General features: G+C 47.1%; 1 protein-coding gene and 1 long non-coding RNA gene across 2 annotated transcripts in view; both read left to right on the top strand.

Annotated features, from left to right (window-relative positions):
- Window positions 1–9481, top strand: part of LOC104912411 (uncharacterized) — a 12350-nt gene extending 2869 nt beyond the window's left edge. The window contains exons 2-3 of the long non-coding RNA XR_794655.3: window positions 6892–7142; window positions 9162–9481. This is a non-coding gene — a long non-coding RNA (uncharacterized LOC104912411). The remainder of the gene's footprint in view (window positions 1–6891; window positions 7143–9161) is intronic.
- Window positions 9482–99631: 90150 nt separating this feature from the next.
- On the top strand, window positions 99632–288146 carry NEGR1 (neuronal growth regulator 1). Its single transcript, XM_085231420.1, has 7 exons — window positions 99632–100006; window positions 179813–180045; window positions 201604–201729; window positions 213091–213222; window positions 229451–229571; window positions 233211–233362; window positions 268469–288146. Exons 1-7 carry the CDS (start codon window positions 99720–99722, stop codon window positions 268591–268593), a joined length of 1176 nt encoding a protein of 391 aa, XP_085087546.1. The 5' UTR covers window positions 99632–99719; the 3' UTR covers window positions 268594–288146.
- The last annotated feature ends 212 nt before the right edge of the window (window positions 288147–288358 follow it).

Genomic DNA, 288358 nt, shown 5'->3' with positions numbered 1-288358 from the left:
TGACCAGAGGGCAGAAAAACATCGCCCATGTTTTGAGCCCAGGTTCAATATTTATGTTTGTGATGAGCAAAAGAGCCTCAAAATGCTATTTGAAAATTGCTGACCTCCAACAGCCACTTCATGCCTTGCATCTGCATTTAGAATGGATTTCCTGAATCTAATTGCAGGTTCAACCAAATGCTGGTTCCCATTCGGGTGCTGGTCTTGAGAACAAGACCTTGGTCCTTTAAGGGGTGATAGGAAAAATAACTTCATATATAGTTTTTAAAAGAACTGTGTAACGTGCTCTTTAATCTGCCAATTTCCATTTTCATAAGTCTTTTCTCCACAGTTATTAAACATCTTTAAAATATAATTTAAAAAATGTAATAACCTTTGTCATCTGTTCTACAGCTTGCCTTCAGCCACTGCACTACTTGTGAGTACAGAATTTCAAATTAAATTTACTAATCTCATGGAGAAAGGACACTTTAGAAAATATTGCATTCACAGTTTATACTGCTGGAGCAAGCTAAGAACAACTAATTCTATCGAGTAACAAAATAAATTATGCATTCTCTCTCCTGCTTGAGCTAGAATATTTCACAAACCTATTCAGAAAGCTCCTCATGTAAAACCAATGGAAAATACCAATTAACCACAGGTTCCAGCTATGGATGAGGAGGGGCTGGTTGTGCTTATTTCTAAATAGCAGGACAGAGGCTAATTATTTCTGAGAAGGGGCTGTTGAGAGGGACAGGAGGAGATCTTCCACTCCTCAATGCGCGTTCCAGCTGGTCTGCTTGGTCTGTGCAGGCATGGCCCCATCCATAGGTCGTGATGCAAACACATAAGAAATGGAGGTATTAGCATTTATGTATGCCTTCACACATGTTAAGTTGACAGAAGAAATACGCCACAAGCAGGTGTGATTTTAAGACATTGCAATTGGAATGTACTGTGACCAAAAGAACCTATTCCCAAAATTCAAATTTTACATAATTCGAATGGCTCTGAAAGCAAGGTGCCAAACCAGAGGAGCTGAGCTCCTCAAATCGCAGTTCTTGTGGTTTCTTTTCCTGTTGCACAGATTCACTCTATGAAATGTGAAGAAATGTGTAAGCCTGCTGCGAAGCCCTGCTCTGCATGGGTCCTTCTGGCACCTTGCTGGGCTGGGGGCATGCTGGCTGTGGTGCCACCCTGAGCCTGTGCCCTTTGTTGTGGGGCTCTGGGGATGTGCCCTTCATTCCAAGTACTTGCTGTCAAGATCAGGGTGCTTTCCTGGGGACGTCCCCAAACCTCCCCTTAACCTCAGAAACATTCCCAAATGTTGCAGCAGGATACCCGTGAGGCTATGGCTCCTGGTGCAGACAGACTTATAGGATTTGCCAGCAGTGAAATCCTGATGCGTGGTGGCCAAAACGTTTAAAACATCTTACAGCCATTGAGAGAAGTGCAGGAAATGGGTTTGAGACCATAAGTGACATCTCCCTTCGTCCTTGCTTTCGTCTCCGCACACCAGTGTCACTTTGCCTCTCAGAGTTGATGCTCGTAACCCATGTGGTCCTGCTGACCCAGAGCGCTCAGCTCCCAGTGCACCCTTTCCAAGTCGGATTCTCAAGCTGGGATAGTGCTTTGAGATGACATCAAATCCACCCAGGAATACATGGGAGGCATTTATTTTTGCCATGATATCATTTAACAAAAATCAAAATCATGCGTATACATCTTTTCCATGTGGCAGGAAAAAAAAAAAAAAAAAGAAGCCCCCACTGCTTTGAAGAGCTTTTTATAAGAATGAAGTCAGAAAACACAATCCAGCATGGGAAGTCTTCCCTGATGTTGTTCTCACAACTCTTTGATGTGGCTGTCTTTCTGTCCATGCTTTGAGTGGGGGGCTTGGAAACCAGGCAGAAATAAATGAGTAGGAATCAGCACGCTGCAAACAGTGCTTTGCTTTGTCTTCCCATTCAGCCTCCACCTGTCTGGCCTCTGGAGCTGACCTTTATTTAATTGGGACAAGGCTGGAAGGATCATTAGAAAGCATTAGGTTCCCGTGTCTCTTCCCTGTGCCTATTTGTGAAGAAGGCACTGTCCATCTGCAGGGCACATCCCTATTTTGGCCCGGTGGCTGCTGCCTCCCGCCAAGGCTCTGACTGATGCTTCAGAAGAAGGGGAAATAAAATTCTCACACACCCAGAAAATTGAGCAGTGTTGCTCACCGAGGTGGCATTTGGAAGCGTAATCTTCAGGTACTCTATTTTGAATGAAGAGATTTGTAAGAGGCAATTTCCTCACTCCTAGCCCTGTCCTGCAAGCCACCTCACTGAGCTGGGAGAGGCAGAGCTTGTTAATGGAAGGAGGAGAAACTGTACATCAAACGGGTGCTAAGTGCAAGTGAGCAGCTTTTGGGACAAACAGTGCATTGCTGGGTATAAATGTGGCTCTCATTTGTGTGCCAGTGATGATGCACGGTGAGCGTATCACAGGTGTGTGTGCTTCACGCCGTCAGGGCACAGGAGGAGGGCAGCTTTCACAATCAGCCTCCTTTATGTTCCCCTATGGCGGCCTCAGTTCTCACAGAATAGGGTTTTTTGCAGAAAAGGTGCTTGAAAAAATACTCTTTAATGAAATGCTTTGGGGTATGTAATCAGAATTTTTTAATGATTCATGTCATAAGTGCAAAGAATTTTGGCTAAAGTGAAAGGTAAGATTTTTTTAATCATCAACATGCTCATTATTCACTTCCCACTCTAAGCCAAGACAAGAAAAACAGCAGCTTTCTGATGAAAAGGAGAGAGATCCATCAGGTCCCACTCACTTTTCATGAACTAAGAACTGATGTCAGTGACTGTCAGATTCAAGTGATTTTCTCCATAAATCTCCTCTTTACTTGCAAAAAGGAATCATTGTTCCCTAACACTGCACAAGCTTTTTGTTCAGGTTTGCTGTGTATAAAATTTAATGAGAACAGGCACAGAACACATCAAGAGCTGAGCATGTGTCAGTTAGGAAATGTGTGTGTTTGAAAACCTTTTCCTATAATTATCTACATTTCCACTTACCTACTCAGGGCTGATGAGGGGAAGGGGGCTGGGCATCTCCTGGAAACAATGAAAATGACAGCACGAAGTGCCTGGCTGCAGGAACTGTCAGCACATGGGAAAATAAGTGGAACTGGAAGGAGCTAAGACAGCTCCTAAATCAATTGTCCCCACAGCAGTGTTATTTTTTCGGTCTGAAGTTTCGGGGTACTGTTTCTTGACTGACTGCTGCTGCTGACTGCACTAATTGTGATCATCTATTTTGCTCCCTGTTTGCTGTGCCCATCTGTCGTACCCGCTTGCACTCTGACCCCATCCCAGGGACACCGCAGTCTATCTTCCCGTCACTGTGCGTGATGCGAGTGTGGTGGGCGGGCGCGTGGGTTGGGACAGTGGGCTGGGACATTGGGCTGGGACATCGGGCGGGATGCCTGGCTGGAATGCTGGACTGGGGTGCTGGGCTGGGATGTTAGGCTGGGACACAGGGCTGGGACGCTGCTGTCTAGAATGTTGGGCTGGGTGTAAAAGAAAAGAGGTGTATCAGGCAAGGAGAGGCTGAGCAGCTGGGAGCTCTTCTTGGTGGCCATAGCTAAAACAAGGAGCACAATGAAAGGTTAGCTGGCAAATGCTCACACGGGAGTTCTTGAAGGCTTGGTGTTCTTGTTGTATGGATCGTACAAGTATAAAATTCAGCTTTTGTTATGCTGTGATTCATCTTCCTTACTTTTATTTGTGAATGCTCTTACAAAAACGTCAAGATTCCTCTATCTTCTTAAAAGACAGAAAGCAATCAGAAAGCAAAGAGAACGAGCAAAAGGAGGTACTGTAATTTTTAAACGATGTTTGAAGCAATTAGAAGTTCTTCTAGCTTCTTGATTCTACATGAGCCTTTTCCAAGGAAGTCATTGGGAACAAAAAGTCACCTTTCGGTTGCTTTCTTGATCTCCACAGACGCCCATTTGTTGTTCACCTTGAAGTGGTTTTTGAAATGTATACCAGTATTGTGTTTTAAGCACAGCAGTGAATTAATAAAAAGAGAAGGAGGTCGTGCCCATAATTTGTGTTTGGCATTAAAGGACTTGCAGCTTGTCAATAGCATTTGAAATATTTCTTTCCAATCTATTAAGGTATTTAATTTAATGTTAACCTTAAACAGTCAGGGTTGGTAGTCGCCACCAACAGTAAATTAATACTGCTGTTTTGCGACTCATTAATTGCTATGGCGGAATTGAAACAGTAGCTCAATAAAGTCAAATTTTGATTTTCACATTTCCCAGGCAGGTTATGAAGCCGCGTGAAATCTTTTGCAATTAGAACAGAGTGATCTTTCTGAAGCGCCCCGCACTATGCAAAGCACAACTGGCCTTGTTCTCAGCTCTCTGATTTACCGTACTTCATTTATCGAAGTGTGTACATCAGAGCAGAGGTAATTTCCCATAACACGAACAGGGTGCGAGTACAATGAAGCCTAGATGGTAAATAATTGCAACCTTTTTGAGACGCTTTTGTGCGGTGACGTTTTATTGATGTTTCTTCATCATCACTCTCAGCCAACTACAAGAAAAATAAAAGAGGTGACCAAACGCCTGGGAAACCATTTCAGAAAGATTATCTGAGCATTTCTGCCTTCCATGAATTTGACAGAGTGGCAAATGTGTGAGGGATTTCTGCTTCCGAAGGGAAGGCATCGTAGTAAATGATGCAAATTGGCAGGATTACAGAATATAATGAATCCAAAGAAGATTTTAAAATATAATTGGAAAGGGTGTCAAAGAAAAAAAAACTTGTTAGTCTGTTTTATCTGTTAGTGGGACTTGAGCTTACATCCTATTAAGAATTTTAGCCGTGCCAGAGAAAAAGAATTGAAATGTAGCGCCGACACTTGTGAGCACTATTACTGAACAATAAACTGTGCAGGGGTGACTGCAGAAGATTTGTCACGGGTTTTTCATTGTTCTTTAACTCCTAAGGGAAGAGAAAATCTGTTTCTTAGAATTTTTTTCTCTGCATTTTGACTTCTGCATTTCCTTATGCTAATCAGACTTGCGTGATGTGAAGTATGATTATGGAGAGTGAATTACCGCTTTAAGCCACTCCGTCTCTCGCCTGCAGGAAGCAGTGCTAACGAGCAGCACCGCACGGCCTGGCAATGAAAGTGGCACAGCCTGCAGCCCCTGCCCCACTGCTCTGTGCTCACCCACACAAAGTGCCCCTTCCCTCTGCAATCTTCCTTCTTGCGTCACCAGAAAAGTGCACCATCATTCCCTCTCCTCCTCCTTTTTCCCAGCACCCACCCTAAAACTGTATAGAAAACCTGTCCAGAAAACAGTCGATGCCTCCTAGGAAAGTGAATAAAGACACGGGGAGCCCCAGGCTGAAGCTCTGCGTGCAGCAAAGGTGGATCTGTGCCCTGAGAGCACATCAATGGTGTCACCATGTCACTGTGACTAGGGTGACAAGGCGTGATGTTCTTCGTGCCAATGCAGCCATTTGGGGTAAAGAAACTGTGGATGAGGGTGGCCTTCAAAAACATTGCTTGAAATGTTGTTGTGCTCTCAGCTTTGGACAAACAGGTGTGGTGTGCTGCAGGCAGGCTCTGCAGCGCCCTGCCAGCTGGAACCCAGCTACAACCGGGGCTGTGCTGAACACCTGGAGGGCTTCAAGTCATTCTGCTGAAATCAGGAAGTATCGTGGAAAAGGGCGACGTCAGTGGGAGTACAGAAGGTGCTTAAATAATAACATGAAAATGAAGGTGAAAAAGCGCATCTTGGAGAATTGTATACTGAATCACTCACGCAGTGAGTGCTGCTTCTTGCAGCACAGAACATTTTAACCGGTTAACATGCTCCAGAGATTCCTTTAAAAGTTATTCTTTAGCTCAGGCCAGGCCTGGGATCTTGTCAGAGAAGACAAACACACAATTTTTTATGGATAATATTGTTATAGAGTCTGCTATGACAGAGCAGCAAAGCTGGATGGTAGCTCATACAGGGCTCAATGTACACCTGTTGATGCTAGCAGCTACTCTGAACACAAAGCTGGACGCCCTTTTCCCAGCAGGTTTGGAAATAGGGTTTGCAGTCTGTAAGAACAGGTTGGTTGGCTCCTGTCATGCCCACTGTTTCTCCCAGCACAGACCCAATAACAAGGGAAAGGCCAGAATGGTTGCACTATTCCCTCCTTGGCCTTGGAGGAGCTGCCTGAAGCTCCTTTCTGATGCTCATAGGAAAATACAACTCTGAAAAGAAAAAGTGAGACCTGTCATCAGACCAAACTATTTCATAAGACTTGAATCTATTCTCACTGTTGTTTGCCAAGGGCAGGAACCTTGCCCATGGTCCTGAGGCTGCTGCTATGTGACAGCTGTGCCTGGCACCTCATGGGCATCAGGAAAAGCCCAGGTGAGACCAGCACGAGTTTCACTGGGAATAAAAACGAAAATGAGATAAACCTTTAAAACAGTGAAGCGAGAGGAAACCGATGGTCAGCGAGCCGGCAGAAGCTTTGACTTGTAGGGATCTTTACCCCAGTCATTTGCAATAGTTGAGATGGTGAGTGTGAATTAGTTTGTAGGCCTGTAAAAATTAACTGTCTCAGAAAATAAAAATGCCATGTACTTAATAGAGAAAACTCTGAACAGGGAGATGATGGTACTGTGATGCTGCCTTAGCAGCAGCTGATGCCATTGCAATCCAATGTTATTGGACCATTGTATCTGTTTAATGAATGGATGCATTAGTTGCCTATCAGGCTATTTTGGAAATATTCTAGACATAATTCCTGACAGAATTGCCATAATTATTGCTTTTGTCGTGCGTTCGTTTGTTCGTAATTCTGCTCACTGTATGTAATTCCGGTTCCTTTCCAGCACAAATCTTGGAAAGAGTGGAAAGAGAGAACACAGGATGTTGGAAAACTCTCTGCAGCGTTTCTGTCATGTTGTGTGGGGAGAAGCAAAGACGGGCATAGCAAGAAGGAAGATCTGGATGATGTTCATCAGCTTTGGGCAACATCAAACCTTTCAATGAGCACAAGTCTTCAAATGACATCGAGTGAGAAACAAGCATTTGGTCCATGTAAATAGATCAACATCACAAAAGTCTTCATGAAGAAACGAGGGTAAGAGAAGTGTAGAAAGAGGTGGAACTGGCTGAGGGTGGTGACGGTGAACATGAATGTAGCGGGAGGAAAGCAGCTCTCAAGGCAGTGACAGCGGTGTTTGTGGGGCTGGAGACAATGAATCACGGTGGGATGATGAAGAATCTTCCAATCGGTGCCGCAATGCTGTTCTGCACCCACTGGGGCAGGGGAGCGCAGGGAAAATTTGGGCTTCGTGGGGGCAATTTGTTCCCTTGTGTTGAACCCTTAATTCCAACAAGAAAACACATATGCTGTAATACCAAAAGAAACTTGTATCAAAGTATAATTATTTCACTTTTTCTTAAATGGTTGGGTTGCAAATAGGCCCAGGCCTATTATTCCTGCTGAAGAGGTTGGAAAAATTAATGCCTTAAAGCCAACTTTAACTTCAGTGCATAATATGCAAAAGCAATATGTAAATGAGTATGTAAATTGCTTAAGTGAAAAAGGTAACAATATAAAGTTAAATTTGACCTGGCTGTCATTTGTTATGAGTGACGGGTAACATTATTAATACACCATCAAATTTAAATGGTAGTAATATTTATTCATTGTGTCTTTACTTCTGAACCACCTACTACACCAGGTCTTTAGCTCTGAATTATCTAAGACTGTAATCATTTCTACAGAGCACGGTAAACCGCTCGGACTGTAATTAGTGTTGTAACTGCTGCCTTGGAAAAGTGACAGCAATAAGCACTGTTGCTGTTTTTAAAGCAGATCAGGAAAAATGATCTGATCTACTGCAATCAGTTCTGCTCTCAGTGATTTCTGAGTACCTTACGAATCAGAAAATAATTCCAAGTATGCTGTCACGTATTCTGCTGTAGGGCTTGTTAGCCACAGGGAGCTCCTGGTGCTGTCCCCACATGGGGCTCAGCCGGGGCAGCAGGTTGGCTTTGGGTTCAAACCAGTCGCTCACTGCCGACTGCCTTCTCACTTCCCCTCCTGCACAGCAGCAAGGCTCGGTAAGCTATCGTGGATGGAAGTATGCTGCTTATGCACAGAACAATGAGCAGCAGATGCCCATTGATAATGGTAGTGTTGGTGCACAGGCTGCGTTGGAAATGTTTCTCGAGTTGCTGAAGATGCAGAAAAACGTGTATTTCTTATTTGAATGAGTTTTACCTTTTTATCTAGAGACGGTGTAGAGCTGAGGAGTCTCTCAAAAATGCCAAGAGCCCGAGCAGCACCATAAATAGAATCCTGAATCAAATGTAAATTAAGCTTTCTGCTGCAGTTCTGCAATAATCCATCCAAAGAGGAGCAGAAGCTAAAAACTATAATAACAATGGGATAAATTATACAGTCCCACGATTTTCCTAGCGCTGTTGTTAGCATAACACTAGATTGATGTTGTACCTACTTTTATTTTTTTTGCTGCTGGAACAGTCTTTGTCAAAGCAAGGAGGCATATGGTTTTTATTATCTAATGTATTTTGTGCAGTATGTGGAATGCTGCATTCATCTGACCTTTTCAGAATTTTTCATTTCCTTGGGCTGGTCACCCTGGTCCTTTGCAACAGGTTGGACTCCTCTTTTAATAGGAAAAGGAGGAGAGCAATGGTCAACCATTCAAAATACTGAATATTAAAAAGGTCAACAGAGTGTGGCACAGCAATGAGAAAATGAGACAATGCAATGCCAGATACCTCACTGCAGTAACAAAAATTGTTGCAAGAAGAGAAAATGTCACAACACAAATCTATTTTTGGGGAGGGATGGGGCCTGGTGTGCATCTGTCCTCCCTGCGCAGTTACAGCCACGTTTGTGCAGGCTGCACAAAATCTTGGGCAAAATGAGGTCGCTGGTGTGCCAGCCAAAGATATTTCCTAGTGATCAAGATACAGTTGTGCAAATTATGCTGGGAAACATGGGAAATATACAAGTTCTGGATTGTTTTGCATTTCCTTTTCTTTGTGCACTGTCTTAAGAATGACTGTTTCCCGGAGCTCAGAGGCAAACCTGTTTAATGGCTTGTCCTGTTCCTGCTTTCAGGAATATGCCCACTACAAGCAGCTCCATGGAGGTCCTTGTCCTGGTCCTGCCTTCTGAACATGGGCCCATAGAGCCCACTGATGGAGGAGGTGACCACCTCCTCCGGAATGATCCGGGCAATGTACCTTCTTGACCGCACCTGATGGACACGTGGTATTCTTCAGCAGGCTGCTTTCCTTGATTGGAATTATTTTTCTCTGTATTAATATTCACCAGGTTTTCATTTTCCATTTACAACATTTGAGAACCAAGGTGGCGTTTATAAAAATCCACTTGTAAAATTTGTCAGGCTGATTGTAAATGCACAAACAGGGTTTTTTACGTGTTTCCAGAGAGAAGTGCTATGGTAACTATTTATTTTGCCTTGGAAGGATAAGTCAGTATGTGATAAACATAGATCTGAGGTGCCTGTCTGGCTGCACCCTCACTTGCAAATGGAAGCCCATGGCTACAAGGGATTGCTATTTTGAAAATCCAAGCCCCAGAATTAACATAAATAAGCTACAATTGAAAATGAGATTTCTTCCCACCTGAGGCAGGAAGAATTAACTTGCAGGAATCCTATGTAGCAACAAAGGCACTTCTCCTTTGTGTTCTCAGAGAAAGAAACAGCATCACAAATAAGTTAGATAAAGACATCCCAGCCAGTGTGGTTTTATTACAACGTAATGGGATTGCACTGTAGGGCTACGACAGACCCAGCACTTCTTCAAGTGCGCTTTAAGCTTGGCTGCTTATATTTCCACTCGGGCAGTTATAGCTTCCAGACATCCTTGATGGAGGTCATATCTTGTCATCATTTGCATGCACAACTCCTACCGTCACCAGTGAGGCCTGAGTAAAATGGAATGGCACGAGCAGCCCCAAATTTGGCCTAACAACTTGGCAAACCGGCGTAATCACAGCTCAGTTCATGCTTCTGAGCAAGTGCCATATGCAGCTGCCTCTTAAAAGCAAACAAAAAATCCCAGCAGCACGAGGTGCCTCCTGTTCCCACCTCTGGAGCAAACCTGCTGGCGTGAGCCCAGCCCGAGCAGCAAGTGGTGCTAACAGCATGCTTTGGTAATGCTGGGCACACAGAGTGACTTGGCAGGTGGTAAGATCAAAATCATCAGCAGAAGAGCTGCTAAAAGCATCCCAGCTGCCCAAGGCCACTCTTACTGGGAACCGTGACAGAGCTGCACTGGGTGTTGTATGAAAGTTGGATGTGAAGGGCTCTTCCTCGTGACTTCAAGAAGTAAAACGGTAACCAGGTGGTTAGGAAAAGACCAGATTAAGTTTGAAACGTGCCTGCCCTCACTTGTGTGGAAGACAGCCTGGACCAGGCCCATACGCCCTGCCTTTAGGGACTGAAGGACCACATGGCACTGGTGGAGACCAACCAGAGCTGGCAGAGCTCAGGGTCAGTGCTGTGGGATGTTTCAGGAACAGCATTCCCCAAACTGCTGAGTGCAGCAGTGTTAATTCTCCTTGCTATTCTAGCCTGCATTAGTGGGTCTTTAGGTGCTTTTACATTGAGTGCACTTAGCAGTGGCTGTAGGTTCTCCAGCACAGCACTGATAACAGCCGTACAATCCCCAAAGCATTACAACAGCAATCAAAAAGGAGTGTGCAGGTTTCACAGAACACAGCCAGCACTTCAGAGCCCACACGCATACTGACGATCAGAACACGCACAGCCCGAGCTCTTCCTGCACTGCACTGAGCCCCTGCTGACCCAAACCTGGAGGGTAACGGCACAGGTGCTTCTAAAACACAGTTGTAGGAATCCAAAACAGTGCAGTTTACACCACCGCAAAAAGTTTAACTGTATAGATCCAAGCAGAAAAGAGCAAATGGCTTCCGATACGATCACTGGCTTACCGTTACTACAGCAGAGAGGGAAATGAGAAGATAGATGTGTGCTGGATGGCAGGACACAGGCACAGGGCTGCTCCTGGGGTCTCTGCACATCAGCCTGCAGGCATACCAGGACCATGCAGCAGGGAGCTGGCTGCTATCCCCGAGTCACAGCCTGCTGCCTTGCACCGGGAGGGCAGCATGGGCGGTGCTGCATCTCCAGGGTTCTCCATTTATTTCCTGTACATCTCCCACAGCCCCAGCTACTTGTTCATCCACTGTCAATCCCATTTTCCAGACTCCTGGCTAACACTAAGCAAGTGCTCTTATTTTAGAACATCATTGCGCTGAATGACGCATCCTTCATTTCCTGTCATAATAATTTCTAATAAGCTTTTTCCGTTATAAAAGTTACGTGGGCTTTTCCCTTTTTGCTCAAGGTATTTCTGGTTGCTTATTATAGACAGGAGATGGACAAGGCAAAGGTGCAGGGAGTGAGACTGTGCCCAGCACCACGGGTTGGCTCCAGTGTTTGGCCCTTCCCCACTCCCACCTCTTGCCTTCCCCTGTGCTCTGCTAGGCACAGGTGCACCCCTCACCCAGCCCAGTGCCTCCTGGCAGAGCTGCTGACCATGCCGGCAGCCACAGTATTTTGCAGAGACCTCACAGTCCTGCTTTTCAAATGCAGGAGGACAGTAAGGAGTTTTTCACAGAGTGGATCTGATCCAAAGCCAATAGGCAAGCAGAAGCTTACCAGCCCCTTGGGAGGACTTTAGATTGAGCCTTTCTAAACTTTTCTCTTCCTTCCCTGCTGGATGTTAATTATGACAGCTTGCAAGTGAAGAATTTTGTTCTCAGTCATATCCCAGATTCATTCTCAGTATAGATGAATGGCAAATTATTCATTCCCTCTCATCACAGTGGGGTTAGGATCTTTGGTATGCAAGTGATAATATTAATTGCCTGGCGTGTGGTCTTCTGAAGAACAGAAGTTAGAAAGAGTGAATCCACAACCAAAGTCATTAGAACAGTGCAATTCATTATCCGTGTGTGATTATTCCTAATGGCACAGTAATAGACTCCATACTAACAACAAATATCTTTTTACAAGCTTGGTGTTTTCCTCCATCACCCTTTTCCCTCGCAGGAGCTCCGTGCCATCCCAGCACAAGCACCCTGGGGCAGATGGGTGCCCCTCGAGCTGCATGGCCACGGCTCAGGGCTGCGGTGGCACAGAGGCCAATCGCGCCGCGGCATTTAAGGCAAATGCTCGACCTGCCTTAAAAATCCAGAGTGTCACTGATCAATTATAGCATGGCTGTGGCATTTGCAGCTCGCCCTGCTTCCAACCGCCCCGTCGTGCTGATGAGTCCCGTGGGAGCACTGCTGCCTGGCGTTGCGGTGGGACCACGGAGCGCTGCAGGACGGCTGCACCTGAGCAGGGAGTTCTGTTCTTTCTGGAGAGTTGTGCACAGAGACTGGGAGGGGGCAGCGCTCCCGTGGTGAGTACAATGAGTCCTTCAAACAGCTCATAAATCAAGAGTCACTTGGAGAGGGAGGCACGGCATCTCCTCTTCCCCCTGGGCTGCCAGCTGAGGCTTACACGAACATGCTGCCAACAGGAGGCTTTTTCTTTTTTTCTTTTTTCTTTTTTTCTTTTTTTCTATTTTTCTTTTTTTTTTCTTCTCTTTTTTTCTTTTCTTTTCCTCTTATTTTTTTCTTTTAATTTTTCTTTCTTCTTTTCTTCTTTTTCTTTTCTTTTTTTTTTTTTTTTTTCCTTTTTTCCAAATGTCCAACTTCTTGCTCTTAGTATAAATACATTTCTATTGGTAAGGGGGATGAAGACAAAGAGGAATGGCTTTGAACTAAAAGAAGAGAGATTTAGGTCAGATGTGAGGAGGGAATTCTTCACACAGAGGCAGTGAGGCCCCGGCACTCTTGCCCAGAGCTGTTGGTGCCCCACCTTGGAGATGCCTGAGGCCATGGGTGGGTGCTGGGCTGCCAGAGCTGGAGAGGGCACCAGATCACTGTGAAACCCCAGAACTCACCCACAGCTTTGCATCCTTGCCTTTAACAGGAGAGGAAGAAGGCCAGAAATATTGCTGAAATAGGGGAAAGGGTTAGAGCTACTTCATTTCTTGGCCAACTGGAAAGAAATTCATTTCTGTCCCTTCTGACCTTTCTGGAAGTGTTGAATGAGGAAAACCCTCAGCTGCTGTTCTGTCCCAGGGCTCCTCACTGCGGAGCAGTCCCCATCTCACCACCACACATGTTGGTGAGGAGCACATTACTGCACTCAGTGTCTCTGGGCCAGTCTCACGTGGGGTAATCTGCTCTTGAAAAAAAAAAAAAAACTGGGGATATTTCAGCACTGTGGTCCTTTCTATACAGTAGGGGCACTGAAACAATTCTGGTGTCACAGTGGAATACAAAATGATTTATTAATGCCAGGAAAATCTGCACCCTTGACTATATCCCAAAGCCAGTTTGAAGGTATTGCGGCAGGGTCATTACTGCCTGCTCTATTAGCAGGACCTGGAAATAGATATTTTAACTTTAATTGAATTTCATATAAGTTGGAACCTGGCCTTTAAGAGAAGTTCCATTTTAATTTATCGCAGACCCAGACACTTGCTTTAGGCTCACTGATTTAGCCCTCAGTGCTGCTGAAGACTTTTTACCCCAATTGCATTCTAGCACTGAATACAGAAACCTTAACTAGAAAATCAGCATGTTTTTGCTTTGGTGTTTTCTAATTTAGATGTATCTGTGCCCAGTGGGAGCCAGGTGTCTGACTTCTATTGCCTGAAGTTGTTCAAACTGTCTAGCAGCTAACTGGGTTAAATTGGCTGTTCAGGGTGGAATGGAAGTGTGTGTCCTTGCGAGTGCACAGTGCAGTGCTTCCACACGACTGGGAGCAACGCTTCTGGGATGACCTCCAGTCCACTGCCAGAGGCTCCGTGGATGCCTCCCATTCCCCAGACCCACGTTTTGGGGAAGGCTGCTGTAGGAGCTCCTGGGACCACAGAGTTTCAGATGTGGAGAAGAACGGGAGATTGACACTGGCAGGAAGTGAATAAATAGTTTTATTGGAATATTTTAGCAGTTTAAAATTAGTTTTTCTTTATGGAAGAGGGAAGCGCGAGGTTTGGGTTTTTGGATGAAAACTAGCAAATTTTGGTGGACCATCCCTTTCAGTCTGCAGAAATGGTGGGGAGGTGAGGGCTCAGAAGCACCTTCTGAGCTGCGGGGGACTCACAGTTCTGCCACCTGCCTTCCCTGGGCTCGTGTGCCTCCTGCTGGAGCTGGGCAGGATGGGAACCCCCTCCTTCCTCCTGCCTGCGTGGGGCTGACTTAGGGCCTCTGTCTTTGGTCAGCATAAATCATGGGGTGATTGCTTTTGCATGGCAGTGCTGACTTCTGGAGCATTCCCTTCTCTTTACAGAGGTCTTTGTGCTATGGACAGCCAAGGTCATGCCGGAGATCTGAGTCTGTTCAGTTCGGTGGCACATTCTTCAGCACTGAGCAGTGATGCGAATTTTGGGCTATTCACACAGCAGTTCTTCAGCTGTAACACAATAGCATCCTGGATGCTCAGCATTCTTACAGCTTTCCCTACATTTCTCAGCTGGTAAAGTTGGATTCAGGTGGGATCAGGGAAGAAACAGGTGAGGTTCCGAGAAAACCTGTCAGTGCACCTGCAGCTTCACAGCGGGCTCTCAGGGCACTCCGTTTGTGGAAGGCACATAGCAGCAAAGAGCAGCAAGGATGTATTGCTGCTGTCTATGCGCACATGTGCAGCAGCATCCAGCCCTCTCCCCGCCGCCCTGTGTGGCTGTACAGAAAGGCAGAGCAGCCAGAGGGGGCTGTGCCGTGGGGAGCAGCCCTACAGCACCCGGCTCATGGCACATCGCAGCAGAGCAGGGTTAGGGATGCTGATGATGCCGTGCAGCCTCTGGGCACGTGAGATGTACGTGTTAAATTATGCCACAGAAAAGCAAGTTAACGTATTAAACACACTGGAACTGTTTTTAACTTGTTTGTTTAGAAAACAAATATCTATTCCATATTACATTACATCGCTGAATTATTTATTTACAGCTCAAAATACCTGTGTTATTTGTGCCGGCTGCTATTACAAACGCCAAATTAATGTTCATTTATTTCTCCACTTACGCCGTGGAGATTGCATTATGACTTTATCAATTGGCTTTTCTTTTCTCAAAGAAACTTATTTCAATCCAATTTCTAACGTCATGTTACAGACAAATGAAAGCAGAGGCCCCCCGTATTGTACGTGAAATCTGTAATGCCGTGGCTCTGGAGTAATGCCTTAAACAATCGAGCTAAATATGTCAAGGGACTTTTTAATGCGCCGCGCTGATGAAGCAAGAGTATTAAATTTATTCAACCATGAAGAAGACTTTGATTATCATACACCTCAGCTGTGCTGTTATGTGTTGACCACGAGGAAAAAAATAATAGAAAATGGAATGTGATTAGTTCCTGATGGGCTGAAATGCCTTTAATACACCTAACATGGAGGGAATTCATATTAAGAGCTTCCATCAAGATTTTTTTCATATCTACCCCTCAACACAATGAATCAGTGTCTCCAAAGTGTGATAACGTTCTTATCAATATCTGAATGGAAACATATGGGATGCTGCAATCATTGTGATTTCATTGTTCGCTCCGTTAAGTGAGACGTGCACTGAGCTCCCGAGCCCTGTAAATACCCACACCGATATTTACTTTGGAAAACAAAAGCTGTGAGTTCTTTGTGCTTTTTTTTTTTTTTTTTTTGATCAATAGATTTGATTGCACAGATTTGGAAAACTGATCAAGTCACAAGATATTAAAAATTATTTTTGAGCTGCAGCTTAACAAAAGCCTGTTTTTAAGAGCTTAGTAGAAAAATGGCTGTTACACATTGGAGTGAAACACAATTATAAAACGCATGAACCATTGTCAGCAGAGGGAAAAACTACGAGAAAGTTTAAAAAGGTAATTATGAGTCACCTGGTTTGGCAGCACTGTGGTATTGCTTTCTGTTTCCCAGGCAGGTGCAGAGCCAGAGAGCTTTGGAATCACTGCTAATGAAGGGCCCAGTGCCTGCCTGCATTTACATGGGGATGGCTGCAGCTGTGTGGTTTGCTTCCTTACCACCCCCGTGATTCCTTCACACGTACTCTCCGAGTGGAGACGTGAGGGATGAAGCACAGAAATTCCACGTAACTCATGAAGAAGTGTGAAATCGAGTTTAAAATGTTGAACACTGTTAATTCATGTGCATCATTTGTAGAGGCAGCAGAGGTGGGATTGCAACAGGAATGGGAAACCAGAGGAGGAAACAAAATCCTGTGCTCAGGGCTCAGAGCCAGGCTCTGCCAGGGGTGGGGAGGCCCAGGGGGAAGATGGGGTCAGGATGGCTTCCCACAGGCGTGGGGCATGGGGCAGAGCTGCCATGTCCTGCAGCCATGGGGCTCCGGTTGGGGGTGGTGGGTCTTTGGGAACTGGCTGGGTGCCCACTGAGTCTCATGCATGGCTGATGGAAGAGCACCAGGATTTGCGTATTTTAATGGCATTTGTGCTGAAGATGATAAATGCAGTCTTCATCTAACAACTCCCAGGTTTGTTTTTTTTTTATATGAGAGACATGCTTCTGGTTAAAAACGCTTGCAACATTAATAACGCCTTCACAGAATCACAGAATCACAGAATTGTAGGGGTTGGAAGGGACCTCTAGAGATCATCGAGACCAACCCCCCTGCCAAAGCAGGTTCCCTACACCAGGTCGCACAGGTAGGCGTCCAGGCGAGACTTGAATATCTCCAGAGAAGGAGACTCCACAACCTCCCTGGGCAGCCTGTTCCAGTGCTCCGTCACCCTCACCGTGAAGAAGTTCTTACGCACATTCGTGCGAAACTTCCTATGCTGCAGCTTATGTCCGTTTCCCCTCGTCCTGTCTCCACGTACCACTGAAAAGAGACTGGCCTCACCACTATGGCCGCCACACCTCAGATATTTATAAACCTGGATCAGGTCCCCTCTCAGTCTTCTTTTCTCAAGGCTAAACAGACCCAGTTTACTTAGCCTTTCTTCATAGGGGAGATGCTCCAGGCCCTTCACCATCTTTGTGGCCCTCCGCTGGACTCTTTCCAAGAGATCCCTGTCTTTTTTGTACTGGGGAGCCCAGAACTGGACACAGTACTCCAGATGAGGCCTTACCAGGGCAGAGTAGAGGGGGAGGATCACCTCCCTCGACCTGCTGGACACGCTCTTTTTAATGCACCCCAGAATGCCATTGGCCTTTTTGGCCACGAGGGCACACTGCTGGCTCATGGCCAATCTGTCGTCCACCAGGACGCCCAGGTCCCTCTCTGCAGAGCTCCTCTCCAGCAGCTCATCCCCCAGCCTGTATTGGTGCATGCAATTCTTCCTCCCTAGGTGTAAGACCCTACACTTGCTTGTGTTGAACCTCATCCGGTTTCTTACTGCCCAGCTCTCCAGCCTGTCCAGGTCTCGCTGAATGGCAGCACAGCCTTCAGGCGTGTCAGCCAATCCTCCCAACTTCGTATCATCAGCAAACTTGCTGAGGGTGGCCACTATCCCCTCATCAAGGTCATTGATGAAATCCTTGCTGTAAGGAAGATTGATACACGCAGCATAGATACTCACACAGTGTACATTGCCTCTGGTAGACATGCAATATTGCTTTTGCCTTCAATATTTGCTGAAGATTGGAGTTCAGGGTGTTCGTTCCCTTTCCCTTCTCAGAAGAGAGGTGGTTTGCTGCTGCCTGCACAGATCCCGTGTGGCTCTTCTCCAGAGCAAGATCCCGCAGCTTCACATACTTCGGGGGCAAAGTCACGGCCCAAACATCTCTTTGCAGCCTTGAGCTAATGGGAAAGCTGTGGGGCAGGGTTCTCACCAGCAGTGATCCCACCTGCAAGTGCCCTCAGCAAATGAGCGGCACAGCACGGCACGGTTCAGCGGCACGCAGAGGAGAGAGGCAACTTGTGTAAGACTGCTGTTGGTACTTTATTCTCTGATGACAACAAGAAAAGCTTTCTTCCCTGTCTGTGACAAAGTCTCTTTGAGATTAATGAGGCTGCTGCCCCAGCATGCAGCCCTTACTTAGCAGGGGAAACCAGCGGTGGTGCTGCTCGCAGTGCCCCGTGCCATGTCTGTGTGGTGTTGGAGTGCTGCGCGGTGCTTCGCTGTGAGGCTGAGCCCTGAGCAGCCCCTGTGCTGCAGAGCAGAGCCTGTGAGCCCCTAGGGGATGGAGGCACAGGGAAGCACCCCACTCACCAGGGCGAGGGGTTTCTCCTCTGAGAAAGGCACCAGGCTCTCTGAGCAGTTTGATGGCTAGAATCATAGAACCGTTGAGGCTGGAAAAGACCTCTGAGATCACCAAGTCCAACCCCAGCCCATCTCCACTGTGCCCACTGACCACATCCCACAGATAGAAGTTGGGGCTACGCCGGGGCATCCCGGGGCATGCCTAGCACCGGGGCCAGTGCTGTGAGCGAGGAGCCTGCTGAATATTGCAACAGGTCTCAAGACAAAAGGAGAGGTAAAAAAAGGACAAATCCACAGCTCATGGAATAATATTTGCTGATTGAGAGGCACGCGGTGTTTTTTAAAAAATATGGGAAACATCATTTGCAACTTGTTCTTGTGAAGAGAGAAGTCCCATGACAGATTTCAAATATTTGGCACAGCTTTGTAACTTTATCAAAGAAAAGCTTCAAAGTGAGAACTCTGTTCTGAAAAAAAGGGAAAAATAGAAACCACAACAAAATCTGAGATCAGGATAATCATGTTGTACCATCAAAAAGGTACAGTTTTTGTGCTTTTTGTGATATTTTCTGTGTGACAGTTTGGTCTCAATGGCACAGTGAAAATAACTTTCTTGTGCTATGATTGACAGGAAATTTAAATGCCAGCAAGCAAATGCCAGTAGGGAAAAACCTCTCGGCTCACATATTGCACACCTTCATGTTAATGCCATATTGGATCCAACAGGTTTCCTTGTGAGTTGATGGGTAATTGGACCCATATGGCATCCAAAAAGTGCAGTTTTGGGTTTTCAGCATGAGAAGTTACCTGGGAAACTGTCTCAGTTTGGATAGTTACCAGTATTCAGCACCGCTGCCAAAAAGGGAGAAAGGAGTGAGCCAGAACTTGAGAACCACGGGCAGCATGGAGCAGTATGTGCTGGTGATTCTGGTGCTGGCCTGGCACTGTAATAGCAGATGTCAGCTGCTTTCTGCTGCAGCGGTGCTGGGAGCACTGAACGACTCGGACCATAATTAATACCGCTGTCTTTTTCAATCTATTCTTTCCACATTTGATTTAAGGATTTATAAGTTGTTATTTCTCTGACCATCTCTCCATGCCCAGGTGCAGGAGGCTGCATGCACTGGGCACAGCGGCTCGGGACAGCACAGAGGAGGGCTGGACAGCACAGGAGACACCGAGGAGCAGAAATATCTGCAAGGAAACCCGGGCCTCATTGCAGGCTGCTGACTTCTGGGCTCCCCTGCCGCACACTGGGGTCCCTACAGTTTTGTCAGGGAGGCCAGTGCTCCTTGCTATTGCAGCAGTAGCGCAATGAGCCCCAAGCTGGGCGCTGTGCTGGAGTAATGATGTGCCAGCACTGCGTCCACATCTGGGGAGCAGACTTTGGAATGAGAGAAGAATAATTGTTTTCCATGTGTGTGTTTCAGTGTGCTGGCACAGCCTGCTCATTAGTCTGCGAGCAACGCGCAGGCAAACATTCCTGCTTTTGGTTTGTTTTGTCTATAAAACAATAAAACAACTTTAATCATAAGAAAGGAAGGGCCTACAGCCTACTTTTGTGATATGGACTTTTTTTATTAGGTCTGAGGCTGAGAATTGCTCTTGTTAAGAAATATTGGTTTATTGCAGAGAGCCTGGAGATGAGATAAGGGTGAAATACCAAATGTGCACACATGGCTACGGAATGTGTGAGAAACTGGAGTGATAAGGTCTTGGGAGCAGGTTCCTGTTAAGGTGATGGAGATGCCACACTGTATCGTATTTTCTGGATAAGTTGAGGAAAACCACGGGATAATCAATTAAAATTGGTGCTGCTGTGCCCAGACTCAGTTGTCTAAAAGCGAAGTGTAATAAATAACATTTCCCTTTGCTTTCTGCCAGCACAGTGTGACTTTGCACACAGTGTTTGGGGGAAGTGGTGCTGATGGGCTGGTCTGGCCCTGCAGGGGCAACTGTGTGTCAGGAGGTGATGGCCCCACATAGCAGTAACTCCGAAATGTGCACGTCCTCCTGATGAGCTGAAGTTTTGGCCTGGGCATGAGCTTCCCATCCTGTCCCAGCCACCTTCCCAGGGGCCATCCCGAGGACATGGACAGGCTTGGGCAGTGGGCCCAGGGGAGGCTCATGAGGATAAACAAGGCTAAGTGTGAGGGCTTGCACCCAGGTCAAGGCATCCCCTGCTATCAATACACACTGGAGGACAAAAGCATAGAGCACAGCACTGCCGAAAGAACCTGGCAGTACTTGTGGATGGCAGCTGAACAAGAGCCAGAAATGTGCTCAGAAAGACAAACGTATCCTGAGCTGCACCAAGAACAGCACAGCCAGCAGGGTGAAAGAGGGGATCTGCCCCTCTGCTCTGCACTCTGAGTCCTCACCTGGAGCACTGCATCCAGATGTGGGGTCCTCAGTATGGGAGACACGTGGAGCAGTTGGATCACGTCCTGAGGAGGGCCACAGAAATGCTCCCAGGGATGGAACACCTCTGCTACGCGGACAGACTGAGAGCTGGGGCTGCGCAGCTGGAGAAAAGAAGGCTCCATGGAGAGCTGAGAGTGGACTGTCCGTATCTAAAGGGGCTGTAAGAAGGAAGGGGACTTTTGGGCAGGGTCTGTGGTGATGGGATGAGGAGAAATGGTTTCAAACTAAAAGAGGGGAGATTTAGATTGGATATAAGGAAGAAGTTGTTTGTGATAAGAGTGGTGAAGATCTGGCACAGTGTGCCCATAGATAAGTGGTGCCCCATCCCTTCAGACACCTGAGGTCAGGAATGGGGCTCTGAGCACCTGCTGGAGCTGTGGGTGTCCCTGTTCATTGCGGGGAGTGGGACCAGATGATTTTCAAGGGCCCTTTCCAACCCAAACCGTTCTGTGACGTCCTGACCTACCCCACCGCTCCCAGCTGACGGGGCTGCAGGCAATGTGTGCCCACTGGTGTGCAGCTGGTGCAGGGCAGGATGCAGGCACGGAGCAGCGGTGTGGGGCAGGCTGTGGCTGCGCTCCGAGGACGTGTCCCCATGTGCTGAGAGAGAGCCGCTGTGTTTGTCCTCAGCCCCCACGAGCACTGTTGCTGCAGCGGGCAGGTTTTGTGGCGAGATGAATTGGGCACTTTAGTTAATGCTCCCATTATGCCCACACAAAACGCTGAACAAAGCCTCCCCATCCCCGGTGCTGCACTAACGTTATTTCTCAATTACTTTTTGTTAAGCAAATATGTAGTGTGCTTTAAGTGCTGCATCCAATAATTATGTTGAACTCTTCAGTTCTGCGTGATGGCTTTCTTACAAACCCCTTCATTATACCTGTCATATGAACTTTAAACACTTGGCAAGGCAGTAAGATTAGGTTTGAAAAACAGAGATTATTTTTACGCACACCACCTGCTCGGGAACATTTGGGAGAGCAAAACTCAATGGAATGGAGGCATCCCACGTGGAGAAGATAGTACTCAGAGTGTCTTTGGTAAATAGCTTTGTATTTCTTATAAAAAGAGACAGAAGTGGAAATGTTTAATACCTGTACACACGTAGGTTGTCTGGGAGGCTTTGCTGTTTGCACCCAGCTGCAATTTATGTGCCAGGAGCTGCCGGTGTTACAAAAACTGTATCTCACTTCTCCTGATGTCGAGGCACAATTTTAGACACAATTCCAACAAATAATGCCATTTCTCATTCTCATTAGTTTCAGCAAATAATTTTAGGGATGACTGAGTTCTTTCAATAGGATGGAGCCACTGTACAATGCGACTAATTAAGAAAGTTAGCATTTAAAAAGCATTAAGGTACTTCATAAACTAACTTTAGGAGCGCGACCAACTCTATGGAGAATCCTTCTGTTCTGCAGAGGTACACCTCACTCAAGAGCAGCTCTTCTTTAGGATGCTGTTCTACCATAGTCAGGAAAAAGGACAAAGACAGAGTGGTGGGGATGCAGCACTTCTAAAGAGCACGGCTTGCATTGCTGCTGTAAGGACAGGAGAGGAGCTCCATCAGCGTGGCCCTTCTGCCCAGTTCCCTCTGCCCATCAGAACAGCCCAGCTCAGAGGGAGGACACTGCCTGGTTCCCTCTGTGCAGCCCACGGGTCCCTGAAGCACTGATAGGTGCACAGCTCTGTGTATGGCTCAGCTGTGGTTAATTCAGGGGATTCAAACACTTCAAAGCTGTAATTTGATTATTTCCTGTATGTTAGTTACATTTCAAAGCCAAATTATTTTTCAGTGAAAAATCCTATTGTCATTTAAATGGCGTTCATTTTAAAACATCAAATAAAGTTCAAAAAATTTTGTGTTTGAAACACTGAAATCAAGTATTTCACTGGAGTTGACGTGTTTCATTTCAGCGTTTGTAATGGAACACTTTTGATCTTTAATTTCCAAAGAGCTTGTCCAAATAAAGTCATTAGTGCCTGTACTCAACAAAAAAAAAAAAAAAAGAATAAAAATAAAATTTTTAAAGATTAACATTCTGACAACATTTCAATTACATGAAAGCAAAATATTTTTGTTCACTCTAAAAGACCCTAAAATGCATTACAGATTTCAATTTACTTTAATTCAGATTTGAAGGAGGAAAATAATTTTGTTGAAAAGGAAAACACGGGTCCTGCATGGATGCTTGGGAACGACAGGCAGCCAGGCCAGGGGCAACGGTGCCCCACACTGCCCTTCCTGCTGTGCTGCCGGGTCCCCTGGGTGCTGTGCTCCAGAGGGAGCCTGCAGGTCAGCTCCCGGGGCAGGGGGATGGAGCAGCTCACATCCCCCGTGGTCCATTTGCAGCTGCCCCTTAGCACGAGGACAGCGTTGCCCATACAAGGGGAGGGAGCTGCAACTGCAGCTGGAGTTGCAGCTGGAACTGCAGCACTTGCTGCTTGCAATGACAGCTTGCTGCTGGAATTAACAGAGAGTGAAGAAGTTCGGGGGGAATGAAGTCCTGCCTTCAACCTGTGAATGCTGATCCAAAAGCAAAGCCCTCCTTCCTGCAGGTCGCTGCCTGCACTGCGCTCTCCCTGCTCCCCGGGTGCCGGGCAGCGTCAGCAGAGCGAGCGGCTCCCTGCGCAGAGCTCTGCATTGCAGTCTGCAAACTTAATTTAAACAAGTGTTTCCAAGAAATTTCGTAGCAGGAAGGGACGTTCCTCTGACTAAAGTGATTACATTGGCAAAGTCTGAAATCAATTAAGTGTTGCTTTGGGTCTTTATTGACCCAATCCACCATAAATCTGGGCCATTATGCAGGCAAACGCTGCGCAGCGAAGAGGTGGGAATGGCCAATAGTGCCCAATAGCTCTGCTCGGATGGGGGCTAAACTGAACAGTTGAAGAGGAGCCCCTGTCAGCCTCAGGAGATGCATCTGGCAGCAGAGCAGTGCCAGCACAGCGCACATGTCGTCCTAGCACAGGAGGTATTCGCAGCAATGAGTTAATTCAGCAATCTGACAAGCACAGCGTGCCTCCTCCTTGGTCTTCAAAATCTCACAGCTCCTTAAATAATAAAAATTTATCTTAAAATATTGCCTGATATCTCTAAATAGGGATCTCTAGTATAAGCTCCTACAGGGTTTGGTCTGTGGCCTTCGCTGCTGCAGTGATGTGTGAAGTTGGTTGATGAAGATTGGTGGTAACATTTCCATTGGGAGTTGTTTTATGAGGAACTGAGTCTTCTATAAGAAACAATACGCTGTTTATCCATCTGAAATCCTTCTAAAATGTACTTCTGTATGAAAAGAAAGCCAACGATTTCTCCAGGAATTGTTTTCTGTTACATTTTCTAGGGGAAATGTTCATAATTGTACTTTCTTCTTTTTTTCAGTCACGCACCCCCCACATGAGGAACGTACTCCTTTAAAATGTACGCCGTGTTCCTGTTAAATAGGAACGTGTGCGCATGGAAACATTCCTCTGCACTGATCTATGTCACCGTATGATGGAAAGGGAAGAGCCTCCTGAGCACCAGAGGTGGCTGTGCACCCAACACACTGATGGAGCACTGCTTGCCTCGCGCCCGGCAGAATTACCCAGCGGAGTCAGGCTGGGGCTGGAAATTGATCCCCAGTTCTCCACTGCGGCATTCGTGCCATTATGTAGCTTCCTAACTTAATTAATGGCTTGAACTTTGAGTTCTCAGAACCTCATTGATTTGGAGCAAATGCGCTCTATCAGTTTACAGAATACAAATCGCACCTGGCAACAGTTTTTATTAGATGTCTGCAGCCTGGAAGCCTACCTCGTGCCATGCCAGAAACAGGAGCAGTACGCACTCGTCTGAGCTGGGGAGAAGGAATAGAGAAATTTGGCCAGCAGAGCTGGAGGTTAACCTTTGTTATAGACCTGCTGGTTGGGCAGGTTGTGGTGCCCTGTGGTGAGCAGCTTTGGAGGGATGTCAGCAAAGTGGGCCTCCTTGCCAGCAGTGGTCCATAGTGAGACTTCAGTCCCAGCTGCTTTGGAAATAATAACTGTTATACAAAACACATAAAGGAAGATCGTGTCCTGAAAAATACTTCAAAAAATGACATCTGCCTGAGTGTCAGGAAGCCTGAAATAAAGATGTACAGCCTACACCTACTCGTCTCAGCATATGTATACGGCACCTGGCAGGTCTGGAGATATGGGAGTCCACCAGTGCTGGCACAGACTGTGGAGCCAGTCACATTTCTGAGACAATGATAGAATCATGGAGTCACTGAGATGAAAGGGGCCTTTGAAGGCCATCTGCTCCCACTCCCCGCAATGAACAGATGCACCCCCAGCTCCACCAGGTTCTCAGAGCCCCATTCCTGACCTCAGGTGTCTGCAGGGATGGGGCATCACTGCCTCCCTGAAAACTCTGTGCCAGTGCCTTGTCACCCTTCCCATAAACAACTCTTTCCTTGTATCCAATCTAAGTCTCTTTTCTTTTTGTTTGAAACCACTTCCCCTTGTCCTGTCATCCCAGACCCTGCTCAAAAGCCTGTCCCTTTCCTTCTTTCAGCCCCTTTTGGTACCGACAGTCCACTCTCAGCTCTCCCAGAGCCTTCTCTTCTCCAGCTGCACAGCCCCAGCTCTCAGCCCATCCTCATAGGGAGGTGTTGCATCCCTGGGAGCATTTTTGTGGCCTTCCTCTGGATGTGCTCCAACAGTTCTGTGTGTCTCCTGTACCGAGCACTCCACATCTGGGTAAAGTACATCAGGTGAGGCCTAAAAGACCTTGCACTTGGTTTTAATGGCTCTCATGAGGTTCTCCTGGGCCCATTGCTTGAACCCATAGAAGGGCAGATCCTGATGACACACCCGGACAGCTGGGTTTGCTGCAAGCAGCAGCCAGCAGCAGACCAGGTGGGAGTGCAGTGTGGAGCAGAGCTGTGTCCCTGTGCCCTTGGTGCTGGGCTTTGCAGCAGCCACCCGCCCTTGGGCCAGCCCAGTCCTGAGCCCTACGTGCCAGAGCCGCCAGCTGCCAGGGAGGGAGTGAAAAGTCAATTATACAAGCGAGCGTTGAAATAATCAAATTATTTTTCACTTAATTACAGCTATTCTGGAAAACTATCAAATGATTGCCCTACTTTAAAAATCTTTGACAGTACTCTTTTATGAGGAAATTCATGTATATTAATGCCATTAACGGGAATGATCAGTTAGATAAGGACACATTAATTATATCACCATGAGCGTCAGGCTGACCAAGAGGAGAGCACATATTCATCTCACAGGGACAGGGATGGGTCTACGTGGGACCTCAGGATCCAGGCAGGGTCACAGATCTGCCTCTGCAGGGCAGGGACACATGAGGTACCTGAGAGCTGAGGCACTTCTGCTCGATGAAGGAGAGTGTTTAAAATACAAATCATATGTGCTTCACACGTAAATGTTTTTTGGAAAGATGCCCTAATGGCAGTTAACCACAGGGCATCACCATTCTGGATCAGCTTGGAAGAACCAGCACTGAAGCAGAAAATCGTCAATGGGTCTAGAGACTGGAATTAATGAACCAACGTGCCTCGGGGAGCTCGTGATGGGAACAAAAAGTTCAATACACAGACAAAATACAACTGACAGAATTCATTTCAGATCCTGGGCACCTTGCTGTCCCCTAACCACCATCCAAGGAAGCCCCTTCCTGCCTGTTGCTGTTGATGGCAGCCTTGTGCTCTGCATGCTGCTGGTGTGTGCAGCAGGGCTGAGATCCCCTGGTGTGCAGCTCGCAGTGCAGCCAGGCTGGGCCTGGGGATGAGGCTGCACTGGGTTGGGTGCTTGGTGCCAGGTGCTGGGCACTGTGTTCTAGGCACTGGGGGCTGATCAGTATATGCTGGGAGCTGGATGTTGGGTGCTGTTCGCTGGGTGCTGTTCGCTGGGTGCTGGGCACTTGGTGCTGGGAGCTGGGCGAGTGCCCCACACTGCGGATGCTCAGCACAAGGCAGCACAGCAAGGACAGCGGCTTCCTTCAAATCATGCATTAGTCACCATGACTTCGTTATCCACACATGCTCCTGCTCCCGAGTAATTCAATTTGATCCGGCGTTAAGGATAGGAAATAGGCTGATGTGCTAGCTTTAGTGCCTGCGTGGTGCGGAGATTGGGCTCTGCAGAGTTTCCACAGACTGCTTGCTTTCTTCTATGTGAGCGTGGGGAAAAATAATGGAATTTGCTGCTGCATTTACTGCCCTGTGTTTTTAAATATAATCTCTTAGACTCCATTTGTGATATTTGGCTGGAACTCAATAGTCCAGGCAATTCTAGGAGCAAATCACACCTCCAGCCCCTTCCTACAGCATGCTGCCTGTGCACCTGGGCCACATCTCTGCCACTTCCCACCACCGACCAGCAGCCCCACAGCTCCCACCCTTGGCTGCCATCAGCTGCCTTCCTTTCCTCACGCTGGGGATGTTCTATGTCTGTAAGCCCATCACTGCACCTATCCCCATGGGTCCCAGCACAGCGGATCTCCAGAGAAAGAGGTCGCACTGGAGGTGAAAATTCCTCGGGTCCGGAGGTCAGCAACATGCATTTGTCCCTTGCAAGGCTCTGATGTCTGGGCTTCCCTGTGTCCCTCTGCTGCAGGCACCATGGGGGACAGCTGGCCTGAAAGCATCCTCTCCATTAACTTCACCCCATTACTCCTACTGATTTCTCTCTTCTACCAGTGTAAACAAATCTTTCACATCCGTTGTGTTTATGCCCTTCCAATACATTTGTTGGCTGCTGTGCCCCTGGAGCATATTTTTCAAGTCAGTGAAATGTCCAAGTTTTCATGGTTAAGTAAGAAATGAACGATGAGTGAGAGCAAAGCCTTCTGTTAGGAAGTAGACCAAATCGTGTGTTAATTGCTGCACATAGGCATTGTGCAGGAGGTGAGGTGAAGTGATGTGGACACACTCTGCTGTGCCCTGGCAGTGTGCAGCCCATGCTCCCAGCAGGGATGGGCAGAGGAGTGTGCAGTGGGTGCTGAGCAGGGTTAGAACAGGGCTGCATGGCCCAAACAGGGGATGAGTGTCAACGGCAGGCAGCAGGATGTGCGCTTCAAGTGCCAGGGGCCAGCACAGTGAGCAGTGAGAAATCACGTCTTTGGGAAAACTGCACTGTGTGGGGAATTATATCACTGCTTCTCCAATAGAAAATCTGGGTGCAGAGTGTGCTCCTGGCTCTGGGCTGCTGATGTCTGCAGCATGTGCCCCAACTGCAGCTGCGGCGCTCAGCAGATTCCCCTGCAGCATCCCTTGCCCCACTCCCAGCCCCACTGCGTGCCAATGGAATCCCATCCTGATAATTTTGGATTTTTTTTACATTATTTGGGAGAAGCTTTCCACGCAGCACAGGAAGACCCTTCTCCTGCCAGGACAACGCACGCATGTGGGGCTTTGGGGCCTGCTCTGGGTGCAGTGCTCACTGTGTGCTCATTGCTCCATAGCGTTCTTTTTTCCCTCAAACACCTGAGGCTGTTGCCACGGGGTAATTCCTCTCTTATCCTCTAAATCCTTCTGCCTACAACCAGTGGCAGCTGCTGATGAAGTGACAACAGAAGCCAACCAGTGGCAGCTGCAGGTTGTCAACTGGGGTGACGGAGGGGCTCAGAAACTTGAATTTCAATTTGAAATTATTTTATATGGAGAAATCATGAGTGATGGGGTTATAACAGCAGCTGACAAATACAACCACATCACTTCATGTTTGTTTCCCGTTAACTAACTCTGTCTTTCTCCCTTCTAATGCCACATACAATTTTGGAGTCATGTTTCAGCTAAAATCTTTAAACTTCCTGGGGAAGAGGTATTTCCAGTGTTTTGTTTCTGCACAGCAACAAACACAGAGGGTCAGCAGCTGACACTGCTATCTGCAAACTGTAATTCACTGCTTTGATTTAATCTCAGGAAAAATGGGTAAGCGTGATTGCACATGACATCCAGCTTCCCTCTGTTGTCAGGAGCATCCAGAACACGTCTGAGTTATCAGATGGATAGAAGTGCAGTGGGCTGTTCAGCATAGCCATCCACTCCATGGTCTCCAGAGTTTTGCAAAGGGCCCTCCCATGGGGTCCATTCATAGGTCCAATGTGAGACACCTTTCTGGGTCTGCTGCTAACATGGAAATTTGTGTTTTTCATTTGAAAGTTTGGTACAGCCTAAACAAAATGTTGCCAGATTTAATGTTTTCTTGTTTCTGCTCTGGTACGACTCACTTCTGTTCCTCGTCTGCAGTTTTTAAGGGTTCCTCCCATTTTGCTTTCACTACCCAGAAATCTGAACTCCGGAGGCTTTGGAAATGAGCAGCATTTGGGCCCTCACCATTCTCTTGTTGCTGAGTGCCCATCCCTGTATGGGCAAACATTTAGCTAATATGACATTAATTATAATTAGAAAATGGTGGAGCCCACAAGTGGTGACACTATTCTCTCTTCATAACGTAGCAAATATTTCTGATGAGATGGCTCTCATAGTTCATTACTGAGCAACTTTCAGAACAATATTTGTGTTGAGAGACTCTTTTTCTTTTCTCCAGGTAGTTGGTAGACAACAGTTAATTGTCACAAGCTGTGTTTTAAAAGGTGAGGCTCTTCCTCCAGATGAATGTTGCAGATAGGGAGATTTGCTATTAGAAAGTAATTGGTGATAGTTGTGATAGATAACCACAGTAATCTGCTCTCCGGAGGGTAAGAAATCAGCAGGCCTGTATTTTGCTGCAGGACTGCTGCCATTCCCTGCAGGTGGTAAGGCAGCACGCTGTATGCTTGTGAACCTGATTTTATTGGTGCTGTGTCAGTCGGGGAGGACTCTCCAATGAAGTGCTGCAATATTGCCATGCTTTCCAATCTGCAATGTAAAGCACACCTTGCTTCTAGTAAGATGCTTATTTGTACCTTGTCCTTAATTTGTTCAGAAGTCCCTGTAATCCTCTGGAGGTTATAATTCCTGACCTTGAGCCCATCTGGTCTGTGGCTGTTTATCTCCACAACGGTGGACTCATAGAATCGTAGAATTGCTCAGGTTGGAAAAGACCTTAAAGATCGTCAAGTCCAACCACAACCTAACCATCCTACCCTAAATCTATCAACCCTCTGCTAACCGTGTCCCTGAACACCACAACCAAACAGGTTTTAAACACATCCAGGGATGGTGACACAACCACCTCCCTGGGCAGCCCATTCCAGTGCTTAACAATGCTTTCTGTACAGAAGTTTTTCCTGAAATCCAACCTGAGCCTCCCCTGGTGCAACTTGAGTCTGAACTAGACTAGTCCTGCAACTAGAGCAGAATCTGTGCAGGTAAACCCATCTGAAGCCAATGCACTGTCACCTTCCATTGCTTTTTAGCGCAAACACTCCTCAAAATAGAAAAATCAGAAATTACTTTTTGTCAATGCAACAAGAGAAGCAGCTCATTAAGAATCAAATAATATCTGCTTAACATTCCAATTAAAATATATTTTGACATAAAACCAACTCTCTAGTTTACTCTGGGATGACAAAACATTAATTCAGAATTTATTATGCTTCTCTACCATGTTTTGTGTCATTGCAAATTGAGGAAAATCTGATAAAAACTGCATTTTTAATAATGCCCACATTTGGTATTTCCTCCCATCTTTCCTCTGAGGTGCCCACATAGCAGTGAGAGGGCCTGTTGCTGCTCGCACAACTTCTCTTGGCTAATTCTGAGCCTGGAGCAGTGCCTGTGTTACACTCCTGGGCTGCTGTGTGACACCGCAGGGCTGGGCAGTGCATGGCATGCAAGGAGCTGCTGGGAAACGCTTCGCTCCATGAAATGAACGGCTCATCTTTTAAGTCCTTCTAGAGGCTGCGCAAATGCAATTGAAGTGATAATCTTTAAAATTTAAATACCACAGAGAAACAGTAACTAAATTATCAAATTATAAGTAAAGATCAGTTATTCCGCTTCAGCCTTTATAGTGAAAATTATTTTCTTGTTAAAAAAAAAAAAATCAAAGAGCCATTACTATTTTCTTGGTTTTTTAAAGAAGTAATGAGCAGTAAACTCAGACAATTATTCACACACAGTTATTAAATGTCACTGTTAAACAACGGCATGCTATGAAGAAACATCAATTCATGGCGGAAACTTGGGGCTGCTTTCATACTCGGTGAGCTCTCATTCCTCCATGTGATGCCTGAATAATTTTATGCACAGCATTTCAAATAATGGCAGGATTTTTGTGCTATCTGTTTGACGATGAGTTTAATTGAACCACTTCTTGCACCATCTCATGCGTTAATTCAACCAGCAAAGCCCCCCGTGCGCTCCTAAATGCTACAAAATTAGATACTCTGTCACATGTTAAACTTGATATATAATGACACTAAAGAATTTATATTGCTTTTACCAATTCACTACCTCAGAGTTTTCAGTTCGCTTTCCCACAACAGCAATTACTCCAGCAAGAGCAGTTCTAATGAAATGTCACTCTTAAGCACCAAGGAAGAAGGTCAGGTGCCCAAGGAGAACCTGCCCAGATCCGCGGAGGGGGAGGAGGACGGATGACCAGAAAGTTTTCTGCAAGTGCTTTAGTCTGGTGGTACCTAACGGGTAATCAGAGTGATGACAAAAATCATTACTGTATTTATTTCCTATTTAAGCTCTGATGGGGACTTCGCAGTCCACAAGAAGGAGAAGACTGGTTTCGAAGAGCAGGTGATGACTACACAGAATTCACAAGAAAATGACATAAAATGTCTGCTCAAAACAGGGAAATACTTTTAAAAAGAACGTGCTGAAATCTGCAGGTGTGTTTGGTTGTTCAGAGGGGAGGACTGAGAGCCATGGGTGCATGGAGGGAGGTAGCAGAAGCGGGAACCATTGACCCTCCCTTAGTGCAAGAAGAGGGAAGAGAGAAAGAGCCTGGCATGGTTGCTTTTGGAAGTCACTAACTGAGCTTAAAAATGAGCTGAGAGACCACCAGTACCAAACCACAATGAGAACTTGAGTGTCTTCTGCTGAGTACTCTGCATTATTATGAAGAGCTCCATTCTGAGGGATGTTGCTGGGAAATCTGATGCTGGTACAGTTCTGGGCATCTCTAACAGTCCTGAGGTAGAAGAGAGTGTTTTCCAGTTCATCCGTGGCAGTCTTTATCAGTCCACATTACCACTAGGGTGGTCAAACAGTGCAAGAGGTTTGTAGCCAAGTGGGTGATGCCCCACATGTGCCAGTGTTGGACAAGCTTTGGATAATGCCTTCCGTAACATGGGTTAACTTTTGGTTAGCCCTGACATAGTCAGGCAGTTGGACTCAAGGATCCTTGTTGGACACTTCCAACTGAACTGTCCTGTCCTATTCTATTCCGTTCTGTTCTATTTCATTCCATTCTATTTAGTATCAGTTAAGGGGTAATTTATAACCAAGCCAAACAAATGATGGTAACTTGGATTCCAGTGATCGCAGCCTGTTTACAATAACAAACATTATGGAAATGAAGTTCAGACTTCATAATGTAAACAAATCATTAAATTCCTGAAGCCAGCTGTGATCCTTTAAATAAACACATCCCAAAGTACTTCAAAAGGTCACTATGGTGACACAATGATTTGGGAAGAAGGCTACACTGCCTAAAAGATTCCTGAACCAAAGCAGTCTCAACTGACCATAGGAGAACTGCTGATGGAAACAAATGAAATAAATGGAGTTGCCAATTTTCTGCTCAGAATAATTCCAGCTTTGGAATTATCATATTTTGAGATGGAAATGGAAACCTCTTCAGGTGGAAAAGGAAGAGTAACTATGGCAGTTCACATCTGGGATTAACCCAGCCAGTACAGCCATGCTGCAGGAGGATGCAGCACTTTTCATTCTGATATCAAGTCAAGATACGCCTTAGAAGACATTTCCAAGGTTGCTCTTCAAGAAGCCTGACCATCCCAGTCCATCAAAATATCTCAAGGATTTGAGCCTCCTGGGAGGTGTGGGGCACTGGTGCTGGCCATGCTGCACTGGTGCTGCAGAATAATGGCACTGCTGATAATGGCCTCTGCTCACGGACTGATGGAGGGCAGTATAAATAATGCCAATTAAGTAGTGTGCACATGTAACAGATCCTGTCAGACCAGGCTGACGTCTTCTTTTAATAAGATTATGAACTTGGTTGATAAAGGCAATGGCATTGGATGTCTGCACAGCATTTGAATTGGTACCAGATAACATTTTAATTAAGAAACCAGAATAATATAAAGTGCACATAATAAATATGCAGTTCATTAGCAACTCATTTACTGGTGGCTCTCAACGTGTAGTTGTGTGCTTTCCAACCAAGGTGCTCTCATTCAGGGCACCATGGCTGGCTCAGCCCAACCAGCCACGTTCCTGCTGAATGCAGCCCCTCCCAGTTTTCTGATCTCTGTGTCACCCTACTAGGAAAAGATTTTAGGACTTTAAATATTTGGGGAAACTGTTTAGAGAGGACTGTGATCTTTCTTTCTCAGATGTAATTCTCGAACGGATACTTTTTATGAGGAGGTTCATGGATGGTTGCTCAGGTAGCAGTGTCAGTGTCGGTTCACTGCCAGGGCTTTGGTAGCTTTGGTACCGGTGGCATCCCATCCCACAGGGAGGGGTTACTGCTGACCACCAGAATGTGTGCATGGAAGCCACAGGGCTGGGTACTGCACTCATCATTTGCCCCCATCTGCCCAAAGGGATGGGGTAGAAATGAGTGCTGAAGAGAGCAGGACTCTGCTGGCTGCTGAGGAGTACAGGCAAAGGGGTGCTGTGTTCCTTTCCTTGCTGGAGAAACCCAGCACAGAATACAAAAGGAATGCAGAGGAGCAATGTGTGAGAAATGACGATGTGGCTAATTTTCCTCCATTTGTTTTGTTGTGTTTTAGGCAGTGACCCATATCATGCAAATATTACACTAACCATGAAAGATATTGAATGCAAACTGCTCTTACACAGTTATTTTGATATTGTACAATATGCTTAATAACAGATTCATTTAGAATTTGATTGATGCAAAATCGTTTCATCTTCTTGCTGGTTGTTTCCAGATGATGAGTGTGAGTCTGAATCTATTATTATGGCAATCCATTAGACACGCCCCAGCCTTCATTTCTTCCTTTCTGAAGGTTTGTCTGTACATCCAGCTATATGCACACATACTGACATGGATGCTCTGCACCTGAGCCCTGCGGACTTTTAAAGAAATACACAAGGAGTGGGGTTTGGTAGCTGCGGAGGTTTTGTCTCTTAGTTCAATATGACAGTTAGACTAGGATTTATGGGATGTCTCTTGAATATTTGGGATTTTTTTTTTCATTTTAAATACAGTATATGAGACTATGATTAAAAAAAAAAAAAGTGCTGTCACTTAATCTGATGTTACAAAGAGTGGTTATGAGTCTGGCAGCATGTTGCTGGAAAAGGCATTAAATTGCCTGCACAGATACAACGTACAGTAGCTTGCTGCAGTAAAGCAGTCCAGGATTGCTAAGGGATGAGCAACACTTGCCCCAGCATCCAGCTCTCAGCCCCCAGCACCCAGCCCAGACCGCCCTGTGGTGCTGCTTGGCACGGGCACTCAGGGAATCTGAGGTCATTCCAAAGCCTCTGTAGGCTCAGCTCTGTAGGCTCAGCTCTGTAGGCGCTGCCCTTCAGGACAGTGGCAACAATGAAGGTCTGATTTTCAGCGTGACAGCATAAATCATAACCGGAGGCAGTTGCTTAATTAAAGCTGTGCAAATAAATGTCCTTGGTGTTCTGGCAGTTCCAAGACATCCAGGAGTCATCTCGAGCCAAATAAAGTGGTTCCTTTAACCCTTTGATACTCTTTGGTGTATTCTGTGACAGTTTTAGGCATCCCTTAAACACTGAACCCACATGAGTGTGGCTCTGCAGTATGGAACAGAGCAGGAACTGGGCAGATTGTCATGGAAGAAAGGAACAGATGGGGAAGCTATATTTAGAAAATAAACAAAAAGGGGTGGGCAATGAGGTGCTTATGTGTGAGAGATTTGTGCGATGTTGAGCTCAGCAGTTCTTCTTATTCCCAGGCAAATAGAATGGACACTCCATATCAGCCACCTCCACCATAGAGATGGTCCAGGGCTGGGTGGTGAACCCTGTGTGCTCCAGAGATGGTGATGGCACTACTGAGAGAGATGGGGGTGGGCAGCACGCATGTGACCCTCTGATGCTTTCTGATAAATGTGCTGCTTTCCTGCGGTCACCCTGCCAGACTCAGCTGAACATTTTGCAGTCTCTTGACTTCCTGATGTGCAGGAGGCGGCTCGTGTGGTCACCTGTCATCGCCCTGTGTCATCACATATTGTCAGCACATGCCACTGTGTGTCATCACTTGCCATTACATGTCATTTTCACAGGTCATTGTCACGTTATCATCATCTGTTGTTATCATGTATCATCACGCTTTGTCATATGTTAAGTGTTGTCATGCGCCATTGTTACGTGTCATCATCAAAGGCCATCACATGTCATTGTCATGTGTTGTCATGTGTCATCATCACGTTATTGTCACGTGTCATATTTCATCCCATGTGTCATCACATGTTGTTAAGTTTCGTCATTACGTGTCATCACATATTGTCACATCACCACATGCCAGTGTCACGTGTCATCACGCGTTGTTGCATGCCATCACTGTGCGATGTCACGTGTCACCATGCATGTCCCCACGTATGTTGTCATGTGTCGCCACTTCTCAGGGCACAGCAGAACATTTTACTGTCTGTTGACTCCCTGATGCGTGGGAGGAGCAGAGGAATTCCCCAGTAACACGCCATGCATTCCTCCCAGCGCCGTGTCCATGTGCTATTGCAGGCAGGCTTCCCCGCCCAAGCTGAGGGCGGACCTCTGCCCTGTGCTTCCCATAAGACGTCTCAGAAGAAGCGACACTGCTATATTTATCCCTCACCGCCTCTCAGCATCATCTTCACACATGAAAGCACAGTATGATTTGAAGCAAAGTGTTTTCATTTTAAACAGTTTTGGAATCAGAGTTACCAAAATGTGCTATCATTTGACACTCGCAGCGACGGCTCTGAGCCCACTGCTCCTGCTGGCGTTTGCTGAGCCAGTCCTTGTCCCCCAGTGTGACACGGCTGGGGCGAGGGGCTCATAGCAGGCTGTTGCACTGATGAGGGGCAGGGCAGGGAGAAAAGCAGCACTTAGGAAAACAAGGAGTGCTCCAGCTGCGGAGAAGCTGCCATCAAGTATTGGGGTTCTGCTGAGTACTGATTGCTTAATATTTTTCTGATCGGTGATGCTATGTGATGGAGCTCCCTCCTGGGATGCTGTGCCCTGGGACTGCAAGAGATGAATGGCACGAGCATTTGTGGTACGAATATAACAGTGATCTTCTCGCCCATACTCCATGCATGTGCTGGTATGGGTGGTGCTACATTTTGTCACAAACTCTTTTCCAAAGCACACATTCGCTTCCATACAGAGGACTTCAGTTTAACCTGCTACATCTTAAAAGGTTTAATTTGGGAAAATTAAGGAGCTGAAAGGAAGTCATATGAAAGACAACCACAGAGAATGTGACTTCACGTGGGCCATCTCCCACATCCAACTCACAGCTTCATTTATCTCCTCAATTCGTAACACGCGTTTGACCTCAATTAAACTCAATCAATCCTATTACACTTCACCTCTGCATTTGGCTCTTTGTTTTACAGTGCACACCGATATATTACAAAGAATAATTCCAATTATTCTTTGTGTGTGCTGATGGATTAGAGATGACACATGGCCCAGAGGAGGGTGTTTGGAGAAAAAGGGGCAGATATGGGAATGTGGCAAACTCTCTCCCATAGTTAAGAACCGCTCTCTCTGCCAAGTTCCAGAGCCTGAGCGTGCTGCTCTGACTTCAAATTAGGGAAGTAACTGCTACAAACTCAACTGTGCTCTTAAAGACAAAACCGAGACAAAACATTCATTCCAAAGGCCCAGTGCTGCAGGAGCACAGCATGTGTGTTCCCACCAGCACCGAACCCAGCAGAACACAACTGTGAGGGCACAGCTGGAAAAGTTTCTTCACAATAACATTTAACTTTCAATAGTGAACTTTTGCAACAATTTCCTTATTAGTTCTTCAGAAATGCAGTGGCTCCGATGCTGCCCTCTCTGGCTTAAGATAAAGCAAACACAAATAACAGCACTTTCTTTTTTACGGTGCAGGCGAGTACAGATTCACCGGTGGAATCACCGTGATTTATGCCAGCTGTAGTTCTCACCCACAACATTTAGCAGCTTTTATTACATGTTTAATCATCCCTTTGAATATTTTCCCTGATCACTGCCCTTCTCTCCTGGGATGGATTCCCAGGCAGCCAGCACTGACACTTCTTGCACAAGAATATCAAATGTTTATAGCCATTTTTATATGAGTCGATCTGAAGGTACTTAATGCATTGGAAAGGATTCGTCACCTGGCTGTTGCAACAGAGTATGTCCTCTGTTCTGATCTGCAGGCATCATTTACCACCAGTTTGCCACACACAGCTACAAACTCAGCGGAAATTTAGGCAGAGCCCAAAGGACATCACTCCTGCTGGAGGCGGACCCGGAGAGCTGCATTCTCTCACCCCTCCCCCAGGCTGCCCCACTATGTGCACACACTGCACATCAGAGCTGCTGGTTGTGTCTCAATATGAAGAAGGGCTGTACCCACGTTGTGGGGTGGGCTCAGCCTGAGATCTCACCGTTATGGGATGGACTCAGCCTGAGCCTAAGTGGAGCAACGTGCTCATGCCTGATTATCCTCATCCTTCTTCTCCTGCAATTTGCTACTTTGGGTTAACTAAGTGAGAAGCTTTATTTTTTGAAGACATAAGCCAATGTCATGCAATTAAGAAGAGAAATATTTCCCTGCATTGCAGCGTGTGTGCAAGTACAAACGGAGCTGGCTATTTCCAAGGCTTTAATAGACTTATTTCATGGTCTTTCTGGCTATTGAGGGAACGCAGCCTAATAACCCAAGGCAAACAGCAGAATGTGTTTCTGATAATGGCTTGGTTTGGAAGCTGTGATGCCAGCAAGCAGCCCAGCATATGCTGTTCATCCAATAGACATACATCGAGGGATTTCCTCATGTAAAAATAGTCATTAATTCCTGGCTTGTTTTAGCTAGCTCCAATTTGTCATAGCATCTCGACATCTCCAGGAGTTTCTAAAGAACTGAAATGCATTTCACCACCAGGAAATGTGTCCTCATATTTTCTTTCAACAAACAAAATACTTGTTGATTTCCATATACACAATACGTGTTTATTTATACACCGGGAATACTGAGAAGAAATTGCTCTCTGTTTTTTTCAGCGGGGACTTCTGGGCAGAGTACTCTGTGTGGTACCTTCTGGATGAACATCTTGGGTTCTTTCTGAATGTTCCATCTCCGAGGTGTGCTGGGTTGAGGCTGCGGGGGCCGCTGGGAGCCAGCAGTGCTGCAGGGCAGCTTCAGGAATGCAGAGCAAAATGTGGAGCCAAAGAGACACTGCAGCCGCGTCGCGATGCTATTTTGTGACGTGTCTTTGCCAGGTTTATAATAATAAATGGTCTATACAGAGCTGTTCTGTTCTAAGAGAACATTTGCTGAATGACATAAAATTTGGAGGCTGCACTCCATCCTGTGCGCACACTTCATGCAGCTCTCAGAGCAAATCAGGCAGCAAAAACGCGGTTCAGTCAAGGACCTGTTCTTGTGTTTTAACACCTCTCATTTCCCCGACTCCCATCCTCTCCTCATGTTCTCTCTAATCTTCTTCCCATCTCACACCTTTCACTTTCAGGAAGGGCCAATTTAGCTCAGCAACACTCCTGCAAAGTGAGTGGAAAGGAGAAATGAAAAAGCCAGTCATAAAGATGGAGTTACATACATTCAATATGTAATGACTGTACTTAAGATGTACTTAAAGACAATGGGCAGCACCTTCATTACTGGGTTATTGCTTTTTATGGCGAAGTTGCCCTATTGCCAGGAAATAAATCCCAGAACCTCATTGTAAAATGACTGTGATTTTTCTTTCACGAATATCACAAAAATACTCTTGAGAAAAAAAAAAAAGAAAAAAAAAAAGATGAAAAATTTTAAGCAGAACTGAGAACAGGAAAGAAGTTCTGCATTCAAAATTGGCAGCTTTTTACTCTTGGAAATATCAAGAGATGTCACGGGATCTCACTCAGCACGAGAGCATTTGTGGCAGGGCAGGGAAGCAGAGCTGGAGCGGTGCTTTACGGACCGGCTGCTTTCATCCTTTCCAACTCGCCCCCCATCTCCTATTTCAGTTTCTCGTTCATTTTTAATTTAAACGTGTGCTTGACAGAAGCGTTAAAAATGTCATGGAAATAAATTGTCACTGATTCATTTTAAATTTATGTTTGCTTTAGGAGGGCTGTTGGCAGGCTCCGAGACACTGTGACAGTCGTCTCTCCTCCGAAATCCATCAGTGCTGGCAGGGCAGTGCTGGGACCTTCGACTCAGCCCCACTCTGTCCTGCTGGGGGAGCAGCCATGGGCTGTGGGGCAGGGGCGGGGGTCAGCACGGAATGGAGACCATTTTCATTGTAAATGTTGGGACATACGGGCGATAATTGGAGAACTTTTAAGCGGAGATTTCAGCTGCATCTCACCGTAGCACTTAGTGCAGCCAAAATGCCAACAAATGAAAAATAGTACTGCTTCTCACAACTGCAAGGTCACCAGCAATTGACAGTATGAATATATTTACATATGCTTGCCTCCTTCCCTGTGAGGAGAACGTCTCCATGTGGAGGTGATTTGTTGCGAAGATTTGATGGTTGCTGCCCCTAGAGGGAAATGAGGCGTGGGCAGCGACATGCCAGTGGCCGGGGGGGGATGCTGTCATGAAGGCAGAGCGCATCTCAGTCACAGGAACCTGCATGGCCTGCACAGTGCAGGCAGATGCAGGAAGGCTGGGATAAGCTGTGAGAAGGGCCTGGGACAGGCTGTGTGCCAGAGCTGTCCCTACAGCCCTGTAGAACCCTACTCCGGTGTGCGCTGTGCGGTGCCAGCTGGGACTCACCATCCTGTGCCACGCACAGCTGCTCCATCACCGCCTGCATGAGACTCATCTCTAAGGGTCATACGTGAGAACCTCCCGAAGGTGCAAAAAGGCACAAGCAGATATTTAGAAAGGTGGCTGGAATAAGAATATTGAAAGCATCCCTATGTCTGAGCTCACAAAGTGCCATGGGAAATTGCTGCCACAGTCTCCGTCCACTTTTTAGAGCAAATCATAATGAAATGTAGAAGAAAGGAAATTAGAAAATTTGAGGGGTGGAATTTGCCTTTTGCTATACCTATAAAAGTGGTTAGCAGAATTTTGTGTGTTACCCGGGGAATGTGAGCGTGCATGTACTTTACCTGGTTATTATTATTTCTAGCAGAAGGCAGCCGTGCCACGCTGCAACCCACGAGTCCCAAACGATCATTATTAGCAGATCAAATCCCAGCCCATGAGGAGCATATTAACACCACAATTTTCTGGTATGTCTCTAGTAACACTGACAGACAGTGCAGTGCACAGAGCAATACAGTACTGCTGCTAATGCCCCAATAAACTGCTTCCCAAGATGTCTTATGGAATATTCATTATTGTACAAATTATACAGCTCTCAAAGTATTGTACCCACCTTTTCCTTTTGACCTTCTCCAGGCAAGGGGTTTTGTTCAGACTGGATCTCAGGGCCCCCCTGCTGACCACAGACTGGCTGACAAGATTTGGCAATGCACAGTCTGTCTCCAGGATAGAATGCACCTGAGTTTTAACTGAACGCCTGAACGCCATGCTCTGGGCCACCTTCCCTGCCACCCTGCCCCTTCCCCATTTCCATCCCCATCCCCATCCCCATCTCCATCTCCATCTCCATCTCCATCTCCATCTCCATCTCCATCTCCATCTCCATCTCCATCTCCATTCCTTCTCATTCCCATCCCATCCCCATCTTATCCCCATCCCATCCTGTCCCCATCCCACTCAGCTGCAGCATCTCATGGCAGTGGCACGAAGAAGGATGGCTCCTTCTCCACTCTCTGTGTCTGCCAATCTCTCTCATTTCCAATTCCTTCTCTCTGCAGGGTACTGCGTGAATGCAGATTTCCTCTCCAGCTAGCAAGGCCCACACAGAGCCATCAGACATCCTCGAGCTGTCATACCTTTCTTGTCAGCGCAGATTGGTGTCCTCACAGCCTTCCTACACGCACCACCAAACCATGCACTGTGCCTGTCCACTAGGCTGAGTGCGGGACCTCAGACACAAGCAGCAATGCATTGTGCTGCTTATTTTCTCTGTCTTGAATTTCATCCACTGCACAAGTTCGATTTCCTGCCATCCCTCCCACTGCCGGAGCTTTACGCCTCAGGTAAACGAGCACTGGCAGCAGTGACCATCGGCTCTGCCTGGGCCCAGGCATGGCAGCAGGGCCTGGGGGCTGCCCACATCTCATCCTGCTGCTGCCTGCAGAGGGAGCGGTGCTGGCATTGCTGCGTGCTGCTGCCGGGCATGTTTGTAATCTGTGCAAAGGAAGAACAAGATGAAACCACCAAATTCCTCCTCATTCACAGCCCAGATCAAAACCTGAGCCCCACTCCTTGCAGACAAAGGGCAACTGTCCATAATCACTACGTTGCCCAGCCTCTGCCACTTGGTAATTAATAGTCTTTCAATGGCTTCCTGGTAATTTATGGTAGATTATTTGTCAGCAGCTCAAATCTAGTTACTCACTATTGTGCCATTCTGCTCAGCACACACCAACAAAGAGCTCACAGAGCCAGCAGGACAGCTGACTGACTGCTGCCCATAGCAAGTGTCCATGAACTCCATAACTTATCCAGTGCAGTCAATATCTCAACCCAGAGTTCTTGTCTAATGTGTTCTGGAGTTCATGGATGAGCTATATATGAAAGGTCGTTATTCTAAATATGCTACCTTTATGTGTCTATGAGAATAGCTCTCTAAAGGCATGAAAAGCAGAACTGAAATCACCCTAATACTAAAGTTTATGAGAAGCTTGATTTTCTCTGAGGAGCTGGCATGTCACTATTGCAGCTGAGGTTCTCTGGTCTACAACTCCTTGTTTTCATTAAACTGTAACTGAAAAACAATGCCTTGGTGGGAATCAGAATCTTTTCTCCAGCTGAATGAATGTCTGAAGCACCCTCTTATTAAACAGGGTTAAGTGGTTGTTCCCAGTGTTGTAAAATGGTTCGTAAAGCTTCAGCATTTTTGTCAGGGTATGTGGTACTTTAGGTATTGTTAACCATCACGGATAGCCCAACAGTTGTTAGCCATCGTTTGAAGTGTCAGCTGCAGGGTGGGTGCTCCCACAGCTGTGTTTTCACCTTCCCTTTCTCACTGATCTGATGCTGTGTCTATGGGCATGCCAATGGGAGCTCTTCCCTTGACTTGTTGAACAAAAATATACCTTGACAGAAAAGCTTGTGTGAAAGGAAAGCATTCTGAAACCCAAGAAATATTAAAATAGAAGCACTTTGAATTGTCTGTTTTGTTTCTTCTCATGCAGAGAGAAACATTTGAATGGCAAATGTTTGAGTTCAGTGAGGAATGCAAAATCTACATGCTAAAAGAAAGTTCTCTTTCTTTCCAAAACCCGTAGGTAGAATATTTCATTTGTTGTGCACATCATTAGATGACACATGTTGAAGTCAAGAGGCATTATACCGTATACATTGTCATTTATTTATACATAGACTTTTAAGTTTTAAATTTCATAGAAAGTTTCACATAAATCCCTGGCCATGACTTAAGTTAAACAGCCGAGGGGCAGCTCTGGAGGTGCTGCAGTGGGAGCCACGCGGTGCAGTGCAGGGCTGCAGGGGATGATGCCCTGCAAATGCTATCTGTCCTTCGTGCCAGGGCTGAGCAGCACTCCTGGCGATCGCTGGGCTCATAACTCAGCTCCACACTGCTTGGGCCACTCATTATCCCACGGAGCAGATCGTAACACCGACGATCTGAATGCTTGTCCAGTCCTTGCCATTATATAAATTATTTTCCAATATTATCCCAGGGAGAAATATAGTGGCATATAAGGAAACACGGATGCTTTGTAAGAGAGGGTCATGATAGATAAAAATGATAATGGGCACCGTAGTGCCATAATCAAAGTCTAATTGTCTCATTAATTAAGAGCAATATTCGGTTATGTATTGGGTCCTAGAGTGATTATGACTCAAATGCCTACTCAAATGTGTGAATTTATCTTCTGGCTCACGGTTTTCAGCCAGGCAAAGCATTTGGTAGAGGTCAGAAAGTTCAATTGCTGCTTTAAAATGAAGTTGAACTTTAGGCTGAATAATCACCAATCTGCTGTTCAGCTGCATGGGCTCGGATGCCTCTGCAGTGCGGGGGAGTCATCAGCACAGCTCTCAGCCCGCCCTGGGAAAGAGCTTTGCTCTCTTCCATGCGTGGCTGTGGTGTGGACCCCCTCCTCACACAGGGCTTTACCATGTATGTGTCCTGAGCCCCACAGCAATAGCTGTCACCTCTCTCCTCCTGTGTCATTGCTTGGGGTTCTGCTCTGACACCTGGCTCTCATTTGGGTCCCATCTGACACCTGGCTCTCACTTACTGAAACACAGGGCTGCCAAAAACTGGGCTGCAGACAATCTATGGAAGGGACCCAGACCACCCACCGGTCCACTTCTCCGTGTCTGCACCAAAATTGCACGGACAAATTTCAGTGCAAACACCTGGAAGTTCTGCCTCCACCCCAATTTTCTGGCACTGACCGAGCTAATTTTCAAAAGTTCCCTGCCAAATATGAAAAGCTTGTAACATGGGATGTGCTGAGGTAATTAGATCAAGATTCAAGCAATTTGCTGTAGGGCCTGAACTCAGATCATCCTTCATGTGTCTCTTTGCTGGATCTGTCTTTAAATTAGATCGTAATGAGCTTGGAAGCACTATTAATAATACAGCAAGTCGTGGTAGAGCAGCGTTTTATTTCATTGGTATAATGTGCACCAGCACGCTGCTTTTGCTTATATGAAGTTGGCAACTGCCTCAAGTTTATACCTTTTTTAATCATAAAAATCAAATAGACGAGTTTCTAAAAATTAAAAACACCTGAGCTCATTTAAAGTAATAAAATGGGCTTAATACACAAAGTTTGATAAATTATTCTGAAGCAGCATGACTTCTGTTTAGATATCAGCAGGGTGCTGTCCCAGGGGGTTAATTTATTTAAGGAGTGAAGCTCCTGGTTCTGATGAACGTGGTGGAAGAAAAGAAGTTCTGATGCTGCCCCTGTTCTTCCCAGACCCCCCAGAGTGCTGTGGTGTGGCAGCAGGGCTGGGCTGTTCTGTGACTCAGTGACTACCGCAATGCTTCACTTTAACGCTAGTGAGGAAAGCGGAGGCTTTGCTTATGGACGGGTGGGGGCTGTGCTGGGGGGCTGTGCTGTGGGGCTGGGGGGCCCACAATGAGGGAGCAGCAGTTCTGTGGTGTGAGCGCAGGAGTCGGGCAAGAGAGCTGCCCATGTTCTGTAAGTTTGATTAATGACCTGGGCACAGAAGGAAGGAGTTTGCTGATGAAATTTGCTGATGACACAAAATTGAGAGGAATTGTCAATACAGGGGAGGGCTGAACTACTATACAGAATAAACAGGGTGACCTTAAGCACTGTAGTAATGTAACTGGGACAAAACTTAATAGCATACGATGAAGGAGTGTGCACCAGGGCTCTGGCCAGCAGCAGAGGGAACAGAGCCTGAGCACACCAACCAGCTGTGCAGTGCTCAGCATCCTCCCCTCCCGCAGGGTGGCACTGCCCTCCCCCTGCCCATCCCCCACGGCTTCTGGGGTCTCGGGGGCACCTGGTGGGCAGAGGGAGGGCAGCAGATACCAAATCTGCAACTTGTGGTGCAACCATCACTAGCAATGGTGACTTGACCAGCAAGGCGAGGTAAAGCACTTGTGATCAGCTGCACACCTGTAACCAATTCTGATTTGTATCGTGTTTCTGGTTTTGCCTGTTATTTTCTGTAAATAGAGAAGAACCACAATCAGTGTTGATTCTTCTATTTTCTTTTGATCGAAAAATTAAGCAGGGCTGAAGTTGCTTTGAACTGAAGCTTCTTGGAGCAGCAGAGAACTTGGTGTCCTTCCACAGGGTGGTTCCCTCCCACTTCCCACTCCTTTTAGAAAATGACCATTTCTCATTGCTTTCCTCCTAATAAAAATGTCAAAAAGAGAAATAGACCATAAACAAAAATGCTCTTGGTTTTACCGCTCTGTAAAGAGGAAATAATTCAAAATCAAGTGTTTGCATGTCACGGAAGATGGAAATCACAACATGCTCTCTGTCTGTGCCAGGGGATAGGGCTGGGATGATGGTTTTCACTTAGTATGTATCTGCTGGGGAGATCAAGCAGAGCATGGCCAGAGCTGGGTCAGCAAGGCAGGTCTGAGCATGGCTCAGCAGCTGAAGAAGGGGTGATGATGGAGCCCTGGTAGCTTTGAGCTTGCAGTCATTCCCAGGGAGGGTCACAGGAAGGGCTCCATCAGCTGTCTGAGCAAGTCCTTATGCTTTGCATACATCACCAGCACAAACTTACTCCCAAGGATTTCGAGTGACATAAACACCAGCATAAGTGATCTTGCTGTTTCCTTTTTCTCACATACAGGAATAAATATAGATTCAGGGAGGGTGAGAGACAGTAAATTAAAATTGGTAAAAGAAAATGTTTCTTCACAAGTTGTGCTGCTCATTGCTGAGAGAAAACATTAGGAGCATCCAATAGCAAAGACAAAATGGTGGCCCTGGCAGATATGGGGCAGCTCAGGAGCCAGGGCTATCAGCAAACAAGAAAATCTCACACCTCAGACCCGATTCTGGGCCAGCGGAGCCCTGTCTGTGGGACAAGCGGTGCAGAGGGCTGTGGGGCAGCACGTGGGTGCAGCTGCCTTGCTGAGCACTCAGATGGGGACTTGTCCTGATGCACACCCTGCAGCCTTCAGCTCTGTCCCCGCTATGCTTTTATCTTACCTTTCATCGTAGAGCCGGTAAAAGATAACTCAGGCTTTCACAGTTTGACCTGAATCTGCAAGACTGGCAGAAGCACGCATCTTCTGATCTCCACTCCAAACAATTTGATATGCAGCTCTCAGGGAGTCTAAAAAAAGAATCCTTTCATCTCAGTTTCCTGAGGTCGTTTTTTTAATCATATTCTAAATTCATAGATAAAACTCCAGACGATTTTATTGGATTAAGAGTGACCACAAACAACTCGGAGTGCCTCCCTATGACGTTAATATGCTCATAAATGATAAATTTGTTCAGTATTTCTCTCATTACACGGAGATCACTGCACTTAATCTCACGCAGACTATCTCTCTGCATTTCCCTACACACTCGTGTGTGCAGGTATGTTTATCTCCAATAGCAAAATTGAGCAGAACAGTGAATTATTCTTTTGACCAGGGGATGAGTCCACCCACAGTGCTGCGCTCCTCCATTGCTCGCAGATGTGAGACGTGGCCCAGTCCCCAGGCACTAATTCAACTTTGGTTCCTAATTTAACTTTGCCGGGCAAGGGGAGGCTTTTGTTTTCAGTTTAAATAGATTATGGCTCCAGCTTTTATTCTGCTATTTAACAGTAAGAATAATTACTACAGTAACCTCACAACCTGACGGCACTCTCTGCCTGCAGGAGGAATCAACCCCGCAATTAGACGTGGGGCAGAATAGGGAACATCTTCTTCCAAGTAAGAGTGTCAGTATTTTGTTCGGTAGGTGGATTATGATCCCTACTTCAGGGAAGAAAAACTGGGAAGACAGCTTTGGTTTTTAATCAGTGACATTATCTAGCAGGGTATAAAAAGGAGCTTTTAAAAACACATTATTTCTGTGTCGCTTTGACACGACCCAACCTAATGGCACATACATCTCAGCCACAAAGTGTAGCACTTTGAAATAAAACTTACCCTTCTTTGGGCTGGTCCCTCCTTCCTGAGCTCCTGCCAACATGAGAAAGCTTCCTGCTGATGTCTGCGGACAGGAACATCACAACCTCCTGGGTTATCAGCATTATGCAAACACACTACACGATACAGAGATCTTCTGAGAAGAATGGAAGGAGATCTTCCTCCAGAACACATGCAGGTCTGATTCACACCCATACGCCTCATGAGCAGCTGCCCTTTCCCCAGGCTGACAGGATGGCCAACTCTCCTCCCATGGCAAACCTTGGTGGAAGTCTGGATGCAGTTTCTCAGGGTGGGTGGAAGCTGTTGTGTTGAGTGGGGAGTTCTGGTTCACTTCTTTCTCTCTCTGAGGAGGGAACAATGTATAATTTGCTCCCAGGGGCTTCCCCTCCTTGTCATCTGTAGAAAGAAGGGGAAGGAGTTTCCTTCTGACACTGGTGGTAATTAATCACAACCATGAAAATTTGATCGCCAGCAACCCTGAGCAGTGATTGCAAACGATCATCTAGAGATAGGTCTGGGATTGCTTTATTTTTCTTTACTCCGCAGTGGTGTTCCTGGCTGACTCTGCCAGGTGCAATTACATTTGTCTTGAGCGTCTTGCATCTTCACAGCACCGCAAACCGAAGAAAATTAAAGGATAGTGAGTTTTGCCTAATTTCACTCCACTAAGAGTTTCCAATTAGAAAAGCATAAATTGATCCTCTTTGCTTTAATATCTTGTTGGGCTTTATGTTATTTTTTTTTCCCCCAGATACAGATAACAGCTGCATTTTAATTCATTTTAATTCTATTACCATGCATAACCATCGTGCACTGTGATAAGTATCTCCCCCGTACACAAATGCCTTTGAGAACCAACCATTAAGTACTTATTTAACCTCACTGCCAATTGAAATAATAGCATTTACTGTATGTGTTTATTTTGTCTCATTTCTGCAGCAAATTAACTTTTTTACACAAACACACCACTGTTTCTTTTCCCATTGACGTGCTTCCCAGCAAGGCTCCACTCTCCGCTCTCATTCCCCAAAGGATTTTGACGTCTCCATTAGCGTCCCACTCCACTCACGTTACCAGATTTTTATTTTCAGTATTATTATTAAATATCATTAAAATGTGACAGAAAGTTTTACTGAGCTGAATGGGATTGGATCCCTGCAAGAAGTACAATATATTTAAATTAAGATGTGGGAGAAAATTCTATCTTTTAGGAAATAAATGCCAAGTTTTCACATAGAAACATGTGTGCTGCATTATACATGCTATATAATGCTAAAAAGAACAAAAGATTGTTATTCTCATTTTCCAGCTCCAAATGACAGATTCTTTCCTAGTTTGGCTGTAACGTTAGGCAAGTTAAACCAAAGTAAAATAAAGAATCTTCCAATACCAAAGCTGCCTCCCCACCCCCACTGCCCTCGATGACTTTTCCTGGTGAAGCAGCTCCTGCAGATCCCAGCTGGTTCCTCTGTGGAAAGCAGGGGCCCTTCAGAAGAAAGCCTTGTTTTTGTATATTCCGCTTACATCCAGCAGAGTTTATGTCTGCTTTCAGGAGATCATCACTGATCTTTGCGATTAATAACTTGCAATCACAGCACTAGCCTTTTCCAGCTGCCGAAGGAGCTGATGACAGCAAATTAGTTAATTACCGATCTAATTAAAGTATTAATATCTTCCATGTTGGGAGGGGATGCACTTGTGCTCTGCCTCCACACTTACTGCCCCCAGGCTGTGCAGCAGCAGCAGACGGCCCTGCTGGCACTGCAGGGGCTCAGGTCCTGCTCCCTGCAGCCAGGGCCGCCGTGGGGCTGAGCACCGACGTCCTGGGTGCACAGAACTCCTCTGTACCTTCTGGGAAAGAGCATTTTCCCACAGAGCTGGAATTCATGGCTTGGGTGGTGAAACAGAAGGTGCATCTCCATTCCCCTCTAGGAGGAGAAAAGTCATAATCAAAGTAGGTCCTACTTCTACCCAGAATAATAAATACAATTGCTGACATACAGCTGAGAAAAGTAGCATGAATGCAAATACTCAGAGCAGGTACTGACCCACACAATGGGGAACAGAATCCGATTTCTGCATGTGGAGACACTGAGCTGCTCCCATCTGGGATACCAAACCTGTTCACATTTTCTTGGTGGTGTAACATTTTCTCCGTTTTTGTTTTTTTTCTTTCACCAAGGGAAGATATTCTTTACAGTAAGGATGAGATACTTTATGGTCAGGGTGATGGAACACTGGAACAGGTTGCTCTGAGAGGTGGTGGAGTCCCCTTGTATGGAGATATTCAGTACCCATCTGGACACCCACCCACCTTTGCAACCCATTGTAAGGAACCTGTAAGGAAGGGGGCTGGACTCAGTGATCTCTTGTAGTCCCTTCCATCCCCTGCAATTCTGTCATTCTGTGAAGATGGAGTGTAAAGAATAAAGCACTGCATCCTCAGGCGGCTCAGGACTGAGGGTGGGGATCCTGCAGGCACCGTCCCTGCGGTGGTGGTCAGGGGAATTGGCCATCCCCAGCCCAGCCCTGCAGCCACTGGCGCCCAGCAGAGGAATACGGCTCTCATCACAGCAAAGTTCTCCTCTTCAGTTTGCCTCTTGCCCTCCTTGTCTTCTGGAAGAGGTTTTTTTTTTTTCCTCTTTCCATTTAAAATGTAAAAGTTTGTAAAGTTTTTCTGCAAATTACTAAACATGTTCATGCATTCCTGGGTCTTCACCTCTTGTCACAGAAAATAACGAAATGGAAAATATAACCATATGGAGGAGGCAGTAATAACGGGATAAAACACAGCTGATCTCTTATCGCTTTCACTGGAAATTAGCATTTATTTTTTTTCTCATTTGATGCACTGTCATTACAGAGTATGCGTGTGTTTTAGTATTTTTATTAATAAACATGGTAATTTAGCAGCCAGGTTAATGGCAGTTTTAATGAGAAAGAATATTAATTGGAGATGCTGGGGGATCTTCGGCGGTGTGGCTTTCTCCTTAGCATCTCCCTCACCCCATCCTCAAAAATCCACAGCATATGTGCCAGGGGCTGGGGGTTTGTTTCAGTGTTGACAGTTAATGCACACAGCTTGTACTATTTTGTTTCATTTTACAGAGCCTTTTGCACAAATACGGATTGGTGCCACCCCAGCCATGGGATTTGCAGATTGCTAAATCTTAAAAGGTTTGCATAAACAGGCGTCTTGCTATTGATAAGACAGACAATGTGACCATCTGTCTTTCTTCTGCAGCCAAATGGAAATGACACAGAGTATGGGTCTTGTCATTTAGAGACGAGTGATTTCCCAGCTCCGTTAGCACTGACTTCAGCTCTGCTGCACAGCGCATCGCTCCCATCTCCCCGCCGCTCTGTGTGCTGCCCATCCTGCCCCACGTGCCCTACCCCTACCACAGGCCCTGGCAGCCCACACCGCCCCACAGACATCCACCTTCCGAAGGCGAATAAAAGCCGACAAAGCAGATCTGTGGAGCTGCTGGTGCTTAGGAGGGGCTGAGTGCACGGCAGCAGGTCAGATGTGCCGTGGAGATGCACCGTTGAGCAGCAGGTTTTCTCCAACTCAACAGGAAATCAGAAGGGCTTTAACCGGTATGCAAGGCGAGCAGATTGATGATGATTGTGTGATAACAATCTACACTGTACAGCCATTCTGACAATATTGCCTTAATGCTGCCATCAGAACATTACAGACAATAATGGTGTTTTCAGGCTCTCCGTAAATCTCGCCTGGCTAATAAAGTGAAGCTGAGAATGCAGCACATAGCAGCTCCCAGCTCCCCTCCTAATTGGTGACGCTGTTTTACGATCCCAGCATTGCTGTGCACACAGAAAATACTGCATTCCACCTTCGGACCGCTGCTGGCACTGCACCCACACCTCTGCTGTGCTCCCAGCCTGGCAGCCCTTGGACACACTGTCAGCTCCAGCACTCTCTTGTCAGGTCCAAAGTCAATCTTATTTTCTTATTTATAATGGCAATTTAACTTGTAGTTTGCATGCTCCATTCTGCCAATAGCTTCTAGGCCAGAGTTCCTTTACACAGTATGACAGCTCTACAAAGGTGCAAGCAGTTTGTGGGTGGTTACATCTTTGGGTCAGTGGAGTGCATAGATTGCTACAGATATAGCAAAATACATAAATAATCAGAGAGAGACCTCAACAAATACATATATGAAGAAGTAAGGAAATGGAGAAGCTTTGAGTAAGAAAGAAATTGTTCAGAAATGCAATAGATGCTCCCAGATGAGCAGGCTGAAGGCTCAGCCCTGTCCATGCTCTCCAGCAGCCCATGCAGTGCGAAGCCCACTGGGACAGAGCAGGGCTGCAGCACGTTCCCATTTACAGCCCAAGCACTTCCCAGAGCAGTGACACCACCTTCCTCTCCTCTGCAAGGCTGCAGACCTTCAAAGTGCTGATGGATAAGGGCTGAACTTTCTATCCAAGTCTTTCTGACACCCATCTCGAGGGATTAATCAAACAGCATTACGTGTTTCCTTTAACAGATTTTTGGAGTAATAAATGACTTTAATTGCCTAACTCATTCCAAATGACATAAGACTAAGGGCAATTGTGGATACGGTTGGCTGGAATAATCAAGCTTACTCGAGCTTTTTTTTAATCTCCCATTTCTAAATTGCTCTGTTCCCTATTGTGAAGGCAAACGTCAGGAGTAATGGTGGGGGGGAACAGTGCTGATGCTCTGTTATCCAACGTCACGCACAGCAACACCTCAACAGGAGCTCCTCACCTCAAAGCTCTGCAGGTGCCACCAAAGGCAGAACCGTGCTGACTTTCCAGTGCCAACAAGTGCTGATGTGCAGAGAACTGGGGCACTGCCCAGCAGCTCAGGCAGCTCTGCTTGGTTTAGGACAGGATCACGGGCTGTGCCTGCTTACTGCTGCAGCCCCCACAGCCCCCACAGTGCACAGTGCACCCCGACTCCTGCACAGCAGTGTGGGGAATGCCTGGCTGCAGCTGCTCATCTGGTTTTACATCGCAGGTCGGCGTTTTCTTTTTCATCTCACAAGGTTTTTGCTGACTTTCAGCTGTGAATTAAAGCAAGGAAAAATGATTAAATCAAGCAGAAAATGGCATGAAATCTTTTTAATTTCTCCAAAGTGAAGCAGATCTACTTCACCTCAACCTAGAGCAAGTTTTTGTTCAGCTGCAGAGATGAAAAATTGTTATTTGCTCAGAACTATTTTAAATCTTTTTCTGTTTCCCACCTCTGCTGACGACTGCCTCCGTAGCACAGCTCATCTCCCAGGCAACCCAGCATCCCTGCAGGAACCATAGAATCACTGAGTTGGGAGAAGCCCTCTCAGCCCCATGCCCACCCTGTCCCACCATGCCCACTGATCACCTCCCTCAGTGCCGCACCTCCACCTTGAGGTGCCCAAAACAGGGACTGCACCACTGCCCTGGGCAGTGTTCCTGACCTGAACCAAACAACTTGAACTCTGGAGAGAAGACCTTACTCCTCCCAGCTCTGTCCCTCGGAGGCTGTCCTGAGCTCAGCACGCTGCCCGCTCTCTGCAATTCAGGCTCAGAGAGAAGCTGGGTTTCATTTTTGTAGGTTCAAACAGGACTTTCACAGATATCTGCACTGTAATCCAACAGAGGACCCCCTTCAGAACTGGCTTTTTCTTGAGCCACGTTACCAAAGCAAGCTCACAATCCCAGCTGAACAGATGCCAAAAGAGAAGCTTCAAGTGAAATGCCCAGAAAATTAGATTAATCAGAGTTGATAAGAATCAAGCCAGACAATTCTGCAGCATGAATATGACTGAAAATTGTAAGATAACAGATAAAGCATTCCAACGACAATATCTGATTAAAATAAACAAGTTATTATTCTCACAATAATTTGTTTAGCAGTGTCACACTGCGCTCTGAGCAAGAACCGACAAAAGCATCTTTGTGATTGAATCACTTTTTAAAATCCTATTAACATAATTTGATCTAACTGTTTTTGAGGTGTCCCTGTTCAGGGCATTCATCCCTATGACAACAGGACTGTTTTTAAATGTTTCAATTATTTTGGGATAGAACATCCTTAGCGGGAAATGCTTTGTATGATATGCAAAAAATTTCAAGAACCGTTTCAGAGGAAAAAAAAAAAACGTTCAGATAATCCTATCCATAATAAGAATGGCTTTGGGCTGACAAATGTGAAAACAGCCTTCAGGTCTCACTTACAAAACAGAGAGCCCAGAAGCAGGGCTGAGTAAAGCATCAGTTGGAAGTGAGTGCCCAGCAGTACCATGTGGGACAGCATTATCTCCCATGTGTCTGCAATGGAAGATGCCCAACGTTTCCCATTCTTTGTACTTCCCACAGAAGGTGTCTGTAGACAGGTACTTCCCTGCAAATCTGAAATATGTTATGTTGATTCAGCTTGATTTCTGAGGTAGGGATTTCTAAAGGGGAAGTTCAATTTCTTGTTAAAGATTAATCATGTCAATTCTTCTTTGCAGAAAGACAAAATAAAAGGCAAAAGTGACAAAATGCACTTTGCAGCCCTTCAGGTACAAATCCTAAGTTCCTCAGCTGAAGAAATGTATAACATACCACAGAATTAAAGTGTAATTTACTATGGAATTAAATTAAGCTAAACTAGACAAAGACTACTTGCGTACTGAACAAGGCTCCACAAATTGTTTAATGACAGCTAATTAGCATTAAGAGATAATTTGAACTATATTTTTCCGTCTATTTCTGTATGGATCAAATTTGAAGAGCACGTCAAGCTAATGTGGGTGTTTCCTGGAGAACCGATCCCCTCCAGACATCACCACGTGCCTTTCTCCCATAGCTGTGTGCATTCCCACCTTTTTGGCAGCTGCGTTGGCTTTTCTCTGAGCTGCACTGGGCCCCAAGGCAGTGGCACAGCAGCACTGGGGCTGCTTGGACGTTGGTCTGGAAGCTCCGCACCTGGATGTGACCAGGCCCTTCCCAGCCTTCCATCCACATTTATCCAGTGGTTGAGGGTCTTGTTTGCCTTCACACATGGGGTCTGGAGCTGCACGTAGCTGTGCCTTTCTTCTTGTGACCTTTTCCACAAATCAGCTCTCATTAATTCCTCTGAGCTACGATGAGGTGCAGTCACTAATTGCCACATTTAGGATAGCACCATGTATTCCCGATCTGCTGTTTTACACCTGACGACAGAGGGCAGATTGCCCATCTGCACAGGCAGAAATGTCAAGCTGTAAGTTCTCCTTGGATTAGCATTTAGATCTGGGGACTGTGTCCATATGAATTAAGCAAATTGCTTTGTTTGTTCTTCAAAGAGGAGAAAGACTGGTGACAAGCAGCATAAAGTGAACGAGGAAGGTGCCTATAAAACGATCAGTGAAGTACCAGAAAGCATTGAATGAAATTCATGGACAAAAATTTTATGTTAATAATAACCCAAGGTCCCAGGGCTGCACTGTGGGATGGCAGCTTCACAGCCCTGTGGGCTGAGGGACAGAGACGGGAAGCCAGAGTCCCACCAGCGGCCATCCCACCCCTCTGCCATCACCGTGAGCATCCCAAGAGCTGCTGGCTCACAGTGGGGCTGGGAGAAGATCTGACCATGTCCCTGTGAATGTTTAAGGACCAGCATTATGTATTCACTTCTGCTGGATTAAGCTGATTTACAGTGTGCTTTAATGAAGTGTGTTGCTATGGTGAGACTACTTTCAAGGGCATCTGTTAAAAAAAACAGCAGAAGAGTAAAGTGTCCAAATCAGATCAATGGGAAACCAATTCCTGCAGTGTTGTGCTCACTTTTGGCCAGCTCTGGCTTACCTGGGCCCAGGCTGGGAGGGCAGACAGTCCTTCACTGCTGCCCAGGGTTTTGGTGACAAGGAGAGGTCAGATGGGGTGGGAAGTGTGGCCAGCAGCCACTGAGCCATAAGGAATGCATGGTCCTGGCCAGGATCTGAGGCTGAGAGCAGCACAGGGTGCTGCAGGTTCAGCCATTTCCTTTATCTTCCTCTCCAAGGCTCCTTAATTAACTTTTCCATTATGTACCTTGATTAGATTACTTCTCTGCCTCTAGGCTACTTTTCCCACTTTATCACCTCCTTAAAATGCAGTTGCGTAGCTTTCTAAATCATATAGCATAATAAACATTAGTTTTAACTATTTCTTTCAAGATTCTTAACACCTCTGTTGCTAAACACAATGCAGACAGAGGAAAAACAGCTGCTTGTCCTCCCCACATCCACTGCTCTCACCCCACTCTGCTGCACAGCTCTCCTTCAGTGGCATTTATCTGTCAGCATCCAGAAAGGGGTTTAAGGAAGCAACTGGGATTCCTGCAGTTCAGCACAGCATCAGCCCAGTGACACGTGAAGCTGTAGCATGGCTGCCAGTTCAGGACCAGCAGACCCTGATGGAAGAGGTGGAAGCTGCCTTGTCCCAGACTCAAACACACCCCTCCTCTCCAGATTTCTTGTTCAGCTTTTTCAAGCCAGTAAAAAATGTATCCCACTAAATGGGGACAAAAAAAAAGGTACTCTTGAATACTATTTGTAGAAGACAAGGAGGAAGCAGAGGTGGAGGAGCCCATGGCTCCTGCAGTGCCAAGATCCATCCAAAGGAGCCCATCTGAGCAAGGGCCATCCCAGCTGATGTCACACCTGACGGAAGCATAGCAGTGAAACGCAGAGCACAGAACAGCCTGGCTGCCCCCTACCAGAGCCCAGTTTAGTTCAGCCTTTCCTTTTTTTCAACCTTATCTGCTTTCAGTTATTTAGAAGCTCCTGAAAGGCTCTCAGGCTGAAAGCAACTGCTGTCGGTGTGGGTAGTGGAGCACCTGTGCTGAGCAGACAGATGACTCCCACTGGCCCTCCTCCTGCGCTGCCCAAAAAGGTGCTGGTTGGCCCATCTGGAGCAGTCACTTCAGCAGACATCACCCAAACGAGGTCAGGTCCCGATCTGCGCCGTTGTTTGGAGGCTGAGAACGTTCTTTGAGTGTTAGAAAGAACACAGGCACTTCAAAGAGGAGGAAAAATGTGAGTGTAACGCTGAAACAGAGCTGCAAAACAAAACAGCCATTTGGGCAACAGGGCTCTGCATCACGACCCACATCCCAGGGTGCTGGGAAGTGCAGCTGCTGGGTTTCAGGTGCTGCTGGGCAGTCCTGCTCCCTTTCCAATACGTGCCTGCTTTTTTCAGCAGCTATTTATGTGACTTTTTGATTCAGCTCTCAAATTTCCAGCAGAACTTCGTTACGTGATCAAAGTAATTAGAAAGGTCGAGGTATCTGCAACACAAAAGAGCAAATCTGAAGGTCCTCTCCTTCCTGTCATGGGGAGGTCACAGCTGTGCCACGCAAGTGATGAGACCTCAGTGAAGGAGTGATGTGATGGCAGTGGGTACGGCTGCAGAAAGGCACCTTCCTCTGTGCTCACAGGAAAAAAAGAGAGAAAGAAAGCAGTCCCCAGCCCCCTTAATAGTATCCCTGATGGCCTTGGCTGTGCTGCAGACCTTACTCAGCACTTCATTACAACCCGCTGAACCTGTGCAGGGAGCAGTACCAGTCACCGCTTCGGGGTATTTCTGTTATTAACGCTCACTCCTCCTGCTGCCATTGAGACTTCAGTAATAGTCATATCCTTGACCAACTAATTTGGAAAGGTCAAGCCCAAACTCAGAAACGCTCATTAAGATTTTATCGGCTATGTGCTCAGAGCAAAGAGCGGGGCAGAGCCAAGTGTTTCTCCTCAATGTGGGCGCTGTGCGCTCCGGCTCAGCCCGCTCCCCTCCTGCAGGTGTGCGTTCTCTCCTGGCGACGTATGCTATTTCTCTAGGTAAAATTGAAAATCCCACTGATGCATTTGCTACCTTGACAATATAATTTCTCACTGTTTGACCGCAAATTCCATTTAACTCATTCTGGTTTCAGGATGACACGTAGCACTCCATAATGAGGGCTATTTCCGAAGGTGCCCTGAACTCTTTTCCCCTTGCCTCACTGCAGAACTCAGAAGAGCTGTTACATGTTCCCTCTCATGCTCTCTCTTCCATAGCAAAACCGGCCCAGAGGATCCACCCCTACCACCTTCTCCTGGCGGTGTGGGGCCCCAAGCACTGTGCAGAGAAGCCTGAGGGCTGGGACTGCGGTGTGCAGCACAGCGGGGTGCCGAGGCACTGCGGCTGTTACCCACACAGGTGATGAATACTTTGAGGTTTGTTTTAAGAAATATTATGGATTGGTAGGGATAAATGGATATAAAGATCAGGGAGATCCAATGAGAAATAACTGAGACTCTGAGGATAAATTAAACACCTTATTTGAAATATATTACCCACTCTTAAATAATACATGATTTAGTTGGCTGGTGCTGTCTATCGCAGCCCTATTTTTCACTCAGCCCCTACTGGTTCCTCAGCCCCCCCAGCACCATAACTTTGTTCCAGCAGCTCTGTCCCATCCCTAGCAGTGGCACAGTTGCACAGAGCAGGTCCCAGAGGGGCTTGGGGCGGGAGGGGACTGGGCCTCATGGCAAAGCAGTTGGGAGAAGGTCAGGAGAGCAAGCACACAGGTCTCCTCTCACTTCTCCTTGTTTATTTCTGTCATTTTCCAGTGCTGGAGGTCCCTGTTTTTTTGCATCCCCTATGACTGCTGTCTAACACAAACGGACACCTCTATGCCCTGAAGATTTGAAATACTGAGGGCACATGTTGGGTGAGTATAAAATGCAGTGTGCCATGAGCAATAAGGTGAACCCAACAGGGGAATAAAAATTAAAGAAAAAAGAAAAGAAAAAAAAGGAAAGGAACCCCCCCCCCTAAAACTATTACTATTTATTAGGAATAAGCAAATAAAAGCTACTAAATGAAGGCATACAGGTTCCACATGTGTAGAAATGGGTGCTGCTTTAGAAAACCAGTCTTGGATATCAAGCTGCTGCAATGAAAATCTGCTACAGATCTTGGAAAATACATCTCAAATTCAGTAAGAGATGTGGGTTTCCTATAAAGCTCTATGATTCCTCCACTTAGGGATAATAATCTGCATTGTTCTGTGAAAGGAAGATGTCAGCAGCATAAACCAAATAAGTAATAGGCACTTCTTAGGAGTCACAAGGATAATGGCCCACAAGACAAAATGAGGTGGGTTATTTTTCATCATGAAATACTCTTGAGAGTTAGACAGTCGCTTGGGTTTTCATTCAGACATTGCAGACCCAAAGGAATTTTGTTTGAGTGTGACAGGGAGTGGGAAAGGTTTCTATCTCATGAAAATTCATTGGAAATTACATTAGTGTTGCTGGGAAGGCAATAGCATCTAGCTAGAGTGGATGCACTGCCTAATTCATGTATTCCCTATTTTACTGCAGTCTATACTACACTAATGACCCAACCCAAAAGACCACGGTACACTGAGGGGTGATTACACCACCTGTGTATCTTTGGCTTTATCATAAGTGAAGCAGCAGGTACTTATGTGTACATCCTCTTCTGACAGGAGAAATGAGGACTTGAGTTCTTTTCTCCTAAGAAAATCCTTCAAGGGCTGCAAAGACTGAGGCACTTCCCCCTAAGTAGGGTCTTGGAGTCAAATGGGTCAGGATGGGATGAGATGGGGTGTGGTGGAATGGGATGCAATGGGATGGGATAGGATGGGATTGGATGGTATGTGATAAGATGGAGTGGGATGCAATGGGTTGGGATGCAATGAGATAGAGTTGGATAGGGTGGCATGGCATGGCATGGATGCAGTGTGATGGGGTGGGATGGGATGTCAGCCAATACTGTACAGCCTGGGGCTCTCAGCATCTTCAGGCTGTCAGATTACCACCCTATCTGCTTTGTCCTTCTGGTGTTAGCTTCAACAGAGAGAATTCTAATCCGTACAGACTTGTAAATGTTAGCATAGAGTGATAGCAGAAAGCCTTGGAAAGTGTACAATATCAATAAATTAGTATTTGAAAAATAGCTTGCACATTCCCAACTCTTTTAGTAGAGCAAGAATACTCATTTCTAATATGCACGTAGTTTTGGCTTTGCTGTATATTTAGGAGAACACTGGGGAGGGTGGGAGCCTTCCAGAGCTCTGGAGCCTTCAGAACACAGCGTTCCTCAGCTGCTCTGCCCTAGCTGAATGGCTGTGTGCTCCCTGTGCTCTGCCTCCCCCTGTGCCCTTTTTGGCACAAGCTTCCAGCCCTCCCTTTGGCACACACACCCCAGGCACCCCAACAGCCTCCCACAGTGTGCTCCTATCCATCACTTCAAACCCTCACAGCTCTCACAGGAGAGAAAAAAGAACCCTTCTCAGTGTGTGCATCCTGGTGTGCCACTGTTTGGGTCAGCATGCTTTCAAGTCACTCACCCTTCTTTTATCCCATCCCTTCTGATCCCACTGGCATTGCAGAGGTGAAAAGCTCCCCTTCATTGCAAAGGGGAGCCACAGCCCTAACCCACAGACATGCCTTAAGCTGAACTCTCTGGATCACGATGGAGTTGATTCCGAACTGAGATAACGAATTTAAATAACACTTTTTTGTCTTTATTTCTTCACAAAAAAAGCCTGTTCATACCAGACCTTGTGCGGCTGTGCCTGGTTGTCATCTGCCCAGGCACCAGGGCATCCCAGTGCTCCTGCACGCTGACCACATGGGCGGTGACACAAACCAGCAAGAGGTTCGAGGGAGTTCTTGCAGCTAATGGGCAGGCTGCAGTTATTCATTTGGTAAGGACATCCCTTCATCCCCCAAATCCATCCATTTGACACCTGTTGTGCCTACACAGAGCGTCTTCCTTCACTGCTGCTATAAAGAGCAGCTCTATAATTGACTTCAGCAGGAGTCAGACCACCCTACCTCTACATACACGAATAAAAGACCAAAAAGACAAGTGATGACCTCAATCTATTCTCCAAACTTTCATCATTGCTCTTTGCAGTTTGAGTCCTCCTCTTTCAAAGCTCACCCAATATTTAAAATTCACAGCATGTGTACACACACACACACATACAAAAGCAAAGCCTCAAATGGCACAAATCAACAAATATGGTGACGCATTATCAAATTAAAGATTAGAAATAGAAATGTTTCTTGTAAAGTATAATGCTCGCCTTGATCCATGCATTCAAAAAAATCAATAAAATAATATGCAACAACCATGCAAGGCTTCTTTTAATGACTTGTGTCTTAATAAATACCATATTCATTACAAGCCTTCATCAAAATATATTATCTACACTTGCCCATGCTACTTTTCCTTGATTAGAAAGCTTCACCTTGCTAAAGCATGAAAAATGGATAAGAATGGAATGGAATACAAAGGGGCTGCATCTTATTTGTCAGCCGGCAGGTTTGCCCTTTTAAAGCAGATATCAAAATTTTAAATGTGATCTTATAATAGTAGCAAGTTTCTGCTGGAGCCATCTGTGACAGATGCGGGGGAACTGCAGAGTGTTTGGACATTCTCATATTAATATCAGGAACGTCGTGTGTCTTTCTGCGCTCAGCAGTGACTGCATTTCTGCCTCAGGGAAGGCAGAAGAGCCCCTTGTGCAGGAGCCGAAGCCAAGACGGAGTCTTTAATGCTTTGCTCCAGATCTGCAAAGCTGTGGGCAAGGTAGAAACTGTGGACTCGTGTTTGGAGCACCCTGGACGTGAGGCGCTGCCACCAGCTCTGCTGCGCCCACAGCACTTCTCACTGCAGCCAGAACCTGCAAGGATGTGTACCTGTGGGTTTGGGGTGCGGGTTTGTTTGCCTTCAGGTAGTGCTCTATCCACTGTGAGACTGAATGAACTCTGTGTTTGCTTACCTGAGAGCCGCCTGACTCCATCTTCCCTCTGTGATCCGTGAGCACAAGCACCAGGAGACCTAATTTCTTCAAGATATTTACCAGAAGATTTAATAATGATTGAATTGGCTTTATTGAAGAGAGACAGCATTTTTTATCTTAAACAGTACCTGAGAACCTTCACCCCAGCTGCTTAAACCAATTGATCTGATAATAAATTCTGCAAAATGAGCAAACAGCCAATATCAAGCTAAGCAAAAAAAGCACATTGCCCTCCTGAAATGTTGTTATCTAATTAAGATCAAACATTATTGCCACCCACCAATCTTTTCTGCCTTTCTAAGTGGGATCTTTTGGATCTGTTTTGCTCGGAGAGCTGCTCTGTTCCTGCCTACAGATGGAGACTCCAGGCTTTCTGCTATGGAAGGAGCCTCCCGTCCTTGGGGATGGGGATGGGGCTGTCCAGGTGGTGTGTGGATGGCACTGTTCCTTCACCATGCTTCCCCATCATAGCTCGGTTCACAGAGGTGAATAGAAATGAATAACCAACCTGAATATTGCAATGAAAGCTTGCAGCTTTCCTTTTGAAGGGAGATGATAGGTGATATTTCGATGCAAAATGCAGTTTTGCCTCCAGTTCACCGTGAGCAGATTTCCCCTTTGGCAGCCTGCCCCAATGGAAGGGATGCAGCACCGTGAGGCCCAACCAGCCTCCTGCACATGTCCAGCTCACACTTTTGCTGGGGTGTTTCTGATGAGCATGAAAAGGTTACTGAAAAAGAAAGTGCAAACCAAGTTTTGTTGTGCTTTTTTTTTTAAAGCCAGAGAATGGGATTAGTGCAAGTCACACCCCCTCTTCCCATATTTGCATTTGGAGTCCTGATGGCACTTGACTCTGAAATCATTCCAGTAAAGCGGAAAATTAATATTCTAATATGCCTACTTCTCCAGCAACAAGAAATAAATAAAGTGAAAGTAGTAGAGAAGAAAATGTTTTAGTATTAACAATATATATGAATATTTATTGTAACTTGCCTTCAGACATCTGCCTACCAGGGTGCCTGTTCACTCCTGTGTACTGACAACACGGTGGGATCCACAGCAACAATTATTTCCATATTATATAGAAAAGTGGAAGACAATTAATTTTCCAGTCTTCTGGCTGACGTTTCCCAGCAGGGTTTGCTGAGTGCTGGCACACCCACACATCACACTGTGGGGTCGGGAGCACGGCAGGGCAGGAGCTGGGACCCCTGAGCCACAGCCCCATGGAGCAGTGGGCAGAGCGGGCTGCGGGGGTGGCATCCATGGGCTGCAGAACCCAAGGCACAGCCCTGGGGGTAGGTGCAGAGTAGGTGACAGGTGGAGGGATAAGGATTGTCATGGGAACGGCCACAGGGATGGAAAAGGAGGTAAGGCAGCAACGGGGACAGCTGCTGGCACAGCCATGAGGCAGTCACAGTCACACGGACAGCCTTGGGGACACAGCGGACATCGTGCCCAGGGGATGAGCTGCCCAGCATGTTGTGCACCCAGAGATAGGCACAGCCCCATGGCATCCAGCAGCACCATGTTTTCTTGGTTCTTTCATAGAATCATAGAAATATGGAATCATTCAGGTTGGAAAAGTCCTCAGAGATCCCCAAACCACCCCCTGTCCACCCCCCCGTGTCCACTGCCCATATCCCTCAGTGCCACATCCCCACAGCTCTGGAACACCCTCAGGGATGGCGAAGCCCCAACCCCTGGGCAGCCTTTGCCAGGGCCTGAGCCTTTGAAAAACAATTTATTAGATGGAAACTTACATTTCTTTGGAATACACACGTAATCTCACTTTTCAGTATGAAAGTCAGATGTTTACAAATGTGTTTATTAATAGTAATGCCTATATTTAGATTTCCGTTGGTATTGATAAAGACATTTGGTTAGGACCTATTCCTTTCTGTACCCCCCAGCATTTGGCTTGGTCACAGGGCATTGGGTGGAAGGAGTCCCACCGGGGCTGGTACCGGTGATGCTGTGTGCTGCCATTCTGCGCTGCCTGCAGGGTTTGAACGAGACACTTCCTCCCGCTCCTGCTTCTCTGACCCACAGCTCTGTGGCTCCCAGCAGGAAGTATTTCATTGCACAGATTCCTCCCCGGCAGCAGGAAACCCTCACACAACCCTCCACGCTGCGCTTTTTTAGGAGGCTCCCTTATAAACCCAAGGCACAGCACTCATGCTGTAAGGTACATTATAATTAAAATACAATCTAAAAATTCTAATCTTATCATGCCGCTAAATAATTATGGCTTATTCACATTTTTTCCATATTTTAGTGTCTGCACTTTGTGATGACTGAATGTACAGTAGGAGTGAATCACTCGTTTCCAAGTATAAAAATTGCATATCGTAAGGCTGAATTATTCATATTATTCTTGTTCAGCCCTATTTCTATTTACATTCCCGATACTGAAAAATATTCTTCAAAGATGAATTTCAGCAATTAAAATTTAAAGACAGAATTTGACACTGCGCATTATTAAATCATCACAGAGCAGTAACAATGGCAGCAGTGCCCGGTGGCAGCTGGCAGTGATGCCAGGAGGTCATTGTTTTCCAAAACAGACTTAGCAGGAGTTTTGCCACTTTCTTTTCTGACACACGAGAGCTGCACGCCATGCCCTCCCCTGTGATGCTGGGGGCTGCTGCCTCTGCCCCAGTGCTCTCCTTGCAGGGCTGTTTGCTTGTTGCTTTCCTGCCCATGCGGGGAGGGACCGGTGCAATAAATCCCAGTGCAAGTGTGAAACGATGCTAGCAAGCAGGGTGCAATCTCTATCTGCTGTGTTTATAAACAGAAAGAAAGTATCTGACATAACAAAGCCATTCCTGATTACACGTGTGTTACAGTGTAGGTGTAAATTGACTTAAAGGACATAAAACATTTGAAGTCAGGAAGCTGGGGGTGCAGCACAGCCAAGGGGGGCCATGAGCAGCGCTGCTGCACTGGTGGCTGTGTGAGTGCACACTGACACACGGGGTGGTGCAGGGGGTTTTCCCAAGGAATGCCAACCCCCATTGCGTGCAGAACAGTGCTACCAGCAAGGCCACTTCTCTATGAACAGCCTGTGGCAGAATGAAGCTTGCCATGATCCTTAGTCACCAGCAGGTCCACACTTGCAGAGCGGGGTTCTACATGTTTTATGCCTGCTTTACCTTCTGCACACCCCCAGTGAGCACATGAGCACCACGATGTGCTGGACATTATTTGTCAGCTGTTGCCGAGACCCTGCTTTTCATTGCTGATAACAGATTCTAGAGCTCTCCTCAGTGCTCACTGCACCTCTGCCCTCAGTGTGGGTCGGAGCTGGGGCACCTCCAGTACCTGAACCAGTGCAGCAGATGGATGTGAGCAGGGATACGGATGGGTACTCGGGTACATAACACACACTGGGTTCATTCTGCTTCTCTTCCAAAATTCAGCCGACATCACAGCCAACTTTATTGAACTTTTTGGTGATATCTGTGTATTTCCATAGGAATGGATCCTAAGGGTGAGCACAGCTGGGATTTTGGCAGCTGGGAGCCCAGAGAGCTCATGGTGTGCCCCAGTGGGATGTGACACTCCTGTCCCCTCCTTTTCCCACCCGGAGAGGCTGTCCCACATCTCCACTGATTGTTAGCAGAGATATTTCCTTTTATTGCTTTATTATCTCCACAATAATTTTAGGAAATACTGAAATCTCTACATTTAAATTGCTTTGGTAAAATAGAATACATTTATCATAAATAATTTATACCAATCTGTCCTTTCTTTTAACAAATGGAGACACTGCACCTCTCAGCAGTGTCATAGTAACATCCTTTCCATACAGTGTTTCTTTGTATTCCCTTATAAAAGAAAAGGAGAAAAAAAGAGAGAGAGAGAGAAGGAAGAGGAGCTGAGCGTTTCTCTTCTCCTCGCTCTCCGGCAGGAACAATCCCCAGCAGATTTCCTCAAGCCCAGCTTTTAATTTTACGCAGCCCTGGCAGGTGAAGCACAGAGCCTGCTGCCGGCGGCTCCGGCTCCTGTCAAAAGCACTGCCATTAGTGGATCTTGTTTTATGCTGCTCAGCTTACAAGAGTAATGACAGCAAATGCACTCCTGCTTTCAAGAGCGGAGTTGTATCATACACAGCATTCTACTCCATTTCATGGAAGTGGCTGGGTGTAATTTTAATTCATTTTCTTCCATTATATCTTTTTCCTGGATTGTTTATAATTCGCTGCTCCTCTACTCCCATCTAACTCCCTGTGCAGAGGAGGCCCCGCTGCTGGCACAGCAGCCCTCAGGACCACACTTGGTCGAGCCACGAAGAAAGCTATCACCATTAATGATGATTTTTTCACTATCCAAACAGCTGTTTTCATGACATGTTGTGTTAAATCACTTGCATCGGTGTAAGTGATTCCGCTTTATCCTCCAGCACTGCGAGGTGGAGGCACTGACTGGCTGTACAGCAGCACACGCCAGCAGGCAGTGGGCAGTAGGCAGTGGGCAGAGGCAGCAGCCGGCAGGCAGTGGGCAGCAGCACTCCTGACCAAACTGCTTCCCTCTGTCTGGGGCCCAAGGCTGGGGTGCTCCAGGAGGAGGGGGGCACAACCCATCCAGCCCCTGTTGCATTGAACCACCCGCTGGAACGGGAGGAAGCAGTTGTATGAATTGCACAGAAATGCAGCTAAAGCCAAGTGAGCAGCTCCTCTCGCTCCCTGGGAGATGCTCCCTATCCTGCAAAAAAGGGCTTCTTTATAACCCACACATCCACAACGATAAAACAACACAAAAGAAATTCCTTTTCCCTCAAACACAATCAAAGGTTTTATTTTGGCATAGGATATTTTAATGGAGTGAGAATATTTCTGAGAGCCTGGCCTTCCTTGAGAGAAAAAACATCCCGTTTTTGGCAAGCTGTAATTGCAAAGCATCCACTGCTTTCTTCCACAAAACCTTTGGTGACTGCGAGCCCCTGTGGGGAAGACAGGGATGGAAATTTCCAGCAGAGCCGGGGAAGAGCAGAGTTTTTTGTACTGTAACTTTCAGAGACACGTTGACAGACCCTAAGCTGGAAAGCTAAACTTTGTTTTCCTTTTCATGCTCCCCACATTAAAAAATAAAAAAAAATCCTGTCCTCAAATCTTGGGAGCTTGTTTTCACCAGTGATGATAGGAGTTGCACACTGATGTGAAGAATAAAGTATGATCTTACAGTACATTTAAATAGCTTCTGAAACATAAGCAACCCTAATTAACATCCTTATGGTACTGGAATTACAACAAGAAAAGCAATTTAATCTGTAAACTCTATTTGCCGCAATGACAATGACTAACAGAGGAAGAAAACGTTCAGAGGAAAAGAGAAGAGGGAAGGGTAGAGGAGAGACATCTCTAGCATTATACCGTTAAGTGGGAGATAAAAATATTTTGGAGAATGCTGGAGGCAAAGCAAGGCAATTGGGGAACTTCTTTCTCAAGTATTTTATTCTATGAGTTCTGTCAATTCGGCTCTCTGCTTTCTCTTAATCTTTACTAAAATTGAAACAGATAAGAAAAGGATGATGCTGCGATACAAACAAAACCAATTGTTTTAATTTCTGCCTCACCTAAATTAATGATCATCTTTATATGTGCTTACAAAGTGGCAGAGTTCCAGACAAAGATTTTCTTTATCAATTCTGAACAGTTTTCAGGGTGCTAACAATACTCAAAAAGTAGGAGATGTATCCAAATGGTGATCATTTCTGCACACCTCCACCAAGACTGGCTGCAGTCAGAAGGTCTGGGGAGGGAGGTGCTGAGCAGATCAAAGCAGCAATCTGAGGGAAGCACAAGCAATTGGAGATCAATTTTCCAACCCCAACGGGAAGGAATTATGCTATTAAAAAGTAGTTCCCTTCTTTTTTTCCCCCTGAACATGATTTCAATTATTTTTTGCTTTCAAGCTTCTCTGCCCTGGACTTCTCTCACCCGATGCTTGGTCGCCAAAAGAAAAGTCAGGGATTCTTATGCAGATTTTGGAACATTCCTTTTAAGCCCAGTTGTAAAAATGCACTGAAATAAACCAGAGCTTTGAAAGATATGCTAGCAGCTGTAGGTAGGTGTTGTAGCTACCACACATTTTTCCTTCAAGAGTTCCAAATGAAGTTGGTGTGTGTACCTGAGATTAGGGCAGCTCGTGTTATGGTTGGCTGATTGTATGGGCTCCACAAGCTGCAAAACTACGGCCAAAAGTTACAATTTTTATTGTGCCACTTCTGTCAGTGGACAAAACCATTACTGAATTTGGGTACAGCCCCCCAAATCTTGGACAGAGGAGAGAAGCAGCAGCTGCACACAGACAAGGGCCCACAACATCCCCAACCTCCCTGCACTGCTCGTGGGTTCTGCGCTCGCTGCCCACCTGTCTTCATTTGTTGTCTCCGGTTGGCCCATCTGATGGAGACCCACAGATTGAAGTGTCCCAATGGTTATTTTTAAAGTTAATTCTCCTCGGAAGGATTTCTTATTAACGGGAGCACCTGGCCATGGAGGCATTGCTCATTCTTCTGAAATACAGATTGATGATGATCGTGCTGTTTTGCAGATGCCGCTGCGATATTTATTCAAGTGATGTCTTCCATGCACCATGCATCATCTCCAGCTAGAAAACTGCATTACTCTTTAATAAATACTTTGCCTCTGATGTTTTGGTGTGAGAAGATTTGTGTGCTGATTACTTCTCCAGGTGATTTGTTTGAGAACAACTTGCATGCAGAGCCATGCAGAGCTGCACGTGAGGAGCGGTGCAGGGTTGCTCCTGATGACCCCCACCCGCCCCCCGCTGGATTTCTGTTACCTGCATGCTGAGCCCATCTTCTGCGCTTTCTACTTGTTGATTTTACTGATTCAGAAACTTGTTTACTCTCCAGTGGTGAAACTTCACAAACTGTGCAGAAGGAGTTTAGGTTGAATAACAAGAGGGGAATTTGTCCTGGAAAGTGAGCCCCACAGAGCAGGCAGACCATGCCTATTCTTGCCTTGTGTGTTGACTTGTTGATTTTCTAAAGGCACACGACATTCATTGATGAAATGGCAGCCTTTAAATTCTGAATTAAATTGAGTAAGCTGAATTATTTAACCATTAAATAAACTTTCTAACATTCTCCTTGTTATATACTGCGTTGTTTTTTGTTTTTGGGTTGTTTTTTTTTTTTTTTTTTCAGTTACAGGAGATATTGCATTTCCCATTTTGTGTATAATCCAGTAGCAAAGAACATTTAGATTTTGTACTGAGAGACACGGTTTAGTGGGAAATACTGGTGGTAGGAGGGTGGTTGGACTGGATGATCTCTTTCCAGCCTTGGTGATTCTGTGAGTGCGTGACAAATGCTGCATTTCAGCAAATAAAATGAATCTCCGTATCAGCCCAGCAGTTATCAGCACTGTCTGCCTTTGTGAGGCTCAGCAGTCTGCGACGGTGGGACCAGCACGGCGTGCAGGATGCCCTGGGGAGGCAGGCACCTGTGCTCACCTGTCTGCCCACAGAGCACCCTCCGTATCAAATGGGATTTTTGTTTCCTGCCAGCTAACAGCTAAAAGCCGCAGTCAGGTTGACTCACGTGAGGAAAGTGCTCTGCATAGAGGCAGAGCTGGGTGCTGCTGGGCACAGGGGTACCCGCAGGGCAAGGCCTGGCCAAGGCGGGCCCTGCACCGGGCACGCAACGAGGTGAGCCCAAGGGTGAGCACAGCACTGGCTGGAGCCCGAATAGGGGATCCCAACACCCGGCAGCCCGCATTCCTTGGGGTGCCATGGGCCTGCTCCCCATCAGCAGGAGCCAGGGTGGGCAGCAAGGATCAGTGCCGCACGGTTGCAGCCAGGATGTCGGCGCTGCTGCGGGCGGGCCGCAGCATGCAGCCAGTGGTGCTGCTTTGGATCGGCTGCACAAAGCTGGTTCTGTTCCCCTGCTGCCGTGTGCTCGTAGCCAAACGCAGCCGCACAGAAAGTCGTAGTCCATTGCTGTAAAAACCACAGAAAAAATTGTAGTGTTCACTGCTAAAAGGAAACTTTTATTTCAAAGAGCTCAGAAGTGGTTTGATGTTTATGTCGTGAGATGTGTTGGGAGCTTTGTGAGTTAATTAGAGCTTCAGGTTTCATTTAGTGGCCTGTGATTTTTCTTTTTAATCTACAGACGCGGAATAGTATTTGTCAATGTGAAGTTGAAACAACAGTGAAAAATCAGGAATATTTGTGGTTTGGCCAGCGACCAGGTACTCACTGCAGGGATGGTGAGGGCTTTAAACGTGCCAGTAATCCCCAGTTAATGATCTCATCCCACCTTTGGGTTAATGGCAGGGACAAATAGCAGGGCACATCTGGCAGAGCTGTCATGGATAAGGTAGCAGAGGAGTTACAGAGCTGGCACAAAATGAAATATCTCACAGGGACACTCGAAAGCAGAACTTCCCTCTTTGTTTGTTTTTCCATTCTATACGTTTTAATGTAGATTAGGCATCCTAGCAGATTTTTATATTATTTATTGTTTTGTAGGATGGAAATCAATTCACACAAATTACCGCAAGGAAGTCCCCATTGGTAAAGCTCTTGCTAGGAAAAGGTTATTTGTAATGACCAAATTCGTCACTGTTTGGAATCTCATAAAGGTCACAATAGAAGGTTTTCACTTGTTTTAAATAAAATTCTGTATTTTAAGAAGAAATGTGCTTAACTTTCATTTCATAGAAATATCAAACCTGTTTGCACTGTAATTTACTTTCTGAGCTCTTGACATTTACCCAGCTGCCTGTCTTTGGAGAACAATCTCTTGATTTGGCTGGGAAGCTCTCACAAGAAAACTGTCAATTACAAATTACAGCACGACGCTGTGCAAAGAGCCCATCTGCACCGAGGCACCCTGCGAGCCTGGGCTGCTTCATCCACGGGGAGCAGCTCAGCCCACAGGGAGCAGCTTGATCTGTGGTGTGCTCCCAGCTGAGGCCGCTGGGCAGAGTTTGTGTCTGGTAAACACGAGGTCCTCCTGGTAGGCTGCGCCTTCCCACTAATTAAATGTTGCTCAGAGTAACAGAGCGAATGGGACAATCCGTTCATTTGCACGGTCATCCTATTTGCCACATGAGGAAGGCAAAAAATAGGAAAATGCTCGGTGGACAGGTGAGCAGCCTGGATAAACCCCACATGGCACTTCATCCAGAGAAGGGCAGCTCCTGAAGTCCTCCCTGCACAGGAAGGACTCGGCAGGGACACGAGTGCTGCTGCCCAGGGAACCATCAGCCCATTGCAGCAGCGTTTGTTTTCATGGCAGACACACGGTGCGAGCATTTCTCATCTTGCACAGACAAAATTCAGTCCTCTGAACCACAGGTGCAGTGTTGAGGACCACAGAATTGTAGGATGGTGCCAGCATCCCTGGGGCACGGGATCAGCAACCACCACAAGGCCGGAGCCACAGCACCACGTTGCTGCTAGAGGAGGCTGCCTTCAGCAGCTGAATTATTTTCCCAGCGACCTGAGCCTTTAAGTAATAGCCTTTCAAATTGCATATCAGAGTATTGGAGGTGTATGCATCAGGGCTTAAATCACATTATCAATATAGCGATGTGCCTAGGGAGCAGAGTTACTCACACTGAAGTCATTGCTGTGTTAGGAATAACAGTATTTAAAAGTCTAGTGCTGGATTAAGAAAATGACTGAGTTAATAGGAGGCTTATTTAAACCATGCGAGCCAGCTGAGAGAGCTGAGAGAACAGGATCGCTCCAATTAGCTCCAGAAATACATCTGTGTAATGTTTCCATCAGCTCACAAAGGAGAAGATAAAACCGTTCTGACACTGCCATGCACGCTGAGTGCCTAAATAACAGTTATTTTCTCAGGATAAGTATTGGAGGGTAACTATCAGCAGCTGCTAATTAACCCCCTCACGTGCCTCCACACCCAACTTGCTCCTGCCCTCTTTGTGCTGCTCCCCAAGACACAACCTGCACTGCTGGCCAGGCCCCTGCCCTTCCTCCTCCTCCTCCTCCTCCTCCTCAAAGAACAGAGCTGTCCCTGTGCCATTGCACCACCTAAGAGAAGTGAGCCATCTCAGCCATTTGCCCTCCAACTTGCTCCTCAACCACAGCTCCCTGCTCAGCTCCTTGCCCTTTGGAGCAGCAGGTGCCTCTTGCAGCAGGGAACGCCCCTGGGCCAGGTGCAGCACATCAGCATTAGGGCCAGGCCTGCAGCTGGGTGGGAGCAGTGCTGGGCTGATTTATTCCCCGTCCTGGCTATGGGGTGTGCTGCTGGGGGAAGGTGTGAGTGTTCATGCTAGAGGAAACGTGGTGTGGGAAAGAAGACTGTAATGAAACTTACTCCAAATATCCCAAGGGTAAGTGCTGTACGTGTTTCTATTATTTTTTTGTGCTGGCTGGACTGGCCTAAAGGCTCAGTAGAATTCTAAGTAATGAGTAACGCTAAAGCTACCTTTTCCTTACTTGAAGGAAGATTTTACCAGTGTGTGTGAATAGAAGATATAAGAGAAATGAAAACCATTGCTTCTTATTTAAAGGAAAAAGGCAAGATTGAGGTTGGTTTGGAACAAAAGTGCATTGCATAAACATGGAGGGCCTTACATGCTGCCTGAAGCACCTTTTATGCTGCTGGGAAGACTGGAAGAGCACGAGTGTGCTTCTCTCCTGATTTAACGTGGTGGTGTTCTTGAAGATATATTGGTTTGAATTTAGGTGATGTATGGTGCAAGAATCACATAAGCATGTGCTATAATCTCGGTGTAGTCATTGCTATGTGCACATCATAAAGGATAAATAACTGGTGTCAAGTGCTCGTGTTCAGAATTGATTTGGAATTGGGCACAACAAGTGGATTCTCGGTCTCTTAATCACAGTTGCTGATGGATTTCAGTACAAAACAGGACGGCGCTGGGGTTAAAATGTTGCGCACGCTAATTTTTTCCTTTCGCTGCCTCGTGTGATGTTTTTCAGAGCTATAACACAGCCGGGGGGGCTGCTGGGCCGTTGTGCGGGGCTGCCCGGACCCCCAGCCGGCACTAATGAGGGGTCAGGGAAGGCGCGTCGGCGCTTTGTCCGTAACAAAAGCGTTTGTAATCTCCGATCGCCATCGGATAGGTCTTTCTGTCTTGTTGCTCGGTGCTTGCGGGCCTCTTCCTTTTTTATAGTGGAAACAAATGGAGAACAGTTTCTGCTTTGCCCTTTCCTGTGAGCGTGCTTCCTATTTGCGCGCTCTGTGCGAAGATATTTTTCTCAGCTGAGTCTAATCCTCCCCACTTGACTTTTTGAAATGCCAGGCATCTCGGTGATTGAAGACAAAGAAGCTAAAGGTGCCACAAGTGCCTCTAACGGCTGTGCTTTACCAGGCGGCGGCGGTGCGCGCTGGAGATGCGGGGCCTGCAGTCACCGCCCCGGGTCCCGCTTCCCTCGGTGCTTAGAGCTGCGTTGCTGGGTTGGGTGGAGTGCGATGCAAATTGCCCTACTTATCAACCACAAGACTTCATGAATATAGCTATAAAAATAATAACAAAAATGTCAGGAACTCGTTCTTCAGCAAGCTGGCTGAACAAACGAGCAATCTGTTTTCCACCTGGGAGATATCATCTACATCTAAAGAGAGCTCGCAAAAACGTTTTGTACGTATATCTAATTAGCTCATTCTTTCCTCCAGAATGCTCCCATTTGGGATGGGAGAGAGACGCTCTGACAACTCATTCGCTGTGAGTTAAGTCTGTGCGTTATCTACCTCTTACAGGTGGTGAAAGAGCGCTAAGGGAAACGGTGCTCCCCAGGCTGGGGGGTCCCTGGGCAGAGGTCCGTGGTGTGGGAAGGTCTGCGTGGGCTCTGCCTGCAGGCTGTGATGGCATCGAGGTCCTGGAGGCTGGCAGCCCCACATCCCCATGTATTCCTGGCAATGCTGCTGTTGGCTGCGTGTCACTGGGTAGATGGAGGAGGAGGGACTGAGAATCCTTGGCTAAACTGGTTGCTTTCGGATGTTTCTCCTTCAGCTTTTACTTGTTGATAAATGCACACTATCGTTTGTTACAAAGGCTGTGAGATGTTAGAATAGCATGGAAACTGCTCTGAGAGGGAGAAAACATTGCTTGTCCGGGGTGTAGGTGTGCAGCAAGCTGATTGTCCCAATACGTGCGTGCTCCTCATTGCTGGCATCCAAGGGTTTCCCTTCAGGGCCCGCGGGGTACCTGCAGAGCGACGGTCAGTGCTGCTCTTGGTCTTTGTGAAGATTTGCCACAACTCTGAAACAAAGCCCGCAGGGATGAGAAGCAGCAGCTCTCCTCTCCCAGCGATGCTTTGCACATTGTGGTCCCTGCACCCTCAGGCACTCGAGCCTGGTGTAAAGCACAGACAGTCGGTGGGAGTCACTCAGAAGTGGGTACAGTTCAGTGGGTACAGCTTATTCAGTTTACAGATAGAAAGGGCAGCCGTTCTTAGCCAAAGCTTTAATTGAATAATAAAAGGATGATGCTGTGCAAGGAAAACTTTGCTCTGGTGGAAGTTCAAGCCCACAGCATCCCTAAAGCATTTATCTGCAGCATGTGGTGGTTGCAGATAAACATTTTACTTTAATTTTTTTCCCTAGCTTCTCTCCTGTCTCTCTGGAGCACTGCTTTAATGGTAGCTGGGAGGGGAGGCAGGGCACAGCTGTGGCTTGGGTGTCAGCCCAGTGCACACCTGAGACCCCTTAATAATTACTTCCAACCAGAGCAAAACTGTTTCAGAAAAGGTGAGTCTGCTATTTTACAGCAAATGTATCCTGTGCTCAACTTGGTACTTACAGAAACAAAACCAAAGGCAAGCTAGCTGCTAGCAGAGAAGAGCCCTTGATTTCTGTAGCCATTTCGCGGAACCCGTGGGTCAAATTCTCAGTTCTAGTTTGGGGCTGTCAAATGTGATGTGAATTTTTTCCTTTCTAAATGGATTCAAAAATCTGCTCTGTTTATCGCTACCGAATAACGTCTATGAGAAACCCTGGTAAACTACTTCTTAATGACCTGCTTAATCTAATAACTGTGGGAACAAAGCCAACAAAAAGAACCTTTTGTTTTGAACAATGGAAATCTAATATAGTGGTCTGAGCTTAATGACAGAAGTAATTTAGGTGTAAATCGCCATTCTGAGGAGACCAGGGTGCATCACAGTGAGTGCTTCTAGGACCTCAGGCAGTGCCCCAGAAGGACTCCTGCTCTGCAGTGCAGAACACGGCCTTCCTCGAACGTGGTGTCCTCTGCTCTTTGGGCTTTCACCTGATGCCTTTTATAGGCTACCTCATTTAATTTTCCTAATTAGCATGAAATACATAGAGATTGATATATTTATGATAAAATGAATGCAACATGCCACTGTACTCGTGGTTCACTGTTACTTTTAAATGGCCCAATAGAAAATTATAGTGAGTATTAATGCCCAAGAAGTTCAACTTTCTTGTCTCCTTTGCAGCAGAGCTTATTGATGAGGGGTGTGGAGGAAAGCCCATTTTTCTCCAGCTCAACTAAGCAATGATGAGCTTAAAGGTCAATGTTCTGCACATAATGACTAGAGGCTGGCATGCAGCTTGCACAGAGCTGGTGTATGGCATGGCCTGAAGGCTCTGTGGGCAGCAGTGCCACTCTGCTTCACCTGCAGCTTCAGGTCATCAGCTTTCAAACATCATAGGATGCCTATGTTTGGATATCAGTCTTATTTGAGCAGCCTAGAACTGAGGCTTGATGTTGGTCAGTGGTGGGAAGCAGCTGTGAGCCTGTGAATCCCCAGTTCCATGGGAGACCTGCACTGTGGCTGGGAACCCTGCTATCCCTTCTGTCTAGCCAGCAGTTTTTTCATCTCGTTATTTTGGAGTGGGAAGTTGAGAACAAATTACATGCTAATTATAGCACTGCTTAGCATCTACCTCTTCAGACTGCTGCGCTCAGGAATGAGGCTGTCAAAGTGATGTTAACAAATGAGGATGTCTCGCAGGAAAAGAGCTCTTCCTTGTACACATCTTGTATGAAATCTATATCTTCTAAGGTATTATTTTGGCTAAGAAAATTATTCCTTAGTTTACTCTAAGGAAAAATATGTAAACGTTTATAGTAGAAGCCTACAACAAAGCACCTGGATGCCAGGGTGAGGTGTGTGGTTCTGTTAAGCACAGCTTGCTGTTGTGTGAACGCTGTCACAACGTCCCTGGAAAGAATGGTGTGAAAATATTGTGTTAGCAGTTCAACGGTCAAGGTGAATTCATGGTCAATACTGCATTGGCTTTCTGGGTAGTATGGTCATAATTATAAGGTCAAGGAAGACTCATTTGTTTTTCTTCAGTGTAAAGCTCTTCTTCCTTCCATTCAGTTAATTGGTTTTAAATTACACACGAATGTAGCAGAAGAATTAGGTATGTGTGGAAAGGTTAAGATATCTTCAGGTTGAGTTAAGCACTTAGACACTGCTGTGAAGTGCAGAAGTAAGGAAGGGCTGCTGGGTGCTCACAGCTCCGCGGGGTTATGGCTGGTTCTGCTGTGATGGGAGAGCAGGGCAGTGCGGGCTGTGCCTCATGGAGATGTGCTGCAGCCTGGGGAGCAGCAGTGTGTGCCTCTTGTGTGAGCATGGAACTCTGGGCACAAGTGGGCACGATGTGCTTGCTCGTGCAGGATGAAATGCCTTTGTTTTGTCACACGCAGTGAGGAAATCGCCGTGTGAACTAGTTATGCCTTTGCAAATGTTTTTCAGTTCTGAATGATGGCACAGAAGGAAAAATGAGCAGTGTTACATAAAAGCTCTTGACTGGGAGGTTTGCTATCGGTTCACACAGGCATTTCCCGTTACAAAAACACAGCAAGGTGGAGCCTTGTACCTATTAAACATGGCAGTGGGAAAGCTGTTTGCTAGCAGACTTGAAGACAGATGTGAGAAGTGTGGCTGCTGCAGGCCAGCTGGGCCCAAATTGCTCTCTGAACTGCATTACAGGCTTTGGATAAAGGCCTCATTTCTAGTGGGCTCTGATCCTGGTTGAAGGGACTGTGATAACAAGTAATAAAAAATGGAAAGGTGAGATGTACTGAATGTGTCTGCTTCCAGGCTCTTAGAGCTAAGAATTAATGTGAAGATGGGAGTTTGTCAATTGCCATAAATTATAAGTTTACTTTTCCTTATTTATTTTAAGAAGGTGGGGAGGAAGGGGAGAACCTCATTGTGGCCTTTCAGTGCTTGGAGGGAGCGGATAAACAGGAGGGGGTGCAATGTTTATGAGGGTGGATGGTGATAGGACAAGGGGAATGGTTTTAAACTGAGATGGGAGGTTTAGGTTGGATATTAGGAGGAAGTTTTTCCCCCAGAGGTGGTGAGGCACTGGAACAGGTTGCCCAAGGAGGCTGTGGATGCCCCATCCCTGCAGGCACTCAAGGCCAGGCTGGATGTGGCTCTGGGCAGCCTGGGCTGCTGGTTGGTGACCTGCACACAGCAGGGAGTTGGAACTGATGAGCACTGTGGGCCTTTGCAACCCAGGCCATTCTATGATATACAATTCTTTCATTTGCAAATTGAGTATTTGACCAGGAATGAACTGGGGCTTCTAAACTTCTGTTTGTTTTTCCCCGAGATACAGTAAGTGCTGCAAAAGGCTTTCGTGGCTCAAACCTCAGCAAGTTCATAGTGGGCTTGCTTTATTAGCTTACAAGCTGCATGTAGTGAGTGAGCTCTGGAGACAAAACTAACAGGTACAGCATTAGGGTGGCTGAGAGTGAGCACGAGCTGGAACACTTTCTGGAAGGCTGCCCCAAAAGTGCCGAGGTGGTGCTGAGGGCACAGAGCTGCACACCTCGGGTCTGTGGGAGCCCTTCTGCCAAGCCATGGGAGGGAGGAGGTTCTGAGCAAAGCTGCATTGCCTCTTCCTGTGCCAAGTTAAAAGCAGATTGCTATCAGTTTGAATGCATCTGATGAAAACAAACTTACTCAAGTGAGTTCCACGGAATTATTGCAGCAATCGTTGCTCACTTTGTAAGGCAGTGCTTTGCCACGCTGAACTTCAGGCGTTTAGAGACAGATGAATCTGGCTCCCTTGCAAACACCTTGCAGTTGTCAGTCAGAAGGGTGTTAGGAAGAAAACATGCCCTTAATTCAGTGAGCTCTTTGCTGCCAGCTGTCACCAGAGAGTTGGGCTGGGCATGAGGCTGCTGCTCACCAACATTGAGCTACCTGGAGAAACGTGCCTGTGTCAGAGCAGGGAGCAAAGGCTTTGTCCTTGCAAAGCAAAGCCTCTGTGCTCCTGCATTTTCAGACCTGGTGTGCACTCAGAGCATGCCATGGTCTGTTACGCTCGCTGAAATTTCACTGCCTTTTTGTTTGGCTGCAGTATTCTTCAAATGCAGGGCAGAGAAGGCTAATGTGCTGTTGGCTTTATTCCCTAGAGGTGTTAAAGTGCCTTTTGGGTGCCCCATAAGTACTCTGTGCTCTCACTTTTGCTCAGTACCCATCCCAGCTTGACCCTGTGCCGCTCAGCTCCCAAGTTTGACACCTGTAAAATGTTTTTCCAACCTGGAATTTGTGCTTGTTGGTAATTGTGCTTGGTGCACCTGGGTGCACACAGGCTGAGCATCGCTCCCACTGCCCCTCTGCCTGATCCTGTTCTGTCTGCAGCTCTGCAGCTGCGACCCAGAGTTGCAGGAAAGCTAAAAACATAGCTGAGCATCCAGCAAATGGCAAAGCACACAAATGAAACCTTCGGAAAACTATCGTGCTAAAGCTGTTCACCCAGTTCCACAGGCTTTGTTCGCAGATGGTTTTATTTAGATCTATGAGTGGTGTAAAGTGATGAAAGCAAAACACTTGTTGGATAAATCACGGCACCAGAGCTGGGATTGTGTGAACTCTCCAATTAAACTTGACAACTCCTTAAAAAATTGAATCCCACAGACGCAATATGACAATTCCCAAAGTGCAGAACAAACGTGGTATGTTGGGTTCAGCTGTTTCCTTGCAGGACTGCCGAGTCAGCATCATGCTTAACTAGTAGAAGGTGAAGGAAAAGCAGTTAGCATGTTGACACCATATGTGCAAGTCTGTGTGTCACTAGGGTGCAGATTGAAGTAATTTGGAACTTAAACGTTTACCAGTGGGCTTTCTGTCTTGTAACTGATAAGGGCAGCCTCAGCAAGGTTCAGAAAGCCTTACAGTAACCAACAGCTTCTCCATTTAATGGATAATTTCAAGGGAAAAATGAAGCCAGGAGATCAGTTCTTACCTGCTACTGGACAACTGTCCTTGTGCTTCAAATACCTCTCCATTTAGTTCAAGTGTTTAAATTAAACTTTCCAGAAATTGTGGTTTGATTTCTCCCCAGGTATCCGAGGCGTTCCGTGCTGCAGTGAGTTGGGCAGACAAGTTTCTTATATTTGGAGAGCTTATGAAAAGGGAAGTGAGAAATGAATCGCACCAGAGGGGCTCAGTCTATTTTTATTAGCAGAGCAGGATGTGAATACAAAGATCTATAAGAACCACGGAGTCATTAAGGCTGGAAAAGCCCTCTGAGATAGCTGAGCTCAGCCCACCCCGTGCCCACTGCCCACGTCCCTCAGTGCCACATCCCCACAGCTCTGGAACACCCCCAGGGGTGACACCTCCTCCCATCCCTGGGCAGCTGTGCTTTGGAGAGGTTTTCCCCCAGCAGCCAATCTGACCCTCCCCTGGCACAGCGTGAGGCCATCACCTCCTGTCCTATTGCTGTTCCCTGGGAGCAGAACAGACTCCCTCTTTCTGGGAGTGAGGGACCCAGAGCTGAGCTGCAGCCCCAGCAGTACAGAGGGATGCTCGCTGCTGCTCTGCTGGGCGGAAAGCACAGGCTCTGCGCTGCGTCCCTGTGCCCTCCTGTCCCCATCCTGCACATAGCCCTGGGCAGCTCTAGGGAAATGGAAGCAGAGAGGGAGCAAAACATGTTCAATATAACTTCCTATATCTAAGCATTATGAATTGGAGGGAACTGGTGTCCTTAGCAGGCTCTGCCAGGCGTCTGGAGCAGGACGTGTTTATTTTTTAGGAGTCAGTGTGCTTCTGTGCTGAAACAGAGCGATACCGAGGGCTGAAGAATGGACCCTCGTTTGCTTTTCATTTATTTCTAAATGGTCAAACCTCATAATCCGAAATGTGGTGATAAATGGCTCCAGAAGCGTGCTGTGTGGGCAGAAACCCCTCGGTTTTCTTTGCTTGAGTTAACTCTTAAGGATACATTGGTGCAGACTTGTAACTACGTGACAAAATAAGACACAGAGCAACTGTTACAGTTCCACGTTCTTCCTGTCCTGTTTTCTGAAACAGCCGTTGCCCCGTAAGAGAACGTGTGCAATGGGGAGAATGAATTTGCTCATCTGCCTCTGTGCAGTGCGGGGATGGATGCAGCAGTGCCTTCCATAGCTGAGCTCAGTGCCTGGGGAGGTGATGTTGATAGGATGGGAGCCCAGCTGGGGGCTGCCTATGGCTTGGGGTGGGACCACAAAGTCATAAGTGATGCCAATGTCATGGCATTGTCATGTCTAAAAACGCTCTCAAATTCTATGTGCTTATTGGATTAAAAAAAAAAAAAAGCACTCTTGCAATTTAAAAAGTTCATTATTTATTGGTACTTGCCAAGTACTTCAAATAACAGCAACTAGAGCACTGTTTTCATTGGAGTTAGCCACAGATGCTGTTTTAGTGGGTTTGACATTGTGATGAAGATGTCCGGAATTTCACTTCATTCCTTTCCTCACGTTGGTAGCAGTGCAGGGACAGGAGGCTGTCCCCAAGCTGGCAAAGTAATGTTTTTCTGCACCTGATGAATAGTTTGGTGCAAATCATAGTGAAAAGGAGGAGAAAATGCAGTCTATCAGAGCAGGAATCACTGCAGGTCTGACCTCCCCATGTGGCTGTGCATGCAGCCTCCAGGTGTGCTGCTGAGGGCTGGGGTGGGCGCAGGGCTGGGGTGGGCAGCAGGGGGCACCTGCAGGGCATCCTCTGCTGAGAGCCCTCAGGTGCTGCAGGGAAGGGCTGACTGGGTCTGACACAGCTGGCGTGCTCAGGTGGCTGGCACCTACCTCAGCTGGTGGTGGAGATCCTGCTTGCATAGTTTATATCTTTTCTACGCTTACCGCGCTTGCTGGGATGTGATGTTGATGTTGGAATGGGATCATAGAATTGCTAGTGCTGGAAAAGAGCTCTAGGATCCCCTAAGGTCAACCTGACCCATACCTCCATGCCCACTGACCGTGTCCCTCAGTGCCACATCTCCACAGCTCTGGGCTTTGACACTTACGTGCAGTTCAGTGCCTGCAGCACGCTGTAGGTCAGGCTGGCACTGCATGAGCAGGACGCTTGTGTCCGTGCTCCCAGTGATTAATGGCTGTAACCCATGCTTTCAAAATGCAAAAGCAATTAAATAAATCTTTTTATGTACGCTTCTTTTCATAGGAATCAATAGACACTGAAGTGTCTCTAAAGCCGTGTTTATCTTGTATTAAATCAGCCGTAATTGTAAAACCTTCCTGCAGCACCTGTTCTCAATTCACTGCTGTCCTTTGGTGGCAGCTCAGAGTGGGTCCCCAGCCCCGCTGCCAACGCCTCTGCTGGGCTGCGTGTGTTGCTGGTGTCCTGGCTAATGGTGAAACCTGAAAATACACATTCCTAATACACATTCCTGGGGATTTGTTTCGAGCACTGAGCTTCCAGCTTCTCCCTCGCTGACCGTCCAGGCTCTGGACTCAGCTGGAATATCTGCATGTGGTGCAGAGCAACCTGCTCTGATAGAAGGAGGGCACGGGTCAGAAACAGTGTACTGGGTGTGGTGGAAGGTGGGAGTGTTGTCTCCTCCCTGCTGAGCTGCCTGGCCCTGAACATCACAGTGCTCCATTACCTGCTCAGGGCTCACCGAGCACTTGTAGGAGAGATACCGGAAATAATGAAATACTTCTGAAATCGCTTACTTTATAAAACAGCCAATATGGATTTCTTTTTTCTTTTTGAATGCTATTTTAGTGCGAACTGGAAATTGCATTTAAATGAATGTTTAGTCTGAGCCATTGAGAAAATCAATACCAAAGCTAACAGGATCTCCTTTATACCATAGCCAGCTCTCTTTGGAGATATGGCTGGAGCTCCAGAAACAAACACCATTGGAGCCCTTCCCTGAATTCTGCTGACAGCTTTGTGTTGCACATTGGAACCTGTGGTGCTCAGCTCCCAGGTCGGCCCATACAGCCAGGCTCTGGCTTCGCTGAGTGCCATCCCCACCCCTTTCATGCAGACACTTCTGCACTTTATTCAGCCCTCTGGGACTTTCTAGCTCTCCTCAATTCATAGGATCACAGAACGGCCTGGGTTGCAAAGGCCCACAGTGCTCATCAGTTCCAACCCCCTGCTGTGTGCAGGTCGCCAACCAGCAGCCCAGGCTGCCCAGAGCCACATCCAGCCTGGCCTTGAATGCCTGCAGGGATGGGGTGTCCATGAACTACCTGGGCAAAATTACTTGCTTCTTTACAACGTGCTTAGGATTAATTTCATTAGGCTCCAAAAAGTGCTTCATATCTTTCAAACCTGTTTATTTCCCAAATTTGGCATTGGGATTGAACTTCTGCTGTTACAAGTAATTGTGTCATGCATCTGGTCCTGACCCAGAGGTGTGTTTTTTGTGGCAAGTTAGGTTAAAACAGAGAAAAGAGCACTTTGCTCTGACCCCCTCCGGACCACCATCCAGGGGGCAGCAGATCTGCATTTCCCTTCATCCTTCTCTTCTCGTCCCCTCCCTCAGCAGTGGGGCCCTGGAGCTGGAAGCAGTGCAGGCACAGTGCTCGTCCCACGTGCCTCTGTTGCTTAGAGTGACTTAGAGTGACCGTGCTGCTATTTAGTAGAGCGTCTGCTTCAGGAAAAAGAGAATACACAGCACTGCTTTGCCTTAGCAAGTGATTGACTTCTTCATGGGACACCTACAAACTGCAGTGAGCTCTTTGCAGCCCGATGCTTGGTTTTATGCTGGCTCTGGTCACGGCAGCAGGGCTCACTGGGTGCAGCTGGCTGTGCTGTGGGTCTGTGCCATGGGGCAGAGGGCTTTGAACTCGGCTCCTGCTCTGCCCACAGGGAAAAATGACACGGGGCCTCGGTTGTTGTTGTTTTAAATGAGAAATGCTACGTTACAGGATGTTGTTTGGTTTTCTTTTTTTAAGAACTGCTTCTGTGTTTATTTCTCTTCACATGGCAACAGCTTTGTGCAGATCTGAGTTCTGGCACCCAAAACAACTCCAGGACATGGAAGCCTTCACATGATTTCCATTATGTGCTTTTGGCATTGTGTGCGATGTGCTTGTTGGTTTGTTTTTTTTTTTTTTTAAAGCAATTCATCTTCAGCTCTGTTCAGAAACTGTTTTTATATAGAGAGATAATGTTGATAACATCAAATGCTTTTCTGTACTCCCAGAATATGAATGTGTATGATACGATATGGGCACGTATCGCTTTCATACTTTCCTGACACTCCTCTTTGAATGGCTGAAGGCTCAAGGAAGCTCATGGCATCCCCCAAACCTATATGAGCTGACTCATCGGGTGCCCAGTTCGCTGACTCCATAACACACATGGTTTTCATGAAAGCGTGAAGCAGCAGCTCAGCCCAGCACCCAGGGAGTTGGAGCAGCCGTCTCACGCAGCTGGGGATGGGGCTGCCTGAGCTGTGCTGGGAGGGGAGCACACAGCAAACACTGCCATTACGGTCCCATGGAACGCCCTCCTCTAAAAGACAACTGTGTGCAGGGTGCTTTGAAATAGCTCTTCCACGTTGCTGTTGCATTGCTTTGATAAATAATTCTTTGTTTTTAGGAAATGGTCTGATAGCTCTGTGTGTCCAGCCTTTAAAGGCTGGATTTACACCCAGTGGAGTGGGCTGTGGATTCCAGGGTTTGTTGGGGTTAAAGCAACAAAGCCAGCTGAGAACTTATGTCTGAGAGTGGGAGAGCTCACTCTGTGGTGGGAAAGCTGCCATCTTCAGGGCCACGTAGAGCAACAGGCTGAGGTGCAGCAGTAGGAGCATCTCATCTCATTTTCTCCACGTCCAATTTGCGTGGAGGTGTGACAGGACCCAAGTGATTTGGACATGACTTTTCAATATGTAGTTTATGTAATCTAGTTCATGAATTCAGCAGGAGAACCTGGGAGGTGTTGGTTTCTTTGCAGTCTGAACTCTTAGAAACTTCTGCTCTGCGTTACTGCATGCTTTTGTGTACTGGAGGCTGCAAGTCTGTCTGTACTCCCAAAATACAGCAGAAATCCTACAAGTCTGAAATTGGAACCGATAGAAATATCAATGGCTTAAAAAAAAAAAACCTGCTTATACATCTGTACTTCTCTTCTTGGCTAATTAGCAGACTCCTGGTAACAGGGGAGGAATACATGAGATGTGTCCATATGTTGCTGTAATGAAGCAGCTCTGCAGCCCAAAAAGTCCTTGGGCTCTCTGCCTCTCATCTGCGCCCTCCAGACCCGCGCTGGGTTTAGGTTCCCCACTCACCGGGGCTCCCTGCAGCAGCTCGGCTCCCAGCCTGGGGGGCTGAGGCTCTCCCCATGGTTGCAGTGTTCAGTCTGTAGGCTCATCTGCACCAATGATCCAATCATGTTAACTTGCTCTAACAGCTTATGCAAATGTGACAAGATTCAAGTTGTTGACTTAAAGTAAGCAGTGCAATTTTACTGCTTTTCCCTGAGTGCACATCACAAAATGCTCTTTTGGAGTATTTATGCTGACAGTTATAATCCCAGAGATATCAGTTCTTCCTGTGTTGTTCAGAATTCCCATTTCTTCTTTGGATCTGTTGGACAGAAAGGATCTTGCCTTACTTAACTACTTAGAATATGTTCGGTTGCTTTCTGTAAGTTAAAATCTTTTCTTTTTCAACCAATTCTGAGAAATAAGTGATGCTTACTCATTGATGGAAACTTACATTTTTATACCAAAGTGTGTTTTGGACGTGTTTGCCTCGGATGGCAGTTCTGGAGAATGCTCAGCTGACTTTACTGGACTTATCTTAAACAGTCTGGTTGCTTTCTCACTTTAATAACATTAAAGGAGCTTACAAGTTAATGTTGCTGTGAAAGGAAAGTGTTCCGCATTTTATTGGAATGATGCGCAAGTCCCAAAGCTGTGTCAGCAGACAACAGCGCACACATTTGCAGAACTGATTGTTTCTGGTTCCATCAGCTCTGAGCGTGCGAGACCTTGGGTGTCTTCTCTGGCCACACTCCTGATGTTCTTAGTTAATAATACGTTGCATGTGTTTGCACAGATATGTGTCCAGGCAGCAGGTACACTCTTGCTGAAGTACAATTGCTTTTGGAGTGTGGACTGCAGAGAAGAACTGCTGGAATTCAGCGTCGGTGCAAGATGCAGTCACACAGGCTGACCTCTCCTCACCCCAGCCTCCTGCCAGGAGCCGTAGGGAGCAATAAGGTCTCCCTGAGCCTCCGCTGCCCCACGTGAATTCTGCAGCTCCCTCAGCTGCTCCCCATGGTTCTGTGCTCCAGACCCCACGCAGCATTGCTGCCCTTCACTGGGCAAAGTCCCTCTGAGGCTGCAGCGGATCCCACCCCCAAACCCTGGGCCCTCCCTGCCGCTCTGTCTCCTCACATTCCACAATCTGACTTTTCTGCTCTTTTACTGGATCCTCCAGCTCCAAGCTGGACCCTGTGCCTGCTGCCTTCCCCCTGCTCTCTCCATGCCCACCACTGCCCTGCAGGGCTGCCATCAACAGCATGGCCATGGGAATGTGGGAGCAGTGAGATTCCACTAAAGCAGGTAGCAGGCACTGAACAGGCCCACGTATGGATTGCCAGAAAGCAGACATGGGACTGTGCTTGCCTACGTAAATACAGACCATTTGCCTTTAAACTAATGCTGTTCTTAATGGATGTGGGAGGGACTCTGAGAAGAGAAGGGGAAAACAAACAAAAACAGAAAGGCATGGCAGTAAATCAGGAAGTAAATAATTTATTCTTCTCAGAAATAGATCTTAAAAATTGCATTTCATTTTTTTTCAATGAGAGATGGATGCTATTAGGCTTAGACACCTGTTGCTCAAAATCTAGACTGGGAGAGAGCCAATCCTGGACTTGCATTTGGTCTACACAATACTCCTGCTGCTGCCAGCAATGAAAACAAATTACAGTCTCAACCAGCTGCAGGAATTTACTGAGGAATAGAAGTTTCCGTGCTCTCTATGCGTTCTGAGGTTTATTTTAAACAGAAAGCAAACCAACAGTAACCAGCTCTATTTCCTCCTGCCAACCCTCGCTTAATGCGAGTCGCACTTGCTTTCCTTCTCCTGGTCTGGTATAAAATCACAGTTACTTTTTACCTCTCAGGTCTTCATGATGGTTGCAGAGGGCAGCATCTAAACCTTGGAGATGAGTAATAACTGGATGATGCCAACTAGATACCACAGTCACTGTTCTATTTCAATGCTGTAGAAAAGCAGGATATCTTCACAAAAGACTATTCAAAACTTGTATGTTTTACTGTTTTTCTTTTTCATATTGAGCATGCTAGCTTTGTGTGGCCAAGGACGCAACAGAATGTGCTGTGGGCCTTCACTTGGTCCCCTTCTTGTCATTTTAGGGCAGCACCCACAGGCAGTATCTGTTGGAGCTAGCTGGCCTTCTGAAAGCACGTGTTGTAGAAGGGCGTTCTCAGGCCTGTGGCTCAGCACGGCGCCGGCTCCTGTCTCTGCTTATAAAAAGGAGCAACAGGTACAGCTCACGTGAGGCTGTCCCTGAGGGCTGTGGGCTGGTGGCCCTGCAGCTGTGGCAGTGGGGCGGCAGGATGGTGCTGGCTGAGCTCAGCAGCAGCTCATTGTGTCTGCTTTGGCACACAGCGACAGGGAGAGATGCAGCATTTCTGTTCAAAGAGATTTGGGTTCTTTCCTTCCCTAATTATAATTAAATGATATTTAATTACAAGACTTCAAGTGAATATTTGCTCCATCTCATTAACTGATGAGATGAATTAATGGCCGAGGGTTGGAGCTAGGTGATCTTTAGGGCCTCTTCCAATCCCCATCGTTCTACAGTTTGTTCTTGGGCTCCGTTCTGTTTGGAGCATTGTTCCCATTGTGCTCAGTGCTGTGGATGGAAGCATTCTGGGCTCCTGGATTTGGGTGTTGCTGTGTGCACCTCAAAGCTGCTGAGCGAACAGCAGCTTGCTGCTACGTGCAGCTGTGCTGTGAATGGCGTTTCCCAGTGTTCGTTATGCAGCCTGTCATGTGCAACGTTCTCATGTTTTGTACCTTTTCTATTTGTGCCTCAGCTATATTCAATAATTTTACAAGTGTCTGCAGCTCTAAACATTATTTTGAGTTTTATATTCAAATATATGTGTTTAGGCATATAAATGTCCTTGTCTTCTATTGCATGCTGCAAAACAGCAATTTTCTCTCCTTAGAAGCTTGGTGGCTCGCAGGCTCTAGTGCTGAGGGCAAGTCCTTCCATAGGAGCCCACCTCTGGCTCCGTCTTCCTGCTTGCAGTGTGTGAGGAGGGTGAGCCTCAGCCATCCCCTGCTGGAGCTCAGCCTGCCTGCAACCCCTGCTTAGACTAAAATCACCAGAGTCCATTGAAGGTGCCAATGCACAGACAAAGCTGTGCAGGAGCGAGGTCACCTTGCAGGACCCCAATCTCCTCTTCTTAAGGCCATATTTGCTAATGAAATATGCTTGGTGCCAGTGCCTCTCCTATAGGCTCTGTGTCCTATGGTCCCTACATTCCTCCTGCTTCCCTCTGCTGTGCCCATTTGGTTGATCCTCAGCGTCCTTCGTGAGAGGTGTTGCATGCGGTGTGCCATCCCCTCTGTGTGGGGCTTCTTGAGGGTGGAAGCAACAACTAAGAGGACAAGAGCTGTGCGTGTGAGTGTGGGTTTGTTTTCCATCTCCCACTCGAATGATGAGGGTTTTCTTTGGGAGTCTCACTGCTTTGGGGAGATAAGGCTGAAGTGCCTCGTGGAGGCTGGGGAGAAATTGAGGACTTGTACTAATGCTTCTAGGATTAAGAATAGATTGAATGAGGGAGTCAAGGGCATAGATGGGGACAGTTTCCCACATAGCCTTCTCAAAGCCTTACATGGGCAGTTTGTCTTTCTTCTCCCTTCTCCGTTGGTTGCCCTTAAGAATTTACAGCACAGTTAATATAACATGTTTGCTACTGAGGACCTGCAAGTTCAGAGAGCTGGATTCCTACTTTGAGTACTGCCCCTCCAGCACTGCTGAGGCCAGTGCCACTGTGTGCCAGCGTGGGGCTGGGGCTCTGTCCTGACTGCACGCAGCTGAGGAGGGGGATGTGTGTGAGCTGGAAGCGTGCTACTAAACCATGCCTCTCTTCTGTACAAGAAATGATCAGGAATCTCTTTCTATATCTTCAAGAGGAATGTTAAATCGTGCTCTCTCTGTATTCATATATGTACATATATATATGTATATATGAACAAATGAAAACCAGGATATCAAAGTTCAGAAAACTGTTGCACATGGATAATGAATGAAAACTGCAGAAGAAGGGTCTGTTGTGATCTGCCAAGTCTGGTTCTGAGTAGCATTCCTAAAAGTGGGAAGGAGCTAAAAGAGAAACCTCGTAGGAAAAGCATAACTGCCAGCAGGGTTTCAGATGATCAAAGCCTTCCCTTGAAAAGTCTGTTGTGAGATGCTGACGTTGTGTCGCATCTCTTTGTGCTGTTCCTGAAGTAAAACCAAAATATCGTTGATTTGGGGATGAGAACAAAATTTTGCCTTGCTTTAAATAAATCTAGAACACTGAAACATTGCTGCTTATTAGGAGTTTTCCCCCTAAAATATGTATCTTAACTGTTGAGATGCAGTGTTCATTACTGCGGGCAAAATGAAATCTGCACGCACTGAATTGCCTCTGGCTAGCAGATACATTTCTAGGGTACACAATATTTTAAGCAGGTAGCACAGAACAAGTCTGCAGGCCAATCTGTTTGCAACTAATGAAGTATTCACAGAATGCTTCCAGCAATAGAACTGTAACAGAAGTCACCTGCCACTCACTGAGATGCATGCGAGTAAGTTTTAAACTGTGATCTCTATGGCAAGATATTTGGAATGCAAGTACAGATAAATTCAAACTGAGTTATTGCAAAGATCTCTGGACTGGAAAGTCAATCAGTTGAGTATACTTTTTAATAAGTTGATAGATTTGATGTCTGAGAACCATGGTTTGTAAAGAACCTGAGTTTCAGATGGCCTCGAATCTGAGCTCGGTCAAGGTAAGACTTCAGCTTCATTTCTCTCTCCGTAGTGTGGGATTGGTGAGAAATGCTTCTTTTCTGTAAAGAGCTGTAAGATTTTCACAGGAGTGTTAACAAATACTCCTGAGTTGGAGGGCCCTGCCTTAAATAATGGCTTCTTTCACACCTCCCAAGGACTTCCTTTGAAATCTGTGGCACAATACCAAACAACAGAGACCAATCTTGCTGTAGTGTGCGGTCCCAATAAAGAGCACGTCTTCCTCCATTGTTACATGCCTATTTTTTTAGCTGTGTCTCAGTGTTGCTCCGCACCAGAAAGGCGGCTCTAAGTCCCGGTAGCTTCAGAAAAGCCTCTTCTGTTTTTCTTACTTGTGACGCCAGCCTGACTAGATCACGTCTAACTATTATTGGTAAGAGCGGCCCCAATAAATAGGAGAGAGATTTCTTAGCTCATACGGGTTAGAAGATTAAGTGGGAGAAAAGAGAGTGAATGACCTCACTTGATTTGTTCTCCAGCTGCTGCTGATCAGATTCATTGCTGCAATTCATGTTGTAATGGCCGCTGGGCACAACCTGGAGGAAGCCACTGATGACTTCAGACTGAGCGAGGGTGTGTGTGACCGTCCAGACTGAGCGCTCCAGTGGCAGAGGAGTTCTGTCCTCCGTCAGATTTCATTGATGGGGGCATTAAAATTCAGAATAAATGCAAACATCTGGAATCATGGATGCTGAAACCCAGCTCTTCTGATTCCTCCCCTCCCCTTTTGATATCCCGATCCCTTTCTTTTAACTTCTCCTTTGTTCCAGACCTAAAGTGGAGGTTATTAGGGAACCCAGCTGCAGATGTACCTCTGTGATTTGCTCTCTTTGAAGAGGAGCTCAGTGCTCCCCTGCAATCCTGGGTGATCTGAGGGCAGCCCAGCCCTGAGAGTGTTTGCTGAACATTCTGGGGCACCCAAATAAGGTGGGCAGAAGTTAGCAACACTGAGATTTTTCTCTGGTGTTCATGATTATGACAAGTAAGATTATGCAAAATACCTTTTGGGCTTTGAAAGAAGGTATTGTTATTACCATCAGTTATCCAGCTGTATGAAGACAGCTGAAAAAAGTACACATTCCTGTTCATTTTAATAAAAATATATTAAAACACTCAGAGGAGATGTGCCTCTAACCTGAAACACTGCAGGAAGCCGTGCAGATAGCTTGTTTTTAAATTTAAATTGATGTGGCTTCAGTATTAGGATGGCTTGGCATTAATGGCATCTATAATTATTAATGTTTCTATAAATACACAGGCTTTTTTGCTTTTATCCACACAGACACCTAATGTGAAGGCAATCGGTTTCCTAATGCTCTCTTCACCTCATCTGCCAGTGCTCTGTTAAGTACCGATAGCATCAGAGCAGGTAATGAACTCAGCTTTGGAGAGATAATGGTGTTTGTCACGCTGACAAATGCGAGGACCTCATGGATAGTTTGTGTATTGCTGCACAGTGGCACAGGCATCTCGGGGCAGAGCTCCTGCATTTTCGGCCTGACACCCAGAGCAGATGAGTACTGGGGCAACAGGATGACAGGGCTGTGGTGTTTTGGAAGAGGTGGAAATGCAGAACGGCAGCAGCACGGAAACAACACGTTCCAAATGACAGCAGAAGACAGAATGAGAGCTGAGAATACGGCTGCTCTGTGCCTCTTCGGAGCCTGTGAGCTCTTGAGAGGTCAGCCAAAACCCGTCGAAGTGTTACTGCAGTCCGGTATCTGTGCGTGGCCTTGATGCATGTTGCAGTGTGTTGTGCTGGAGCTGTCAGTGCCCCTCAGTGCCCAAACACGGCTGTGGGATGGTATCACACCAAGCAGTCCTACGGCCCTTTCGTGCTGACCTTCCTATTCAGATGAACTCAGCTGCTGAAGTGTTACTAATTGCGATTTAAAGACATTATTGGTGGTATAAACCTGGCTGTTATGCAGGCAGCATCTTGCCAAGAGATGATTATCTCCTTTCTCTCCCAGTGCCTTGAGCGTAGATAAGGAGATCTGCTTGTTGCCTGGCTGAAGGATGGCGCTGCTGACGGGAAGCCGATTGTGCAACGCTCCACCTGGCACTGAGCTGTTGGTCAATAAAATGCAACAAATCAGATTGGAGTTTTATGGGATTAATCTCTAGCAGCTACCACTAACTGCTCTACCAGATCGTGTTCCACTCTGATTGTTCCAGCAGTATCTGAGCTGCCACTGTGGCAAGCAATCTGTTACAGCATCGTGCAGTCATCTTACCTTGCCCACCTACTTGTGATGGTGGGAGTTCCTCTGTCCTTGTCTGCATCGCTCTCCCCTGTCCTGCTGCAGAACTTGCTCCTCTTGTTTGTACAGTTTCTGCAGTGATGGCCTTCGTGCTTCACAAAGTGCTGTGATGATGGCAGTGATTCTCAGAGGGGCTGCCCGGTAGTGAGGACCACGTTGTGTATTTTGAGTATTATTTTCATCAGCCTCAGCGCCGTGGCAGAGAGGGATGCTCAGGGCTCGTGATCCTGCTTGGCAGTGCAGCATGGGCAGAGCCATGGGAAGCACAAAAACCTGCTCTGCTCTCATTAGGGATCGTTATCAGTGCTCACCTCCCCACAGCTGCACCCAACCTGCCCACGCCTTGAGCACTCTGTGTCTGGAGCTGAGCTGAGGGTGTGACTGTGGGCAAGGGCTTGCAAACCCGTTCAGAAGTGACACTCAAACTTCAAAAATAAATTAAAAAAGAATAGAATCCCGTATTGATTGCTTTCACCTTATCTATTGCATGTCCCTGCAAGGAAAATATCATCAATCAGAATGCTGAGATGAATGTAGTTTTTGGGTTAAATTCCAGTGTTTTCAGTTTCACCTCATTGGGATGTTTCCTGAGTGAGGCGATTCTTCTCATTGCTGAGAACTGCTGATTCTTTCTTAGCTTTTAAAGCAATAATCAAAGCCACAGGATCAGAATCTTTATTACAAATATTGTTTTGTAAAATGTTATTCCTGGGTAAGTCCTTCAACATGAGAAAGGAATTAACTCGTCACAGAGCTTATTAAATGATGGATATTTTCAAAATGGATTTTGCCACTTATTCACATTTGAAATACATATTGATGCCAAAGATGAAAATCTTTCTGAAATCTGAGGAGGAAAAAATCAGTTTGGAAATTCACCTGTCAGACACTCATGTTCAGTGGCATCCCAAAGATGAACAGAATGTCACTGGCTGTTAACCCAAAGGGGCCCAGGGAGAGTCTGGGGCCTTCAGGCACCTCCTCTTCTGGATGGGGAGAGCTGGAGGGTTTGGCTGCCGTGCCCTGCATCTCAACCTTGACATCCAAAGGGATGTGCAGAACGATAATAGTGTACTTGTTGTGTTTCAGACAGAAACACACATGACCTATTCAGGAACAGTATAACATTTTTCTCAGTGTCAATTCCTAATTAATGAAAGTGAGAAGACAATTATAACAAGTTTTTTCAAGAGGAAGAAGTGGAGGGTTTTGTTGTTTGTAAGCCTCTGGCTAGGATCTGCTGCACGAAGAGTAGTAAGATGATGGTGTAAAACCAACAGCAGGTACAGCTGACCGTGTGATAGAAGAGCCAGTTCACAGGTTCATGCTACAGCTTGCTTAATTAGATCACATACAAAGTGCTGTTTAGGATCTGAATAAAAATAAATATACCAATATTGGAGCTGTGAACTCAGAGCATGTTAGATTGGATGATGCAAATCGTATGGCATAGAGCACTGCCAGCCCACTGTGTGCCTCCTCATCTGTGCAGCGCTGGTGATGCATGGTGCAATGTGTGCAAGCTGTGCTGTGTAACCAATACAGTGTAACAACTCTCCACAACATTTTTACTTAAAATTATGGTATTTTTCCTACAGGTGCCAATAAAGTTTTGATTTTTTTTTTTTTTTTTTTTAATCAAATGCCTGTTTTTGTTGAAAATCAGTGTCCATGAAGTTGCAAGCCAGCTCTACTTGTGGGACCCGCCTCTTGTTTCAGTCAGTTCTTCCCACTGAATCACTCTGTGCAGCCTTTGGAAAAGGGGTTTTATGTTTCTGTCTTTTTGCAGCACTGGCAGTTGATAATTATTGTGCTGACTTCAATGCTTCATAAATGCATTGCAGTGACTATTATTGTGGTCAGGTCATCTGCACAGTCACAAATGGTAGATTTAAATGTCTGCTATCAAATATGCTTTGGATTTATTCAACTGAAATGTTAACCAAACTCGAGCGTTTAACTAGAATAATGAGAAAGGTGGGAGGCCTGGGTTTTCTTTGCCTATAGAAACCACAGTTAGAACTCTTTCTTTTTTTCTGATCGCTTTGCTGCTGTATTTACATTTGCTTTTTTTAAGTAGTACAACACCCTAATTTAAGGGCTGACAACCTAATCGTATGTGATTGATAAGCTTATTTTGGGTGAGTTACCAGAATTCACACTGAAAGCTGTTCTTTTTGGTGTGTGGAAGCAGCTCCTGCAGTACAGCAGTGCAGGACGTGGTGCTCCTGCAGCAGACAGGGCTGTGAGTAAGCAGCAATAAAGCCAGAGTCCTGCAGCAGGAGGGATGCTGCTCAGAGAAGGGCTGTAGCTAAGGGTTTTGAAAGGTCCCATATCACACATACGGAGCTTTTCTCAGCTTTGCTGCTTTATGTGATAAGTGGTGTCAAGGAGGTTCCTAGCACCTGGTTGCTTAAACCCCAATTATCTCTTCTTTAAAGTTTCTGTGTGATGCTGTTTGGTGGCAGCAGCACAGATGAGGCAGACTCGCACAGTTTGGGTGCCCAGCTCGCTGCAGATGTGTCACTGCTCATCCATCCCATCTCACGCACAGGACAATAGCTGTGACACGGCTTTGTCTTCTCGCAGAGCAGCCAGCACTGGAACGCTGGGCACGGCTCCTCCTGCTGAGGGAAGCAGCCCGTGAAAATGAAGGAACTGTCTCAAAATAGTCAAGGCTTGCTGCTCCAAGGCCTTGCAGAAGGCCTGGAACGTGCTTTGTTACCCTATACGACCTTCCTTCTGGCTGTCACAAACTTAGGAATGAAATACCAAACTTTTTTGAGAAGCTGGGACAGCGTTGCAGTGTTTCTCACTACAGATGTGCATTGGCACACAGAGCTGGCCCAGCCCACCACCTCCCCTGGCCTCCCTGTTCCTCGCTGTACTCACGTTAATTTCTCTTCTCCACCGGTGTGAACAGTGTCTGGGTTTCCTAATGCTGTTCCACCTTCAATTTGAATTTCACAAATAAACATCCCTGTTCTTCCGTGCTGATAATTTAGGAACCATGTGCTGATTGTTGTATTTCTGCTATGCCTTAACTTCTGGAAACTGAGTGTAAATGACGCAGCACATTACTTTTGCAGCAGAGGTGTTATTTCAAGCCTCTAGACTAATTATTAGCAAATGATGAAAATTAGAATATCATTTCCCAGATTTTGCCCTGGGCAAACCCGCTTCTCCCAACCCTTCAGCGTTTGATTTCCTGGAGGTGTTCAGATGCTGCTGGCAGTCATGGCAGCTGCTCGTTCTTCTATGTTTCCACAAGTAGGCAGGAGCCATGACCAGGATTTCTAGGATTTCAGTTAAGCCTTGAAATTAAGTCTTATATTTCTTACAGTTCTAAATGCTACGTTATTCAGGTTGGTTCTTCTCTTGCTGATCTGTCAATCTCCAACATCAGAATATGTCTATGTGCCAAATAATCATACTACTGCATGCAGTTTGCTCTGTCTCTGCTTTATTCTTGGCTAGGTTTAGCTCACCTATGCGTTAGAGATAACTCTTTATGCCATAAGATCGTCCCTTCTTTGTGATGCTTTCCAAAAGCACCACTCATGAAAACCAGTCGTTCTTTCTTCGAGCCAACCGGGTTGGCTGAATGCTGAGTTTGAATATACCTTCTAAATTGAGTTTGTGTGTCTATGAAAAAAGTTACTGCTGGTTTTGTCTGAAGAAAACCGTTCTTTGAATACACAGTGAGAAATCCGAAGTACAAGAAGGAGATGGAGCAGTATTGGGGCTGCTGCTATAGCACAGATCGCTGCACCACGTTGTGGGTTTCTGTACTTCAAAATAGATACAAGAAATTTGGAAAGGCTCAAGGAAAATTAAGGATATAATGATCTGAGGTCTGAAAAAGATATCTTTGAAAGCAAGGATGAAGAGCTGATCATTGCTACCAAGCAGTTGTGTGGGAAAGGCTTCTGATGCTATTGGGATTCTTTAGCTGAAGGCATACCTGGAGCTAATATAAGAAACAAAGCTTCTTCAGAAAAATGCTGGAAGTGTTTGACATTTCCAGTAGGAGTGACCTACCTGGAAGCGTCTTAGATTCTCAGACATATACTTTTTGTTTATTTATCTGTAATTAATATTTAATTTAGTTTTGAGCTAGCCTAGTTTCCTATTATTTTGCATTTCAGATTGAATTTTGGTGTCTGAGAAAGCACAAGCTCATGTTGCAGGTTATTTCTCAAGAGGAGCACTAATAAGATTTTGGTTACTTAACATTATGACACTGCTGGAAACATTCTGCCACTTAGACCTTTGTCTTCACATTAAATGCAATTGAAGTCACAAACTGTTTCTGAAGGTGTTTGTGGTAGAGGCACATGAAAATATGAATGTATCTGGTGACATAAGCTTACAAACAAAATGAAACCACCATGATAAAAAACAAACAAGCAAACAAAAAACCCCCAACATGCTGAGGCTTTAAAGATTGACACTTGATACGAAGCACTTCATGGTGCTGTGGTCAGGTAAAATGATTATGCTGATATTTCAGTTTGAACACAGCACTTTTAAACCTTCTCGGTAAGTCAACAGAGATGTTCATTTTTAGGGTAATAATGTCTATCTCGATCTTCTAAAGTTCCTCTGCTTGTTACTTTAGATTTATTGTTTAAGAATCTGCCCAGGAGTGCTTTGTTGGCAGGTGTTACTGCAGTGATCGGGTTATTCAGAACAACTCAAAACATTTAAATGATGTTGAAAAGCTTTTCCTCACACCGTAGCCTTGCAAACAGATTGATTTATCTATATCACCCTCAGTAGCAGACCCCACTTGCATTCGAGTAAAATTTGTTAAGAGTATTTCTTCCGACTGGCTCTGTGCGGAGCGTATGTTTGTGTGCGTAAGCGTGCACAGGCAGATGAGTTATGTACCAGAAATAAAAAGTGTGTGCATTGGCAAGATGCACTTTTTTGATGCGTGAAGCTTGTTTTGTAAGCCAACCATACATGAGCAGATTGTGGTTCATTTCTCGCGGTGATTTCAGTTTATTTGACAGATGCCGTATCTTTTTAAAGTGCCACATTGAGGGTGGACTGTGAGTGTTCAGGATACGAATTGGCCTGAGATGGGTCAGATAAGTCATGCTTTGTGGTGGGTATTCTGCGGCGTTGTTTGCTCTGCTGTTAAATCTCATACAAATTCCTTATTGTTCAGAAGGATAATTGGTCTCTGATAACATGACCGCGAAATTCCAGTTCCTCCCTTGGCCATAAGCATGGCCAGAGTTGGATTCATTTTCACTGTGTAATTTGTGGGCATTTCCTGGTGATGTCAGAACTCTGTTCTTATTATTGAGTACAAATGGAGCAGGTGAATTTTCAGTTAATGGCACCATGAGAAGCAGAGATTGATTTCCCAGGGAAGTGACCAACCTTCCTGACGGCTGGTCTGCATCCACCGCAGCCTCTCCTCAGTGGCTCCGAAACCCCCGTTGTTAGTCAAAAAAAGTCACTGATATGCAAATATTGTTTCCTCCGGACTCCAGCAGTGCTGTGATTTGAGCATCAATGATGGAAGTGCTATAAGGCACTTCTTCGTAACAGCACTTGGAGATTTACAAAGTCACTAGCTGGAGGTTCCTCGGGCTTTTAATCCTAATACCTGGGGAGAAAACATGCAATCCACACAGACTTCCCATCTGATTTTTTATTAATGAGATTAAATGAGTAAGCTAAATTATACATGTAAATCAAATAGAGAACAGAGAGGGCTGATACGAAGCCAGCACGTTAATCAGGTTATCAAGTTGGGTTATGTGATACTCTGTGATCAGTGGCCTCTGTCTTATCGCTCAGAACAGAGGCTAGGAGCCCTTGCAGAGGGGATTACTGGGGGAGGGTTGTGCCCTGCCACCAGCCCCACAGCCGGGGTTGTAGCATCAGGCAAAGTGTCCCAACACCCTGACCCCTCCCTCTCTGCATGTGCAGCCTGTCTGCCCATCTCACGAGGTGTGGGAGCTGCTCTCCCAGGGCTGAACCGTCTGTGTGGGTGTCGGAGGTTATTTGGACAAAATGCTCCCTGGTGAGCAACGAGATCCGAACACAGAAGTATGGTCAGGGCTGTTGAGCACAGATTCACAGGTTGTCCGCACTCGTTAAGCTGTGACACGTAGCACATCCCGTCTGCTCCAGGTTGTAAACTCGGGCTGTGACAGTGAGGGATCTCGGTGCAAGCTGCTGCAAAGCGTGGATCTCTCGCTCAGGGAATGTGGTTTAGATCTGATGGTTTCAGCACTGGCTCTTGTGCACATCTCCTGCCTGAAAGATATCCAAGGAACAACCGTGGTTTGTTTGTAAGTTTGAAATACGTCACATATAAAACAGTATTCATTTTATAAGCTGACCTTCTGTTAGTAGCAAGGATGCTTACCACAGTAACAATTTTGCACTTCCCTGATGTCCCAAATGCATTTGTTGATAAGCACTGCATCGTGCAGCTCACGTACCTGCCTTGAGCTGGAGAGCTGCACGCTCCTGCGGGGTGCACCACACGAGGTGCTGCCAGGGGGCTGCGTGCCAGCTGCTTAGCTTCAGTTTATGTCAAATGATCTTTTTGCGTAATTATTTGCTGTGATCCAAAGAGTTCCAAGCAGTTAAACCATGTCCATGCTTTTCTACTTTCTGCAGTTCTTCTCTGTGAAAGCTCCTCGTGGGTATTTTCAAACTGCACTTACTTGTATGTCTTAAAAATAGGAGAATGTAGGCTGATCACAAGTTGACAGTAATATCTATGTATTTGGCATCAATATTAGCGAGCTTCTGTCATCTGGCAATTATTTCCATAGTATACCATATGGCGAAGAAAATGTTTTCATTCACCCACGTACGACTGCAGTTATTGATAACCCCGTGCTGCACACAGCCCTGTCCCACAGCACTGCCTCAGCCAGCCGGGCCCCAGGAGCCCACGTCCTCTGCCAGGGGGAGCATCCAGGGCTCAGCACAGCACCCCGAGTTCCGGGGATCTCCTGGGATCTCCGTGCCTCCTTGTGCTGATCCGGAGGGCCCTGGGCCACTGCTGCTCTTCCTGCTGCCTCTCTAAATGCTGACAAAGAAATTGTTCCGCCTCTTACCTTCCCCTGTGCTGCTGTGTGTCCCTGCTCAACTGATGGATGCCCGATGAACATGACTTGCACCTCATGGCCTCAGCAGCATGCACGTAGAATCATAGCATGGCCTGGGTTGCAAAGGCTCACAGTGCTCATCAGTTCCAACCCCCTGCTGTGTGCAGGGTCCCAACCAGCAGCCCACAGCCACATCCAGCCTGGCCTTGAATGCCTGCAGGGACGCATTTTGAGTGTTTTATTGAGCACTTCTGGACATAATCACAGTCTGGACTATGCAGAAAATGGAAAATGCACTTCATGGAAATTTCAGCATTTGCTTTCAACCGTGTCAGCAAGAAACACCCACCTGAGTACCATGGCTTCTGAAATTATCTGCGGGAGAGATACTTATTTAAAAAGACATCTCTGTTATTTCAGTACTTGACAAAATCATTAGTTCCATTTTTCACGTAAGATTTAAATATAAAAGGTAGATGTTTGACAATAGACATGTGAATATCTTTTGTTTGAAGACGTGGAAGTGGTGTCTGTGTTTTCTTGGGCCGATCCCTTTCTCGGCTCTCACTGCTCCCACCCCTCAGATGGGATCCCCAGAGGCTGTGCTCTGTGAAACCTTCTCCCCATTGGGACTCGTGGCCCCAGAACCCAACGCAGGGAGAGCTCTCATGTAGCTCTGCACAGAAACACCACAAAGGGCTCTTTGGAATCGAAAGCTGACAGACTATTTGTTGCCTTCTGTTGTTTGTTCCAATTTTAGGCAACTTGAGCCACGTGTGAAGGATGCTGAGCAGTCTCTGGGTGCTTCTCGGGAGGCTTTGCACTGTGGTTCTGATTTGTGATGTGTTCGTGGCGGGAGAGAGAGGCAAAAAGCAGAAATATTGGGGAAGGTTACTGGAGAAGGTTCGTACAGCAGCCTCGAAGTTTTTCAATTAAAATTTGAGAACAAGGATTACCTTTGGGAAGGCTTTATTCATTACCTGTCAGTTTCTAAAGTTCTCTGGCCGTTGTAAACCTTCCAAGGAATTTGTGAATTTAGACACAGAATCTGACTGAGAATACAGAGCAGAGTGGGGAGGGGGTGGCTTGTTTGTTTCATGTTGTTGGTTGGAATTGTTCATTTTCTGAGGTGTTTCCCAAAGTTCCCAAGCTGCCTGCCATCTGCTCGGGAAGCAGGAGAGCAGGGCTTTGCTTAGCAGGGATGGGGCCAGGGCAGCCCTCAGCTGGGCAATGAGCTCCTGTGGATGGTGGTGGATGAGACAGCCAGCAATGAGGTGGGAATAGGGAATAATTCCCAAAGGTATCTCAAAAGGAAATGTACGCACGGCAAGGGCCCGTCTGATTGTCCCAGAGCTCTGTGACTGGGGCTGTTAGCAAAGCTGCCCTGCTGCAGCACAACTCCCAGGCCAGGCACGCCATGAGAGCACTGCTGCCATGGGTGCTGCTGGGAGCCTTTGCAGGCAGCACAGAGCAGAGCAGCGCCGGCTCCCACAGAGCCTCCAGTGTGGTTGCAGTCGGCAGCCAGCTGTTGTGGGTGAGGAACTCCAAAGAAGGAAACCGACCCAGATTCATGCAGCACCACTGCTGTTCTGGGAGTGCTGTCCTCCATCATGGAGCCACTTTTCAACCTGTGCTCACGTCTGCTGCCAGGTCGCTGTTTTCTACTGCCCTCCTGGGCCTGGGGGCAGGCGGGGGTGCTCAGGTGAGGGAATTCAGGTGCTATTGCTTTCCTGGGCTGCTCTGATTGCTGTCAATCAACAAGCAGTGTGAAAGCCAGGGCACAGGAATCCAAAAGAGAACAAAATAATACAAAAATTAATCTGGGCTGTTGTTTGTTGAGACTTATGCGGTCTTTTGTGAAGTTAATAGAATGTTATTCTAGACATGGCTTTTGTCCTTATTCAAAGAGGAGCAAATGATTTGTTTGTTCATTAAGGTCTTAAGCAAAGATGACATCAAATGAGTCCTCAAAGATTACAGAGCTCTCCCTAAAATCAGCCCTGGACTATCACACCGAGCCTTGTGCTGGGTGACCCAAGCATGTATGGCTGTGGCTGGCTGTATGTGAGCTCCGAGGCCCCGCAGCTCTGCCTCCTCCTGCCAGCAGCCCCACATACTTGCAAAGCTCCTCATGCCTTGGGAAGATCTTTCCCCAAAGTCTGAGAAACATCACTGAAGATCACAAACGCGTTTCGAAGCGCTCTGTCATAAAGAAGAGAACCTCAAAGATTAGCGAATGTTAGAGCAGCTGCAGGGAGATGCTTTGCATGTCTGTCGCAGCAGGATGGTGTTGCATTTTGGGCTGCGTTCGATGGATCCCAACTCCGGCCGTTCCGGTGTTGTTACAAAATGCCGGCACGGTGCGCTTCGTTCGGGTGGGCCCCCGGGGGGAGCGGGGCACCGCGGGGCTCTGGGGGCCGCACGGCGCCCGCAGCCGAGCCGTGCCGAACGACTCCGAGCCGATGCGGGCCGGCGCGCGCTCCCGCCGCCGCCAGGACGGTTGCCAGGCAACGGCTGCGTGGCAACGGGCTGCCAGCCCGGGGGCCGCCCGCCGCCGCGGCGCGCAGAGCGGGCGCGCTGCCCGCCCGGTAGATGGTGCGGCGGCCGCCCGGGAGCAGCCACGCGCCGCGCTCGGCCGCCGACCGCGGGCAGCCCACGGGCAGCGCTCGGCCGCCGCCGGGCCCAGGGGCAGCGCGGAGCGGCGCGGAGATGGTGCCGCTGGTGCGGGGCGCCGGGGGCTCCCACCAGTGGCTGGCGGCCGTGCTGCTCGGCCTCTGCTGCCTGCTGCCCGCCGGGCGGCTCGCCGCGCCGGGAGGGGACTTCCCCGGGGCTGCCGCGGACAGCCTGGTGGTGCGGAAGGGGGACACGGCCGTGCTCAGGTAGGAGCGGGCGGGGGGTTGGGGCTCCGGCGTTGGGGCTTCGGGACGGGGGTGCTGAGCGCGGGGCCGTCCGGAGCCGCCGCGGCGTTCCGTCCTCGCGTCGTTGTGCCGCTCCGTGCCGCCCGGCGCCGCTCAGCCCTGCTCCGCTCCGCGGCCGCTGCGGAGTTCCCGCTCTGCCCGAGTCCCCGTGCGACTGCCTGCGTTGCCCTGCCCTGCCCTCGTTGCTTTCCCGTTCTAACTCTCTGCCCGTACTTTTGTCGCCGTTCCGCCGCCGCACCGATTTCTCGTTATTCTCGGCGCGATCGCCGTGCCGCTGTGCGGAGCTGCCCGAACCGCGTTCCGCCCGCGTGTCCCTCGGCCAGCCGGGGGCTGCGGAGCCTTTGAACGGCACCAAACCCGCTGCACCGGGCCGTGGGGCATCTCCTACGGAATTCGGGATCGCTGTCCTGTCTGCCGCTGCTGTAGCGGCTCCCGAAAATCCAGCGGCTGTCCGCGTAGGGCTGCCGGCAGCGCTCTGCACACGCGTGCCCCGCTCGCGCTCCGTGCCCGAGCCGAGAGCTGCCCGTGTCTGCGCGCTGTGCGCTGCGCGGGGAACGAAGGCGGTGCGGAGCTGCGGGCGCTGCGCGCTCAGCCGGCGCTCGATGCCGTTAGCGCGCAATGAATCGCCTTCGGAAGCACCTCGGTGCCGAATCGAACGGTGCTCTAAAGGTTCTCTGCCGGAGGTTGTCAGCCGGAATCGGTGCGGATTTCTGGGCCTGCGTTTGTTGGAAAGTCAGTGTTTGTGCAGCTGGGTGGGTTACATAAATGGGATCGGGCTCTGGGGATCAGAACATCGCTGCTGTCTCACGGGCGAACGTCTGCTCGGTAGCGAGCTGCTGCCGAATGGAGCGCAGTCACTGCTCGGCTCCGGAACAAAGCAGTTAGATGGGAAATAGCGCGGTGCTGTGTCTGTGGGTTCTCATTCTCCTTGCACGAAGATTAATTTCTTTCATTTCCTGTGCTTTCTGTGGGCTTGCTCTCAAGGAGGAGTTTGGTTTGTTTTCAGCTGGTAACGCAGCTTGAAAGCCACTTGTTTTCAGGTGTGTCATTAGAAGAACAGATCGCTGCACTGTGAATTGCTGAGAGTACAGGGCAGAAAGCGTGAATCCCTCCAGGGAAGTGCTTTCCGAGGAGCACACAGGAGATGTGTGGGGTTGGGCAGGGCCATGTGTCTGGAATCTCTGGGTGCACATCGTTGTGCTTCTCAGAACTGTTCCTCATTGCACACCTGTACAGTAGATGTGTATGAGAACAATACTGCTGGTTCCCGGAGCGCTGGACGCTGGCAGCTGATGTAGGTGCAGGCTTGGTGAGCTGGCAAAGCAGTGCAAGGGCTGAGAGAGGAGCACTTCCTTACAGCTCCCAGCCCAGCTCCTCTTGGTTTCTCCAGCTGGGGGATGGCGGTGCCCCGTCCTACCGGCACAGCTGGGTTCCCAGCACTGGGCTGCTTTGCTCCTTTCCTCCCCGTGCTGTAGGAATGAGGGATCCAGGGGGGCACCTCTGGCCCACACACAGGCAGCTCTGCACTGAGAGTATCTGCCAATTGTTTCTTAATAATTAATGGTGGAATATGGGAGTCCTTCGCGTGGCTTGGAGTCAGCGCTTTCCTGGTTGAGGGAAGGTGGCAGTGGTTTATGGGATGCATGCGTGGCCCCGTTGGACTGTGGATGTGCAGTGACAGCCTGTGGGACAGAGGGGCTGCTGCTCTTGTGGGTCAGAGTACAGAGGGAAGCATGCAGAGCGTGGCAGGAGTGCTGTGAGATGCTGAGGGGAGCACTCCTGCTCCAGCCCTCGTCCATGTTTTCACTTTTCATCATTTTTACCAGAAGTGAGGGATGAAACATCCTTCAAGTGCTGGGGCTTTCTGATAGAAGCCTCCGAGTGCTAATGTGAGGTAAAGTAAGTTGTGTGCATCCTTGATTGACCTGTGCTGTCCCACTGCTGTTTGTTTCACTGCTGATTGAGGTCTTAAGGAATTTTGTGATGCAGCTGTTTGGTACAACAAACTAATTTGAGGAAGCCACTTGTTTTCAGGTGGATCACTAGAAGAACAGATCGCTACACTGTAAATTGCTGAGAGTACAGGGCAGCAAACTGTGTCCCGTGACCCGTGTTTCTCTGGTGACTCTTTAAAACACCTCCTGTGCGGGGAGGGATGCAGCCCTGGCTGTGCAGTGGCCCTGTGGCACTGACAGCACTGTCGGTGCTTCAGGAAGAGGTAACCAGCCCAGAGGAGCTTGGCTGAGGCCCCATCCCCTCCACAATTTGTAAACAAAAGTTGCTTGAAGTATCTTAAGTGCAGAGCTGAAAATGATCAAAATGGCTTTCTCAAGCAAGCAGCTTTTTTTCTCTGTGTTTTGTTTTTTTACAGCTCACAAACGATTAAAGAGGATCTACCTGAAAGTCCTTTCACAGTGTGCAATCACAGAAAATTAAGTTTTAGAGCTTGGTATCTTTTAAAAACAGAAGATATGTTGCTGCTGTCTGATCATAGAATAACTTATTAAATATATACTCTAGAATACTTGAAATGATGCAGCTTTTTCCTTGTAAATGTTTAAGTCCCAGCGCTCCTTAGTGGGATGGATGTTCCCAAAGCACTGGATGAGAAGCTGGGTGCTGGAGGCTGGCAGAGCTTCCTGCAGCCCCATGAGGAGAGCTGCAGAGCCCCACACCCAGGGAGGTGCAGCCCAGCACCAGGACGTGCTGGAGGCACCCAGCTGGGAAGTGGCTTCCAGAAGAGCAACCAGGAGTCCAGGTGTACCAGCAGTGCCAGCAGGTCTGAGGTGATCCTGCCCTCTGCTCAGCACCTGGAGAACTGGGCCGGGTGCTGGGCCCCCAGTGCAAGAGAGAACTGGAGCTGTGGAGAGCCTCAGAGGTGCTGCAGGGCCTGGGGGAGGAGGAGAGGCTGAGAGCTGGAGCTGCTCAGCCTGGGGCAAGGGCGGTTCAGAAGGATCCCACCCATAGCCATCAGTCCCTGCAGGGAGGTGCAAGGGGAGGGAGCCAGGCTCTGCTCAGCGGTGCTGGTGACAGGCCAGAAGCACTGGGCACAACCTGGGGCCAAGGAGGTTCCCACGAATATCAGTGCTGAGCACAGGGTCAGATGTTGGCGAGGGACCTGGGGAGGTTGTGGGGTGTCCTCCATGAGATGTCCAGAAGCTGCCTGGGTGGATGCTGGGCACAAATTGCTGGAGGCCCTACTGGAGCGCTGCTGAGGGAAGGTGGGCACAGGGGTCCTTGCCAACCTCAACCTTCTGGTTCTTTGAATGCTGTGTAGGAGTGTGGTATGTAGGCAGTGTAATGAGTTGACAAACATGGATCACTGGATCTTACAGCAGCAAGCAGAGGCAGAAATGTCCCCACCCTGATATTGGTGAGCGTAGCTGTAGTTTTGTGGAGAAGAGGCCCACTGAGCAACATCCTCACGGAGCCGCAAAGGTCGTCATGCAGCCAACAGACCTTGCAGGCAGCCTGTTTGGTGTGGGGAGGCAGGAGCAGTCCTTCTCACTCCTGGCTCCTCCATGTGTTGTGGTTTCTCCATTTTCTCTACAAGTGGTCTCTTGTTGGCATTAAGAGCACAGACGTGTAGCAGACAGCCCATCTGAAACACTGCCCGTCTCTTTCGGTGGCTGCTTCCCAACATGTTCTAAAAGAGATCCCTTTGGAGTACAAAAGAGAGCTCTTCACATTAGGTGGTGCTTAAGGTACCTGAAAGCTGATGTGACCAAATATTTGGAGCGGCTCCTGTTTTCTTATGGTTCAGGTCATAGATTCAGCTTTGTTTTCCTTTATTTTGCTGATGTTTTTCTCTTGGACATATAGTGCCTTTGCTGAAGAGTGAGTTCCCTGGGTGTGGGCTATTCTCTGATAAATCAGTGAGAAATTACACATGGGCAGAGGTGTGGAGATGCGTATAAAGAAGTCATCAAAGAAAATGAAATAAATTCTAGCAAAGAAAATGAATTCATGTAAGTCCCTCCCAAGCTTGTGTCCAGATGTGAAGTGTCACAGCATTTTACAGCATAGGCTTTACAAAACGAGGGGTTTGCAATTTTCTGTCCTGTAAAATATGCTTTGAGGCGTGTTAATGGCTGTCAGGCTCACTGATTTCTTTATCACCGTTTGACTGGTGCAGGCAGTTGCTAGCAGAACACGTGTTCTGTGTTTTCTGCTCTCCTGCTTGCCCTCTGGATGCGCCTCATGGCAGTGTCTGACCCGCTCTGAAGTCACTCTGGCATAGGGATGGATTCTGCCTTGGCCAAGGAAGGTTGGCAGCAGCAGCATCTCAGCCCATGCCTTCAGTTCCTCTGGCTTCCCCACACATCCTGGTTTTTAGAGTCCATATCTCAGTGGCTGGGCTGGGACTGGTGACTTCTGGGCCTTGGGGCTTCATGACCCTTCTCTTCTGACAAGAGCTGCCTTTTACAGCAAATGGTCTTTGCAAAAGAGCCACAATGGTGATGGAAAGCTAGCAACAAGTCTATAAAGTGTAATTCATCTGCCATCACTCACACTCCTGAGAAATGGGCGTTTGGAATGCTGGGTCTGTGGTTGAGTAGCAGGAGCATATAAAGTGTATATGGTGTGTTTAAATATTAAGAGACTACATATTTTAACATTACAGTCCCTCAAATTCACATCCATGCACCGATTTTGAATACAGTTGTCTGCATGCATGTAGAAGTGCAGATTTAGGGGGGCAGGCAATGCAATGAATATGAAAGATTTCCTCTCTCCTTTATGATTTCAGATGGTCCATTTCTGACTTCCATGCTCTTTTGGTATTCTTGTGCATCTCAGGATCATGAATTATTTGGCTGTGTGAAGCTTTGTTCCACCTCTCTGAAATGTAGCTGTGTTATGTGGAGATCCACAGACACACACACTCATCCCTCTAAAAGGAGGCTGTTCTCTGGGGACGGCTCTCACGTTCGACAGCCCTACCCATTATTAAACAAGCATATGTTGCCTCTTGTCTGTGCAGTTAAAATAAATGCATTCAGAGTCAATTGAAATAATTATTTTAAACCATTGTGAATGTTTCAGATGTTGTGTAGAGGAACTAACAAAAAAAGGAACCAGTAAAGAGTGAAAAACAGAGCTTGTTCTAAAGAATTTTCTGGGAAACAAAACACAGATGTGAACTGCTTCTTTTAGCCATCCTGCGTGAGAGCTGATCTGGTCCCACACTGTGTGGTGCAGGCAGGGCTGAGCCTTGAGATTGCATTGGGCATGGCAGGGCTGAGCCTTCGGGTTGCAGTGGGCATGGCAGGGCTGAGCCTTCAGGCTGCATTGGGCATGGCAGGGCTGAGCCTTCGGGTTGCAGTGGGCATGGCAGGGCTGAGCCTTCTGGTTGCAATGGGCATGGCAGGGCTGAGCCTTCGGGTTGCAATGGGCATGGCAGGGCTGAGCCTTCAGGTTGCAGTGGGCATGGCAGGGCAGCACTGGCTGCAGGCCTTCAGCTTGAGGGAGTTTCAGCCAGCAGTGAGCAGGAGCAGGGCAGGTTGCTCTGGCTGGGTGCAGATCTGGACAATTCCGTGCGCTCTTGCAGGTGATGGTGGCAGCCTGGCCGTGGTGATCTGCCATCTCACAGCTCAGGAAGGCAGCTGGTGTTCATGCAGGCTGTTCTTGGGGCTGCATCTCCCTGCCTCATCGCCTGTGAAGATAAGGCTGAAAGAGCAACCTTTGTCTCCCTGTGAGAGCGCTGTTCCTCATGAGGAATGGGGAATTTCTGGTAAATAACGCTCTGTTAAGGCTCTGCGTGTTGGCAGGGTGGGGGTGGGCTGCGGAGCCCTCTCAGTTCTGGCTGTCTTTCAGCCTTTGAGAAGAGACGATCAGTACGAAATCCACGTCCTTGTGGGAACAGAAAGGTCCCACTTAGAAGCACAGGAAGCGGCTCTAAGAATCTGTAAATTTTCCATTTTCCCCAACTCAACCCAGACATCAATTCAAGGTTCATTCTAACACAGTGTTGTGCTTGTTTAAGTTATTTCAGTTTGCAGGCAATCAGTCCCTTCTTTGCACTGATCATGCTCACGTTTGTGTGGGGTGGGCGTGCAGGGACATCCATTGCATTGCGGGGTGTGTGGGGTGGGTGTACAGGGGCAGCAGCGGGGCAGAGGCTGCACGAGCTGTCTGTGATGTCTGTGCTCTGGAGCTCATTCTGCTCCCACCCCAGGACCTACCAGGCTATCCACCATTTTTCAACTCTGCAGAAAGAGCCTTTCCTCCTCCAACCAAATGCATGTTGTCTTCCCGAGATCAGAGCTGTGTGAGCCACCAGCACAGGCTGGGTTCATTAGCCACCTCACGCTCCTGTAGATGAAGATGGAAAATAGGCCCAATGAAACGTTCAGCCCTCCCAGCGGTGTCTCGTGGTGCTCCTTCAGTAATACACCCTTATACACAACTGCAGGGGGCTCAGTAGGTGTCTGCAGTAACTCTGGCTTTGCATGGTGCGTTGCTTACAAAGCCAGTAGAGATTTGGTGGTGACTCCATCATGAGTGTGGTCCAGCACAGAGTTCAGCCCGAATCGAGGCCGCTTCAGCTAGCGGTGATTCTGCAGTTTTTGAGCATCTTCAGGCTCAGTGTTGTCTCTGTCTGTGGGTGGCTGTGGGCATACGTGCCAGGGTTGAAGCCTTATGTCATTGTGAGCAGCCAAAGTTTTAGTTTTTATATCCACTAAACTCTCTCAAAAATATGAGTTGAACTAGAACACGCTCTGTTTTATAACAGAAAACCCGTCAATCTGTTTTAAAAGATTTTCCCTTGGCAACAGCAGACAATCTGGTGGTCAGACAGCCAAACAGCTATCATTAGTCATGCATAATTAAAACAAAGAGAGTATCCAACTGTTAGCAGTATCAGTTTTGTCTCGAAAAAATCTAATTAGCATACAATGCATGCAGAAATCTCCTGCAATTTTTCTTATGCAAATATCAATGTAAATGAAGGAAACTCTATATATTCGTGTACAATAGGCTGGGTTTTTTTCTCTGCTTATTTAAATATACAGGAATAAGATATCTGTCCGGCTTAGTACAGCATCTCTGGTATGCCTGTTACATTTACATAATGCAGTTCTGTCAGAAGGATGCAGGAACTTCATTCCCTCTACAAAACACAGGCATACATAATTTACTATACAGTTGTATGCCTTTGATACTTCACTGGGCTCATGTTAGAAATGTTTTTAAGCTGAATATAATTTATCCTTATCAATTGGTGGTGGAGGACGAAGCCCTCCTTCTCTGCCCCCTGATTCCCATTGGGTGCGGACACGGCTGTGGGTTTGTTCCTGATGTGAAGAAGTGCTGCAAACTCCGGGCTGTCGGCTGCTGAGGAAGGGCTGCAGTCTCCATCCCAGCCTGGTGCCACGCTGCTGGCTGGGAGCCGCGTTTCCTGGGGGCACGGCCTGCCCAGGAGGTTGCACAGAGCTGGGAGGTGCTGGGATGGCCGCAGGCGGGTTGGCAATAGGAGCTGGTGGGAACAACCCCACCCACGTGTTGTAACAGCAGCTGAGGAGCAAAGCAGCGCTCCGACACAATGCTGCTATTTCTCACTAATTGGAGATGGTACCGTCTATAAACCACAGGTCTAGAGGCACGCTGAGGCTTTGCTGCTAGCTACGGGCTCGGTGTACTTAATTAAGCATGAGTGACACAAGGCAGTTCTCTCTAAGGAAAACACAACTGAAGAAGGGAGGGAGAAGCTTCAAACAAAGTTCTGGTTGATTTAATGTGAATAAGGTGTGTGTGTGGCTGTGCAGAAAGCAGCAGAAGCATCCCTGCAGGAGGATGGGCTGGCATTGGGCTGCAGGACATGCCCTGCTCTGGTGGGCTGGGCTGAGCACAGGGTGCTCAACCTGCTGGTGTCAGCTGTGCAGTTCTGCTGTCACGGGATCACAGAATGGCTTGGGTTGGAATGGACCTCAAGGATCATGAATCTCCAACCTTCTGCCGCATGCAGGGCCACCAATCTGCACATTTAATAGTAGACCAACTGTGCTGTGGAACAGGTTCTACATTCATCCACCTGGTAGCTATGTGGATACAGGAAAGCCCTTACCTTTTTTTCAGTAAAAGAGTTTCTGACTAAGATAATGGATATATTTGTAGGCATGCATTGGAATTGTTCATAGATGCAGTGCTGGGTTTCTCTATGAAAGCTGTTAATTTCATGTAGCAGTCGATAATTTCTGTGATCGCATTTCTCTCTCTGGGCTGTGGTGCCACGTGCAGGCAGGAGGGATTGTTCTGTGCTGCTGTGGAACACCAAAGCTGCTAAAGGAAATGAAGCAGTATCATTTAAACCAGATTTCTTTCTCTTTCTTTCCTCTGTTTGCTGTGCCCAGCCATGCTGGTTGTCCAGAGATTTCTCTTAGAGTCACAGAATCATAGAATGGCCTGGGTTGAAAAGGACCACAATGATCATCCATTTTCAACCCCCTGCTATGCACAGGGTTGCCAAGCTATTAGACCAGGCTGCCCAGAGCCACATCCAGCCTGGACTCGAATGCCTGTTGTAGAGGACAGCCTATATTCTAGCAGGTTCTGTGTGGGGCAGAGTAAGGCTTATGGAACAGTGCAGTGCACCTGCATTCTGAGCAGGCAGGCCGGTGTGATCATCGTGGGAAAACTTCCACAACTTTTCCAGCATGTTTGGATAATCAGCTGTAGTGTTGAGGTGTCCATGGATGAGCTTTTGCCTCCGTTTTGTGAGTTCAGGGCTTCAATAACAGCAGTGACAGTTTGCAGGGACAATACAGTGGAGCGTTTGGTTGTCCTGGGGCAGAAGGCATCCCTGGGAGATACGCAGGTGTGCCCACTCCCTGCCATGCACATCCAATGCATCCAGCTGGGAGCAGAGCATGGGGAAGTGGCACTGCTGGGCCACACGGGTGCTGCGAGCTGGGCTCCAGGGATCACAGAAAACACGGTGGGGGAGGAGGCAGCTCCACACACAGTGTTTGTTGGTTCTGTGTGGCCGTGATGCCGCTCACTCAAAATGTTCGGCCTGACACAGGAGCTCCAGACGTAACCCCGGCTTTTGATAAACTGTGGTGTCACTTAATTTTAGAACAGAGCTGCGAATGCGTGATGGGAAAATGAAAATGTTAAATATCAAAGTCAATATTTTAAGTAAGTGGTACATCGCAGTTGGAATAAACACATCTTTATGTTTGTGACATGGTTCAAAATAAAGTGCATTTCATTACTGACGGAGTTCAGTACCAGATGAGACCATCCGCACGGCACAGCGCAGAGCAGCAATGAGCTGCTGCTGGCTGGGAGGGCTGCGTGCTGCCCAGATGTGCACATTGGCTGAGTGAAGGTCAGGAATTCTTTCTGATGCCAGAGAAGAGGAGAACAACTCCCTGCTGTTGCTGTTTGTGATGGAGGACAGCAGAGGTTTCAGTGCCTCGGGTGAAGCACTGAAGGATGGTCATTTTCTGTAGTGGCTTTTCTGCCTGTTCCAGGAAACCCAGAAGCAAAGTGCAGAGGAGATGACAGCAGGCAGTGGCAGGGCTGTGTTCCAGCTGTGAGGCTGCACCATGCAGTGTGAGCTGTAGCACGGGGTGCTGCCTTCTCACTCCTAGCCCAGGGTGCTGCTGGGCTGCTGCAAGCACACCTGGGGCTTGGCCAAAGATGGCTACATAGCCAAGAACAAAGACCCAAGTGACTCTGCTTGCAGAGAGCTTGTTGGCTTCATTTCATTCGCAGAGTTGTGCCGACTTACCTTTGAGTTGGTGCAAGCATTTTCTACCGTTTGGCTTCATGCATGCATGTGGGGGTGAGCTGAAGGAGCTGGAGTGACAAGGCTTGCTCTAACATGTTAGTTTGATAAGGCACTCTTTTAGCTTAATTGAAACAGAAATTGGGAAATGTCCTAAAGGAGTTTGAACAGTGCCAGCTCACTTTGAGGCGAATTACAGGCGAGGTTGTCCTGGGGTGTGACTGCCTGACATCTTCAGGAGCTGACTGCTGCTCAGTAAAACCCCCAAATAACGTGATTTCCTGGGCTGAAGCAACAAGCAGTTTTCAGAGGCAGAGGGAAGGACGGATGTCTTGGCAAAATGAAGCAGATAAATAAAAGTGCTGTCTTCTTTCTTTGTTTACTGTGTCACAGAATCGGAAAGGCTGAGTTCTTCTGTGAGATAAATGAGTTCAGCCTTACTTAAAGCATGGTTTAAAATCTGTAACTCTGTCAGGTCTACAAGCAATTATTTTGGTTATTCTGTTCCTAACCATGATAGAGTAGCAGCTTTTAATGAGGGATTTGGATCAGATGAACTAAATTAGTTAAAAATGAGCACAGCTGTATATGAAGGTCTCGGAAAGGTCTTACATTATTAAATTGACTTATTTTTGAATCTATTCTGATGAAGTATTGAGTTATGTATTAAAGTGCATAGCTAAGCTGGGATGAAAAATGCCATGCTGGTGACAGTTATAATTACAAGGTTTTTTGAGGATGTGGTGTTGTTTACAGAGCAAAACACCACATTATAAGATAGCATTAAGACATTGATGTGTACAGTATTCGTTCTGATTTTGTTATGTAAACTTGGTACGGTCATAAAATATTTAAAAAATTGGTAGTGCTAAAAAGCAGTTATGTGCTTATTTTGATGTGTCATGTCATAATTATCTTGGGTATTATGCGTTTATAGCAATTAAGTCAGTAAGCTGACAACACTACATACTTTTTGTATTTGTTGTATTTATACAAATGTATAGAATCATATCATAGAATCACAGAATGGCCTGCGTTGCAAAGACCCACAGCGCTCATCAGTCCCAACCCCCTGCTGTGTGCAGGTCACCAACCAGCAGCCCAGGCTGCCCAGAGCCACATCCAGCCTGGCCTTGAATGCCTGCAGGGATGGGGATCCACAGCCTCCTTGGGCAACCTGTTCCAGTGCCTCACCACCTCTGGCTGAAAAACTTCCTCCTCATATCCAACCTAAACTTCCCCTGCCTCATTTTAAAGCCGGTCCCCTTGTCCTATCACCAGCCACCCTCTTTAACAGCCGTTCCCCTCCTGTTTTATCCGCTCCCTTCAAGTACTGGAGGGCTACAATGAGCTTTCCCCAGAGCCTTCTCTTCTCCAAGCTAAACAAGCCCAGTTCCCTCAACCTTTCTTCACAGGAGAGCTGCTCCAGCCCTCTGATCATTTTAATGGCCCTCCTCTGGACCCGCTCCCAGAGCTCTGCCTCTTTCTTGTGCTGGGGGATCCCAGGCCTGGATGCACTACTCCAGATGGGGCCTCAATATGTAGAATAGTGTTTCGCTGTCTGGCTGTTATTTTGGGTCATCTTAACACAAGTGGAGCTGCGCTGCAGCACTGAAGACATTCTTTAGGGTTGGACTCACCAGCCCACTGCTCACTCCTATCGCACCCCTACACCAGCAGTGCTATGTTGTTAAAATTCACATTTGAGAGAGTTATTAAGTAAATCTGCAATGAAATATTAGAAAGCTCATGCAAACAGTCAAAAAAATCTTTGATTGGCGGTGTTTCAGGTATTGGGGGGTCTCTTGTATGACTGTTCTTGTTGTATGATGTATAATGGGACTTTGGGTAGTGTGGGCAGTGATAGGAGGAAGCTGTTCCAATCCCTAAACCCTTTGAGTATGGCTCATAACAGCGTGAGAACCACCTCTGCTGCAGAAATGAGGGTTGGATTTCTCTTCAGAAAACGAATTCTGTCCTTTCCTGTTCAAGTTGATTTAATTGTTTGGAATTTTTAGTAAGAATTTTTATGTTCTAAAGTTACACAATGGCTTGAGAGTTGTTGCTCACAGCGTCCAAAGAATTTGGAAAAGCCCTTCAGAGGATGTCGGTGGGTAGAATCGCGCCATGTCCCATTAACTGCAAGCATCCTTGAGGGCTGATTCTGGAGAAGAGGGAGCATGAAGCAAACTGTTGACCAGACATTTCAGCTGGAAATGAAAAGATCGGCATCCTGTTCCAATTCCTACGAGCCTCTGCCCCCTGGGATTTTGGAAACCCGCATGTAACAAACCAAACCCCATCTACTACTGAGATGTTTGCTGGCACTTGTGGGGGCTCTCATGCAGAGGGCCTCTTCTTTTTTCTATTCTTTAACCTCACGGTGCTGCTTTCTCAGTCTGCCTGCCCTCCCCAGATTAGAGGACCAGCAGGGCACACTCCTATTGCTTCTCTCAGCCCTGCACCGTCAGCCTCAACCCCAGAGCGGTCACTGGGCATGCAGGCCATTCCCAGGCTGAGAAAAGCAAATGACCCTTTGCATCTGCCCCATGGCTGCAGAGCTTCGTGTACAGCCTGGGCCCACAGTGAGGGCTGGGGAAGAGCCATCAGCGTGGGGCTGTGGAGGACTGCTGGGATGGGGCTGTGGCCACAGGTGCGGTCAGTTGCAGGAGCCCGGCTGCTGAGCAGATATGTTATGAAAGCGGCCTAATTATGATGAGCAATTTTCCCCCTGGCTGGAACAATTGGACTAGAAAATTGTACTAGACTTTTCATTCTGAGACTATTAAATAGCAGAAGAAGAGAGAGGGAGATATATTTTTGTCACAGTTAACTTTTTCTTTTTTTTTAGGGTAGAATTTAATTTGCAACAAATTTAATTATCGGGTTTGATACGTGACTTTTCCCCCCGCAGGCTGTTTCCAGGGGCAGCGGGTGCTGCAAAGGAAGTGGAACGTGGGGATCTCAGAGGTCTTTCCAACCACAGTGATCCTGTGATCCATTCACACTGATCTGTCCCTAGGCAGTGGTTTGAGATGGGTCCTGGCTTTGGAAGTGTGCAGAGCACTCTCTGTCATATTCATAAGTGCAGTAGTTTTGTTTAATTATTTCAATTTAATATGCTTTCTTTGATAAATATCAACAATAATGAAGTGGTAATATAAATAATGAATACTTTAGTTTGCTTGGTATTTCTAAGTACAGCCACATCAGTGTGGCTTTGCTGCCTGGCATTTATTGTCTCCCTGTAGCTACAGCCTCCTGTCCCCAGCAGCAGCTCACCTTTCCCTCCCACCATCTATTTTACCATTAATGTTTGCAGCAATGGAGCTCTTCATGCCCAGAGAACACATTATTCTGTTTATGAAAATAGTAATAACCCAGAGCACTGCACATATATCTGGGACTTAATTCAAATAACTCTTGAAGCATTGCTCTTCCAATGGATTATGCTGATTCCTGCTTTTTTTTTATTATTATTATTAGCTAGGTAAAGTGAACAGCAAAGGAGATGATTTTATAGAGCAAAATTTATTCCTAAATCACTCCTAGAATTACTGTCCTGGAAGGCACACTTTTTAATATTTTAGAGACATCTGAATGCATTTTCTTTTTACAAGATTAACCAAGTGAAGGATCACGGGGAATCATAGAATCACAGAATGGCCTGGGTTGCAAAGGCCCACAGTGCTCATCTCATTCCTACCCCCTGCTACGTGCAGGGTCGCCAACCAGCAGAGCAGGCTGCCCAGAGCCACATCCAGCCTGGCTTTGAAGCACTCAGGAGGTAATGCTGGCATGGAGAAGTGCAGAGCGAAGGGCCGGTGGGCAGCAGTGAGCTCCTGCTGCTGCTTGGGAAGGGCTGAGCGCTGGTGCTGAGCCCCATCTGAACAGGGGCCCAGGTCACCACCCGGGCTCTGGTGTCATGTGTGGGTAGTTAACGCGTGCTCCAGGGCTGCTGCAAATCGTAGAGGGAACTGCTATCTCAATAAGATTACATTTCACTGTCAAATATTTTGGGGGCGCAGTGCTCAATAACTGTGAGTACGTAGAGCAGAAGCAGCCACCAAACAAACGTAGGCATGGGGCTTCTGATGTTGGGTGAATGTTGGGTGTTTGGAAGCGCTGTGCTGCTCTGTGGGCTTTGGCACAGCTCTGGAATCTGAGATGGAGGGAAACGCGTCGTAATAGCTCAAAGCAATATTATTTTGTATAGTGGCAAACGATGTGCGATATTTACGGTTCATCAAAGTTTATGTTACTTGGAATGCAATTTCTGTATAAACGTTTGCTGTCTTTGGAGGGAACTCAACGTGTTATTCATAAGCTCGAAGTGGGGAAATGACAGTATCCAAAGCACATCTGCCAGCAAAAAGTTTGTGCACAGGAGATCAGTACAAATATATTCACAGCAAAATAAAAGACTTTTGTTGTTGTTTAAGAACATTAAATTGACTTACATATGTGTGCCGTTTAATAATGCACTTCTACACCTCTGTGCTGGCAGAGTCAAGAGTGCTCTTTCCTGTATCTGGCTGGGTAAGAGTTGGTGATCTTCACCTGTAACACAGCAGGAGTTCTCTGGGCAGGCTGTTGAAGATGCCAACCCTTATGCTTCCATTAGGGTATCTGGCTGATGAAAATGATCCATAGAATCACAGAATGGCCTGGGTTAAAAAGGACCACAGTGATCATCTCGCTTCAACCCCCTTTCCACAAGCAGGGCCACCAACCACCAGACCAGGCTAAACTTCTCCAAGCTAAACAAGCCCAGTTCCCTCAACCTTTCTTCGTAGGAAAGTGCTCCAGCCCTCTGATCATCTTAGTTAATGAGAACGCCTCAATTAACTAACAGGCACCTTGAGCAGTGCTGAAGTGTTGCTGAGGCCATCCTCGGTGAGCGATGCCTGTGTGGGGTTGGGGACACTCACCAGAAGGAAGAAGGGCCAGGAGGGAGCTTTGCCTGCAGGGTTGAGGCTGTGCTGAGGTTCTCCATGCCAGGAGGAGGGCACACACGCTGCACTCTCATCCCACAGGTGCTGTGTGTGTGCAGATGCACACGCTGCCCGTTCTGCTTTGGCACTGGTTTGGTTCTGCCAGCAGAACTCAGCGCTGCCGTACAAAGCTTGTGTCTGCAAAGCACTGGCTGCTGCTCAGCCCAGCAGGCTGATGGTGAGAGCCCCATCCAGAACGCAGCCATGCTCCTCAGCAGCCATCCGTTCTCTAACCAAAGTAGTTGGCTGCTCTTATGGCTCTAGAACATTTCCACCAGCACAGGTGTTCTTTAAATAGCACTGGCTGAGTCAAGCTATGAATTTGTGTGGCAGCTTGATGAAGTGTAACCTGGTCCCACACTTAGTTTACTTTGAAACTGTCGAACGTTTTAATTCCGTCCCATTTGTTTTAAATTGGTAGACAAATCCAATTAGATTATTTAAGGGAAAAGGCAATTTTTATTATCTTCATCGGTGTATACTCAAATTCATACTTGAAGTAGTTGTAAATGACAAAGCTGTTTGTGTCAGGATGAGAATCTATGCTACTTGTTTGAGTGACGCTTCGTGGAATGAAGAATTAGATCTGTTAACAATCATCTTCAGCAAAAGTTTTGTTGCAAACTTCCTGACTGACTGCATGGTTTCAGGGAGAAAGGAACCAGAAAAGATAGTATGTGTGTGCTTTACTCAGCTCTCTGGGAGGACTCCATTCTCAACAAAGAGGGACTTCAGCTTCTTCAGGGTTGGTTCTCAACTTTGTGAGAGATTGCAAGCAAGCTTTGTTTCGAACGCTTGATGATGGTGAGCAGCTCTGGGGTTTTTCTCTTCTGACTTACTGGTGGTTCAGACCAAACCTAGTGAAGACTTCAGAGTTCTTTAAGCACTGCTGTGCTGGGCCCAGCTCACTCCATGCCAGTGCAGTGCTGGTGGAGCAGCACCAAGGTTTGTGTCCTGGGCATCAAGAGGTCAGGAGGGGTGGGCAACTGCTTAGCTTCTTTGAAGCTAAATGAAAACACAGTGTAACAATGTTTTGTGAAGTGGTGGTTGAAATCGTTGCTTCTTCAGGAGGTTGTGGCAGTGAGTTTGTTGGGGAAGTTGGCCACAGCGGTTTGTTTTCCATCACAGTAGAGGTGGGAGCATCCCGGTGGTACCATGTTCTGCAGTGACAGGGCTGGGCAAGAGCTTTTCTAAGTCACTTCCAGCCTCATCTCATTAGCTTCTCCTGGAGCAAGGCAACTAAAGGAGTACTTCAGGTTTGGTGTAAGAATGGACCCGCCGGTTGGGGTTATCTACCCCTGTTCCCAATGGATGTTTCTTTGGGGTACATCTGCATATTTTTCCAAAGTAAAGATTATATTAGACTTTGTCAAATATATTCTGATCACTGCCTAGAGTGCTGTTATCATCGTTAGTGTCTCATCACAGGAACAGATAACAAGTGTTTGTTATGAATTATACCTTTGCTGCATCAGAAATGATGCAGAAGTACCAGTTTGCTTTATGGCTATGGATTTATGGGCAGTGCTAAGTTATTCTTTATTTCTTTTCTTAGACCCATACTGTAGCTGTTTCGATGACTCACTGAGGATGCTTATTAATTTTAAAAGCTTTTCTTAAATTGTCTTTTAATAATATCTTGAAAAGAATCTAAGTGACATGGGAGCCTGCAGCCTATTTTCTGGAGTAGTTTCGACAATTAGCAGCCTGAGCGGTTGCGAATCTCCTGCGGCTGAGTCACTGCTGATGCTGAGAGCAGTTCTGTGCACAGGGCTGTGGGCTGTATGGGGCTGAGGCTGGGCAGCAGACGTGGCTGGGGATGTGGTTGCTCCGTGTCCGCCCCCATCCAGCTCCTGCAGGTAACCGCAGCCCTTCCATTCCCAGCGTTTTTCCTAAAAGCCTTTGTGAATCGATGTCTAAATGCCCTTGGGCCGTTCATTTTCCAAAGCAGCTAAAAGTTCTTGAAGGTAGAAATGGTTATAGAGTGGTCAGTGTACCTGCATATGCCAAGTGTTGATTATTGTGTTCTGTGCATAGTAATTTTTTGTCAGAAATAGCAAAAAAAAAAAAAAAAAAAAAAAAAAAAAGGCAACAAAGTGTAAGGGCCAGAAATGTGAAATATGATTTACGTTCACTCTAAGGTGTTATAAGAGAGATCTGATCTAATCCCTGAATGTGTTTAAAAGCCGTTTGGATGTGGTGCTCAGGGCCATTTAGCAGAGGGCTGTTAAGGTCAGGGCTGTGTGGTTGGATTGTGGTTGGACTCGATGATCTTTAAGGTCTTTTCTAACCTGAGCAGTTCTGTGATTCTATGATTCTAGGGTGGGTTCACCTACGTTCACTGATGGAGATGAACCTTAATTCTCTGCATTAGCTGCTCTAATAAAGGGAGAAACAAATGGTTCCAGAGGGCAATCTGGGTTCTGGAAACTGGAATTGGATGTCTTGGGATGCGTGGAAACATCTACATCCTTAAATTAAAGTAATTTGTAACTGAGGAAAGGCTGTTAATTTATGGCCTGTGGGATTGGCGGTGTAAACACCATGAACCAATCCGAAATGCACAGGAATACTCTGCAGACAGTCATTTCCCACCATGTGGCACATGGGGACGTCAGAGCCGCCGAGTGCTGTGTGGGCAGAGCTCAGCGTGTCCCCTAGGAGCGCTCACACTGCGTGTGCAGGGGGAGGGAAGGAGATGCAGCATTTTGTGTGATCTGTCACCCAGCTCCAACATCACCTGCTGCACTCACCTCAAACACTTCTCGACTTGTAGATCTCAGTCCTCTTTTGGTTCGTGTTCTCCCCCTCAAATACATCTTGTTTCCTCTGACTCCAGCGCCTTCATCTCAACCCGGGCAAGCTATTTGTCTTAACACTCAGGTCATCAGGTAGCAATAACCAGCCATGAAAATGAATGCTTTAATTTGGCCGCTGCCTGCTGTAACGGTGACAGAGCCCCACTGTGCCTGCATGGCCCCTCGGGCCTTCACTTACAGCTCTGCTGCCACGTTTGCAATTATGGAGAGGGAAACAATAAAGAGAGAAAGGAGAATGTTTCACCATTTTAATGAAGGCCGAGACACGTGGCACTCCTTACATTTCGAAGAGATAATTTATTCCCTAAATCACTTTCCCTTTTGAATGTGAGTAGTAGTTGTGGAGGAAAAATGCTTGCATCCGATTTGCAGGTGAATGAGCACTGGGAAAGGTGCTGTGGGCGTGCTGGTAAATATGCATTTGCGGTGGGTGTGCCCACGTGAGACTTCAGCTTTCAGTGAGGTTGAATCCAGCTCGTGCTATAATTTATAAATTCCAAATGTATGAATTTATGTATGAATGACCAGAATTAGACTGTGCTTTGAGTGCCAGGAGTTGAAGGTCATACCATATTTCACCGGAAAGCTAATTTTCCTGATGTGTACAATAAGGTTTCACATTTGATCTCAAAGTAGTGATTACTGTGGCATTTCAACATTCTATTATTGTGTAAATAAATGCAAGTATGTAAATATTTTTCTTGCACTCGATGAAGCAAGCAGAGTTTCTGTTACATAACAGAGAGCAGAAGATGTAGGTGAGCCCAACAGCATTCAGCTCAGTGAATCCTTAAGCCCAGGACAGGCTTACACCAGGATGAAGCACAAGCTGGGCTCCTTACCCAGGTGGGTTCCTGGGCAGCCTGCTGGAGCCCTGCTTGGGGCACTGCCACCTCGGGGTCCTTCCATTGCCACACACCACATAAAGCACCTCAGTGAATAATGATAGATGGAAGTAATCAACAAAAGCAATGGATTCTTTGTGTACTTTTATGAGGAAGGAGCTGTTCCGAATCTGTGCCAGTTCCTTCAGATGTGTCTGGCTGACTGCACAGAGTAAACACTGCCTGTTGCTGCTCTTTGCTTTAGTACTATAAAAATCATTGGTTTTTCCTTAAAAAACCAAAAAAGTAGGTCAGGTTGCAGTATCAGTAGGGCTGTGTTGAGTGGATTAAGGTCATCTGAGAAAAATCATCAGTGTGGGATCAATACTGAGTCTGGCAGGAAGGGGTATTTCCATTGCTGCCCACGGAGTCCACCTGGTAAATAAAAGCATTCAGGTGCTTTTTCTCCCCCACAGCTATTTATTCACGACTCCTCTGTTTGCAAATCCACAAATCCTTTCTATAAATAAACAGTTCAATTTATCTTTAATCACCAATTTTATCTTTACGCTGGGGAAGGCAGTATTTTTAGGGCTGGTAACAGAAGCAATGGCTCAGCATGGCGGTGCCAGGCTCTGCTGCTCTGCTCCATGACGCAGCACGGCTGGGCGCTGCACTGATGGGCTCCTGGCCTGGGCACACATCCGAATGCTGCAAGTAAGGCAAACAAAATGCCTGGAGCAGTCACTGTTGCTCTGTTTTCATGTTCTTCTGGACTCTTCCTTAGCTAGACTTCCACTTTGTCACCGGCCTGGATAATGAATGCTAGGAGAGCCGTTAGCCGAGCAGGCTAATTGGAGGGGACTGCATTGGTGGCAATTAGGGAAGAACAGTGGAGCAGATCGATATCCTCGAGAGCAGGCCTGCTGTCCTCTGGGGAGCTGCCACAACAGGGCTGCTGAGTCACAGAGATTCAGGTACGGCCCATTGCTGGCAGTGATTTATTGCTCTAGCTTATATACTTAGCTTATATCCTGCTGTCATCAGATGTATATTTTGTACAGTACAATGCATTACATATCCAAGTACCAAATCTTGACTGATAACTTTCCAGCAGTTTCAAAATGCTGTAGTGGCTGTATGTGTATGCTGTATTGTTTTCCTCTGTAAGAGTGCAGCACGTACATACATGATGTGGTGTTACAGTTGTCAGGAAGGCGCTTACACCTTGGTTTGGAGGATGAGCAGCATGATGCCATGGGACAGTACCTTCCTGGTCCTGAGGGCACTGCAGGGATTGGGCAGGGACACTTGGGGATGCTTTGAAGCATCTCTGCAGAGTGCTGTGATGGTTCCAGTGCTTTTGAGACTGCTGGGTGTTTGGCAGTTCTGCTCTCACAAAGCTGTTCTCTGTACTGTTCAGGTGAGAGATGGGTTCCCTGCCTGCTGTCTGCATGGTGCAGCTGAGAGATGGGCTCTCTGGCTGGTGCTGGTGTGGCTGTGTCTGCACAGCCTTTCCTGGCATTACCCAAGGTTAATGAAGATATCCCATAATCCTGAGGATCCAATTTACTAGCTGTCACCATTAATGTAATCTCTATAGAAGTAAAACTCCGGGTTTGACATTAATGTGGATGTAGAGAGAACCCATTTCAGGTGAGAGTAACAGTTCAGTCTGTGAGATACCTGTGGCTGTCACAGGTGAAAATAGTTGCTAATGAAGTGTGTATTAGTCTGGGGCAGGTAGAGAACTCCCCAAGTCTCTTAGTTTGTTGAATAATTCATTAGCTAGCACTTGTCACCCACTGACTGTCATAGGTAAATCCCAGACTGGAGCTGCTAATTAAAGCTGCAAGATGAAGGGAAGCTACTAACAAGATGCTAGGCAAGTACTCCAATAACTCAGAGGCTCAGTTTTAAGCATATGAAGTTTTATCCTTGGTTTTCAAACCAGAGTAAGGGAATGCTGATGAATTTACCCTCATTATGAGAACTAATTAGCAGCTGTGGCTGCCGATGGCGCTGCGGTGAGGTGCCCTGCAGAGCACCCCCAGGGCTCGGCCATCTCACGGCTGGGTGTCACATGGACGGCTTCTCAAGGAAGGAAAAGCACTGAATTGTGGGTTTCACTGGCCAGTTTTGGATGAGTGCACAGCCATAGACTTGTGTCTGCCCAAGAACACTTGTTCCCGTGGGATGGGACATACGCTGTTGTCAGGTGAATCTATGGGTGTGCCTATGGAATGAAAACAGACGTATAGCACTGGGTAGCAGGAATTAGTTCTGTTGTTTGTCCTGCAAAGTGCTGCAGTTCGGCAGCAAGGACAGCTGGAGGTGACCCCGGCCCCTGCCGTTCTTTCTGCCCCACGCAGCTCACACAGCCTGTTGTGGGGTGGGCACAGGCCTGGCTTTAGGGAATGGGCAGCGAAGGGCAACACCTCAGCCGTCCTTCCCAGCCTGGCTGTGCTGCTAATGTGTGGCACAGCCCCCAGGCGGGGGGTTGGAAGGCAGCAGCGGGTGCTGAGGTTACAGAAAAGGGCTCTGTAGCTGGCAAAGCAAACAGAACTTTAAAGTGCTTCAGCTTTCCATCCGCAGCAAACCCTCAGCTCGGGAAAAACAAAGAGATGTAAACTACCATATAACCATGCTTGGATCATAGGCACTATCAAGTAAATCTTTTGATAAATTCTCTGTGATTCAGCGTGTTGTCAGTTTCCTGAAGGGATTCGAGCTAATTCTGTTTGCGGCTCCCGATTGAGCGTGCATGTGCCTCGTGCGCTATCCCAAACAATTACAGCTGATGAACAAACGCCGTACTGCAGTGCTCAGCCATCATGCAGAGCAGCTGGCCAGCTGTCAGCCCCTCCAGATCCCAGTGAAACCGTGAGTTTGGAGAAGTTGAGCGCATAATGGTTCATCATTTTCTTTGGGATATCAGCAAATGCAGAACAATCAGCGAGGTGATGCTAGGCAGGCTTCCATCTGAGGCTCTCTGCTAATTGCTGTCCTGACTGATTTACAAGTTGGCCCAGGAAAGCTTTGTGTTAGCAAGCAGCACTCAGTGATGTGTGAGCAGACGCTTGCTGAAGGTCTAACCCAGCGGTGTGCTTTCCAGGAGAATGTAACTCCTGATTGCATTCATTCAGCAGGTGACTTAGCACTGACTGAAAGCCATCTGACCAAAGCCCTGCTTTGATTCATTTCTTGTTGGTGTTCAAGTAGGATCTATTTTTATGTTGCATAAGAGCAGGTTGGCTGCAGGCCGTCTACATGCTCTCAGTTTCCAGCTGCAGGTTGTTGAGGTGGAGCAGCACCACGCATACCCAATAAACAAGGTGCTATCAGTCCCCTGTGTGTGGGAACTGCTGAGTCACAGCCTGAGCCACTGATTGAGCACCTGAGGAAGGGACCCGGCCAGCCCTGGGAGCACAGGTGAGGGCAGTTCACTGAGTGACTGGAAGGGATGCAGTCTGGCTGCAGCTCTCCTAGAGCTCACTGAAGGGCTGACTGCCACTGGGAAAGGATCCCTGGTTGGAGATCCCTCCTTTGTGGAGCTTTCCCTGTAAACCTGGAATATTCTGATACAGGTGAGCGATCTTCTTTCATCCCTTCATGGCACCTTTCTATTGTGCTGGTCCTTCCATCGTCGCACCTTTGTTGTAACGCCTTTCCCGCTGTATCGCTCTGCCCAATCGCAACACAGTGCATCAGAAGAATCAGCAACACATCCAAGAAGGTGAACAAACTATCGTGTCTGCTAAAAAGAGACATCAGTGGATCAGGGGTTTGGCTGTATAGGGAAAGTTACTGGAGAGTTTCACTGCTTGTTGAGGAGTTTAAGGATGAGTTTGTTTTCTGCTGCAGTTCTTGTGGCAGAAGTTCAGAAAGTTGGAGGAAAGTGAGCGATGGTTGCATGCAGGATGGGATCAGCAGTGCATGATGTAGTTGTCTGTGCTGTCAGGAAGCCGAGCATCCTTTCAGCTCCTCTTTTCAATATAGAAAACATAAAAACCAACCAAACTACTCTTGCTATTAACAAAGAACATGCAAGATCCAATTGTTTTAATTGTGATAAAGATGAAGAGCTAAAAGCAGTGAGCTGCAAGTTGTCTTCTGGTTTTGAGTTTCAAATCATCATTTCATGGGATGTTCTAATTGAAAAAGAAACGAAACTTCCATGGTGTGTATTTATGCCTGTAAAGAACCTTAGAAAATTATGAAGTGCAGTTTTAATTGTGAAATGGTCTCAAAAAGCTGAGGGAGCCCGATACCCCCTGCTCTGCACAGGTGTGCAAAGTCCTGCCATCAGGTTGAATGCGGAGCCTCATTTTGCAGCAGGCATGCCTAAGGCATAAAGAAACAAGCCTCTTGCAGAACCCCTTTTTGTCCCTGTGACTGAATTGCTCTGCAGCAGAGATGTGTTGTAGAAATGTTTAAATCATGGGACAGATGCAGCTTGTTCTTCGGGACTTTGATGGCTTTCATGGATCTCCTAAAAGGTGCAGAGATGTTTTCTTTCACTTTGATCTGATGAGTTTTCTCTCAATAAAGAAGAGATTGATGAAGTCCCGACGTGTTCCAATGCCATGGGGATGTGGGCTGGGGGTGGATTGGGGATCTCAGAGGTTTTCTCCAACCTGAATGACTCTGTGGTTCTCCAGATGTAGGGACTCACTGTATCTCAAGCTTTGTTCTAATTTCTCTGATCACTGATTTTCCGAAAGGAATGAAGGCACATCAGCTCACGCTCACCCTGCACCCCTGCTTTCCATGGAAGCAGTGTCTCATCTACCAAGCCCTGCTGTTCGAGTCTTGTTCCTTCAATAGGAGAAGTTAAAATGAGTGCTGAGCAATGCTTGTGGTGTGCTTTGCTGCCACAAAGCGACCCATGTAGGTGGCTCTCAGTGAGAACCAGTGCCCAAGGGGTGGCCGTGCTGCCCCACAGCAGGCAGGGCTTTCCTTGGTGTGGTGCAAGTGGTTATTTGTGTGCAATGAGAAAATGTTACCATTGTGCCTCTGTGATAAAGTACATTGAATTGTAAATGAAACGCATGTAGATGTGATTTAAAATGCAAGCAGCTCTCAGAAATCAATACTAGCTATACAAAATGATTTCCAAGTGATAATAAGAAATAATCCTTCAGAGAAATATTCATGGCAGTCACGATATGCTGATTTCTGCCAGTTGCAGCCTGATTGCATTTACAGTTACACTTGTAGTGCTCTTGATAAACCCGCAGTTGGAAGATGGCAGAACGATTTGAGCCAAGTACCCCTTTAAAACAGCCTTAAGACAACGCAGTGCAGGGCAGAGCCCACACCTCCTCCTCACGGCCGGCCCCAGGGCAGGGACGAGGGATGAGGGTCCCTCTGCCATCTGGGTGTCGTCCATCAGCGGTGCCTGGCGATGGATGAGGCTGTGGGGCAGGAGATGGAAGCAGGGCCTCTGCCTTAGTGCCCCACATGGGGCCGCCCGGAAGAGCTTTGCAGCCCGTGCTGTTGTTCTCCTGCCTGGCTCTTGCCCTGCTCTCCAGAGCAAGATACCTGTGCTTGTGGATCCAGGCCCTGTGCTTTGTAGAACTCTAAACACACCATCATTATTCAAAGCTGTGTATTCAAACGGAGTTTGGCTTGCCCGAATGCGTTACAAATAGCAGATCCACGTGCCTCACACTCTGTTATAATTCTATTAGGTTTTGAAAAGACTGAATGCTTGGGTGTCTACACTATGAACATTTATGTTGCCACATCTGCTCCGTTTAGTTTTTTAGTTCTTCTGGCAGCACAGCATTAGGAGGTTCCTTCTCACCTTGTTTCATGTTGGCTCCAGAGACTTGAACTCCTCTTTGTGGAAGCTCCTCTCTACCCAAGCACCCATCTCTGCCCACCGGCACACAAATAGGCAGAGTTTTTTATTTCAAGATTACACTTAAGGCACAGAATAGATTTTAAGCATTCTTCATCAGTAGCAACCAAATGGTGTTTGGAAAAGGAATTAGATAACTGCAGAAACCTTGGAGGAGTGTGAAAATTTGCAGATGTTTTCACACGAGAGCTTCTTTTCGTACGATAACACGTTATTAAATTTACACAGCAACCCTAAGTGATTTCCAAAGTGAAGTTTCATTGCAGAACAGATGCCTGCTCCAGTTCCCACACGAAATCCAATCTCTTGTGAATATCTGTATCTCATCCTCTTTTCACCACATCCTCTGAATTCTCGTCACTTACATCTTCCCCATCTGGACCTGCGCTGACCCGCTTCCATGCATGTGTTTCTCCGGTGGGGCGTTTGGTGCTGTTCCCAAGATCGATGTGTGCCTCCCAAGGGCTGTGGTGCTCTGGTGACCCCGACGTGCTCTGTTTGCCAGTGATTCCCCCTTTAGGGCACTGCAGCCAGGCACGGCGGGGTGGGGGCTGTGTGATGCCAGGACGTGGTGGAGAGGAGCTTCCACAGGCTGCTGCTGCTGGAGATGAAGTTGGTATCTTCTCCTTCTTCCATTCTTCTTCTTAATATGAGGATTTTTATTTTGTTGATTCATAGGTTATCTAAATATGAATAGGCTCACATCAATCAGCTCTGCCAGTACTGCAAAATGAATATAAATATTGTGTTCGGTACTTTGTGAGAAGAATGAGTATGTGTCTGAAATGTAAATCCACGTTCTGCAGCCTTTGCTCATGAATCCTGAAGCCGAACTCTTTAGAGTGTTTTTTTTTTTTTTTTTTCTCTTTAAACACTTATCAATTATTTTGATATGGGGTTCTAAATTGGTTTGCTAGAATTTGTTATCTCTGGCTTTATGTTAATTTCTGGAGGATGGCAACAATCAGTTGTTATACAAAGTACAAAAGTTGGAAATGAGAAATTTTTGCTCGTTCCCTGGGAAGGTTTGAAACATGTATGGTCTGTTCACCTTTCCTGTTATTCAGTGACCAAGTCTTACATCATACAAGCAGTGACTGTTCTTCATACTAACGTGTATGGAGCGCTGGGGGAGGTGGTGGAGCACCCTTTACAGTGCAGGCAGGGCAAGGGAGGCGAGGTGCAGGAGGGGCTGCATCATGCAGAGGTGCCAGGATGGAGAAGAACATGCAGAGCCGTACAGATGCATACAGAGCTTATACAGAACACACGTGCTGCTTTGTAGCGGCTGCCATTGCCATTAATTAGAGGTTTCAAAGCTGTAATTAACAGCTTCCCACAATTCCTATTTGTGAGAACAGAAAAAGATAACTCCTTGAGCCTAAAAACTCCTCTGCAAAATGGGGCCCCAACTGTTCATTGCAGAAGACTGGGAATGGAAGAGGCCCTTTTACTCCAGCTGGGCACAGGTACCCCAGCACTGCTTGTGCTGCCCCCGGCCGGGTCCTGCAGGGTCTCGCTTCCATGGTGCAGCGTCTCCACAACGCTCCTGTTTAATTTTTCCCATTAGGACTAATGACAAACAACACACATAAGAAATCATTAGCAGAAAATAGGGCTGTTGTGCCTCACATTTGAAATGATTGAAGTTGTTGTTCTCGACAAATAAGGAGGCTGACCTGTTACTAATAGAGATGATTGGTGTTAGTAATTAAAAGAAGATATGAAACATAATACATCCTCAAAGTACCGCTGCTTAGTTTCTCTTCCCTCATTCAGAAACCTTTCTCACTTGTTCAAATAGTAAGAATCCTAACGGAAATATTTTACTGCTTTTTGAACTGAAAAATAATTTCCTAACCTTAACCATAAAGGCTCTTGGAGATATATGGGCTTCTTTATGGCGTGAGAAATCCACTTTATTGCTGTACCTTTGTCATTTAAAAATTCCTTGGTGTTGGAAAGAAAAATGATCATAGATGGTGCTCTAGAAATACCAGGGCTGCCACACTCAGCTTCTACCTCTGTGCCACACCATAAAAAAGGGACTTTCCATTTATCTGGGTACGAGTTCTGCCCCTTCCCCGCCGTGCTGTGTGCGTGGAGGGGCTGCTGCAGGATCCCTGCTTCCAAGCAGAGGAGAGGACCCCGTGGCCAAGCAGGCTGCATGCAGTAACATCGGTGCTGTTTGCTAATTATGTGGTGTTAATTGGGCCAGCAGTCTGGAGTGTTTTGACTTCCAAAAAATGGAACATCAGGATGATGATTTTCTTTTTATAATATTTACCTTTTGCAATGTATTTGAACTTATTTTTCCTATAATTTAAATTGCTATGGGTAAAAGAAAGTATCAGCGATACTTGTTTTACTGATGCACGATCTGTAACATAGCCATTCGCAAATGGCTCTTATGCTGCACACCAAGTACACTTACAGCGTGTTTGCATGTATGGATTAATTCCTTTCGATCTGGAGCTCATGGCAGTGTGATAAAACTGGCGTTCTGTAATCAGGCTTCTCCCTTTCTGATCCCCAGGAGGTTCATTCCATTCCCAGGCTGAGCTCCAGCCACAGCTCCAGCTCTCAGGGCTCTTCAGCTGCTCCATCCTTCCTCCACAGATGCTGATTCCCAGCGGTGTGCTCCAGGCCCTCCTTTTTGCCTCCATTTCACATATAAATAACTGTAGTTGTTGTAAGCCTTGGTTTAGTCTGCGAGAGGGAAGTTGCACTAGGTGACGTTCTGAGCAGCTCACATTATCCAATGGCTCTATTCTATACAGCCTTCTCTTCCAGAAGACTCATATTTTAAAGGATTCATGTATTTTTTTTCATGTAGTAGATGTTTATTGAAGTGTTGGAAGCAGGAATTCATATTCCACTGTTATGCTAATGTCAGTGTGAGCTTGTGGTTGCTCACAGCGTTTGAGTCGTATTTATCAGCTGAGGTGACATGTCACCACCACCCTTGGTGAAGCATCAAATTCTAAGTGCTGTTTCCCAGCAGATTCCCCGAGGCTTTGCTGGGCTATGTTGGGAGAGGCTGGGGCAGCAAGGTGGGCAGCTCTTGCTAGCAGTGCGAATAGGATTTGTGAGAGCAGGGAGAAAAAGCATTTGGAGAGTCACAGCAGAGGGGGGAGGGGGGCAAGTCCTGAGGTTGCTGAGTCTGGTCCCTGCAGGCAGTGAGAGCTGTGAGCTCAGCACTGCGCAGTGGTTGGCTTTGGTACTGGATAGGAGAGCTGATCTCCGAGTGCCCTCTTGTAGTATTTTTGGAGATTTTTCTACTCTGCATTAATAGAAAAACTATGTATGTTGAGTGCCCTGCGTTGTGAGAGATCAGTCCGTACAGCCTTGGGCACTCAGCTGCCCAGGCATCAGTCCTACGTTGTCCTCCCTGTCAGCCCTCCTAGCAGAGCAGCAGCCCGAGCTTGTATTTCAGAGCCTTGAGCATAAAGACAGATGGCTGTTTCTCCCTGTAAGGATCGTCTGAGCAGCACACAGCTTCCACTTGTTTCGGTGGGGATTCAATCTTGCTGAGGAGCCGCTTCCTAAATTTGGCTTTTGTCTTCAGGCACTTTAGGTGTCGTGTTTAACCTTGCTGCTAATGCACCCTATGCAGCAAGAACTGTCAGCGATGGAACGGGCTTTTCTCTTAACGCTCACTGAAATTTCCTTACCACCTGAATTTTCCATTCCTTCATACAAGTCATCACGGTGATGTCTGTAATATAACTGAAAGTTTTGACTTTTGTCATAGTAGAGAGGATGCAACCAGTCTTTATGATCCAAAGTCAAAAGTGGGTACTCTTGGCATAGTGTTGCATTAATTAACGTTTAATTTATGTTTTCTTGGATTAATTTTGTAAGTAATACTTGAAGGTCCAGAGAACATCGTGCTGTGGGTTGGGCCCAGCATCTCAAATGCACCACTGCAGTCCCACCAGTATGTTCTATGGTATATTTTTCAGTGGTACCATTGGAACTTACTTGCATTTTTAAACCTCATCTTCTGAACATCAGTCCACGGATTGTGGCTGATTTGAAGGGTCCTCTGTCATGTTCACACACCTGAAAAGTAGCAGTCTTTCTGTTGCCTGGCAATATGTGTAACATACATGTGAAAGCAAGAAATCTGTGTGCTTGCTCAGCTTCAATTTGACATCATGGGGGCAAAGTTTCATTTTGAAGATATTACCGTGTTGTTCTGAAGGAATACAACACCAGTCTGGTTTGCCATGGGCTGGGAATCAAATTATTTCTCCCATGATATGAGCAGAGTTGTGCTTTTCCTCCTGTTCTTCCAAAGCTCGGGGAATGTAATGTGGGAAAAGCATCGTGCAGTTTGGATTTTCACATCTGGCATTGCTCGTGGCAGTTAGGAGCTGGGTTTGCTGATTGAAGCTTGCACCCAAGCCTCCTCTTGCACACTTAATGAGAGCAGCACTCACTTGGCTGTGATGTTATAGCCAAGCACACCCTTAGGTCATAAAAGTGCCCTTAGTTGTGGCCTGCCCTGCACAGGCCCATCAAAACTTTTCTTTGGGCGCTCTGTGGCTGTGCCAGGCCAGCTGCACTTCCTGCAGGTGCACCTGGGCCGTGGTTCTGTGCTGGTGCAGATGGGCCGCCGGTCCTGCACAGCGTGGGCTATGGGCCACAGGGCAGGTTCTGAAGGCTGCATCCCGAGTGCCCCATCTTCAGGCAGTTCTGAACCCGTTCTTACACTTAATTGTGACATTTATTAAGCAAGAAAACGTAGTGGGACAGCTCCAGGATGTGGGACGTGGTGGGGACAGCCACCAGGGCTGTGGGTCACAGTGCTCCTCATGGGGAACGTGTGCTGCACCAGCAGGAGGGCCAGGAGGGCAGCAGCCACCCCAGTGGCTTTTTTTCTTTCATTGCTTAAAAAAGTCAAAGGCAGCAAAAATGAAATACATGAGTCTGTTTTCACTTCCACTGCAGTCAGTGTAATTGCAGCAGTTTAAAAGAGTGAATCTTACGCAACGCACAAAAACACGTATTATGAATTACTCTAGGGCAGACCATTCTTTTTCTGAGCAGAAATCTAGATAGCTTTCACCAATTTCATCCGCTTCAGAACTTGAAAGAGAAAGATCCAGCAGGACAGACATCTGTGCGGGAGGTGCTGCAGGGAACCAGGTGTATCCCTGCTGAATGAAGGCTGCTTCTGGCTGCAGGAAATGAATAGTCCTCCTTCCTCCATCTTAGCTCTTTGCCTTCTGTGACTTTTGTCCTTTCCCATCACAAAGTGTTTGCAGTGAGTCTGAATTCAGCCGGCGAAGCACGCTGTGAGCCAGCAGCAGTGCTGCTCCTTCCTGCTATAGCTGGAAGAGGAGCGTGCTCGCAGAAATACTTGCCTTAAGAGCGAGCTTTAACAGTATTGTTTGTGTGTTCAGAGGATCTTCATCCATCTGAGCCCCTCCACTCAGAGCCAGCTGCTAGCTCTTGCTGTCAGCAGGGCAACACTGAGTGCTGCAGGGGGGTGGGGTTGGGGGTGATGTGCAGAACACCAGCAGGAGCTGGGCAGGTGAGAGGGAGTGTGTCAGTGCGGTGTGCAGTGCCCTGTGACAGTGCAGTGGGTGCTGAGGGCTCCAAAAGTGTCCAAGGAGCTGCAACTACAGCTTCTCCTTCTACCAGCACCATTAATAGATCCTCCACAGCCTGTCAGATCGTTAGCATTGCATGGATCGGTTTTCCTTTTCTGATTGCCAGTCTTATTCTCCTACCTCCCACTTCGATCTGGATTTTCACTTATAGCCTAATCATTATGAAGAGAAGACAACTAAAATGCCTTGCGTTATCTTCTTTCGGTGCGAGCTCTCATTTGCTTTGAAGTATTTTATCCAAACCAACAAACTTGTATTTGGGCATCTTTACTTCCTGTAAGGCTTTTTTTAAGAAGCTTTGCTCAGCAGTTCTTGCTGCTCGCTCCTCCCAGGCTGTGCAGGGGCAGAGGGATGGCGAGCAGGAGGCTGTGGGTGTCTTGTCACTGTGGGTTCACTCAGCACAGAGCTGGGCTGCACTCTGTGCCCTCTGGGCAGCAGCACAGGGTTTGACTGGGAGATGTCCGAAGGTCCCATCCAACCAAGGTTGGTGTTCCTTGGGGTGAAACCATGCTGCTTTTCAGCTGCTTCTTCATGTTAATTCAGATGGCTTTCATTGAGAAGTTCACTTATTTTATTCCTACACCATTATAAAACGGAACAATGGTGCTAGCTAAATAGTGCCAGGAAAAAATAAGGTGTGGGGAATTGGCTGTGATTGCAAAGTGGTGGAAGAAAACTGTATTTTATTGGAAAAATAATAAGTATGGATTGGTTCTGCTGCATGGAGCAGGCTAGCCTTATTAAAGCAATCTAACTACGTATATATATATATATATATATATAAAAGGGCAAGTATTTGTAGAAATGCTGCAAAGAGGAACTGGGCTTGTATTGTCCATCACTGGCAAAATGCAATTTTTATGCCTAATCCTAATTCTCCTTCCGTGCCTGAAAGTCACTCAGTGTTTGCTGGGAGCCTCAGTGCTCTGCTCAGAGCTGAGATCTGCCAGGCTGCTTTCGCCAGTGCTGGACTGAGAGTGAGCAAAATCAGGGGCAGTGCTCAGCAGAGCAAAAAGCTTTCTGTGAGCGGGGAATTCTGGGGTCTGCCACACTGGGGAAGATTTGTGGTTCTTCATTTTCCAGCACAGCTTTCGGCTGCTTGCTTCTAGTGTTGTGCCATAGCTGGTGCTGCCCTGTGCAACTCCTGCCTTTGGCCCCTGTGCTCCCCCCACCCCAGCACCAACCCCCATGGTGCATCCATCCGTGCCCTTTGCCTGGCCTGGCCCCCTCCTGGAAACCCAAATTGTACAAGCTAACGTAGCTGCCGGATGTTAATTATTGAAAATAGAACGGAACTGCCTTTGGATTATTGGCTTAGCGACTAATTGCTAATTGAGTTGTTGTTGAAACAATGTCCTTTAAATAAGTGCTGGTTTGGTTGTATTCAATGAATTATTGTCCTTTCCTGAGAGGTGTTATTAATCTGGAATCACCATTTAAATGCCTGGATTTGCAGTGAGCTGTTGCCAATACTCTGGGTGTTATTCACATTGTTAGATCTTAAAGCAGGATTTCTGTTGTGGACACCTGATGTGTGTATCTATCAGTGCATTTTTAGCACTTGGCACCAAAGAACAGACACTTCTGGCTGCATATCCTCCATGTATCCTTTGCAAATCCACAGCCACGTTTTCTCTACGTTAACCTGGAGAGAAATAGAGAGCATGGACCAAACATCAGCACTGAGAGCACTGTGCTTTGGGAAGCTCTGAAAGCACAAGTCTGACAGTGAGGATTCCCATTGATTAGGCAGATAGTAAAATAAATTAAGAAATCCTTCTTGGCACAGGGTGGTGTCTGCAGAGTGAAACAGATTATTGGACATAAAGACCAAATCTATTGGGTATTGATGATGGAGTTAAGGTACTGTGCTCCTGCAAGTGAGAGTACAGCTGCAGATGAACCCAGATACCCGCAGGCTCAGCATGCCAGTCCGGGCTTCCTCTAAATTGTATCCGGTGTTTAGATTTGTCTTAATATGGTGTATTTTGCCCTTTTACCTTCTGTGAGGAATGCAGACCTCTTCTGCCCTTCCTGTGTTGTTTGTGCAGTTCTGGCTATGCAGAAAGTGAGTAACTTACTCCCTCTGTCTGCACTGTAGCACTGGGATTGATGCGCAGCTGCTGATACGGCCCTCTCTCTCACTTCCACACTACGTTGGCAAAAATGGGGAAGGATCTGGCACGTGGTGGTTAAAGAATGGCACTGCCTGTAGAGGAGCTGCTGTGTGGTTTCTGTGAGGAACTGATGTGCTGCTTTGGAGGATTTGGCCCTTCATATCTGTAAATGTGTCACTGAGGTTGTGGTAACTGAAAGGTCGTAGCTTCTCAGAATCATAGAATGGCTTGGGTTGAAGGGACCCCAAGGATCATCAAGCTCCAACCCCCTGCTGCATGCAGGGCCACCAACTTCCATATCTAACGCCAGACCAGGCTGCCCAGAGCCCCATCCAACCTGGATTCTTCCTTTAACATAACAGATTCAAGAGAATAAAAACTGCAATAACCTCCTTTCCAGCACGTACTGCTTCATGTTAAGTAACTCATCAATGTGTTGTTGTGTGTTTAATTCTTGGATTCCTGGCCTGGAAGTGAAGTCCTGATGGCTGTGGCACTGCACAGTTCAGCCCGTGCTCCGTACCTCGGCCACAGTTGTGCTGTCCTTCCTGGCAGGGGCTCTGATGGCAGCAAGTTGAGAACTGCTCGACACTTAGATGGCTTCCAGAGGCGTGCCAAAGTCCTCCCGTAGGACTGAAGTACAATATATGGCCTTTGAAGTATTGTAGTTATTGCCATAAAAAGAAATTCTGAGCTGGGAAATTGATGATGATCAAGCAGCTTGCTCAAAGGAGACCTGAAATTTTCCTAATGGTCTCAGAAAATTCTTTCCTTTTAATCCAGCTCCCTTTCTTTGCAATTGCTTTTAAACATGGCTTCTGCAAAGGTTTTTCTGTTCCAATCACTTAAAGCCCCATCTCTAAAGGAGTGCTCAGCCAGGATCCTTTTTTCATTATGCATTCCCTTAAAAAAAAATAATAAATTGCTTTTCTACCCAAGTCAACGTGTGTCAGTTACAAATTCACGGTATCTCTGGGTTGAAAGGCTTGTTCCTTGTGACAGGTGTCAGATCTCCGGTGATGCAAATTAATATTAAAGAACAATAAATGAATGGCAGAGGAGATCTGCAAAATCTTCTTGCCTATGACACTCAGCCGTGGACCTTTGATGCCTATAAAATATGAATTGCTTCTAGGCAAATTATGGAAGGATTGAGGGCACTGGTATGTGAGCAGCAGGAGATCCAGCTGAGGGGCTCTGAGAAACTGACCAGGCATTTCAGCTGCCACCTGGGTGTGCCTACAGCCTCCATGCAGGATTGGCACCCTGTAGCTCAGTGCGAGAACTGAAATCACTGCTGTTGCTCAGCGCTTATTTACTGCTCTTAATTCTGTTACTCTTAATTCCTATTCTCCTCTAAGGAACCTGCTCTAAGGGGATGATCCTCAGCAGTCCCTTCTGCACAGCTGCACTGTGCTTCTGTGGAAGTCAGGGCTGCATCTTTTTACAAATGTGTGTTTCTAAATACTGCTGTTAGAAAAGACAGCTTTTATAGTAAAAAACATAGAGATGTAATGAGGACTGGAAGCAAGCAGAGAAATCAGCACTAATTATCACGATGAGTCCAGCATCTTGAGAAGGCTTCCGCTTCCCAGGTCATCACCGCTGTTATTTCTGATACGTAGCAGAGGTGTTGCACCTCTTTTGGTGCAGGCCGTTGCTGTGGTCTTTGGGCTGATTCATCCTTTTTTATCTGCGTTTCATGGTCCCATTCACCTATTTGCAGTGAATTTTCAGTTATTTCCTCAGTGTCAGTGGGAAGGTCTGTTGCTGTGTGAGTACTGACAATAGAGATAGGCTGGATATTAGGAGGAAGTTTTTCAGCCAGAGGGCGGTGAGGAACTGGAACAGGTTGCCCAAGGAGGCTGTGGATCCCCATCCCTGCAGGCATTCAAGGCCAGGCTGGATGTGGCTCTGGGCAGCCTGGGCTGCTGGTTGGCGACCTGCACACAGCAGGGGGTTGGGACTGGATGAGCACTGTGGGCCTTTGCAGCTCAAGCCATTTTATGAGACTTGCTTCTGTTGGAGTCTCCCCGAGCTCTGCGCTGTGCACGCTGCACTGTGAGGCAGAGGAGGTCCGGCTGAGTAGCGGTTTGGGGTTGGTAATGCTGGCATGGCTGCGTGCAGAGCTCTCGGGGCTGTGCCACATGCATCACCTGCACAGGGCTGCAGGCACACATGCGGGGTCTCTCAGCTCCACTCTCCACGTCGAACTGCTCTTGCCCACAGAAAACACTTTTATTGACGTCTCGCTCTGCAGCTCAGCCCTTCTCTGGGCATGCACTTTGCCATGTGCTGACGGGAGGACACCGAGGGTAGCAAGCTGAAGCTCTCAGCACCTGGCACATCCTGAGATCTGTGGTCAGCGTGCCTGCAGATCTCCATTTGACTCACAGTGTGTGTGAGCACAGCAGGGTGGTTCTGCACCGCTGGCACACTGCGTGGCTGGCAGTGCTTCCCACAGCCGGGTTTCTGGATGCCAGTTGTACGCAGCGTACCTCTGAGCATTCTGCTTAGCTTCTCCTTATGTATTTTTAATGGCATAACTTCTGCATTGCTTCTGGTCAATAACCCCTTTACATTGTTGGTCATCTTTTATATATGATGCAATGAATTAAACATGGAGGAAAAAATCTTTTGAAATATAGTTTCTATATGTGCTTCTCAAATGTAGATCTGTTTAGTGAAACGAAATAAGATAAAATAAAATATGAAATGAAATCTCCCTGAGGGGACTACATTGTATCGCAGAAGTTCATCATAAATGTGTATGTAACTAAGCCCAGACGTTGAAAGAAAGAAAAGGAAAAATAGCTACTGCTCACCATAGTCCTAATTCTACTTTATTTGCAATATCAGCTTTATTCTATCTCATAACTGTTTGATTAAATAGCCGTTAATGGTAAGAAATGAAGTCGCTTTAGCAAGAACTCAGCTGTACTGGCTGGGCTGTGTTTTGTTCTGGCAGTAGTAAAGGCTGTGCAGGAAGTTTGGATGTTAGGAGAAATTTCTTCTCCAAAGAGTGGTCAGGCAGTGGCACGGGGGTGGGGGTCACCGTCCCTGGGGGTGATCTGAGCCGTGGGGACGTGGCACTGAGGGATGTAGGGAGGTGGGCTTGGGGAGCTCAGAGGGCTTTTCCAACCGGAATGATTCCATAGTTCCAGGGGCTGCTGCTGTTGGGTTTTCTTCTCATTCTGCTTTTGTGCTGCCGGCTGAGGGCAGTGCGTTATGGAGTGGGTGTTTGGGGTGCCCAGGGCAGCGTTTGCTTGGTGCAGAAAGTCTCCCAGGTGTCTTGGTCCCGCCTCCTGGTGCAAAACTGAGTTATTTTGTCATCCTTCTCTATTCCATATATTTAATAAGTTTGAGGTCTGGGTGGGAAGATGTGGGAGCTGGGATGTGTCCCCAGCCAGGACAAGAGCCCTCCCCAGGGCATCTGCACGGCTGCCGTGCTCCCAGCTGAGGCAGGGCTGGGCTCCCACTGCTCCCTGCTTGTATTGTGGTGCTCATCTGAGCACTGTGTGATGTTCAGACCTGGGAAGGTTGTGCCTGGTGTCCAACCCCTTTCTGCATGGCAGACCCTTCTGTCACTGGAATTCTTACAGCTGTGATGGCCTCATCTTTGGTTCTGTATGCAAATTAGGCAATTACTTCATACTATGCAACTGCACGCACATTTTTTTGCATGGATAGTTCCAAAACTTCTGCCTCAGGTGCTAAACGCTAATCTTCTCCCACGCGTGCCACTGAGCTATTTATTTTAATGCACTTTCTTACATACGTGTCTGCATATGCCTTGACATAAGCAAAAACTCACATCCCTTGAAAATCCAGCTCCGCATTGGAAGATAATTGCAGTTTCCCATAGGAGAGAAGAATAGTTCTTTTTATTTTTATTTCTGATCCATAGTTTGCTTTGTAATGGGAATAAGCTCTTTTTAGAATATTTGCAATAAAAACCTTTGAGATTGATGAAATGCCTTGGGGTCTTCCTGGCCATTAATCAATCTTGGCAGCCCCTTATTGCTTTGAACAGCGTAAGGCAGGAGTGATAATCCTTTAAATATAATAAGTCTCTTCAATATAATGAAGCATAAATACTGGCACAGTGATGTAGAAGTTAAGTCTTTTAATGATGGCACAGTAATAATGTATTACTCATAACCGACGTGCCATTTCTAAACTGACAAGCGCAGATGCTTTATCACTTATGTGCACACAGTATTTACTCAAACTATTTACCATTTACTTCTCGTTAGAAAAGAAAAAGAAGAGAGAAAAAGAGAATGAATTGGAGAAAGGAAGGAGGAAAAAACACACAGCCCCACTGTGGTGTGGTCATGCAGCCTGGCGACGGCCCCAGGTGCTCCATGAGGACCTGGCTTTGCTTTGTCCCAGCCGTGCTGGAAACTTCACACCCAGAGTTCTGCCGATTTCTATCTTCATCATTTCTATTTATCTGCTTATCTTGATTTGTTCTTCTATCAATTAGTTTTTCATTCTTCTACATAAAAAATACAGAATTCAGCCCTTTCCCAAGCATCCTGTGACATACAGGCCCCGCAGATCCCTGAGGACAGTGCACCCTTCTGCTCACTTCGTTACAGAGGCCCCATCCCATCTGTGTGGGACACTGTGGGACATTGCTTCCCCCACAGCAGAACACAGTGCTCCCTCTGCTGCACCACTGACCCGAGTGCAAGCTGCAAGACAGACAAGAAGGGAGATGCTGGGCTCCATTTGACTTTACTTCAGTTACAAAGTGCGTGGCTGATTGCTTGCACTGGTCAGCAGTGCCGGCACAAAGTGGCTGCCAGGGAGATCTGCTGCTCTGCTGGCAGTGCTGCTGACCGGTCTCTTGCCATGGGGCGTCTGTCCTTCGATGGCCAGGCTGCTCACAGCACGCAGTGCCTGGTGTGAGCACGCTTGTTGTACGCTCAGAAGCTGAGATCTGAGAGAGAAATGCTATCTCAAAGGCAAGCAGCTCCCTCAGTTCAGCCTAGTGAGGCTATTCTTGGGGAAGACCAGGGCTTAAACATTCCAGCTGAGGAACTGGAATGAAAAGGCAAAGAAAGGCTCCCATCTAGTTCCTGCTGTGCAGAGTGCTCTTGGGATGGATGAAGGAGGTGCTGGCTCAGCTCACCTATTCTGCCCCAACCTGTAACCCCACAGCCCAGCTGGCCGGATCTCTGTGGCCCCACAGCCCTGCCAGGCTGCTCACCCCCAGCCCCACACTGCTGGTCTGCAGCTCGCTGAGTTCAGCCTTTTGGGGACATTGCAAAACTGTAATGCAGTGTTCAGAAAGATAATCTGCTCTAGGAGAGGGATTAATTCCCCATTAACCGCCTCCATCTTTGCCACCAGCAGGGAATTCCCTAACAACTTCTGCTTTCACCCCTGGGTTCAGCCTAGCAGCAACAGAAAGGCCGTATCGATGGACTCCTTTTTCAGTGCCTTGTGTGTTTATTTCACATCTTGCTGCTCTCTGAGCTGCAAATCATGCATACCTTTGCTGTACCTCAGGGGATGCTGGCCTGCCTTAAATGCTTATAACTTTCCCAATGAAGTCGTGTATGGGTAGTAATGACTGGAACAGTAAAATTGCAGTGCTTTGTTGTGGGTAGAATTACCTGTATTCGGCTAAACTGGACAAGCCAGATACTTCTTTGCAGCTGTATATTGATAGTGGTTGAAATACAGGGTAAAGCTGTGCTTCTTGCTGTTTAGTTTCTCATATGGCAGTTTGTGTTCCGTGCTGAAAATTGTTAAACCCAAGAAGTTATTTGTCTCAGGAATTGAAACCCTAATTCTGCCACTGGAATGGGCAATATTTGCCCTCTCTCTCCAGTTTTGTTTCACAGCTGCAGCGTAAGCTTTTGCTTCCTTATAAATGTATTATTTACCTGTGTTGCCAGAGCCCTCGTCTCATGTTATTTATCATGTACAGTGTCTATGATTGTATTTCAACTTCACATTATTACTGGCAGATATGTCTGTTTGTTGTCACCTCCCTTTATTACGCTTTGTACCAGGCAATTCATTTTTCCTGATCAAGTCAGGGTGTCAGACGTGCAGGTTCCATGATTTATTACCAGCCTTCAGTACTTTTTGTCTCGAGTCTCCAGCTGTTCTCCAGCTGTTATTTTAGCACACGCCTTTTGGAGGGTTTTAACTGTGCTGTAAGGCCTCTAATGTAACCCATCTCCATAATCCAGTGAGATTATGTTATGTACTGTAAACGTTCCTGGCGGCCTTTCTGCTCTGCTTTCTTTGTTTTGAACATTTATGCACCCTGAAGCAAATTTCTAGTAGTTCCTGCTCTGCTTAGTTGAAGCATCAAAAGAAACTGTAATTTTAATTCAGGTGGTTCAGAGGTCAGACAAAACAGCCACTCTACTGCTGCATTTTTATGGTATGCCATACAAGTAAATATTAAACAGTGAGCTCATGGCAGCTTCTTGCATAGCACCGAAGCCTGTAGCAGCTCGACAGCGCTGGCGTAAAGGCACGTTAGTTGTTATGAACGCTGCAGATGATTGCCTTAAGCAATAGCGCTGGGTTTGGGATACACTCAGACACCACAGCCTTCTCTCTCTCCCAGAGGTGGCCCAGCTGTCAAACCCCTGCGTGGGGCAGTCCATGGCCCTGCTCTGCCAGCACCTCCCTGCTGCAATATGCTGAGCCTGGGGTCGGGCTGCGCAGGGTCAGGGTGTGCCTGCCCTTCTCAGGGGGGCTGACGCCCAGGAGCTGGCTGCAAACATCTTAGGGAGCGTTCTGGAGAAAGAAAGTGTTGGCTAAGGCTGTTCTGTTGTGCTGCTTCTCAGCAAGCTGTTCCTGGCGCACTTCATGAAGTAAACACAAATGTACCCAAACTTTGTTTTGTCTGCTTGTGATTTCAGCATTTGGGTTACATGGAAATCCCAGTAAGAAGGGATTTCTGTAAAGTCATCTATTCATTTCCATAGCTTTTATTGTTCATAGCAGGAATGCAAATTGTTTTTAACTGAGCAGTCTTTAAGGAGCAGGAGTGACACTTTGCAGGTCGCTTTTGGACTCCTGAGCTCCAGGAGCTCAGGGCCAGCTGGGTGCAGCACAGCTGTGCTCATGGTGCTGTGCCTGGAGTGCTGTCCTGTAGAAACCAGGTCAGAAGTGGATTCCCTCCAGTTTCTGCCAGGCTGTAAATGGTTACCGTGTCCCTTTGTGCACATCAATACTTTGTGTGATACTTCGTATCTGACAAAGGTGTTCTCTATGGATGTTGTGTAAAGTTCCTGCTGTTGTTTGGAATATTCCCTTTGGAACAGCTCCCACTGAAGGGTTTGTTCTGCACCAGCACCCAGCCAGGTTCCCGTGGGTCACCATGAGGGAATGAAGGCATCGTCACACCCGGATCCCATCGCTCCCACCAGCACTGGGCAGCTCAGCCTCAGGGCGACCCGAGCTTTTTGGTGCACGTTCAGACTTCCAGTACCACTGAAACACTACAGGAAGGTTCAGCTTCCCATCTGCCTTGCCAAACAAAGATAATCTCGTGTTTGCAAAGAAGAAATTCATTACATTGAACGTCTTAAATTAGTGGGCGGGCCAGCCTGTAGTCTGATGCTAATTAACGATTTGGTGCTGTGACACATAACAGCAGCTCTGGATATTGCCCAATATTTCATGCTAGGTTTTTTCTTTACCTCTAAGTGTAAGGAAATATGTTCTGCGGAAACAATTCTGTTTTACCAGATTGGAATTGACTTGTGTATTAAACTTAAAAGGGGAATCTTTCTTGTGTTTTAATTATACAGAGGCAGGATGTCTGCAGCGCTGTCACATTGTGTTCTCTGCAATGGCTCATCTGCATCCCATTTTACTAAATGGGAAGTAATTGAGCAGGGATTATCCACGGCGCTGCAAACATAGCCGTTCCTTTGCTAAACCACCTCCACAAAACCTTTTGGTGAATGAGCATAAAGTTTTGTAAAAGGACTGGGACTAAAATCCACAGCTTCTCTGCCAAGTGCTTCAACCGCGTAGCTCCGCGTGTGCCTGCAAAGGCCTTTCCTGTACAAACCTGGTCCTGAGGGATCGTTCACTATAGATGAAGGTTTCTGTAGATTCGCCAGCTCTGGGATTTTCTATTTGCCAGCACTCTGAGAGCATTGTATTCTAAATGAGAACAGCCTGCCGAGCGCCGTGGCTTCGCGTTGGCTGAAAACAAATGAAGCCAACACGTTATGATAAATGTGCACTGAAATGTACGAGCGGCTGCTTTCCCATGGAATGCATCCGCAAAGGAATCTGATGTTTATGATGACTTGCATACTGCACCGAAGCGATCTGTAAATGTGTTTTGGTGAGATTCTGTGCAGCAACTTATGGACGTAGAATGAATCACAGAATCATCGAACGGCCCGGGTTGCAAAGGCCCACAATGCTCATCTGGTTCCAACCCCCTGCTATGTGCAGGGTCACCAACCAGCAGACCAGGCTGCCCAGAGCCACATCCAGCCTGGGGACATCTTAGAAAGCATATTGGAATGTTTTTCCAGGAATGAGTGGCAGCTTCAGGACATTATTATCAAAGTGTGCCTACGTTCGTAATAGCCAGCCAGTTGATGTGGTTTGAGGAAGGTCACATAAAATCCATATAATTAAAACATTCTGTACATCCCTGTGCTGGGACTGGTTGGGTTGTGGTGGAGGTGTCTGCAGAGATCCAGGGCTGCAGATCGTGAGTTGCTCCTGGGGGATGGCACGTCCCTTGGGCACTGCTCTGCTCTGGTTTCACAGCATTGATGTGTCCTGAAAAGTCTTCCAAACACCACACGGCACTTCTTTTAAAGGATATCACGGGGAATTTGCAAGAAAAACTGTATAAAATTTAGGTAAGGTGCTGCCTTTGGGGTAAATCTACAACACTTGTGTTGGTTTGCTGAGCTGAGGACTTCACGTAAGGCTCACAAGGAAACAAACTGCAGCCCATAAGGGAAGTTCTCCATAACAGGTAATTGTTTCCTTTCAAAATTAATTCAGTTCTGCATTCTGAAACCCGCTGGGAAGGGGATGGCCTGGCCACTGAGCTGCCTGGGGATAGGGGAGGGGCTGCCTGCACCTCACACTGAAAAATGCAGCTCCAACCTATATTCATATTTATGATGGCTATTAATTGCCCGGTTTATAACCCAATTTTCAAATCTCACTGGAGTGACCAGCTTAATTAATCAGGTTATAACTGCTCTGTGCTGAGAAAAGATTAAATAGGGGGGAAGTAACTAAAAGGAGCAGCAGGACAGGTCTCTGGTGCTGCAGCGTTTGTGGCCGTGGCGGTGTGCAGTGCTGGGGCTCAGGAGGATGCTCAGAGGCACGACGGGATCTTGATACAAGGCCTCCAGAAACGGGCAGGCTTCCTGCATGATTCTCCTTCCCTGTGAGAAGGGGACAATCATATCTGTACAATAAAATAATTAAATTCAAGTATTTGGGGCAAAGCAGTGCCTCTCTCTTTGCCTGTGAGTATTGAAAAATTAGGATATGATTTGCTCTTACGAAAGCGCTTTTCAAATGCGTGTGATTCAGTTTCATTGAACTGCACTCATTTCTGCACTCTGTACCCGAGAGCTGTGCTGTCTTCCTACATCAGGCTGCTGGTTTCCACAGTCTGAGATACTTTTGTGTGCTGGTAGAAACAAGCTATTAGGTTTATCGTTGGCTTTTTGCCATAATTTTAAAAGTGACACATCTAATAGCAGGAAATGTGTCTCTTGGAAGTGCTATTTAATTCCAACCGCTCTGTTCTGACTCCTGCACAATGCGCAGATGGTTTTTCTTTGCTGTGCTACATCAGGACAGGGCTTTCCGTAGGCTGCCCACCAGAGTACCAGGGCAGCCCTTGGAGCAAAGCACAGCACATTCAAGAGCCTCATCGTATTCAGCCGCCGAGGCCTAAGGTAATAAACCTCAGTGCCTGCGGGGTTTCTTGTAGTTATCGTGGCTTCTGACCCCAAATGGCCTTTCTCCTTGCCGTGTAAGGCTGTATTTCAAGGAGGGCTCCAAGCCTTGTGTTTGGCAGCTCTGTTCTGCATGGTGCCAGCCCCCAGCGAGCACCTGCAGGGCACTGAGCGCCATCAGCAGGCCGATGGAGACCCCTCTGATGGCCACCGGGATGTCTGACGTGCAGTGCTGGTGCTGCAGTTGGTCTGACGGAGCGCAGTGTGTGCTGCCGGGGTGTCCTCAGCTGTCCTCATGTGGAACGAGGTGAAATAAGCGGATAGGGAGAGCCACGTGTAGGACACAATGACAAATGTGCAGAGGAGTTAAGAGAAATAACACGGTGTGCACTTTCAAATCGGCTATCGGTTCTGACAGCCCCCTTTGGAGCACTTCTAACCAGCTCCACATTACTGCCCGGCTCTGTCCCTCCCCGAGGCTGCCGCCGTCTCCCTCCTGCTGTGGGCCTCCCTCAGGGGAGGCAGGGGAGGCAACGCCATCTACTCAACTTCTGCCAGGCTCTCAAAGGACGTGATTCAGGTAGAACACAGTGCCACACTTCAGTGTTTGCATTTCAGTATTCATAGGAGGACTTGGGGAACTTGTTTCCTGTTGTGAACTATGAAATATCCCTGCAGTGGGATAATAATAATATACAATTGCTGAAATATCCCTGCAGTGCCTCCTTAGGTTTTACTGTGGAAATTGCAGTTAAAAAAACAACGACGACGACAAAAAAAAAAGCAGAAACAGAATGAATCAGCCAGCAAAGATATTTCTGTGATGCCAACATGGAATGTTTCCCATTTTTGTTCTATTAGCAGAAGAATGTAAGAATGTGATATTACACATAAAAAAAAAAAAAGAGATCATTTCCTGACTGTGCCGTGTGACGGTGCCTGGTGGCAGTGCACAGGCTGTGGGGCTGGGCTGGCAGCTCCAGGCAGGCAGTGCTCACATCTCCTCAGGAAATCTTCCTCAACCCCTCATTTTTGTCTCTTAGACACCGTTTTCCAAGCTCGCAGGCTTAGCTGTGGGGACTGCAGCCACCCGTGGGATGCTACGGAGTTGTGCCGAGGCCACAAGTGCAGGAGCTCCTCAGGAGCAACTTAACTGGGGCAACACGAGATGTGGTTTTCTCACGCGCTGTACAAATTGTGAAGAAAGTGGGATGGAACAACGAAATTCAACAACAGCAAAGTCAGAAAAGTTTATTGTATCTGTTGCTTCCATAGCAAAGCTTTGCTTATGTAAAAGCAGTATATTTGGGACATAAATAGCATGCTCTGACAGGAATATGGTGGCTGTACAAACGTAGAGTGCATTTGATTACAGCAAAATTTGTTATTCTGCATCTACAGCGTCCCTGCACACGTGCAGAGGTGATACAGAACTGGTTTCCAATCCTGCAGAAAGGCGGCTCTGCTCCAGAGGAGGGGAGGAGGGACTGTGCAAAGAAAGGGGGAAAGGCAGTGAGAGAGGCTGAGTGTGGGGCAGGCTCCTTTGGGCTGGAACCTTCCAGCACCCATTGCCCTCCTGCTGCCCGCTCAGCCTCACTGTCCTGGTGTTGTGTCATGGCTGTTTTTGGAGGTAATCTTGTTAAAGCACCTGTGTGTGTCACGGTGACCATCGGTGTTTGCTTCAGAAGGGAAGATTCCCGTGAAAATGAGAAAAATGTCTTCAGCGTGCCATATCCCAAAGCTTTTTGAGGAAGAAAAATCCCATTTTTATGATGGTTTAATTGTTCACAAACTGGCTGTTTGTGAAAAGGTAATTCAGCATCGGGAATGACTAATGGGAGTGAATTGCCGTGCTGAGCACAGAGCAGTTATTTTCCATGGTTACACGGGGAGATGCAGAAAGGTGTAATTATTCTGAGAGGTGCTGCAGACCCTGTTTACTTTTCATTCTTATCGTCTTTCAAATGTGCTTTTTCTATCTTCATACAAACAAAGAACAATTAAGGCTCTTTATCCAATTTTGGTGACTGCGTGTGGAATGAAAGGCCTGGGCTGGTGGCTGGGCTGTGCGTGCCGGGGGGATGGAGGGATGGATGGAGGGATGGATGGATGGAGTGCTGGGAGGGCTCAGACCCTCGGTGGTGGTGGGGGGACATCTGAGGTGTTTGGCTGAGATGAGCATCAGGAGGAAATGTACCTCAGTGCATCTGAGCACACCGATACAAACATGGCGCAGCAAATTAGCTCCTAATTGCTGTTGTAAATGATGACAAGGTGCGTTTTTCTTGGGTGTTTTCACAAGTCATTCTGAGGGTTATGGACCACCAGCTTGGGTCCTGGTATGCGTTCAGGGTCCCTTCTGGTGCCCAGCTTTCTATATCGAGGCTTTGTGCCTCCTGCTGTTCCTCACAGCTCCAGCTTGGGGCAAAGCAGCAGCTCAGCATTCCTGCTCTCACCTGCCTCCCTGGCCTCCACTTCTCCTGTTCTACCCATCCCTGAGTGCATGGTCAGGCTGCTGGGGAAGGCCCTGCGCCCATGAGGTACCACACACTCTGGACAGTCTCATTGAACGTACAGAAACAAAGGGATATTTTAGGTTTGATCGGTCTCAGTAAATATACAGAAACCAAAGGATGCTTTTTTTCCTGAAAGAATGTATTTCATGCCGTAGTAGCAGGTTAGGTAACACTTCAAAGGAGTGCTCTCTTGGGTGCCCCTTCTCGCTTGCAGTGAGCCTGTGGCAGTCAGCAGAAAGGAGAAAAGGAGGAGGAATTTGTCACAAAAACACAAGCTCTTCGTTACCGACTTTTCTGCAGCCGACAGAGAGGTGATGGCCAACACGGTCATTACTTTGCTTTTTCACAGGCGCCAAGGCCATTCCTGTTACAAAATGTTTGCAGACAGAATTAAGTAAAATAATGGAATGGTTTGTGGCTTTTGCTTCTCTTTCATCTTTAAGAGGTTTTGTTTTAATATTTAACACTATTTTAATATTTAATACTACCAGAGTTTTTACTTCTTGTTATTCTGGACCCTTGGGTGTGATGCCAGGGAGCTGCCCAGCTATAGGATTATTAAAACACTTGATAAATGGTTCTCTGGCTAGTCAATAGCGTGCCTGGCCGTGAACAAAGCAAGTCAGACAATCGGATATCTGCTGTTGCTTTGCAGACAGTGACCGATTGGCCGGCTATTGTATGCACAGATCGGCGCTGCTGTGCTCCTGCTCTTCAAAAGCCAACAACAAAACACGCTTCCCGTTTCCCTCTAGGAGCTGTAGGTGTGTGTGGCTATTGTCTGCCTGGAAGGTTATGATAACTTGTTCTCCCAAAGGTTTTCTGAGCTTCCTGAGCAAAACTCAGACCTGCACTTGGTTTTACCAGTTGTTCATTGCCTTAAAAAAATAAATTAATTATCAACTACCCCCCAGCAACCAAATTTGAGTGACAAGACTAAATGAATTATTAGCATCTATTGCTGTGTTACTCCGAGTATTCCCTGAAGCCATGAGAAATGGTTCTTTGGAAGTAAACTTTGCTCAGCTGAGGAGATGCTGCAGTAATTCTGTGGTGGTAAAATTATAGATGAAAGCAACTGTGCATTCAAGAAATGGAATTCAAAGTCTTCATGGCTTGACCTGAGCAATGGTTTATATCAGATTATCTTCATACCAATGGGCATGGTTTGGGGTTTGTGGATTTAGTGGAGATTTTTGTAAGGCAGGAATTAACACCCCTACTGCCCGTTTTTCTCCTTGCTGATGATGACATCGCATTTTGTAAACTTGTGCAGAACGCTGAGAAAGGAAATTTATCCCATAAAAGCCAAAAGCAAAACTCAACCCAGATTATGTGAAGGTTCTATGCGTTCCACAGATACTGGCACGTTTTCCTTTCACTGCTTGTATTTGGGTCACTGAGATGCTGAATATATTTTCGACCATTTGTTTGAAAGACAACAATGCTGGCAGGCTGTATGTTTTAGCATCCGTATTCTCTCTTCTTCTATCACCAATACTGGAAGGCAAGAAAAATCCTGACTCTCTTTCAGCCACATTAGCAGCAGCAGATGGCACAAGGTGTTCTCCTCACCCAGCTCTCTGGGCTGTCCCTGCCTCTTTTCCCACAGAGGAGCTCCATGAGCTGCTGTTGTAGCTTCTCCATCGACTTCCTCGTTCCCTTTTTTCTATTTCATTTTCAGAAGTCTCAGGAAGAAGTGAGTGATCGCTCCTTCTGAGGTATGCTTTCTAAAAATCTGCCCTTCGGGACGTGGAGTACGTTTGTTGATTTTATTATCTCATGTTTGGTGAAACCAGCCAAGAGCCAATGTGGGCTCATCACAGCATCCCATCATAACGTGCCTCACCCATGGAGTGACATTTCAGCAATGGATGTGCATAATGCTTGCAGGAATTGAGTTTGCTCGAGCACATTTCTGCTTATTTCTGTGATAGAACACAGCATTTGAAAAAATGTGATATCAAACTCATTATAGAGTCATAGAATTGCTTGGGTTGGAAAAGACCTTAAAGATCATCACGTCCAACCACAACCCAACCATCCTACCTTAACTCTATCAACCTTCTGCTAAATCGTGTCCCCGAGCACCACATCCAAATGGTATTTAAACACATCCAGGGATGGTGACTCCACCACCTCCCTGGGCAGCCCATTGCAGTGCTTAACAACCTTTCCGTAAAGAAGTTTTTCCTGATATCCAACCTAACCCTCCCTTGGTGCAACTTGAGGCCATTTCCCCTTGTCCTGTCACCACTTTGCAGCATATAAAAGATGCATTTTTCTCCCATGCTGGACCATCTTTGGGTTTTTTTGTAGCCGTGCTGGTGTTATTACTTTTCATGTTAAGTAATAGCGTGTCTTGTGCTAACTGAATTCATTGCTTGTGGTTGTGTTGGTCCATATGCTGCCCCTTATCTAGCATAGGAAAGCCCTGATCCATTTGACTGTAATTTGCTATGAGAAACCCCAGGACTCAACTGCAGCCGACATTTTTAGCCTCAACTCATTCTGTAGTTCAAGCATATATTCTTTGTGAGTCCTTCTGATTTTGTTAGAATTCCTCTTTGTGTGTGTTCCTGGCTTTAATTTTGGTAAGTTCTTCTTTGTGAGAATGGCAGTTGTTAATGATTCTCCTGAAAGTTTTGGCACCAGGTAGAAGCTGATAAGTGCTGCTCCCCATAGCTTTCACAAGCCATTGCGTGGCCTCTTTGCCTCTCTTCTCCCAAATACAACACTGTTTTCCCACTTCTCTTGCAAAATGCTGTTCCTAAATCACCCTTCCAGTCAATTAAATTCATTAATTACAGAAAGATAAAGATCAGTGAGTAAAGACTGAGTTAATATATGCTTAATGCATTGTTATATCATGTTTTGTCAAACATACTGGTAATTGCTCATTTAATTTATTCATTTCAGCATTACTGATTTAAGCATCTTTCTGGACTTTTTGGAGTCAGCTGTCATTTTTTCATGTCTGCTGGCTGCATATCAAAATGTCAGTTTATTATGCACAATACATTATCTATGACTTCAGTTTCCCTAAAATCTCTAATTGATATGACAGTTTTCACAAAGATTTAGTCGTAATCTGAGAATTATTTCAATTCTGATATGAAAAGGCAGCTCGCTTTGCCTGGAGGTTTTATTTTTATGTCACCTTTGCATAATTGCAATGTCACGGGGACCGTTCCCCTCTCAGCTCCTTCACTTCTCAAAGCATTGCTGAAGATAGTCACAGCTTCTGTGTATGAGGTCAAGTTGTGCAGTCCTTCACCCAACTTCTCCTGGCACGTCACATCAAGTCAGTTGCTTCTTCTGCTTGTTATCTGTGTGCAGAGAAACGTGAATCATCATCCTGCAAAAGAACCCGGTAGTCTTCAGCAGCTCCCACCGACTCCAAAGAAGCCGCGAATCCAGTGGCTCTGGGTGTGTGGCTGTGGAGGAGAGAAATGGGATGTTGTAATGTTGAAATGATTGGAATCCTCACAAGTGAACTGAACTGCGCTGGCAACTGTTGAATAACAATGATTTGAAAAATTTAATTAAAATATATAATTTGGGGAAATATTTGCCTGGTGCTCAAAGAAGGTGTCCTGCTGAGCACAGTTAGCTCAAATGCCAAATCGGATCCCATCTTGGGAAAATATCTAACAAAAGCCTCATCCTCAACAAAAGACTATTCATAAAATGTTAAAACAATTATTCTTTCAGAAGAGAAAACAAAGCGGATGAAGTATTTCATAAAATGTCAATTTCTTAAAGGTCTTGAGACAAATCAATCATTGGAGAGCAGTGAGTGCAGTCTTTGGAGCCAATGATGAGGAGATTTGGAAAGCAAGTCTGTAGCAGAGTCAACCTCAGTGATGTTTGTAAAGTTTCTAAAAGGATTTCATTCTGAATGTTTAGCAGTAGTTTATGGTTCCTGTGTGTGTGCATATATGTGTAGCTGTACTTATATAGATATAAATACAGGTATTATTTTACAGCTGCTCGTAGAGGTCTTTTATATAACGAGAGCACAGATCGTCATACAATCTTGACTTTGAAGCTTTTTATCAACAAGTTTAGGCTTTTTAAACAAAGAAAACAGTGGGAATGGTGCAACTGGTAGCAGTGAGAGCAGTGTCTTAGCTCAGAAAAACACTTAGGATGGAAATAGGAGATCAGCATCAGTGAAAGATGGAGGGACCGCTCCCTCAGCTCAGTGCATCTGACTGAGGTGAGCACCACTCAGATGGTACAGCTCTGCTGCCAAGGTTCTGCTGTTCACTCTGAGTGTCGGACTGTGAGCTGTATCCCACTGAAATGCCACTTGGACTGAGGACTGAAAGCAGCAATGGTGTGCTGTCCTCCTAGGGCTGTCACAGGGTTCTGCAAGTTGGAACAGGCTGCCCAAGGAGGCTGTGGATGCCCCATCCCTGCAGGCACTCAAGGCCAGGCTGGATGTGGCTCTGGGCAACCTGGGCTGCTGGTTGGTGACCTGCACACAGCAGGGGATTGGAAGTGATGAGCATCGTGGGCCTTTGCAACCCAGGCCGTTCTGGGATTCTGTGAAATTCTGCAACAGTTTTGATCTACCTCCGCCAGGTTTGCATAGTTCATTTGATCACAGAGAGGATGGACATGGTGCCTCTCAACCTTTATTTTCATGGTGGATTACTCTGAAGGCTGCCTCAGCACTGAAGGCTCCAATTTGAGGGTATTTTCCTTTTCTACCTCTGACCCTTTTATTTTTTTTTCTATTCATCCAAAGCATCGTTATTCGATTGCTGCTTTTAGGAATAGATATTAAACTCCCCCTGGAAATGTAAGAGCGTTCAAAAATCATCTTAGAAATGCGCATACTTTGTTCTCTCATCTGCAAACACAATGTGTTATTTTGTTCTAATTCTCACTTCACTCCTACTAAGGAACAACTGAAGTACGACAGCTCCATGTTGCTATCAGTTTCACCCAGACTGGGTGCAAAGCCTTGCAGGAGCTGTTGTAGCAGGCGGAGGGGCTGCAGGAGCTGTGTGCATCCTCTGTGCAGTTCTTGGTCACAGCCCCGCTTGCAGAGACCACTGCCTGCTGCTGAGTGGCCTTTCTGTCGTCACGCAGTGCTGGGGCTGGGCTAAGAGTAAATGTGTGAGAGAGTGATGTTCTGACTTGCGTGAGTGGATGGCACACAGGATACTTGCACACTTCTTTACCTACTTTGGGTTTTTGTGGTCTCTGTGGAAATCAGGAAGGCTGCATCCATTCTCCTCATTTGTGTGACACCTCCATCTGCTTGCAGGAACGTGTCCTGGTCCGCATCCACGCAGCACTGTTGGTGCCAGCACACAGAATGCACAACACCGGTCTGACAGCCCTGGCTCTGACTTTTATCCACAGCCATGTGCCCTTTTGCTTCCATCCCTTACAACAGAGAAATTTCGGGTTTGTGATCCGCACGCAGAGCCCCAGTGGGAGACATGTTCAGGCAGAGCAGTCGTGTTGCTGCAGAGGAGCGGTGAGCCCTGGCCCATTAGTATGGCACTGCAGCAGCCCGAGACGCTCCGCTAACCTGCCCCAATTGTCGGTAATTACTGCTCTTCTGATTCATTTACTGATATTGGATTTATAAGACAGTTTGTCTATGGTTCCCATAATGAATTGTAAAGCGATGCCAATGCCTTTTGAAAAAGATGTGAGGTTACTAATTATATTTAGCCAGTGAATTGAAATTGCTAGTGTGTGTGTTTGGGAGCATTCTGGCAAGTTGCTTATTTGTGAGTAACAAGAAATGTGTTTTACTGGATTATTTATTTTTTTTGAATTACTTCATTACAAAGAGAAGTTGTTATAGGATGAAGTTGTGGTTAGGTTGGAAAGAAATGAACACGACAGCTGCACTGCAAGCACAGTGATTGGTATAGATTAGAGGAAATGAAAAATGATAGGATGCAGAGCAGCAATTCAACTTTTGACAGTTTTTATAATAAAAAATCAGCTCGTCTTACATTGGAAAGTCTCTGGTAAAATTTTTATAAGGTCTGGAGGGAAACCGAGTGGCATCCTGAAAAAGAATGGGAGGTTCCAGCTGATGTGGATGAGTGCAGCCGTGCCCTGAGGGCCTGCATGCCCTGCTGTGCTGGCAGTCTTGCAGTGAGCAGAATGCTGGAATGCCCTGGGTGAGGACGGATGGGACAGGGCTCAGCCTGCAGAGATGCACACGGAGAGCTGCTCTCAGGGCTGCTGTCATTCTCCCTGAAATTAATGCTGGGACCACGGGCATGGGGACTGTGAGCATTGGGCCTGCAGGCAGTGAGAGCCCAGGCACAGCAATCCCAAGCGGCAGTGCTGCGTTGTAAATTGACTTCCATAGGTAATTTCCAAGGTGTGTTTGGATGAAGCTGTTCAGTGCTGATCAAAGAGATCCTGGTAGAATTTTGATGCTGTGTATGGGGTATGGGTGGTAAGTCCATCTTCCGTGCTCACACAAAACAGCTCTCCTGCAGACCATGGGATTCAGCCGTCAGCATCACAGAGCAGAACAGCTTGCACCTCTTTGAACCTTAGCTTTGGTTCACTCGTAACCAGAGAGTGACTGAGGAATGAGTTGCGTGGTTTGAAATATTTGCTGAGTTATCCACATGGTGACGTTATGATTAAATCATAATGGGGAAGTAAAGAGTTAATCCAAATATACAAAACCACGTAGACTTTGCTAGATTGTGTTGTGCATCGTTAGGTAATAACCTTCAGTATTGCAGCTATCAGGTGCTGCCCAAACTGTTTACTACCACTGCCTTGTAAATGAATTGCTGCTGATTGAAAACACGTCATCTTTGTGTTACACGGGAACAACAGAAAGCTGCCCAGCAGAGAGCAGGGTTTGGGCCCAGCACAGCTCTTCCTTCTGGAGCTCGGCTCTGCAGCCCTGTGCTCACCATGCCCAGGTTCCTGCTGCTCTGCAGGCTCCCAGGGCTGTAACAGAAGCTCATTTTTTACACCTTTAAAATGAATCAAAATCCTTTTATCTCTGTACTGCCTTTAGATAGACCTGACAGTTCAAAAATACCTGAAATAATTCTCATTCTTACAAAGGCACAAGAATTTTAGGTTTGTTTTGTTCTTCTGTGGCTCCTTTAGCAATGTCCTGCTCACCTTCGGGTGGTGCAGTGAATGGCACCTTCCAAAGTGAAGGCCTGATTGGAAACATGAACTTGCTCAAGGCTTTACAAAAGGAAACGTCTGATTTAATTCTGTGCCAAACCATCAGTCTGCAAACTGGAAGCACACAAGGGATTGGTGGGAGGCAGAACCTGGGCTGCTTTCTGAGGGAAGGAGGTGATGGCAGCGGGGTGCGGTGGGACCTGCGTGCCCCCCTGCTCTGTGGGCATGGGTGGGTGTCCTACGGGGGACAGGTAACAGGCACACAGCAGGACGAGGTGCTCGGGGCTGCACTCACTGGCACGGCTGTTCCATTCAGCAGAGTGAGCCCCAAACCCTGCCAGCATCCGCCTGCAGTTCATTAGCAGCCATGTAAATGCAACTTGATTGCTTTTTTGTTTCGGTGCCAGAACATGCTTAGAACTGGCCCAAGCACGGGGCCATTATGCTAATAACATACACTAGAAGCTAATTTAAAAAACAAATAATATATCATTGACCATCCCATGGCACTTAAGCCTGGATTTGATCTCTTCCTTATCTTGTTGAGGGACTGATGTTTGGAGGCTGTTTGCTCTGGGCCACACAAACGTTGGCTTTCTCTGTTCTGGGACTGCAGGAGACGATCAGCTCACGTGTGGCTGTGTGCAGAGCTGGCTCATGTCTCAGTGCCTGCCTGCCAGCACTCCTCGTACTGCACAGCTCCTTCACTGGGATAATATTTAAGTTAAATTAGAGAATAATAAATTAGCCTTCGTACTTGATCTCAGGAGTGAGGATCAGCCAATTAGTGGACAGGATTGTCAGTGTAATCCTCCCAGAGCCGCTGTGACTGTAGTTCCAAGTGAGTGAGCTCTGAAGGTCTATCCCTGCTGCACTGTATTGTTTATTACATTTCTTTTTGTGGTGAATAATTGTTACTATTTATCGTAGCTATTTACTTGTACTGTGTAGGGCTGTGCAGACATTCACTCATCGCTTCCACTGGGCAGCACTGCCCATGTTTGGAGTACAGCCAAGCACTGCCTATGTCTGGAGTACAGCCAAGCATCCCCCATTCCTGTCATGGTGGCCAGAAGGAATTCCAAGCAGTTTCTTTCTCAGATACTTCTTGAAATGTGAGTTCACAGCTTTCTCACGTCTGTCCTGCTTTAGCAGAAGCTGATGCCTTGCAAAGCTGGGTCCTGTAGTGGGGCTTTGCACTGCTTGCTCTTGCTCCAGCCTCGTGACACCGAGGGAGGAAGTTTTGGAGCCTGGTGCACAGCATTGCTGCTAAAGACAGGAGCTCAGGGCTTCTGCTTGTCTGCATGTTAATACAAGGGGAAGACAGGCTGTCAAAGGGAAGAATTAAAAACAACTGTTGATGATCTTTGTTAGCAATCAGTACGTGTTGCTTTCTGTCAGATCTCCTTGTTCTGCAGACTTCCAGAGATGTGTTGGATCACTGGGACAGCAAACAGAAAAGCTGCGAGGGCTGCAGGCAGCAGTGTGACCCTGTACTGCCTCCACTGCTCTCCTTGTGTTCACAGGGTGGAATTCAGAAGGGCTGATGCTTTGGGCAGTGAGGATTTGTGTTTTGTGTGGGCACAGATGTGGATCCTTAAAACACGGAACCATAAAATCGTAGAATCGTTCAGGTTGGAAAAGCCCCCTGAGCGCCCCCAGCCCTCCTGCTGTGCCCTCTGCCCACATCCCTCAGTGCCACGTCCCACAGCTCTGAACACCCATCGCCCCCTGAGCAACTGTGCAGTGCTTGCTGCTCTTTGGAGCCTTACCTTTGGTTCTTGCTAAATAGCATAACTGTGAAACAACGCAGCAGCTTGTGATTAAAATGTTGGTCCGTGCTGTCAGAAAACCCTTTCCAGTCACTACAAGATATAAAATAGTCATTGCTTTTTTTTTTTTTTTTTTTGTAAAAAATCTTCATTTTATTCTTTTTCCAGGAAGAGGACCAAATGAATACTTTTTGCATAGGACATTTGCTTGTTTGTTGGCAGGTTTTTGCTGGTACAGTATTTGCTAAACGTTTCCAAAGAGCTAACTGTGGTTGTTCTGGCAATGTGTTAATCTCTTTAGCAAATCAATTTATTTTATTATAATGAAATTACTTAACTCTGAGCCTTGCAAGCCTTGCAGTGTTACTCTGTGGTAACTGACTGGTGATGAATGCAGCCCGGTGGCCCTGGGATGGAGGTGGTGCTGCCTGCACTGCGCACAGTGTTGGCATCTCGTATTTATTTCTACCAGCATTACGTGGTGTTAGCAAAGAACTGTCTGAAATTTCTATGCTCTGGAAGTCATTTGCAAATAGAACCAGTATGACTGTTTAGAAAATCAAAGGTGTAACACTGTGAGAAGGAAAAAACAAACGAATCAGAAGTATGAAGTTGTGCTTAATGGAAATCGTTGACACATTCTGGAGTGATGGGCTTCTTCCTGCCTTTTGCATTTTCCTACAAGCCCAGAACAGTGTGTGGCATTTGTGTCCCTCAGCTCTGCAGGTGACAAACCTGAGCAGTGCCCACAGCTCACCAATGGAGCAAAGCCCATCTGCTGTGACACGTTTGCATGGGTGCGGGTGAGCAGGCACACATCGCTTGGGTCACATCTTAACTCTTTAGCTTAGCACATTTCTCCAGTCATATCCTGCTGCTGGGATTTGTAACTTAAGAAGGTTCAATATTCAGTGTGTTTAAATAGAAAATATACAGCTAACAGCTGCTGGAACTGTAACCTTTCTTCTCCTGTGCTGCTCCTTTTCACCTTTTGTTTTGAGATGCTCCCATTCAGAATGGTTTGCATTCAGCTCTCCTCCCCTTGCTCTAACAGTGTCAGTAACCTGGGCTGATACTCGCTGTCATTTTCCTCCTGTTTAGATTCTAAGTTACAAGAAAAACACTTTTCAATTCAGTATGATGTTTTAAATCTTGCAGAGTGACCCTAGCTGCAGTTTTTTGGGCAGTGAGGACGCACGAGCATAGTATGAATTAGTGGTGTGCTCAGCCTGCATTAGCAGGCTGCAGTAAGAGCTGGCGGTTCTGTTCATCCCCAGTCAGGAACAGCCCCTGTGCTCCCTAAATGCACCATTGCTGGTAGCTCCAGTCATTACCTGCACAAGGGTGATTAATCATTAGGTCCATGGGGCCTCAGTGGAGGCTTTTTCTGTGCCTCTTCATATCACCTTGTGCCCATCGTACCTTGCTGCTGCCAGCATGCTGCAGGGCTGGTGCAGAGCGTTGTGTTGTGCATCCTTGGCTTTGTGTTTAACAGGCTTTGGTGGACTTCTCTTCCATTAATTTGTCTAATTGCCTTTCGAATCCATTTGTGTGTTTGGCTTCCCCAGCATCCCGTGGTAATGAGTTCCACAGTTTAATTATATACGATGTGAAAAATACTTTCTTTTGTGTGTTTTGCACCTACTATCTAATTCTTTTCTGACAGCCCTTTGTTTCTGCGCTCCGAGGAACAACAAATAGCTGCTCACCTCTCCTCACTTCTGCTGCCACACGTGGTTTCCTGCACACCTTCTCCAGGCTGAAGCGTGCTGCGTTCCCCCTTCCTCTGAGCAGAATGCTTCCAGGCAGCTCACCATCCTTGGTGCAGCTCTTTTACCTTCCTGGGTCTCCTAAATCCCGTGCTGTCACCCCCAATGGTGCTGTGCAGTGGTGCAGTGTGCTTTGGAGCAGCTCCTCCCATCTCTGTGCTGCCCTGCGCCCGCTGAGCGCTGTGCTGATGCCTGGAGCTGCAGCTGCACATAGGCAAAAGTACAGCTCTCTCTGTCATGAGGAGTACAAGGGATGCCATTTGTTAAGCAGAAATTGATCGCTTCAGATGGCAAAGAAATTCAGATCAGGGTTCCTGCAAGGACTGGATGTTACCCTTCACATGCAGCAGCTGTAGTCTATTAAGCATCCCAGCATGGAGGTGCTGCGCACCTTGCAGACGGTTCGGTGCAGAGAGAGGAGGGGCACTCTTACAGCTGATAGATACCGCAGGAAGATCACAGGCAGCCCCAGTGGCTCCGTGCTTCCCTGCACGGCTCTGCAACCCCGGGCAGCTGGCTGGGGCGGTGCAGGAGCGGAACCCCCACGTCTCCCAGCTGGGTCTCTGTGTCCAGGAAAGGCTTTCAGCACAGTGACATTCAGCCTTGACTATTTTCTGAGAGGTGCCAACATTTCTGGATGCTTCTTTCACTTGATGAACTTTGTGCGTAACGGTAATTGTGAGTTTGGCTGAAAACTTCCGTCAGGTTAATGAGACACCGAGAGCTGCAATTCGTTATTTCAACTCAAGTGCCTTTTAGCTCGTTTCTTCTTTTACTTTTTTTCCTTTTGCTCATCTCATGCATCTGCAGATGCTCTCCATTCCCCTCCCTGTCCCAGCTCAGCTCTGTGCAGGTACTGCATGCAGCAGAACCGCTGGCTCTGGGCCGTGCACAGCCCTGCTTCTGTGCTTGCCGGTTTGCTCTGACACAGCACGTGTGCATCTCAGCTCTTCTGCAAGCAAAGAGTTAACTGCATGAATTCCTATTGACAGCTGTAAACAAAAGGTTTATTTAATCAAGTCCAACAGCCAACCTATCCCCACCATGCCCGCTGAGCCGTGTGCCACATCTCCATGTTTTCCTACTTCCAGGCTTAGGATTTTCCTACTTAAAATATAGGAGATGCTTTCCTTGCCCTGCTCCCACAGAGGGACAGAGTGTCCTTCTGCACTGCTCTTAATCTCTATTTTAATCCTTGGTTACAGCATGATCCTAATGAGATCAGAGACTTGAGATGGTTTTGTGCTACATTATTTAACATACAAGACAACTTCTGTAACCATGGTTTCCTCTGGGTGCCTTTTTCACCAGAGCAGGAGCTGTTTCAATAGGGATAAATACATTTGTCAGGAAATTCTGATAAAGCCTGAATCCGATCTTGCTTATATTGGTGCAAAAGCAGCCAATCTCTATTAACAGAGCCCACGGGCTGTCTGTACACCGGTGCCATCTGCAGCAGTCAGATCCACAATGAGGGCACCGGCACTGCAGCCCCATGCTTTGTGCTTCTGCCCCAGGCTGCTCCTTCTCTGGGGACTGTGCTCTGCACCTCTCCTCTGCTGCTTAATGGACCTGCCAGCTTCACGTTTAGTGCAGGTTTTTGCAATCATGAACCATATTTTTGCAACCACTTCTGGGCAATACAGAAACACTTTGTTTTGCTTTGCTACGGCAGAGAAGAAAAGCACTTCAACTTCTTCCATTCCAAATTTGAGATCAAGACATACCGAAGCAGTACTTTACTTGGGGTTTAGATGTTTGCATACAGTTTGTGTGGCATAACACAGTGCCTGATTTCAGAGAGATCTCCAGTATGTGCATCTTCAGCTAGGGAAAGAAATACTGGTGAAAATGGTGACACCAAAAGCAACTGCCCACCCACCAACTGAATCATAGAATGGAATCATAAAATGGTTTGGGTTGGAAGGGACTTTTAAGATCATCCAGTCCCAACCTTTGCTGTAGGCAGGGACACCTCCCTCTAAACCAGGCTGCTCACAGCCCCATCCAGCCTGGCCTTGAATGATTCCAAGGAGGGGGCATCCACAACTGCTCCATCTGTAAGCAGGAGCTGGGAAACCAACACGGGCAGGAAGGCCGTGTGCTGCCCTTTGGGTTTCCACGGATAGCATTGGCGCCTTGGAAAGTTCTAAAAGCTTTGTGTGACCATCCTCAAACTTTACTTCTTTCACATCAGTCTTTCTGTAGAAAAGCTTTTTAAATTGGGTCTCTAGGAATTGCACCAAAAATCTCCCAAGGCCCCTGGAGATTTTGGGACTGCTATTGGCCTGCAGCTCTCCATGTGAGGTGTTAATTTCTTTGTAGTTCAGCATCGTTTAAGAAAAGCAACAGTTCTGGGATAGTTACAGCAGATATTTTCTGAAGATGAAAATGTCTGACAGAGACTGATGGTCCATATGTCTGACAGTTTTCTACTCCTAAAGCATATATTTGAAGAAGAGAACATGGCAGGTCTGGCCAGGTCTGCCAGGTGCTGTACTGTTTGCTAATGGGTCTCCCATCCCAGACCTGTCAGCCCAGTACTGGGCCATGTTCCTACACTCACATCCCACGTGCAGCCTGGGGCTCCCCATTGCATTTCTTCCACCCTTCCCAGGGCTGCCCTGTCCCCTTTCCCTGTCTTGTGCCATCGCCATCACTGGGTGAGCTCTGTGCTGTTAATTGTAGCAGACCTCAAAATGTGCTTGGAAATCTCCATCGCTGGATCTCTGTTGTTGTCGTGGTTTCAGGAGTCGTCTCCTTGCAAAGACACCTTTCCTCAAGTGCTCTCAGGTGCTTTTTCAGGTCATCACATTCTATCGGCCCGTTCTCACGACAGATTCAGTAAAGCCTGACACATCCATTTCAGATAGCAAATGGTAGGAGTGCTTTTATCGGTGTGATCTCACCTTTTCTTGGTAGCCCATCCAAATATACATAACAACTTTGTTACCATGACATTCTTATCTCTGCTCATAAAAAGTAAGAAGAAACACGGATAACCTGGAAAAGAAGTTGAGATAGGACAAAAACATCAGGAATAATAAGCTGGAGGACTTAAGGTGCTCAACTTGAGCAAAGCAAACCAAACTGCAGAGAGGAGTGCATGGCACACGCTGAGCTCTGCAGGAGCCAGTGGGCAGCGGTGGGCTCTGCCTGCAGGGAGGTTTCCATGGGGCTGGGTGTGTGGGAGCTGTGCTTGTGCTGCTGGAGGTGGGTTCGGTTCCCTCACCTCGTGGCAGTGTTTGTGTTACTACCCGATTTCTATTATTCTGTTAGCATCTGAAGAAGCGCTTACACATGCAGAAATCAAAACAGATCTTCAAGCGGACGAAGCCAGCAACTATTTTTTCCTGGTGATCAGAGCCAATTAAAAAGTTAGTTGCATGTATTGCTGCACGTCCATACAAAGAAGAAAAGCTAAAGTACCTTTAAAATCTATTTCAGTCTCAGTGCGTGCATTATACCAATTCACTACAAAACCTTTTGGTTAATTCGCTTTATCCTCAAAGGCTTATTTCTTTACAGTTATAATTAAATTTCACTTTGTATATGACATTCATTAATATATTTCTTTAAAAGCATTTATAACGTGTTGTCCTTATCCACGTTACAATTAGGAATGTTACCATGGTTTGCATCTCAGTAAGCAGCCACACACCCCGGGTAGCACTGCAGAGGTCCTGAACCCCTCGGCCCCGTCTCAGCATCTTCTTTCCTTCCACCCCACTGCATGGTGCATTGCTGGCTCTGCTGCACAGCTCCTGCACTGGGTCCTGTGCTGGTGGGGAGTTCAGATAACAGCTGTAGTGGCAGCTCCTTCATTTCCTGCAACTTGTAGGATCCTGCTTTAGCGGGGGTTGGACTCGATGAGCTCCGTACGTCCCTTCCAATGCTATGACTGTGACTGTGAATTCCTCAGGGCCGTGACTTAGCAGAGGGTTGATAGAGTTAGGGTAGCTTGATTAGGTTGCAGTTGGACTTGATGGTCTTTAAGGTCTTTTCCAACCTGAGGAATTCTTTGATTCTATGATTCCTTTCTTTCTCACTTGTCCCAGCAGGTTGCTGTGCTGTGAGGGTTTACCCTGCACTGCCTGGGTGCACCACATGCAGGAGGAGCCATCCCAGGGCAGTCCTGTTTTAAAGCAGCCTCACTCCGTTGTCACTTCTGATTACACGAGCATATAAACGAGTACCAGTGCTGTGTTAGACACATGAATTGCCTTAGGTTGCAATGCAGGAAATAATTTAATTCCAACAGTGGCATCAATTTGATCGGTGCTCTAAATGGACATTCAATTTAGTGTCTTTTCTGACATGGAATAATTATGCTAGCCATTAGAGAAGAGATGCCAGCGTGTGTCTGCACCAAACGGGCAGCCTGGGGCACAGTGTGGGGGTGCTGCCATCCCCCTGGCTGTACCAACCCCCACCTCTTCCCAGGGCCACCCCCTTATCGTTGCCTGACCCCAGTCAGTGCCGAGTCATGAGTGGTTTCCATTTGTATTGATGTCAGAAAGTTCTTCCATTCTGAAGGAGTGAGAATGCTATTACATCCTTAACATTCTCTGGTCCTGTAATAAGGTGTTTAGTAGCAAATGAGTGTTGGCAGCAGCAATGATGTGAATTGTATTGTTGTGCAATTCCAGCTGTGTCCTGCCTCTGAGTGCGTTCTGTTCTCCTCAAAACTGCTAAACACGGAGTTCTTTTTGACCTTGGCCTTCCTGCTTAGTGATGGATGTATCATTTTAAGCTAATTTTGTTAGCTAGCCTTTTCCTTCTTTTCTGTAGTTTGATACTTGGAAATTAGGCATTCCGTTTTTGCAGAAAGGAATTCGTTAAACCAAAAAAGAGAGATCAGAATCCTGACTGCCTGAATTCCACATACCTCCATGGCTGTCATTTCTGTATTTATAGCAGTGAGGCTATGGCAGCGTCTGTGAAAGGACTTGGATTTTCAGGTTTGAAGAAGTTGAGGTTGTGTAGTTCTCATTGAAGGAAAAAATTTGTGGAGATATTTTCAGTTATTTGCTGTGTTTTAGGTCAGTGGTGTTGAGCAAGTCTGGCTGACTTCACCTGCTGCTGAGGAGTTCAGGAGGTGCATGGGAGCAGTCAGTGGCTGTCTTTGCAGCTTGATGGCTTGGAATGTTGTTTGCCTCTCTGTAGCTTGATATTCCTTCTTAAAGAACTGGGGCTTTTCCAAGATCTATGAATACTAATATAATTTTATTGTTGTGCCCAATGTTCACCTGATCTGAATATTAAAGTGGAGTGAAGGATATTTGCTTAACGTGACTACAGCAGAAAGGCAGGGGCTGCAGTGCCAAGGGCAGCACTGCCAGACAAGGCTCAGCCCTCACCCCAACCTCCTGCCAGAAGCCGTGAGGAGCCACGAGGTCTCCCTTGAGCCTCCTCTGCCCCAGATGAACACAGCAGGTCTCTCAGCCTCTCCCCACAGCTCTGTGCTCCAGACCCCTTGCAGCATCGCTGCCCCTCTCTGGACATTCCAGGGCCTCTCTGTCTTTTTTTGGTAGTAGCAGAGCAGGATTGAGTTGTTTTAATACATCCCTCAAGTGGCAAATTGCTCCAGCATCTCTGTGAGCAGCCCCACTCTCAGTCCGGCTGCCCCACAGGCAGACCAATGAATGATGCCAGGGTGCTGATGTGCACGGAGACGTGGGCTCGCTGCTCGGGTATTGGAATGCATTGCTCTGTTAAAGCAGCAAAGTCGGTGTGGTCAGACTTTGTGTTAACACTGATGGGTGACAGCTCAGTAATTGTCATATTTAACAAGCAAGCAGTGCCTGTGTTCCTGCTGGGAACGGAGCATTTCACACACCTTAGCACCGCGCTTTGGTCCAGTGGGTCCAGTTGTGCATCACTCCGTGCCATTCCCGGTAACCCAGGAAATGCTGCCTGGAAAGCTGCTCATTAGAAACTCAGTATGGAGACGTCTGGCTCGCCTTGCTAATAAAACGTTCCAGTAAATATGTGCTTTAACCTCGAGTGCGTATTTGATAGCTTAAAGTCTTTAATAGCTTTGTGGCACCGCTTGCTGAGAGGTGTTAGTTTATGTCACAGCGCTCAGGTCAGAGGGATTCACTCCTAAGACTGAGCAAAGAAATATGAGCGCACCACTGGCGAGAATTCACTTCAATTGACAGTTTTATTTAGAATGAAACTGATCACTGCCATTTAATATCGTGTACAGGTGCTTAAAGTCTTGGTGCTGGGGGACGTATTGCTCAGCTGTTGGTGTGGCTGTGCCCGCGGGAGGAGCCGTCCTGCCTCTGCTTTTTGTTGCTGTTATTTTTCCTTCCGGATTTTGTTTTGTTTTTTCTCTTACCTCTCATCAAACCCCCACTTTTATAAAGCTTTTCCCCAGACTTTTTTGTTATTTTCTCCTCCGGTGCATTAAGATGCAATTATGTACTTTGCCTAATTGCTAGTTACTTAATGTCAAAATGCATAATGTGTCTGAAATGTCCTCAGTTTTTCTCTGTCAAAATCATCTGTAGCTCAGGAAGAAGAGGCGGCGATTAAGGTTATGTCTTGTCAAGAATTTACCTGAAAAGCTGTTTTTTCTTCCCGTGGAACATGGATCACGTTTTTGGTTGTGGTGCTGTGAGTACGAGCATCCAAGTGCATAACCTGCTTCTATCACATATTCAGAGCTCTTGGGGGACATTATGTGTAGGATTTATTTACTCAGAATTATAAATTCCTATTTGGTTTGGCACATTTTTATGGGCTGATAGAGCTGGAATCGTTTAGCGGCTAATGTGACTGGACAGAGGCAAGTGCCAGATAGCATTAGGAAAATGGAAATCTCTGCTCACAGCTGAACGTACCCTTTCGTAGACACTGAATGTGTTTGCATATTTTATTTCAAATCTGTGTGTGGTAAGGGGAAAACGGTTAAAATTAATAAATGGCATAATTAATGGCAGAAATAATAGTGGTACACCTGGTTGCCTACTGGAAATATGTTTTCTTCTAAAAATGAGCTTTGTGCAGCTCACCCAGGAAGGCTGCTGTGTTTTTGTGTAGGAGCTGTTAAGGCACTCCATGTGTAGCTCATAAACAATGAAGTGAGCACTGGGGAAGAAGTGGGGTTGGCAGTGGGGATGGGGCCCAGGATGAGCGGCCCCGCATTTTGTAGCATGCCTCAATTATGCAAGAACAGAGATGTTCTTTATAGAGATCAGTGCATGCGCTCAGGCAGGAGCTAGTTAAAACAACCACAAAACCAGAAATATCTTAATCTCTTCAGCCCTGCTGCCCCCCATGACCCCTCCCCATGCTGGAGCTCTCTGCTTGCCTTTCCCCTCTGGCACTTGATCCCCCCTCCTTGCCCTGTTCTCCTTTCCGCACCCTTCCCAACTGTTCCCATCCTTTCCCATTAAACATGCCCCATTGCTCTCCATTCTGACCGGGCATGTGCAGCCAGCGGGGCACATTTCACTGTGCTGTGTTTTGTCAACTTGAAGCACAAAAATATTGATGTTTACAGAGCTTGTTCTGAGAATCAATACTGCACGAGGCAGAGCAGAGCAGCTCTGTGTTGTGAAGCCAGCACTGCCAGCCTGAGGGCTGATGGAGTATTGCTCAACCGGGGGCAAACAAGCCCCAGGCAGTCCCAAACCCACTGTGCTCCGTCCCTGGTGGCTCATCCGTGTCCATCCAGAATGGAGGTGATGAGAGCTCAGTGTGAGAGCACTGCCATACCAGGGTGCTGCCTCTACTCCTGCTTGCAGAGATGAGCTGTTATGGAGAAAGCTCTTCTCCACCTTTGGCCAGTGCTTTGGGATGTATCGCCCTCAGTTCAATCTTCCTCTGTACATATTCTCTTGGGATATTGGCTGTCTGGTAACACATGCAGAAGGAAACCGGGAAGGGAATGAGCTCAGGGGTGACACTGATGGCTGCTGCCTCTTTGCTTGGGAGCATGAGGTCTTCCAGTGCTCCTGGCTGGAAGTCAGGCCCCCCTGGCATGGGGTCTGCCCATGGCCAGGGCACTGCGGGTGTTACCTTCACCAGCGGTGTCCGGGCCGAGCTGCTGCAATTAGCCACCCTAACGAAATACAGCAGTGAGACCGAGCTCGCGTTGTGTAATTATCATGTATGAAATAGCTTCAGAATGAATCCTTTGGGGATCTTTCTTGAATCTTAGCAGCATTTTTAAAGCAATTTCTAATTTAAGGACTCTGCTTTCAAAAACATTCTTTGTACATGCCAGAGGGAAAAAGCCAGCAATAAAAAAACTGAGTTGATACCAATGCAAATTCCCCATGAATTTCACAGCTTTGTGAACCTCTAAGGTCTTAAACGCCTTTGGAACCCCTTGATCCTGGTTTCTTGGCAAATTGTAGTCAATATCTTGTGAATTTCTGTTCCCCTAAGCACTGGTTTGCCATCTATAAGCACGATGGCACCAACATACTTTCCTTCGGAACTAAAATATTTTATCACTTCCATTCCTTGAAAATATTTTGACGCTTTCAGTAGAACGTGAGGTTTGGTGCTTAAGCCAAACTTTGGTCAAAACAGTAAATATATATACGTATTTCTTCCACTGAGAGTGGCAGTGCAGCCAGTACCAGCCACAGGGACACAGCAGAGGTCCTGCTGAGGTTGGAACTTCATTTCTGACTTTGGTGATGCCTTTTTTTGCTCATTTATTTGAAGCAAAGGCTTCACGACGGAAGCTAAGAATTCACATGCACAGTGATTCATTCATTTTTTTATCCATATGGGAAAAGGTTAACTGTTGATGAGATGTGCTTTTTTTTTTTTTTTTTTTTTTTTTTTTTGTTCTATCACATCTTTGAATTTAGAAGGGGAGAAATAGCCTGGCCTCTGAGCAAACCATTAATAATCGCTAGTATCACAGTATATGTAAAATTCAACTGTGATAATTTGCTAAGTAAGTCCATATTTCTCCACTTGAAGCAGCCTTAGGGAAGCTATAACTAAGACATCATTTTTTTTCCTAATTTCTCTCAGAAGTCTATATTCAGGGCTAGGTACTTCTTGCTCATTCAAGACATTTTACAGAAATTGGATGAAAGCGCTCTAGCCACACTTTTCAGTCTACGCTATAAAAATATGATTTATATAAAACCCTTCCCTGAGGAATCGAGTCTTAAAGTAAGAGGAATGTGTGCATCCTATCTTTCTTTGTGGGCTGGATGCTGTTAACACAGGAGTGCAGGGGATGTGGGCACTGCCCTCAGCCCCAGGGCTGCTCTCATCTACGCAGGGTTACGGGAGGATCCTTGGCGTGCTCCTGTGCGGCACTGCGGAGCGCGTAATTTGAGTAATAATTATGGATTCTAAATGTCATGGAAAAAAGCACTCAAAATGTAGATAGCGGTTAAGCACTATAAAATGCTACTGTACATTTGGAAATGGCTTCTCTGGTTTGTTTAAATCTCCTCCTTTTTGGATCTGTTCTGTTCTTTTCTGTTCTACTCCACTCTACACTGCTCCATTCCATTCCTTTGTGTTTGTTTTTTCTGATAAATGGCCGTAGTGGAAATGATGGAGATAGCTTCTAACTCCTGCAAGGTGTTATTCGCATCATTCCCTGTCACTGGTCATTCAGTGCTGCTGATGAAGGATTGCTGGGATTTTTGCACTTGCTGGGAATATTTGCTTTGAGTTCATAGAGTTGCAGTTCCACAGCAGTAAGGAGTGCAGGTTGGATGTGAGCGAGCATAATACAATACAGCAAAAGCAATTTGAGAGGTTGTGGTTGTTTTCTTTGTTTTCCCTTTTCCTCTGCTGATCTTTGAGTCCTGACAGAGAAGAGAAAGCGATGGAAGTGTGTCTCAGTGTGAGCTAACGTGGCTTTACCCACAGGTCATGCTATGCCCTGATGTGTCCTGATGTCATCCTTGGATATCGTGGAGGAATCCAGAGGCATCACATGAGATCAGAAGGACATTTCAACAACCAGGTCTTCTTCCTCAGGAGACATTTGCTTGCTCTGCCTTCTATGTGCTCCAGGCAGATGCCCACACCAAGGAGAGCTTGCTTGGCCCAGCAGAACTCTGTGCTCTGCCTCTGGCCTTCCCACAGCAGCACCTCTGGGGCCAGGGAGCTGCCCAGTGTGAGTAGCCAGCAGGGCAGGATCTGTATGGGAACTGCTGCGTGGTGAGCTGAGGTGGGTCTGGCAGGGTACTGTGCAGCTGCCCTGGGAGGGGAGAATCCATCGCTCCCTTTGGCTTGAAAGGGCTTTTAATCTGAGAGGCAGGCAGGCAAGACTGCAATCTTAGTGGGAACGGTGACAGGAGGAAATAAAGTTTTGTGACATTTTAGGTAAGGAAGTTTGACATTTGTACAATTTTATGCAGAGAAAAGTTTTTGATGTGCCAGTGGTATTTGAGAAATTGTTGAATTGCCTTTTTAATTATTTGTCAAGGGCACCTAGAGTCTTGGAAATGTATTATTTTATGTTTTATAGGTTGGAATCTAAATAAATAAATGTTGTTGAGAGCTCAAATGACTGCGTGCACAGTGTGCAACAGCAGTTAAAATGCTTTGGTGCATTAAAAGTATGGAATGTATTACAGCAGCACGTTGAACAATGGCACAGCTCATCTGGAGCCACGCAGCCAATTTTGTTTGCCTACCCTAAGCTATAATTAAGATTGACAAGGTTATCCAGAGCAGGAGGATAAATATTACAGAAATTTTTGATATGTTGACACATGACTGAAGTACCGTAAAAATTAAATTTCTGGACAACAGATGCAAACACAACTATGACAAGGTTACTGCTGGAACCTTGGGATACCAGTGAAGGAGTTCTGAAGGGCTGCAGGGCTGCTTTCTGCCCAGGGCTGTGGGGGCTTTAGTCGCAGTTCTCACCTGTGAAGAACACTTTTAGGTTAAAAATGCCCATGTGATGAGCATTACTGTTGTGTGTAGCTTGGTTGGCAGCTGCCTCAGTGCCCACAGAGCAGTGCACAGTGGTATGGCTACGCCTGCACCGTGTGTGGGGCTCAGTGCATGGCTGTGGGCATGATTTGGCTGCAGTTCCCTTTGTAAGTGAAGCTGCTCTCCCCCCCTGCTCCCACCTGTCTGTAACTTTGCTGCTGCTTCGCTTTTTCTGACCATAGCCAGCATCACACACGACATATTTCATTCCTCTTTCCCCTGGGGCTAACCACCTACATCCTATTTAAGATCTATTTTCAGCTCGCTCTAGCAATTAACATGCAGTATTGGAATAAGTCTGGCCAGCAAAATTATCGGGTCATTCCACTGAAATGCCCATTATAGATAAACATGCAATCAGGCATCTGTGGCCGTGCACAAAGTCAGCCCTCCATTATCCCCCCATACACGGATAGCCATAAACGTGTTTCTATACACACAAACAAAATTTGTATTAAAAATACTGGAAATAATTAAGTCTCACTCTTCCCTGGGTATAAACACAGAGTTTCACTGCAGTTAATTGGAGCTGAGTATGTGTAACAGTTGAAAGCTGGGTCATTATGTTTCACAATGGTCTGCAAATATGTAATTTATGTGCAATTATGTAGGTAAATTCTCTGTCTTCTATTAACAAAAACAAGAAGCAAAGGCCAAGCATGCTTACTTTTAAAAGCTGTGAGGTTCCCCTTCCCTGCTCCCTTGGCGGGTGGTTCCATCCCTCGGAGCCACAAACAGCGGTCTCTGTGATCAGACCCATCACTTTTATTCCCACGACTTATCTGAGCTCATTGTCGCTGTGTCGGTGCCCATCAGCGCGACAGGATGTGGCCCTGGGTGTCACCTGGGGGCTTCGGTGCTGCTCCATGCCCACCAGCTCCTGCAGCAGCACAGCCAGCTCTCCATCACCTCACGCCTCATCCAACTCAGGGGCAGAACACAGCAGCTTCTGAAATTTGATGATTCTGTCAATATTCTGAGTTTCGTGCCTGGAGTGTCTTCCAGTCCTTCATGAGTTTGCTTAGAAAGCCCTCCCTGTGATGGGGCCAGGCTCTGGGGCAGTGGCATTGCTCATCTGGTGGTTGGAGAAGTCAAGCGAGCTCGGCCATTTGCAGATGGCAATCTCTTTGATAGTAGGATTCATGTAAGATGTATCACTATAAGAAAAAGTAGAACATATTGAAGATACATCTACCTCACAGCAGTGAGAGGAATAATGGTGTTGGTATCTGAAAAATACCATCTGTCATTAAAATTTATACAGTTAATGAAAATAAATAGCATTTCTTGCAGTAAGGGATGGGTTTGGTCCATTTCTTGGTGTTTTCTGTTCCTTGTAGGCAAACAAATAAACAAACAAGCAAACATGGGGTTTGCATGGAGGTACCTCGGGGTCTCGCACAGCAGGAGCTGTGAGCTGGGTGCAGGGATGGCCTGGCTTTGGATTTGTCCTGTGCCCAGCCCTGAGACAGCCTCTGTTCATACATTCTTAATGGGTCAGCAAATTCCTGTTAATTACCTTTCCTGTGTTATAGATCAGACTAAATTATTGATGTTTGCCTAGTTGTTGGAAAAAAAAAAAGAAAAAAAGCAATACTTTAACACCTTATGCTGAGGATGTGACTGTGCAAAAAAGAGGTTAATGCCTAAGTGTGTTCTTTAGAAAGTGTTTTCCTTTGTTATGCCGGAATTGCAGATAGTATTTATGAGAAACCAGTTGATTAATCTCAGATATTTGTTGCTCTCAAAGATTAATAACCTCATCTGAGCCGTGCTATTTGTGGTGCAAATGTGTATTTTAAACAATACTGAGAAGATGTAGAGCCAACATCCTGCAGCCATCCCAGCTCACCACCCCAGGCTGACCGCGTTCCTCCCATTGCTGCAGCACATCCTTAAGCCCATGCAGCTGGTTCCTCTTGCAGCCTGCAGCAGTACCAGCAGCACCACATACAGCTGTGATACCGCCTGTGGGGATCAGCCTTTTTTCCCTGCTTCCTCGATGAATTGCTAGAGAAAGGTCTTTGACCCTAATTCTCCTATGAAGATATATCTGGGAGGTTGCTTTTATTGGGGTGAACTCTCTGGTCCCAGCCAGCACTTGCCGAGGCCGAGCAGCCGAGGGCTCCCCTGGAGGAGGAGCTGCTGTGCGGGGTGATGTTAGAGCTCCGACTTGGAGCACACCTGAGGGCAGTGCTGCTCATCGCTCCGCACCTCTCTGAGCACTTTTATGGTACGTGAGGTGGCTGCTGCATTAATAACACAGCAGATAAAGGAAGCCCAGGAAGCTAAAAATGGCACGGAGTGGGCGGGCAGCTGGAGCCGTTCTGGCGAGCGGCGTTCCCTGTGTTTGTCTGGGCAGGAGCAGGGAAGGTGGATTAGCAATCAGAGGCAATGTAGCTGTTTTTAATGAAGTCAGGCTTCACAAATGTCATGGTGAGGTCCCACATGGACTTTCAATTATTCCTGCCCACAACACAGTCAGGTTTTCTGCTTGTTTGGGTGTTGTTGTTTTTTTTTTTCTTCTTCCCAGAAGTCTGAATTCAGTTCAGTTCCTTCCAGATATACTTAATCAAAAACCACATGGTTGTTCTTCATGCTGGAAGGCTGCCAGGCTCCGTGGGGCCATCACCCACTGCCATTCCTCCTTCCCTCTCTGCTCAACGGTTCTTGTTGGGCTCAGGGAGTTAAAGAACAAAACATATTTAATCCATTAATTTAAATAAACATTCATAAATACATGTGTAGGTTCATGTGTGGGATGAATTTCAAACAAGATAGGGCTGCTGCATAGCTCTTTCCAGTGAAGTGTTCCCATTTCTACTCTGGGACACTTGAAGACCAAGGGAGAGAGACCAGAATTGGGTTGGCTGGCTGGGCAGCCACTGCAGGAACACGGCATCTGGCTGCACAGCTGGCACGGCTGCATTACTGGCACGGCTGCATAACTGGCACGGCTGCATAACTGGCACAGCTGGCACGGCTGGGTGGAGCACTGCTTTCTGTGGGGACTCCTCATGCTGCTCAGTAGTTGCCTCCCGCCATGTGCAGCATGTTGTCCTGCTGTGTTTGGGCTTGGCCATGACTGGTTATAACTTCAATTTAGCCTCCTGAGAAGGTGCCGGAATCACTGTTTTTATATAATGACCGTGCAGCAATGCACATATAGAGCGATGCGGTTACCAATTCGGTTATCGTTCGATATGTGCGCAGGTGTACATAACGATCTGGATACGTACACTGGGTGGTCGTGCAGTGTTCTATGCTGTGTTTTGTGCTGTGCGGTGCAAAACCCAATTGCTTGGGGTGGAGAAGGGCAAAATTCCACTGACCGGTCTGGTTGTTCACTGGGTGATTTTTGGTGCCACCTGTGCCGGCGGGACGGGGATGTGCCCAGTGTGGTTGGTAATACTTCTAATTCTAGTTCTTCGACTGTTTATAAAGCAAGTGCATGCACAGCTGTTCTCTGACCAACGCTGATTTTACGAGTCAAAACCATGCATTAAGGCTCATTTAATGTCAAAACATACAGAGATTTGTTTGCAGCTGTTCTATAGAAATATGATTTTTAATGCACCGTGAATGCTTTGTAGTGTGTTACCTCACCTGTTAATACACTCTACATTTTAATATACCACATATAGAGTTTATCAATAATTGATTCAGTTTTGAAAAGTCTATTTGTTCCGTGACACTGGAGATGTGAAATAGTTAGCTTTCAAACAACGTGGTTCTGTCATTCCGCCTCTTTTACAAGTAAAATATCAGCTAACATATTTTGAACATGAATAAGACGGCTGGATATTTTTTCAAAGGGAAAAAATAAAGTGAAAAGAAAAAAGGAATTCCCACTAGTTATTACTTAAAAGCCTGTTTATGGGTAATGTGCTAAAGGAAACTACGCAAGAACATTTCATTCCTACACAAAGGTTATGCAAATGTTGTCAGGTTGCATCAAACTTTGCCTGGGAGCACTCGTGCAAGCTGCAGTCATCTCCAAACAGATTCAAATGACACAAAGGATTTCTCAGGACTTACACAAATATTTGCACGTAGGTACTCACCGGATCGCTGGATGGCTTTGGGGAGAGTTTGTGCATCCTTCTTCTGTGTACTCTAGTCAGTTGTTTATTTCTCCAGAAAAGAAGACCTGTAGCGAGAAATGCCTTTTTTAGCATCCCAAATGAGTGCATTTAATTTCTGTGGCTTTTCATGACCTGTGGGATCACTGCCTAACCCGAGCCATGGCTACGCTGCACGATAAGTGTCAGCCCAAGGGCCTGATTCTGCGCAGGGACATCAGGCAGGCATCAGATATTGCCTGGACAATTGTCCGTGCTGTCATAGGTTGGGGTGAGGTCTTGGCCATGCTGAGGTCAACCAGGAGCATAGAAAGAAAGCTGCCATGTTTGCACTTCATTGCCACATCGTGGCTGCATGGTGGCCGCAGCATGGCCACTAAGTTAAAGACAGGGAAACAGAGTTTTGGATTACCCAGGTTTTTCTTCCATAAAAGCTAGAAGGCAAAGCTAGAAGGCCAAGCATTAGGTGAAACTATAATTTGTTCAGATTTATTATCTTCCAGCGACTTCAAAGCCTTTTTTTGCTATAATTTGCCATGCTAAAAGCACACACTTTTCTGAATCTTATTCATTATCGTAGAAGACAAATGATTTGTTTAAATTTTAAATGTGAACGATAGGGAAGAAGATATGGGATATATCTTGTAAGAGATGAGAATTCAAACACACCTGAGCCCACCTGAGCTTGGGGTTCTCTGGGGCACTGGAATGCATGAGCCTTACCAGCCTCACCTCCCTCCTCTGAGCACAGAGCTCATCCTCCCCTCCAGAGAGCTCCTTTACAGCACAGGGTTGCAGCACAATTGGATTTCCCTGATTTTTATTTACTAAGATTCTAAACAGCAGTATATCAGCAGACTAAATGTTCTGAGAGGGAAGCACAGATGGAACCATGTACCGGCCCTGATAGCAGTCACATGAATTACTTGGTTATTAGTTTGGGTGAAAAATTCTATTTTATAGGAGCCTCTGAGATTTTAAACTTTAGTTTCCTTTTGCGGTGGGATGAAAATAATTTCTCAGGTACTTCCACTGAAGTGGAACTGGTGGAATGGACTCTTCTGCTCGTTGCCCTTTCCCAACATAGCAGAGGGTGTCTGTGAGCGCTGCATTTTCACGAGGGCCGGTGTCCAGAATCAGTGCTGTGCTGAGGAGCTGAGGACACATTTTCTGCACAGAGCACACAAACCACCCAGGGATGTGGACGTTTGCTTTGCTCCCGTGTGCTGTGAGCAGCTCTGCAGCATCAGTGTGACAGCGGTGAGGCCATGCATGCACACTGTGCTGGCTACTTGTTTCCCAACTTCCGTCTCTGCTATAAAAAGATTCGCAGTACCCCAATAATAAATGCATTCATCACCACATCTTCTGTAATCACTGCAGTTCCTGAGCCGCTATTTGGCACTCATTAGCTGAAACTCCCATTCACCTGTAATTTATGAGAAGCATACAATTATGTGTTATCACTACTTCAAGTGATTACTACACTGTATGTTTTTAAGATAATGGCACGAAGCACTCCGAGATGAATTGCACCTCTCCAGGTAGCTTTGCTTCTGTCATTAACTCTATTATTTTACTTAAACCACCCTGGAGAGACCCGTCCTGCAGGGCTGCTGGAAGGAGCCCTGGGCCAGCATTGATCTGATGAGGCACACAACATGGTACACGATTACCTCCTGTCTTGTGTGCCCTGTTTATCTGTACAGTAGATGTTATTATAAGAAAATCCTAAAATCCGGCTTGCTTTCACTCAGTGTGAATGTTGGTTTTTATTAAGTCTAAAGTGAAAAATCGCTTATCCAAGAGAGAGATGTGGAACGTAAAAGCTGGACGTTCAGATATCAGCTGGCAGGGCAGCAGTCCAGTCATGTTATCTGTTTCACAGCATCATGTTCTGGTTGGGCGTTAGGAGAAATTTCTCCTACAAAGAGCAGTGTGCCCCAGCTCAGGGGCCACTGTAGAGGCACCCGCTGCTCCACACCAACAGCGGGGCTCCCCGCTTCTTACACTCCTCTGCCATAAGGAACAGCACAAAACAATGAAGACAAAGCCATACAGCTACTGGTTTGCTGACTGTTCCGCGTGGTAGAACTTTTCTGTGTCATTTACAGGAGTTGTTTTTCCTTTGTCACAAAAGGAGTTAATCAATCGATAGCGGAGGTGGCAGCAGTGGGCACTGCTGGGAGTACCAAATAACACCGCTGAGCTGGGCTGTCACCGGCAGCCTGTCCTGCTGTGGGCAGGGCAGGGTGTGCAGGGCGTGCTGCAGCTTTGTCGCTGAAACCATCGGGCAATGCGGGCTGGGGCAGAAGGAGAGGCTTTGCCCAACTCCCTGCGCTCTGCCTGCCGGCTGTGTGTGGGGATGGGCCGGCAGGGGAACCCGATGGCAGTGTGGGCTGAGAGTGCAGCCTTGGTGGCACTGCAGAGCACATTGCTGCCATCCTGAGATCACCCTTCGTGTCCTACAGTCCAAAGGGATTTCATTTAATCCTTTAATTAATCCTTCATTAGTCATTTAATTAATAATTAATTAACCGCCCTTTTTGTCCTAAGATCACTTCCGTGATGCAGATAGAGATGAGCACAGAATTAGAACAGTGTCTGCTTAAATTAATGCAAATGTTCTGACCCGTGTTTGGGAAAATATTTTGAAAGTAGAATTAAAATATTTTCACAGAAAAAAAACCAAGTTAAACAAGTCGCACCGTGCTGTACAGCACTGATTCTCTACTGGTTTTCCATCAAAGTCTTCATATGCAGAGGCTGATCCATCTCTGCCCTGAGAGCAGGCTGCTCAGAGAGGTGCGGGTGCCCCATCCCTGCAGGAGCTCAGGGCCGGGTGGGATGGGGCTCTGGGCAGCCTGAGCCAGGACTTCCGCTGGTGGTTGGCAGGGGGTTGGAACATGGTGCTCCCTGAGGTCCCTTCCAACCCCATTCTGTGGTTCTGTGGGTGTGGGACACGGTGATGTGGTGGTGATATGGTCACCTGGCAGAGGGGGCCAGGCCTGAGCAGCATGGGTAACCAAAGCAGTGCTTGCGTGTCTGCAGGGTCTTGAAGTAAAATGCTGCGAAGTTCATGAATGTTTGCTGGGAGCTGCTGGTTGTAGAGAGAAGAAGGTGAAGTCTGAAGTCTCCATCCATTAGCTCAGCTTTGCTTTATTCCTGGCTCACCCAGTGCTGCTGCAGACACGTAGCACATACATTTGCAATGGATTTCCTGCTTGCTGCGAGGCAGCAGGGGGCAGGCAGCTCAGCATGCAGGGTGAGCTGTGCAGGAAGGAGCACTCATACAGAGCAGCCGAGTGCACCCCAGCCGAGTGCTGCTGGTGTTGTTAAGCAGAAAACACTTTTAGAGGCAACTCCGAGGCACTGCCCGTACAATGGGATGCTATTTGCTGCCACTGGGTCTGCTTTGCTGCTGCAGGACGGGGCCCTGAGGTGGGATCCCAACCCCAGCACTGCTGAGCTCCCGTACAGCTCCTGCCCTGCACAGCTCCTGGCTGCCAGACCCCCAACGTTTCCTGAGCATCTCTTTGCGTCTTTGCCCATCCATGGCACAGCAGGCTCCCTCTGCAGGCTGTGTTCACATCTGCGTATTTCCTAAGGACTGAATGTTGACATTTTGAGGAAAAAAATACTAACCTTGCTAGGATTTAGATTTAGAAGTCCTTTCCAACTCTCAGGATTCTATGATTCTGTGACTAAAATGCTATTGGTATTTCTTGTTGTTAATCTCCTGTATGAACACGACAAAGACCTGGGGACAGCAGAGGGACCTGGGTGGTTCCGAGACTGCTCTGTAAGATCTGCAAAGCTGAAGGAGATACGGGGGGGTCTGATCACAACCAAACTGGGAAAAGAGTGCCTGTAATCACAGAATTATAGAATATCCCGAGTTGGAAGGGATCCATAAGGTTCACTGAGCCCAATTCAGTCCACCTGAGCTGTCTGTTCAGAAGTTACTCCACCAGGCAGATGTTGAGATGTTCCTCAGAGCAGCCCATGGAGAATCCAGAGCAGCCGCTCAGCAGCTCATGGATGGAGGCTCTGCAGAAGCTCTCAGCACGTCTCTGCGCCATTCCCAGGTCTGCAGCTCAGCTGCACCAATCTCACCTTCTGCTGATCTCCTAGCTGAACCCCGACCCACTCCCCTCCTCTGTGTTACTCAGCTCAAAGCCAATCTCTTTTTAAAGCAGAGGAATTTTGGCAACGCTGTTTTTTGTAAAGGTTTTCCTTGAATCCAAAGCACCTATAGCTCAGTTCTAAACCAATTTCACAGGAGATGCATCAATCAGTGCCCCCCTACTCTGCCATGGGGCAGCTCTCCCACTGCAGGGCGCTCCAGGGGGAGGTTTAGCTCTACTCTTTCAGCACCCACAGCTCTGCCTACACCCAGCCATGAGGGCTCTCCAAGCCAAGTTCTTCTTCCTCTTCAGGGGCTTCAGGCAGGATTCCAGGGCTTCTGGTAATTGGCATAGAAGTGTTCACAGCAGGGCTGCTGGTTTCAGAGAGGCAGCCTACACCAAGGTGGGGCCTGCTGTGATCCTGAGTGTTCCTCACTGCTGGGGGCTGGGCTCTGCGAAGGAGCATCTCAGCGGTGCCCCCCGGCACTGTCCCTGCACTGATCCTTCTGCTGCCCAGGCCCTGGGACTGAGGGGTTGGGGGGAGCCCTGTGTGGGGGCACTGGGGGCGGGCGGTGACGTGGTGACACACTGACGTGTGATGTGGTGACATCTGAAAGGGCTGCGCGGGTTGAATTCAGCTCCAGATGTATGAGCCGGTATTTAATGCACTTATCCCTGCAGCTTTGCAATTCAGGTCAAGTCAGTAATTGCACAAGAGCTGAGGATAATGGTAGCTTTCGGTCTTAATTTAATGAAGATTGTTTTGTAATTTTTAAGTACTGACAAGTGCTATCCAGATGCAGCCCTCAGAGCGTGTATTTGAGACTGCTGGAGACAAGCTGGTGTCCAGCACACCGAGATGGGGGTTTGTGTGCAGTCCCAACGGAGCATCAGGAAGAGCTGTGTGCATGCAGATGAATGGCTCTGGGCTTTAATTACTGGGAAATGTGGCTTGAGAGCTGGGGAAGGGGGAGGCGTCACAACATAGAATGAAAAACCTTGAGCAATCGGGGTGAGAGTGTGCTTCTCCATACTTACAAATTACAGAAGATCGACCCCATTAATAATGATTAGAAAAATACTAAAGTAGTAAAATACTTTCATCCATGTGACAGCTAGCATTAAAATCTAGTTCTTGTGCTTCCTGAGTAGAGAACTCCTGATTACAATCATTAGTTAAAAAATGAGTAGGTTTTATCCAATCTTCTAAGTATAAAAATAGGAGAAATATCTTCTGAGTGCAGCTATAAATTAATCAGTCCTTCTCCAAGCAACGCAAAGGCAAAAAGAGCAAAGAGCTCCTTTGCTTAAGGATTGTGGCATTTTCCTTAGTTGTGCTACAGCACTCGTATTAACTTACAGGAATAGTCAGTGCTGTGCACGGATTGATGAATGGCACTGCAGAGTGCTGAGCACAGAGGAGGGGGCAGGAGGGTGCTGGGCAGTGGGGCACAGCCGTGGGGCAGCTGCATGTGAGAGCAAGCTCTGCTCAAACTCATCACAGCATTCTCAGGTTCGCTGAGCACTCTTCGAACTCTTTGAAAGGGTTGATAACAGCAGGACAAGGGAAATGGTTTTAAGTTGAGGGATGGAAGATGTAGGTTGGATGTCAGGGGGAAGTTCTTTCCTATGAGAGTGGTGAGGTGCTGGAACAGCTGCCCAGAGAGGCTGTGGATCCCCGTCCATCCCTGGAAGTGTTCAAGGCCAGGTTGGATGGGGCCCTGGGCAGCCTGGGCTGGTGATAAATGTGGAGGTTGGTGGCCCTGCATGTGGCAGGGGGGGTTGGATCTTCATGATCCTTGAGGTCCCTTCCAACTTGGGCCATTCTGTGATCATGAGCACCTGCACTTCTCTGAAAGGCTCACAAGACTCAAGGGCAAATATTCCACAGTGCAAACCCAAATTGTCAGCTCAGCTTGGTGGTTCTGGTTGGCTGTAGGCTGTGCATGCAGGGCAGCAGCTCTGCAGCAATGCCTGCTCTGTGTGTGGGGATGTGCAGCCCTGCTGCCTACCAGCTGTGTGTGCATTTGAGGAAGAAGTGAGTGGTGCACAGAAAGAGGTGCAGTTGGTTGCATTAGAAACCATTTCTGAGGTGAATCACTGGACTGCTTCTTCCATGGAGTCAATACACGCTTCATCCTTCACACACGGCGCGTGTTCCAGGCTATGTAATGTAAAGGATATCCTCTGCAAATGGTTTCAGCCACATTCTGCATCATGTTCAAATCACTTCTTGCACAGCGAGGGAATTCAAGTGGGTTGTGACATAGAGAAGGTGTTGCTTTGGGCACTGAAGGATTGTACAAGGAAGAACCTGTTCCCAAATAACACAGTTTGAATCCCATCTCTGGTTGGACCCGGGGTGCTTGCACACCTGACCTGCTCAATGCATTTGTAGAGATTCCTTTGAGGGATTTTTTCTTCAAATGTGAAAATGTTCCTCAACAGCTGAAAATGAGCTCTGTCTGTTCCTTGGCTTTCATGTTTCACACAGCAATTGTGTACAGTGTTCTTTTTGTTAATCAGTACTACACAGAGGAAAGTTTTAGAAGGCTGTTGGACCAGATTGGAATCCCACTGTCGTCTTCATCAGCACCACAACCATCAGGGCCTGCAGCCCTTCAAGGCAGGGCACACAGCTCCCACAGCTGGGGGGGCTGCCCTCTGAGGGGGGGGATGTCACACATTCAGGCACATTTGTGGCTGTACGTACATGCACAGTGAGGGAGCAATGTGGAGCCATCCCTCCAGGAGCACTGACGTAGAAGTGATGCTCCCAGCAGCTGCAGAAACACGCTGCAGAGGTTCCAGGGAGCACCCGAGCTCCTCAGCTTCCCCCGGCCTGCTGCTCACTGCGATCCGTTTGGCACAGAGCTGCTCCTGGCACTATGAGCACATCCGGATCCCTCAGATCCCTGCTGGGATTCACAGCCTTCCGCGGAGCCCTCCGCCCTCAGAAGGACACTTCCCTCTGCCACCCCCACTCGTGCGTCCTGCACATCGCACACGGCTTCCATCTGAGCTGCCTGTCTATTCAGATTCCACGATGAGACCCTTAATTAAATGACTGAATCGTTATTTTTGTGATCATTTGTGAAGAATTTCAGCCCGACGCTTCTGGTTTCTTATTTCTAATGCGAATGTCACTTTTTCCATTAAACAATGCCGCCAAATGCGTAAGCTCCTAAATCACCATTTTGTCCTACCTAACAGTTTCCATAGTTGCACTATTTAAATGCTTTATCAAAGAGATTTACCGCATTATCTCCTTCTGTTGGATTTCCTTCATGTGAAAAACCTCTTTATCAAATAAAAATGTCCCATTAGTCTATTGCACTTTGAATTATGTTCCTTAAACTTTTAAAGTCATTTTAAAGCCTTAAGTTCTATTGTGCTGCTAGTGGTTAGCCTAAAATTTGCCTGATTCGCTTTCCTCATTTCCTTAAATACAGATAATACAGTTATTATTTTCCAGCCACAAAGTGGTTTCTCTTTCTCTTTTTTTCCTCCACCAAACCCCCCACGCTGCTGGATTTGCGGCTTTTTGCTCTCAGACCATTCCAGCTCTCTCTGCTGCCGTCTCCCTTTTCTGCTCTGCCTTCTCTGTATGTTTGATGTCGCCTGGATGGAAAATGGGGAGCAGATCTCATCTAGGTTTTGAGCCGCCCCTCCCAGCCTTGTGTTCCCTACCTGAGCTGTCACTGTTCTCTTCTGCTCACGTCTCATCTCCTCTCTCCTGTCCTCTTCTTAAGAGCAACATTTCCGTGGCCAGGAGCTGTGCTTGTGTGTGTTTTTCTTCCTGTGTGAAGCATCTTTGTACATCATACAGCCATGCTGTGCTGGCGTTCACTAGTTTTCTTCTCACTGTTGTGTTTTCTCTCTCACCTGCTGCTCCTTCAGGATTTCAGTTGCTGCTCACAGAAGTCATCCTTCTGGCTGAAGGTCAGGAATGCATCTCTAGTTTAGAAGACTTTCACTGATCTCTTGTTGCTGCCACATGGAACATAGGTTGTATGCCAGCATCTCAGGCTGGATGTTAGGGGAAATTTCTTTTCCCTAAGAGAACTCGGCACCAACACAGGCTTTCCAGGGGGGGGGTCACCATCCCTGGGGTGTTCCAGAACCATGGGGATGTGTTGTGGAGGGATGTGGGCAGTGGGTGTGGGGGGGTGGGCTGGGGTGGAGTCGGGGTTTTGAGAGGGCTTCTCCAACCTCAGTAATTCTGTGATTCTCTGATAGTGGCACTGTCCAAGCAGTGGCTAAGCAACAGCCACAACGTGCATGGGGCTGAGGAATAGCCATCGGTGCCCTTCTTGTCCCTTGCTCTCCCACCTGTCCCTGGGATCCCTAATTTCAAACAGAAGAGCCCGAAGCTGTTGGGCTCCATGTCACTGCACTGCCACAGCTCGCAGCAGGGCACCTCAGCCCCACGCCCAGGGGATGCTGTGAGCTTTCCTTCCTGCATCCTTGGGCTCAGTGGTTGTGCTCAGGTCAAGTGCTGATACCTCCTGCCACAATTCTTCAGTGACTCCTTCCTGCACAAAGCCAAAGGAGCTGCCTGAGCGCGGCGCTGCCCTCGGGACTGGTCAGTGACATTCAGGGGCATCCCTGAAAGAGCATTTCTGCTCACCCAGGTGTGCAGGTGAGCGATGTGAGACGGTAGATGGTATGATCTATTTGGAGAAAATTACAAACATTTTCTAATGCGGAGCACAAAATACTGACAACAGCAGTGCCTAATTGCCTTGGTGGAAGGTTATGCTGCCATTACACCCAGCTGTTGGGTTGGTGGGTTTTCTTGGTTGCATACCTACAGAAAAGATTTTCAATTAATACTGACCTTTAAAACTCCAACTGGTTTTTGATTCTGGAGATGGTAGAGCAGACTGCAGATGAGGTTTCCCAGCACACCTCATTCTCTGTGTTTTCCAGCTGATTGCTTTTGGGCAGCTGGCAGTACCTGCACCAGTGCATGCCGCCTGCAGCTCCAGTGCTGTGTTCGGAACCCGGTGTATTGGGCAGGAGTGCTGCCTCACTCCTCAGGCAGGTGTATTTTCAGTGTCTGGCTGCACTTTGTACTCGCTGGGAAAAAAAAGTCCTTATGGAGGAATATTCACGAACTGTAATTTAGAAAGAGAGGAATCTATCTGGGGTGCGTGTGGTTGTAGGGTGCTGGTATCACCACCCCTGATCAGAGAGACTCCGCCTTGGTAGTAACTGTTCTTAGCAGTGGTTATTGCACAAAACCCCAGGTAAGGCACTGTAAACAAATCACACCTACTTGTGTCAGTACCGAGCCACTAATGTTCTAAATATATTTTGTGGAGCTGTGCTCTGTTTTCATGTGCTCTTGGTTTTACAACGGTTTGCGAATTAACAAATGCTCCATATGTCTTGAGGTTCGCTAAGACGTCGCAGCTGTTTTCAATCTAAAAATCAATGGCAGGTTAATTGTATTCAGGAAGTCTGAGTTTTCACACCTACGGCTTCCCTTTCCCCCCCCAGGTGTTACTTGGAAGATGGAGCTTCCAAAGGCGCGTGGCTGAACCGCTCGAGCATTATTTTTGCTGGCAGTGACAAGTGGTCGGTGGACCCTCGAGTTTCCATCGCAACAGCAAACAGGAGAGAGTACAGCCTGCAGATCCAGGACGTGGACGTGACAGATGACGGTCCCTACACCTGTTCTGTGCAAACCCAGCACACTCCCAGAACGATGCAGGTGCACCTAACTGTGCAAGGTACGCGTTTAAGCTAATTGCAAATTGTTGCTGGGGATGTACTGTAAAAACAGCACAGTTCAATAACAAACACCAAACTAAAGAAGTAAAGACAAAGGGAGGCTGATCTTGCTGTACCAATCCGTAGCTTTCATCTCATTCATCCCACAGCTTCCTCATGGAAGTACTGCCTGTCGTTAATTAGAAAAGTCCATTTATTTTCACGAGGCGGTTTTCTGTTTCGAGCTGGGCTGCCAGCTTTACGCATGGAGGTAATATTGATTGTGTTGTTCCAATCCTTCGTTCTGATTGTCTGCATGATAGTTAATGCCCTCGCACGAGGGGCTAAGAAAATAGTTGGAAATTAATTGCATTTATAAAACATATAAACAGGAGCTTAAAATTAATTAGGCTAACTGCAGGAATATAGAGAAATAATAACTCAATAGTTAAAATATGCATAATTATTAAGCGATTGCATTTATATCTTCAGAAATGCAAAGTATAACCTAAGGCTTTAATTTATTAGTCTTTGGTGTAATCATCATTAACATTTTCTTTTGCATTTTTATGAGTGATAAAGCAATGAATATAAAACAGAGGAATTGAAATGGCAATCTCTATTAATCCATATGGCACACATACAAATGATGGGTACCCAATGCTTCTCTGGCTAATTATTCTTAACTGCCGGACCTCTGGAGTTAAGGGTGCTGTGTGTGTGTCAGCTGGACTTTGTTGGCTCTGAGGGCGTTTGTTGCATGAAAAATCTCAGTGCCACCAGAACGCCATCGCTGTGTGGTCCCCACAGAGCTCCCCAGAGACTCCTGAGTGTGCAGAGCTGTGTGTGTGCTGCTCCTGGGGGCCGGGGGGCATTGGCACACAGCTGGGCTGGGGAGCCGAAGGGAAGAAGCAGTGACAGCATCAGTTATTGTTTTGGTTGTATGTATGCTGCATTTCTCCAGGATTATTTCTGTTTTCTGTGATCATTTGGGCTACTTTTTTTCTATCTTAGCTCCCATTTTGAGGTACATATTGCCAACAATATGAACAGTTACCAGCTGTGCAGGGAGGGTTTTGCTGTGCACACCTGGCAGGTGGGCCGTCATCACCTGCCCCACATGGGTGGGATCCCTCTGTGGGTCATCGCAGGCTGAGCACGGGGCTGCCCAGCTCTGCCCAGCTCTGAGCCCTTCCCCTCGTGCTGCTCTATGCCCATGCCTCACCGCCACGTGTCAGACTTGGAGGGCACAGGTGGAGGATTTATGCAGCCTGGGAGATGGAGACAGAGCTGCCTGAAAGTAACAGGCTGTAAAGGGAACATCAAACAGCTAATTGGCACTGCAGCTTGCTCGTGCTTTCTTGCAGCATGGGGTTCATGGGGATGACATCATAACATTTCATGGAGGTGGTTTTATGTTTCCTTTTAATACCGTTCATGAGTTTGTATTGAAAGATTAGAAGTGACTTCTGCTATTGGGGAAAAATAAATGAAGGGCAAAGCAGATCTTTAGCCAAAGTGGAATCATTCCATCAAAGGGCTGGGTTCCCATCTGTGCTGTGAATGAGTGATCGGCAGCAGCTCGGGAGCAGCACATGAAATAGAACGAGCGAAGGAAAATGTAAAGGCAACAGCACAGCCCTTTATCACTCCCCTACCCTACAGACTGCCTTCCATCGAATAACACTGAAAGAAGACCTTTTCCTGCTGAAAACAACAGAAGTGGAGGAGCCAGGGGTCGTAAATTGAATGGACAATATTTAGGTCTGATCATAAGCTCTCAAATAGGTTAAACTGCAGACTATAAAATTGATTGCTGTGAAACCCCCACTTCAAAATCTGTGTCCATCCAACTCAGTCTCTCTCTTTTTGTTTTGTTAGATCTTCACACGCACAGATGCAGTAGGTTTCTTTTTGAATATCCTCTGCTCTGCTCCTTGGGCTGGCAATTTCCAATCCTATTTATCCAAGTGTTTCAGAGAATGCATACATTTTAGTGGGCAATCTAAAGTGCCCCGATTTCCATTAGTAAAACACAGAAAGGCAAAGAGGTCCAAGCTGCAAAATGGCCATAACCTGGCTAAGTGTGGGCATGGCTCCTGTTTTGTCGTTGACCCCAGTGTTCAACAAGTTCACCATGCCTCCATTACTTCCCTTCTGATTTGATCTACTTTCTGGCTCATGACAGGAGCATCCCCAGGCACAGTTTTGGTTGTGTTACCCCAAATGCTGTGCACTCACAGGTTAAACCACAGATCTTGTGCACACAATACTGTGTCCTGGGACGTGCTCAATGGCTGTGGGCTGCAGGGAAGCAGCTGCTGCCCCATGCCTGCCCAGTGGGACGAGTGAGCAGTCCTCCAGCAGAGCCTGATGGGGAATTTCACCTCTCCAGCCCCTGCTCACGGCCCTAAGGAAATAATAAGTCAAGCTGTGGTCACTGCTACTGAGTGCGTGGGTGAAGTATTTTGTACCAAGAAAACAAACTGAGATAATTGATAAAAAAAGAAAAACTCTAGCATGTCTTTAGCCCCCATTTACATTGGAGAAAGGAAACCCAGATGAAAGGGAGGAAGATAATCCGGTTTCCTTTATTTCAGTGACCTTGTTAAATAGAAGTGAGAATTAGGAAGTAATTAATTAAAAGTCTAGAAGGTAGGAGTTTGTAATCAGCAAAATCTACATCAGAATCAGGTGCTTGATCTGCAGAGCCGTGAGCTGTGGATCACAGAATTACAGAATGGCCAGGGTTGGAAGGGACCTGAGGGATCATGGATCTTCCACCCCCCTGCCACATGCAGGGATGATGTCACTCTCAGCATTTTGATGGACTGAAGTCAAAAAGTGAAATATCTCTCACCCTTATGTATTAATTATTCAGTTACTCTGCCCGTGCACAGAGCTGACCGCTGGGGGAGGCAATGCGTGGGTCACAGTGCGGCCACCAGGGAGGGCTCAGGTGGGTGGGAGATGCAAGGTGAGCCCCAGCCAGGCGCTGCTCCTGGCACATCGTGCCTTCTGTGGGTATTGCCCACCATGCCCACTGCACACACCGGGCGTGCAGATATCTCAGCTGTCTCCCTAAGTGCAATTTACAGATTTGGTTGGAAACCACAACCTATATTTTAAATTTAAGAGTGTGTAATATTTCCAAAGTAATACTCAAGGCCTTTTTTCTGCTTAATAAACCTCTTTAATGTCCCCTAAATATTAATGTATTGATTTAGTCTTCGCAATGTTTGCAAAGTCTAATTTGTTTCTTCAGTCAGGCCAAGAGGGACTTGCGTTTGGAGTTAACGAGATAAATCTTACCCAAATTTATTTAAAGTGGGACAAAATAAATATGCAAAAGACTTCTAAACTCACATAGCAACCACTCTCCAGCTAAAACTGACAGCACGTTACTCTTTGAAATTTCCAGCACTCGAGCAGGATGTCAGCTCTTGGTATAAGATTAACTCACGACTGCCAACCGCTGTTCATGGCTCATCCCTGCCCAGCACACAGAGCGGAGGGGCTGGGAGAGTGGGATGGGAGATCTGACCCCACGTGGAGCCGAGGTCCCACGTCCCCTTGTTGGGCTGATGGCACCAAGCAGTGCAGGCCGCTCCCTCCAGGGCTTGTCCTTCTCATCCATTCGTTGGATTGCTTCCACACTGATAGCTGCAGGGGCTTGTTCTCTGTAAGATGTCTGTGTATGGCTTTCTGCCCTCTTTAAAAGCCTTAAATCATGGGAAGTGTTTGCACTAGCAGGTGATCTCATTTACTGGGATGTAAGTCTGGAATATTTCATCTGAAATAGAACGGGGCTCTGCTGGTCTGCAACTCGTAATTCCACATGCTGGAGCTGCTTTATGGTCACGGCTGCAGCTGAATTTCCATTATGAGCCTGAAATTTCCATCTTCTGAAATCTGCAAGCAAAGGGTAATCAACACAAAGTAATCATTTGCTCTCTGGTCCAAAGTATATTAGTTCTGATACATTTGAATTAAGCTGAATGAGCTTTTTTGTGACCTGTGAGAGTCCGATGGAAGAGCCCGAGGTGACTTTCAGCAGGTGCTTGCAGTGTGCAGCCGTGCCAGAAGCAGGATGGAAAGAGGGAAAGTAAGGAGGGAATGGGGGAAGGATGAGGAAAGAATGAAGCCTCTCTTAGTGCTGCCCAAAGCTTCGGCCCGGTGAGCTCCCACCCCACGAACACAAGATAACAACTGCAGCCAGCTGGCAGAGCCGTGTGGCACTCCAGTTGTCAAAAGAGCGATGAACCCTTTTGAAAGAAAGATTAAAAAGAGGGGTTTGGGAAAGAAGGCAAATTCAGAACAAGAATGTATAAAGGGTGCCGGTGGCTGTGGCAGCTCTGCTCGGTGGGTTCCTCTGGGGCTTAGCAGCATTACAGCAAATAGCGGGCAGATCCCTGGTTTTGCATAAGGACGTCTGAAGTGGACGATGAGAATAAAAACTGCCTGGAAAGCCTTTTGGGACTGAATCGCAGAGTACCCCAGTTTGGATGGGACCCACAAGGGCCGTCCAGTTCAACCTCTGACCCCATGCAGCAGCACCCACACCCCAAACCTGGCTGAAAACACTTCCAAGGGTTTGGTTCCCTCTAAGTATGTGTGTCTGATGGCCATTCCTATGGCTCTGCCATCCCTTGTCCATATGCAGCCCTGTCATTTCAACTAAAGGCAGTGGCTGCCCTGGCACAACTGAGCTGCTAATTATTTTGTTATTCATGACCATCACTGCAGCACCGCAAGCAGATTTGGTAGTCTGTACCCTGAGTAAACAGTGTAATATTTTATTGAGCTCTCTGCTGCCTGTCACCGTGATCACTGTGATTACTGTGATTTACCTGATTCTTTTTTCATTGCATTTCCCATTGTTTCTGCTTCTGTAATTTCAGACTGTCACTTGACAGGAGAAAATAAGGCGTCCCGAGCTTTAAACTTAAATTTTTCCTCGGAGCATTGTTAACAAAGACAGAAAGTTGAACAGATGTGGAAATTATCCCACCTGATGGAGATTACAACTAGAATTATTTGGTTTTGTCTTGCAAAAAGGGTTTCACCTGAATACTTAGTGAAGTGCAGAAGTGGAGCTGCAAAAGCACTTGTTTCCCTTAGGTGAGTCCAGACAGTTTAGAAAATCCTTATCTTCTGCTCTGCTGAGATTGAGATGGGGTCTTCTGCCCAGTGAAGCCCGATCTGCTTTAGCGAAGCTGACACCCTCGTGGCATTGCCAGAGTATTTCTTAAAGCTGCCTAAGTGATCCATAGCAAAAATGTGCTTCCTCCATTAACAGGAGCCCATCACCAGGAAAGGGTGGAAAGATCTCATGAGGAAAAGCAGATAAAGAGTGGAATATATGGAGTGTAAGAACTTCAGCCGCTGTGGATTCTGCCAGAGCCACCGAGTGCTCGGTCTGGGAGGAGAAATCTCTGCCTCAGAAGCAGCCATGGGCTGCACTGGAAAACCTGCAGCTGCTGCCCGGAATTTGTAGGGCCTCAATCTGTACACAGTCCCAAAGTGTAAAATAAGGATGGGAAACTGTTCCCGTTAATTACATAGGCCATATCTCCAGGTATTTAGGTTGTAGTTGCAAAAGCTCGGTCCTGAAAAAGTACATGCATTCACCGTCCTGGTCTTGGTACGTTCGTATCAGGCTGCTTGGTCTATTCCAAGTCATAACAAAGCTTATTAGGATTAAGAAAATTGCCATCCCTCCTGAGCAGTGCACAGAGGACTGCCCTTGGCTGCGTGTGTGTTGGTGCATCTCCCAGTGAGCCATGGCAGGGGCTCCCTGCATTGTGTGATTCAGTTAAACTGAAAATAGGAGTTGGGAATGAGCTCTTCAGTTCCCACCTCCAGTTGGTGCAGGTGTGATTCTTCCCTTTGAGCTTCCTTGGTGAGCATCTCTGCGTGCTTTTGTGAGCTCAGAACTCAAGGGGAAGGAATATTTTGTGCTGGGAGTTTGTTGGATTCGTGGCAGTGAGAGAATTACTGGGAATGAACAAGCATGGGGAGGGATTTGTAAAAGCACATCCTTCTGATACGGTGCTTTCCTTTTTGTATCCTCTGCAGCTTAGTTTGGGTTTTGTAGCTTAAGCGAGGGAAAGAGGATGATGACGATAGCTGATGTTCTCAAGCAGCAAAATCCACCACTTGGAAGGAGCAAAATCAAATGCATGTCTTTAAAAAGAGCTCGTGGTGCGGGTTTAGGAAACATTCTGGGTAGGGCTGAAAACAGCTGAAAGAAGAATCGCAGGATCCTGCTGTAATACGGAATAGTAAATGTGAAAGAAAGCTCTCAGGGACAGAGCTTGAACGTTTCCTGCTTGGAAAATCTTTGTTTGAAAAAGTTTGTCTTTCATTGTATGGCTTTCATGAGGATGTAAAGAAAACTTGGCAGCTTTCATGTGTGAGGGAGCTGTGGGCCAGCAGGAGCAGAGGTGACGTGACCTGAGATGCAGCACATCTCAGCCTTCGGGCAACAAAGGAGCCCTCAGGTGCAGAATCACGGCCAGAAGGCCCCGTTCCTAACGACCCACTGTAATCAAGTCACTGCATGGCTCATCTGGAAAGTGCCTGCATGTGGTGTATGAAGCCATAATTATACTATCATTAACGAGATGCAAAAAATGGTTCAGCAGTTACTGAAAGCACGGTCTACTTTGGAATCTCTTAACAAAAAGTTTTGTGTGTTTGTTAGCACTTCGATTGGTCCCATTCAGCACGCACTCATGAGCTGAACCCACCCCACGATGGCCGGGCAGCTGCTGCTCCTCTCCAGGCAGATTCAGCAGCATCACCCAGCTGGGGCCAGCAGCCCACGCTGTCTGTCTGTCTGTCCTGCTAAGCACCCCATGTCTGTGCACTGCGGGGGGGTCTGAGGGCAGGGCAGAGGGGGATGTTGCCCTCCCCCAGCCCCACTGGCTGCTTTGCTGATGTGGTTATGCCAAAGGCCAGCATGTCCAGGTGCAAGGCAGCAATCCTGTCCCAAAAAAGGGCAGGGAGAATTGCAGGAGAATGGCTCAACGAGCCCCAAATATTGCCGTAATCCAACGCAGCTGCCTGCCCACAAGTATAAGCTGAATTAGAACACAGTTTGCAGCAAACAGTAAATTGAATCCCTCCTTGAGGCAATTAGCAAAATCAGAGCCTCCTCTGAAGCAAACAGGCATGAAAATACCGTTCTTGCAGTAATTTCTCAAATGCTTGATTTTTCAACTTCCTGGAGCATCGCACAGTGCACCTGGAGGGCAGCAGAGCCCCCTGTCCACACAGCAGTGAGTTTCATAGCATCACCACGGATGGAAAAGACCTCCAAGGTCATTCAGTCCACTCGCCAGCAGTACTTCCCCCTACACAGTGTCCCACCATCCCTCTCACCAGTTTGGTGGAGTTTGGTGAGTGGCTTTTTATTCACCCAGATAGATAAGGGTGTTCTCAGCAAAAGGAGCGATGGAGGAGCCACTGAAATAAGCCCCACTTTGGGGTGAGGTACCAGGTGGACTTCCATCTCACATCTGCTGGGCACACCGTGGGGATGGGGAAGGTGCCAATAGGAGCAAAGGGGAAGAGTGGGGAGGTAACCACGGCCCCATCTGGAGCTGAAGAAGTGTGTGTGTTGCTCTCCTCCTGTGATGTTTAATTCCATTCAATACATCCAACAATGGTTACAAAGCCAACATTCATACTGTGCCCTGCAGTTGTGGTTCACATCTCCATCCTTCAGCACTTGAGTAAAACTGTTTAATTTTTAAAGGGTGTTATGTTCGCATTGAGGCTTCCATCAGATAATGCCTGAGGATTGTATCTCCCTTTATCCTGCGTGACTAAGTGGTGTGTTCCCTTCAAAGAACAAGTCGTATGGCACTAACTGCTCATTTATAGGAACAAATCCTTCATGGAAATGTTCTGAAGAGTTTCCTTAAAGAAACCGTGTAATGGAAACTGTATGACTGAAATTACTGGGGCTGTACTTCTTGTACATTATAATTTATGATTAAGTAACAGTGATAATGAACGGTACAAGATGTATTACAGCACCATATAAGAAGGTGAAATGAAAACTGCATAACTTTGATTCTTAACACAGTCCCATAGTGTGACTCTGGCTCCTGTCCTGCTCCTCATGGAATCATAGAATCAGCCCTTCCAGGGCCTTTACTCCAACTGTTCAGACCAAGGCTTCGGGGGTTTGCAAACAGAATAGCCTCACCCCACGAGGAAATGCTGACCCCTGTGCTTCAGGAGATGCACGTCTGAAATCTGTTCACTTCCTGCCCATTTTTGGCATGCACGTGATGTTTTGAACAGTTATGTCTTTGATTTAAGGTGTTCACTGAGAAGAAAAAATGAAAAAACAAAACCTCAGAGGAGAGAAGTGGACTTGAATTTGAGTTTGGAGTGGATTATAGAGCACTTTAGGAATTGGTGCATTGATAATCCTGTGATTTTTCAGACCTGCCTCGGGCCAGCACTGCCGAAGACATTACAGAGAGACAAAACAAATAGTTAAATGCTGGCTTATCTCTAATGCTTTGCTGTGCTAAGGGCTGGACACAGAAGGGTAGCAGAGTTATTGCGTTGTCTCTAGCAGATCACTGGTTTATGGTCTTTGGGATTCAGAAATGTTCTTATTTTACTTAGGCTGAAATTTTAATGACCTCCACTTTGCATTTTAAATATAATATTAATTCCCTTTCTGTCATCTGATATGGAAAATGGGAAAAATTCCTTAAAAGTTGGCAGATCTCCTTTGTTATGTAAAATAGACCGGGGGGTGGGGGGGTCCTGAAAAAAAAGGGGAAAGAAAAAGATAATTAATGCAATAGTTCCATGATACAATAAAGGAGTTGTTTTTCTTTGTGGCCATGAGTTCAGCATGTGAAAGCATTTTGGCCATAGGTATTCCAAAATCTACGTGTGATAGCAGCCATAGCTTGGGCTGCTGCCTCTCCACTCGTGCACGCTGTTCTTTGTAGGGCTGCAGGTTGCAATCACTGATGGCTGTATTGCTTAGACAGAAATGTTTTTTTGTCACTGGGACTGAGAAAGCAGAAACAATTTTGAAATATTACATTTCTGTATCTGATAGACTGCAGGAAATATTGGTGAAACAAATACAGGTGTCTGATGGCCTGAATTAGAGAGATGGACAGTCAGAACTACGTGGGGCATCACACGAGGATGGTGAAGCCAGAACGGTTCACCCACAGGTGTGCAGACCTTTTTGCCAGGGGTAATGCAGCTCTACAGCAGCTGATAAAATCCAGAGCCAATTCAAATCAGTGTTAAAACTTAAATACCATCATCTCAGCAGGATCATGTTTGTCATTTACTTATGATAAGGTATGACCCTGTGCATCTTTTAGGGATGGTGTCCCCTGAATTACATAGAACCACAGAACCACAGAATGGCCTGGGTTGCAAAGGCCCACAGTGCTCATCAGTTCCAACCCTCTGCTGTGTGCAGGTCACCAACCAGCAGCCCAGGCTGCCCAGAGCCACATCCAGCCTGGCCTTGAATGCCTGCAGGGATGGGGCATCCACAGCCTCCTTGGGCAACCTGTTCCAGTTCCTCATCACCCTCTGGATGAAAAACTTCCTCTTAATATCCAGCCTAAACCTCCCCTGTCTCAGTTTAAAACCATTCCCCCTTGTCCTGTCACTATCCACCCTCGTAAACAGTTGTACCCCCTCTTGTTTATACGTGTGAGAACTGACAATGGGAATCACTCCTTAGAAATCAGTGTCTCATGCCTTCAGCTTTCCAGCTGTCCTTTCAAAACAACTTGCTTTGAGCTACCGATGGGGATGGGGGGTCACATCTCTGGAGGTGTTCAGAGCCCTGGAGATGTGGAATTGGGAGATGAAGGGGGGGGAACCGGGGGTGGCTGGGAATTTCAGGGGTCTTTTCCAATCTGTATGATTGTGTGGTTCTGGAATAACCAGAGAGATAGCTGTCTTCTTCCTCACAGCAATGTATGGGGATGGTGATGAGCTGACACAGAATACAATGGAAAAACAGGCAAAATGGTGATGTTTTGTCCCTATAATAGGTCGGTTTGCAGTTCCTACCCTCCCCTCTTCTTCCATGGCCCAGAATGTTGGGAAACACCTGTGTGCATTGCTGGCATCCTTGGGATCTTGTGGGAACCATCACTGTGCATAGCGTGTTTCTGACATCTACGTCTTTTGCTTTAGCCACGATCTCATAGTCTTTTCTAAATGATTATAAAGCTTAAATCCCAAGTAAAAGAATCCCTAATTCGCAATTCTGTAAAGGTATCATCATGGTTGCTCTGTAGTTGTACAGCCACGAAGGCCTCAACTGGTGATGTGCTTCTGCTCCATGTGTCTTCAATCTATTTCCAGCACGGAGAAATTCATTAAGTGAGTCCCAAAACTAATATTTTACAGGATGTTCTTAATAACCTCCACTGCCCAGCAGTGGAATGAACAAAAACAGTGCAGAGCAAATCCTCCAGCTTTGCAGTGCAAATACGCAGCTCATCCTGGCAGAAACGCCCACTGATGGCAACGCGCTGCCATGGGGTTCCCGTATCACAAAGTGCCTTTTGGCAGCTGGAAGAATCTTGTTGAAGATCACCGTTAATTAAAACTGAAAGCGATGGTGGCAACCCCCAGCCTTGGAACACCCAAATGCGCAGCGCTCCATCACACGTGAGCATCACTGTGCCCATGGATGGGCAGTGTGTGGCTGGGAGCAGAGGGCTGTGCCTGCTTCGTGCCCCTTCTCTGCTCCTTTTGAAGGAAGCTGGGTGGCACAGATGTGGGCAGGTGGAGCTGCGTGCCCCTGCTCTGCACATGCCCAGCGTTTCCCTTGGAAATAGCACAAAGCTGGGCGCCTTCCAGGTGCTGTAGGACGGCGGGGGGCACTTTCTGGTGGTGCAGCACTAGTGTGTGATGGCTGCAGCCCCCCTTTGCTCCCAGGCATGCTCAGGGCTGGCCCACCCTGCCTCAGCTCCACGCAAGGAGTGCAGAACATGCACACGGCCATTCCTGAGGTGTTTGCACTGTTTGATGCCGATGTATTTGGATTGGAATGTTTGTGCTGTTCCACCCATTGCTCCTTTCTTCTTCAAATAGTGACCATTCCCCTAGAGCTGGCATGCAGCGTTGATGCTGGAGCAGTCTGTTTTTGAAGTAGGCTCACCCCTGCAAAATTTTCACCTTTGACTCTTTTCAGACTTAATCGCGTTTCTCCTTTTGGTGTTCCTATTTTCTGTAACGATACACCATTAAAACCACACTAGCATCCAGGTACGGATGTACTACATGTGTGAGCTCACTACACCGGAAAGGATCTTCAGGAATAACCTTGTGTCTAATCTACATTTGAGTTGGGTACAGTGGCACCAAACTCCAGCACTGCCTGCAGCACACGGCAGGTCCCGGCTGATGGCCTCACATCTGTGCACCGCGGTCACAGCACCAGGCAGAGCGTGGGGAGCGGGGCTGTGGTGCAAGGAGACCCTCCAAGAGTCAGAAAGGAAAGGAAATTAGGTGTCATTTGCCTGTGAAATCATTAAATGCATCATTTACTTACTGATGCATGGAAAGGATCCCTGATTTCTCAGAGTACTTTTGTATCAGTGTGTGCTAATTTAGCTTAAACAAAGCAGCTAAAATGGAATGCTGTTTGTGGCTCAGACCTTTTACTTGGCTTGCAATCAGTCACCAGCTGGGAAACTTTCAGTTTTAGCCATGGGTTATTGCTTTTTTTCTCTTTTTGCTGCTTTTCACACATCCTCTTGGAGCCTCCAGCAGCAGTACAAGGCCAGAGCAGCAGGGGAGGAATTCCCCAAATTATCCCTTTTCTCTCCACACTCTGATAGAACCTATTTTGCATGTGCAGGGCAGCACGAAGCCCCCACCTGCACCACCCCGGGCACAGGGACAGGGATCCTTCCAGGAACCACCCACTTACAGAAACGTGGTTTTCTCTTTTCCCATCACTTAGGTTTCCCATGCAGCTTCCAGCTGCTCTGCTCCTTGCATGCAACAGCACATGGAGCTGTTGGAACCCGGCACTGGGCTGCATGGAAACCCACCTGCTGGCCTCAGCCCCATGCTCAGCACGCAGACCTGCCACCAACAGGAGTCTCAGTGCCCCAGTGCCCCATGCCCTGCAGCATCCTTCTGCCAGGGGAGAGAGGTGGAGAGCTGCGAAAGAAAAAGAAAAGGTCGTGGGATTTTTGGTGCGGCCAGGTTTTTCTGATTTGAAGCTACATTTTTGCAAATCAATTAACAGAAATAGCTACTTTATTTTCTACATTTCTTCTGCTTTACAAAGCATCGAACCGCTGATAACAAATCCATCTCAAGGCAAGGAATATAGCTTTTCTATTTCTGTATTTTCTCAGTGATAAATTGAGTACAGTAATGAAAAAATGTAGGAGAGTGATGAAAGGGCTGCAGAGAGAACAAGCGCTGTCCTTTCCCTTCTCTCCACATTTACCAAGAGAACAATATGAGTCACCAAAAATAGGGAAAATCTATGGCATCAGAAATTGAAGAATGATTATCTGCAGAGAGCCTGCTTCTTCATTGATGGAAAAATGGTTGCATGACAAAATAACTGTGGGTAAGAGATGAAGATCCTTCGATTTACCTGGAAAAAAGAGAGCTGTCACGCTCGGTGCTCAGGGCGCTCTCAGCACTGGAACTGCCAAAGGCCGTCAGCGGGTCCCAAGGTGACGCTGGGGCTGCCCCCCACCCCACTGCCCATGGAGGTGGGGGCTGGGTGTTGGGTGCTGGGAGTGGGAGAGGCAAAGGTGTCCTTGATCACCTCACGGCCCCATTTGGGCCCAGTCTGGGTCTACGGGTGCAGCTGGTGAGAGTTTTTGGAGGTTTTTTACTCTCCAGCTTTGAAGAACATAGGTGGACTTTGAGCTTTAAAAGCTTTGAGAAGTGCTACGTTTGTGATGTTTTCCTCACACTTCTGCTTTGACCTCAGATGAAAATTCTCGATGAATCGAGACATAACCATTTTTCTCCCCCGCCCACCAAAATCAGTTCCATCAGAGCTGGTGCCCGTGCTGCATCCGCACCCACAGCAAAACGAGCTCAGTAAGAGGAGGTGGGGAGCTGTGTGCAGCTCCTCAATCAGCCACTGCTGGGATCTAATCACATCAGTGCCCACAGAAAGGATATTCTTCCTCTTCCCAGTTGGTGACTGATTGCTCCATAAGCAAAGGTCTGCGCCACGCCAGAACAGGCTCCTATCTGCTTCTTATATTATTTGGTGTGCAGGTTAAATACCCATTAATCATACTCTTAAAGTCATCTGTTGGGGGGCTCTGTAAGCTGCCAGACACGGGGCTCGGTGCGTGGCCCTGTTCTGTCCCCCTCCGTGGCAGGAAAAACAATTCCATGCCTTGGGCTGGGGGAGTATCTGCATTCCAGTTTTTGTCTGTGGCGAAGTCGAGCAGAACACAATCATATTTCTTGAGTGGCAGTTCCAGTGTGTGCTCCGAACAAAACGGATGGGAAAGTGGAGCTTCGTTTTACATGTTGGCAAATGACTTCAAACTGTAAAAAGCACAACTACCTTTACTTATGGTAGAGACTGTGGCACAATATGTTCAACCACAGCAATGGCATTGCAGGGGAGGGCTTTGTTGTTGTTGCTGTTTGAATATGGTATTTTAGAGATGGCATTTGGAGGTGTTTAGAGGATGGTACAAATATTGTTGGCAGGTCTGAGGATGCAAACTGCGCACATGTTCACTGGAGAGATGGAGGGTATGTGTGGACACAAGTAATTACAGATGCTGACACAAATAAGGGCATGTTTGGGCAGCAAAATGAATTGAAGTATTGAAATATTTAAAAAAAAACAACAAAACTGACCCATGAGAACGTACACATGGTGTGGTAATGCTGTGACCTCCTTCACTACCACTTTTGCTTTCACTTTCACTTCTTTTTCTGCACACAGCTGTGTGCTATGGCTGTGCTCTGTCATTCCATCCCACATTGCTTCGTCCTTTCTATCATGGAAAGAACAAGAGAGGGAAAGAATGGGAAATGGTGGCTTTCTTACAAGAAGTCTTCATGCAGATGCTTGGGCTCCAATTTTTGGAAGGCAGAGCTGTTTGTCAATGAGGGGTGTTCCAGATGCTGCTGATCTGCTGCCTGCGAAGTGAAGAGTCGTATAGATTCTCAATTAGTGGCAAATGGAGTTCATCGCTGGTTTTAATAACCCTCATCAGCACATTTTAATTTTTCTTTATATTTGTCATGCAAACGAATTATTGTGTCCAAGCCATAAAACAATAATCTATTTCTTGTGTCATGTTGGTGATTTCTAGGTACTACGCAAGATAATGAAATCAATATGCAGATTAGGAAAGCAAAGCAATAAATCACTCTGGCTTCAGAGAGAAATCAATTCTCGTGCTTTGCAGCATCTCCATCAGTGAGCTCTGTGCGGGTCAGCCCACCATGTGCTCCTGCAGGGTGAGCCCAGGGCTGGAGCTGTGCGCAGAGGCTCTGTGCAGCACAGCCATCCCATGCCCCAGCACTGCCCATAGCCTCCGCCACGAATCAACAGGTTTGTACCATGAGTATTTTGGAAATTTTAGAGTTTTTTTAAATGGCATAAGTGCAGAAAATATTAGAAAATCTTAGTAAACCAGCACACACGGGAGGAAAAGTCAGATATTGCAAGGCAGGCTCTGAGAAAACGTGGAGCTGCCAAAGTGAGAGGGTGTGGGTGCTGAGTGGGAAGTGAGCTCCTGCTACCCCATGCTGTGCCATGCAAAGCCATGTTCTGTAATACTGTGCCATGCTGTACCATACTGTACCATACTGAGCCTTACTGTGTCATACTGTGCCAGGCTGTGCTATACTATGCCGTGCTGTGTCATACTGAGCCATGCTGTGCCATACTGTGTCATGCTGTGTCATACTATGCCATACTGTGTCATACTATGCCATACTGTGTCATGCTGTGCCATGTAGGCAACAGGACAAGGGAAAATGGCCTCAAGTTGCACCAGGGGAATTTAGGTTGGGTATCAGGAAGAACTTCATTACAACAAGGGTTGTGGAATAGGCTCCCTAGGGAGGTGGTTGAGTCACCATCCCTGGATGTGTGTAAGAACTGTCTGGATGTGGTGCTCATGAACAGGATTTAGTGGTGGGCTGTTAGAGTAATATGGTTAGGTTACGGTTGGGCTTGATGATCTTTAAGGTCTTTTTCGACCTGAGAAATTCTACAATTCTATGATTCTATAGTGCACCATGCTGTGCCATACCGTGCCATGCACAGGCAGTACATCTCGCTCATAGAGAACCTCTTGAGCTCCCAGTTGGGTCTTCACGGTGCTGCAGTAAGGTGTTCATCCCCTGCTCTGCCACGTTTGCTCCAGCCCTGTGTCACTACTGGGTGCTGAAGGCTGGAGCTGGTTGCGGGGGTGAAAGATAAAGATGCTCATAGATCAGTGCTAAAAGGCCTTATGGGATGCACACGTGCAAAATGAGTGTGTTCTTTAAGTCTGCATTGTGATTATGTATATTTATGCTCTGGTCATAAAAAATTCCACAGATTTTAGTGATCTGGATGTAATGGTCCCTAAGAGCCAGTAAATAGCAGAAAACCGAGCAGCATACCAGCATACCACAGAGCGTTATTTGTCATTGAAGGTCCAGAAATACTTCAAAGAGAAGCCAATTCTTGCCAAGGGAAAGACATTCTTTCCAGAAAATGATTGATAAAAGTAGAATCTGTAGTTTTTCACAGGCATCAGATCATGGTGAATAATTTCTGTAATTTTACAGAGGTTCGTTATATGGCAGGGCTGCACTGGCATGTTTACTTGTCTGTTGTTTTAGTTTGTGCATTGCTGATGTTCATTTATTTTCTAGTTTTATTTTGGAAATGAGTAAATTGTGCAACCTGCTTCATTGCAATGAGACTTTCAGACATCTTCTGTGAGATTTTATTTAATTTCCCCATTATAGAGCCCAGATTAAAGCAGAACCCAAGCAATTAGAAAACAAACAAAGCATGTAAGTGAGAAAAAAACACTTAATCTGCACTCTCTGAACCTGGAGAACTCTTCATCCTGTGTTGTGACACAGCTGAAATCTTCGCTTAAAATTCTCACTCTGTGCTGCTCTGCTGCTGTGCCCTGCATTGATGCTGTACCCCTGCATTGATGCTGTGCCCTGCATTGGTGCTGTGCTCCTGCATTGATGCTGTACCCCTGCATTGATGCTGTGCCCCTGCATTGGTGCTGTGCTCCTGCATTGATGCTGTGCCCCTGCATTGGTGCTGTACCCCTGCATTGATGCTGTGCCCTGCATTGGTGCTGTGCTCCTGCATTGGTGCTGTACCCCTGCATTGATGCTGTACCCCTGCATTGATGCTGTGCTCCTGCATTGATGCTGTGCTCCTGCATTGATGCTGTGCCCTGCATTGATGCTGTGCTCCTGCATTGATGCTGTACCCCTGCATTGATGCTGTGCTCCTGCATTGATGCTGTGCTCCTGCATTGGTGCTGTGCTCCTGCATTGATGCTGTGCCCTGCATTGATGCTGTGCCCTGCATTGATGCTGTGCTCCTGCATTGATGCTGTGCCCTGCATTGATGCTGTGCCCCTGCATTGATGCTGTGCCCTGCATTGATGCTGTGCTCCTGCATTGGTGCTGTGCCCCTGCATTGACGCTGTGCCCCTGCACTTCTTGGTGCTGCTATGCCCCTGCATTTGTGCTGCTTTCCTCCTGCATACCAGGAGTGTGCTGCAGAGTGTGGCACAGGACAACCCGGAATGCAGTGAGTGGAGGTTTTGCTCACCCCTGTGCCACTGCTGGTTGCCTGCCCACAGCAGGTGTTTGCATAGATGGAGCAGCCAATGAATTAATTCCAACTGCTGAGCTGCTGAGAGCAGCATCTTCCCTCCCCTTCCTGTGTTATTGCAAAATTATGAAATTATAACCAGCAAAAATAATCACTACAGATAGAGAGGCTGGGTGTGCAGCCCAGCATTTGGCTGAAGGACTTTGGGGTACTGGGGACTGTGGGGACTCCTCAAATTCCTGTGGCAAAATCCCTCTTCCCAACTCCCACATGTGACACTTCTATGCTTACAACCAAATTCTTCTCATCGTTTTTTATACATTCTACTGGAATTGTCAATATTCTGTATATGAGAGGAATTACTACATTATAATCTCAAAATGGAGTTGATGGCCTTAATTTAACAAACATCACTAAACCAATGTATGCTAGGGCTTGCCATCACCCTTCCCAGGGATGCTTCCCAAAGCAGCAGCGCTGCCAGCTGGGTGCAGCTGCAGTCCCATGCAGACATGCAGGCACTGGGAGCTGCCGGGACGTTCCAGCAGGGAGCAGCATGGCAGCACACGCTGCAGCAGACAGGCTGGGTGCACTGCTTTGACTCCAGGTTATTTGCCTGATGACTCTAAATTGTGATGGAAATAAGTCATCCTCTCCCACGTTCAAAAAGCAGCAGCATCTACAGGAGCAGTTCAGTCCTACAGTCATTCCCATGACAGCAGTAAGCTTTATTACGCAGCATCATTTATGTGCACTTGAATGTAACTGAGAATATAATTCCAGTCCTTGAAAATGAGAAATGAGGCACAGTGAAGTACAGACTCGCTGTCAGTCCCCTGCACAATAATGGCTCGTATAACTCTGGGCTCTGGGGAGAACTATGAGCTCAAACATGCTTGTAGTTCGTGGCCAGAGAGCCCCCTCTGCCTGCTGCTGCTCCAGGCACCCCACGTGTCTGCACGGAGTGCGGGGAGCAGAGAGATTCCTATGGGAGTGCTCAGGAGGGAGGAACACACTGATGTGCATCAGTGATGCAGCCAGCAGGAGCCTCGGGATACTTCATCATTCCTAAAGAATTTAGAAATTTGTGAATAATTTAGGAATAATAATTCAATACTTGGGTCATTTCTGATCACACGTAAGTGATGTTTTTAACAACGCAGGAGAGTGCAAGAAGACCCCACATCCAGCAAAGCCACCTGTATCCCCCTAGGCCTGCTGTCCCCCACCAGTGCTGCCAAGGGCCAGAGCTGGAGGGTGATGGGGGTGGCAGTGGTGATAGGGATGGTAGGGATGACAGGGACAGTAGCCTGGATGGTGGGGATGGTAGGAAAGGCAGGGATGATGGAGGTAGTAGGGACAATAACCTGGATGGTGAGGGTAGTAGGGATGATGGATATGGTTGGGATGATGGAGATGGTAGGGACGGCAAGAACAATAGCCCAGATGGTGAGGATGGTAGGGGTGATAGGGGTGGTAAGGATGATGGAGATAGCGGGGATGGCAGGGACGATAGCCCATATGATGGGGATGGAAGGAATGGTAGCTTGGACGAGGACAGCAGCACTGAGAAAGAGGAGTAGAGCTGAGATAACACAGTGTGCTTCTGCACGCAGCACTGGTAAGGCTCTCAATAGACCGCTATGCTGTGTTCCACTGTTCACGTGTCAGGATGATTCAGACAGTCCTCAAAAGAGAGAAACAAATATTATCTATCAAGCCTAACGAAAATTAAGCTTGTGGTGCTTAAATCATCTGCAGAGAAAAATGAAGAGGTGATTTATCATGTTTTATGGATCCTTAGTCATAGAAAAGATACTTGATAGTAAGGGGAATGTTCAGTCTTGCAGACAAAAACATAATAAGATCTGATTTCTGAAAGCTGAATTTAGTGAAATGCAATTTTGAAGAAAGATGCTATTTCCCAGCAGTGAGGGGTATTTAATTGCTGGAAGCGCTTCCCCGGAGTGGCAGTGCGAGCATCACCTGGAACTGCCAGGATAAGCACAGCCAGAGTTCTGCAGCACAGCCAGAGTTCTGCAGCACAGCCTTCCGGCCAACTCCTGGGAAGCTGCTGGTGCTGGGAATGGCTGAGCTGAGGCCAATGGCCCCGAGCTGCCCTCCGGCCGGGTGCTCCCGAAACCTGCAGCATTTCAGTCCCAGCACACACGTGCTCCATAAGCATAGCTTGCACGCCACACTGATGGGTAAAGTTTTTCTGACTATCGGCCATTGGAACACATGGTTTTATCAAAATTAAAGCACTTCCCAAAACGGTGTAGATTTGGGAACAAAGCAGCAAAGCCTACAACAAAGAAGGCAATAGCGGCCGCCCCCAGACATCAGGGCCGTGTTCTGTGCTTCATGTGAGCACAGCTGGGAGGCAGTGGGTGAGAAAGAGCGCTCAGAGCCTCATGCGAGGGCAGGGGCAGAGGAGGGCAGTGCTTGGATGAGGCAGCGGCGGAAAGAGCAAACCGTGCTGATCTTTGTCTTGGAAAGGAGATGCTCATCAGTGCGAGCTGAATGAAGCCCTGTTGTTTCAGTGCGAGGTTCCTGCCTATGGCAGTGCTGTCAGTGTGTTCTCTTTGGAAACCTGTCCTTTTGGAAATTTGATTATGAATGCTGATATGAGCCAGCTCTTCTGCCTCGTTGTTATGCCGAAGGACGGCAATCGAGCACACCTGAAATTCACATTGCTGTACTTCTAAGAGGTTTTTACCCGTCAGTCTCAGCCCGTGCACTTAGCAGTGAGTGGGAGGCTCGTGCATCCACCTCTGGCAACAGACGTGGGGTCCGGTCTGACCCTGAGCCTGACATAGGCTGAGCAGCAGGGGACCGCGGTGTCTGTGGGGCACACAGGTGCTATGGGGCAGCAGGGCATGTTCCAGCCAGGGCCCCTCTGTGTGCTGACCATTTACAGCAAATAACTTACTGGGGTAAATAGCACTGTGTAGCAGCTATGTGAAAACCCACTTACAGCACTGCATAATAGTGCCGAAGCAGGAGCCAATCCCTATTTTTCTACCATCAAGGGTGCAGAACCTGGAATAAGAAACTGTTGGAAATCTTAACCTGTAATATCTATTGTATCTGGAAGACATTCCCACAATTCCAGATAGACACCAATTAATTGTAAGTATTTACTTGTGAGAAGGGCTGTGCTGAGTTACTCAATTCCTACACATAACTTCCCACAAGTGTGTTTTTTTCTGAAGGAATAAGAAATACGTGGCTCAGGCTGAGAAGGATATTTTTCAAATACTGTAGGCTGGATAAAGCCCCAATATTTGCTGCACTGCTTGTGATATTCTTCTCTCCAAAGGATTTCTGCGTCTCAGCCGGGATGAGGCTCAGGGCAGCTGGGAAGCAGATCCATCCCTCCTGCTGTTGCTCAGCACTCGGAGCTGCTGCTCAGGGCAGGGGCTGCTCAGAGCACAGGGCTGTGTGCCCCAGCCCTCGGCACCAGGCTCTGCAGAGCGGGGTTGGGCAGCGGGGTTGGGGGACCACTCTGATCAGTGAGTTGTCGGTGCCTGGAGGGAACTCTGGCGTGTGGTTCAGCTCCTGCAAACGCTGTGTAAGGACTGTGAGCTTTCCCTGGGCACCAAGCGGATAGGAGGAAGGGACTGCTGCCTCTGTGAGTGTGGCTGCTGAGCTCAGGCAGCTTCTGCTGTTTCAGTGGCTGTGTTGTAGACCTGTTTGAACTTCAAAGGATAGCAGCACCGACCTTCACTCTCATAGGAAGAGGGAAAGGCCTTTCCCAGACCTGTCGACTCCCTGTGGACAACATTTCTTTGCTAATTAACAATACACTGCACAGACTTTTAATTTTCTTTGCTCACAAATGCGTAGCCGTGGGCAAGCACAGGGAATTTCCACCTTCCTTGAAGTTTTCTGACCCCGACTCATTCTGATGCACTATCTTCAATGGACTCATGAAAGGGTTGGAGAACATCTGCAGGTGTGGATCCCAAAGCACAGAACATAGACACATAAAAACACAGAACCATGGAATTACTGAGGTTGAGAAAGCCCTGCAAGATCCCCAGCCCCCGCCTCCCCCCCATGCCCACTGCCCATGTCCCTCGGTGCCACATCCCCACAGCTCTGGAACACTTATTTCTTTTCTTATTTCTCTGGAACTGCAGGCTCCATACAGCTCCGTGCTATTTTTGCTCCGTGTGGGGCTCTGCCTTATGACCAGATGGACGAATAGTGGGGTTTAGGGAAGAAATCTTTCTTTATCAAATACTGCAGACCTGAAAGAAACATAACAGAAACAAATGTGTTTGTTTTGGTCTCCTTGTTGAACAGATAGGACTCCCTATATATACATGGGTGTAAACACCATTATTTTTTGAAGTACAAGAAAAATTTAATTACATTTTCTTTCCAAGCTGTCACGAGTAAGCTCAGCCTTCTCCCAGATGGGAGCATCCATCCGTCAGCAGCACTTTACTGGGGTCTCATAGCAATCCCTGCTCTGTACAAAACAGAGGAAACTGCTGCTTTCGTATTTGCAATATTTCAAGTCCCCGGGCTGTGCTGCAGACGTGATTAAAATGGCTGTGGTCACACCTTCACAGCGCTGGTGTTCTTTCTGCACTGTGGCCTCCCAGCAGGTTTGTGTGCTTCTGTGGCCACGGCAATGCACAGACACAGCCTGCTCAGCCTCCGCTCTGAAGGCAGCTCTGTCTCGGTGGCACTGACTCAATGGCATTCCCTCACAACCTCTCTACTTTCCTTACAGTTTCTCCGAAGATATTTCGTATTTCGAGTGACATCGTTGTGAACGAAGGCAGCAATGTTACTCTGGTGTGTCTGGCCACCGGGAAACCAGAGCCCTCCATTTCCTGGAGACACATCTCTCCATCTGGTAAGTGCCTGGGCTGTCGCTGGGAGCTTCCTGCTGAGTCCCAGCAGTAACAGCTTTCAGAGGTGGGACAGCACTGCTTTTGCATGTCATCCAGGATGTGTGTCTGACCAGATGTGTGGAAAAGGAAAGCGTCATCAGATTTAAGCTCACAAGAGTGAGAGCCATAATGCAGTTGTAACATGGGAAGGGACAAAAAAGGCACCTGAAAGAGGGCATGCTTTTCTCTGGGGCATGGGTGGCTCCCCAGGGGTACAGGCCGTGGCTGTCTCAGCCTGAAGAGCCAAAGCTCATTTGAGCAGGAGTTCTTTTTAACAGGCTGCAGGGGCAGTGACTGTTTATAAGGGTGGCTGGTGATAGGACAAGGGGGAATGGTTTTAAGCTGAGGCAGGGGAGGTTTAGGTTGGATATTAGGAAGAAGTTTTTCAGCCAGAGGGTGGTGAGGCACTGGAACAGGTTGCCCAAGGAGGCTGTGGATGCCCCATCCCTGCAGGCATCCAAGGCCAGGCTGGATGTGGCTCTGGGCAGCCTGGGCTGCTGGTTGGGGACCTGCACACAGCAGGGGGTTGGAACTGATGAGCACTGTGGGCCTTTGCAACACAGGCCATTCTATAATTCTATGATATGATCAGCTCACACTAAAGCCAATCCAAGGGCTCTCTAGAAGTGAAAGCTAAAACACATCATAGCATAGACTTGAGGAGATGTCCCTCCCATTCAGCCTTACAACCTGCAGCCCACCCTGGGGGATCCCCACTGCTGTGCCAGTTTTTGTGGAGCAGCTCTGCGGTGAGGAGCCCTCTGTTTGCTCACAGAAGCTCTCTGACAGCCGTGTGCTGCAGGGAAGGCCGGCTCCACGGGCTGCTGCCTTCTGCGGGCTGTCATCGTCCAACAGCAGTTTCCTTTTCAAAGCAAGAGTCAGAAAAAAACCTAACTTTTGACCTTTAAGACAATGACAGTGAGTTCTGCTGGAAGTATCCACTGGGGGACAAGGGAAAAATCAGCTGCAGCAAAAAATGGACTTTAACTAAATGTCAAATAAAATTTTATTGGAAACTGCAGTGATACTTTAGAGTAATAGCATAAAGCATTAGGGTTTTTACAGAAAGGAGCTGCTAAAATTGTCCTGTAGAGGAAAATAGCAGAAGAGGAGAATGAGTCCACCCAGAGTGACGAGCAGGACCCCCACCTTGAGTCCAGGCAGAGCTGCTGCCTGGAGAACAAGGCTCTCAGTGAGCCCCCTGTGTTCATGTGCTGGCCCAAGGGCAGGGGAGGAGAGCTGTGAGCTGTGGGCTGTGGGCTGTGCTGTGCTGATGGCACTGCCCTATGGGCAGGAGCACAAGGTTGGTGTGTGTGGGCACCTCCCTCCAGGATGGCATCGAGGCCATATTAGGTTTGCTGCCCGCTCACACAGCTTTGCTCCTCGTTGCTCTGCAGCTGCACATCAGCCCACGGCCTCCAGTGTGCTGCTGGGAGCAGGCATGCAGTGAGCAGAGTGCAGTCCGTGCTGCAAGTGTTTCAGTCACATCATGCTGTTCCTGGGCTCAGCTGCACGCCCTGCTGTACCGGCAGCCACAGACAGCACTGAAATCCAATTAAATGCAGGAGAGCTGAGAACGCCAGGTTGCTGTATGGGCTCGTATTATGCCCGCAGCAAATTACCTTTATCTACACGTGAGCTTCATCTGCACTTTGTAATTTCTATCAGTTTCCCTCCGTAATTCCCGGTGGCACTAATGAGGATTACACACAAGTGTCGCATCTAGAACACAACGCTAAATTATATTAAAGAATTGTATTTGTAATATTCTGAAATTGTTTGTCAGAGCTGCTGCTGGAAGATAAGAAATGGAAAACTCAGAATACAAATGATTCAATATAGACTAATGCCAAAATATTATCGTGATTTGCATCGATGCAGCCCTTACTTGGATTGGGTCAGATTCCATTTTTTTGAACAAGAGATAAAATGCACCTTTCGGAGGAACAAAAATAAAATGTATTTAGAGGTGATTTTTAACTTAGTACATAAATTATTGCCCTGTAATCTTTACAGTGCATGTTTAACTTGCAGTCATTATGGAAATGCATTCATTATATAAATATTCATTATGCAAAGCCATTATGTAAATCCACCAAATCTACACATTCAGCACAGCACCGTAAGGAACGCGTCGCCGCGGTTTGTAATCTGAAAATCTGGTATTGTTGAAATGTCATCGGAATAAATTGCAGGTATTACTTATTTTGTTCTGACATTTAGGAGCAAAGTGCAGCATCAATAGTTTAAGAACGAAACCAGAATTTTAAAGAATTAAGGTCTGCTAGAAGCATAATTCCAGTTCTTCACACTTGTTTGCGCAGCATGCTGGTACGGTTCCATTTTTGAAAAGCAACTCTGCAAACACTGCCACCAGCAGTAACAACAAAAGCCATTTGGAAGACTCGAGATGTTAGTGCTGTGCAGAATGCTGGTGCCGTACGCATGGAAGCTTCCTCCCCACTCACTCTTGGCCAGACCTTCCATGGGGAGGTTCCTGACACAGCTCAGGGCCGTGCAGGCTGCACCCTGCACTCCAGCACTGCACCGCCGCATGCTTTGTGGCCGCTGAGGAGAAGGGGAAGCCCAGGGTTTGTCTAAATGCAAAGCAGGTTACATCCTTTAGAGAAGCAGAGCCATCTCCCGGCTCAGCCAGTGCTGGGCTGCAGTGTGCAGGGCCTCGGGCACATTGCATTGTGTGCACATACAGAGAGCAGCACTCATAACTGCAGGAGCAGCTTCACTTTCTGCTTTGCTTGGAGCGCTCAGCTTCACAGTCCTACTTACCACAAGTGGCTTTAGATGAAGCTGCACACATCTCAGACAAACACCGGCTGCCAGCACTGATAAGCATGGCTGGCTGTGCACAGCATTGCAGGACCCCAGCACTGCATTGCCCAACAGCCAGCCCTGCACGCAGCACAGGGACAGAGCAGCAGCTCAGTGCAAATGGAGGTGGTAGTTACATTTTGCTAGTGAGTTTCAGAGCTGCAGGCAAAAGTAGTGACTGAGTATAGGAACTCCTCCTTCTGCGTAGTTCTGTGGCAGTGTGGTAGTGTTAGTGTTGACTACCCCTTCTTGATTACATGCAACAGTCTCTTCTGGTTTCCCACTGCAGCATGCAGCCCATGCCCTACCTTGTCCCACCCACTACAAGGCAGATTGTAGCAGGATCAACTGCAGAACTTGAAGAACACTGAAGAAATATGAATACTGACACATTGGGACTTACGTATACCTCTTCACCTCTTTCACCTCTCTCCTCCTTCCTTCTGGGTTTATGTTCAGTGTTCCTCAATTGTCCTAACATTCCTCAAATACATCCTAGTAAGGAGAAATGGTTTTAACTTGAAGGAGGGAAGATTTTGGTTGGATGTCAGGGGGAAGTTCTTTGCTCTGAGAGTGGTGAGGTGCTGGAACAGCTGCCCAGAGAGGCTGTGGATGCCCCATCCATCCCTGGAGGTGTTCAAGGCCAGGTTGGATGGGGCCCTGGGCAGCCTGGGCTGGTGTTAAATGTGGAGGTTGGTGGCCCTGCATGTGGTCGAGAGGTTGGATCTTCGTGATCCTTGGGGTCCCTTCCAACCCAGGCCATTCTGTGATTCTGTGATAGTAGTTGGTCTCAGACAATCTAGTGGCAGTGAGATGCAGTGAGTAATTAAGTTCTCCTCACTGATGTAGATGTTACCTCCCTTGGTTGATTCTTCCTCTGTCCTAGTGTGGTGGCCAGTGGCACCAATTCACACTGCTGTCCCAGTGGGAGAGCAGTCACCATTCAGGTGCCATTAAGAGACATGTTTACTGGGCATGATAGTGATGGGTTGATAGTTGGACTTGATCTTGGGAATCTTTTCCACCCTTTACGATTCTCAGTCTATGGTCTCTGGTGACTTCCAGGTTCACCCTTTCTAAACCTTCCCTACTGTCCTGACCTTTCCCACAGCTTTGTCACCATCACTTCTAATCCAGTTTCCATTTTTTTTCCTGAAACATGAGGATCAACATTTCATACACATACACATGTTTGGGAGTGTAGGTTTGAGTACTCTGTTCATCCAGTCTCATTCCAGAGAAAGGTGGCACTGAAGTATTTCCCAAAAACAACCATCCAACCAAAGGAAGAACTGTTCAGCATACACAGAATAACAGTTTTTTTTTCATGAATATTGAGGAGATCTGCACTTTCCTAGAAATTACTCTGATGTTAGGTTGGAATGTATTCATGCCTGCCTCCTGCTTCACACTTGCCCTTGGGGTGTGTGCATGAGTGTGATAGGACTGAGTGGAGCCTAACGCCAGTCCTATCGTTCCCGGACAGCCCTAAAGCCACAGAGATGTATTACATTAATGTATCATCATAGCTCTGTCGTTCTGACGAGGTATTAGTGTAATACATCTTCGATGCACTCATATGATAGGGCTGTCTGGGAGGAAGAGGTCTAAGAGCTGGTTCAATTCAATTACAGGACAAAGGCAGCGCCAGCCCTGAGCAGGCAGTGCTGTTCCTGCGGGATGCAGACTGCTATACAGGGCTGAGATTTGACGGGGGTGAAAAAAGCAAAAAGGCTTTTTTTAAACTTCTAGCTAAATCCTAAGAAACAAACAGAAGCTTGATGTGAGCTCTGCTAATGTCAAATATTTTGTTCCATTTGCACTTCTGCTAGAGAAACACTATTTTTCAGATGTTATCCACACATCTGCACGTGACAGAAATAAGAAGTGTTTTGTTGATGTGTGAGTGCTCCAAGCCGGGATTTGCAGGCTGATAATACCTAACTGACATGAATTACCAGGGCTTTGCGAAAGTACAAAGTGCAAACTTGTCTTTCTAAGTGTTCCTTCTACTGATTCAAAATGGTTTTAAAACTAAAGGTTTCAGAAAAAGAAAAAAAAAAAAAAAGGGTTTCTGGCTTGCGTCTTTTGCCCTGCTAAGCCCTGAGGGGTGCTGCAGATGGGGGTTATCTCACACCCACCGCTGCCTCCCTCTGACAATATGTGCATGGTAGCACTGCTGGTGGGCACGGAGCTGCTTGTACTCCTGCAGGGTGCCACGAGCTCCTGCCCCACTGGAGGTGTGGGGCTGCGGGTGGCCCTGGCACACCACCCTCACTGCTGGCAGATGGATGGCCGCAGCACACCAAAGGCGCAGCTCCTTCCCTCCAGGAGTCCAAGCAGCAGAATGCAAAATAATTCAGTACTTTAATCTGATAAGCAGCGACAGTGATGTGCCTCCCTTATGCCATCATCACTCATCTCGCCAGCAACAGCTTCATTACGCTGAGCTCCTCGTTCAGGTGAAGCATTACTGGGCTGAGCCGAAACATCTGCTCCTCGCAGCTGGGTGGGAGGGCTGGGAGAGCAGCCAGCAGCCCCCAGACCTGCTGGGGTTTGTGGGCTGAGGCCAGGCGGGGAGCCCAGGCCCTGTGTCTGCGTTGGTCCCTGCACGTAGGGATGGGGGCAGGCTGTCGGCTCTCAGCCGTGAATGCACGGCACAAATGCAACTCTGCTTTGGAAGCGCGGCAGCAGCTGGAGCCAGAAGTAATGTCACCAGTGCCGGCACATCGTGCTGACAAAGGCAATGCCAAATGAGGCTCAGTGCCTCTGGGCTCGACGGGGCCTTCATTTGCTGGCCTTGGCTGGGTTTGTGGTTCAGACCCTTTCTTCTTCAGCCCTGACTTGATCTCTCCTACGCCACTCCGGGAAGCTCTTGGTTCTCAGTGCTGCAGTGCTTCGACAGCCCCTTGCTCTGCATGTTTATGGAACAACACAGTGCCTTGCAGTGGTGTCTGTGGGACAGGAAAGCAGCTTGAAGCAGCCACTTAGCCACTGGGAGCCAGGACTTCCCCCTCCTGGTGGCCCTGTGCCTTTCTGTGGGGGCTGGAGCCCCAGCAGGCCCAGCTGCTGTGACACGCGTCACTTGAAGCACATTCTTCATCAAACAGCCCAACTGGAGCCCCAGCACCACATCACCTCCCAGGCTCCTCTTCTGCTCCAGATGTGCTGTGTGCCCTGCAGTGGGGCCGTGCCACGCTCCTCTGCTCACCGCGGTGAGGGTGAGCAGCCCATGGGGAGCTCCTGCTCTTACACAGATAGATCTGACTGCACTGCAGCCACGTGGGGATTGAGAGTTCTGTGATTAATGTTTCATACGGATTTAATGGCCCGGCTGGTGATTCTGAAGCGGAATGTTCCGCTGTAAAGGCATCACATGCCGTTCCATCAGCGCTTCTTTCATATTAAACATGCTCCTGGCAGCATCCCAAGGACTCAAGAGGAAATGGTGTGGAGCTCAACACAGAGTAAATGAGGGGATTAATTAGCAGTTTAAAGACAGCAATGCAAATATTAGTGCTTAATGTAAATGGTTTGTTGCAATCCTTTCCTTTGCCTTTGGATACCAGGAAAATAATGATCCTCCAAAGCCACACCTCTCCCATGCGAAATGCGATGTCTTCCGATTTCAGGCCATGGGCCTTCTGGCCTTTCTTTTCCTTAATGATGCTCCTAACATCATTGCTGGGGGATACGCGGAGCAATAGGATCCAATTAAGTGACATCCAGTACAGGATCTGTCTCGCCAGGTCAAGTGACATTACACTGGCTGCGATTAGTGGGCTTCTGAGCAAGAATTCTTAGAAAAATGTCATAATTATCGAGACCAGTCCTGAACTTTGAGCATCCCTTCAGGAACAATTAAAGATATTCCTAGAAATCTTCAAGCCTTCTTAAAAATCTTTAAACAGACTGAAAAAACTCTCTTGTTAGATTGCGGTTGTCAGGAGATGAGTGCTCGCGCTGCGATGGTCCAATAATTGGGTCTTTGTGAAGGAACTGAGGATTGAGAGTAAGATTCCAATCTCAGTGAGTTAGAGATGGGAAAACGAAAACCAGACAAAAGCTTCGTGCAGAAATAATAATGAATTTTTGACAATTTTATAACAAGAGGAATGTATTTCTTACTTTTCAATAAAAGTAGATGAACTCATTAATAACTCATAAAATGCCATAAAAATTAAAGTTTTAAAACAGGCTTAGTTTATTCCCTCTGATATTAGTTCATTTTTATTTGAGAAACACTGCATTTGTGAGTGAGCAATTTATGAATCATTAAAAATATTTCAGTGAGACCAAGCCTTTAGTGCTGAAAGCCAAGCAAGTGCAGATTTCCTTCTGTCCCCTTCCTTTTGTGTAGCATCCTTCATGACTGCTGTGGAGATGCTCATCTTGGAGCAGAGCATGCCAATGCTGAGGTGTGCACAGATTTTTGGAGAAAGGATTTCCAAAATCCAAAAGATGCCTCCGTTTTTTGTTTAACGTTTCAAATCCTCTTTTTTTTTTTTAACATTCCTTTATGTTTATTGTTACTCTTTCTCCCTTCCCCCATCTGGGCACAGGCTGCAGATAGAAATGGAGGCTGGGCACACCAGTGATGCTCAGGAGGGGATAGCAGGCAACCTGCAGGCACCATAGATCCATAGAATCACAGAATGGCCTGGGTTGCAAAGGCCCACAGCGCTCATCAGTCCCAACCCCCTGCTGTGTGCAGGTCGCCAACCAGCAGCCCAGGCTGCCCAGAGCCACATCCAGCCTGGCCTTGTATGCCTGCAGGGATGGGGCATCCACAGCCTCCTTGGGCAACCTGTTCCAGTGCCTCACCACCCTCTGGGTGAAAAACTTCCTCCTAATAATTAACCTAATCATTAAGGCTGGAAAAGACCTCACCACATCTAACCGTTGACCCCTCACCACCATGTCCATTAAAGCCTATCCCTAAACCACACCTTCACGGTTCTGGAGCCTGCTGTGCTTCCATTTATTTCCCAGAATCATCTCTTCTGGCCATGTTTATGAATAAATCCTATTTCAAACATATCAAGAATTATTTTAAAATGCACATACTTTATAAAAACCGTTAATATCTTTTGAGGGATAAGAAGAAATATGAAAAATATAGTCATTAATGATTCATTTATCTTCAGCAACGCCTCTAGTTTCAACAAACTACAGACAGAAAATGAATGTGCAATGGGATGGATCTGCAGATGTGCTTGAGTCAGACTTCTCTCCAAACAGCTCACAGGGTACCCACTGCCTGCAGAGCATCGTTCTGAGAGAGAGCAGGCGGGTTCCTGCAGGGGCACTGCATGTTGCTGTGGGCTGAGCTGCCCTCCCCAGCCCTGCTCGTGCTCACAAACAGTTCCCTGGGTAAGAGGAACTCTTCCAACCCCCTCCTGCCCAGGGGAGCTTCCCATGCTGCAGCATGTTGCCTTCCCTCCGGCGGTGTGTGGGACCATGGGCCAAAGGGAAAAAAAAAAAAGCTGGCGCTGCTGGCAAGCTGCACTTACTGTGAGAAGTAGTCATTCTTGGAGAGATCAAAAGAGATCAAAGAGTACACATGAATCTGTAAATATCCAGGTGACACAGCGTGCAGATATCTAAGAATAGTATGATCTCCAGTGGGTGTGTGCTCTTCCCTAATAGCAGTTGACTTTCTTCTCTGCGAGCATTGAAGTGGAGCTGGGTCCCCTGAACACCAGCGCTCAGCTGCTCAAGCAGGAAAGTCAGAATGTATTCGGGGTATGCTCCCTGGTGTGTCTGCAACAGAAAACATTCAGAATTGCTCCAAATACTGTAACTTAATAACTTAATGTGTCTCAGATACCTAGTGCAGTGCGGCAGCATTCTGTGCAGACAGAAACAAATGTAACTTCAGAGAATGCAAACAAGGAAATGTGCCTCCATCTCCTGCAGGAGCAGCCTCTGCTCTGCTCAGCCTGGGAAGCTCGGAGGAAGCAGTGGAAAATGAAAGATCTACGTGTGGTTTCTAAGTTGCCCAAGGAGGCTGTGGATGCCCCATCCCTGCAGGCACTCAAGGCCAGGCTGGATGTGGCTCTGGGCAGCCTGGGCTGCTGGTTGGTGACCTGCACACAGCAGGGGGTTGGAAGTGATGAGCACTGTGGGCCTTTGCAGCCCAGGCCATTCTATGAGCCTATGATTCTAAGTTATTTCCCCTCTAAAGTTACTATGTAGTGTTAAGACTAAGGAAAAAAATGATTGTTTTTTTCCCTTTAAATGTTTAAACTTTGCTGATTTATGCTTCGTGTTGAAAGAACACTGTCACACAGTTTGATGGGGACCCGTGCAGTCCTGTGACATGCAGCAGTTCCCAATAGCTGGCTGGGATGTGCACTGCCCATGCAGCTCCCAGTGCTCCATCCCTATATATCAGATGTACAGATCTGATCTTGTTTGTCTCCACCTCTGAAACTTTCTGCTTTGTCAGCCACTGTTCGCAGCCTTTCTTTCATCAGCACGCCTTTCTCACCAAACTGCTTTTCTTGTTTCATCTCTTCAGCGGGGAGATCTCCTTCAGCCCTCAATTTATCTGCCACTTTCAGACATTTTTTCTTTACATTTTATCTGATTTTTCTTTACAAATGTGGAGTGTGGCATCGCTAAAGCTAAATGGCCTTACACTGACAATGTTTAAATGGTGCCTAATGTGGTAGGCACATTCTCCTAACAGCAAGCTGTTCAGCTAACCCACACCCCTAGGAGAGGAGCACATACTGTATCATTACAGCATTTGATGTCATTTGAAACCCTGAACGCATGGCAAGTAGTAGGAGCAGCTTCAGATCATTGTCCTGGTTGAATCCAATTGTTTAGGCTGTTCTCAGCATCCCGTGACAACTCCTCTGCAAGAGAGAAAAAAGGTGCCTCTGTGATCCCAGCCTATGGGACCTGATGGGTTCTTAAAGCACAGCCGGCACTCAGATGGCATCCTGATGGCATTGCCACTGGGGAGCCCACCTGCTCATAGAATCATAGAATCATAGAATCATAGAATCATAGAATCATAGAATCATAGAATCATAGAATCATAGAATCATAGAATCATAGAATCACAGAATGGCCTGGATTGGAAAGGACCACAATGCTCATCTAGTTTCAACCAACCAGCAGACCTAGCTGCCCAGAGCCACATCCAGCGTGGCCTTGAATGCCTCCAGGGATGGGGCATCCACAACCTGCTTGGGCAACCTGTTCCAGTGCCTCACCACCCTCTGGGTGAAATTAGGATTCCTCCTAATATCCAACCTAAACCTCCCATCTCAGTTACATGGTTGCTCACACAGAATCCATATGAGGCAGCACACATGCAGGTGAGCCCATGCTGGGGCTTTCAGGCTGCATGAGGATGCTCCCCAGGCTGTGACCTGGAGCCATGATACAGCAGACCTGCATAGCTCAGCTTTCTGCTTGCGCTCCCTAACCCACACTGGGCTCCTCATGCTGACACCAGCTCAGTGGAGCATCATGGAGCTGGGCCTGTTCCACTGCCCAGTGGGACCTGGGGTGCCTGAGCTGGGGCTGCATTGTGGTTAAATATCCCAGGAAATGTAGAAAACAAGCAAACAGACAGCAAAACAGCCTTGGCTCAAATGAAGTCCTCAGAGGTTTTCAGAGCCCCCCTGGCCTTGCACCAGATATTTTTTCTTACTGACTTATGTTTAGCAACGGGAGAGGAAGATGCAACCTTTGTAAAACCCATCCATCCACGCCTTGGAAAAGCTGTCCATATGGCGAGGTGTGCTCACACTCCTCCTGACGCCAGAGACCAGATGTGAAACACGGTTCTTGCTGTGCTCTCTCCCAGGAGCTACATGTGCTCTGCTTTGTTGGGCACTGTGTCACCATGCAGCAGCAGGACCTGGGCATCCCAGCTCGGCTTCACAGCTGCTTCCCTCCCATGCTGGAGAACCCTCTCCTATAGCCCAACATATCCCCAGCAGATAATTACGTATCATTACACATTTCAGCATGTCTAGTTTTAGCTTGGAGAAGAGAAGGCTCCGGGGAGACCTCATTGTGGCCTTTCAGTACTTGAAGGGAACGTATAGACAGGAGGGGTAACGGCTGTTTACAAGGGTGGGTAGTGATAGGACAAGGGGGAATGGTTTTAAACTGAGGCAGGGTGCCAGAGTGCACTGCACAGCTGCCCAGGGGTGGGGGTCAGCATCCCTGGGGGTGCTCGGAGTCGTGGGGATGTGTGTACCACTGAGTGATGTGGGCAGCGGGTGTGGGGAGTGGGCTGGGGGTGGATTGGGGTCTTTTCCAACTGGAAGGATTCTGTGGTTCTGTCTTTAGGTAAGGTCCCAGCAGCTCTGCTCAGCACTGCTCCCATGTTCTGTGCAGTCCATCCCAGGGGTGGGGGCTCTGCGGTGCCCAGCAGCTCTCCCATTCAGCCCTGCAGACCTCAGTGACCCTTCAGGTGCTCTGTGCTCAGCCTCACCTAATTTCTCTCTCTGATTATTTTATTTCAGCAAAACCATTTGAGAGCGGGCAGTACCTGGACATCTATGGAATTACAAGAGATCAGGCTGGGGAGTATGAATGCAGCGCAGAAAACGACGTCTCAGTCCCAGACGTGAAAAAAGTAAAAGTCACAGTAAACTGTAAGTCACGTTGGTTTCTAATCACTAAATCCAATGGAGGAAAGGGGCACTGCTGGGAAGAAAAATGTGACGCAGAGAACTGCTGCTCGTGGTGAAACTGTAGATTTGTTTTTTGGTGGAACAGTAGCGAAAAGCCTGCGGTGTCTGAGGTGTGAGTGGTTGTGACCAGAGGTCAGTAGGAGAGGACCAGGTTCAAACCTGACTGCAGTGCTGGCAGCAGTGTGGGGCCAGCGTGTGGCCTGGGCTGGGCTCCGCTGCGGGCTTTGGGCTTGGTGGTTATTCACTGAGTAATTTCTGTGATTGCTGGTCTGAAACGTTTCTGGTTTAACTTGTCGTGGATGTGCAACAGGACAGGGAGATGAGAAACGATCTGGCACTCTGTGTGGTTGTGCGAGTGGATCCCAGCACAGGCAGTGAATGCGGGCACTGCTGGCACAGGGAGCTGTGCTCTGCCTCTCCTCCGGTGCTGGGGGCACTGCTGTGGGTGCCAGCACGGCCTCCTGTGGGGCTGCAGCCCACAGTTCTGCCCTCCTCGAGTGTCTGCAGAAGTGGGATGATTTCTCGTTTGGGATCGGATTTTATTTGACATTCAGTACAACATGAAATGTTCAAAATGGTGTTCTTTTCCCTTCCAAAAAAATGTAAAAAAAAAAAAAAAAAAAAAAAAAGAAAAGAAAATGGGAATAATTACACTAATCCACTCTAGCTGTGAATTTTCTTAGGTTAAGTGCAATTACGCAGCTTGTGATTTGCAGCAGTTCCTACTCTGAAAATCGCTGTGGCATCGTTACTGATTTACAGATGCTGGAGGCCCTGGATTTGTGTCCCCCCGCAACTCACAGGCTGAGTCCATCACAGTTCTCTGTAAAACCCATGGGCTGAAAACCACAGTGCTGGTGGAACAAGTGACTGCTGGGCTGTGTGCAGGTTGTTGTTACTGGAGGACTGTCAGGAAGAGGCGTGGTGCAGATATATGTGCATAGATGGAGCGTTTTGGTCAGGCGCTGGCACAGCCCAGGAGTGGGGGATCAGCATCCCTGGGGGTGTTCCAGAACCATTGGGATGTGGCACTGAGGGACGTGGGCAGTGGGCATGGGGGGGTGGGCAGAGTTTGGATTGGGGTTCTTGGAGGGTTTTTCCAACCTCAATGGATCTGTGATTCTATAAATGCGAGGGGCTGTTGTGGGGTGACGCCCTTCACACAAGCCCTACCCAGAATGTGCTGTGTGGTTTAAGTAATGCCTGGTGGTAGAGTCCAGAAGGGGCAGCAAGCTCTGCTTGCTTTATCAAAACAAAAACTGCCTCTGAAGACTTTATGTCATGGGAGCCTAAAGAAGGGTAAAACTCACTGCCTTGGGAACTCTCAAAGTGATCATAAAAGGGAGAAGATGATAGCCCTGCTTAGCATATTTTATTTAAAAAAAGAAAAGAGGAGTGGTAAAAATCATGACATCATCCATTCTCCCTCATCTTCTGAGCCAAGATCAAAACTTGCACAAATCCTTATTTAGATCAATCATCATGTTCATTGGCCAAAGCCAGAGCTCTACTTTAATGTGAGCAGTTTGTGTACCAGTAGACTTGTGCCCTGTCAAACTGCAATTGCTTCTGGGATCAGTTGCCCAGTTTCCTAGGGACAGTTGGGGTTTGTCATTGTGCGTGGGAAAGATCAGCCTTGTGGCACTGCTGGGAGCACTGAGGCCAGTGGGAGCTCCCCATGTGCCATGGCCAGAAGCATGGCTGTCAGGCAGCCGAGCTGCAGGGGTTGGGATTTGACCTCTCTCAACACCAAGGCAGGGGGGCTGTGATGACGGAGGTGTGCGAGTGTCGGTGCCAGCCACAAGCAGGGCAATCGGGTCTGACAGCAGGGCACTTCCAGTCATGGCAGAGGGAAGTTATCAGGAAGTGTCCTTGGCTGTAGCGTGGGTGCACCTGGCGCTGGGTTTCCGTGCCAGATTCAGGCAAACTGCTAGCTCTGCACTGGGACATGCAGAGTAGTTTTACTCAGTTTCTTGCAAGTAAAGAAGAAAATGTCCAAAAAAAAAAAAAAAAAAAAATCAGAAGCAATGCAAAACTAGGATCTGTCTACAGCTTGGAAGTGTTTGTATATGTGAAAGATTTGTCACAGTCAGCGAACTGCACACGCACTTCAGTGTGCTGAGTGTGCTGTCCTCACCCTCAGCTCCGCAGCCCCTGCAGGGCACATCTGCTGCAGGCAGGAGCCCTGAGCTGCACCTCACTGCTGCGGGCTGTGCTCTCCTCTGCCACTCACCATCACCCCTGTCTCCCCAGCAGCACATCAACGAACCCCGAGCGGTTCCAGTGAACATAAGCATAATTCTGAATATGGTATTCATTCCATATAGCAGCTGTTCAGTCACCTGAGCAAATACAGGGACATGGCCAGGCCTGGCTTACTTCTGAACTTCAAGTTTGGTGGCTGTGCAGTCCTGCATCCCCAGGCAGACATAACCAGTTTGCTGGCCACCACGCTGCATACGCTCTGCAGCTTTTTGTGACTCTGCTTTGGGACTTTGGGTTTGTCCTTTGTGCCGTTTCATATTGCATAATCCACATTTTGTAGTAACTTATGGGTGTCCGCATGGTTTCCCTTTTTTAAGAGGTGTTCCGAGAGGCTGTGGTGTGTTTGTGTTTGCATTCTGAGGAGGAGAATCATTGGTGGGGTCGCAGCATCAAGTGGTGGGAGGGGGATGGTTCCTGAGAGAGGAAAACTATTCCCAATCATGTTAAAATCAATACAATAGAATATGATTTCACTTCAAAGCAAAACTTACTAGCATTTTCTACCGTGATTTATAAAGCAAATGCTGATGGATAGATGCTGATCTCAAAGCCCCTGTGAACAAACCACTGCCTGCTTAGCAGGAGCTCAGCAGCAGCTGTGAGCAGCCCTGTGCCCCACACCTGTCCCTGCAGCCCCACACACGCTCTGGTTTGTGGTGACACACTTAGAAAGATTAAACACAACCATCTCCAGAAGTACTGCAGTCATGCTGAGATGATGAAGAATGAGGTGTGTGCATCACGAAGCCGGCGTTTATCTTAATTTAGATAAAATTTTCAATTACCCAAATAAATAGTCAACGTGGGCTGTATTGCAGCATTCCTTCTTTTCAGATGCCACATAACTGGTTTGTTATAGCTGGATCTTGTGGACTGCACTGAATTAAGTTCAGCTGCCTTTTGGAGAGGAAAGAGAAGCCATTCATCTCTAATTAAAAGGCAGTGATTTAATTTCAGCCTTGATGAACCCCATCACGTGGCAGATTGAAGGCCAGGTGTGCTGAGGCTTGCTGAGGAGGTGCAAATTGCAGTTGCAGTGCTGAGGATGTGCGGCTGCAACAGAGGAGGAAACTGCTTTGCAAATTCGGTGGGCAGCTGACAGAGCAACAGGGAGGTAACCCAAACTGCTCCTGCTATGGAATGGACCACTGCCTGCTTGCAAAACCATATCCTTGCACAAAGATCCATTTGATCTGGAAATAATAAGGAGAAAAGAAAACGGACATAAGCAGATGACCAGATAACCGGTACCCAGCCACATTTTGCCCCTGCCTCGGTGCAAAGCTGGTGCCCCCAGCTTTGGTGGGGGGACGGGGGCATTAAGCAGCACACAGGCAGCACATGCTGCTGATGCCAACCTGTTCGCTGTGCTCAGCCCACGGGTTGTCCCAAAGCACTGAGCCTGGCCCTACTGCAGCCAGAGCTGATGGCCCAGCACGCCCTGCTGGCAATCACTCTGCGTCTTGGCATCTTCCAGGTGCTTTCACACCTTTGATTACCTGAACGGCATTTTTATGGGGAGTGAGGACAAATGGTCTGGTTTATAACTCCCTGGCACCTGCCTGTGGTTCAGGAATGCTGTAGTTTTGCACTGGCATCGTCCAGCCCTTGGTGGCACCCATGTCTGGTGGCTGCTGTTCAGCTCTGAGTGGAGCGAGCAGCGCGGGGCTGGGGGCTCAGCGTGCAGTGAGGAATGGGAGCTCAGCAGGCACCAAGCACTGCTACAGGTGGCTGTGTGTAATTCTGCACTGCTCCCTTCCTGCTCCTTTCTTTCCTGCTGCAATAGTTTGATAAGACAATTTATGTTGTGCTTTTAGTGGAGTTTTTTTTTTTTTTTTTTTTTTAATTTTCTTATAGAGGGATGTATGAGCTTCTTGTATGAATTTTAAGTGCTGTGTTTGTTTTTGCTTGGCCAGGTTAGGGTTTTGCAGAACAGCTTAACTCATTAGCATTTCTTAGAAGTCTGCCTTACTGTTGCTATGACATTTGCATAATATTATGCACAGTGCTCTGATTTTACTTTGAAATCAGACATACTGTACAAGCCACTCTAACCTAATTACATCAGTAACCTGAGACCTACCAGGAAACTCAAGATGGGACTCAAGTGTGTGCTGGGGCTCCCAGTGCCCGGACACAGGGCTGTGACTCTGTGCTCCCCGAGAGTGCCTTGCTGCCAGCCAAAGGAAAACATTTCCTGGGCAAGGTTCTTTATCTACAGTCAGCAAAGAGATTTTCCTTCCATGAAGGTGAATATGCTACGAAAGAAAAAGGCAGTGGTCCCTTCCAAGCCGTGCCATTGTGTGCCGACTCTTCAACCAGAATCACGCCCAAATTGGATGAGCACACACGCTCACGTCTGGCCGTGGCACAGAAGGTCCTCACCTTGAGGTGGCAATGGCTGATGCCTGTTGCATCACACTGCTCCTTAATGATGAGGGCCCGCAGCACTGCCCAGCACTGCAACAGCACACAGCAGTTTGCAGCCCCAATTCCCACTGACCATTCTGAGAGGCACATGTGCACAGTGCCTCAGAGGATTTAGCTCCACAGTACTGTTTTGAAGTATCTAAATTACACTTTAAAAGTTAAAAGCACTCCGGAGTGTCGGTTTAATTGACTTCCTGTGAAACACGTTTCTCTGAATTCTCTGGTTACCTTTCAAAAATGGGATTTTGGCTTCCAAGTCACACTGGGGACTCGTCAAACTCTGGCTGCTGGTGAATATTTGATTCTGCTCGCAGATCTGTGGAGCTCAGTGAGAGTTTTCCTGGAGGCACTGCTCTGTGCACATCCTCTGGGTGCCGGTGTGCAGGCGGTGCCGGCGCAGCCACGGCCGTGTGCTGTAAGTCAGTCTGTGGGCACAGCAGAGAATGTGGCCGGCACGAGCTGCGACCATTGCATGGCTTCAGGTCTCCTCATTTGTCACAAATCTGGTTTCTTTGGGCTGAAGGCTGAGAGTGTTGGTCTGCTTTCGTTTTGCCTCACCAGCATTGCTGGGAGCACGTGGTGTCCTCCCTCTGCTCCACTGTTTTCTGTTTCTGTTCTGGAAAGCTGTGCTGAAAGCACCGGGGGAGCCTTGTGAGTGGTGGAGTGGGGCTGCCCCATGGTGTGCTGCCATGGACCAGGGGCTGGCGGGGCACGTGGGCAGCATCATGGCTGTGGGGATCCCTATGTCCTGACCTGTGCATCCTGTCGGTGTTAAATGTTAACCTAATCCTAAAGATCAGATTCTCTGTGCTGTCCAGCTGGTCTGGTTCAGTAGCTGTACCACTTGTATCAGAGCTGCTATTGTAAAAAGAAAGATGTGGGAAGATCCATAGTGGAAGGATGGAGAAGGCGCCTTCCCTGCAGCACTGTATGCACAGCTGAAGGCAGAGGGGTAATGGTGTGATCTGCCTCTGTACCTGTGGGCCAGCTCTGGAGGATGGGCAGCCCCCTGCCCCAGCTAAAGGTGAGGCAGCAGCTGATGCAAAATCACAGATTATCATTGAAGTTGGTGACAGAACTTCTCTTCGGGTCCAGCCCCCAGAAGAGGAGCTGCCTGCAAAATATTTTACATGAAACCTGTAAATACAAATAGTTCTTTCGACCTAGGGTAAAGATCTTTGAAGAAATTTGTGCTATTCTTTAAATAGAATTTTTGGTCGTGTACAATGTAATTAGAGTCAGGACTCTCTAACTTTTGTGCCTTTTTTGGGTTTTTGGTCTGCATTAGGGCTAAACTCTGATTTATTTAAGCTGCAAATTGCCCTTATCTCTGAGCTCACATGTATGAGATATATGACGCACCATCCCACAGTAACACCTAACGAAAAACAGCTTTTACCAATTCAGATCAATAAAACTGGTCATGTATTTAAATCCATCTCAATTAGAGTCGGGAGGAGAATAGAGTTGGAACAAAGAAAATGGTTTTCTCCTCATAGGTGGGGAAAGGAGCGTCTTCTGAAGGTAATGTTTGTCATTTTTTTGTCCTTTAGGTATTTTTATTAGCATTTCAGAAGTCAGATTAAAACAATATAGTTCAGGTTACTGACTCGAGAGCAATTTGGCTTTGGAATTAACATTGATTTCTTTCTGTAGTAGTTTACTGTTGGGTTCTGTAAACTGCTGCGCGGTCGCTGCTTACCCTGGAAAGTGCTGCTCATATCGAAGCGTGACAGAATTGGTTATAACATTCCTTCATGTAGATGGCTTTCCGTTGCCACAGCACGTAATCAGGAGCTCTGGCAACGTGCAACGAGGTGCTGTGTTTGGAGGAGTTGGAGTGTTGGTGCTTCACGTGGCCTTAAGGCTGCCGGGAGTGCATCTCTTGGTCTGGGCTCCTCTGAGCAGCCACTGGCCTGTTTGGCAAGCCAGCCTGGCTGCGTGATGGGAGGGAAGAGGTGCCCAGTGTAATGGCAGCACCACTGCAGCACCTGCTGTGGCTCCAGTGGGAAGCAGTGTGTCCAGCACAAAGCTGGGAACCTCGCTGCGCTGCTCAGCTGTGTTCCAGCACATCTTTGCAAGTGTTCTTTTCTTAGGAAGCAGCCTTTCCGACTTAGCCATTAACAGATTCTTTCTGCAGCTCCAAACTGGAGCTGGCTGTTTCAGAGGCACATGGAGGCTGGTAATTTGTCATTGCTGCAGTGCTAATGCTGGGGACTGCATTGAAAACCCATCTGAGAGTAATCTGTTCCCCATCCCCAGGAAAACCCCCAGGGCCATGGAATAAAAACAGCTGCACTCATTTGCAGGTATCTGTGCTCTGCCAGTAGTTACAGGTCCACATCTTGTGCCATTATGGTGTGCCATAACGCTATAAATGCTATACAGTGTGTTTATGCATCTCTGGGAAACTGTCTTGCAGCAAATAATAGAACACCCACAGCAATGCTTGAAAAACATCACCAGCAGGATGCTGTAAGGGCACAACACAAATGCTTCAGGCCACTGCTGGGAGAACCTCTGGGCAGGAGAATGAGCGGCCAAAAACAAATGAAGAGATTGTTTTTTCAATAACTGTTTAACAGTAACAGATTTGGTAACTATTGTGTCACCATTTCAAAGACAAAATAGGGTTACAGAAAGGTTGTGGGCTCTCTCTGCATCCTCTTCTCACATCTCCTGGCAGCAGCAGCAGTGACACCGAGGGCAGTGAGAGCAGTGCCATCAGCAACGACAGCACTGACAGCAGTGGCTGCAGCAGCTCTGCTCAGGGCTGCCGCTCCAAGCCTGCTTGGTCCCAAGGGCTCTGCTTGCAGCCCACCGTCATCCCCAAAGACACGAAGGTCCCCACTCACAGGCAGGAGGGGCTCCTGCCAGCCGGTGGGATGCAGAGTGAGGGAGGGATGGCAGCGGCAGAGGAGCAGCTCTGTGGGCAGCCACGCTGGCTGGAATGAACGCTTTCTCCCAGCTCTGTGCCACCGCACGCTCCTCAGCCTCCAGGTGATCCCACTCCAAACACTAGCTGAAATACAGTTCATGAAAATTAAAGTATTAATAGAAGATGACTCATCTGTAAAGAGCTTATGCATTTCAAGAAGCAATTTAAAGTATACAGCAGGCTCTGTAATACTCCAGACTAGAACCAAAATTAATGGAGAGCTCTTCAGCTCCCAGGAGTGTTCACTTGCCCAGATTGCTCTTCAGCAAAAACAATTACTTAAAATATTTCTTGTAATAGTCTGTACATTGCGCAGCAGTATTTCTCCTGGTGGCTGCAGTGCTCTGTGCTGCTGCAGGCTGAGCTCCCCGGCTCTGCAAGGTGGGAGCTGGGAGGTGTTTGGATGCATCTGGTGATGCCAACTGGGCCACGCAGGAAGAGCCAAGCCAGATCTTCCAGTCTCTCAATTGTTTTATCTTTTCCTGCAGCCGTGGCTGCCCTGAGCTGGTAGCGATCTGTTCAGCACAAGCAGTGTGCATGGCATGGCCGTGGTGCCACGGTACCCTGCGCAGTGCTCCATTGAGGCACCCGGTCCTGGTGAGGCTGTAACGACATTGATACAACCTGCTCATCCCCAGCCAGGTTGCTAAATTAGCTTTTAACAACTTCTGCCATTTGGCTGGTGTTAGCAAGTGTGTGTGGCACAGGCATGCAGAGGCACTGGATCTCAGCTGGAGGAGCTTTGAGAAGCAATATTTCTGTTTTTATGACTTAGAACAAACCGGTGATACTGACACGAGAGAAAGGGAAAACTGCCAGTGTTGTTCTTTAGGTGTTATAATTCATAAAGCTTTTGTCTGCTTCTTCTCTTGCTTTCCACCCCTCCTCAAACAGAAAGGAACTATGCTGAGGTTGATTTGGATGTTGGAGCTGCAGAGCTGACACCAACACTTGCAATGAAGCTCTAACAGCCAGCAGCAAGGCTGTGCTCAGGGTCTGAGGATGGGGTACAGTTATGGACTGAACTGCTTCAGTGCTTCAGCAGCCCTGACAGTGGCTGCACGCCATGCAATAAGATTACGGTCGTCATTTCTAGGTTGAAAGACCCCGAGTTCAGTTCAGAACGCGCCGTCTCCAGTATATTTTGAGCAAAAGTAGGATTAACATCAAGCTCAGCATTCAGGTTCTCACTGCTTCTGCACCTGGTACCGTTAATGGCAAAAGAGCATCTCAGGAATTATCTTTCAGTGCAGCAATTGAATGTGCAAATGGAAAATCCCACTGCTCCAGACCTCAGGGGAAAGAGGTCACATCTGCAGCCCACTGTTGGCTTGAGAAATGTTGTCCGCTGTTAAGAAGCATGCAGACGTTCTTTAACAATGAGCAATTCTAACAAAACCACCAAGTGTTCATCAGGAACAACCCGTACAGCCCTATGAATGCCCACCCATGGCTCTCTGGTTTCAGCATTGGTCTTGCTCAGAGCTGTGTGTGCTTTGCTTTAGGGTGAGGGCATCCATTGCACTCAGTCCTTTGGCTGTTATCCGTTGAAACGATCACAAAACTGAGGATGAAGGAATGATGTTATATGGACAATCTTATAAGAAAATGCAGAGAGAGGCTCCCGAGGTGCTCTTGCTTCCACTAAAGGCCTCTTCAGAGCAGCAGCTGGGCTCACTGGGGACCAGACCGCAGGTGGCACACTGGGGGAGGCTCTGGGCTGCTGCAGAAGGGATGGTTCCATCCCTTAGCTGAGATAAGCCACCAATCCCTGCCCCACACTACCCAGCGTTGCCCCGGCCTAGCTTCACTCCTGCCCTTGCTTTGGTCCAGCATGGGTTTGCAACACCCAGAGCTTTGGTGACTTTACTGCTTAGAGTCAGAGGATCGACTTTGAGCCGGGTCCTGCCTGCGTGTCTGTGCTCGTTGCCTCTCGCGTGGATTGTCCTGCTTTGGGAAACTTGCTGCTGCAAACTGCTGAAGGGGAAAACCTTTCTGTAAACTTCATTTGTTTTTAATACAGAGCAATAGCTCCTGGACCCTTCATGGCTCTCCCTCATTCTCCATGAGATACATATGTATATCAGCTCTAGCACGCTGTCAGCGAACAGTGGTTTTCAATCAAAAAGACTGTCAGTAAAGCTGATTCACTAACAAGAAAGCTGTCAAGCTGTGACAGCTGCTGTCTTTGCAACCCCAAACAATCTGTTCGGTGCTAACTCTGACTTATGCTTCCATTTATTATACAGTAGTAATGAGTACTGTCCTTAGAAATATCATTTTGGAGAGTACACCTAGCTGCTTTGTTATGTATGTAGAATACATCAAATTGGATCCAAGCTGCACAAGTTTTTGACAAAAAAGTGGTCCTTGTCATCTGAATCATTTTTTTTCCCTCATTTCTAAATGTTGTTTCAGCATTTACGTCATTTTTGTAGTTAAGCCTCAGCCTGAAAATTGTATTACTTATTAGAAAATGAGACAAATACAATTTCTGCTTTTCCCATCATGCTGGAAAATGGCACCTAACCTTGAGCACAGCGCTCAGACCTACAGAACTGGGTAAAGAAGGGCTGTTGTGATGCTCCCGGGGGAGGGGATCACACCTCCCAGCCCACAGGGAGAACTGATGCCGATGCTGCTGTCCAAGCGCAGTGCTGGCATCCAAATGCTTGTTAATGCTTTCTTTTGTTTTCTTTTTAATTAAATAAAAGCACATTGGCAGTCTCCTTCAGCAAACTCTTCCAGCAGTAACTTCTAGCTTTGCAGACCTAGGTCTCTCTTGTTTCAGTTACCGTCGCTTGTCCTGCCCATCAGTGAGAGAGGGAAGAGCTGATCCCACTGCAGTTCTGTGATACATCTCCCCACCAAGTCAGCCCCTCAGCTCCGCTGATCCCAGCTCTCTCTGCTTTCCAGCCTTGGTCCTCAGCCCAGCTCAGCTCCCGCTGGTCCCACCCGACCCACACTGTGCACACGCTGTGATTCCCACCTCCCAGTGCCTTCTCCTGCGTTTGTGCTTCCTGAGCATGCAGGGCTCGGGCAGCTTCCCACCCACACTGTGTGCTGTGGTTTTGTTCCAGACTCTCTTTCCTTGAAAACCTCCCAGCCGGCTTTAATTCACTTTCTCCTCAGCTGTGCTGCCAAGAGACCTACTTAGCAATTCCTGGAATTTGTTGAAGTCCATTGCTTTCATCTCCCTTAGAGGGAGAGAAGCGGCACAGTGAGAGCACTCATGTTTGTTCTCGCCTGGGCATGTGGCCAATCTCTCCTTCTGGGTTGGCACCGACGTTGTCCATCGTACCCCAACTCCCTGCAGGACCGCAGCGTGCTGAGGCTCACTGCCCCACTGCTCGTGGGCACGGGGTCTGAGTGCCGCAGGCAGAGCAGCAGCACTGTGCTCACAGCCATGTGCACTGGGTGCAGAGTGGATCCCCTGCAGGTAGGTCTCTTTGGGGCCAGCACTCCCTCTTGGGTCCATCAGTAGGGTTCCATCAGCACCACGCATTATGTTCAGAGGCAGACAGGTTCGTTCTATTGTCTCAGGTGAATGCAGACTCTCCCATGGCCTTTTGATGAGACAGTTGATGGGAAATCTTCAATGACAACATTTCCCTCAAATTGCAGTAGTAAGAGCAGCGATACAAAGAACAGTTTTGTTGCCATCGTGCTTTTTGCCTTTGTTTGTTTTGAAGACTGTGAAATTCCCTTTCGTTGCCAATCTTACCAGGCCTCATCCACAGCCCCTCTGAAATCAACATAAAGATTTTGACATCAGTTGAATTTGAATCGCGCTTCAATGGCCAATGGAAGACGAAGCCCTGCTCTGGTGTACCAAGCAGTGCCAAGCAGTGAGCACATCACCCTGGTCGCGTGCGGTGCATCTGCTCCCTCCAAATGGCCAGCAGCCCTGCATGGCCACGGGGCTTGCTCCATGCCCACCCCCACCCAATACCATCAGCAGGGCCACACGTATGGGTGGGACACAGCTGGGACTCAGCCCTGCTCCCTGGTGCTGGGGAACAGAAGGGCTGGGTGAGCGAGCAGCTAGACAAAGCCTGATGGGCAGGAAGCAGAGCAGCCCCCGCCTGCGTGCCCACCTGCTGTGTCTGCTGGGCTCTGGGGGTGGCTGTTGGCTCTGTCAGGTCTTGGAGGTAGGGTTGCTCCTCGTCGTTCCTGTCACTCAAGCACCTGTAAAACGCATCATTAAGCATTTCTTTCTGCTGCCTATTATTCACCCTGTGTTATTTTGTGTGGCTTCTTTTCCCCCATGAAACAATTACTTCTGGATTTTAAGCTTTCCTCTCATCTTAGCACCAGGAGGTTTTAAATTCAGGAGGCACAAGCGGCAGCACAGCCTGTGATTCTGTGATCTGCCATAATGCAGTAATCCATCGGGCAGAGCTGCGGGAGAGGCACAGCCCGAGGAGCCCTGCAGTGCCTGCACTGCGTGGGATGGGGCTGCAGGCTGCTCAGGATCTGCTCCTTCCCTGCAGATCCAGGCGCTCCCATGGCTCTTCAGTTAATCCATGTTCAGAGCACACCTTCTGGGATTGTTATCCTGAATAGGAAGGAAAGAAGCACAAAAGAGACCCCGGGCCACATCTGGGAACACAAGGGCTGCACTGAACTCTTAATGCAGGTTTGTGTGTTTGCATGTAGCACTTAGGCAGACGTACACATCAAGACCGCACTGAATTCAATATGTTTTGATAACCCTTCAAGAAAAAAACGGAAAAAAATAAGGTTTTCAGTTGTTTGGCAATGGGATTGCTGCACAGTGTTTGCCTGAAATGCTGCCCCAGCCCAGAGATGTTTCTGCTGGAAGGAGAGCTTTGTGAAACCATTGAGTTGGGAACAGAACAGAGGGGCTGCTGCTAGTCAGAGAAAGAAAGTCTGTGGGCTGCTGGAAGAGCACCTCCATTATCGACAGCGTGAGTAATATTGCTTGGGAAGATTTGTTGCTTTATTGGGAAGGTGCAATACATCTACACAAAGTGAATACATCAATAGTGCTCGTGTCTGGCTTTCTGCAAACTGAAGGAGATCTTAGGAAACCTGTTCTCTTACCTGAAAGGCTCCCTCTTAACACACCAGAGAGCAATTTTGCTAATAAAAGAACACGTTAGGATGCCAAATTAAAGGCTGATGGAAATAAATAAAAGACTTTTTTTTTTGACATTTACAATTAATGCCACAAAAATGTTGGTTTAATCAGACAATATGGTTAATCACAAAGGTGAAATTGAAAGTTGCCAGCTCTGAATGCTAGTGTAAAAGTTAATAAATTCAGCTCTTAATCATTATGCACATGCTAGTTATAATAATTTACTGCCCATACCAAATCTTTATAAGCATTGTAATTAAATATAAAATGCACATTAGAATTATAATGAGTAATTAGAGCAACATAACTAATATGCATAAAAGTCCCGAAGCTCATTAAAATGTTAAAAGATGGAACCTGTTGTAGCAGAGGGCTCTGCGTATCCGCTGTGCCTGCCTGAATGCCAGCGTGTTTCACGCACTGTTGTTGCTGTTCCTTCAGACATTTAAAAGCAAAGGGAAAATATTTGGGTAGGAAACCAGACTGTGCAGAGCACTGCATCATTTCTGGATGGAGCGTAAGTTGCAGAGTTGGGTTTCGCAGCCCAAAGGCTGACTCATGCACACGTGTTGGTGGCAGCAGCCAAGCAGAGCGGTTGTAGCAGGGGGAGTGGAGGTGATGGCAGCTCACAAAGGCGCCGGGAGGGAGCTGGAGCACCAGGGCCACTCAGCACTGCTGTGTCAGGCTTTAACGCGAGTGCTTTGCACAGCTTGGGTTGTTCCACTGAGACAAAAGGGGATGTGCACACCCCGGGTGTGTGGGGGCACTCACTGCCACATTGGCGACCCTGACATCGCCAGCAGGTCCCCGAAATGCAGACGCCCCACACTGTGCTCCTGCTCTGCTCGGGCCTCCTTCTGCTGCTCCTGAGCAGGACGGAAAAGACGAGCGCCAACCACAGAATCCCATGGGCACTTCTGCATGGTTCCACAGTGGCACTCTGCCCCAGGACAGGGTGCTCCTCTGTGCTCACCTGTGTGCTTATTGTCATTTACAGCGCTACCAAACTGTGCCTTCTGCCTGTTCACATCAGCATTAGCCAGGGATTTCCCAGAGCAAATACAATCAGCTGTTACTTTCCCTTCTACTGACCTCCCAGCAAGCAGAGGCCGGGCTCCTCTGGGAGGGCAGCAGGGACACGGGGTCCCACCTGGCAGCTCATGGCTGCTGGCAGAGCTCATAGGCATGAGAGCGTTTGCAGTGCACACGCAGAAACGTGAGCTGGGATTTTCTGTTGGGATCCCGTCCAGCTGCTGACTGTGGTAGATTTGGATAGTTTGTGGTTGAAATGGCTGAGCTGTCAGCAGCTCAAACCACACTTTCGGTTTAGGAGAGCCTTCCGGATGCACTGACTCAGTACCCTGCCCTGCTTCATCTCCCAGGATTTCTCCCTGGTACTTGGGCTGGAGGTGTCTGCGTGGAGCAGGGTGACCCTGGGTGGCTCAGGGAGCACCAGGCTGCTGCCACAGAAAGCACAGAATCCCAGAGCTGTGGGGGCTGGAAGGGACCTCTGGAGCTCCCCCAGCCCAGCCCCTCACAGCACATCCATACAGCAGATGCACACAAAGCATTCGGTGGGTTTGGATCTCTCCAGAGGAAATCCCCCACCTCTCTATGCCAGAGCTCTGTGTCAGGGCTCTTCTACCCACACACTGATGTTTTTCCTCATTTCCAGATAGAAATTCCTGGGCACCATGGAACAGAGCCCTGACCCCCACCCTTCAGATATCAATCAGCACTGATCAGATCCCCCTCAGCCTTCTCCTCTGCAGACAAACAGCCCCAGGGTTCTCAGCCTATCCCCATCAGGAGGTGCTCCAGTCCCCCACCAGCTCTGCACCCTCCGCTGGGCTCTCCAGCAGTTCCCCATCTGCCTGCCACTGGGGAGCCCTGCACTGGATACAGTGCTCCGGCTGTGCAAAGCAGAAGGGGAGCACCTCCTTGCCCTGCTGGCCACGCTCCATGCAATGCACGCCAGGGTCTTATAGGCCTTCTTGGCCACCAGGGCACACTGCTGGCTGCTGGTCACCCTATTTGCCACCGGCTCCTCCATAGAGCTCCTTTCCAGGAGCTCAGCCCTGTACCTGTACATCCCCAAGGGCAACGTGGGTAGAAGCACTATGGTAAGGCAGGAAGGCAGGACGTCCCCAAAAAGGCCACTCTCTGCCCCTCTTGGCAGAGTCCCTCATCACCTGCCTCTGTGTGGGTGTGCTATGCTGGGTACTGTGGGATGCTGCCATGGGCTGGTGGGCACAGCTGTGTGGCAGCCAACGTTCTGCACCTACACACACGCCTCACAGCAACATCTGCAAAATTACTTGGGAAAAAAACCGACAGATTTTTATTTATAAGTTCCGTGTTTGGGTTTTTATAGCGTTTTATGATGCGCATAAATTGTTGTTTAAAAACAGAAAATGTAAGCGAAATTCCAGGGGGAAGGCAATTGTTGTTCAGCCCTAACTTTGATAATCTCCTTCCAGAGGAGTTCGCTGTCTTCTGTTTTCAGCTGGCGGTTGCCTTTTGCTGGCAACTGAGAGAATCAGCTATGGCTTTTTGTCTTTATTTATATCTGTAGTTCTGAGCTTGAAATGTTTATTCCCCTTTACTGTGTTCACTGTTTAAGAAGAGAGAATGTATTTAAAGAAGCAAGCCCGTACCGGTGTAGTGGTGGGGCAGCCCTGCCGTGCTGTGTAGCTGTGGCTGGGTCCTGGCTGCAGGGTATGTGGGCCTTTGGTGCTCAAAGCAGCTCCAGCACCCTGAGCCCAGTGCTGCTGTGAGGACCCAACGCAGAGCAGTGTTGGTGGTGGTCTTCACTTCGGAGCTACACAATCACAGAATGGCCAGGGTTAGAAGGGACCCCAAGGGTGATGAAGCTCCAACCCCCCCTGCCACATGCAGGCCACCAACCTCCACATTTAACACCAGCCCAGGCTGCCCAGGGCCCCATCCAACCTGGCCTTGAACACCTCCAGGGATGGACGGGGATCCACAGCCTCTCTGGGCAGCTGTTCCAGCACCTCACCACTCTCGTAGCAAAGAACTTCCCTCTGACATCCAACCTACATCTTCCATCCTTCAACTTAAAGCCATTTCCCCTCATCCTGCTGTTATCTACCCTTTCAAAGAGTTGAGGCCATGCCTTTCCTGAACCCAACAGCCGTCACTGTGCTTTGTACAGAGTAACTGAGTGGAACGGATTGAAAAAACAGACTGTACACTGTGGGACTAATATTCTCCATGTCTCAGTTATGTTTCTGCACCAGATACACAGATCTGTGTCAGAATCTTCTGTGTGAGATCATTTTTGCAGGGCCGGAAGAAAACACGGTTGAATGTGACTCAAGCTGGAAAACACACACCAGGCTGAGTAACGTAGAGAGCGCTGAGGAGAAGCAGAGTTGGGCCGTCTTCGGATTTGTATGCAAATGTCTATTTTACAATTTTTTTTTCAGTTGCCCCCACAATTCAGGAACTTAAGTCCAGCGGAGTGATGCTCGGAGGGAACGGCCTCATCCGGTGCGAAGGCGCGGGCGTTCCTGCTCCGGTCTTTGAGTGGTACAGAGGAGAGAGGAAGTAAGTACCTGCCTGCCCTGCGAGCTGCAGAGCTGCCCAGGGGGAGTCGTGGAGTTTTCTTTCAGCTTTTGTTTCTGTGCTGGTAGATGAGGCGTAATAGGACTGTCCGCAGCTGGGCTGTGATGGTGATAATTGCCATAATGAGCCTAGGGTTTAAAAATGCTTTAGTAATTACAGCCTTTGAAGTACAGCAGCCAGAAAATGTCCACTGGAAAAGTCTAATAAAAAGAGATTGTTTTTAAGAATATGGGTTTTTTAAGCCATCTCCGTAGGTTTCCTACCGCGGGTTTCAGGGGTGGCTGATGAAGGGGCCTTGCAATGCAGCTCGGTGCCCACAGCCCTTGCACAGCAGCAGCACCTCTCTGCAGGAGCGCCCAGACTGAGTCCAGCAACCTCAGTGCGCGCCCCGTGTTTGCATCCAGCTTCGCTTCTGCGTCGGTTGTGCTTGGTGAAGGTCACAGATATCTCTGTAGGATTGGTTTCTAATAGGAGGTTTTGCTTCACACTCTCACCTCATCGAAGATCTTGAATCTTCACGGAATGTGAAGTTTAAACATTGGTGCAGGATAAAACCCTGGTAGAAGCTGTGCAGGTACACCTTCTAGCTGCTGGAATGTCCTGGCTTCTGAGCACTGGGTTTCTCATCAGCTCTAAGATCCCATTACACGTGGGAGCTGACATGGGAATATTAATGACCATATTTCATAGGGAGCCATCTGTCAGCTCATTTCTCACTGGCCAGCTGCTCCCCTTAGGAGCGCTGCTCTCCCTCCTTCCTGACTTCCCGCAGCAGTCGCAGCCATCGCACTCTGACCATAGATCAAAGCATTCTGGAAAAGCCATAATCAACCTTTACTACATGTAACAGCACAGACTTTCCCTCTGTTGGAGAAATTCATCTACATCCTATTTCCAAGGGTGCACGTCATATTGTACATATGTCGGGGAGGAGTTGTAGCAGAAAAAACTGTTGGAGCACAGGTTTTAATATAGACCATGGCACTCTGGATTCAATTAGCCATTTCCAGCGTGATAATCACCCCTCTATTTATAAAAGTCACCAATTCCCTTCTTCTTGAGTGCATTCAGTGTCACAAGAGCAGCAGGAAAGGATAAGCAGAGCATTTCAGGACACAGAAGTTGTGCCTTCTGTTTTCCATTTCAGTTGCTGTATCACCTGAGGCTTGCTATAATCAGCAAGACAAGCACTGTCCTATTGTGTCTCACTGCTCAAATATTCTGTTAAATCCAATGGTACATCATTGTTCGTCCAAGAGCTGTTAGCAGGCTCACAAAACACAGCCACAGAGGGACGGGGAGCCTCCAAAGCACCACTCGTAGGACAGGGAGGGCTGCACACACACTGTTCATTCCTACTCCCAGGATCATCTCATCACAAAAAAAAGGCAGTAAAACTAAAAATAAGACCAGCCACAGGCTGTGTCCAGCTCCACCTGTGAGTCCTATGCAGGACTGCTCCTCCCTCATCGCTGGGCTTGCAGCAGTCACTGCTCATTAACTCTCCTTGCACTCCTGCCATGCTTTGGGAACACCGAGCTCAGGGCTGAGCACTGCTTGGGGAAAGCAGGGGAGGAACCCAGAGCACTGCCTGCCATCCCATGGGCGTGCAGACCACACAGCCATGGAGAGCCCGCATAGACTGAGGATCAACTGAGGGAAGGGGCTGTTTCAGTATGGAGAAAAGGATGCTCCAAGGGGACCTTATGGGTCTCTACAGCTCCTGACAGGAGGTTGGAGAGATGAGGGGTCAGCTCCCAGGGAACAGCGATAGGACGGGAGGTGATGGCCTTGTGCTGTGCCAGGGCAGGGCTGGCTGAGTATTAAGAGAAATCTCTTCTCCAAAGAGCAGTCACAGGGCTGCTGTGGTGGCACCCAGAAAGGAGCTGGGGAAGGAGCCAGTATAGGGATTGCCCTTGAGGACTTTAAATTCTGAGCAGGAGGCAAAGCGCTGAAATGCATCACATTAAAAAGGGACTGGGTGAAAAGTTAGTAAAAGCTCCTTAAAATTATGATAGCATTTGGCTTCTAAAGCTGCAGAGGGATTCCCTGTGGAGGGGAGGAGGCTTTGCTGTGCTGAGTCTGGTATCTGAAACTCACAACTGCTCAAGTATGCTGTGTTACAGGGCGGTGAAGAACTGCATCTCAGAAATTAAACAGCCACGGGGAAAAAGCCCAAGAGCCACTCATCTAAAAATATTAATTCTCTTCTACTTGATAAAGCAAACAAAACCTACATTTGAAATAACAAAACTTGTTATAATGGCTTAATATACTGCAATAGTGTGAAGTCATTCAAATATGAAACCAAAGGTAGATATCCCCTGGGACTGGCACTGACACATGGTGTTCTCTCCACGCATTGACACAGTCCCCAAAATAAAAAGGAGATTCCATTTCCATGTACAGCTGATGGTACGGAGCAGTGGAGTAAGGAGATGTGTAGGGTGGCTGCACATGAGTGGAGATGCTACTGTGTGCTCCACACAGGTAGCAAATGCTGTGTGCAGTCAGTGAGCTGGGCAGGGATGTGGTTGTTGACTCAGAAGTGAAAGCATCAGGATCCTACAGCAGCAAAATCAAGTTCCTACAACAGCAAAATCAGGTTCCTATAGCAGCAAAGGGAGGTCCTGCAGGTGCTGTGTTCATGGTGACCAAAGCTGACCACAGGCTCTGGCAGCCACGTGGCTCTGTGCTGTGTCCCCAGGCATGGCACCGTGTCGTGGGAAACATGAGGAATCCACTGTGAGCAATCAGCTATAGCTGGTACTTTAATAACATGGGTACTGTTCCCATCTGACAAGATGTGGTCTGCATGCAACGACAAAATTTGAACTGATCATCTTCCTCTTGCCAGAGCAGTGGTATTTCTGACATGGCCTGGAAGCAGCGCTGAAAGCTGCACAGTCCGTATGGGACAGGGCCATGGAAGGCTCAGCTCAGGGAAGGGAGCCCAGTGAAAACAGTTGTGTTTGGACTTCTCCTGCATTCTGTTACCTGATTTCTGCTCAAGTTGCTGTCTCAGGATGCGGTGCTGTGGTAGCACATCCTTCCTAATAGCAACTTCAGTTTGTTGCTATAGACAGCTGTAAAATAAATTGTGGTCACTATCCTAATTAATCTCTTTCTTGGCTACGTAATCCCAATCTACCATCAGTTAGAGGTGCACAGGGTTGTGAACAACCACCAGATTGTGAAAAACACCCTCTGAAGGATTTACTGTAACAGTCAGAAGTGGGCGCAGTGCCTTTAGGACAGCTGTCTGTCTCCGTGCTCCGTCCTCCTGCCTGCCCCTGCTGCAGCAGTGTGGGTACTGGGTACAGCAATATGGGTACTGGGTACAGCAATATGGGTACTGGGTACAGCAGTGTGGGTATGTGCACATGGGCACTGGGGGTGCTGCTTCCAGTCCAGCCATGGGCCAAACTGCCCGAGGCTGCTCCCCTCACACCTCCAGTGCTGCCAGCAGCCTCCCAAAGCAGCCCCACTGATAAGCTCGTTCAGCAGGATCACGTGCAAACTGATTACTGTGCTATCAGCTATATCTGTTAAAAGAACAAAATCAAAAAGGCTATTGCTTACGGTATATAAGTTATAGACTTTTTTTTTCTTACCTTCTAGACTGATCAGTGGTCAACAAGGAATTACTATTAAAAATTATAGCACGAGATCACTTCTTACTGTTACCAATGTGACAGAAGAGCACTTTGGCAACTATACCTGTGTTGCTGCCAACAAGCTTGGGATGACCAATGCCAGCCTGCCTCTCAACCGTAAGTAACGGAGATGTGTGACAAGTGTTCGTGCTCGTTTGTTTCCACATGCCTGGGTTCAAAAGCAGAAAGATGTCAGCGTGCTTTTTCTTTTCCTCGTTTTTATCACAAGGCACACAAATACCGTTGCATTCCTCAGCAGTGGGAAATAACACAGCTGGTTGTTTCTTCTGTGCTGCAAAAGGGCTTCTGTTTTGGAAGCAATGCCACATTTTGGGGGCAGCAACAAGTTACAAAAAGATACGCGAGGGCTCAGCCTGCTTTGTGGCACGGACACTTGGCATGGCACAACCTTTCTGTACTGGCCGGCCAAGGCAGCGCTGTGAGCACCATTCAGAACTCCTTAGGGCGTCTCCAAGGGGGACTCTGAGCTGCAGCCCAGCACTGCATGCCTCTGGCTGCACACACCGGGCGGAGGGGTGAGCAGAGGGGAGGTGCCACGGAGTCCTTTGATGAAGACAGCAGCCACTGGGATAGGCAAAGCAGAGCGCTGAGATACTCTTTACATGAAGCTTACATAAAATGGGTCTCAAATGTCCTACTTGAAAGATATTTATAACCGTGACTTCATAGTATTTCACATTTTTTGACTCTCTAGCCATCTGTTAGTGGCATCCAAAGACGTTCATAGCTGAACTTCCGTGGTAATCTCTCCTGTTTTCATAGCGATAATACTGAAAGACATGCATGAAGATATTCCTTAGTGGAAATCAGACTGCAGATTTTCATCTCCTTAAATCCTAGGGTTATTACCTTGCAACCACTAAGCTTTGTTCTTGCCGTGCTTCCCCTGTGTCGGTGTTATCGGGATGTTTAACCCACCACCACAGAAGTGTAATGCGCAGAAGGCAGTGTGAGGTCTTTCCTTCTGTTCCGTTTCAGATTTGAGCAATCATTAACAAAGTGAACACAATGCAGCACATCTTTTAAGCAGAAAATGCAAAAAGTGAGAACAGAAGAATATTATACCAGAAGCAAGTGGTATTTGGTGACTTTGCAGTTCAGAGAAAGTAAAGCAAAGGTTTGGGTTATTTTGAACAAAGCAGTTCTGTTGCTGCCAGGGTTCTATCAGCTTTCTTTGCTTTTCTTTTGTAACGTGCCCACTGCTACAGTGCACTGAGTGCAGAGGGTGAACACCTCAGGTAAGTGCCAAGTGCACTCTTAGAAACAGCAACAGCAGGCATCCTCTGTGGTGAGAGGGGTGGGATGTGGGAAGTGCTGAAATGGGGGTCTGTTCTGACCACTCCATTGGGATGTGGGGGAGCTGCTGACGTGTGTCTGGAAGGCTGAGACGGAGGGATTTGTTTTCTGCTGCTGATTGTAATCAAAACAAGGAGAGGTTCCCAAAGGGCGACCTGGATTTCAGTTGGGAATTAAGAGCATTCGACCTGGGAGTGGGCATTTATCCTTCTTCAGAGTTTGCATTAACATCATCTGGAAAGAGTTTCTCTTTTTTTAATATAAAAGAGAAGAAAAAGTCTCCCAGGGTAACAACCTATTCAACATGGATTCCCTGATACTACAGAGGGGATTTTCTCTCGTGAAACGCTGCTTGCATTTTATTTTGTCAGCAGCTGTAAAATGGACAAACTGAGCTGTGTGAGAAAAACACAGAGCAGTAGTGGCTCCAATCAATAACGAATGGCAATTTGGTAGTTACCCATGTCCAAGTCCTTCCTATCATCTAGATGCGTGGGGTTTTGACACTGCTCCTGTCCTCTGGCTGTGTACTCGTGCAGGCTCCCCAGCAGCTGTGTTGGACGGTCCCATCCTGCCATCTATGGGCCTAATTCATCACATGCGTAGTGCTGCCCGCCTTGGCTTTTCCCAGAATATTTGGTACTTAAGAAGAATGTGTTCTTTTCCTGTAAGTAAGGCATAGACCTGCTGATTCATGAAATCCAATTTCTGCAGAAAACGCATTATGATATGGACTCAGGGTATGAGGTTTCATTTACCAATGGAGAATGGAGTAATAATTAAGGAGATCTTGCTTTTAAATTGGTGCAATTTTAATTCAAGGCAAAAGGCAATTTCCTGCAGATAAATTTGCAAGGCCACCATGAGGGGAGCGAGCCATCATTAACCACTGGCAGCGAGGTGGGCTGGTTCAGCCATCACTCTGAGAAGCAGCCAGAGGTGAGGCAGGGGTCAGCGTTGCTGCTGGAGCAGCAACGTCCCCGGGGGAGCATGTCCTGTCCCCACGCAGCCTCTCCATGTCCCAGTACGTGGGGTCAGGGCTGAAGTGCTGGTCTTCATCAAACCTGTGTCACGCTGGGAGGCTGTCTGCTCTGCCTGAGCACTTGTTGCATTACAGCAGGACACTGGGTGGCTGCTGAAATCCCACATTTTCAATCTGAATGTAGATTTAATCTATACATCTGTAGGAACTGTAAATCTGCTTAGAAAGAGGCTGTTCATAGGGGCATAAAATTCCCAACAACGTGTGATCTCTGTGTTTCTACAAGATAAGACACCTCAAAAGTCTGGATTGAAGCAAGCCATCACCTCTCAGAAGATAGATGAAAATAATCATTGCGTCTCAAGCAGATAGGTATCTGTTTATTCTCAGGTAAAGGCATTATTTTGTTTGTACTTTAAAAGTACATCTCCTAGGCACTCCTGAGTGTTTTTTATGAGTGCTATAAACAGCTCACCTGGGAAGGGATACCTTCCCTTGCAATAGAGGAGAAGCACCCGTGCCCATCACCGGCAGCTGCCCTGGGAATGATGCCCTTCAGTGGCTGCCTTTGTGCCCCACAGGTGCTGCTGAGCTTTGGGGGGATGTGGCTTATATAGAAATCAGACATATTGTCAGTAGTTGTTCTAAAATGTAAATAGCCATGAAGGGCTGCAGCAAAGGTCAGCAGTGACGTTAGGAAGGGGAAGGAGAGCACAACAAGGCATGTGAGGGATGTGGCAGTATTTTCAGTGCTAATGTAATTGCTGCAGCTAAACAGAACTACCTTATTGCATAAGCATCCAACTGTGAGCTTACTGGTAGTGCAACATGGTTATGATCTTGTCTCAAAGAGTTTGCATGCCAGGAAGCACCAGACCGTGCCTCCATTTACATGTGTTCGTTGCATTGTGTGCTGGTTCCTACAGAAAGTTTCCTAATCAATCTGCTGTGCCAACATTTTAATTGAGTTTCATGTCTGAAGTGCAAAAAATTAATATTCTTTCAAAATTTTAAGTTAACTCTTTGTAAACAGCACATTGCATGTAACAACATATGCGTTCCTTGGGATAGTTGGTGTAGCATTGGATGTGTCTACTGGGGCACTGAAGATCCAGGAGCATTGAGGGTATCTGCAGAGCTGTACAGTGGTCTTGCTATGCCACGTCTACTAAACAAAATTAACATTGAGACAGACAACCATTTTCTCTGGCAATTTCCTGGCAGCCTGACTCGTGGATCTGCAAACCTTCCCTCTCCTGCTGTCCCAAGACATAACAATGAGGGACAGCAGGGATTTATGGGATCTGGGGGTTCTCACAGTCATTTCACTGAGAGCACGGCTGTAGCCACAATGCCTTTTTCCACTGCTTCTCACTGCCCAGAGGGGTCCTCCCCCATCACAGTCAGGATATGGCTCTGCTTCTTTCCTACATTTGCAGCTTTTCCTTCATATTTACACCAAGCATTTTCTTACTGCAGATGAAGCCTATTTCCACTTGTCTTCTCCTTCCCACTATGGGAAGAGATCGATGGTCTCAGGACCAAGAATGAAATTGGGGCAGAAGGAGGGAAGGGCAGTGTTGGGTCAAAACATCTGTCTCCAGGTGCATAAAAGCCTCTCCTGGAACAAGAAAGGGAATGATCTGAAATTATTGACTTTATGTACTGCTGAACATATTGCACTACTGTTGGCAATAACAGTGGTGACGGGTTAGCCAAGGGCTGGCTGCACAGACAGCACCTTGCTGTGACTGCGTTGCAAAGGCGGTTCATAGAATCGTAGAATGGCCTGGGTTAAAAAGGACCACAATGATCATCTCATTCTAACTCCCTGCTATGTGCAGGTCGCCAACCAGCAGCCCAGGCTGCCCAGAGCCACATCCAGCCTGGCCTTGAATGCCTGCAGTGATGGGGATTTGATGTGGTCTGATGTCTGAGCAGCAGTCACCTTCCTGAAGGGACTCTTCTTGCTGCCGGGAGGACGGAGCTGGGCCTGCCAGCAGCAGTTGTTTGAGTGTCTGTTGGAGGTCACGCAAAGACTGCTTGGGATTTGTGTTCACACCATTTGGTGTCATCATTAAACTCAGCCATTGCTTTCTTTTGACTGAGAATTTGTGTATTTGCCCACATCAAGGGGTCTCTGCTAAGTTTTAGCTCAATAGCTTTGGCTGACCTTCCAAATTTGATATTTCAGAAAGAAATTTACTCTCCAGGGAAATTCCCTTTTTGTCCATAGTTTCAGCTTTCTCCAATAACCTAAGAAATATTTTACTATTTTACCTCTCAAACTCTGATCCTTAGAACAAATCACAATTAAATTGGTGTTGTTCTGTGTTATGTCTCAGCCAGATGGGTGACACATATAAAATCATACAGATATATTCATATAACTATAGAATGTAAGTGAAAACTCCTGTACTCATTAGAAGCTGATTCAAAGACTGCTGCAGTAAATCAAAAGACGTTTCTTGATTTAATTATGTTGGGCTGAAGCCCAAAGTCTCCTGTAGAAGGTCGCAGTGCAGAGGGCTGATGCCATACACCACTGTTTTCATCGGAGGTGTCTGGTCCTGCAGTGCAGTCAGTGCCCGAACACCCACCCAGCTCTTGCTGAACACACAGTTCCAACTTTCCTGGAGTGTGGATGGACAGAGAGCAGATGGAAAATGCATTCAGGGGCAATAAAACAAAACATGAAGGGATGTCTGAGCCAGCATGCTTTCTTGTGGTCTCTGTAAGGGGCATCCAGGTCCATGCCCCTTACATGCCCCTGGTTTTGTGGAATATCCATTATAAAACCAAGTCAGACCTTTTCATAGTGTGTTGTCCCATCTGGAAACTCGTGTCTGTGCCACACCTCTCCTGTTGTAAACCAAAGGAGATTTTGTTTTAGTTCTTCCCTATGCTCTGTCTTGGCTGATGGGGCTTCTCATTGAAGCCCTTGCTTTGCTCTCCATGTCTAAGCTGGGTGAAGAAGCCTGGCTGCTACAGGAGAGGTGACCCACCAAGGATGGAGCCTGAGATAGGGCCACCCAGCTCCTGATCAGCGTGTGTGAATCTGGGGAGTTAGAGGAGTGGGGTTACAGGTCTGGGGGTCAGTTCCTTGGGAGCCTCTCTCAAAGATGAGGGTGCTCATCCAGGGCACATTAATGGAGTAACTGCATTCCCAATGGAAAACAACTATCTGAGAACTTCCAACCATCTCCAGTGTAATTTATAGGCAAGGTAAAAGCCTCTTCTCTCTCCCCTTTCTCACGCAGCGTAAGACCAATGTGAGATGCAGTTGAACAGCGTGTTTACTTACTTCACATCACAAATATGCCTTAGGAACCAGTGTCAGAAAGCAGTGCTGAGACAGGGAGTCCAGCAGAGTTAGAGACACAGCACCTTGAATTCATATACTCACACAGAATAAGATAAATGGCCAAATCTCCCATTTATGTTAGTCATACTAATTCTGTTAGACGCTGAGCATGAGATCCTTCCATAAAGATGCTGACTGCTGCTCCAGGTAGCAATTACTGAGGTGAGGAGAAGTGTTCCAGGAATCCATTCTCCAGGTTGAGCTTTATCTGAATGATATGACAATAAGTGACTGAGATGGCACAAGGTGGGAATAGCTGCTCTGAGAAAGATCAGCAACATATGTTTCTCCTTGACATTTAGAAGTTAAAGAACATGTTTGTGTCTGAGGGGGAGCAATTTATGTTAATCTTTATTATGGCTCCTTACAGCAGTTGCCTTTTGTGTTAGTTTTTGTGAAGTTTGTGTTCGTACTCTTAAATTGTGTAGTTGTAACCATATGTTTTAGATACATATTTCTACTGCAATATGATAGTCTGGAGAGGCTGAAGCATGTCTACAAGCATGTCTAGCAGCACATGTACACTTTCTTTCAGCTAATCAGCTAATTACGGTGATTAAAGCGTTCGTAGTCATTTATGGACATTCCCTACAATGCGCCCTGATGAGGGTGAGGAGCAAAGGAGGTCAGGGCTCCTTCTGAACCGGTGTTTCTTTCATGATACAGAAGGGGTAGGAGATCTTGAAGTAAATTAACATATGAGAAAAAGTGAAAAATCCAAAGTGGAACATGCGTAACAAATGGGGTGAAAATGAGAAGTGTTATAAATACTGACATAAATACATTTTGTGACTCAATCTGGTATGCAGGCTGCAGGCTTGGTCTCAGGATGGTGGGGGAGGTTTGTGAAGCGCTGGTGGGAGACAAAGGATGAAAAATTCCCATGTCAGGAGAATGAAAATGAGTGCTTCTTCATTAAAATATACTGCTAAATGGAGAGCCTTTACTTTATGTAACGGGTTGCTCAGGCCAAAAATATGGGACTTTGAAAAAAGATCAAGAATATCAAGAATTTTCATGAAAATCATAGCGTGGATTTTAAACTCCAGACGTCAGCACTGTGTGCTTGCTGCTCTTTGGGTGAAAGCCCAAATCCTGCTTGTACCTATGAGAGCTTCTGTCTTCATTTTGTGTAACTTTTTGTCAACAGCGACAAAACAGCCTTGGTTTGACAGAAGGATGATTTGCCTACTAAATTCTGGGTTATTGAACAGCAGCAGTTAGTTGAAACCAATGTTTATCTGAAAAAAAAAAAATTGTTTGCATCTATCATGCCATGTGTTCTCTAATAAGATTACTAAAAATAATAGACACAGATAATCTCCACCGCATTTATTTACATTTCCTGAAAGCTGCTACACAGTCCCAGGCATCCAAACAGTTTGTGAAATGAAGAAAATCAGAAGGAAATATCTTTTTTTTTTTCTTTTTTCCTTTCTGCAGGAAAGCTAACAACATATTCTGAGATTTGAACCCTTTTTGGTGAGCCCACACCATGGAGAACAGCTGCCCCTTGTGGTCTGCCCACTACGAAATCAAATGCTGAGGTGTCCCAATAAGCCTCTAAAAGTGAAGGAGAAAATTCCAATTCCTGTGAAGTAATTTCACCTTAAAGTAAAACACACCACAGATTAGACATGATCACAGAATCACAGAATGGCCTGGGTTGCAAAGGCCCACAGTGCTCATCAGTTCCAACCCCCTGCTGTGTGCAGGTCGCCAACCAGCAGCCCAGGCTGCCCAGAGCCACATCCAGCCTGGCCTTGGATGCCTGCAGGGATGGGGCATCCACAGCCTCCTTGGGCAACCTGTTCCAGTGCCTCACCACCCTCTGGGTGAACAGTGTATATCTTTTATTTATTTAGCCAATAAATGTACATGGGGCACCAGTCCCTTCTCTATCCTGGTGCTGCTGTGGGGCATTCTTTAGTGCTGCCCATCTGTGGGCAAATGCCCTTCGGAGTGGAGAAGCTGTGGGTTGAGGATCCAACAGAGTTTTCTCTAAATCAATTGAGAATTCAATGCTTTTATCAAGATCTTTTCCAGCCTTGGTGATTCCATGATTCTATGGTTCAGTGCTTTTAAAATTATGATATTACAGCTAAAGACAGTTGTGTGCAGCTTGTCGTCTCCATTTTTGCTTCAAGAAAATACACTGTTCTTCTCAACCTGGAACTGAGCTTGAAAAGTAGGTTCATAGAGTCATAGACTCACCAAGGTTGGAAAAGACCTGCAGGATCATCCAGTCCAACTGCCCACCTGCCACCACTGGTACTGAACCCCACTGAACCATGGCCCTCAGCACAACATCTAAACAGCTCTTGAGTATCTCCAGGGCTGGTGACTCCACCTGGGCAGCCTGTGCCAGCGCCCAAACGCTCTTTCGGTGGTTCCTGGTAACAGCATGGCAGCATCACACGCAGAGCATGGCCCTTCTCAAATAGGGCTTAAATGTGAATGCCTGAACAGGTGACATATGGAAGTAAATAGCCTTTCTTGCAAAACAACCACACACTGTCCCTGACTGTTTATACGGGAGGGGAAACAACTGTTTACAAGGGTGGCTGGTGATAGGACAAGGGGAATGGTTTTAAACTGAGACAGGGAAAGTTTAAGTTGGATATCAGAAGGAAGTTTTTTCAGCCAGAGGGTGGTGAGGCACTGGAACAGGTTGCCCAAGGAGGCTGTGGATGCCCCATCCCTGCAGGCATTCAAGGCCAGGCTGGATGTGGCTCTGGGCAGCCTGGGCTGCTGGTTGGCGACCTGCACACAGCAGGGGGTTGGAACTGATGAGCACTGTGGGCCTTTGCAACCCAGGCCATTCTGTGATTCTATGATTCATTCCACGACTGAGCTGGGATGTCTGCATTAGGATGCCTCATGAGGACGGCACCAGCTCCGAGCAGATCCACACCTCCAGGGCATGAAGGTGGCCCTGTGAGTGAGAAACTCCTGGAGGTCTTTATGGTCTTTGTAACAAACGCCCTACTAAATGCATTGCTCTGAAGCCATCAATCCCCTGTTGTACAAAGCCATCAATCCCCTGTTGCACAAAGATTTTCCCAAAGCACCTGCGAGTTTCCTGGATGGAGTGGTACTCCTGCACACTGGGAGGAGGTGAGGAGAACAGCAGTGCTGCAGGGGTGACCAAGCTGCTTGTTATTCATCATTTCTGCTCAGAGCTCAGCTTGTCCAGGGCTTTGGAAGCAGGACCTGGCTGTGCTGCTGTGCGTGACAGCAGAGCACGGGGAAATTGCCCTTGTATAAATATTTGAGCAATAGCAGCTGAGCAGAGCAAACCTGAGAGTGCATTGCCTCTGCATGTAAATCAATGCAATAAAGCATTGTGAGAAGGCCATTTAGGCCAAGGGATGAGGTCGGTCCAGAAATGAATGGATGCGATCTTGTCACCAATAAATCCTGGCTGAGCTGGGTTCTGTGGCACTCCGCTGCAGCGAGCAGCAGGGCAGGCAGCCGGAATTATTTCTACACAGAAGCTTAGTGAGTTTGTCAGAGAGATTTGCCCTCAGTGCTAAAGAAATGAACCTAAGGTCTCAGGTCTACTGCACAGCAAACAAAGGCCCTGCTGCAGTGCAGCTGCAGTGCAGCTCCATGCCAGCACTGTGCAGGGGCACCCACGCTCCTCCTGCACCCCAAGGGCATGTGAGTGGCTGTGCTGGGATGTGACCTCTGGCTGATTCTCCTGCAACTTTGCAAAGCATTCGTTGCTGTCTGCATTCACTCCTTGGGGTGTGTGCTTGGATCCTCTGTCCCCACATAGGCTGTTTGCAGACTTCTGCTCCTCGATCTCAGGTTCTAAGAGCTCCCTGGGCAATGAAAGCATTTCATCCCACTGTGTGTCTGCAGGACAACTTGTCCTAGCAAGCAGCGAGGCACCGGCTGTCCTGGTTCTACCTGTTTTCCAATACACATTTGTACCAAGTGGAAAACTTCTCTGTGACTGGGGTTGGATGTCAGAAAGAAGTTCTTTCCTATGAGAGCGGTGAGGTGCTGGAACAGCTGCCCTGAGAGGCTGTGGATGCCCCGTCCATCCCTGGAGGTGTTCAAGGCCAGGTTGGATGGGGCCCTGGGCAGCCTGGGCTGGTATTAAATGTGGAGGTTGGTAGCCCTGCATGTGGCGGGGGGCTGGAGATTCATGATCCTTGAGGTCCCTTCTAACCCAAGCCATTCTGTGATTCAATGACTTGCTAATAACTGCAAGAACCCACACCAATATTCACCACTATTCTGCACTCCCCTCCCTTTCTCGGTGGCTATGCAGACCTGTTTTCCTTGGAGAAGTTCTCTTTCTCCAACCCTGGCTGGAGATGTGCAACTGTAACACTGGCTTAATTAAGTTTCCTTTTGCAGAAATTACAGACAGTTGTGAATTTCATCATGGCATTGGCACACACCACCATGTAATTTATATAGATTTGTAATGATTCATTTGATAGGCATTGTCTGTGGATTTCAGTTCATCAGGGATCAGTAGAACTCTAATTACATAGTAATTATTAAATAACTTATTCACAAATTGGCATGCCAGAGAGAGTAGATAGTGGAGCAGCCGAGCAGCTCCGATCAGGGCAGCCTTTGAGCACAGTGTGCAGAGCCAGAGACTATGGCAGTGACAGTGCATTGCTGGGGGGGGAGGGCCACCTGTGCCCCTGTTCCTGAGGCAGAGCAGGACTTCCACCTTCCCAGAGACAGCTTTCACAGAATCACAGAACGGCCTGGATTGCAAAGGACCACAGTGTTCATCTGGTTCCAACCCCCTGCTATGTGCAGAGTCGCCAACCAGCAGACCAGGCTGCCCAGAGCCACATCCAGCCTGGTCTTGAATGCCTCCAGGGAGGCTTCAGGAGCACATGCTGTAGTGAGGTTCTGTATCCCACAGAGCATCCAGGCTGCCAGCATCGCAGCTCTGCACGAGAACAAACCTCCCATCCTGACCAGGTTTTATTCAATTACATATTTCCTGCTTCCTGCTTATTACCATAGACCTGGCAATGCCATTCCTTCAGAGGTGTGAGCAGCAGCAGGCAAGCTGCCATGAGCACAGGGAGAAGGTAGCCGTGTGGCATGCACCGTGCTGCATCTCTAATGTCTATTTCGCCTTATTTACTTCCAGAAATACAGCGACAGTTGTGCGAATTTAAAGAATGACCTCTGAGAACAAGAATATAATTGTTGCAGTGAGCGCAATGCTAATCGTGTGTTTCTGAACAGCAAAACTGCTAACAGATTTCTGTGCCTGCATTATTCATCAGGTGCCAGTGTATACATATGAATGAAGGACTGAGCTCAAAGGATGCCAAATACTTTGTCACCTTTTCTTCATTTTGTTGTGGTCTCAACTGCTGTAAAATCGTTAAAGCATTCTCTGGAAAAAAAAAATCTGAAATAGGACATAAGGAATAATATGCCAATATTGTTTGTCCTCTATGATAGTATAACTGGAACATGTAAATAAGAATATTTCCTGTAACTTTCACAATGTAGGTGTAATTAAGGAGTTGATAGGAATGAGAAATTAGAGAATTTTCTCTGTTTTCTTCACCCAGTTTATTGCTGAAATCACAGACAGGTGACCCAACACCAGGCAGGAGCAGACTCATTAGCAGCCTCATTAGACCTCTGACATGAGAAGAAGTTCATATTCACTATAGCAGTCCTGACAGCAAGGCTGTGTGCCTGTTTGTGCTTTTACTCTCTCTGCACAGTGGTCGTGCAGCTCTCTTCTATGAAATTGGTTAGAACAGAACAGAAAGGGCTTAAGGAATCCTAGAATGGCTTGGATTGGAAGAGACCTCAAGGATCATGAAGCTCCAACCCCCCTGCTGCAGGCAGGGCTACCAACCCCACTTTTAATACTGGATCAGGCTGCCAAAGGATGCATTTATAAATGGCTTTCTACTCCACCATGAGTAGAGCCATTCCTTCACCTTCATTCGTTTAATTAAAAACTCACGAGTTACTTGGAGGCTTTTTCTTTTGATAAGTGGCCCTGATGGGTTCTGCTGGGACAGCCAAAGCTGCCCTATGTGCTGTGACTGCTGAAGTACCAGCTGAGGCTTTCCTCGTTGGTGAGAGCTGCTGTCAGGGCTCTGTGTCCCCACGTATGGTGTCGGAGGTGCAGAGCTGTTGTCACAGCGGGGACTGAATCAGAATCCTTCTGCTGGCAAGGACATGAACCGTGTGGCCTCTTCTGAATAGTGTTTGGAAGTTTACAATGGAAATATAACTTCCCTTTATGTGTGGTTCTCCCACCTCCTGGATATATTTTTTTGTGCTATAAAGTATTCCATCCTGTGTAAAATATGATCATTCATTATGGACTTAGTAAAATTAAAAAGAGGAAAAAAATGTAATCTTCTGCAGCAGAAGGCCTAAAGCCTAATCCAGACCTAGAGCAGTGATGGAGCACCTGGTGGGAAAGCAGGGCCAACCCAGGGGAGCTCAGGTGCATGCAATGCAATGCAATGCAATGTAGCTGAGTGACTGGAAGGGCTGGAGCCAGGATCCATCCCTTCCCAGCTCTCATTTAAGGGTTGGCAGTGGAAGTGAGAGTTTCTCACTGGAGATCCCTGCATACCTGAGGTCTTCCAAGGGTGAGCAGATGTTTTCCTTTATTTCTGTGCGTATAGCTGTTGTATTTGAGCCAACCCTCACTTGCTGCAGCCTGGGCCCTTGCTGCTCTGCTCTCACTGCTGTACTTTCTATCTTGTTACAACTCCATGGATAAAACATTGTGGTATTGTAGTGGCAATGGGTAGAGTGTAGAGGGGACAAAAGACAGAATGAGTCAACTGCTCAGCAACTGCAGGTTTCAGATTCAAAGGTGATGTTTTCTCTACATCTCCTGGGCAGTGAGCTGTTAAATACTTGTCATCCCATAATAAGGGAACAAACGGCTTAAATAAAGTAAACCATCGCTTGGCAATTAAGGTGCAATAACTCAAACCTCTAAAAGAGCTCAAATTGTAATTGCAGGATATTAATGGCGAGTAAAAGACACAGAATAAATTAAAGGCATGTCTCTCCCCAGCCCGCTTGCACTTTCCATCCGAAAGATTTATTATTAAAGAAGTTTTTCCATTTTCCATTTAGTGTTGTTCTCAAACAGTCCTTGGCTTACCCAGGCTTAAGGAGATTTATTTCAAAATAAATCATTAATCTTTAGCATAGCTGACATAGCCCAGGGGAGATGAGATTAAATAAGCCTGCTTAATTATCAAAGGCCATAGAGGAAAATAGTTATGAGGGTTTTTTTCCAATTAATACATGTGTTAGTATTAGATTGCAAGTGGTATTTTGGACCAGTTATTGATTTCGCCAATACGTGAAAAGTCTAAATATTATTATATCGAAATCCAATGCTTTTACTGATGCAGACTGAAACAAAAAAAAGCTTTTTTTATTCCCCTGCTGCAAAATGCTCTCTGTGGCCTCTAGAAGTTCTCGTCTGCTAGCGGTGTGTTGTGGCACTGCTTCAGAGTTAGAAATTGCACTCTCATTAGAAGAGATGCTCTGAGTGAGCAGCTCTCTACCAGCTATCCTGTAGTAAAACATCTCGTAGAGTTGAAAGTTCTCATACAGCATGTGTAAAATCCAGTGCATTGTAAAGAGGAATATGTGTGCTCCTTTGGTGCACCTAATCCAGCTGCAGCCTAGTGCAGTGTTTGCTGGGCTGCCTGTGTTGCCTCATTTCCTTTCTCCTTCCACAGTGAGAGATCTCTGAGCTTCTTCCCACCTTCCCCCTCCTCTTTCCAGCACTCAGCAATGCTGTCTCCATCCCAAGAGGCCGTTGCTGGCTGGGGCATCGTGCTGCTGTGAAGTGCCACACCTTGCATGGCCACAGAATTGTTAAGGTTGGAACAGACACTGAGATCACCAAGTCACAGAGTCACAGAATGGCCCAGGTTGGAAGGGACCTCAAGGATGATGAATCTCCAACTCCCCACCACACGCAGGGCCACCAAACTCCACATTTAATGCTAGACCAGGCTACCCAGGGCCCCATCCAACCTGGCTTTGAACACCTCCAGGGATGGACGGGGCATCCACAGCCTCTCTGGGCAGCCTGTCCAACCATGGCAGTGTGGCAGCATGCCGGGTTCGGTCTATTTGATCCCAGCTTGTATAGATATTCTGTTTTAGAATAGCAAGGTGCTGCTGTGAATGTTTGTGTCGGTCTCCAGCAGCGAGGAGCTGCCCGGCCTTTGGATTCCTTGCAGAGCTGAGAGGCACCAGGAGATCTGCTGTTGCTCGTGCCCTCTGTCTCCTGCACCTCTGCAGCACTGAGAGCCTTGGGGTGAGGCCTTCGGGTTCTTCCTGGGTCCTAAACCTCATCTTGTGCCAAAACATGTTTTGAGCATTCATCTATAATTCAAGGAACAAAAAGCAAGACAGCAAGTTTGCTACCGAGAAGACAGAACTGAGGTTAGGCAGGTTAGCTCCAACCTGCAGGTAGGGCTGCACAACCTCCTCTCTGTGCCAAGTAACAGAGCCCTTGGGTTTGTGTGGAAAATGAGACATTGCTGGAATCAGTTGAGCTTGTCAGCCATCACTGTGCATCCTTATTGCTGTAGCTCTGTGTGATTCCATTTGGTACCTATGCAATATCTTATTTTACGATTCGAATGTATCGGCAACACTGATGCATTGGTCAAGGAGACAAATAAATATTTTTAAGATTGGAAACGTTCATCTGTATGAGCAGAATTGTTTGCGTTGGTAATTTGGTCAGGAAACTGCACAACTTTTTTGGGGAACTCATCCATCCGTTATTGCACTTAGAAGTGTTTGGGCATCGTATTAAGCCAGAAAGTAATTGCGTGGGGGGACGTAGGGAGGGGAGGGAGAAGGCAAAATTGGATGAGCATGGCGATCGTGCTCAGCTACTGCTGTTACCTGCCCCCCCATGGGGCTGGCTGGCTTTTGGTTCCATTAGTTCCTTGTTACTGTCAAGATACGGTCAATGATCTTCGGAGCTCGGTAATTTCGTTAAATCTTTTTCATTACGGTTATTGAATTGCTGCATCGAAAATGTTAGCTTGCTTCTGCGCGAGATTGATTGGGACTGGTATTTCATTTTGCATAACGCTATACATAGCTAATAAAAGGGCACGGAATAATGAATTTTAAGGTACAATTACAACAGAATCCACAGACGATTGTTTCATTAAGCTGAATGCTGGAGAGCTTTGGCCCTTTGCTAACTTTTCCTGTTGTCTGTCGTGGTTGAAGTAAACATCTCCAAAATGCACCGAGTGTTTCTGGTAAATGTTTTCTTGTGGAAAGAGTTCAATAATTAAAAAGAGGAGCATTTTTAAGAGTTCACTAAAGCATGAAACTATTCCTTAAAAACAGTCTTAGTTCAACATTGTTAACATCGTAAGAAATTATCTTCAGGAGATGGAGCAGAAAAAGACCCTTTTTCCAGGCAGGTTTCAGTATTTCCCAGGAGAAATGTGTCTGAGCCGGAAAGCTCCAAGGGTAGCTGTGCCAAGGGGCCAAGCAGGCACGTGCACATCTGCAGCCCTCGCACTGCACACAGCTGGCACAGGAAGGAAGTGCTGGGCAGGCACGGTGTGCACCGGGCAGACACGGCCTGCATGCTGCCATGGCCGCCGGCTCTGTGAATAAGTCGTCGTTTGTGTCTGTTGCATGACTGTTTGCTGTCTCACTCTGTATTTGTCTTCCATGTGTGATTAACGCCCAAATGTTCTTTTTTTTTTTCCTTTTCCCTTTTTGTAGAAATAATTGAGCCTACTACCTCTAGTCCTGTCTCAAGCCCAGGTCAGTATCCACATACATTCACAGAGTATGTTTGGGTACTTTTTCTCCAGGAAGCGGGACCGATGCATTGCCGTATCAATAACAGGGATTGATAAAGGGCAGTTCTGTTGTGGTAGTGCCGGGCTGTCTCCTTTCTGTCTCTGTGCATCCATTGATCTGTCTTTCCTCCAGACTTTTGTTCTGTTCTTATGTTTTCCCTGTTGAGAAACCTTTTCCTCTTTGCATCTCTGCACTTCTCTCCCATTCCTTCTCCGCCCCAGGGCTGTGCAGTAGGTGTGCACAGGGCAATGCAGCTGTGCGTGTCATTGTTGTGGTGTTCTCGTTGTGATAACCTGGCTGTTCTTTCTGTGATTGTGCACGTTTGTTTGAGGCTTGTACGTTTCTTGTATCTCCGCTGAACGGCTCATAGGATGGCTCTAGATCACTGCTGTGAGGCCCTCTCTCGCTGTAGGGTGCCAGAAGGTGTTCTCAATGAGTTGCAAATCCTGCCCTTGTGCTTGGCCAACAACAAGAGGTCCTGACTGTGCGTGGGAGCTCCTTGTGCTCTCAGGGCTTCCATTTCCCCTGGCAGCACGAGGGCAGTGCTGGTCAGCCCAGCACAGGGGATCAGACAGGGGCTGCCCAGAGCTCCCTGACTGCTGGAAGAGTATTGCCAACCATTTCCCAAAGGTTCTGGGCTGGGTAAGTCATGAAGCTCACATGCCCTGCTCTGGTTTCCATTCCTCTGCATTAAATGTCTTCCCAGAAGGTGATTGCAGCATCAGACCAGTCGGGGAATGTGATTTCCCTGTGCACAATGGGGTGAGGTGTGCAGTGCTCAGGCATAGGGGAGCAGAACGGAGACGGGGGGTGAAAATGAATATCATCCTCTTCTCTCAATCACACGCTTTCATCATACAGTCATGGACTGATATATCTGTATTTGAAGTACACTGTGAAATTGAGAATGTGAAATCCTCTGAATGCAGTGGGGGAGAACTTTAGAAGAAGGTAGGGCTGTGATGATACGGAGCTACATGAGCTGATCTGCCTTGAAAGGGCTGAGGGAAGGACTCTGAGGTCCATGTGCAGATGAAAAACATCTGTTCTCCTGAAAGACACCAGCAAGAGGTGAAAGAGAAGCTCCCAAACAGGATAAAAATTAGGGCTGAGTATTTCTCTGTGCTCCCAGAAATCAGCAATGATGTCAACAGTGGTACTGCCATTGAGCTGTGCTGCTTGCATTACGAAATGAAAGGTTGTTGTGATATTCCCTCTACCTAATTTAAGTCTGGTAAATATCCAGACAGTGCCATCACTGTTGCTACAGAGCTATACAGCTGCAGAGGCACTTAAAGAGTTTCCCGTGTCAGAAAGTGAGTCTGTGTGTTATGCAGAGTGGCAGAGGATGCGGTGGGGGATGGATAGTGGCACAGAACACAGTGTGTGATGATGGCAGTGAGATAAGAGGTGCAACTTTTTAACATCAGAATCATTTAGCAGTATTTTGGATACATTCCTTCCCATATTCCATCTTGCAGAACTGGAGGATGGTACCAATAATGCCATTATTCTGGAGTAATACTTTTCTTTGGGTTGGCTGAGAGCAGGGGGGGCTACAGCATATCGGCAATGGAAGTGTCACAGACCTTTCTTCCAGCTAATTTTCCTTCTCATATTCCATATAATTATTCTGAATAACAACTACCATTGTTAAAAATTACTTCCAAGGTATGCATATGAAATTCTATCACAGAAGTTTTGTGACATTTTCCAGCTGTTTGTAAGCCATGTGACAGCAGCCTCAAAACGTCTTTCAACAGTTGCCCATCAAAACCACTGTGTTTAAAGAGAAATCCCTGAAGATTCCTTTCTGCCCAGAGAATAAGCTTCAAACTGTTCCACACGTGTGTAACAAATGCAAAACCGAGGCTGTGTTTGGGAGCCATAGTTACGCACTGTGCCTTCCACCTCTGGGACGCCGGGGAGTTTACTTTTTCCTTTCTGAGATGCACACTGAATTAGCTGCAAAAATTATAAGATCGGGGCCACCGTTGTTATTGCTTTTGTCAGCCGCTGCCAGGAGCTGCGGTTCGTTACAGATCCCCCATCCTTTAGTGTAATTAGTTCACAGGTGGTGTCTGGAGAAGCTTTTGAAGATGCTGCTGAATTCTTAACGCTGACTAAATAAGTAACGGTGACAGGTCAGAGAGAATAATTGAGAAATCTCCTTTGATTAATGATTTCACACGTTATAAGGTGCTCTTATAAAAATTGGTCTTGGAGAGAGAGGGCTGTGGGTTATTTAATATTCTCAAGAACAAAAGCTGTGTTTAAATGAGCACTCTGGGCAGGTTGGATGGCTCCTTGAACTTGGGTTACTTCTCCCTGATCTGCCTCCCCACATATCTAATGCGTTTTAATATGCCAGAATACCAAAATACTACCTGCTTTCAAGCATGCTCTGTTTTTTAATAGGTACCATGTCAGCTCTCCTATTTTTTTTATTTTTATTTTTTTCTGCTCTCATGAAGTTGCAGTTCCTGCTTTAATCAATAAATTATTTGCATATGGAAGATCTATAGAGTCAGACTCTGAATCTCAGTCTTCATGGCACCATTTCTCACTGTTGGTATCTTTGTGTGATGAAAGCACTGTGCACATTGACTAGAGAGCTCTGCATGAGGGCAGATGGCTGGAACGGATGTTCCTCATCTGCAGAATTTCTCCTAAAAACTCAACAAGTACGGAAGCATCACAAGGTTCTGGGATAACAAAGAGATAACAGATCCCAGCTCGTTGCAAATTTAACTTCTAGCCTATATTAGGAACAGATGCGTGCTTGTTCAAAAGCTTTTGGCCACTTCTCTGCCCCATAAATAACCACACGCTGGAAGGAGGAAGGCTGAGCAGTGCCCTTCTGAGGGGATAGATGCAGGACACCCTTCTGTAATTCCACTTCAGGGACAGAGAAACAAATGTAGGGTCACTGAGACTTGCAGTGAGAGGGTTGACATCCAAAAGGTAAACAACCTCTATGGAAAAAAAGTTCAGTATATTAATCCTATTTGCTAATTGTTGGATAGTTTCACGTTTGTAGTGTTGTCCACAGTTGCGTTGCACTCCAGAACAGCGGGCGGATGGGGAATTCCAGCAGAGTTTTCTCTGCTAGATAGAATCCATGTGTGTACTCGCCCCGTGTTGTGCAGCACCGTGCTGCTGCAGGAGTGTGCAGCAGAGCAGTGCTCAGTTCAGCCAGCAACACTTTGCATTACGTGCTGGGAAATTGCTGCCTTACCAATATTGTATTTACTGCTGTTACAAACAGGTGGACTCGCATCAGAAATGTTCTGTGAAAGTTGCATTCTCACAACCTGTGGAGTTAGGGAAGCATTTCTGTTTAAGTAAAACACATGTTTCAGGTTACCCACAGTGTGCCTTCCATAGCATTCTCCTATATTTTAAGTCTGCATCGTTGCAGAGGAAGTGCATTGCTCACTGCTTGCTGAGTAGATGTATCATTTCATATCAGAAGGGCTACTTTCTATCAGCTGAGAAATAGGATTGGAAATAGGTCTTTGTTAGTCCGTTGATTCCTTGCTTACTAAACCTGAATGCAAAATGTAAGAGTATTTCTTCTGATGTTGCACCTTCTGCTGCCTTCTGTTGGGGGGATTTCGGCATTAAACAGCTCTCCCACAAAGCAGCAGCACCCACAGCAGTGGTGGAGCAGCTGTGATGCTCAGTGGGGCTTCACGCAGTGATGGGAATGCTCGAGAGCTGTGGCGTGGGATATGTTGAGCGTTTTAGTGAAATATCCCATTTTAACCAAGCAGCACTCTGTGAAGTGCCAGGAGAGCCATGCAGGGACATCTTTGAAGTGATGCCTGCAGAATGTGAAAGGGTCAGGGAGTGTGCAGGGCAGGCAGGGACCCACAGCTTTCTCCATCCATGTTGCCCAGGGGGTGCTGGGAAGGCAGATGTGTGCACATCTGGTGGGGGCACACCAGGGCCACCTGTGTTCAGTGGCTCTCAGGTCTGGTCTGCGATCTCACTCTCACAGCATCATCACCCATCTGCTGGGTGCACCAGTGCTAGAAAGGCCAGCAATTGCAATACAGTGCCTCCCAGGTTGAGTTGTGACACTGCAAGGCTGTAAGGCTGCTCCAGAAGAACCCACATATACAGACATGTTGTGAACAGGCAAAGAGAAGCGGGGGATTCCAGAATGCGATTCATTAGCACAAAGAGAGCAGTCTTTGTTTTTATTTATCACACAGGATATGTTGTATGAGAAGGTTTATCAGCCGGAATTGGCTGGCTACAGTAATTCACAGAGGAATAAATATGCATATATCCATCTAGATGAGATGTGTAGCCATGTGCAGAACTTCAAAATGTACGTATAACTGCATATATATAGCTTCAGGGAGGGTCCCAACTCTGCCCAGAATATCAAAGAGGCTCCAGCTGGCTGGGAGGGGGCTGACAGCTCTGGGCTGTTGCAGGAGGGAGGCCTGGGGGGGCAGGGGACTTGTCAGAAAGTACTCATTTGAAAACCACGAATATGTCAGTTTTACAGAAATTCAAATGCAGGACTATTGAGTTTCGAGTGGGAAAAAAAGATCCTGGCTTCCTTCCAGCCTCATCCCAGGCTGCGCTTCTTTTCTTGTCTTCTCCCTGTCTGAAATTCTCCAAATGGAAACTCCAGTTTCTTGGCAGCTGCATTTGGAGTATCTATGGACGTTTTGATGCCAGCAAGATCTCCAGCTATGCTGGATGAAAACCGGCACCCAGAGATAATACAGGATCAGCCACTTCCTTACTCTGAACTCAGTGATTAAAGCCATAACTGCTGCTTTATCTTTCCTTGCTGTATACCAGCCACAAGACTCACTCTACCACACTGATCTTTAAATAGCTGGGTCCTTCTCTAAACTTTCCAGGTGAAATCTTAAGCAGCCAATCAGGCATCCTGAGAAAGATGATATGATGCGATTTTCCTTCCAATAGCATCTTTTAAAGAAAAGAGAAGAAAAAAAATCACAGGGAAAAACAAACAGTACTTGGGCCATCCCGTGTCCCTCAAGGAGCAAGACCGTAGAAGGCTTACACAGCAGCTCTGAATAGTAGAACAAATACTGGATTATCACGAGTTGTCCCTGCTCTCAGAGTGGTGCCATCCTGGTTTTAGCCTTGGCTTTTGTGCAGAACTCCCCAATAGGTGATGACCTTCCTCCAGTGGGACACGGGCTGGGCAGTCCAGGCACATCAAGGTGCCTCTGGTGGAGGCAGACTGGGTGACCCATTGGTGGAGCTGTGCTGAATAAAAGACAGATTGTGCTCAGAGCTGCCTAGGACTCAGCACCTCACCTGCAGAGGTCACACTGTGTATACAAACCACTTGCATGCTGCCCTGCAGCACTGTGACCTTTGCTTCCTTCCAGGCCTGGCTGCTAATGAGAGCTTATGATGTGAATACTGAAAAATGAACGATCTTCTTTCTCAGGTACAGGGCAGCACTCAATGTGACCTAGTGCAGTAGGAGCAGGAGTTCCTATCTTTGAGCAGCAGGCCTTCATAGGAACACTGCATCCATTTAGGAACCCCTGTAGAAGTGGAAGGAAACTCATTATGATCTCATGCCCAATTTATCGTGTGCTACTCCACTGATCCAGTAAGGTTGAAAATGAAAATCCACCTTGTAGTTGTTCCTATGGTTTGTATGATCTGTTCTTCTATGTGCATCCCTCTCATTGTCAGGGTCTGTCTCTCAGCTTGCGTTACTCTCTGTCATATTCCAAATAATAAGGGTGCATCTCTTGAAAAAACTATTGATAGAATTTATCCTTCTTAATATCTCTGATTGCAGCTGCAGTGATTGCCTACCATTCAGCCTCCTTATTCAACAGGCATGGTGTATAAGACCACACTGAATGAGTTTTCATGCCAAACTGAGGCAATTCAGAGAACAACTCCATTTTGAAAGATCAAGAGCTTGTTCACTTGAATGAGCAGGGTATGGATTTTATAATAGGAAAACAGCACGTAATTTGAATAGTCTGCAGTAAATTGTTATAGCAAAGCACTCGAGTTACAGAGACGTTTTGGGAATAGGCAGTGCCTGCAATGCTGTTTGTTAGGTTTCCATACCTGTGGCCTCCTGTTATAGTGCTTCATTGTAAATGAAGGAGGAGGTGCGTTTGACAAAGAGGTAGAAACCCTCTGTCTGCTAAATGCAGATTATTGCTACTCGGGTCTCACTGTGTAATGGGGAGGGTTCATTTTGTAGAAACATGAAGAATTTTTGCAGCTTAAGGGTTATACGCAGTGCAATTTGGAGAAATAATGAATTCTGTGTGAAGTGTGTGTCTCCAGTAGTATCAGAGGTGGTTTTAAATGTCTCCGGGCCCACCTCCGTCTCCCTGAAAGCATAGCTCTTTGGAAAGGCATGGCTTCGGGTGTGCACACACAGCCGTGGCTCTGAAGGCACACTGATTTCCCAGCGAGGTCGTGGGAATTGAAATGTGGAACACTTTCATCACTGCCTTCCAGCCTTTGCTACCGCCTGGAGAGCGACATACATCATTTCTCCATTTACTTTTTTTCTGAATATGACATCCATAACTCTTTGGAAGGTTGCTAGCATTCCTGCCCGATGCCACGTGCTGTCTTTTGCCTTCTGAAATCCTGACTTAGTGCCAAAATCAATGGCAGAGGGAAAGTGCCCATTGGCAGCCTGTGCTGCTTTCCCATGAACCGAAGGACGCACACAGCTCCGGGTTACTCTGCTTGTTACCTGAAAATGCCCCACTACACTGTAGTGAGCTGCAGCTCACCTACGATGTGAGGATGTTAAAGAACCTTTTCAGTCCTTTATTTTTCTGCTTCAAAGTGCAGCTGTATTTGAGGGGCCCTTTGCAACGCAGGCTCACAGTGCAGGGAGAGGTGGCTGAGCATCACTGCTGGCTATTGACCCCCGCCTTCCCGCACACACTGCTGCAGTTAACTCTTTGCCTTCTTCAGTGGGAGGCCTCCTCTTCCTCGTGCCAGCAGTGCATGCAGACAGGTGTCCACCCAGGGTCATTTGCAGAAGCCTGCGTGGTTTCAGCCCCAGCTGCTTCCATGCCACTGTTAGTATTTCACTGAAAACTCTGCTTCCAAAAAAGCCTGTCTGTAGATCAGAATCCATCACAGTGCAGACCTTCTTTAATTCCCCACAGGCTTATGCATTAATTGGCCGGGGACCATTGACAGAGGGTGAGGACCATGCAGTGATGTTGAGGCTGTGCACAGCTGTGATGCAGAGCAGGGCTATGGGATGATGCCAGGAGTGGAAGGGGCTGCCAGAGGCACGGCCCTGTCCCACGTTATGCTAATGGGCAGAGATTTTCAAAGCTTTCAGCCTTAACAGGAGTTTTATTCCTAAAGCTCCCAGTCAGCTTTGAAAATTCTCAACTGTTTTTTTTTTTCCTCTCTTTTCTGCATAATAACACATGCAGAGCTGAGCCATAATGTCTCCAAAATCCTCTGGATTAAGCTGAAGAGCAGGTGGGGAAGGCGGGTGCTTGGAAAGCCTCCGGATGCCAAATCCTCCTCTGGCAGCAAAACTGCAGCCTGGGATGCAGCAGCACGTGCAGGGCAGGGCCTGCGGGGTCCCATCAGTGGGGCCGAGGGCTGCAGGGTGCAGTCAGTTAGAGCCTAGGCTATCTCCAGCATCCCCAGACTATTTCCAGCATCCCCAAGCTGTCCCCACACCCCCAGGCTGTCCCAGGCTGTGGCTGCAGTCACGCTGCTCAATCCCAGCCTGCTGACCAGGCAGGGGCTCCAGCAGCTCTTCCTCTTCTCACCGTGCTTATGCTAACATCAGCAAATGTTCTTGCCATCTCCCACTGTATTTATGCATTACTGTGTAGTTGGGAAAAAGCAATAATAAGTACAGAGTGGATGAGGTTGTGTCCGTGGCTAGCTAGCATGCTGTTTTCAAGAGATACACTTCTTATCATGGGATTCACATTAATGAAAAGTAGCAAAATTTGACTCTGCGATAAGCAGCTCCTGCCTTTTTTTGTGGCTGGACATTATGTGTTTTTTTCTAAGTCCTCAGCTCACAGATGGTGGACCCCAGAATTAAAGCAGCAGCTTTAAATAAAGGAATTAAAGCGGCAGCTTTAAAGCAACAGCTTGTGTCCCTGCACAAACAAGAGGTTGTCTGCCTCGAAGGATTAAATCTTATCACAGAGAGAGGGGGATGTGCATGAAATTCATATGCTTACAGCAGTGTTGTGTAACACGCACACGCTGAAGACAGCTCAAATTAATTGAAACCAAGTTTCCGTATCCAGTCGCACTGACAGCAGGGTGAGTTACAGTCACAGAGAAACAATTAAAATAGAGCATCCCTTCTGGAGTCAGCCAGCAGATTTCCACTCCTAGAAGCAGCATCCCGTGGGTGAGGGTCCCTAGGTACAGGGATACCTGGGCAGCTGAGTAAAAATAAGTACAGGTGTGATTTATGCATGAAAAAGGGGAAAGTGTGTTGTTGAAAGGAACTTTGCAAAGTGCTTTGCTACGTGGTGCAGCAGAAGGCTTTGCAGTATGCAGAGTTAAGTGTATGCTAAAGACAAAAGGGAGATGATTTGGGTTTGTATGGTAGGAGGTGGTGGCTCGCAGGCTGCTCCCATGGCCCCGTGTGCTGCACAGCAGCAAATTGTCTTAATGGGGGTGAGGTGACAGGGGAGACGAATGCCTTCCCCTTGAGTCATTCTCTGATAAAGACACATCGCCTGGCTAGGAGATGACAAACTGTATGTTCAAAGTGACAAATCATTTAATTAAAATTTACAAGCGGTTAAATACTGTTTGACCCAAATGGAGGCAGTTATCATGAATCAATTTTGGAGGAGGAACCAGGCTTTCCAGCAGATCGATAGCTCCCAGCTGCAGTACCTGGGCAGTCTCTGCATTTCTCATGCAGTACGAGTCCTTTCGCTGGCTGCTGCGTCGCCTAGTTCAGAAAAGACCTCAATCAAGTTGAAAAGTAGAAACAATTTTACTTAGGCAGTGTTTGAACACTCAACTTTCATGAATAGTTAATGTGGTGTCAAGTGTTTGAGAAAAATGGTCTTCTATCTTAAGAGCAAATAGCTCAACTTTTGATGAGTTATGATTCTTTATTGCATATACAGACCAGTGGAAATTGCAATCATCTTTCATGAAAAGCCTCAGCAGTTTTTATTGTAGGAAAGTACGGGTGGCCATTGCATTTACTAACTAATGTAGTGAATGTGAAATTGCCAGGATAACACGTTCTTTTATTTATGCTGCCAAGCACATAATGTGCCGGTAGTTCCATAAAAATATGTATTAGAGGAATTTCACATGCCAGCAAGCCGTAGATCTCTTTTATGTATATGACTTATCCAGTGTCCTTCTACTTAAGACATCCCCCATTACAAAGAAGACGACTAAGCATTATTGACAGACAGGAGACGCTCGGGAGATAATATTGAGCTGGTCAGTCGTCAGTGGAGGTAACGCCGTGTGTAGACTCTTCTGGAATTAGAGTTTAACCACTTTGACTTTACCAATTCTTTTATCTGTCACATTATTTGAGGTCCCTTGCAACCCCTGTGGTTCTATCAGAGTGCTACTGACGATGAATTGACCGACAATCGCTGTGTTCAGCAGGCTGCCATGAGTACAACTGTTTTTTAATATGCCTGTAAGACCAGGGCAATACACACACAGCGAGGAAAGGCGGCCAGGAGAAATGCCAGGGAAGTTCTTGAGAAATTCAGCAGAATAGCTGAATAAAAAATAAAAATTGGGAAACCATCAGACAACTTCCCCAGCGGAGGGTCTGCTCAAAGCTTGCCAGCTCCTCTGGCAAAAAAAAAGTTCCTTTCTCATACGCAGCCACCAAAAAGGCAAGAAATCATGTACTAACCTGTTAACTTAATATCCTTTGTCAAGAGCAGAAGAATAATGTTCAAATTGTCCAGAAACTGTAAAGTTCAGCGTAAAAAAATTATAATTCACAATGCTGTGTGACATGGCTGAATGTAGCAGAACCACCAGAGTCCTCGTGATATATGAGGACTATCAAAGGTTGCCATCAAATACGTAGATTTAATATGCTGCTTAATTCAAGATCTTATTTACAGTGTCTCGTTTCATTTTGAGGAAAGCGATGCTGACAACCAATCATTAGAAATGCACGAAGAATGTTTCACAAAAGGTCAGAAGTACGAATATTTTACATATTATCTACTAATAAATTCATCTCCTCTATAAGAAAGTTAGAAGGATCAGCAGAAGTCTTCAGAGCTATTTACAATATTTCAGCATAAGACTCAGCCTCTAATTACCAATATAAGTCATAAATAATTGTCAAGTATGCAGATGAGCCAAAAAAATCTATCAAATTAAAGTAATTAGTTCCCATTCCAAGTTTTCCTGTCGCATTAAAATGCTTTTACTTTTTCAAATGCGACACTTACAAATGAAGGGAACATTGTCAGGGAAGCAGTTATTGTAGGCTGTCAGAATTCCAAGTGTAAGTACCAGGTAGCACACACCATAGGTGTTATTTTTGGAACAAGCTGCGCGTCTGTATCTTGGCTTTGTAACCCCATAGCTGCTGTTAGAACATCACTCTTCCGAGCTGAGCCAATTCTTCAAACTCAATCTCCGGCAGCCGACCCAGGAGTCACCCACCTGGTGTGGAGATGTGAGCATGGTTATCTGGTACGGGCAGCAGTGGCTCTTGGCCCTGGAGACCTTTCCAGACCTTGTGTGGATGGGAACTGGGTCCCCCACAGCAGGGACCATAATGCAGGCACGGGGGAGGGGCACAGGCAGCTGGCGTGTTTGTCCCAGTGCTTTCTCCAGTGCTTTTCTGGTTGTTGTCTCAGTGTAATCTTCAAAGCTGCATTTGACATATCCAGTGGAAGATCGTGACTCAATCTCCTCCATTTAATTTTGGATTTCCATGCAGAACCCTCCATCAGCCTGCTCTAGACATAAGGTCCACACCCTCAGTGCATTCTTTTCTATTTCATAGAATCGTATCATAGAATTGTAGAATGGCCTGGGGTGCAAAGGCCCACAGCGCTCATCCAGTTCCAACCCCTTGCTATGTGCAGGTCCCCAACCAGCAGCCCAGGCTGCCCAGAGCCACATCCAGCCTGGCCTTGAGTGCCTGCAGGGATGGGGCATCTTAAGCTAATGTGATGATTGCTTTCATTGGTTGTAGTCGCTACAGATGATAAAGTCGAGGCCAGTTGTGTGCTGCAGACATGTGGCTGGGAGGGCAGGTCCATCCTGAAACCAGCAGTATGAGCAGAATGCTGCACAACAGCAGGAAATTGTGGTTAATTTGTTCCCTTAGAATGATCCCTTTCTATTGGCATCCCACTCTGCTTCTACAGTTGTTGCTATTCCACATCTTCCATTTGAAACAAAAGGGGCTGGACTCAAAAATACTTTTTTTTATCATGGCTGTGCCACAGGTCACACAGGGACACGCACTTCCAGCGTGGCTGATGGCAAACCAGAGCCTCATGCCATCACGGAATAAATGAAGGGGAAAGTTTCAAACAGAAAGATAAAAAAAAAATAAAAGAGTTAGAATATATATATGTGCTTCAGAGACAGCATGTACTTTGTGCCGCAGGCAAACAAAAAGTCATCTTTCTATAAGTAAAATTTGGGAAAGAATGTGATATCCATATTTAGTCACTGAGCTCCAGGGTTGCACAGCCACATACGTCACTTAGGCCGACAGTAAATGGCGCCTATAATTGCCCGGTGTATTAAGATTTCACATAAATAGGCTCAGTGGAATTAGTTCTGGTATCAGTTACAAGGAAGGATTTTCAATTAACGGAGGGCTTTAGTAGATGGCTCATTTACAAAACTGATCTAAAAGTGATTTCACCGTTCTCAACAGTAGCACTGCTTTTTACTTTCCTCAGAATTTGAGGTTTTGCATCCATAAGCTCAGAAAGAAATGTCTTTCTCCCCAAATCTGGGGCAAGAAGGACATTTTGGGAATAGCACATCTGTCTTTTGGACAATAGCTGAAAATACACCGTAATTAAAAATGATCCCAGTTCAACCATCTTTCTTGTAAGCAGAGGCAAACCCAAGCTGTGTTTGGTGGCTTTGCTGAGCACACTGATGCTACTCAGTTATTTTTCTGCTGCTAGGAAGCAGGCTGCAATATGCTGTGCTATTCAGTTTACACAAGACTAGATCAAGGCATCACCTTTCTTTTATACAGCAGTAGAAATTCCAAACTAATCAGTCCAATTCTCAATTTGAGGAGTTCTGCTTTTTTAGCCAGGAAAATCAGCTGGCTTCAGGCATCCACAGGAATGCCTTGATAGTGAAAGCAGTATTTCTCCCCATGATGTCACTTTTTTCCTTTCCCTCTCCCACTGCAGTGAGCGTGAGGCCAAGCACCCCGGGGTGCTGGTGGCCCAGAGCAGCCCAGCACTGATCTGAGGGCATTGCCACCCCACATCACCCATCAGCCTGCTCACACTGATCTCATTCTTATTTCAGTACGGTGCGGTTGCAATGCACAGCATTAGTGGGAACACCTGAAATTAGGCTCAGCTTGGTTGAGATTGGGGTTTTCAGCAGGAAGGGATTTTGTTTAGGGCTGGTTTTCACCTCGAGGTGCTTGCAGATAAGCTATGCATGTGAGCCAGCCTTGTGCCATGCCTTCATCCCAGGCTGTGGTGTGCTAGCCCTGATTCCCACCTGAACATGGAGATGGAATTGTCACTGTTTGGTGGACTATTTTTACTAAACTGGCCTTGTATCACTGTAGCAGAAATACAAGGTCACGGCTTGAAGCAGTGATTGAGCACCTGGTGGGAAGGCAGGGCCAACCCAAGGGAGCTCGGGTGCATGCAATGTAATGCAATGCAATGCAATGCAATGCAGTGTAATGCAATGCAATGCAACGCAATGCAACGCAATGCACCTGAGTGACTGGAAGGGCTGGAGCCAGGATCCATCCCTTCCCAGCCCTCATTTAAGGGTTGGCAGTGGAAGTGAGGGTTTCTTACTGGAGATTCCCATGCACCTGAGGCTTTCTAAAGGTGAGCAACCTCTTTTTATTATTCCTGTTCCTCCTGCTATTATATTTGAGCAGATCATCTCTTGCTGCAGCCTGGGACCTTGCTGCTCTGCTGTTGTTGCTGCACTTTCCATCATGTTACATATAGCTAATAAAATCCTAGCCGATCTTTCCAGCTCATTAATATGCAGTAGCAGGTCATATGAAAATGATTATCAAGCTGTATTAGACTTGTATTTATTCAACTTTTCTTATATATGCTCCGAAGAGGCAGAGTGGATCTGATTCCAGAAGGCGCTCTCCACTTGGCCTTTGGGCTAAGCAATAACTTTTATTTGAAGGCAAAGTTATTTGAGTCACTGGCGATAACCTTACCAAAGAGACTACTGCTGAAATAGAACAGGAAATAATACTAAAATATATATATATGTATATATATAAGAAACTTTCTTTTTTATGGACACCTTGGATAAATTATTTTTAGCACTTCTAAAGAAGGAGAGGAAAGCCTGGCAGACTCAAAGGAAGTGGAAGCTGGGGTTTATTTCAAATCATAGAAACAATAGAGGCCTTTGACATATTCTTAGCTCCAATGTGGGAACATTGCTGATAATTATAGCCCTTCAAAATCCCATCCCACCAAGAAAAGAGTTAGAACTGCAAGTTAATGTCGAGTGTTTGAATCTGTTGTTGTTCCTGCTCTGTAAAGAGAGAGAGGGGAAGGAGGAAGGAGAGCTGGGGATGATGGCAGCCCCAGGAATTCAGCCCATGAGGAGGGCTGCAGGAGGCAGGCAGTATCAGGCAGCCCCAGCTGAACGCACCCAGGAACACAAGGCTCCTTCCTGAGGGGGAAACCTTCTGCTCTTTGCTCCCAGCGGAAGGGAAGGAACCACTTGTAAGACATCTGGAAGTATTGATGAGGGACATCTCAAGATATGTGTGGTAGCAGGGCTGGGTGCAATAAGCCAAGAGGTGAATTGCAGATTCTACAGCAGTGTTCATTTTTCTGTGAGAATTAAAGACTTGTTTTAAGTGTCCTGCACGTTTTGCATGGTACAGGCATGTTCTCAAGGCATAGGGAAGAATCTGGAAGCAGTTCCTGGGCAGGGAAGGGGAGCTCCATGCACAGCCCTGCTGCAGACTGGGCCGGCTGCTGCCCTGTGCTGCGCTGCCTGCCCTCCCCTGCTCTGCCTGTCCTCCTGTCGTGCTGTATCTCAGGTTCTACAAAACCTGGGTGTTTCAGTCATGTCTAGTCATGATGCACTCCGTTCCTGGACCTTTTAAAAAAAAAAAAAAAAAAAAAAAAACCTAGAAGGCTCTCTTCCCATTTCCAAGAGAAGTTGCATACACAGCATCATTTTTGAGGGATATTTATCCTCACTGTTCTTAAAAGCCTGCAGTGATCCAGACCCCTCACCCTCCATGCAAACCAGCACTGTTTTCCTCCATCACTCCTCCCAGTCTCCCCAGCTGCAGCCCAGACCTGCTGCCCTCATCCTGCCGCAGTCCAGGGAACGTGACCGCCTTACCTTCTCCAGGGCAATCCTTATCCAATAGCACTCTGTCTGCTCCTTGGGCTTTAAGCTGGCCTGCTGTTTGGCCTTCCTCGTGGCTGAGTGGTTCTCAGGCTGTTGTCTGTATGTCCGTGAAGGCAGCCATCTCACTGCATGCTGCCCTACAGCAGAGCAGCAGCCCCACAGCACAGCCTACACTTGTGTGTACACATCCCAGGGAACATTTGTCCTTTTGCAGCAACACAGCACTGGTGATTCACTGCAATCACAGATGCTTTTCTGAGGACTTGTCACAGAGTCAAGTCTGTTTCCCAGCAAGCATGAAGATGGCTATTTTTGTTAGAAGAGCCATTTTGAGAGACCTTATTAAGTTGGTTGTTTTTTGGTCAGATTACTTTTACTGGGTAAGTTTGACCTGTATTCTAGCCATGCCCTCCACAGTGCTTAAAGCTCCTTCTCATGTAGCTGCTGCATTCAGATTCTAGCTTGGCTTGACCTGGGACAGACCTGGTGCCCATGCTGGAGGACATAGGGGATGAGATTCAGGATTTGTTGTTCCTGCTTCTGAGCCATACAGTCGGCCTCGAGACATCAGCTCAGTGCTACCAACTGTGGTTGGACTAGATGATCTTAGAGATCTCTTCCAGACTTAATGATTCCATGACTCCAAGCCCTGCTGTACCTCTAGACAGAGCATTGGCTGTCTTCTTCTGTCCCCATTACTGGTGGCACCTGGAGACCATGTAGGGATGGGGTGGCATGGGCTCATCCCTGTGCTGCCACTGCTGTTTCCTCTGTGCCAAAAGCAGTCTCTGACCTTCGAGGCTGATACACATCAGGAATTCTCAAGTTCTTAAAAGACACTTTCTTTGTTCCAATATGACTGTGCATTCTTCTGCGGAAAGAAATCTGAGATAACTTGAGTATAAAGGATGATATATAAAGCCAAGTTTTATTCTATACAGTCTCGGTAATTTTCCTCATAAATACTTCTTGGTATTATGAAATATTGCTTGCAGCAGAAACTGGGTATGTTGGGGCTGTGCTATTTTATCTTGCTAAACATTGAGGCAGTCTGTGTTCAGAGCCTGCTGCATTTATCCTATTAATGTATTAGCAGGACTCCTTTGCTTTGTGTTATTTAATAGAAGGTTTTTATTCGATATGATCAAATCCATCTGTGTCTAAATGGAACTCCCTTAAAGATATACTGCGCAACAGTGCATCAGGGTGTAAAAACGCTTTTGTTTTTGAAGTTACACCGAGAGCATGCCAGTAATATCTGCAGAATTTGCGTGAGCCTGCTTTGTCTGAGCCCCGCAGTTCTGATGGTGTGATACCTAAAGACATTTGCTTGAAGAAACGGCTGGGCAGCCAGCAGCACGAGGGGATCTGTTATTTGCACTGATTACCATCAACACAGGCTCACCAGCAGCAGCCTGTCCCAGCCACCACTGCCCCATTTTTCCCAAGTTATCAGAGTCCACTGTAAACATGTAGAGGTTGAATAACCAAAGGGACATGTGCCTGGCCCGCTGGGAGGCCCGCACTGACAGCCAGAGCCCATCCCCAGCACTGCAGGGACACGCACCCTGCCCTCAGCTGTCACATTGCTGGGCTCTGCCCGCCATCCCCGCAGGACACCGGCACAGCCCTGCTTACAGCCTTGGCAGGGCACAGGCATGCAATGGAAAAATAGTACTGCAGTCATGCAAAAGCTTTGACTTAACCAAAAAAGCTGTTAGGAGATTTTTTTTGGCTGATTTTGGGAATGCTTTTGTTCCAGAGGGGTTATTTGCGAGCAGGAATCAGGACAATCAGAAGCCTTCTGCAGGCACTTTGCAGCCTCCCCCAGCCATGGCTCTGCATTGTGGGCCTTTAATAGCACGCAGATGCTGAGTGCTCACCTACCAGCGCTGGTCCTGACAACTGCAAAGCATGTCAGGCACGCTCCATTGCATTAACACGGAGACAAAAGCCGTCTGACTTACAATCTACATTGCTGTGTATATCATTGAGCTGTGTTTAGATCAGTACATTGCTGCTGGCAACATTTAGTGTGAATTACCTGTAGGTGTGTGGGTGGGAGGATGGGGAATGGCTCTGCACGCACTGGGGGTACCTGGATGGTGGAGCAATTCTGGTGCAGGAGGCTGAGCTGAGTGCCCTGTGGCTTTAACCCTACAGGCACACATATCTGAACACAGTCTGACCCAGTGTCGCCTGCCAGTTCAAAATCGGATACAGAGCGTGGCACAAATGAGGTCTTTATGGCTGAGCAAGGAATAATTTGTTTTTATTTTCAGTGCTTACACTAAGATACGTGCAAACACACACAGGGCAGTGTTTCTCTTCAGCGTCTCTGATGGCATATTTATCTCAAGTATTCACCATGCTAAGCTTTAATATTTTAATGCAACAAATAATTGCTTTCTACTTCCACAGAGCAATTATCTTAGATTCTCTGTATTCCTATTTACAGCCTCAAAAGGTTCAGATTTATCAATTTAACTGAACGAGTGAATTTTGCACCGTGGTTGGTCTCCTGCCTTGCCAGTGACTGCACGGGCCGTGCAGTGGGGGTCCTGCTGGGTCTGTGGCTGCATGTGGGCCAGGGCCAGGCTGTCCTGTCCCAGGGCTGGGCTTCTCAGGGCCACGGGGTCTCCCCACCCTCAATCCACTGCGTTCTCATGCAGTCTTTGTAGATGGTTCCTCCACAGCCGTCCATCCTCTGCTGCCTTCAGGTATCAGTGTGCTTTGAGATGTTATTGTGGGACTCTGCTGAGCCCTCAAGGGCTGCGCTCTCTCCAGCTCCTCTTGTAACAGACAGTTCTGACAGCCCAGTCTTCATCTTCTCACTGCTTTGACCTTGAGTTAGTTTATCCCTTCCTTCTCCGCATGTTTTAAATCTTGCATACAAACTATTAAGTCTTTCCTACAATAAATCATTAACCTGAATATAGTTAACTGAAATGCTTATTAACGTCTCTCTGCATAATCCATTTAACAGAATTACTCTTGCTTATTCAGACAACCTAAAGAGGTCCGTGCTTTTGTCTACCAGCTTCAGCATTAGAGCTTGTAATTATTTCTGGTTAATGCAGCCCTGGGTGTTAGCAAATGTTGGTTTATGCATTTCAGCATAGTGCTTTTCCTAATCTCTTGTATTAATTAGAGATAGTGATATAGCATTACTTTGCTCCTTTATACTCACTACCAGGAGAGATGTCTGAATATAATCCTATCTGCACCAAGAGTGCGCTCAAACACTTTCACAACTGCTAAGTGTGACAAACCCTTAGGATTACGTGGAGTAATCACTGAGTTAGGGAAAGTGGTGCACGTGGGCAGAGGTGGTGTGGGGCTGGAGAGGTGGCACAGGACTCCCTGGGGGCACCGTTGGTGGGTTGGAGTCCTTCCCCACACTCGTGTCTGGGCCTCCTCCTCCTTCAGGTTTCTTTCACATCGTGCCCCATCCCTGCAGACTCCCGAGGTCAGGGATGGGGCTCTGAGCACCCGGTGGAGCTGTGGGTGTCCCTGTTCATTATAGCAAGTGGGACCATGCTGCCTTTAATGGTCCCCTTCCAGCTCAAATGACTCTGTGATCCTATGACTGGTCAGCCAGCTTTGGGAAACACAGCTCTTCCTGTTACTGACACAAGTAGATGTATCTTTGCCCATTAATTCACCTAGCACCTTTGTGCCAAAACAATGCAGCTATGATTTAATAAGCTTTACAAACATAGTGATGGCTCGTATGCAGCAAATCAGATTTACATAATTTTCCACTGGCTTTTAAAGTCACTGAAATTCAAATTATCTTTACTTGGGGAAACTCTTTTAATATGCTAAAACGAAATACCACCTACATTATGCTTGGGTTTGCTGGCTTGCCTTTTCCAACGCATTAAATGTTGATTTGTCATGCTGGTTTATCACAGAAAGTTCCTTTTTAATGAGAAGGGAGGGGAGTGCCCTGTAGTTAGTCATGGCTGGAAGTCGTTGAAGGAACAAAAGGGGAAGTTTTAACATCTAGAATGAATTCGGTCGTATTGTGTTGTTGTTTTGTGTGCTGCTGGGATGGGCACCACGTTGGCTCTCTCTTGCTGCAGTCCAGCACCCACAGGCAATTTCCCATCCTTGTCCCAGGCAGGCTGTGGGTCATTTTTAACTCCATGCAATAAATAAAGCCCAGAATCCTTCCGTGGTGTTCTCAGCTCCTCCACCTCAGGGTATTTCATGCTTTTGTGATTCTGTGAAGGAGGTGGAGAGCCGATGAGTCAACAGATTTTGCGGCTCGGATCTGAGTTTCACCTACACAACCAGTGTCTGCTTGTGCAGGTGGCACTGGGTGTAAGGCTCACACAGCTTTTGTGTTTTGGAATAGGCAGAAGCAATGCAGTATCAAAAGCAAACACTGATACCAGCATTCAGCACTGTGGGTGTTGGGGCCTCATGGACCCCGTTCCTCCGCTGCACAGCTCCAGCGCTCACCTTGTGTCCAACCCCACCTCACTGATGTCGGTACTCCCAGCTGGGTGTTGGGTTCCCCATCATCCCCCTGGGATTTTACAGGAGCAAAAGCAATGGTTCCTGCTTGAGCCTCCTCCTGTGGGCCAGCAGCCGGCTGCTCACCATCATCTCACAGCTCAGCACGTTTCTTGACTCTGTGTGCATGCGTTCACTGCAATATTTAATTAGGGATTTAAAAGAGGCTTCCTATTAAAGCAAGTAAATACAATCTCTTCAAACGGATTGACAATAAATACACATCTCTCTGGCTAAGCACAACGTTCAAGCTTTGGCTCCGAAAGCTAAGCAGAAAACATGTTGTTGTCCAACAGAGCAAAATATATTCCCCTCTCGTTGGTATTAGCGGAGATTTTAATGCTCGGTAACTTAAAAACAGATACATTACTCAGATGTTTAAACATGAAGCACTCATCTGATGTTAAGTGCTCGCAATTTGGAGTGTTGAATCACGGGCTGTGCTCCGTATCGCGGCAGCAGTGCTGGTGCTGGCCGGAGGGCCTGGCGACCTCTGCCACGTCTCTCCTGTTTTCAGATTAACGCTTTTGCTGCTCTGATGTTGTCGTAGAAGAATGAATTGTAAGCATTCGGGACGTGAGGGTAGGAATCGCCCACTAACCCCTTTCTCTTCTCTCCGCAGCTCCCAGTACGGCCCAGTATGGGATCACCGGGGACGCCGAGGTCCTGTTCTCCTGCTGGTACCTTGTGTTGACACTGTCCTCCCTCACCAGCATATTCTACCTGAAGAACATCATTCTGCACTGAGTGTAAAGAACCCTAAAAGGCTTTTAAGGATTCTCTGAAAGTGCTGATGACTGGATCTGATCTGGTAGAGTTTGTTAAAAGCAGCGTGGGATATAATCAGCAGTGCTTGCGTGGGGATGATCGCCTTCTGTAGAATTGCTCATTATGTAAATACCTTAATTCTACTCCTTTTTTGATTAGCTGCATTACCTTGTGAAGCAGTACACATTGTCCTTTTTTAAGACGTGAAAGCTCTGAAGCTACTTTTAGAGGGTATTAATTGTGATTTCATGTTTGTAATCTACAAGTTTTCAAAAGCATTCAGTCATGGTCTGCTGAACTGCAGACCGTAGTTTACAAAGAAAAAAAAAAAAAAAAAAAGGAGAATATTGCAGTAAAATGGGCTTCTTTAAGGCTGCAATACAACATTCAGTTCCCTTCTTAAATAACATTCTCTCCACATGTACACAAGAACTTTTTTTTTTAATTAAAAAAAAAATCAAATAATCTTGCCTTCAAAATATTTCTTCGGAATATTACACATATCTAGATTTTCTTCCAGCATGATATTCAGGTTTCAAGAATGAGCCTTGTATTATAACTGCATTGTGCAGTACTGCTTTTTGATTTCTTCCTTTTTCCTGCAAATTCAGCATGGGTGTGCCTTCATAAAACACTATTTTCCTCTTCCTTTCCAACAAATCTGGAATGTGCTTTGGGAAATGCTACAGCATCCTTTTGAGCATAACCGATCTCTGAGGACGAAGGTGCTATTGGTTAGGCAGAAGGCCTCCTCTCCCATCTCCAGTGGGTAATGGGACTGCTTCAGTATATTTTTAGGCAATCAGACAAGGATAGCACTGATCCCTTTTTATTTTCCCCCTACTAAGCAGTGGACGATCTGCATTAAGAACGAGTTTCCCCATTACAAAAGAGAACGCAAATTATTTTGAGACATCTTTTGAATGTAAGAAGGCTTCCCGTAGTCATTCTAAACCAGAATTCCTAAGTGGCTGTAAATGTGAGAAGCTGAATCATCCCTTTTGTATTACTGGCAAAAATATGATGTGAATTGGTATTTTTCTTGCACTTAATTTTGTACTGGTTTGGCTAATTTAGCAATGATAAAGGATGCTTTTAAGTATTAGATATCTGAAAATACATAAAGTATCAAGCAGAATTTTATATATATACATATATATATAAAATACAGATATATATTAAAACGAGGTTGCTCCAATAACCGTACTGAAGTGCATGCTGCCATCAATGATGCATCTACAGACAGGACTTCATTCCTGATGTACACACACTGTACCAATAGCTTACCACAGCAATTTAGTCATCATAGACGATCTCCTAGGACTGCAGTCTATCAAGATAAGACTCGCATTAAACTCAATGAAGGATCAAGTTTCAAAAGAGCATCTAGAATCACTATTTTTTCTAAGCAGCCCTGTACTGCATCAATGCAAAACGTTGCTGCAGTTTACAACTGAGTTTAGAAATGCCATCCTTGTAAGTTGCTGGGATGTGACTGTGTCCAACAGCCTTAGAGCACAACGTCTCCAATTGGCCCCCGGTAGATGCTGACGTGCTTAAAAAAACAACAGCTGACGACATGAATAATAAAGCCATTATACGAGTACTGCATTCCCTCTCCTAATGATAAGGTTTGTGGTTAGCAATACCAGATGAGTGCTGCGCATACGCAGCAGTTCCAAATACCCCCGTTTCTGGAAAGGCAAATCCTGAGTTTGGTTGGACTCGCTGTGTGCTGTCCCATGCTAAAGCACAGGCACAACGTGCGGTGAAGCTGTTGCAGTTACTGATGAGCCCAGGTGCACAAAGTGAAACGCATTGACTCCAAAATACGGCAATAAAGCGTCCTAGGTCTGCTTGTGTTCAGTGACAGCTTGTGCCATTTCTATCACGTCGTTTGCAGCTGCGTGCTGAGCAGTGGCCATTTTCAGAAGCGTGGCATTTCTGTAAAACCTTGAATAACGTGACCAAATTCGTTGCTGAAGGAAACGGTTTAAAGCCAACTCAAATTCTACTACACGCAGCCCTTATATTCTTCTCTCCCTTGTATTGCAGCTTTAAAGTGCCATATTTTAGAATCCGTTCATTGGAAACAGTGGTGCTGCAGAAAACATCACGTCAGGGCAGACTTGTGAAGAAAGCACAGGGGTGTGTGTAACCCAGCTCACCTGCTGCTCCTCGTGTGAATGTGAGACGGGCTGTGCTGGGGCCGGGTCCAATCGGGCATTTCCATTATGATTTTATTTTGGTGATTCCTGACATCTGAAACAACCCCAGCAACAGAATGGAATGAACGGCAGCTTAATTAAACTTGATGAAAAGGAAGTATTGGCTGATGGCAGACATAGAACCACTGGGTTATGTGGACAAGGCTTTCAGTCCCATTAATTCTCCGTTAAATTTGTGGGTACTTTGTTGTTGTCAGTTCCAAAAAGGAAAAGAGCCCATGAACATTTGTGGGTGCCAGTAGCAGTTTGTCAGACAGAGGAGGTGTCTGAGCACTGAGCAGAGCCGTGTGCTTGGGGTGCGTGGGCTCACAGCCCCAGTGCCAGCAGGGCTGCCCCTCGGTGTGCAGCCAACACGGGGCACGGGTGCTTGGCTTGGTGCTCCTGCCTTGAAAGATATGATATGTGGAGTTAAACAAGCTCAGGTTCTGGCAGGATCAGAGCCCTAAGCGGCATCGATCCCATAAAGAACCTCAGCTCTGTGGTTAATCTGTTCTGTGTGGTAAAGGTAATTGTGCAGTTTGGGACTTGCTGGGACGTCCTTCCAGCAGGGCTGTGCAGGCTGCTGCAAGCTGAAGGCTACAGCATCGGGCAGAGCCCATTCACTCTTTAGTTTGTGGGGTGTGTTTGCTTTAGGCAGGACGGTACATTCTGTGCTTCTTGGAATGGTTGACCCATACTGTTCATCTCTGTTGATCAAATCGTATTCTATTTATTCCCACCTTTAAAAAGTGAAAAATAAACAGCTTAGCTCCAAGCAGTACAACTGAATACGTATATGAAGATCACTGTCCGCATGGGAAACCCCAAGGTCTGTAATGCTGTAAGTTCCCACTCGTGTGATAACTCAGGGCTGCTAATTACCGCTGCATCGGTGACGTGAGCAGCAGCAGCAATGCTCAAAGAGAGGCATTGCTGATCAGGATATTATTCTATTACGGAATTAAACTCGTAACTTCTTGAACGAATGCCATTTCTCAAGGTTTATAACTTGGCAGGAAGTGTATCCATCATTGCTAGACAGCTTTTTTTAAACTTTTCAATATATATATTTTTGTTAGAAACTGTGCTGTTTTTTAAGATACAGGGGTGTTAAACACCACCGCCAGGAAAAGCTGCTTCTTTGCACATTTTCAAAGTTAGCATTCTAGACCAACTCTGGTAAATGTTACGCTTACCAAAATCTCTTCTTATTCCACGTAAGTGTGTTACAAAGAATGTGTATACCAAAATACGTATTTACCTGGATGAACAATATGCCTTAAAGACTCAGTGTGCGTTTACTTCCGAGACTGGACCAGATTTGTGCCCAATCTGGAGGTAAATAATCCATACTTCATAGCCTGCCATGGGAGATATCATTTCTTCAAAAAATAATAATAATAAAAGAAAAAAAAAAACAAAGAAAGAAAGAAAATTCAGTTTCTTTTCTAAGAATCTTAACGAATTTCAAAATTCTGGCATGATCTGACATATGTGAGGAAGTTTAGGAAAGGGGTGAATCTTTATCTCTGGCTCCAGCAGTGAGCAGCCTGTTTGCAGTGTTGTGCCAGCATCAGGCACTGCCATAGAGACCTCGTTCCTGTGCCAAGGCCAGAGGCAGCCCTGTCCCTGTTCTCATCCCTGATCCTGTCCCCAGCCCAGTCATGGCCAAGCCATCACGTCAGCACTGCCTGTCCTCCTTCTTGCCCCCACTGGGGACCAGCACACCCATAGCCCCCACGTGTGCCACAGCACAGAAAATTCTGTAATACCATAAACTGTTAAAAAATAAAAATAATAAAAAAAAATCATAAGTGAGAAACATAAATTCTTCATTCAGCCTTAACAGAGAGTAGATAAATAGTTGGAAGGAGGAATTTACTCTGCCTGTGTTGATGCACTGGACACACTTAGGTAGGGTTGGCTCCAATTTTTGGCTGTGCCTGGTGTTCCTCACTGAGCACAGAGCGAAGGCAGGGAGCTCACTGTGGTCAGGGACACCCATAGCACATCTGGACACAGTCCAGACTGCTGCAGGAGGGGCTCGGGACAGCACGAGTGGATTCTCAGGGACTGCTGCTCTGAAACTGTCCCTCAGCAAAGGCAGGGAGACTTGACCTTCAGCACTGAGCCAACACACGTTTGTTCCTACAGCTTTCCACCTATTTCTTGAAGAGCTCAGAGGTTTCTTTGTATTAGAAAATCCTTATGTTAAGAACTGTACACATGGCCATGTTTTCACATCCTATAACCTAAGTTTCCAACCCCCTATCTTTTAAAGAACACAGAGCTTTCCTGTCAGCCTGTGGGGTTGAGTCTGGACTGTAGGACAAGCTGCAGGGTTGATCTGCCAAGCTCTAGGTGCTGGCCTGCCTCCTGCTGAGGTCATGGGGCCAAGGGGCTGCCATGCCATCAAGTCATTAGGCTATGGAGCCATTGGGTAATCAGACCTCCATCCATCGGGCCTCCATCCAACGGGACATTGAAGGCCGTTGGGTGATGAGCCACCATGGCGCCGGGTCACCATCAGGCTGTAAGGCCAGCGGGTCAGCAGAGCAGCTGCCAAGGGATGTCCTGACTGCTGGCCCTCCACTGGTATCTTGGTGGCCACGGACTGCCCACGGATCCCTCAGGGCTCCCTCTAAGCTTGCCAGCCCCTGTCCCTGGGACAGGAGAGGTGCAGCAGGGACCTTCCCTGGGGGCACTCAGCAATCCAGTGGGAGCACTTCTGAACCAAACTGCAGGCCGTAATGCAAAGTAACACAGCTGAAAGTCATTTTACTTGTGGTCACTTCAATCACCTGGGAGCCCCTCATGTAGCCTCAGTGGCTGCTGTGCCACCAGGTAAACCTGAACCCCATTAGAAGAACGAATTACATGTGTGCAGCAAGCCAGAGCCAGGTGAGGAAGGAAGGTGAGCAGGAGCCAGTGTCATGCTGCAGACACAGGAATTTCCCCTCCTATCTTCCAAATATAAAAGTATTCATTATTCCTCCAGACCTTTTTTTTTTAATGCTGCCAGATACAAAATGCCTGTAATGATGATATATATCATATTTGGTATCTAGAGGGTGAAATTTCTCCTCTCCGACACACATCCATCCTTCTCTTTATTATTTTTCAGCCAAAACCAAAACACAATTCGCACATTACGTGATGCAATTTATGTGCAATAACACCAGCTTTTCCACTTATCAAAACCATTGTAGTCATAAGCACATAACTCCCATTAACCTCAGTGACAGCGACTTAAATGTGAACCACAAGTGAGAATAAACCTTAAAGATGTCATTTAACAGCAGCAGCCTTGTTTTCTGGTATGTATCTACTGGTGAGATGGAGGCTCATTTCTTCTCCCCTGTACCTTTCTAGTATTTCCTCCTGATGCAAAGTGCCCTTTCCCTACCTGCAGTGCGGTCAGGTCGGAGGTGTGGTGGTCGGGATGTGCCTCGTGCTCATGGAGCATCACCTCGGGCAGCAGCACCCAGCAGCGCCCAGGCAGCCCACGCCGTGCTAACAAGGCAGCTCTGTGCTGCAATTCCAGCTCTGTAGCAGCTCTGGGAAGTAGCACAGTTCATTAGGCTACAACAGCTTAAAGATGTTAAAAAGACCGGTTTTTCCTCTCTCAATTTAAGTGCTTTGGGTTATGGAACTCTGAATTCGCTGTTTTCTTCATTAACTTCGACCTTTTTACATCTATTACAATAAGAAAAAAATAGAGTTAACTTTAGAGCAAGCTACTGCAAACTCACTTCCCCTGGCCTTCTACAAAGCCTGGTGCAAGAAAGCCACTGTTCCCTATACTAAAAGGTTAGGGATACTAAGCTGCTCTGAGTCGTTCCTCACACACCCTCAGCTGGGCACAGGCCCCTTCCACCCAGTGCCTGTGGGCAGCAGAACACAGCAGGGCACACCGGGCTGCCAGGGCAGCTGCCATTTGTTGTGGGATACTTGTGTAAATCTGAAACAGCTGAGGACAGCCATGGGCTTTGGCCGTAGGTATACAACAAGCCCAGTTAAAGAGAGCGATGGTCCCAGTCCTACCTCCTCCAGATATCCCCAGATAATCTTTACCAACCAAGCATGGCTTAGTTCTATGGGCTGCAAACATCAATGCTGTGACAGTAACTGGGAGTGTTTCCCCTTTGCTTTCCAGCCCAGTCCAGCCCTACTGTGCTGCTGGGATAAACAAGCAATGTGCTGCTCTGCTGCCCGTGCATCCCATTTCATCGGGGTTTGTTTCCCGTGTTCCTTGTTACCTAGCAGGGCCAGCGCTGGGGGGGTGCAGCTTCATCTCCCCAGCTGTGAGATACCTGGTGGAAGCGCACCTGAGCTTCAGCACAAAGTCCCTTTTGCCGTGGGAGCCCGGATTGGTGTCTCAGCCTTTGTGTCAGTGCCTTACACAGCTCCTGCAGGGCAGTGCGGGTGCTGCGTCCCACTGCTCCCGGGGAGACGCAGGGAGAGCGCCGCCTTCATCCTTGGCCGTTTAAATGTGTTCATTTGTCTGACAGACTGTGATACTGAGATCGTTGTCCCTCGCTTTTTCATCACGCGGAAGGTTGTGAGAAGTAATTATTTTAGCGTATGGCGAGATGTGCAATTATTACCGCTAGGCTCTTCACTGAAGACAATCTGCTTTAGCGCGGCTCTCCCGTGAGCGCCAGCAGCACAGGGCTCGGCCAATTCCAGCACAGAAAGCAGCAGCCACCCCCAGACAAGTTCTTAATTTCCAATTCCTCCCAAATGCCGTGACACTGCAGTTAATGGCAAATAATAACGGCCACGGGATGGAGCCTTAAAATGAATCACAATAGTTGGATGTGATGGGCTATTAATTGAATAATTGCTTTAAGTCATTGTATTCATGATTTTGGTTATGAAGGCATTTTACCTATAGTTAATGCTCACGCTCTTAGCAAACCTGTGACTTGTGAAAAGCACCTTAATGTTCCAATAAATCATGGTTTCCATGGCAGGATCCCCTGGAGCCCTGCAGGCAGCAAGGTGGGTCCCTGCAGTGTGGCAGGGAGGGCAAGAGGCACAAATCGGGCAGTAGGGAACAGCCCCCACGGGCTGTGTTTGCTCAAGGCAGGGAGATAACATGCTCAATGAAAAGCCAGGCTGTGTGCAGCTCCCTTTCTGCCCTTTCTGCCGCCCAGGAAGTAGCAGCCCCAATGCCAGTCTGAGCTCACAGGTGGCATCCGTGCCCCTGCCCACCTCCACGGTGGATGTGTGCACCCTGGGGAGGGCTGGTGCTCCCCACACACAGCTCCCGGCTTTAAGCAGCAGCAGATATGCAAATGCACTCAGCAGAGCACTCCCGCAGATGTTCTTATTTAAAATAACCTGAACCCACCTAAAGTAATAACCCCAAAACTGCCTCACTGCTCCCATACGTTCTGAGTCACTGCTGCAGAATACCACAGGAATATTATTTTTATAAGAGCGAACCATTTACTAAATAAGCCACCTGTTAAATAAACACACCCTCTCTCCAAATATTGCTGTTTTGTTTTCCAGACTATGCACAATCTGGATTTATTTTAGATGAGAAAAGATAATCACTAAAGAAAAAAACTTGTATTTTGACTATTTGAAACCATCCATCTTGAGCACACATCTGCTCCTCCACAAGCTGGCAGAGCGCTTACATTAACGAGAATCATCGTTCCTTATTCAGCCGGGAGCTAATGAACTTCTATCATCAGACCATGGCAGTCATCATTTATTTTAACTTCTCCAAGCCTTCCATTGTTTCCTATCCGCCCAGCTTGGCTTGCCAAGAGAGGTGTCCTCTCACGGGGACAGAGGGCAGCTCCAATCTCACTGTGCCGTCACCTTTTCCATGCTTCTAAAGCCACACTGAGCATCACCCCACCTTTGGCAGCGTGGCTGTTGCTGCAGAGTTCCCCACCCCATGGCCACCTGCACTCAGCACCAGCTGCAGGGAATTCATGTGGGAGGGGTTCAGTGTTTTCTGGGTATGGGGTCCGTCAGCTCCTAGGGCAATGCGATGTTCTTCCCGTACCAGAGGTGGGAGAGCGATGTTTGCAGACTGGCTGCAAGGAGCTCCATGCATCCCTGCAATCCCTAATTACACAGCGCAGACAGAGGCTCGCAGGTCGGCTGTGAGCCCTCGCCCATGGTGAGCCGTGCCAGAACAACGTCCTGCTGCTGAGAGCACTGCTGCACGCTGCTCTCCTGCAAGCTGGTGGGCATGGCCTCACTGCTGCTGGCAGCACAAGCAGGCAGGGATCACCTGAGGGCATAAGTATGGCCAGAAGGATGCACTGCCAGTGTGAGTTCATACCCAACTGCAGGCACAGAGTGGGACAAAACGGCTTCTAAATCACCCCATATACCCTGTTCTCTTCCTTTTGTGATAATGATCCCTCTGCCATTTTGCATGGCCACATGTGTTTCCCTGCTCTTTGGCACTCAGCACCTTGGCTCAGGCACCTTTAGCTGGTTCTTTTCCCACACATCTGAATAACACAGCAGCAAACCCTCATTGCACAGCCTGCACCTTCCCAGCCAGCAGCTTTCTCCTCGGGGCTGCGCTCAGCAGCCGTGGGCTCACTGATGTCTGTCAAACACAGCATCACTGAGTCACACTTTGACTTTCTCCCAAGTACTTTCATGCATCTTTACTCTAATGCAAAACCTTAGGAGATTTCACAAAGCCTGTTCTACTCGTTTCCCTTTAAGTGCAGCCCACAAATTAATGGTGCCTGTTAATTAAGCAGCTAAACCCGAAGGAAAAAAAAAAAACCCTAAGGAGAAAAAAAGTAATGCTTCTCATTTGAAGGTACTGTGCTGCAAAACACATTAAAGACTTGAGCCAGCTTTTAATAACTGAGAGACGCTTTAATTAGAGTTGACATATGAACCAAGTATGTGTGCCATGCCCAGAATGGGCTCACATACGTGTGTGCCCTACATGGGGGTGTGTGTAGGTTACACACACGGGTGAGCCAAGCAGAGGACCCCGAAGAGGCTGCTGGCTTTTGAACCTCTGTGCTCTTTGGTGATTAACAGAGGGAAGAACAATATTTTGCATACCTGAGTCTCCATTACTTTAGCAGTACTTGTGCAAAAAGAAGTTAATTTGGAACTATTGCAGCCACCGTTAGGAAAAAAGTTGTATCCGTGTAGGACAGACCCTTCCCTTCGCTTTCCTCATCTCATCCTGGTCCATATAGAAATCCAGGACTTGTTGCTTTCAAAGAACAGACTTTAAATTTCCATACTCCCGTCAGGGCAGCATTAAATATTAAAGCCAGATATTAAAATTTCAGAGAGCCTAAATTAAACCTGAGGTATTCAAAAATAAGTGTTCCTGCATATTTAATACTAGAGATCTCGTAATTAACATTAGAAATCTCTCATATTAAGAAAATGAGGAGCTGCCTAAAAACCAATGACCACAGCTGTGACCTTCTGGGCACACACTGGGTCTGCTATGGAGGAGGCACAGATTTGTTAGCAGGCTGGAAGCAAAGTAAGCCAGGGAGGATGGGGTTTGTATGTTCCTGGAAGGTCTTCACTGCCCATAGAGTGACCAGCAGACTAAGCCCAGTGCTCGGCAGGCTGCTTGCCCAGCTGAGTTGGTGCCCCAGCACAGGGCATTGGGGTGTTTTTGCTCCCTTCACCTGAGTTCCCAGGGCTGTGAAATAACTCTGGTTATCACACGGCTCCTCGAGATTTAAAACCTTATTTAAGCACCTGAATTTATTATTCTAAATGTTTTTGTCCCTCGTGCACTGCTATAAATGGGAAGTTGCATTAAATCAATAGTATGCCACATTTTTAGGTCTCTCCAAGGATTTGAGAATAGCAAACAAGGCCACAAGTCCTGCAGGTACCAGCAGCAGCAGCCAGCTCCTACACTGTGTGCTGAGCCAAGTGGTTGTGCTTAAAACTGCATAACTAATAGAACTCAGCCAGCAGAGACTGTGCCCTGGCTCATGAACACTGGCCTCTGCTCATCCTGCTTCCACAGATACGGATGATCTTATCATCACAGCCTTTTGTGTCTGTGGAGATCAAGTAGAGATCACCAAATGCCCTCCCACAGAAGAACGTAGCTCTGTGACAGCGGGTAGGCTCAAGGTTACAGACACTGGTTTAACACTGACAATTTGTCCAGTCAAAGTAAATATGCTTTTCATGTATCTATACAAAAGCTGTTCCACTACTATGGCAAAAGGAGTCATCACTTTGGTCAATGGCAACACCAAATGACTGCCCCACGTCACGCATCTCTGCAGGCAGGTGGGCAGTGAGCAGCACCCCAACAACGTGCCCTGGTGCAGGGCTCCCAGCAGCACCCTGGGGACCCAGGCACAGCCCACAGTGCAGCACAGCTGTGGGCTGTGATTTGTTAGGATGGCTGCTAACTCGCAGTACTCGATTTCAGAGGGTCACTCAGTACAATGGCAAACCACTCGTTCCCAGCAAAATGTCAGATTATGGATGGAGGGGAAGAGAAGGGGCTCAGAGAGATAAAACCATATACTGACAAAACAATAAAGGAAAAATCAATCTTTATGACAGATGAGAAAGGAGATTTACAGTGTAATCAGAAAGCACAGAGAGATTCATGGCTTGCCAGAATGGTATCCAGGCAGCATTATTCTATAGATGGCAACACAATCGCATCGCAGATCTGTTTGTGCTCCTGAGCAAATCTCTCTGTGCGTTCTGTTGGAGTGGGCACTACAAGCACAGATCTCAGCACTCCATCTGCACAGTGTGCCTCTCCATGCACAGCTGCACAAGCCTTGGGCTGTTCTGATGCAATCAGCTGCATGGAGCATGCATTGCAGCAATGGCAGGAGATAAGAGCTGCCCGGAGGGAGAGGCAGTGCCACGCGGCTCCTCCTCGCACAGCCAGAGCAGCAATTAGCGTGGAAACCAAGGAAGCCCTCCTCTGCTAATGAGCTTCTGGCTATCGAGCCATTGTCTTAATTTCTGGGCAGTCAGATAAGATATCTTTTAGATAGGATCAAAATGGCCGCTCAGCTTGAATCCAAAGAAATCCTGATCTATGAGTTTAATACCATGTAAAGCTTAACATACACTTCAGCCTGAACCGGTTCAGATTGCCTGGCATTTTTTATCTAAAAAGCAAGAATCACACAGCAAGACCCTGAGATGATTTAATCATTGGTCTCAGCAACGGAAAAACAAATCCTTTTTTTCTCTCTCTGCAAAACCTCTCCTGCCCTGCGACGACCACCCAGGCCCCCAGAGTCCATCCCCTCCTCTCCAGCAAACCAGGGGTTGTGGGCTATGGGCTGTGCCCCCCAGGATGACCTGTTGTGCCAGCCCCTACCCGAGGCCAGCAGCACACGGCCACTCAGGCTGGGAGCTGTCAGCAATGCAGCAGAGCCCGCAGCCTGCCAGGCCATGGGCTGTTTGGTGCAGCTCACTCCCCTGCTTGGTGTGGCATTCAGGCCCCACTGGGTCGCCTGCAGCCACTGCACTGTTCCTTACATCTCAGTGCTGATGAGCTCACAGTCAGCTCAGGGCTCACGGTGGCAACATCGAGAACAAAATCAGCAGTGAGATAGGCAGCCAAGCTCAGACCCAGCCAGGAAAACCATGATGCTGAGTCTTTTCTTCCCAACATCTCTCAAAACATCTCAGATGAGGGTGTCAAGTGCAGACCCACAGGGAACATGCAAATCCTGGCCATGTACGATTGCAAAACAAGGCATGCACAGGGGTTAAACACACAGACCAGTCTGTAGCACGGATGTAGGTTTGTAGACCCTCTCACTCTGTCAATTATTTAAAGAACAGACCATGTAAAGCACCACAGCAGAACAAGTTAGAGCAGAAGTCCAGCAGCCTGGTGATGAGTCTTCCCAACCATTCCCCCCAGTAACATCACCAGAGAGCCCTGGCTCTAACAGAATGACACAAGTTATGTATGTGCATGTCAACAAAATCATTCATACAGTACTCTGCACGGCACACAGAACAGAAACAACTATGATACCAGTTATGCTGTTTACATGCGGTGAGGAATTAATTCGTCCTCCACGAAGCTCTGCTATCAGTAGCAATAAATCAGTTGACTGATAAAGGCAGCAGCACTGAAAATTATGTGATCTGTTGGCCGACTGCTTCGGCCAGGAAAATGACAGAGTTTGGAAACCACACCACACTCCTCCTTGGTCACTTTCCCCTTTGCCCCATTGAAGCCTTGGTTAGCTCCTCCTATCTGTAATGTTTAGAAAGTCAGGAGCAGAAAAGTAAGCAGAGGAAAACCCTGAAGGCATCAGGTTGATGCCACACTGCTGCAAGTTACAGTTGAATTACTGTAATCCTTAATTTTCCCAAGATAGTTTCAAAACAATGAACTTATTTTCAAGCCAAGCCATTTGCGTATGTCCTTTTCTCCTTCGTTCTCAGACGGTGGGCAACCAGAATTTTATTTTGCACGAAGTTCTTTGGCAGCATTCATCCATAATCATCAACAAAATAAGTTAATATATGTAGGCGACTATAATGACAGTAAATGCAGTGTAGGAGGGATAATATGTGCTTCATTGTCAATGCTCACATGCTGAATTAAATACTCTATTCTGGTCAAATGCTAATACACTCCATGAGCACTTTTCCATAAACACATTTTTTAAATGTAAGATACAGAAGTGATATGAATAACATATTGGAATAATCTGATATATGTGAGCTTAAGAAGGGGTGTTTTTCTGCAGCACGTCGCTTGGTACTGGCACGAGCTGCATGAAAAAAGTCTTCATGATAATATCAATTCAGCACAGCCATCAGGACCCCATCTGTAAAGGAGACTTTTTTTCGCAATGGGTTTGGCCACAGCTGGCCGAATGATGGGGATCACCTCAGTTTCGAGCGCCAGTAACTATCAATGATTCCTCCTTCCTGATACATTTAAGATTTTCTCTCTTGCGGTTTGCATCGCAGCCATGGGGAGGAGCTGAGGGCTGTGATGCTGTATTGATGCCTTGAGCATAACCGCCTCAGGCCCCGCGCATCTGGCTGATACTTTCATTAGTCTCTAACACAGGGAGGACTTTAAAGAGCAGTAAACAGCAGCACCCTGAATTAATGCCTTGCTTCTCTGCTGCCTGTTCTTCACAAGGATATTTTCCTTAGCGATCCAGAGCGAAAGGCTCAGTATGGTATCATAAGTTCCGCAGCACAAAGCTCAGTGTTAAAAAGACAATGTGAGAACAGTATCTAAGTGGTATCACCTAGTTTGGAGCTAAAAATAGGCTCAGAAAATCAAGGCAACTTTCAGCAAGTGACGTAAGCTGATTTTAAAGGTGATCCATTAGAAACCGTCCATCAATTCTAGCTTTATGCTGAACGGTGAAATTGGAATAAAGAAAAGAACTTTGCTGCTCCCCAGCCCCACAACATCCCCAGCACCAACTGCAGAACCCTTGATGGGGCAGCAGCCCCAGCCTGGGGGTCCCAGCAGTGAGGAACAGAGGTGGGGATGTCACTGGGGGGCGAAATGATTGATCAGAGCCCTCCGAAATGTGATGTGGGTGATATTTTCAATACTGAGGGAACAGACTTCTTTTTTCATCCTTCTTTCCGCATAGATCTCTGCCTTCTAGGCGGAGACCCATTGGCTCCAAGAGCTGTCAATGAGATGCTCCATGCAGTATAAAGACTGGGACAAAGTATTATATATTTCAAAAAAAATCATCACTCCTAGAATCACAGAATGGCCTGGGTTGCAAAGGCCCACAGTGCTCATCAGTTCCAACCCCCTGCTGTGTGCAGGTCACCAACCAGCAGCCCAGGCTGCCCAGAGCCACATCCAGCCTGGCCTTGAATGCCTGCAGGGATGGGGCATCCACAGCCTCCTTGGGCAACCTGTTCCAGTGCTTCACCACCCTCTGGGTGAAAAATTCCCACCTAAACTTCCCCTGCCTCAGCTCAAAACCATTCCCCTTGTCCTATCAGTGTCACAATCAAAATCACAACCAAAATCACACAATGTCCAATCAAAAACATATGACCAGTTCCAACCTGCTGGTGGATTTCCATGGATCCCGTGTCTAATGATCAATTAGTTCTGACTGTTTCAAGGGTGCTTACTCTTAATTATAAAACTCCTGCCTTACTTACAAACTATGTCACCTGTAATCGCATATCTTTCCAATATCCCTTGGTCAGAAAAACAAGATAAGCACCAATCTGTAAGACCTAAAGCTGAAAGCTGGATGCTTTGCTAGCAGAGTTTGGGAATACAAAGCAATGGCAGCTCAGATGTGCGGAATGATTTGGAATGCAGGGACGGGGAGCTGAGGTGCAGTGCTGCCCAAAGCCCGGCCGCCATGGGAGCCAGCGAGCACTGCCAGCCGCAGACAGCCCTGCATTGTCTCATTTGTTTCAGAATTAGCAGTCTTTTCAATCTAATGTCAGTACTTATTGTTTGAACTCCGATGGGCTGGTTTTGCCAATCATCATCAGTGTCTTTTGTGAAGCAGCTTGCCCAAGCTTTTAAAGCACAATTACCAGCCTGGTGCAGCAGATAGGATGCCTGTGACATTTTCACATGCTGAAAATAAATACGTAAAACATAACAAAACAAGACTTTTATTAGTAACATACTTCTAGGAAGGAATATAAAGTAGCCATTAGGAATCCCGCTAACATCATTGGTCATTATGACAAGGAGGAAAATAGCTTTCTTAGGGCTCTGATTTCTTTTTTCTTCTTAATGGGTACTCCCTTTTCACCATCACCAGCAGACAATCTTGTCTATTAGCATTTACTCGGCACTTACCACTTTTATATTTCCTCATAACCTCAGCAATTCAAGTAACATTGCAGCTCCGCTCTGAACCTTTACTTTGGTACATATGGATAACGATGTAGCACCAAAGATGCCCCCCACCCTCACTGCCATCTCAGAAGCCGCCAGGTGGGGTCATTTGGCTGAGTCAATCCTGTCACCATAAACTACATTTATACCTCATCCAAAACAGTCGTTGCTCAGTTTTACTCCTATGTAATCCACGGAGCTCACGTGGATGGGACGTGCGCTGTGTCTGCACGAGGCAGCTCCTTCCAGGAGCACCGCTCCGTTCTGCGAGAGCAGAGCCAGACAGAGGGCTCAGATGTGTCCTCTTCATACCCCTACGCTGTATTTAATTGAGGCTCTGTGCATAGTGCAAAATCAATTACAGTGCAGCACCAGATTTAAATGCGATGTCAGTGCGACTGCACAGTTTGGTTTGCCCTCTCTGAAGCAGGGTCAGGCTCTGTTAGACAGGAGCCAAGCAAGAACCAGCCCAGACTTTTCCAATTAAAACTGGAATGGCAAATTATTAAAAAGAGTCTGCACTATTTCTAATGGTGAAAAACAGATGGTAGATAGGATGAGTTCCGTAACAACAGCCCAGAGCTGATCTCTAGGACAAGAGGAGTGAATTATGAACACCCGTGGATACAACACAGCTACCATCATCCACTTTTTTCTTCTTCCTGCAGAGCAGGTCTAGCACAGCACAGCATTTGGTGCTCCCCCCTGGCCCACAGTGCTGCACATCTGTTAAACTCGTCTGCATAAAGGATTAGGGTGTGAAACTCAGATTCAAAGCAGAATCCTTCTGTTAATGTTTTAAAAGTTTTACAGAGATAACCCAATCTTAGCCATGGAGCACCAGCTCTTGGTTACATGGCTCTGGAATAAAATTTATAGCGCCATAGAACTGTTCCAGTTAGCAGGGACCTTCAAAGGCCATCTGGTCCCACTCCCACAATGAACAGGGACACCCACAGTTCCATAGGTGCTCAGACTCCATCCCTGACCTTGGGTGTCTGCAGGGATGGGGCACCACTGCCTTTCTGGGCACTGTTCAAAAGCTCCAAGTAAACTGATGAGCAAAGTTCCTACCCGTTGTTCATGCCTCTCTTTCAAATAATCAATGCAGTCAGTAGGGGAACTGACTCAGGTTACAAAGCCAAACCCTTTTTCAAGCCATGTGCAGCAGCTTCATAATTTAAATACATTCTTGTGCAGCATATCCACGACAAATGATTTTGCTTCCCATGGCAAGTCTCGGTTTTTAGGCTAATGAACAGATATCTCACACTCCCTGATTCGGGCCTTCCACCTCCCCAGCCCCACGTGTACAGCCTTTGTTCTGGCAGGTTTGATGCAGTTGCCCTTTACACCACTGGCATTTGCTGCTTAATTACCAGGCGGGGCTACAAAATGGAAGCATGCAGCAGTACAGGCTGCGTGCAGCGAGATCTGGAAGTGCTGCACAGCAGGATTCCTCTTGCATTTGTGAAATCACTCAGCAGAATTACAGCTTTTGCTGGCAAAGCTACTTAAAAGCAAATAAGGTCAAAAAAGCATTAAGGAGCCTGAAGGGAAAGCCCAGCATTATTCATCCATTCAGAACATAAAGCTTCGGTGTCAAACACGAGCAGTTAGAGTAAACATTTGTACAGCACTTCACCTCCATAGATGGGGTGAGCAGAGGGGAATTATTTCTGGTTGGTAATGTGATGATTTCCCTGTGAACCACAAATGATGGGAGCAGGTGGGACTCTGTGCCTCCCCGTGTCACAGCCCTGCTGCAGCCACATGCCACGTCCTGCTTATGGAACCTTCATGATTTAGGTGATGTGAACCATAAATACCTGTAACCAAACACAAATCAGCCTATGAACAGAGGAGCTTGAATCACATTTTGGGACACAGAAAAAGAGATGAGCTAATACAAAGCTATTAGAAAATGTTTCCCACGGTTGACCTCATTGAAGTACTTCCTAGTAGCCCAAAGACAGGAAGCACGCACAGCACACTCGTGGATTTTAAAAAACACAGATAGGATTGTATGTATGGGAGCAATCCCATAAACACACCTTAGTTGTAAGAGAAGTCACCATTTTCTTTGCTTAGTGCCCAAAACTTGGGTCGGTTTAGATTGGGTAAATTTGTACTGGTAGCATTCATGATCAGACCAAACAAAATCAGCCATGACAACACGCTCTTAATGAATTTCAGAACAGCAAACATTGAGCTAGGTAATGTCAGCAAGTGATGCTGCACTTTATTCCAGAACAAATACAATGTCATATCGACAAAAGAAAAAACTCCAGGCCTTATTTGTGCACGGGCAGCTTTCCTGCAAATAAACTTGCATAAATGACAGTCAATCAAAGAGCAACACTGAGTGCAATGTGGGAACACTGCTGTACGAAGTGCCACTCACACCGTGTCGGACTCAGATTCACATTATGGATGATACCCATCACACCTTTATCTGTCTTCTGCTGATGAAATTTGTGCTGTGAGTCAATGTACAGCATCCGTGTCAAAAGATCAGATATTGTATTTGTTTGTTTTCTAGCTTGCTTGTAGCTGATAACAGCATAAGCCGAGCAAATCCAAGGAAAAATAATTCATCACAGTGCACTGTTCCCCCCGTACTGCCACAGAGATATGCCCATCACAAGTGAGAGTCCGACTGCATCAAATTCTGCTTAAGCATCATCCATCAGCTGCACAGAGAGCACTTTCTTAAGGCTCCTGTAGGGCTGACGGATCTGAGCACATTGGCTGCAGCCCAGCCAGGTCAGCATCGCCCCGACACCCACTTCTGCACTCCCACCCTGCACCATGCCCTGTGTTGCAGGGACGTCTCTGCCCTGTGCACCAGGGTCACTGCAGCCCCAGCTGCCACCCATGGACAAAGCCATCCCCACAGTGACCCCACAGACAGCCCCAGGGGTCGGGCCACCTCTCCCTGTGCTCAGACCCCTTCTGTTGAGGATTGTATCTCACTCTGGAATCAGGTTATGGATTGTACACCGCGTTACGATTAGAAAGCTATATGCATAGATATATATATATAACTAACCTTTTTTAGTCATTTCTAAATAATTCATCTCCAATACTACAGCATAGGCTGAGGGGTTTTGTTTTTAACAAGCGCTTTACAGCCACTGAATTGAACGGATGCCTTATTTGTGAGGGTGGGAGGGATTTGGAGGAGCAGCCCCTGGTGCACAGGCAGCCACAGAGCCCTGCGGGACGGACAGCCCAGGCAGCAGGGCTGGAGGGCACCGCAGGGCTGTGCTCCTGGGCTGGGCACTGTGCAACGTGAGCCAAGCAGGAGCACTGCAGTGCTGCAGCACGTGGGGGTCTGCCTGCACCGCCAGGTGCGTCCCGCAAGGAATGAAAGAGCCTCTGCAGAACAGATGGAAAAGCTTTCCTCCAAAGCCACTCAGTAACTGCCTTGTAACCTCACTTCCGTACGATGGGTAGGAATGGAATCACTTCCATTAAACATTGGTTAGGTGAACTTCTTCCCAGATTAAAATATAGCAACGTTTTATTTTTCTGTTGTTTTCAATGAGTTTAACCTGAGGTCAGAGTCCCTAACTCTTTCCAAATCTCAGCAACAGCCCATAGGGATGAGCATACTTATTTCCTGCATCTGTTCTCCAAATTAAATCAGAAAGTGCTTATAAAGGAACATTCCTGGCAGTCCCCAGGGGAGCTCTGATGGAGACCTGCCGTGACGGCGATGCTCACTGCTGAGATCTCCATGCTGCGGCACGGCTGGAACCTTTCCTCACTTCTTTTTCATTTGGTACTGTACTAATTGTAAGGGAAATGTAACACCACCACAGGGATAAAATCTGGAGCACTGGCGAGACACCGGTTGGGTTCAATGGATCAAGAGATTCATTTTAAATGTTACTGTGCCATGAGAGCAGCAAGCAGACATGCCCTCACGCTGCAGCACCATTTGTGTTTGCTCTGGCACTAGGAACGTGCTGTGAGGGTGTTTTAGTTGCACACGTGAACATGAAGGCAGAGCCCATGTGCCATTAACACAACGCCGCTGTTTGGCACTCGTGATAACGTACCTTGCTTAACTGCAACCAAATCCAACCAGCCCAAACTTCAGCACTGCACAGCATCTTGTGACACACACAGTGTTTTCAGTAGCAACAGACTGTGGGATGTGGGGGCTGCAGCCTGGTAGGACATACCCGTGTTTCTCGCTTCTATGTACTATTTTGTATGGGTTAGAGAAGATGGCCTCTGTTGTGCATTGTTTGTGAAATGTTTCTTATCCCAGAGAGGTGTACGATGTAAAATACGTCAGTGAAAAGTGTATATTTTATGTGAGAGGAAAATACATTTTAATAAAGGTAAAGCTTTGTTAGCTGTAAAAAATGGCAACTGTTCAAGTGTACAGTAACTTCTTACTAATGTACGAAAATCTGTGATATTTTTGATTTGATTGTATTTGTATTGCCCAAATAAAACATTTTGGCTGTATTGTTCTTAAGTGCTACTTCTTTAAAAGGGGGAAACCCATGTTTATATCTCAAAAAATGTTCTTTGTTCAGGAAAGAAGAGCCATGTCCAAATTTCTGGATGGCACTCATTGAGTGCACCCTGCGTGAAAGCCCATCTGGTGATGTGCACAACCATTGCCCACATGGACGTCTCTGCGCATCTCTCTAATGGTAGGAAGGAAATCTCTCTTCTCCAG

This window comes from Meleagris gallopavo, chromosome 10 (genome assembly GCF_905368555.1).
Source record: "Meleagris gallopavo chromosome 10, MGAL_WU_HG_1.1, whole genome shotgun sequence".
NCBI classification, from domain to species: Eukaryota; Metazoa; Chordata; class Aves; order Galliformes; family Phasianidae; genus Meleagris; species Meleagris gallopavo.
The sequence above is the reverse complement of the archived record's forward strand: the minus strand, read 5'-3'. Positions and strand labels throughout refer to the sequence as shown.

Bases quoted from the DNA above. Each gene is read 5' to 3' on its own strand.
- NEGR1 (XM_085231420.1), top strand. From the start codon at position 99,720: ATGGTGCGGCGGCCGCCCGGGAGCAGCCACGCGCCGCGCTCGGCCGCC. The intron at 201,730-213,090 runs GTAAGTGCCTGG...ATTTTATTTCAG, and splicing joins GAGACACATCTCTCCATCTG to CAAAACCATTTGAGAGCGGG. The intron at 233,363-268,468 runs GTAAGTAACGGA...TTCTCTCCGCAG, and splicing joins TGCCAGCCTGCCTCTCAACC to CTCCCAGTACGGCCCAGTAT.